Genomic DNA, 239,100 nt, shown 5'->3' on the forward strand with positions numbered 1-239,100 from the left:
CAAATAAGTAAATTAATTAAATAATAAAAAGGAGGTTGAGGCCAAATTAAAAGAAAAAAACAAATAAATAAAACGAGACAGGGAACATGGAACAATTTAAATACTAGCAGTTTATAATTTATGGGGTTTTTAGCCTAGCACGGTGGTTCATGCCTTTAATCCCAGCACTTGCGGAGGCAGAGGCAAGTGGATCGCTGTGAGTTTGAGGCCAGCCTCGTCTACAAAGCGAGACTAGGACAGTCAAGGCTACACAGAGAAACCCTGTCTCAGAAAAAACCAAAACCAAACCAACACCCTCCTCCCCAAATACATCCGTTCACAGGGCTGAGTAGATGGCTCAGTGGTTAAGAGCACTTGCTGCTCCTTCTGAGGCCCAGGGTTCATTTCTCAGCACCCACGTTGTGGTTTACCACATCTGTAACTCTTGTACCAGGGGATCTTTTTTATTTTTTTATTTTTATTTTTGTTTTTTGAAACGGTTTCACTGTGTAGCCTTGGCTGTCTTGGACTCACTTTGTAGACCAGGCTGGCCTTGAACACACAACAATTCACCTGCCTCTGCCTCCTGAGTGCTGGGATCACAGGTGTGCACCACCATGCCCAGCATACCAAGGGATCTTATGCACTCTTCTGACCTCCATGGGCACCGAGCATGCATGTGGTGCATATACATACATGAAGACAAAACACCCACACATAAAATAGAATGAATAAATATAAGAAATGTCTAAGCCTGATACATTATTGTAGGTATGAAAAAAGGAAACACGGTACAACAATTTTGGTGAAAAGTCTGGCGGTTAGATTTTTGTACAACCCAACACAAACACATATAGCTCAGTTCTAATCAATATTTACCCAAGAGAAGCAAGCACACAGACCACATCATGGTCAATCATAGCAGCCTTATTGATCACAGCCCCAAATTGGAACTGCCCAAGTAGTCCTTTGGAAAAAATGAAAAACCAACCTAGGGACATTCATATTGTGACGGTAGCTGAATGAAGTTTCTGAACAGTATGTTAAGTGAAAGGAACCAGATAACATGACACAGTGAGTGTTGGAACAAAATAATTTTCTTTTCTTTTTTGAGGCAGGGTCTTACTATGTAGCCTGGCTGTCCTGGAACTCACTATGAGGACCAGGCCTTAGTTAAAGCATCCTTTACGGCCCAGAGTGGTGGCCCATGCCTGTAATCCAAGCACTTGGGAAGCAGAGGCAGGTGGATCTCTATGAACCCGAGGCCAGCCTGGTCTACAAAGTGAGTCCAGGACAGCCAAGGCTACACAGAACAATGCTGTCTCATAAAAGAAAAGAAAAAAAAAAAAGAAAGAAAGAAAGAAAAAAAAAAAAGAAAGTATCTAATCACCTAATTCAATTGCGTCTTGGTAGGAAGCAATTTTTACTCACAACTGTTTGTAACATCAACTTCAGGAGGTCCAATAACCATTTTTGGCTCCTGTGGGCACCACACACACAAGTGCTGGCTATACCTACAGGAAAATATTCATATACATAAAAAAACCTCAAAAAGTCTTTATATACTCATTCCTTTTTGCATGCAAATGTAGCCATGTGATTAAGTTCTGGATGGTGAGGTATAAGTGAAGAGTATCAGGTTGTCTCTTAGGGACATCTTCCTCTGAGGAAAGGGCAAGTTTTTCTTTCTCTTTCATCTTTTTGCTTGTTGGACTTTAATTTTACATTTAAGACAGTGTCCCAGTAAGTTGCCCATGCTGGTGTTGATCCATCTGAGGTTCATTTTGTTGCCTGCGATGAGGATGTGGTAAATGCTCTGGCAGACACGGTGAACTCTCAGTCTCGGAGATGAAAAGGTGATGAATGCAAGGAAGACTCAAAGACACAAATCGTGTTTTACTGACTTATGGGTTTCTTCTCTGGGAGAAAGAAGCAACCTATCTTGTTTCAGCCAACCACGACCTTTTAAAAGAAAATGTATAGGCCGGGCGTGGTGGCGCACGCCTTTAATCCCAGTACTCGGGAGGCAGAGGCAGGCGGATCGCTGTGAGTTAGAGGCCAGCCTGGTCTACAGAGCGAGTCCAGGATAGCCAAGGCTACACAGAGAAACCCTGTCTCAAAAAGACCAAAAAAAGAAAAAAAGAAAAAAAAGAAAATGTGTACCATTTCAGGGACCCTGCAAGGCGTGCCGAGTGCCGGAGTAGGGCACAGACAATAGCTGTCACTACCAAACATTGGTTATTTTTAGTAGATTTCTTAAGATGTAATTTACATGCTAGGACTTTCCCCCATTTAAAGCCTGCAGTTCAGTGGCTGTTAGATGTTTCGAGTTGTGCAGCTATTACCATGGTCTAATTTTAGGACATTTTCATTTCCCCCAAAGGAAACTTTGTACCCATTTATGTACATTCGGTATTTATTGTTTCCCTGACATGCTGAAGAGTGGTTTAACCTCAATTGTTTCCTTTAGTCTTCCAGTAATCTTTGGATTTGATACTGTTATCTCTTTTTCTTCCTTTTTTTTTTTTGTGTGTGTGTGTGTGTATGTTTTTTTTGTTTTGTTTTTTTGTTTTTTGAGACAGGGTTTCTCTGTGTAGTCTTGGCTGTCCTGGACTCCCTTTATAGACCAGGCTGGCCTGGAACTCAAAGATCTGCCTACCTCTTTTTGTAATCTGCTTAAAACCATAGCTCCCCTGTTAACACCTGCTTCCTTTTTTAACATAACAGAAGCCATCTTTGTTTTTCCGTCTCCATTTTGATCCTAAGGTGAAATTAGGTTCAGGTTCTTGGACTGTACCTGCCTGGGAGCTTGAACAGCCTTTTACTTACAATTCAGTACTTGTTGAACGCTCTGCTTGAGTTAATGACATATATTCTACTTAAACAAACCCACAATACTCTGTTAGTTCCTTTCCCCCGGAACAGTGGGGAACTGGAAAGTCCCTGTATCCTAGCCTATTAGCTTACAATGCTTTGCCTAGCTACCTGGACATCGCACTTGGAACAAAATCAATTCTTCTTGTGTTTAGCTAATAAAATGATATAGCCAGCCTGGTCTACAAAGCGAGTCCAGGACAGCCAAGGCTACACAGAGAAACCCTCTCCCGAAAAGCCACACACACACACACACACACACACACACACACACACACACACACACAAATAAAAACATGTAATGCTGCCCTCCCCCTTGCTTCCCACCTGGTTACCTGGTTATCTGGTTACTGGTTTTCTTATAAAGAGCCTGCCTTAGAAGCAGACCAATATCACATTTTGGTTTCCAAGTCCACTGTGTCCCTGGCCATGGTCAGTCTTGGGTGTTGCATTTAATAAACCATCAATATCTCACTGAGATTGGTGCTCGGAGTGGTTTGTGTGGCAATTCTTTTTTTTTTTTTTTTAATCATTTTATTTAATTTCTGTGTGCTGGTGTGAGGGTGTCAGATCTTGGAGTCAAAGACAGTTGTGAGCTGCAATGCGGGTGCTGGGAATTGAACCCGGGTCCTTTGGAAGAGCAGGCAGTGCTCTTAACCACTGAGCCATCTCTCCAGCCCCTGTGTGGCAGTTCTTGTACAACAACACATCTGCCTCCCTGAGAGCGGGGATTAAAGGCCTGCGCCACTGTGCCCAGCATCGTAAGTGGTTCTTTTTGTTTTTTGTTTTTTTGTTTTTTTGAGACAGGGTTTCTCTGTGTAGCCTTGGCTGTCCTGGACTCGCTTTTGTAGACCAGGCTGGCCTCAAACTCACAGTGATCCACCTGCCTCTGCCTCCTGAGTGCTGGGATTAAAGGCGTGCACCACTATGCCCGGCTCCTAGGCTGGTCTTGAACTCCTATGCTTAAACAATCCTCCTGTCTCAGCCTTCTGTACAGCTGCGACTACAGGTATGGACCAGTGTGTATAGTTTGCTCAACTTTTAATTTTTTTTTTTTTTTAACAGAGTCTCACATCATTCAGGCTGGGCTTGAACTATGTGGTTGAAGATGCCCTGAACTCCTGCTCCTTCTGCCTTCCACTTCCTGAGTGCAGGGATTACAGGTGTGTGCCATCATGCACAGCTTAAACTCAGTTCATACTTGCACCAAAGACTGGCACTCTCAAATTGCTACCCAGAACCCAGGTGCTGTAATCTGGGTTAGAATTCACCAAAAAGCTCCCTCTCTCTCTCTCTCTCTCTCTCTCTCTCTCTCTCTCTCTCTCTCCCTTTCTCATTCTCTCTCTTTCCCCTCTCTCCTTCTTTACCTCCCCCTTTTCATGTCTGTCTGTCTGTTTGCCTGTCTGTCTCTCTCTGTCTCTGTCCCTCTCTCTCTCTCTCTTTGTCTCTCTCTTTCTGTCTCTGTGTCTCTGTTTGTCTCTGTCTCTGTCCCCCCCTTTGTCTCTGTCTCTGTCCCTCTCTATCTCTGTCTCTCTGTGTGTCTCTGTCTCTGCCCCTGTCTCTCTCCCTCCCTCCCTGTAATGGAGATCCAGCCCAGGGTCTCACATACTGGGCTGATCTCTCTGCTTTGCTTTGATTCCCCAAGGCCTGACAGTGGCTTCCTCCAGTGCCCTGGCCAGCACTCGTGCCCTATTTCTGTCCCATTGCCTATACCCTTTTCCTTTCCTTGGCCAGCTTTGAGCCATTTGTGTCCGAGCCCAGACTCTTTCCTTTAATCCACTCTTGACAGATCTGCTCAAGCTGCCCAGGCCTGCTCAGGTTACACACCACTCCTATGCAAGGCAGGTTTAGACTGCTTCCCGGGCTCCCCCTTTCTCCCTTCACAGGGCACCACATAGCTCTGGGCCTACCTTATCTTCTGCTCCCACACAATCCCTTTGCTGCTGTCATCCAGGGCCCATGCCAGCTCCCCAAGGTGCTCGACGTGTTCCTGTGCCTTTTTGCATAGCCTTATTCCTTGTGTTGAAAATGCCTTTGCCCAGCCTCCAGAGAATGAAATCCTACCCATTCCAGCTACAAATTCTCCATGAAGCTGGCTCTGCTCTTCTTGCCAATCATTTCCCGGACCTCTGCTGCATTCCCCACCCCCACCCTCAACTCTACTTCTCCTGAGCTCACTTGGTTTGCCTAGTGACTTGGGCTCACTCGCCTGTAGGATCTTTGGGTTCAGAGGTCGTTTTGTGATTGGTTCAGCTTGAGCCACTTGTTTCATTCCCATGCAGAGTGAGGTTAAAGGAGCAGAGACCCCCCTAAAAAGATGCTGGGTGCAAACAGAACCAGGTCTAGTATGGGGGATGGGATGTGGCTTTCCCATAAGCAAAAAAGTATTGTTTCATTTCGCTAACTTTTCTCTTTTGTTGTTGGAGTCTCATGAACGCTAGGTAAGCGGTCTACTTTGAGCTCCGTCCCTAACCCTTATTAAATCCTCTGACTTAATTCACTTGTTCAACCAAAAAAATGGTTGAGTGAGCTGATCACAACTAGGTGTTTAACCTTGGGAGATGCTAACGTCAATCAGACGACCATCTAGACACGCAGCAAATGTAAAATGAAAACTTGGCACTGGAGGACGGAGTCTCTAGAAAGGGTTCCTGCTTCCTAGTGTGAGTGACTGTGGAATTACTGTAACTAGGACAAGGATTTTACATCATAATTAGGATGTTCCTTTAAATCGACGTTAGGAATTAATTTACACTGAGGTGTAACTGAAGGAGTAAGGCCACTCTCTCTTCTCACAGCTTTGAAAGATGATAAATCCCTTGGATATGTAAGCGAGGGGCACCGGAGGGCAATCTCCCCGTGCATGGGGGTAAAGTAGGATGCTGTGTTAGCTCCTCTCCCCTATTTTTGTTCTAAATGTGTGTGTGTGTGTGTGTGTGTGTGTGTGTGTGTGTGTGTGTGTTTCCATGCAAAGGCCAGAGCAGTAAGTCAGGTGTCTTCCTGTACGGCTTTTCACCTTGTTTTATTTTTTATATTTATTTATTTTGTGGTTTTTCGAGACAGAGTTTCTCTGTGTAGATCTGGCTGTCCTGGACTCGCTTTGTAGACCAGGCTGGCCTTGATCTCACAGCAATCCGCCTGCCTCTGCCTCTCGAGTGCTGGGATTAAAGGTGTGCACCACCACTGCCTGGCTTGTTTTTTATTTTTTATTTTTATTTTTTTGAGACAGGGTTTCTTATTGAACATGAAGGCCACCATTATAGCTAGACTGGCTAGCCACTGAGCTCCCAGGATCTGCCTTTCTTTGTCTCGAAGCACTGGCCTTAAGGCATGTGTGGCCGTGCTGGGGATCCTCTTTGGAGGATCAAGCCCGTGGCCTTGCACAGGCTAGGCAAAGTTTGAATGAGAACGGCCTTTGTCGGTTCCTATATTTGCATATTTGGTTCCCAGTTGGTAGAAACTATTTAGGAAGGATTAGGAGGCGTGGCCTTATTGGAGGAGCTGTGTTACTGAGGGATGGGCTTTGAGGTTTCAAAAGCTCTCACCAGGCCCAGTCTCTCTCTGTGTCTGCAATTTATGGATCAGGTGTGTGCTCTCAGCTGCTGCTTCTCCAGCGCCGTACGAGCCTGCCTGCTGTAGTGTTCCTGCTGTGATGACTGTAGATTCCGACCTACTGAAACTGTAAGCTACGCCCCGCCCCAATTAAATGCTTTTTTAAATAAGTTATATAAGTTTTACAAGTCTCTTCACAGCAACAGATCACTAGTAACTAAGACACTCTACCACTGACCTATGGTTCCTCACATTACATGATAAGACACTGAACAAACGGACTTAACGGAGGAAGGGTTTGATTTTGGCTCTCAGTTCCAACAATCTCAGGCCCTGATGCTTCTGGGCCTGGAGTAGAGCAGGAAGTCATGGCAGGGAGTAGGTGGTAGAGCAGGGTGGTAGGGAGGAAACTGGAAGGGAGGCGGAGGAGGGGGCAGGGGGAGGGAAGAAAGGTCCAGGGGCAAGATCAACCTTTGAAAGGCACCCTTCCTGTGACTTTACCACAGTCCAGTCCATTCTTGAGCCTGGAGTATGTTGCTACCCTGGAAACCACCAGCAGCAAGGAGGGCCTCCTGACTGCTTTTGATGGGAGAACACAGAGACCCAACCTAAAGGCTCTGGTCTGTTTGTAGGTTTTCACAGCCACTGAAAGTTGCCGGGTGTTCATTAGTTCTTTTTGTTTTGTTTTGTTTTTGTTTTCTCAGATCCTTAACTGAGAAAATGTCTCCATCATATCAAGTATGTGGGGCATTTTCTTGATCAGTGATTGATGTGGGAGGACAAAGGCACGGTGGGTGGTACCACCCCTGGGCAGGTGTTCCTGGGAGGTAAAAGAAAGGTAGCTGAGCCGGGCGAGGTGGCGCACGCCTTTAATCCCAGTACTCAGGAGGCAGAGGCAGGTGGATCGCTGTGAGTTCGAGGCCAGCCTGGACTACAAAGTGAGTCCAGGACAGTCAAGGCTACACAGAGAAACCCTTTCTTGAAAAACCAAAAAAAAAAAAAAAGAAAGGAAGCTGAACTTGAAGCTGAGGAGCAAGCCAGCAAAGTAACGTTTCTCCGTGGTTTCTGCTTCAGTTCCTGCCCCGAGTTCTTGCATTAGATTCTTTCAATGGACTGTGACCTGGATATGTAAGCCAAATAAACTCTTTCCTCCCCGAGCTTCTTTTGGTCATGGTCTTTATCTAGGGCAGTGCCCATCACCCCATCCTCCCCCAGACCTGGCCACTGTGCCAGGCCTGGCTGCTTGGTAGAGCTTTGGCTCTCAGAACTCTGCTGTGGCAGCCCTAATGGCGTGGTGCCCCAGCCTGGGGTCAGTGTGTGAGCTTTGTGGAGCAAGGGGCAGGGCTCTCTTGGCACCTGGTCTCAGCCCTGAGCTCAGTCCTGGGAGGTGCAGAGTGCTTCTGAGCCTTGTCTCTGCTGGCTTTGGCCTATGACCTGGCTGTTCCCAGCTGCGGTAGGAAAATGACCCCTGACGTGGCATCCTCGTGCTCTAGCCCTGTTTTGGGTCAGTTTTAGACGTTGAGGATTGGCTCTTTTCCTCTTTCATTTACCATGTCTGATCTTCAAAACACACAGATGAGCTGGGCATGGTGGCGCACACCTTTAATCCCAGCACTCGGGAGGCAGAGGCAGGTGGATCTCTTGTGAGTTCCAGGCCAGCCTGGTCTACAAAGTGAGTCCAGGACAGCCAGGGCTGTTGCACAGAGAAACCCTGTTTTGAAGAACAAAACAAAACAAAACAGCACACAGATGACATAATCACAACTCTCTGTAAATGTAAAACAGTTTGTTGCTATTTCATTTTTGAAGCACAGTCTCATGTGGCCTAGGTTGGCCTCAAACTCACTATATAGCAGGCTAGAATGACCCTGGAGTCCTGATCCTCCTGCCCCACTTCCTAAGTGCTGTGGTTACAAGTATATGTTATCGTGTCTGACTTATGACGTGATTTATTTTTTGAGGAAGGGTTTCATATAGCCCGGGATAACTTCCAGTCTACATGTAACCAAAGATGACTTGAAGTGCTTCAGCCTCCTGCCTCTACCTTTCAAGTGGTGGATTACTGGAATGCACCAGATGCCTAGCTTACTTGAATTTGTATTAGTTTATTTCATTTTTGAGATCAGGTGTCATGTAACCATAGGTAGTCTGGAACTCCTGACCCTCCTGTCTCTTGTCTCCCGAATGCTGGAATGCTGGAATTGGGTGCATATAGCCAAGGATGTTTTAGCAAGGAACATATTTGTGTGTGTGTGTGTGTGTGTGTGTGTGTGTGTGTGTGTGTGTGTGTGTAGGATAAAGGACAGCTTCCTCAGGTGGTCTTCCTCAGGGCTCATCCATTTTGTTTTTTGAAAGATTTCCCATTGGTTTGGAGTTCACTAATTAGATTAGGCTGACTGGCCAGCAAACTCCAGGACTCCTTCCATCTCTCCTCCTGAGTGCTGGCATGACAGGTGGTCTGCCGCTTTGTCTGGCGCTTTTGGCTTTTGACTGAAGCCTTCCTATTTGTACTTTACTAGCTGAGCCACCTCTCTCAGCACTGTGTGTGACTTTTGTGTTCATTTTGTCTTCTCATATTGTAAACTCACTGAGGGCTGGGGACAGTGATGGCCTTTTGTTCAGCTCAGATGCCTGTACAAGTTGTCACAAATCACAGCTGGACAAGCATACTTATCACCATCCTGAGTAAAGATGGTCTGATAGCTGACCAGGGTATCAGCTCAGTGTGGACCAAAGCACTTAGCAGTGATATTTACTTTGAATCAGAAATCATGGTAGTGGAACAGTTGGTTTTGAGGAGAAACTCGCCCTTCTCCAAGGTAACAGGTTCAACTGTGGTTGTGGTGTAACGCATGGTCCTCTCTGCAGGGAGACAGACATGTTCTCTCAGAAGGCAGGCTAGCATTCTAAATATTCCTGGTGTCATTTCAAACACTGATCTAGTCTCACCATGTGCTAGACACTGTGTTGCTAAGCAGCTTTTCAGGATCATCACATTTTATCTTGGAAACAGCCCTGTGAGACTCACTATTTTTCTTATTTTACAGAAGAGGAGATAGGATCAGAAACCTAAGAAATGGGCTGGAGAGATGGCTCAGAGGTTAAGAGCACTGGCTGTTCTTCCAAAGGTCCTGAGTTCAATTCCCACAACCACATGGTGGCTCACCGCCATCTGTCAGGAGATGCAGTGCCTTCTTGTGGCCAGCAGGTGCACATGCAGGCAGGCAGAATACTATATAAATAATAAATAAATCTTAAAAAGAAAGAAAGAAAAAGCCTAAGAAACATCTCTTGGGCCACAGAGCTGGGAGTGATGGAGATGAGCCTTGAACCTGAGTTTACTGACTCCAGAGCATTTTTTTTCTTCCTTAGACAAGGTTTCTCTGTGTAGCCTTGGCTGTCCTGGAACTTTCTCTGTAAACAAGGCCAGCTTTGAACTCAGAGAGCCACCTTCCTCTGCTTCCCAAGTGCTGGGATTAAAGGTGTGCCGTCGTATCTGGAGAGAGGCCACGTGCAGACTACTCTGCAGGTGTCTCTCAGGATCGTGTTAGTGAACCAGAAATGTTCATTGAGCGGGGGAATCGGAAATGGTGGGCTGAAGAGTTGACTCAGAGCTTTAAATCTCTTACTGCTCTTGATGAGAACCCCAGTTTGATTTGAGTGCCCTCGTGGTGGCTTACGACCATCCCTAACTCCAGTCACGTGTGATCTGAGGTCCTCTTCTGGCCTCTTAGAGCACCAGGCATGCATGTGGTGTGTATAAATACATTCAGGCAAAAATACTCATGTATGTAAATAAATCTAAAACTTATTTTAAAATACTTGTTCCTAAGCTGGGTGTGGTGTTGCACACCTTTAATCCCAGTACTCAGGAGGCAGAGGCAGGTGGATTGCTATGAGTTCGAGGCCAGCCTGGCCTACAAAGGGAGTCCAGGACAACCAAGGCTACACAGAGAAACCCTGTCTTGAAAACTCAAAACACAAAACAAACAAAAAATACTTGGTTCTACTTTGGGCCAAGGATGGAAGTCTTCAGGTCTCCAATGGTGTAGAGAGAGATTCATATACCTGAGAGTTACAGCTGAGAGTCAATGGGGGAGTTTTACCAATGGGGGCAGTTCAGTGGTAAAACATTTGTATATATTCAAGCCCCTGGGTTTGAGCCCTAGCACCATAGACCAGGAAAGAAGAAAACGATGTCACTGATACATGATGTTTTAACTTTCTTGTATTTTCTCAATAAAGATGATTTGTTAGGCAAACCCAGGTCCTCGTACTTGCTCACTAAGAGCTTTACCATGGAGTAATAATTTTAACATACATTCATCAATAGAAAAGCTGTTTAGTTGGGAGGCAGAGGCACGCAGATGGCTGTGAGTTCGAGGCCAGCCTAGTCTACAAAGAGAGTCCAGGACAGCCAAGGCCACACAAAAACCCTGTCTTGGAAAGCAAAACACATTTATAGCCTACTCATGTAGGTTGCCTTGGTACTAGCACTTGCTTTCGAGGGCAAGAATATTCTGTCTACTTCTACCATGGAGGATTAAGGGTCAGCTAGGAACAAAGTCATGCACTTTTCCATTCTAAGATTCACGCTTATGAGATCTGAATTGTCTCTGGGAAGAGAGCAGGGGAAACAAAACAGAAGTGACCCATGCTGCGCTGCTTCACTGAGCAAGGAGGCTTTGATCCACAGTATCTAGTAAGCACAGTTGTCCCTGGGTGTCTGTGACCAATCAGTGCCTGGCTCCTCAGGGATGTCAGATCCCCAGGCTCAAGTCCTTTGTGTAGAATTAAATAATTTGTGCTCTCTTGTTTTATGCGAACTTGACACAAGTTAGAGTCATTGAGGGGGATCTGAGACTCAATTGAGAAAATGACTTCATAAAATCTGGCTGAAAGCCCGGCATGGTGTTGTATGTCTTTGATGCTAGCACTTGGGAGGCAGAGGCAGAGAGATCACTGTGAGTTCGAGGCCATCCTGGTCTACAAAGCAAGTCCAGGACATCCAGGGCTATTACCCCTGAGAAACTGTCTCGAAAAACAAAAACAAAGCAAAGCAAAGCAAAACAAAACAGCAAAAACAACAACAACAAAAAATCTGGCTGTAGACAAGCCTCTGAGGGCATTTTCTTGGTCAATGATTGATGGTACCACCTCTAGTGTAGTGGTACTGGATTCTATAAGAAAGCAGGTAGAGCAAGCCAGTAAGCAGCACCCCACTCCTAACTCTAAGTTTCAGTTCTGTTCCTGACATCCTTCAATGAGGAACAGTGAGGTGGAGTGATCTGGGGTGAGGGGTGATGAACTGTTCTCCCTAGCAACAACAGTTAACTGCCTACCAAACTCAGAGATGGGCAGGGCCTCACAAGCTCTTCCCCTTCAAGTGACTCCTAAACTCACTTTCTTTTTTTTTTTTTTTTTTAAGTTTTTCGAGACAGGGTTTCTCTGTGTAGCTTTGGCTGTCCTGGACTCACCTTTTGTAGACGAGGCTGATTTCGAAAGTCACTTTCAAAACTGACAGTTTTGTAAACCAGGCGTGGTGGCGCACACGTTTAATCCTAGCACTCTGGAGGCAGAGGCAGGCGGATCTCTGTGAGTTCGAGGCCAGCCTGGTCTACAAAGTGAGTCCAGGACAGCCAAGTCTACATAGAGAAACCTTGTCTCGAAAAACCATAACCAAAACAAAAATTGATCGTTTTGTAACTCAGAGATTTATCTTGGGGCGGGGAGGGGGTGGGCAGGAGAGCGTAGACTGGCATTTCTGGCGCGATCTGCAGAATTACATGGCTTAATCAAAACGAGGAAACTACATCTCCCGGCAGGCCTCGGGACCTTTTCTTTTGCTCTGCGCTACCAATGACAGTTATACTTTTGAATAGACCAATAGTAGCATGGGATTGGTTTTTGTAGGCGGGGCTATAGTTTCACCCAATCGTCAGGGGCTTGGAAAAACACCCTAACCAATCTAAGAACTCGGGGGCGGAGCCGCGGACCGAGCTGCCGCGGAAGATGGCGGCTGAGGCGCTGAGCAGAGGGGAGGCGCCTTCCAGCGACTCTGGCCGGAGGTGAGCCAAGTTCTCGGTCCCGCTGCCTAGGAGACGGGACTGTGGGCTAGCGATGTCGCCGCCCTGCCCTTGAGTCACCGTGGCCCACAGGGCTGGCCTTTGTTCCTCGCTCCCGAGGTGCCTACGCCGTCGCGCCTGCGGGGGTTGAGGCGCGTAGCTGCGGTCTGTACTCCGGGGGGCGCTGGTCTCCCCGAGTCCCGCTGCCGTGCGTGGAGCCCGCCGGCCGCTCTGGCTGCAGGTTCCGGCGCTGCGCTTGCGGTGCCTGCCCCGGCGCCGAGCCCTTTGAATGGAAACTGAAGCCCAGAGCGGCTTAGAGAGAATCCCCCTAACGCCACAAGAGCTCTGAGTGTCCTTCGGGGCAGCCTTCGCGCTTCAGTCAGGGACTTGAGTGACGGTTAAAAGGGGTTTGTCCCCAGGCTGAGTGACCTCTGGCTTCAGCCTGCGTCTCTAAATGAACATAACGATGCTAATTTCGAAATATGGACGGAATGGAGCAATGCATTTAAAGCGCCTAGCTCCCATCCTGGCTAGATTTTGTGTTTCCTTGGTGAATAGCTGAAGAGCAAACACATCGTGGGTTCTGCTGTCTATGAAATTGTGACTTAATTTCTTCTTTCTTAAACAGGGGTACTGTAGTGTCCCTGTCATAAAGCGGAGCCTGTCTTAACTGATTAATAATATCGGGAATTGATACACTCCAATAGAAGGAGGTTATTTAGTGTTTCAGAGTACGGTCAGTGCCATACTTTGGTACCCTTTGTAAGGGACAGAAAATCCAAGAATTTTGGGAAACTGCATTCCAGAGCCTGGTTCTTCCTGAGCCCACATGGGCTTGTCTGGGTATGTTAATGTTTTATATGAAGGAGTTTTTCCACTCTTTGACCTCCCCATAAATGGTTGACTTTTTTTTTTTTTTGCCCGAGAACTGTGCCTGTAGGTTGATAAATGTCATTCGCTCACCCCTCGTCCAACTCAAAAAATCCTGAATTGTAACGAGGACAAATGAGTACTGTTCTATAGAAAAGGGACTTGGAATTCCTCCACGAGGCCACTGCCAACTGAATCTAAAATTTGAAACTGTTAGCTACATGATCAACACAACACAGTTTTATCTGAATCTGAAACGGTCTATTGCTGTTACTGAGAGAGGTTCTTGCTGGGCTGGAGTGGAACTCGCAGGCCTGCTTCCCCTTCCCCAATATGGTCAATTGCATATTGCAGGAGAAAAGCTTGGTGTTCTTGTGAGGCTTATTTATTTATTTACTTTAAAAAACAAAACGAAACAAAAAACAACCAAAAAACATAGTCCCATGTGTGTCTCCCCCTCCCAGGTGCCGGAATTACAGGCATGTACACCAAGCCCTGTTTTATGTGGTGCTGGAATCACACACCTGCACTTCATGCATGCTAGGCAAGCATTCCACTGCCTGAGCTACATTCCCAGCCCATATACTTAATGGCCTGTTGTCTATCTTATGTATGTATGGTACCCTTTGGTACCAAAGAATCTGTTGTCTGTCTTATGTATGTGTGCGCTCAGTTGCCACGGTGCATGCCTAGGAGAAGGAAGTCAACTCACAGATTCTCTTCTTCCACCGAGTGGGTTTGAGGATCACACTGGGTTGTGAGACTTGAGTATGTGCTTTTCTTCACTGTGCCACCTCCCTGGCCCAGTGTGTAGTTACCACTCACAGATATGTTGCGGAACTATTTGGTGTCTCAAGTATATCTTGAGGAGACACTCACACTGTGAGAAAAGCTCCTGTGAGTGTGTTGCTGTAGTGGGTTAGCAGGATTCCTCACGCTGAGCCCGAGAGCACTCTCCCGAGTTGGGCGTCTGCTCTTCATTTGGATTGTCTTCACTGTCATGATCTGGAGGAGTGGAGCTTTGTGCTTACTGAGCAAACTCATTAAGAACAGATATTACAGATCTAAATCTAAATTCCTCAATCTTTGTTTCTCTTTCTCTCTCTCTCTTTTTTTTTTGGAAACAGGGCTTCTCTGGTTTTATGTTTAATGATAAAAAATAAGGCAGTAAGACACCAAGAGAATAAGATGCCAGGCAACAGATATTACATTATATGAGGTTTATTAAATGAGCATGGGGAGAGAAGGAAGGGTACCCACCCCAGAGAGAGACAGAGACAGAGGAAGAGAGGAAGAAAGAGAGAAGAGAGGGAGGGGCAAGGTAGATCTGTCCTTTTATATACTGGGCAGGGCCATGCCCCCATGACAGGTAGGAATGACATCACAGGTAGGCAGACTGGAGCAGAATCCTAACACCTGCCTGTCCTGGACTTGCTTTGTAGACCAGGCTGGCCTCGAACTCACAGCAGTCTGCCTGCCCCTGCCTCCTGAGTGCCAGGTTTAAAGGCGTGCGCCAACATGCCTAGCTTGTTTATCTTTTTCAAATAGCTATGATTTAACAGTGTGCTTAGTAAATGCTAGTACAAAAATTTGAATTTGTAAAAAAAAAAAAATGAATTTGTAGCTGGGCACAGTGGTGCACGCCTGAAATCCCAGCACTCAGGGAAGCAGAGGCAGACAGGCAGAGTTCAAGGCCAGCCTGTTTTACAAAGCAAGTCCAGGTCAGTCAAGGCTACATAGAGAAACTATGTCTTAAAAAACAAAAAAGCCCAAAAAACCAAAAACCAAAACCTAATAAATAAAAAAAAAAAAGAATTTGTAAAGTGCTGTTATTTAAAAACTTCAAAATGTCTATGTATAAAATTATGTCTATGTCTCAGATTAGGAGACTTAGAAAAGAGACAAGTTGATCCAGGGGGTTGAATGTTTCTTTATTAACTGAAGCCCCCAATAGGATTTTGCTGATTCCATTCAATTTAGAAGAGACTAGAATTATTAAAATCACATCTTTGGAGTGTAGTTTACTGTTTGATTGGGAGAGGCCATTAAAATAAAATTGTTACATATTTTTTCTTTTTATGGATCCTGATATTTACATCTGTGAAGCAGTTGATACTGTATATCAAATTTCCAGGCACTATGCGAACATGCTTCTGGGCTAGTTGCCTTGTCTACTTTATTTCCTGTCTTTAAACTGTTTGGTAGATAAGAACATATGTAGAAGCTAATAGACACAAGCCATTATAGAGCACAGTAGCATGAAGAGCACTTTGGTCTGGGCGGTGGTGGTGCACGCCTGTAATCCCAGCACTTGGGAGGCAGAGGCAGTGGATCTCTGAGTTTAAGGTTAGCTAGTCTACAGAGTGAGTTCCAGGGCAGCCAGGGCTGCACAGAGAAACTATCTCAAAAAAGAAGAAAAAAAAGGGGGAGGAGGAGGAAGAGAGCAGCACTTTGAGTCTTCCTTCTTCCCAAGATGTATGTCACCAGTAGCTTGAGCCTCTCTGTGTGCTTCTGCCATGTGCTCCTCCCATGTTTATTGCCCTATACCTCTGTTCTGTGGTGCAGGGTGGGGTGGGGCAGCGTGCAGGAGGGGAAAGGCATCGATTGCTGAGCTATATATCCCCATCCCCATCATTGTTTGTTTGTTTTAACTTTAAAATAAAAATAGTGTACCTAGATGTGGTGGTGGCACTAGTGAGGTAGAGGCTATAGTAGTGAGACTTGTCTCAAAAACGAGAGGCAGTGCAGTGGTGGCACACTCCTGTAATCCCAGCACTTGGGGAGCACAGGCAGTGGATCCCTGAGTTTGAGGCCAGCCTGGTCTACAGAATGAGTTCCAGGACAGCCAGGGCTGCACAGAGAAACCCTGTCTCTTCTTTTCTTTGTCTCTGTCTTTTTTTTTTTTTTTTTTGGTTTTTCAAGACAGGGTCTCTCTGTATAGCCTTGGCTGTCCTGGACTCGCTTTGTAGGCCAGGCTGGCCTCGAACTCACAGGGATCCGCCTGCCTCTGCCTCCCGAATGCTGGGATTAAAGGCGTGCGCCACCACACCCGGCTGAGAAACCCTGTCTCAAAAAACCAAACCAAACCAAACCAAACAACAACAACAAGAAATAAAAAATAAAAAACCCAAAACAAAGCAAACAAATGGCTCCAAACTAATGGATTTTTAATAAGAACCTCCAGAGCTAAAGCCTTGGCTGATTCTCTGACAGTATTCATCACTCTGGATTTTGGAGCACACAGATGCAGATGTAGAATTGCTTCCAGTACTAATTGCCTGGGACTCTTGCCATTTAAAGTCTAGAGAGAATAATCTCGTGAGACTTTGTACTTATTTGAGGAGTCAAAGATTTGACACAAATGGATAAGAGGGGGCCCTGTTAGCGAGATGTCCTACAGAGTATTCCACAAATAGACTCTTGATGTTACTTTAAAGAAATTGTTTTTATTTATGTATGTCTGTGTGTTTACCACATGTGTACAGGTGTCCATATAGGCCAGGAGAGAGTGTCAGTCCCCCAGAGCTGGAGTTACAGGTTGTTTTAAGGTGCTTGATGTGGATGATAAGAAATGTACTCTTGGTCTTCTGGAAGATCAGCAAGCACTCCCTAATCCTTTAGCTGTCTTGCCAACCCCTGATGTAACTTTAATTGCCAACCCCTGATGTTACTTTAAAAGAGCGACAACACTCCCTACCCCCATTATTGTGTGTGTGTGCATGGCACATGGGTGGAGATCAAAGGATAGCCTCTCGTTTTCACCATGTAGGTCCAAGGGATCACAGACGGTCAGGCTTGGCAGAAAGCGCCTTTATACACTACGCCATTTCACCAGCCCATTGGTGTTACTTCCTCATGCAATTATCTTCCTTCTCATTGTATATTTTCTGGGGAAGGAAATCATGGGAGGAGTCAACCACAAGAGTAATGGCCAATTTTTTTGACAGTCAGAAGGAGAAACATTATTAGTAAGCCAACAAAGTGGTGCCTTGGACACTGGGAAGCTTAACTCAGTGTCTTGACTGAGGTTGTCATTCCATAGACCCCCGTGCCAGTCCATTAGACTGCAGTAGTTGGGTAAGAAGGTGAGCCTAGCCTAGACTTCTCTCGCCTCGGGTTTGTTAGTTCATGTCAAGTTGTTCTTGTGGCTTCAGATTAGTTTAAGTTGAGAGCAAATACAGGGGCTAAACACATTTTGCAGATGGTTGGTATCTAGGAGATAAGGTCGCAGTACAGAACCTTGGCAGGACAGTGCCTCTTACAGCAGACTTTAAGGTTTAAATGTAAGGAAGTAGATTCTGTGCTGTGAAACCGTGTGGTGCTGCTTACTGCTCTGGCTTGTTTCTTGTGGCTGCAAAGCCTGTAAGCTGGGCACATGGCCCGTTTTGTCTTCTCTATGTGCTGCTCTCATGATCCAACTTAAACTTGCTATGTGGAATGTAGACTGTAGGGAGAGGGAGAATATCCGAGTTTTGTTTGATACTTTATTCCTTTTCCAATAGGTCCCCAATAAAGAGACGTACTTAGCACCACATTTCATAGCCTCTTAGGGCTGAAAATGCAGCTTCTCACAGGTGGTAGGTAGGTCAGGCTCAGACAGCCTTAAATATAGCCTGTATTTTGAGAAATGCTGCCAAGCTTGTGGCTCTTAAGAGAACAAATCAAGTTAAGCAACTCTCCAGGGAGGAAACATTTAGTTTTGTGGGTTTATAGTTTGGATAGAAGTCAGCCAAAAGATCCATCTGCAGGATGCTGGCTTCTTGTTCCTCGGAGCTGTGTGGGTTCCTGGCTTCAGTGACCTCAGAACCACTTACATTTCTTTTTTTTTCTTTAATTGATTTTTCTAAGGTGGATCCTGTTTCCAGCATTCTGCAAGCATATCACTTTCCATGCAGAGTACCATCTAGTGGTAAGGGAAGTCACTGCAGAGTGCCTTTACAACTAGGTTGTAAAATGATGCTGGGCTTTGCCGTTCTCTGAGATAGCTGCTTATCTGTTTGCTTACACCCCTAATCACCCGTTTTCTTACTTCCTGCTTCTGACCATAGCTGTGCTGCTTTTTTTTTTTTAAAATAGAGGGACCTGTTGGCTCTGTTTATTAACAATTAAACTTTATTATACAACCCAACTAGCATATACAAGAAGGAAAAAAAAAGGTTAAAGGGACAGAAGAGTAAACCTTTTGGAATCCGTTCCGCAGGACGGGTCCTTAGGTATCTCTGTCCCGCGAGCTGGTCCGGTCCCTTGCTCTCTCCGCGTGCCCTGCTTGCCTTCACCTGTTGTTTTTTCTTTTTCCCACCTTCCCAGTCACAAGCAAAGGGCGGTCTCCTTCTCCCTTTGAGGGTCAATTAGGAAAACAATAGCCACGGTGGGGTTCCCAGGTCGGCTTCCTGAATTCCAGCCCCAGGAAGGCTCTAAACAGTCTGTCACAAGGTATTCATGGCTTGCCCCAAGGGTAAAGCCTGTTAAGACTGCTTCCACCTGTGACAAAGTTTAATCTTTCCCACAGGAACCAGACCTAGGCCTAGAGTTCCAAGTGTACCAGGCAAGCACTCTACCACTATGTCAATTCCAAATCCTAATTTTTTTTTTCAAGACAAGGTTTTTCTGTGTAGCCTTGGTTGGTCTGGACTCCAGGTGTTGGAGCTGAATTGGTGAGTTCCTCATTGAGTGAGAACTTGTTTTAAAAAATAAAGTGAAAGCTGGGTGTGGTACCTTTAATCCCAGCGCTCAGGGAGGCAGAGGCAGGCAGATTGCTGTGAGTTCGAGGCTAAGGCTACACAGAGAAACTCTGTCTCAAAAAACAAAAAATAAAAAAAGTGAAGAGAGAAGATACCAGAAGTCAACTCTGGCTTCCACATGTACATTATGGGGTGCACCTATGCACACATATATGCATGTACCACATACAACATTGAAAAAATATAATGTAATTATTTTACATGGTTGGAATCCCCTGCACTTAAGTTGTGGAAGCAGGAAGATCTTGCGTTCAAAGTCAACCTTGGCCTATACGAGGAGACCCTGACTCACAAGAACACCCCCACCCACCAACAAATCAGAACAGTCCCTTAAAAAACTGAACGAGAAGCCAGGCGTGGTGGCGCACGCCTTTAATCCCAGCACTTGGGAGGCAGAGGCAGGCGGATCGCTGTGAGTTCGAGGCCAGCCTGGTCTACAAAGCGAGTCCAGGACAGCCAAGGCTACACAGAGAAACCCTGTCTCAAAAAACCAAAACAAACAAACAAACAAACAAACAAAAAAACTGAACGAGTGTAAGTGTGGGTTAGTTGAGTGCTTCTCTAGCGTGTGTGGGACCTGGGCTTGAGTGCCATGTCTTGACAGGAGTGAAGACTGTGGTGGTCTGAGTGGGAAGAACCCCAGTACACGCGTGTGTTTGCATTTCTAGTCTCTAGCTGGAGGATTGTTTAGAGCAGGATTAGGAGTGTGGCCTTGTTCAAGAACATGCAGCCTTGTTGGAGGAGCTGTTGTCACTGGCGTGGGCTTGAGGTTTCGGAAGCCCATGCCAGGCCCAGTGTCTCTTTCTCTCAGCTGCTGCCTGTGAATCAGGGTGTAAAACTCAGCACTTTAGTCCTTGCCTGTCCGCTTCCCGCCATGAGGATAACGGACTCACTCTCTCAAACTGTAAGCAACCCCCCACTAAATGCTTTCTTTAATAGGAATTGCCCTCATCATGGTGTCTCTTCATAGCAGGATAGTGACTAAGACAAAGACCTTCTTCTACCTTTAGCTGCCAGACTACTGAGACAAAAACGGACTGCATGAAATTGGGATTTTCCTCAGGAATCTCCTGTTGGAGAGAAGGAGAGTGCTGGGGCCATGTTGCCAGCCAGATGGGGAGCTTGTTTCCTGGAAAGAGATTTCATAAAGTGCGTCAGTCCACCTTGTGGGGGAGCCTGGAGCTTGGGCAGTGGCGATGGGTGGGACCACATCTTGTCTTGGACTGCTTAATTGTGCATACCACTTGCCTACTATTTAAACCTAACTGTGCCGGGTGGTGGTTCACAGGCCTTTAATCCCAGCACTTGCGAAGCTGAGGCAGATCTCTGAGTTTGAGGCCAGCCTGGTCTACAGAGTAAGTTCCAGAACAGCCAGGGCTACACAGAGAAACCCTGTGTCAAAAACAAAAAACCCCAAACCAAAAAAACAAAAACCTATAAAACTTAATGTCAGGACCCAGAAGATGAACTGGGGGGTCTGTGTGTCAAGGTGTCCCTTTTCCTCTTTCTCTTGGCCACGTTGAATAAGTCTCTATTCTTTGTTTTCTACTGCTTGTCGGTTTAGTTGGCCTGTTGAAGACAGGGTTGCCAGGGCCCAGGCTATGATTCTAAGAACTGAGGTAGCACCAGCATTTCAAAACGACAAGCAGCTATCTGATAGAACCTGACAAAGGAAAAGTCTTTGCAGTCTTGTGTAGGCGTTGTGATTTCATTGTAGTCGCTTCTATAATTTCCAAGGATCGAATTCAGGTTGTCTGGCTTGACAGCAGGAGCCTTTACCCAACGACCTCTCATCTGCATGGAGTATTAGACAGTGTCCACTTTTGATTTCTTCCTTGGCCCCCCTCACCCCCACCCCCCCACCCCTAAATCACTGCTGGGCCTTGGCGGTTTCTTTACCTTGGCTGATTTCCTCTTAAGTACTGTTTTCAGGACTGGGGATATAGCTTAGTGGCAGAGTGCTCTCTTAGCGTGCGTGAAGCCCTGGGTTCTAGTCTTAGCATGATGAAACACAGACCAAAAGGAACAATAATAAGCATCTCCCCCACAGAAAGTTCCTCCCCAAATGAAACACTTGGTTTCTAAAGTTTTTTTGTTTTTGTTTTTTAAAAAATATTTGTTGGGCTGGAGGGATGGCTCAGAGGTTAAGAGCACTGGCTGCTCTTCCAGAGGTCCCGAGTTCAATTCCCAGCAACCACATGGTGGCTCACAACCATCTGTAATGTGATCTGGTGCCCTCTTCTGGCCTGCATTATATACATAATTAAAAAAAAAAAGTTTGTTGTTTCACTTTTAGGTCTATATTGTCTTGAATTAAAAAAAATCCTTCTTTGACCACTTTATGCATTTATATAGTGTATTTTGATCACCTCTATCGTCATTACCCTCTTTTATCTTATTCCTCCTGAACCTCTTCTTTTCCTCTCAAAGCCCCCTCACTTTCTTCCTCCTCCTCACCTTTCTCTCTGTGACTCACTGAATTTCATCGGGGTGGTTAGCATGAGCACGGGCACCTTACAGCTGCACCACTGAGGACCAAACTTGAGAGCAGCACAATCTATGGGAATAAACATAAGCATTTAGGAGGCAGTTTAGCAACATGTTCATTTAACAAAACAGCAGCGGTTCCTCCTAGGATCTGTGACCTCCCTATGTGGACTGTGGTTCAAATCCAGCCAGAAGGCAGTTGTCGACTCCTGTAAAGTCATGTTACCATTTTCCCAGTGGCACGTCTTTCTTGCCATGTCAGTATTGTCGCATGCAGGGGTCACAGTTAAGATGGTGGTTTTCTTTCCCATCAGCCTGCATAGCACCTTCTAGGCAGTATGAAATCTAACTGCAGGGAGGACGTTCTAGGTCAGTTCCAGCCTGATTTTTCTAAGTCCTTCAGCCAATTGTGTGGTGTCTACCAATATGATCTGTTAGCAATAGCTTATAGTGTCTTGGGGCCTCTGGGGTCTCCCTGACCAGTAGGAACTATCCCACGTCTGGCACTGGGATTTTCATTTAATAACCTGTGCTGAGCTAGAAAGATGGTGCAACAGTTAAGAATGCCTACCCTACTGCTTCTGCAGAGGACCCAGGTTTGGTTCCCAGTATCCACGTCAGGTGGCACTCAACCGCCTGTAACTCCAGTTTCATGGGGTCCTATTACCTCTGGCCCTTGTGTGCACCTGTGTGCACATGGAGTACATCTCACACAGGCATATACACAAATTTAAAAAAATCTAAGAAAAAAATGGCTTCTGGAAGCTGGAATTTATTTTTTATGTATGATATAAAGTAGAGATCATCCCTCCCCCGTATTATAAAACTCTCTGTCCTGTGTGCTTATATTATATGAGATTTCATTTTCTACAACCTGCAGTGTGGAAGTGGTGAAGGGAGTGTGCCGGTGACTTTCACTCAGAGCCTGGCACATATAAATAGCTAGTTTTTTTTACTTCTGTTTTGTTCCTCCTTGCAGAACAGTACTCAGAGGCTTAGTAAGTACTGCCTTTCAGGCCCCATAATATGTCCTTGTGCCTCCTACATGCCTGGAATGTGTGTAGGCTGCACAGGGGCCCAGAAAGGAGAATCCTTTGTCACAGCAGGAGGAAGCCTTGTCCTGTCTCTTGCACTTAGCAATGCCTCATCAGAAGCTTTCGGCGTTTATGTAAGGACTTTAATTTTTCTTGAACTTGATCAGACTTAGTTTTAAACTCTTGTAGAATAGGATGTTGTTTCTCTTAGTCCTTGAATTGTCTTAGACACAGTTGTTGATATGCTAGCTTTGCCTTGTGAAAGTGTCTGCTCTTTGGGAAGGGATTAGTGGGCTTTGCAATACGGGGGGGGGGGGGCTCTAAAAGAAAGCCTCTTATAACTGTCTTCCATCTCTTATCTTCCACTTTAAATCATTTCTGTCTTACCAAGTCCTCATACCAGGTACTCCACTCAGAAAAAGTGAGGAAGAGGTTAAAAATAACTTATGTAAAGAAAAAGTGTGAGTAGTAAGTGAATGAACATGGGCAGAGTCGGGTGGGGACACAGAGGGGAAAGTCGATGAGATGGTTTATGTCTTACCTGCACACATTAGGACTTCCCCTGGTTTTTTTTCCCCCCCGAGACAGGGTTTCTCTGTGTAGTCTTGGCTATCCTAGACTCGCTTTTGTAGACTAGGCTGGCCTCGAACTCACAGTGATCCTCCTGCCTATGCCTCCCGAATGCTGGGCTTAAAGGCGTGCACCACTACGCCCGGCTATTTTTTTTTTCTTAGGGTAGCCTTGAACCTGCTCAAGGCTGTTTAGGAGGAAGCATTTTTTAGGATGATGGCTGGTAGGAGGGAGGGCTTTGTGTTTCTTGTGCCTTTTCAAGTATGCGCATTTGATCCAGGTTAGGGCTGGAAGGGTCAGCCAGGGCAAAGATCTCAGTCTTAACCAGTCCTTTTCTGGATGTTAAAATAATGAAAGTCTGTAGGCTTTTATATGTGTACATGTTTCTACTTCAGGAATAGGATATATGCACTTTATGTACATTAATTTGATCTGAAACTAGTTATTCAGATTTAAAAACAATGTGAATTACATTAATGATCAGACAACCTCATGGCTGTTGTTGTTGTTGTTGTTGTTGTTATTATTATTATTATTATTATTATTATTATTATTGTGCTGTGCATTTCCTGAATTTTGTTGTTGTAGTCACTCCTCACTTGCAGTGATTATAGTAAATAGTTCCATAGTGACTCTCATTTCTTTCCTGTAATTACTGACACTGAAAAAAGAGGCTCTCGTCAAAGAGTAAAGCTTCTGTTGGTAACTGGTGCATAATCACTGATGCGCCTGAGTTTATGTAGGAAAACAGTGTGAGCTCGTGTGGAAGGCTGAGGGGATAAGCTTCTACGTGCTCCAGTCAGGGATGTCTGGCTGAAGAGCACACACCCAGAGCCAAAAATTCTGATGTGATTTTTGTTTTAAAAAATAAATTTGCTGGGCGTGGTGGCACACAGCTTTAATCTCAGCACTTGGGAGGCAGAGGCAAGCAGATCACTGTGAGTTCACGGCCAGCCTGGTCTACAAAGTGAGTCCAGGCCAGCCAAGGTTACACAGAGAAACCCTGTCTTAAAAAAAAATTTAAAAAAATTTTTTTGTGTGTACATGTGTATACATGTGTGTGTGTGTGTGTGTGTGTAGGTCAGAGGAAAGTTTGCAGGAATTGAGTCTTGCCTTTCATGTGCTCCTAGGGATTAAGCTCAGGCTGTTGGGCTTGGTGGCAAGCACTTTTACTGGCTGAGCCATATTGCTGGCCCTAAATTCTTTGTGATTTCTTATAGTAAAAGGCGTGTAGTAGCCACAGACTGAAGATTGGGGCTGTTAAAATTATGCAATCACTTTTTTCAAGTACAGATGAACTTTGAAGTTTACTTATCTGTGTCTTGTTTTCATTATAGTGTTGTTAAAAGTTATCAGCTGAGCTGTGGATGTGGCTCAGTGGTAACGGTTGTCCTGCGTGCACTGGGTTTAACCCTCAGTACCACAAGCAAAACATATTAACTGGGTGTGGTAGTTTACACCTGTAGTCCCAGCTTTAGGGCTACAAAGAGTGAGACCCTGTCTCAAAAACCAAACCAAACCAACCAGCCAGCCAGCCAGCCAGCTAACTGAGGTTGGGGATGTTGCTGGGAAGAGCACTTGCCGAGCATGCAAAAAGCCCAGCCCTGGGACGGAAGGTCATGTCATGTTAGCAAGATGTGCTGTTGATTAGAGCTGTTTAATATTTAGAGGCATTACGTTTCCTGGAATAGTACTTGATAGCCTGGGTGCAGTGTATGTTGCATTGTGAAAGTATTTGTATGAGTCAGGGGAATTTAACTTTGATTTACTGATATATGATAAGTAGTCCTTTGTGATGAGTTATAGTTATTCATCTGCTATGTAATTGATGACTATATGTGTATGCTAAAGATTGGAATCAACTGTTAGGGATAATTGATGGTAGGAAAAAACAATGATATGTGTGCTATAGGAGGTGGAGTAATACACTTCTTATTTTTATTAAATTAAATTTAATAATAACTATTATTATTATTTTTTTAGAGGTTTTATAAAAAAAAATTCAGGTCCCCTGGAGCTGTAGTTGCCAGCAGTTGTGAGGTACCTGACGTAGGTGCTGGTGACTAGACTCAGGTCTTTGGAAGAGCAGCAAGTGTCTTAACTGCTGAGCCATCTCTTTAACAACTTAAGTGCTTCTTGAGTCAGGGTCTCATTGTATAGGGCTCTTCAGCTCCTAGTCTCTGTGCCTCAGCCTCATGGAGAATGCTGAGATTACAGTCATGGGCCACCATGCCCATTTTATGCTTAAACCTTTTTTTTTGTTGTTGTTGTTTCTTTGAGACAGGGTTTCTCTGTGTAGCCGTGGCTGTCCAGGACTCACTTTGTATACCAGGCTGGCTTTGAACTCACAGTGACCTGCCTGCCTCTGCCTCCTAAGTGCTGGGATCAAAGGTGTGTACCACCATGCCCACCTTGCACACTTTCTTATTTTTCAGAGCTGAGGACCGAACCCAGGGCCTTGTGCCTGCTAGACAAGTGCTCTACCACTGAGCTAAATCCTCAATCCCTTAAAAGCATTTTTGACACTCATTTATTTTGTGTGTTGTGAGTGTGTGCACCACAGCGTGTATGTGGGGATCAGATGATAGTTAGTGGGAGTCAGTTCTCTCTTCTCATCATGTGGGAGTCAGGTATCAAATTCAGGCTTGGCAGTCTTATTGGCTCAATGATTGAGTTCTTAAATGTGAAGACCAGGGCCTTGTAGAGAAAACCATTCGGAACAAGACTTAGACTTCAGTAACTTGTGAGTCATAGGCATAGAGAAGGAAGGATGTAAGAGTGAAAGTAGGTCTGAGATGCAGTAGTACAGGGCAGAGAGCTCTGGGCTAGCACGTACAAAGAGCCACTAACTAGATGAATAAGTAAGTAAAAGCTGTCAGTGGGCCTAGGCAAAGCTGACTAGCGTGCATCTTTATGCAGCTGTCAGCCTCTTCTGTCCTGTGCTTGCTTCTTGGCTGTGAAGAGCAGATCCAAGGGCAGCTGCTTGTATAGAGGAAGCTGCCTCTTAGGAGCCCTCTGCTGTGTGTAGGCTCAGAACTGCAGAACTCTCGGGGTAGGATATAAGAAACACAAAACGATTTCTCCAAAGAGTCTTCTGTTGGATTTTTTTTTTCCAGTGATGCCATCTGCAATTTTGTCATTTGCAATGATTCTCCCCTACGAGGTCAGCCTGTTATCTTCAATCCTGACTTTTTTGTGGAGAAACTCCGACATGAGAAACCAGAGGTGTTCACCGAGTTGGTGGTCAGCAATATCACAAGACTTATTGATTTGCCTGGAACAGAGCTGGCTCAGCTGATGGGGGAAGTGGACCTTAAGTTGCCTGGTGGGGCTGGCCCAGCGGCAGGATTCTTCAGGTCTCTAATGACTCTCAAGCGGAAGGGTAGGTCCTGTGTCTGTGGTGGGCAATGGGTCTCAGCTACTGGTTGGTCTTTATTCTCTTTTGAAAAAAAATTATGTATTTTAAATTTATGTTATATGTTTGTGCCTGCTTGTTTGTATGTGCAGCAGGTATATGTAGGTACCCATGGAAGCCAGAAGGGGGCATCAGACCCCATGGAACTGCAGTTAGAGGCAGTGTGAGCTGCCGCACCAGGTCCTCTGCAAGAGCAAGTGCTCTTACCTGCTGCTGAGGCACCCTTCCAGCACCAGCCTTTATCCTCTTAATGTTTGCACCCTCACTGAGAACTTGGAATTATGCTAAAGCGTATTTTGGGCTTTCCCCCTCATTTTTATTACTAGAAGTTTAATCAGTAGTAATAAAAATATTAAACTGTCTAGATGAAGAAATACTTAAGCCTGGTGTGGTAATGCAAATCTCGGCGGTTATGCAGCTGAAGCAAGAGCATCTGAGTTTGACGGCAGGTTGGTCAGAGAGAGGTGGGGGGAGAAGAAAGAGAGGAGGGGGAAGTAAAGAAAAGGGAGAAGATAGAAAATATAGTCAGTGCCTGAGAGATGATATGATTAGTTTAGACAGTTATCAAGGGCACCTTAGTTTTCATGCCCTATGAGTATCATACTAAAATAATCAGGCATCGTTCTTTCCCTTTCTCCTTCCCTCCCTCCCTCCCTTTCTTTCTTTCTTTTTTTCTTTTTTTGGTTTTTCGAGACAGAGTTTCTCTGTGTAGCCTTGTCTGCTCTGGGCTCCCTCTGTAGACCAGGCTGGGCTGGAACTCACTGAGATCCACCTGCCTCTGCCTCCTGAGTGCTGAGATTAAAGGCATCTTTCCTTTCTTTTTGAGTTGGTATCTTTTTTTTATTTTATTTTATTTTATTTTTTAAGATTTATTTGTTATGTATACAGTCCTCTGCCTCTATGTACATCTGCAGGCCAGAAGAGGGCACCAGATCACATTGTAGATGGTTGCTGGGGATTGAATTTAGGACCTCCGGAAGAACAGACAGTGCTCTTAACCTCTGAGCCATCTCCTCAGCCCCTTAGTTGGTATCTTACTCTGTTGTCTAGGCTTATCTCAAACTCCTAAGCTCAAGTGATTGTCTTACCTCAGCCTTTAGAATAGCTGGGACTACAGGAAAGCATTAAAATGCCAAGATGACAGTTTAGCTAAAATAGACAGTAGAGTAAATACAGTTACAGTGCACGCATTTAATCCCAGCACTCAGGAGGAAAAGCACTCAGGCAGATCTCTGTGACTCTGAGGCTATCCTGGTTTACAGAGCAAGTTCCAGGACAGCCAGGGCTACACAGAGAAACCCTGTCTCGAAAAACCAAAACAAACAACAAACACAAAAAACAAAAACCCAAAACCCAGAAAAACAAAACCACAATAAAAAACCCCAAACCCACAGAGTCTAATGTGTGCTGTCTGTCTGCATGCACAGGGGTGTGGGGCTTGGGAGCATAAGGAATTTACTAGTGGCTACACCTCCAAAGAAAAGTGGTTTTTCCTCCCCCAGCAGCCACAGCTCCTCAGCTAGGGGTGGGGCCTCTGGAGCCCCGAAGAAAGCACTCCACAGCATTCCTCCCCATGCCCTGCCTCCTACATTTTTTCTGCCCCCTTTATTCTATGTTCCTTGAATCTTCTGGCCAGAATGTTGCTGTGTCTGTTGATACTGATTAGGGTTGAGTACTCACAATCAGCTATTCAGCACTGCGATGCCCATTTTGAACAGAGTTCTCTGGCTGAGGTTGACGGGGGCTCACATCTACAGCATAAATATTTAGAAGACAGTTTGACAGCTTGACAGTTCAGCAAAGCAATAGTAGGTGCTCCTGAAGGCTGGTGGGCTTCTGACCAGGCTTACAGTATCTGTGTGAATCTCTCCCGAGGAGCAGGCTTTAGAGCTAGTCAGGAAGTGTGCAGCACTACTTTTGATAAGATAACCCTGCTTTATTTTATTCAGTGTAAGGAAATCATTAGGCAAGATGAAATATTTAAACGTTATAAGATCATGTTCTTGGGCTGGAGAAATGGCTCAGAGGTTAAGAGCACTGGCTGTTCTTCCAGAGGTCCTGAGTTCAATTCCCAGCAACCACATAGTGGCTCACAACTATCTATAATGTGACCTGTTACCCTCTCTTCTGGTCTGCAGGTGTATATGGCAGGGCACTGTATGCATGATAAATAAATAAATAAATATTTTTAAAAAAGATCATGTTCTCACACACACACCCCACCACATGTAGGTGCCCACATACCTACACACATATACATGCAAATAAATAAACAAATGTAAAAAAGTTAAAAAAAAATTACATCCTGTACCAACTCTAGTGAATAATTGTCAGGACTTACCAATCATATTCAGGTTCTTATTTTGTTTGTTTAAAGTTGGATGACAGTGTGCGGGGTGTTGTTTCTTAGATAAGGAAAAGTCTTTGCTTCCAGGAATTCATGATCTGATTTTGAATTTGGAGAGAATTGACTAGACAATTGTTCTGACTGAAATTTTTTTCTAGTTTTTAGTCTTAATTTTAAGAAAAAGTTTGTGTACCAATCTTATGAAAATAGGATGCTTAGATGACTTTAGAATCACGGTGTTTGGGCTGGTGAGATGGCTCAGCAGGGAAAGGCATCCAGTGGCAGCCTGAGGAGCTGAGTCTGAGCCCAGGACCCACATGGTGGAGGGAGGAAAGAACCACTTTCCACAAGTTGCCCTCTGACCACCGTGTGTGTATCATGCCCCTGCCCCTGCATAAAGAAATGCACATAAAAATAATCATCACACGATGGCCTTGTGCTCCTTATGTGATATAGCCCTGTCCTATGCTATGCCTTTTTCAGAAAAAGGAGTGGTATTTGGATCTCCACTGACGGAGGAAGGCATTGCCCAGATATACCAGCTGATTGAATATCTGCACAAAAGTAAGAAAGCTTCAGTGTTCTGTGTTTAATGAAGAATTGTTTGTTTTCCTTGGAGAGAATGAGGATTGATAGGAGGCAGCTACCCATTAACAAGGAAGTGAACAAATGATGACTTCAGGTGGTAGATGTTTAAAAAATATTTCCTTTTGAAGTTTATGTCAATTATTGATTTGTCTTGCTTTCAAAGATGTAGATAAATTAGATAATGTCTATGAAATCATAATTACTTCTTAATTCAGACAATTCTGGAACAATTCCTTGTTGCTAAAGAATTGACATTTATTCAAGAAAGCCTCATACTCCACCTTCAGAATTCTGTGACTAACAAACATTCTTTAGGTTTTAGTAGTGCTGTGGGCTGTGTTGTTGTGAGAGCTCAGCACAGCTGAGAACATGAGAAGTGTGGAGCCTTCTGTCTGACCTGATACATTTAAGATATGAACCCCACATGTTTATGACTTACTGGATGTGAGGCACTGTAGGAGGAGCTGCAACAGAGGGTGCAGACTCACATCTTAAGATGGTTTGAGGCAAGGGTGGGAGAGAGATGGCTCAGCAGTTAAGAGCACTGGCTGCTCTTCTAGAGGAACCAGGTTCAAATCCCAGCATTCACATAGCGGTTCAAAAATGTTTGTACCTCAGGTTTCTGGGGGACCTGGCATCCTCACGTAGACATATATGTAGGTAAAATACCAATGTACATAAAATAAAAATAAATAAATAGTTTAAAGGGGGGGAGGTTGAGGCATCTGATTTGTGGGGATTTTTGTTGTTGCAAAAAGATTAAAACCATCACCAGCCATCATGGTTTTAAGATAGGGAGGCTGCAGGTTTTCAGCCCAGCTGCTGTGTGGGTGTGGTCTGCTGGAGCACAGGGCTGTGTGGGTGTGGTCTGCTGGAGCACCGGGCTGTGTGGGTGTGGCCTGCTGGAGCATGGAGCTGTGTGGGTGTGGTCTGCTGGAACACGGGGCTGTGTGGGTGTGGTCTGCTGGAACACGGGGCTGTGTGGGTGTGGTCTGCTGGAGCACGGGACTGTGTGGGTATGGTCTGCTGGAGCAGAGGGCTGTGTGGGTTTGACCCTAAGCTTTTGGGAGTCTCTTAACTGCAGGGCGATAATATTAGAATTCTCTGAATTTATTCTTGGTTGAAGAAAACAGTTTGCAGAAGCCATAGACTTTCATAGGTGAACTCAGCTCCTTGAGAGTCTGTGACCAACACAAATAAAGGGTTTTCTTTCACCTTAATTTTCTTTTTTTTTTCTTTATTAATTTATTCTTGTTACATCACCTTAATTTTCAAGCTTATTTTTTTTTATTTTTTTTTTCTCAAATTCAGTATCCAGTAGTACCTCAAAAGGATGAATGACCCTTTCAGGAACACCTTTCAGTCTGAGTCTTAAGGGCCCAAAAAGGTCTCAAACTTTCCTAGAAATATTGGTAAAACCTCCTTTGGAAAGGGTGCTATGCAAGGTTTTTAGGTTGTTTTTTGTTTTTTCAAGACAGAGTTTCTTTGCAGCTCTGGCTATCCAGGACTCACTTTGTAGACCAGGCTGGCCTTCAACTCACAGAAATCCACCTGCCTCTGCTTCCCACGTACTGGGATTAAAAGCATGTGCTACCATGCCCGGCCCACTGTAAAAGGTCTTTAAAGGCAAAACTGTGTTTATACTGTACACATTAATCATGGCTCTCTCTTGTTTCTTTTGGCCTGTCCATGCTGAGCAGACTTGCGAGTAGAGGGTTTGTTCAGGGTACCCGGCAACAGCGTCCGGCAGCAGCTTTTGAGAGATGCTCTCAATAATGGAACTGATATTGACTTGGATTCGGGAGAGTTTCACTCAAATGATGTTGCCACCCTGCTGAAGATGTTTCTAGGAGAGTTACCAGAGCCCCTGCTGACCCATAAACATTTCCATGTACACCTCAAAATTGCTGGTGAGTATGAGGAGAAGGAGATCAAAGTATTTTTGTCAATTTAGTAAAGTCCTTTGTTATTTCCTGCTGCTTGTTACTCTGCAGTGCTCTGATGTTGGCTCAGGCTTCATGATCCTGCTGGCCTCCTCTGGGTACTTACAAATCTTGGCTAGTTAAGTTTGATTTGATCAATTGTTATTTTTTTTCCTCTTTATCCTTCTCCTTTTTAAACTTTTTTTTTTTCCCCTCCCAAGACAGGGTTTCTGTGTAGCCCTGACTGTCCTGGACTCACTTTGTAGACCAGGCTGGCCTTGAACTTTAAGAGACCCACCTGCCTCTGCCTCCCGAGTGCTGGGATTAAAGGCATGTGCCACCATGCTCAGCCCTTTTAAACATTTTTAAAAATTACATTTATTTTGTATGTTTATGGGTGTTTGGGTCCAGAGGAAGCTGCACAAACCACTCAGACACCACTCTCAGTTAGATATGGATGGTTTATTGAACATACACCAAGACTGATGATGATCAAGGACACAGAGTAGACTTGGGAGCCAAACTATGACAACCAACATTCTCTAGAGACAGCTTATGAAGGCAAACCCACAATTAGCTTATACAGGGCCTGGTGGACAGTGGAGCAGGGTAGTCAACTCTGAATGACTCAAGTTAGTTTTGCTAACCAGACAAAGCAGCTCTAGCTGACCTTGAATTTGATTGGTCCCAAATGGAGTTTACGGTTAGGGCCAGCTGCATTTAAGGTTGTGGAATTCCTAGGAGTAGCAAGGCCACAGAGTATGTGAAACATAAACATAGTTTTTGGTCAACCAGACCTTGCACAGAGAGCTTTGCCTAATATCAGCAAGAAGCTGAGATGATGTGACAGGTAGGCATGAGGTAAAAATGGCTATAGTCATGCTACCCAAAAGGAGCAGGCCTCAACACTGCACATGGCATAGCATGCATATCAGAGGATAATTTGTGGGAGTCAGCTGTCTCCTTCTACTGTGTGGTCCTGATGACTGCTCTCAGGTCATCAAGCTTAGCAGCAGGCACCTTTACCTTCTGAGCCATCCTACTGACTTTAAATGTTTTGCTTTTAAAAATAAATATTTTCTAAAACGATCTATTTATTTTTATTTTACATGTATGGGTATTTGGCCTGCATGTATGTTTGTGTCCTTGGATACAGTGTCCTTGGAGGCCAGGAAACGGGGTCGGAGCCCTTGGAGCTGCTTGTTAGCCTGAGTGCTGGGAACTGAGTGCAGGTGGTCTGCAAGAACAGCAAGTGCTCTTAACCTCTGAGTCGTCTTTCTGTCTCCTTAAGTGTAGCTCAGCGTAATGCTGGGACACTTCAGTCACTGGATAAAGATGTGCCTTCCCTTGGGGTTGGATAGCGTCACTGGGTCTATACCTCTCAGATGGTTGCTGCTTCTGTGCTTTTGCCTTGGTTTGGAGTTTTTGCTAGGTATTTCCATGCCTAAGTTGAGGTCATTTCTGCCTTTGCAAGTCGCTTCTTTTAAAAGCATAATTACTTGCTTATTGAGTAGGCAGTCTGTCCACATGGTCAAGATGGAAAAGCTTCTCTCACACCCCATTCCCTGGCATCACTTCTTCCCAGAGGCAACCAGTGCTGTGATGTCTCATGTAGTCTTTGAGAGTGATCCCTCTGTTTATGTAAAGGCAGAATATTATACATATTGTTCTAGGTTTGCTTTTTTGCTTATTGTATCTTGGAGAATGTTCTATTCTTAGCTCATAGTTTCCTCATTCTTTGTTTCTATGTGGTAGGGAATTTATTCTTAAATTGCACAGTAGGCTCTTAGTGCACATAGTGTCAAAATCCATGCTTAGTTTTCCACCCACGGCATTTCTTCTTTCTCCCTCACTTTCCCTCTGCCCTTCACCTTCTCTGCCTCCCTCCCTCTCCACCCCCTCTGAGACAAATGCTCTTAACCTCTGAGCCATCTCTCCAGCCCTTCAGCCGAGATATTTTTCTTTTATTATAATTTATTCATAGTACATCCTGATTGTTATTCCCTTGCTTGTATCTTCCCATTCCCATCCATTTGTACCCTCCCTCCCTCTTCCGCCCTATTCCCCTCCCCTAGACCTCCTTGGCAACCATCTGACCACAGCCTATCAGATCTCATCCGGATAGCCTCCATCCCCTTCCTCTGTGTGCCTGCATAGTCTCCCTGCCAAGGGGAGATGATCAAATTGGGAGCACCAGAGTTCATGTCAGAGGCAGTCTCCGTCCCCGTGCCCCGCCCCCCAACTGTGGGGAGTGAGCTGTTCCTTGGCTAGATCTGAACAGGGGGTCTAGGTTCTCTGCATCCATTGTCCTTGGTTGGTGTAACAGTTTGTGCAGGCCTCCCTGGGTACAGATCCACCAATTCTTTTTTTTTTTTTTGGTTTTCTAAGACAGGGTTTCTCTGTGTAGCCTTGGCTGTCCTGGACTCACTTTGTAGACCAGGCTGGCCTAGAACTCACAGCGATCTGCCTGCCTCTGCCTCCCGAGTGCTGGGATTAAAGGCGTGCGCCACCACGTCCAGCTGGATCCACCAATTCTTGATAGTCTCCTTGTTGGGTTCCTGAACCTCTGGGTCCTTCCATCCCCCTGTTCTTCCATACCATTCTCAGTGCTCTGCCCAGAGTCCAGCTGAGATTTTTAAAGTCACATTCACTGGCGATTTTGATGGTACAAATGAGGACTCATTACTAATATGTATGGAATTTAAAAATAACTTATTTAACTTTATTTTTGTGTGCGTTGGTGTGAGGGTATCAGATCCATTGGAACTGGAGTTACAGACAGTTGTGAGCTGCCATGTGGGTGCTGGGAATTGAACCCAGGTCCTTGGGAAGAGCAGACAATGCTTTTAACCATTGAGCCACCTCTCCAGCCCCGTATGCATGGAATTTTACAGTTACATTTCAGAGAAATAGTTTTGTTTTGGTTTGGTTTTGGTTTTTTGAAACAGGGTTTCTCTGTGTAGCCTTGGCTGTCCTGGATGTGCTTTTGTAGACTTGGCTGGCCTTGAACTCATAGTGATCCGCCTGCCTCTGCTTCCCGAGTGCTGAGATCACAGGCCTGCGCCACCTCCACTGGCCTGATTCTCTTATTCCTTTTCTTTCTTTGATAGGATGAGGGAGGAAATAACATTAACTTCTTTTTTGCTGCTTTATTCCGTCTTTTTCAATACTTTTGTTTTGTTTTGTTTTCAAGATTTGATGCAGTTTGATGATAAAGGAAATAAGACCAACGTACCAGACAAGGAGCGGCAGATTGAGGCCCTGCAGCTGCTCTTCCTCATCCTCCCTCCTGCCAACCGTAACTTGCTGAAGTTACTGCTTGACCTCTTGTATCAAACAGCGAAGAAGCAAGACAAGAATAAGATGTCTGCCCACAACCTTGCCCTTATGTTTGCACCTCATGTCCTGTGGCCCAAAAATGTTAGTATTGACGGGAAGGTGTTTAGCCTTTCTCAGGCTGGGCTCCTCCTGTGGGTACATTGGTGAGGTTATCAAGGGTCCAAGGTCCAGCCTTCATGTTGATGAGGTCAGGGTCATCAAAGCTGAGGGGCCTGGTTCCTGTAACTCACTGATAAGCCAGTCTCCAGTGCTCCTGCATGGACGCCTCCTGAACGCCGTCACTGGAGCTGCTAACGAAGCTACGATAGCACTTGGGAGGCAGAGGCAGGCAGGTCGATGCAAGTTTCAGGCCAGCCTGCTCTACAAAGCTTCTCCAGGACAGCCAAAACTCCACAGAGAGGCCCTGTCTTGGGAAAAAAAAACTAGAGTATTTGTTTTGGCTAGATAGTGTGAATCCCATCTTAATAGGAATGTTTTTTGGCAAATCAAATTGATTTCTAATAAATGAAGGAATAATATAAATTAATTTCTAAAGGTTTAGAATAGAGCAGTGTGGTTGTGTAGGATAATATTTCAAGCCAACAGAGCAATCCAACATGTCCTAACCATTTTACTCACATATACTTAGTTCTTTTTCATAAAACTAAACGTGCTTCTTACTGGGGCCATGGCCTCATTAGTGGCTCACATTTAAAAAGAGCCTGTTAGACAAGTGTTTGACTGGACACACAAAGCTTAGCTTCCTGCCCATTCACAGCACAGGCTTTGATATGAGATGAGACTGTGAGCAGCTTCTCTGGGTTGGGAACTGCAGTCCAGATCTGATACCTGATTCCTCATACTTTCTGTAGCGTGCGCATGGAGTCGCTGTGACCAGTGACCTCATGTGTTGCTGGAAAAACAACAGAAATAGATTGTTCTGGTGGCGAGCACTTCCCAGTTCTTAATGTCCTTTCCTTTGTCTCTTTCCACTGGCTAGGTCACTGCAAATGACCTTCAGGAAAATATCACAAAGTTAAACACTGGCATGGCTTTTATGATCAAACACTCCCAGAAACTTTTTAAGGTAGGTAAGGGTGGCATTTGGTTGGTGATAGGACGGGGAAGATGGGCAGAGTAGGATCCTAGAGGAGAGCTGCTGTTGGGGTTGTGAAGCAGCCTAGGGAGGGCTAGGACTAGGGGCCAGGGCTGTCTCTGTCATCTGGCTGACTGGACCCACCCTCAGCCATCTGCTTTTCTCATGGAAGGAAGCCGGAGCTGGTGGCTGCCTAGTTTTATTTTGCGTACCTGCCCAAGTTTTGCGGGTTTGGCAGCCCTCTTTCATTTCTATTGGTCTTTTCAGCCTAAGCAGGCAGTGTTTCTGGGGGATACATTTCTTAAGAAGTTTGTAGGTCTTCTATAGATTTCAGTCCATTAAACAGAAGACACATATACTAATCTCTGAAAGTGAAATCCCCTACCTCGGTCTCCTGCTGAGCAGCTGGGTGCCATGTCTAAGTTTCCTAAAGGCTTTTGGCTTCAATTGAGAATCCCAGATGCAAAGTGGCCTCTTGAAAGGAAGCTTTTTAGACTGCACGCTGTTGTCCTGCGGCTTCTCGATGTTTACGAATGACTCCTGCAGCCACATCTTGGCCATCAGAATGCACCTCTTCCATAGGGCTCTTCTGTCATCTGAGAGCACCACCACTTCTGGGTCTCTCCCTCTTTCCCTTCATTCCTTCCTTCTTCCTTTCCTTTTCTTTTTCTTTCCTTTTTTTACACGGGGTTTCTCTGTGTAGCACTTGCTGCTCTGGAACTTGCTCTGTAGACCAGGCTGACCCCAAGTTTAAAGATCTGCCTGCCTCTGCCTCCTGAGTGCTAGAATTAAAGGCATGCGTCAGCCACTGCCTGGTTCTTCCTTTTCTTTTTAAAAAATAAACTTTATTATCAAAAATAAAAACCAAAACTAAAAATAAGACCTTATTGGTGAATAAAAATGTCACCTGTTAAAATTAACCCAAAGTCTCTATAACTTAAAGACGTATAGTGTAAGGAAGTTGGAGGCCATGATTCTAGAGCAAAGGCAAGGCAGCAGGGATAGCTGGGAGCTCAGGAGGCAGAGACAGGGAGGGAGTGCCAGATGCTGTGTTGCTTTTAGAACAGCAGCCACAGTGGGGCCTCCCATCACATCTGTGGAAATAGCAGCCACCGTGGGGCCTTCCTAGGCTTCCCATCACATCTGTGGGGGTGTCTATTTGGTCCAATACGGTATTTTGGAAATTGTTTGGCTTTTCAGAGTCATCTACCATTAGACACTATCATGATTCTCTTTCTGTGGCCTGAAAGAATTTTAGGTCCTATTAACCAATGAGTCCTGGTTTTCTTTTATGTCTGCCCAGGCTCCTGCTTATATTCGGGAATGTGCCAGATTGTACTATTTAGGCTCCAGAACTCAAGTATCAAAGGTAAGAACAGGACACTGGTCTTCAAATAAGGGAAAGCCGGGCGTTGTGGCACACGGCTTTAATCCCAGCACTTGGGAGGCAGAGGCAGGGGGATCACTGTGAGTTCGAGGCCAGCCTGGTCTACAAAGTGAGTCCAGGACAGCCAAGGCTACACAGAGAAACCCTGTCTTGAAAAAACAAAAAAAACCAAAAAAAAAAAAAAAAAAAAAAAAAAATCAAATAAGGGAAGAGTTAAGATTAGTGACATTTTAGAACAAAGTGTAACATCATCCTTAAACCGTGTTTTTAATGTTACAGCCCAAATTTATCTAATCACTTGTTTTAGCAAGGACAAAGACTAAGACACAAAGTGGTTGTAGTAAAAGTGCCCCTATGTGCAATATGCTCACTTGCTTTCAGAGGTCCTTCCTGGTGGATGATATCCTCCACATATGTATCATCACACAGAGCATATGTTAAAGTTTTCCATAAACCTATTCGTATTTTTTTTTTAAAGATTTTTAATTTATTTATCATAGATACACAGTGTTTTGCCTGCATGTCCACCAGAAGAGGGCACTAGATCTCATTATAGATGGTTGTGAGCAACCATGTGGTTGCTGGGGATTGAACTTAGAACCTTTGGAAGAGCAGGCAGTGCTCTTAACCTCTGAGCCACCTCTCCAGCCCCCTATTCGTATTTTTATAGCCTATGATCTAAGTAACCTGTAAATACCAAGTATATAATAGTAACTAAAGTTCAGTATTATGTAATTCATTACTTAAAAATTTTTACATTTAATTAAAATACGTGTATGTGCGTATGGCTGAGTATGTATAAGTTTGCCATTTGTGTGCAGTAGCCCATGAAGTCAGAAGGTGGGGTTGAGTCCTCTGGACCTGGGGTTACGAGTGGCTATGAGCCACCCATGTGTGTGTCCTTGGGAAGAGCAGCCAGTGCTTTTAACTGCCAAGCCATCTCTCCAGCCCCAGTTTCACGTTGTTCAGTATGTGTGTTTGTGTGTGTTTTGATGGTAGTGGCAGTGGGGCTTGGTTTGCGCCAGGGCTTCTCTATGTAGCTCTGTCTATCTTGGAACTGGCTGTATAGAATAGGTTGGCCTTGAATTCTCAGAGATCTGCCTGACTCTGCTTCCTAAATGCTGAGATTAAAGGCATGCAACTCCATGTTTAGGCTGGGCAGTGGTGGCACACACCTTTAATCCCAGCATCTGAGAGGCAAAGGTAGGCAGATTTTTGCAACTTTGAGGTCAGCCTAGTCTACAGAATAAGTTCTAGGACAGCCAGGGCTACACTGAGAAACTGTGCCTTGAACCCTGCGCCCCTGCCCCCTCCCCCCTTCCCTCCCCACCCCCATGTTTATTTTTACTTATGTGTGTATCTCTGTGTATGGCATGTGGCATGTGCATGTAAGCACAGGGGCAAACAGAGGCCAGCTATCCATCTTATATCCAGTCCTACACAATTAATTCTTAAAATTTTATTTTATTTATTTTATTTTATTATTTTATTTATTTATTTATTTATTGTTACTATACAGTGTCTGCCTCTATGTACACCTGCACATTAGAAGAGGACATCAGATCACATTATAGATGGTTATGAGCCACCATGTGGTTGCTGGGAATTGAACTCAGGACCTTTGGAGGAGCAGGTGCCACTCCTAACATCTGAGACATCTCTCCAGCCCTACACAATTAATTCTTATTCAAATTCATTGGTATGGCTAAACTGTCAATAGTTAAAAGATTTGAGCTCATGGGTTGGAGAGGTGGCTCAGTTGTTAAGAGCACTTGCTGTTTTCCTAGAGGACTGAAATTTGGTCCCTAGTATCCATTTTGTGGGGCTTACTCAGCTCTAGGGAACCTGACATCCTCTTCTGGCCTTCATGGACACCTGTATACACACATGTGTGAGCTCTCTCTCAGTAAAAATTAAAAAAAAAAATTGTATTCTAGCTTGCTTTCTGTTGCTGTGATAAGCACTATGACCAAAAGGAACTTAGGGTAGAAAAAGGTTTCTTTCTCTTACACTTAACAGGCCACAGTTCATCCCTGAGGGAAGTTAGGGCAGTAACTTAAACAGGAACCTAAAGTGGAAACCATGGATGAATGCTGTGTCCTGGCTTGCTCACTAGCTTGTGCTTAGCTAGCTTTCTTATATAGTCTAGGCTCACCTGCCTAGAGATGGTGCCACCCACAGTGGGTAAGGCCCTCCCACATCAGTTATCAGTCAGGACACACTCTCCAGCAGATATGGCCACAGGCCAATCTGATCAGAGCAATTCCTCAGTGGAAGTTTCCTCTTCCCAGGTGCCTGTTGGTTGTGTCAAGTTGACAATAAGAGTTAACCAGCACCATCTGAAAGCAAATGAGCTTAGATAGAAAAATATATAATAGAAAAATCTGTGAGTATCCTAGCAGTGGGAAGCTGTGAAAGGCCTGCCAGCACCTGGCTGACTTGTATTTAGCCTGAGTTAGACTTGGAGACTGCCTATGTTGTGGTCACTAGTCCTGTTTGTTTCTTTCTCTCATTCAGCAAGTATTATGTGTGACTGAGTAAGAAACAATATTTTAAACTAGTCTGATGAGGGTTTGGTTTTCCTGGAGAGCTGTTACATTTTTCCTTTCCTACTGCCATGTAGTTTATGTGGAAAAGAGTTTCATCTGAGGCCTAGCAGCCATGGGCTCTCCATTTATCTGGTAGATTTATCACTTCAGTATCTGGGTGAAGTTAAATCTCACCTCAGGTTTTGTTTCATGGCTTTTGCTGTTATTGTTCTGTCTGCTGAGAAAGCTTTAGAGAGCTTATCTTATTGTAAAGCAACAAGGATTACTTGAGATTAAAGTGTTTTGAAAAATCACTGGGACTAGTTCTGTAGACCAGGCTGGCCTCAGACTCACAGAGCTCACAGAGGAATCTGCCTCTGATTCCTGAGTGCATCACTCCCACTTGGCTTGGCAAGATTCTAATGCATGTTGATTTTCTAGGCAGATCATGGAAGTGGACCAAGCAGAACCCTTTATTAGTAGGTTTCCCTTTGTCTGGTAGCTGTGCTATGATTTTCCTTCTTCCTGGATATAGTAGTATGTCATGTTTCCATTCCCCCTTCTTTTGATCAGAGTTATTGTGGGAACCCAAAGCAAAGCCAATAGGATGTATTAATTTACTTTTTTATACCTTTTTCTTTAGGATGATCTTGATCTGACAACCTCATGTCATGCCATGTCCTTCCAGCTGGCAAGATCTCAGAAACGAAACAGGGTAGATCCTTGCTCCCAACAGGAGGAGACCCAGCAACACACGGAAGAGGCCCTGAGGGAGCTCTTCCAGCACGTGCATAACATGCCAGACTCAGCGAAGAAGAAACAACTTATCAGACAGGTGCCCGGGTTAGGGAGACAGCACAGGCCAGGGTGTAGGGAGACAGCACGGGCCCAGGGTGTAGGGAGACAGCACGGGCCCGGGGTGTAGGGAGACAGCACGGGCCCAGGGTGTAGGGAGACAGCACGGGCCCAGGGTGTAGGGAGACAGCACGGGCCCAGGGTGTAGGGAAATAGCACGGACTCAGGGTGTAGGGAGACAGCACGAGCCCAGGGTGTAGGGAAATAGCACGGGCTCAGGGGGCACCAGAGCACAGCAGTAAGAGTCACATTTAGGTTCACTCGCACTTGAAACAAGCTTGGCCTCAGCCAGAACATGAGGCCTGTCTGTGGGACTGCGATGTACTCCTGTCCATCTGGAGAGAGGTGTAGAAGTGCTTGGCTCTCTGTAGTTAGCTGTGCTTAGAATATCTGTAATTTTGGTCATGCACCAAGTTTTCTTGGAGAGAACCAGCAGATCCAATGTATTGTTCCAGAATTTAAATGCTATATATTTTCTAGGCAAATAATTTAGGTTTGTGAAGCAGTGATAGTAACATGCATGTGTGTTGTGGTTAATTTATAAGTATAGCTTAATAAATGTTTATTGTTAGGCTATAGTTATTACGATGGCATTTTCTAACCCTCTAGCAATCAATGAAGACACAGACACCGGTTATATTTTAAAACAGCCTCGGTTCACCTGGGACAGGGCAGATATTAATCCCCTAAACTACTTCCCATATTGGGGCAGGTCCTATATCCATGCCACCTGCTTCTAATAATTTCTGTCGAGCTACCTCCTATCCATAATCCAAGTACTTGTTAATGTTCTTCATCTGGGCAGAATCCTCCATCCACGCCAGCCACGTGCTTCTCCTCCACTTAACCCATGGCTATCTTCTTCCTTCTCCTCTTCTGTCTCTTTTTCAAGTATTTTTTTGGTCTCTAACTGCTTCTTTTCCCAAGAACCTCTCTGTGGCACATACTCCAGAACCATAGCCACGCCTATCCCATTTGTCCTGCCCTGGTGTGTTGGTTTTTTATTGATCAAATAGGAATAAGTTCTGAGGCAAGGCTACAAACATTTTGGGGTACTTGAGTCTGCTCATTTGGGCAGCAACCAGATCAACCCCCAACACATGTCACATTTGTAGAGATGGTGAGGATGGGCAGAGTAGCTGGCAGAGCAGAAGAGGGAGCAGAAAGCACCCTAAAGCAGGCTCCTGGAGTGTTAAACAGGAATTCTGTGCCTGAGTTTGCTTATTTTGGGGCTTTGGAAGTAAAATTGCTTTTAATCCCAGCTCTTGGGAGGCAGAGGCAAGCTGATCTCTGAGTTGGAGGCCTACAGAGAGAGAGGGAGAGTTCCAAGACAGCCAAGGCTATACAGAGAAACCCTAACCCTGTCTTGAAAAACTAAATCAACTAACCAACCAACCAACCAGCCAACCAAAAGTATAGTCTGAGTGAATCTTTACTAGTGGGGAGTTTCTCAGGAAGTTCGTCAAACAAGGTCAGTTCCTTGCTCAGTTTCCCTTCCTGTACAAACTCCTGGGATAATCAACATGTGAAAGGCAGTTTCTGTCCATGACTGAGTGGCTCTGTTGCTGCTATTGGGCCTGTGGGAGGCCTGACATCATGGCATCACATGAGCAGGCCAAAGCAGTGTACCTCACGGCCAGGTGCCATAGTACCCTAGAGGGCATCCTGCCCAGTGGACCAAGACCTCCCAATAGGCCCTTCCACTTCCCAGTAGTGCTGTAGGATAGACTCCCAACTCTAGCCCTAGTTTTGGAGGACATTGTAGATCCAACGATAGCAGTCAGCTTTTCTTGTTCAGTTAGTACCTCTTCCAGGAGAGTGCCTTTATTTTTCTTGGGGGCATCTCTGGCATAGGGCAAGATAAAAAAGTCTAATATAGTATTGGGAACTGAGCTGTTCTCAACAACAGATGAAGTCCATTACAAGTGCTTTGTCATGGCCATAGAGATGGGCTAGGACCACATAATGCAAGTGTGATGTCATATGTCTGTGATCCCTGCAGTAGGGAGGGAGAGATAGGCAGATCTCTGTGATAAGTTCCAGGACAGCCAGAGCTACACAGTGAAAGCCTGTCACAAAATCAAATAAACACATAGACACACACACACATACACACACACACACACACACACACACACACACATACAAAACAACAAATGAGAGCGCTGGCTAAAGACTATATAGTGCCTTTTTTTTTTTTAAACTGGAGTCCCTTCTACACAAAGAGCTGGCAGCATGAAGGCCTGCATTGACTCTCGTTCCCTTCATAGCAGTGCTGGCCGACAACTGTGAACTGTAGTTAGAGAGCTTTAATACCTTAGGAGCATTCTGGCTCAAGGGCTGGGGATGTGGCTCAGTTGGTAGAGTGCTTGTCCTACATTCCCAAGCCCTGGTCTGGATCCCTGACACCTCATAAACTGGTATGACATCGACCATCTAGGTTTATAATGTCACGACTTGGAAGATGGAGGCAGGAAGATTAGGAGTTAAAGGTCATCCTTGCCCATATACAGAGTTGAGGCCAGCCTATGCTACATGAGACTCTGTCTTAAAAATAAATCCTGGCATATAGTTTGTTAAACTGAGGACTATCATGGCTTGTACTAGTAACTTTCTATTCCAGGGTGTGTGATGCGAAAGTAATTCTGGTTTACGAGCATATCTTTTTTTCCCCTTATTCTTATTCTATGTGCATTGGTGTTTTGCCTGTAGCTATGTCTCTGTGAGGGTGTCAGATTCCCTGAAACTGGAATTGTAGACAGTTGTGAGCTACTGTGTGGGTGTTGGGAACTGAACCCAGTTCCCTTTGAAAGAGCAGTCAGTGCTCTTAACCTCTGAGCCATCTCTCCAGCCCATTACTAGTAGATCTGGATCTTGGTTTCCTATCTGTAAAACAGTATAGTGATTCCTTATGCAGAGAATCTGAGTTGCAGGACTTCTTTGAGTAATTGAGTATATCTTGTTTTTTGTTTTTGTTTTTGAATGTCACTCTGCTTTTGTGATTGCCTGTCAACCCACCCCATACATCTATACAGAGTCTTTGATTTTCTGAGTATCTACACTCAGCTGTTGATTGCCCTAGACTGTTATTTCTTGATGGCACAATAGTAATGAAAATTTCCCTGTATTTCCTTGTAGTTCCATAAGCAGCCTTTAACTCAAACTCCAGGGCGAGAACCTTCTACTCCCAGAGTCCAGAAGAGAGCCCGCTCACGCTCCTTCAGTGGGCTGATCAAGGTGAGCCTGCTGTGCTACTGCTGCCTATGTTGATTCTCAGGAACTTTGCATCCTATTTTCTTGTGCATAAACAGCTCATTTCTGTTCTTGGAGTCCTAGAAAAGATTAACTGGCGAGGAGACAGAATTTGGAAAAGGCTTGTTTTTTAAAGCATTTTACTGTAAAAAAAAGGAACTCTGTAGTGTGTAGGAGCATTGGCCTCCTTTTCTTCCTGTGTCTGGGGGCAGGCGTCTCCTGCTTCCCACTTCACTCTCCATACTGCTTTCTGTGCGTTGCTACATCTGTGGGGAGGTAAGCAAGTGGAGGACTAGGGACACTGTTGGACAAATGGATTTTCTAATGGCCCAATGAACTTTGATATCTTTTATTTTTGGTGAACTTAATATTTTCATTGTTGTTTTAGTCTCTTTCTATGTATCAAAATTATTAGAAATCTTGCTTTTAGAACAAATAGCAGTTTATTTGTGTGTTGCTGCTGTCACTGTGTGTGCAGATTGCTGAGGATTAGTGCAGTTAGTGAGAGCTGCCCTATACTCCAGCAGGTTATAGGGTTCAAATTCCTTCTTTCTATTTTTCTCTCATAGTTACATCCCTACCTCAGTTTCCCCTCCCTCTGCTCCTCCCAGTCCCTCCATGCCCACCCCCTACCCGTTCCTTCTCCATTTCCCTTCAGAAAAGAGCAGCCCTGCAGGGGTCTGCACTGAACACGGCACAAGTTACCAAGGCTGGACAAGGCAACCAAGGAGAAGGGCCCCAAGAACAGGCCGCAGAGTCAGAGACACCCCCACTCCCATTGTTAGTCCCACAAGAACATCCGGCTACACAGCCACAATGTATGCAGAGTACCTCGCTCAGACCCATACAGGATCTGTGTTTGCTGCTTCAGCTCTGTGGCCCCATGAGCCCTGCTTAGTTGATTCTGTGGGCCATGTTCTTGTGGTGTTCTCAACCCCTCTGGCTCCTGCAGTCCTTCAATTCCTTGTGGGGAGTTTTCTGACTCTGCTTGTTGTTTGGCATTTGCTCTAATCAGTTGCTGGATGAGGCGCCCCCGCTGCCCCCCATGAGTATAGCAGAATATCGTTAGCAATCATTTCATTGCCTTTTTTGTTGTTGTTGGGTCTCTGGGCTGTCCTGCTTCTGGTCCCTGGTCATCCAGGCAGTCTCAGGCGTGGGCTCCCTCTTGTGGTGTGAGTCTCAAGTTCATTTCATTGCCTAAATCAAGGCTGCCTATCTCAGAAATCTGCCTGCCTGTGCCTCCCAGAGTTCTGGGAGTAAAGACATGTGCCACCACTGCCCTGCAGTTTGATCCTTTTTTTGATACTTTGTAGTAGTCTAGAATTCGTTCTCCATCCTTCTGGATGGGGCTGGTGGCTTCTGGAACATGACACTTGCTGGAGTGTTTCCTTTGCGCTCCACATTGGATGAAAAGGTAACCAGTGGAGCAGGAGAGAATATCTGTAAGTCCTATATCTCGATAGGAGACAAAGTCAGGAATATAGAAGGACCTTGTATGGCTTAATATTGCTATCCTGTGAGAGGAAGGACAGAGAAGCCGAACTCTAGAGTAGGCCCAGTCTGTGTCCCTTAATGGGGAGGGGAAGGAATCCCTAGCAGCTGCCAGAGAGAACACACCCATACTTCCAAAAAAGCCCAACCCTCGAGGGTGGCCGGGATCCTTCGTGCTTACAGATGTACTGCGCTAGCTTATGTTAGGTTGTTGAGCCACCCAGAGAAACAGGAGTAATGGAGTTTGCTGCGTGCCTTCCCTCCCTTGTCCGACATGGCTGTGTCTGCGCAGAGGCTATCAGAGTGCTGCTGAGGTTTCTTTAACCAAAGGAGTTGTAGTTTTGGAGGCCAGACAACTGCAAAATAGGAAATGCTTATGAACAAAATATCTTCTGTCCTGAAATCAGCGCAAAGTCCTGGGCAATCAGATGACGTCAGAAAAGAGAAACAGCCCCCCTACTCCAGAGACTGTGGCCATGGGAGAACTGAAGAGAGCCAGCAAGGAGAATATGAGCTTGGTAAGAATGCAGCCTTCCCTGTCTCTCTCCCTGGGAGGGGCTGACAGCCAGGCGCCTGCTCTCCCATGACAACGTATGTTGAGTTCAAGAAAGATGGAGCTTGTGTATTAGTTTCTTTCTGTTGCTGTGACCAACACTGACCAAAACTCAGGAAGGAAAGGGTGTATTTGCTTTACAGCTTACAGTCCACTATAGAAGGAAGTCAGGGTAGGGGACTCCAGGCAGGAACTCATCGAGAGCCATGGAGGAACACGGCTTACTCACTTGCTCCCGTGGCTCATTAAGCTTGTTTTATTTTATTTTCTATAGAACCCAAGACCATCTGCACAGGGTGATACCCTTACAGTACCTGTGCCGGCCTAGATCAATCATTAATCAAGAAAATGCCCTACATGCTTGCCCTCAAGCCAGTCTGATGGAGGCATTATCTGAGTTCAGGGTCCCTTTCCCCAGAAGACTCTAACTTGTCTCAAGTTGACAAAAAACTAACCAGCGCAGCTAGTTACGAGTACAGATGGCCAATATAGCACAATAGCTCTGTAAACAAGTACCGAAGGGTCAGTTAATTCTTGCCAGAAATGTCACTGGGCAGGTTAGCTCTGCGTTACCCTGGCAGTCCTTCAAGGTATCCTAGGTTACTTCATTAAGCTGACACTAGCCAGTCAAGATTAGAGAGGTAGAGCTTATGTCTCTGTACAGAAGCACTGACAGTTGATCACTGAGCCACTGTGCCATTTTCTCATTGCAGTTCTTCTCTGGCTCCCCAACTGTCACAATGACACCAACAAGACTGAAGTGGTCTGAGGGGAAGAAAGAGGGAAAGAGAGGTACCCACTGGAACCCTCCTCTGTTCTTACTGTCTGTGTCTTCTCAGTCAGCAGGGTTTCTTGTTCGGAATGTCCAAGGTGGTATAATTGTAGCCAGAAGGAATTTGCATGCTTATTCTACTTAGCTCTGTCCTCAGGTACTGAGGGACAGAGTTTCAAAAGCAGACCCACTGACGCCTGCTGGACACATAGGCTCCACACATCAAGTGTCTTAAGAAGGACACAGGGTCAGATGGCATTGTGAGGCTGAGGACGGCCATGCCAAGAGCACACTCATGAAAGTCATTTCCTCTTCTCGCAGACTTTAGACCTTGGAAATCATGTCAGCATATTTATTTATTTTTCCTAGACAAGGTCTCTCTGTGTAGCTTTGGCTGTCCTGCAACTCATTCTGTAGACCAGACTGGCCTAGAACTCACAGAGTCCAGGACATTCAAGGCTACACAGAAAAACCCTGTCTCGAAAAACCAAAACCTTTCCTTTTTTCCCTTTCCCTCTCTCTTTCCTTCTTCCTTCCTTCCTTCCCTCCTTCCTTCTCTCCCTCCCTTCTTTCTTTCTTTGAGACATGATGTCTCTTAGTTTTCAGGTTGGCCTTAAGCTTTCCATCTTCTTACTTCTGCCTCTTGAGTGCTGGGATTTAGGCATTATATAGGACTGTATACACCACATTGGTGATGCTTGGGTTTTTTCTTTTGTTTTGTTTTTTTTTGTTTGTTTTTGTTTTTTTTGAGACAGGGTTTCTCTGTGTAGCCATGGCTGTCCTGGACTCGCTTTTGTAGACCAGGCTGGCCTCAAACTCACAGTGATCTGCCTGCCTCTGCCTCCTGAGTGCTGGGATTAAAGGCGTGCACCACCACCGCCCTGCTCTGATGCTTGTTTTTAAACTGTATTTTATTTGTGGTATTGAAGCCTCTACCTCCCTTCCACCAACCTCTTAACCCTGGGTAAGAGAGAAAGAAGGTTAGTGGGGAGAAGGGCACAGACTTCTTTACTTCTTCTGGATGTTTAGGGTCAGTTGGGCTCTTTGGGGCAATACCAATCTCCGTCAACAGGAATCGCAGCAGCAGTCTCCTCCAGGCCGCGGCACTGAAACGTTTCTTTGTCCACCACACTGTTCTTCTCTGGTCTCTCCAAACTGCTACAAGCCTCAGGCCACCACCACATACCACACTTTCTCTCCTGGCTCCTATACCACACCACTCTCAGTGCTGCACCAGGCAGGCTGTTACCAGCTGTTAAAGACCATGCCCTGCACATAGGACAACCTAAAATCCAAACTAAAATCCCACACTTGGGATGAAAACAAAAACATATTTATGTAACATAACTAAGTTTATGAAGAAACCAAAACTTCCCTTACTCCACATCTGGCTTATTTTTGGCTAATTGAGTTTAAGTTCTCACTCTTTTCTCTTGCATTTCATCCTCTTAGCACTTTGATCTGCTTCTGCAGCTCGATCTCAAATGGTATCTTCAGGTCTGAGCGCTGCAGTCTCCAGGCCTGGCTGCTGTGTACCTCTCTTTCAGAACGGTAGATGCGATCCTAGCTGTTCTCAATATTGATGTTGAAAACACCCTCAGAAGACAGTGCGGTGTCCTTGTCACCATCAGTAACATGATAGAGACTCCTGTTTAGCACAGGGCTTCTTAGCCTGGCCACTGTTGGCATTTTGGGTCATAATTCTTTGTGTGGAGCTGTCCTATGTGTTGAGTGATATCCAGCAGATGCCACTAGCATCTGAAAGTGCCTCCAGACATCATTACCAGTGTCCCTTGAGCATATAAGGGGAAAATCACTCCAGATGAGAACACATGGGCTACCCACTCATCAAGGGGCATTATTTTCAGTCAAATCCCATATAGGTAGTTATGAGGATAAATGAGATAATATACACAAGGAATTGGGGCAAGAGCCATCACCATTAGTGCTCACTGTTACTGTCATTAAGAGAGTTAAACTGGGGCTGGAGAGATGGCTCAGCGATGAAAAGCACTGGCTGCTCTTCCAGAGGTCATGAGTTCAATTCCCAGCTCACAATATGATGCCCTCCTCTGGCCTGCAGATGTACATGCAGGCAGAGCACATATACATAATAGATGAAATAAATGGCCGGGCGTGGTGGCACATGCCTTTAATCCCAGCACTCAGGAGGCAGAGGCAGGTAGATTGCTGTGAGTTCGAGGCCAGCCTGGTCTACAAACTGAGTCCAGGACAGCCAAGGCTACACAGAGAAACCTTGTCTTGAAAAACCAAAAAATAAAAATTAAAAAAAAAAAATAAGAGTTAAACTGGGATTATACTAAGAAGACTAGATGATGTTTACTTGATCTTACAGGGTCATACTCTCAAATTATTTAATCATGAATTTGGAGAAAATACTAATGTAGGTTCTGTATCTTTTAGGTGGGGTATTTAATTAATTAATTTGTTAATTTGTATTTATGTATTTACTTTTTTGGTTTTTTGAGACCGTTTCTCTCTGTAACAGCCCTTGCTACTATCCTGGAACACACTCTCTCTCTCTCTCTCTCTCTCTCTCTCTCTCTCTCTCTCTCTCTCTCTCTCTCTTTTCCAAGACAGGGTTTCTCTGTGTAGCCTTGGCTGTCCTGGACTCACTTTGTAGCCCAGGCTGGCCTCAGACTCTCAGAGGTCCGCTTGCTTCTGCCTCTGCCTCTGCCTCTTGAGTGCTGGGATTAAAGGCATGCGCCACCACACCCTGGTTTAGGTGGGATATTGTAAAATAAATGTTTTAAAGCATGACTGATCATTTTGTTTGTTTTTTAACCTAGGATTCTTCTGAAGGATCTGCTACTTCTCCTGTCGTCCACGATGAAGTTTCTCTGTAGTGGGACAGGTGTTATTTCTGTTCTCAGTGAAGTTTGGACTCGCAGCTTGCTTGCTGCATTTTGAATTGTGAAAGCCAATTCCAACCACTCACTGGATGTCTCTGATCTCTGAAGCTGTGCCTCTGAGGGAGGGCTACGCTCTCCTCTCTGTGTTTGTTTTTAATGTCAGGAAGCTGCTGCCTGCCTGACAGCTTACCCTGTGCAGCAGGTAGGCAGGGACAGCCCTGTGTAGTTAGTGTGCTCAGGTCTGCTCTATTTCTTCACAGTAGGAAATGTTATGTTTAATTGCTAGTAATATGTTTTAAAGTACTGTGAGTCTTAGTGATTGTTATTATTTTAACTGGTATTTGGGCTTTCCTCTGTGTTGTTAGTATTGAGTAACTAGTTGTTTACTGTTTTAAAAGCCATTATTTAGATTCATAATCTAAATGTATTCTGTTAAATGTCTTTGACCCCTTTTCATTTTGAGCTTGAGAAATCTCTTTATCTTATTTACATTCAAAGAATTTACAACTTTTCTAGACATTCTTTATTATTTCTTATGTCTGATTTAGAGGATTTGACCTGGCAATGCAAAAGAATTCTGTACAGTATATTTTAGCATCTCAGTTATTAAGCTGCACCGCGGGCCTCATTGTCTTCCCTGTAGTGATGTGCGAATAGTTGTGTGATTGTTAATTTGCTTCCTTCATTTAGTGTCCTCTCACCGGAAACATTGCTGGTGCCACTGTTAACACTCTATGCCAATTACTATGACTTGAGAAATGTCACGATCAGCTACATAGACCTTGCTGCAGGCTGCATGTGGTGGGAACTCTGACGTAGGCCCAGGAGGAGCTGGTTGACTTTGGTGGGATCCTGCCCCACGCTCCTAGGGATCAAATTTGCTGCTTCACTGTTTCCCAAGAGCCCCTTGGACTCAGGAAAGGCATGCATAGCAGCCTCTGCAGGGCCTATATGATTTAATAACAGAGTTCCCAGGGGAAGCAGTTGTATGTCCCTGTGGTCTAGAACAGTTGCTTATTGCCCCTCTCCTTATGAGGATGAGCACAGGCAGAGCCACTTCCCAGTGAGCAGCAGGTGGCAATTGAGGATGCTGAGGTGTGGGCCTGTCTCTATTGAACTGTGTAATCATCCTCACCACACTGTGGGGAACCAGGTACCCAGCAAAATACGGTTTGACAACCTAGTGATAGACAGTTGAAAAATTGTGTCATTGTTGAATTGAAGGCTAACCTTCAGCCCTCTCTTCCACACTATACTGTGTATTTTGTTGCTCTAACAGCGTGGTGAAGGAAAATGTGGTATTTGGCCTCTAGCTGCAGAGTTTGGGAGCAGTGGAGATGTGAGAATCTGCAATGGATTTTAAGTTCCTTTCTTTAAAGCAGTTTTAGGTCATCCTTAAAGATCTTTATTAGAAAATTCACTTATCTAGGTTTTTGTTTGATTCTTTATGTTGTTGTTACTAAGAAAATTTTCTTTCTTCTTTCTTCTTTAAAAAAATTTCTTGTGCCAGGTATATAAGAAGGTCAATCAGAAAACCCTTTTGTGTTAGCAAATTAGAGACGTTCTCCTCAGTGTGGGGCGTGTTTTCATGGCATGCCACCATGCTGGAAGTAGCACTGTGTCTAGAGAATCGAGCAGTGCCTTGACGCATCCTCTGTTAGTGAGAAAGAGAGAGCAGGACTGAGGAGACAAGTGTGGGTGACTGAACCAGTGACGAGGGTGTCTGTCTGGGTGAGGGTGGTGAGAGAGAGGGGTACCCCGTGCACGTGCTGCTCTGTAGCTGGCCTCTTGGGCAGTTAGCATGTGTACTTGGGAATGTGTATCTTATTTATTTATTCAATAGTCATTCTCTTGCTTTAAGGATATTGTAGGTCATTTTTTTTCCTCATAGAAGCTGTGATCCAGTGCAGAATAAATAGCATAACCTTCTGTGTCTTACATAACCTGTGGGATCTTCTGGGAAACTCTGACAAAAGCCCCACTGTTATCCTAGAAGGTTGCTGTTGCCCTTCCTGCAGGGTGTACAGTTGCTGTTTTTGAGCCAGTTATTTAACTAATGTGTTTAACCTATATATTTTTGTGTGTGGGGGGGAGAGGGGAGTGGTTTGAGACCCGGTTTCTCTGTGTAGTCCTGGCTGACCTAAAACTCATTCGGTAAACAAGGCTGGCCTCGAACTCAGAGTTCTCCTGCCTTTGCCTCCTGAGTGCTAGGACTAAAGGCATGTGTGAGTACTGCCTGGCTAACTTATGTCTTAAAGGATATTTGTTGTGTTTATTTTTCATGTTGGAGCAATCTCTTTGGAAGTACCTTTCCTTTTTCTCTGGGGTTAATTGCCATAGGCTTCCATGTGTGTCAGCATAGGGTAGTATATTTTTGCCAGAGCAACCGAGTGTGAAGAGACAGATCATATCTGATTTGGATCTGTACTAGGTAAATGAGTGGAGGCCGTGGGCCCTCTTTCTAATCTTTCACACAGAGGTGGATCAGAGTTCAGTCATCAGGTTTGAGCCCCACCCTAACACACACACACACACACTGTGTAGGGAACAATAGTTAGGAGACAACACTGGTCGTATCTGAGTGACAGAACATTTTAGAGGCACAGCTGATAAGTCCTGAGGGAACCCACAGTTAGCCCTCCACATAGAATGTACTCTGATTGCTGAAGAAACACCCTTGGGAGAGGAGGGATGCTGACCAGTGGCTGTCTGAACTCTGGAGGCCACTATTTTGTTGGCCTGTGTGGAAGTGAGCTCATCTCAGAGCAGAGCTGTTCTTTCCTCCTGAGTAGTGTTTCTGTCTGGCTTCCCTTGGAGGAGTCTGTATCTGTGTATGGTTTAAAATACTGCCTTCTAGGGGACCTGGCAGTCATGCCATGTGACCATGCATAGGCAGGAGGCCATATTTGAGGACAGCTGTCTCTAGACTGCCTGCTTGCTTCATGAAGGGCCTCACTATGACTGTCATTTAAGTCCTGTGCTGTGTCTTTTCTCTGTGGCATCCTTTCCCACTGGAGACAACATCACCCCTGCTCTCCTACTCTAAAGTCAAGATCTAAGCCAATATATCCTAGAATTTTGAGAGAATCTGGCTTCCTAAGATGAAGCTTTTGAGTAACCCCAGTGCCTCTTAGCCCGATGGCATACTCCCTGTCAAAAGCTCGCTTTACTAGACAGCTAACGCTAAGAGCCGTGTGGAGTTGATGGAGGTGGGCTGGTGAGGAGATGGAGGATAAATAGCCTGAGTGCTTGTGTCACCATGGAAACTGGAGCTTGTGAGTCCACAGCCCATTCTGAAGAGCCTTTGAATATGCCCCTGACATGTTTGGACCAGTGGGCTATAGCGAAGGAGTCCTCTCACTCAAGGCCTTTCATCAAGGGTTGCCAGTGCACACTCTATGCACTTATTAACCTGATTCCCCAAAAGGTTTCTTAAGAAAAGGTTGCACCTATTTGTTATTTTTAATTATTTTGCATATATATATATGTAATTATAAAGAAAGAAACATATATATTGTCTTTTATATTCATGTAATATCTGAAATTAAATTCTTCTGTTTCATATCTGTGGGTTCTGACTGGTCTCTTGGCTCAAGTTGCTTTGAAGAGAGGTGGCTTCTTGTCCTAAGGAACATGATGCTCTACAAAGTGTTCTTTGGTTTGTTTTCCAGTGGGGGGAGGGTATGTAGGTGGGTTCAGGAGGAATGGGGCTTTGGCTGATAAGCTCTGGCTAGATGAGGTCGCACACACCTCTAATCCCAGTGCTTGGGAGACAGAGGGAGAGGTTGTGAGTTGAATCCAGCCTAGACTACATAAACAAGATCCTTTCAAAACAGAGCAAGGCTGAGGCTGAGGCTGGGCATTGTAGTACACACCTTTAGTCCTAGCATTTGGGAAGGACATATATATATATATGTATATATATATATATATATATATATAGAGAGAGAGAGAGAGAGAGAGAGAGAGATCTTGTCTTAGAAACCAAACTACCAAACCAAACAAAAAACAACAAAACATTGAGCCCTGGGCAGATGGCCCACTCTTTGAGAACATGTTATCTCAGTTACTGCCTTGCCCTGAGTTATCCCTTGGTGTGGGACAGTAACTTTTGGGGTGTATGCCTTAACAGACTCCATTTTACAAAGTGCACACAACTCCCTTTTAAAATGTCTAGAAATAGGTTGTTTTCATTCTTTGTAGATTGGTATTAAGGAATGATTAATTCAGTCAAACTAAGTCTGTGGACAAAAGAGAAAGACCCATCATGGGTCAGAGGAGTGAAGAGTCCACACGGCTGCAGCCAGTGTGCTGAAAAAGACCAGGAAGATTTCCCTTGTCCACATGGACACAGCTGGGGCACTCTGGACATGTAATGGCCATGGTAGTTGCAGACTTAAGTCTGTACTTGAGACAGTTGCAGCGATCGTGTTTATGTTCAGTATTTATGGCAGTGCCTCAGAGGGGCTAGAAATAGTCGGAAATAAGAGTATCATATGAAATAGGCCTGCATTGTTTATTGACAAGAGTGCATTAGAGCCGGTGGTGGTAACACACACCTTTAATCCCAGCACCTGGGGAGGCAGAGGCAGGCCAGTCTCTTGAGTTCCAGGCCTGTAGAGGAGTTTTAATCCAGCAACATATCTGTTCTGGCAAGAGATCATATCTAAAGACCTAGGTCTGTGTGATTTGGCTGGCATGCAGACATGCCCTTAGCACACACCTTTCTCTGGCTGGAATATCAACACAACACACCTTTAATTTCAAACAAGGATGAGTCAGAGAAAGATCTGACTGAATGAGTCAGAGGTAGAATACGCCAACTCTCATGAGAGAGAGGCTACTTAAGAGTAGCGCACAGTGTTCATGGAGACAGTACGGTAGATGTTGGGAGTACAATACAGTTTGGTGAAGTTCAGTTGAGTGCACTTGAATTCATGTAGTTCATGGTGTGCAGAGGCAGTTTTTCCAAGAAGAGCAATTCAGCGAGAAGCGGAGAAATCCAGTTTGAGTCAGGCAGCTTGGGGAGAGTTTTGAGCCAGAACAGCTGAGTTGAACTAGCCAGTCAGAGTCCAGAAAGAACTAGAAACGGTGAGCTTATTCAGCAGCAAGTGTCGGCCTGGGTTAGACTGGGTGCAGGAAGCTGAAGCCTTCAAGGTCTCAGCTTGCAGAAGATTACATTGTTTGGAGGCTAGACACTTTCAGGCCTAGGGATATTTAGATAGAAATGCTCGTAGCTCGGTCCAAGCCATGTATTCATAAAGCTTGAGTATGGCGTTCATCTCAGTGGGACCGTAATGGCCCAGGATTATAGAGGAAGAGTTGAGAGAGCTTCAACCCCAGATACCTCCCTCCTCCCAACATGGTGCCATAAAGCCAACTCCCCCACCATCAACCCTAATAAGAATTTATTCTCCTCACAGTTGTCAGGCTCTGTAGGTCATTGCTGGGCCGAGGTCCCAAGTACACTCCTCTCTGGAAAAGGCGGTTTATCTGTGAGGGGGAAAAGGGAAGTGACTCCCTCCTGTTCTCAGTGAAGCCACAAAGCCCATTTGGTGAAAAGTGTCACAGGCCTGGAAACTTCAAAGCTGCCTGTGATTAACTGTTCCAGGAATGGGCTCTGGATTTTTACTATAAACAGAAGCGATATCCTGGAATTGCTCCTTCTCTTATACAATTTGGGACTTAAAACCCCAGGCTCTGGAGTAGGGGTGGCCTTTCGGTCGCCTTTGCTGGTCCTTTCTCTCTGGCCGCTCTTTCACCCCTTCCCTCTGGAGATTTGGGGCCCACGTCCCCCCTTCTCTTGCTCTGTCTTTGTTCTCTTTTATTATTGGCGTTTGACTCCCCGACTGCACAGAATGCATGAGATGCAGAATGTACATTAAAGCTTAGTGTTTTGTTTTTGGCTGTCTCTTTCTGGCTCTTGATTTTGGCTCTTTGCACTTCCGCAAGCTGAGGCTTCCCTCCCTTGAGAGACACAGCAGAGGTGCCTTCCTGCAGAGAGTCTTTGAGAACTGGGATTTACTCTGAGAGTGTGTAAATTTTCCTGCTCTCTCTTGCTCTGGGGGTGTGGGGTGGGGATCACTCTCTCTCTAGAGGGGCGACTGCCCCACCTAGTCACAGTGACTTGGCTTAAAGCGTACTTACCGAGTCCTGTCAGAGCAGCTCCTGCCCAGAGCTCGGAGAAGCAAGCTTCAGTCCTTGTTTGACCTTATAAGGTTTCTCCCCCCGACCCCCACAGCCCCTAAGTATGCAGATGAAGCATCTTCCAACACCCCTGCCCTGGTCAGTGGTATATGGCCACACAAACCTTGCCCCAGAGACCCTGGCTACCTCCCCAGGCCCATAAACTCTACCTCCCCTACCCCCCAATAAACGGAGTCAGTTCTCTGAAGCTGTCCCTGGATGTGTTCTTTGCGGGCACACTCACTGCCAACCGACCAAGATCCTGCATTGCCCTCACCCATTGCCTGGTTAAGCTTCCCTCCTTCCAATCCAGTTCGGTGCCAGACTACCTCAAGAGGGAAGTGGACATAGAGTGGAAGCTGGTGCCCAGTGGGCATGTAACAGGATCTCCAGGATGGGTGGGTGATAGGTGAGTGCCTTGGCCTTCTGGCATTAGTGCAAAGGCCCTAAGCCTCACCATACTTAGAGCTGGCAGTCTGTCTTTTTCTTCTTCGTTTTTGGTTTGTGCCATCATATTGGGTTTAGTCATGTTGAAAGGGCAACTGATACCTTCTGGCCAGGGCTACTCCTTGGTGTTGGTGGAAGTCCCCCAAATCTGTTTGAACCCCAATAGTCTGTATGGGTGTTTGCAATTACCCCCGTCTTTTATCTCCAAATTATATATGTACACACACACACACACACACACACACATATATATATATATATATATATATATATATATATATATATATACACACAATACACACACATAAATGTATATATGTATGTGTGTGTGTGTGTGTGTGTGTATACACTACCAGTAAACACCACCAGGGTGGTTACTGGAACTCTTAAAACTGCAGCCAGGCTTGTGTTTGGGACTTTGAAGAATCCAGGAACATTCTTCTCTGGTCCTGGCATTTCCTTTCATTTTTCTATCATGGGAAAAACTTTATCACATCAAAGGAAATCTAAGGTTAGGAAAATATGGCCCCTCTTAAAATCCCATGGAATAAAGGACCCAGGAGGTGGAGGCGCCACCACTGGCAGAACATGATCCTGGAAGAACTTTTATGACCTGGCGCCGCTCCAGCCGTGAGCCCTCCCCAGGCTTCCCTTTCCTCTAATCTTTTGCATGATTTTGTTATTCTTCATCCTAACTCTGTGACTGCCCAGTCTCTTCCTAACCCTCCCAACACCCATTACTGGAAATCTTTTGCTAGGGAGACTTATAACACACACAACAAAATCATAGGAGGCCAGGACTGCCCACTTGAAGGATGCTGGACCAAGACTGAGATTACTCTATACCCCCAATTAATTTCATTTCCACTATCCCCAGCCTTTCTCCCGGTTTTTCTTACCACAACACAGGTGACGTCAGGTGGCCTCCATATGGGAAAGTTGGAGATATTGGGAATACCGGATGGAATCCGCCAGTCATGGTGGCACCATGCTCACCAACCCTAAAACTCATTTTCAGCCTTGCACCAGCGAGCCCTGGGATGAATGACGGCAGCAGGGAGTTATGGGTAAGCTCTGCGTCAAATACCCCATAGCCAGCCTGCACATCTCCTGCCAGCTTGTCCCTGCCTCCAAGTCAGTCTTTACCCACGTTAACATTCTTCAGCAGGAGGTCCAAGCCACCCTCTCCTGGCTACAATATATCCAATATAGAGCTGGCCTCCTTCCCCTCACCGCCCACCCTAACTCCTCTCAATGCTTTTTCCGAGCTTCCCTCTTCCGGGCACTGTTGGCAGCTGTTCCCATTAACATATCTTGTTCCATGAACCCTGTGGGCCCTAACCCACACAAAGGTTACAAAGCATACCTCTTTTTAGTCTATCCTTCCCCCCTTTGCCTCCTAGGACTGTTTTCAAGGTCCCATTGTACATGTTCCTGTAACATCACTTTCACCAAGCCAATATGTGTTAACCCTCACTCCACTCTTCTCTGGTGCAATAACATTACCAGTTCCTGCATTTCTGTATCCCCATACTGATTGCTCCCCAGGTTTAACTTTTTTTTTTTTCCTTCAAGACGGGGCTTCTTTATGTAGCCCTGGCTGTCTTGGAACTCACTCTGTAGATGAGGCTGGCCTCGAACTCAGAGATCTGCCTGCCTCTGCCTCCCGAGTGCTGGCATTAAGGGGTGCGCCACCACCACCACAGTTTCCCCAGGTTTATCTTTATGAAGAACGTGCTCTACAGCTGGGAGGGGGCCAGCAGAAACGGGAGGTCTCCATTCTGTGAGATGGGTCTGGATCTCACTTTGTTGCTAGGCAACAGGATCCACTGGAACAGCCCTCGTCCAAACGTACCATCTGGTTGGCGACTTCCAAGATAAGCTTGACCAGGCTGTGGCTTCCACCACAGACAGTCTTGAGTCCCTCCAGCAACAGGCCACCTCCCTATCAGGGCTTATTCTACAGAACCAGTGACCTCTGGACTTACTGACTGCTGAACAGGGAGGGACTTGGTTTGTGTTGGGAGAGAATGTGGCTTTTATGTTAATGAATCTGGACTCAAAATTTGGAACAAAACATAAAAATGCTCAGGCTGGAGAGATGGCTCAGTGGTTAAGAGCACTGCCTGCTCTTCCAAAGGACCCCAGTTCAATTCCCAGCACCCACATGGCAGCTCACAACTGTCTGTAACTCCAAGATCTGACACACTCACACCAATGCACATTAATTAAAATAAAATAAAATAAAAAACATACAAATACTCAAAGTTCTCTGGCAAGATCTCCGGGCATGCTATGTCCTTAGCACCCTTACACCATGGTACTTAACCCCCCTGGTGGCTTGGCTCCTCCCTTTCTTGGTCCTGAATTTGTTCCTGGGACCCTCCTCCTTCTGGCACCCTGCCTCATCCAGTGTCTAAAATGACAGACAAGTAGCAGTGCAAAAATCACTGCCAGTCAGGTTCAGTACCAAACCATTGTGAACACAGATATTAACTACGAGGATACTGATCCTTTACAAAACAAAAGGGGGCCTGGGCGAGGTGGCGCACGCCTTTAATCCTAGCACTTTGGAGGCAGGTAGATATCTGTGAGTTCGAGGCCAGCCTGGTCTAAAGAGCGAGTCCAAGACAGCCAAGACTGCAAGAGGAACCCTGTCTTGAAAAAACAAACCAAACAAAAAAGAGAGGGATCTGTGGGACCATGACAGCCCAGGGTTATAGAGGAAGGCTCAAGAGAGCTTCAAACCCAATACCTCAAACATGAGAATGGCAGGAGTTGGCTACCTCCTCACTTCCAACCTGGCACCAAAGAGCCAGTTTCCCCACCATCAACCTAGTAAGAATTCACTACCCTGACAGGTATCAGCCTTTTCTCCTTGTTTGACCTAATAAGGCCCCTTTCCTGAACTTTCAGCCACTGAGTGTGCCGATGAAGCATCTGCCAACGCCCCTGCCCTGGCCGATGGCCTCTGCTACACAAACCTTACCCCAGAGACCCTGGCCACCTCCCCTAGGGTCACAAATACCCCCTTTCCCCCTCCCATCCCCCCACTTCCAATAAACTGAACCAGTGCTCCGAAGCTGTACCCAGGTGTGTTCATTTCCCTGTGCACTCCTCGCTGACTGAGATCCTGCCTTGCTTTCACTCTCACCAGGCTTAACTTCCTTCCCTCTGGTCCAGTTCAGTGTGCTAAGGACCAGGCTACCACAAGGGGGAAGCAGACACCGGATGGCGCATCTTAAAAAAAAAAAAGAAAGTTTGCAGAGGCCACACTGGTCTGCAGAGGGAGTTCCAGGACCGCCATGGCTACACAGAGAGAGAGAGAGAGAGAAAAAAAGAATGCACACTGAGAGGTGCGTCATTACACAATATTGCTGTTGTGTGACATCCTAGGGTGAACGTACACACGCAGCCTCAGGAGAGACAGTCACCAGAATGTAAGGGGGCTCCTGCTCCTGGCATACTGGCATAGTGTGCCGTGCTTTTTTACAGAAACTTTTCTGTTTTGCTTTGTTTTTTTAAGCAGAGGAGTTCTCCCTTAAATAGTGATAAAAAGGATCACGTGATGAGCAGTAAGCCAGTATGTGGCTGTTTATGATCAGGGCTCAGTGCGCACTGTTCATGATTGTGTGGGTTACGTTTTTATATGACTGGTGGCAAAGCAGGTTGTTTTCCGTCAGCACCATCAGAAATATGTGAGTAACATCGCACTTTGGGTGACAGCTACGACTCCACTAGGCCTGGGAGTTTCAGCTCCATGGCACTATTAAGGAACCACTGTCGTCCAGTCTCTTGTTCACAAAACACCCGTGGCACGGGACTGCAATATCACAAGCATTACATCTAATGTTAAGAAGCGAGCCACAGATGCAAATAGCTTAAATGGAAGATTAGAAGAGCAGATGGAAGCTGGGAAGATGGCTCAGGGGGTGAGAGCGCTTGCTGTGTAGGCATGGGCGACTGAGTTCAGATCACCTACACCCGGGTATAAGCCAGCGTGGACCTGGGCACCTGTCATCACAGCTCTGAGGCAGGCTGGGCAGACAGGTGGATCTTGCTGGAAAAACGGTGTGTTCTAGACTCAGTGAAGGGCCCTGCCTCAAGGGGATGATAGAGTGGAGCTTGTTAGAACAGGATGCCGATGTCTAGCCTTGGTGCGCACAGTAAGCCAGAGAAATTCTGATGGGCTTTCAAAGTGCTTCCTTCTGTGGATGCTGTGTGTTTCGTGTGTGGATGCTGTGTGTGTCATGCGACCTGATCCTTTGGTGGGACTATACAACTCCATGGTGGAAAAGGTGTGTGTGTGTGTGTGTGTGTGTGTGTGTGTGTGTGTGTGTTTCCAAATCTATCCAGTTTGGTCCTTACATGGTTGTACTGTGCCCATGCGCAGTTGCTGCTGTGAGGGAATGTCAACCTGAAAGTAAATGCCACTGCTCTATAAGGGAAGTTCCTTTGTTTATTGCCCGGCTTCAATTTAAGAGGCTGTGTAGGAATTCTGTGCTAGCCACTTTCTGCTCTATATGCTCATAATGGAAGTAAGAAGTTAGGGGTCTCAGCTGCTCCCAGCCCCAACAGGGTCCCAGCTGACCGGGAACTCGATCTGTACACCAGGCTGGCTTTGAACCCTCAGAGATCCAGCTGCCTCTGGCTCCTGAGTACTGGGATTAAAGGCATGCGCCACCACCATGCCTGGCCTCCAGTTGTTTACATCCTAGAAAAGAGGTTTGCTAAATTCATACAATGTATAGTGGAAGACACGGCTGTATAGTATGTTTGAATTTATGGGCTTCTTAGGACCAGAATAAACTCTGCATTTATATTAGTGGCAAATCCACTCTCCATTGTATGAAGCAAACCTTTTTTCTAGAATGTTAATAATTGATGGCTGGGCTGGGTGTTGGTGGTGCATGCCTTTAATCCCAGCACGTGGGAGGCAGAGGCAGGTGGATCCCTGTGAGTTCGAGGCCAGGACAGCCAAGGCTACACAGAGAAACCCTGTCTTGAAAAACAAAACAACAAACAAACAAACAAACAAACAAAACCCCTGATGGCTGGGCACAGTGGTGGCTCAGTTCCCAGCACCCACATGGCACCTCACAGCTGTAACTCCAGTTCTCGGTGATCTGGAGCATGCTAGCTCTCAGTGCCAGGGGGAGGGGCACCCACTGCACCTCAGGCATTTTATAGCCCATGTCACAGGGTGAGGGTGCTGCTCTGGGAGAGGGAGAAGGAGAGGGAGAGAGAGAGGGAGAGGGAGAGGGAGAGGGAGAGGGAGAGGGAGAGGGAGAGGCAGAGGCAGAGGCAGAGGCAGAGGCAGAGGCAGAGGCAGAGGCAGAGGGAGAGGGAGAGGGAGAGCTTCTCACCTAGGCTGACCTCTGGTGCAGTCTCCCCTGGGCTGAGCAGTCTGATGGCCCCTGCTACTCCCTCCACCTTGAGTTGTAACTGTTAGATGTTTTAACTCCACCCCCGACCCTAAATCTTCAAGATTATCATATATTGCACAGACATTATATCTCAATTCAGAAAACCCACATTTAGTTTCCAGCGTTCACTCAGCAAACTTTTTGTTTTCCATAAAGTATGTAATCATCATTTTGGTCACTAGGTGGCGGAAGTGACCTTTCACGCAGTGCGTTAAGCAGTGAGTCTAAAAGGTGAAGTCCCTTAAATCTTCCTGTCTTTGGTTTAGACAGAAGTGAAGTGAATCAGATCCCAAACGGCTAAAAACATAGTTTAGAGCAGATGAACTGTCATATCAGGACCTACATGATGAAAGAAGAACTAAATCTTACAAGCTGTCCTCTGATTGCCACACGGGTGTTGTGATGCACACACACACACACACACACACACACACACACACACACACACAATTGATAACACAAAAACAAAAGCAAAAACAAAACCCCTCAAAAACTCCTTAGTCTGGAATAAAACCCCTGTTTCCTACTGTCCAACAGGCTAATATCCATACAGGAGACACTTTATTAAAAGGCAAAAAATTAAACGTGCAAACTTAAATATTACACATGAAGATTTACTAGTAGGAAACAGAAGGGGGGTTGTTTTAGGAAGCAAAGAGGCCAGCTGAGGTCACCGGTGGGGAGGGCAGTGAGGGAGGGTGAGTGCAGCAAAGTACAACGACATGCATGTATGTAAATGTCAGAATGAAACCCAATGTCCTGTACATATACAAGTCACTAGAAAATTTCAAATTACATTTATTTACATGTGTGTGTGTTTGTGTGTATGTGTGTGTGTGAGTGCATGTGTGTGTGTGAGTGTGTGTATGTGTGTGAGTGTGTATGTGTGTATATGTGTGTGTGTGTGTATGTGTGTGTGTAAGTGGATGTCAAGAGGACAACTTGGTGGCGTCAGTTCTCTCCTTCCCCCACACGGATACTGGGGATTGAGCATAGGTCGCCAGGCTTGGCAGCAAGCGCCTGGACCTGCTAAGACATCTAGGATGATAACAACTTTTTAGAACTTAGCAAGTCAAAGACGTTTCTTGTCGGGAACATTTTATTAAGTTTTTTATTTTTTATTTTTTACTTTTAGAACTAATGACCTGTGATACTAGGAAGGAGACTCAGCTATTAGCCGAAAATTTAAGAAAGTCTGTCTTGTTACGTAACCACACTGAAGGGGAACCAGGCAGTAAGTCCTTCCTGTGAACCATCCTTCCTGTGAATTGTCCCTGGCCTCTGCTACCCCTGTGTTTCCATTCTGTATCAAGGATGAAGAAACATTCTAGAGAGGCAAGGTTCTTTCCTGTCCCAGGAGTGCTGGCGGTTGGCCTAACAGTGGAGGCTGGTAGCCCAGCCTTGGTGCCCAGCACTCTTTTTCCACCTTGTCTCTTGACAGGGGAGAGCGCTTATGGCCAGCTTAGTGTGTAGACACAACCCTGGGCACCTGGGCTCCTGCTGTGCCAGTTCTAGATTGAAGACTTATCTATTGCTGCTGGGCCCGGTCAGGGGCCACAGAGAAAGGGATTCACGAATGGGAGAGGGAGGAAAATGTTTTGCAGGTGGTTCAGAAGCTCACCATTTTGGGGAGAGGAACCAGCCTGCCAGCCATCTGCTGGCTGATTGGTCACACTGGGCCCCTTCCCTCACGGAGGGAGCAGGATTTGTCCTAGTGAGAGAGGTGTTTATTTGCCATCCCTTCTTGAAATACTTCTGCCAGGCCATCTGCGTGTTCACAGAGCGCCTCAGTCACCAGCGCGCTGTTCCACGCAACACGTTTCTGACCAGGGCTCTCATGTGAGAGTCACCCACATTCAGCAACAGATCGGTGCTTATGCAAATTTACTAGCTTGACCACATGCGCCTATTCTAGAAGCAGCCCGTGGGTGCCACCGGACTGTCAGCTGAAGACTCAGTGGTGGCACCAGCTGGCCTGGGAAATCAGAGCTCTGTTTCACAGGGTGCACACTATGTGCTAGGAGCCTCACTGTTCCAACACAGAAATCAAAGGTGGATTTGGTGGGGCGCCCCTCCATTCCCTCCCCCCTTGATTGCTTGTACCTGAGCAGCTTGCCGCTCTGCTGCCTTGTGGAGAAAAGTGTCTGTTGGAACTGAGCCAAGGGTAGACCGCCCTGCACAGTCAGAAGAGAGCTTAGCAACGGTGGGACTCTCCTTAGCACTCTGATAGCAGTGCCAGAAAGTAACGAGACACCAGCTGGCCAGAGTGGAGCCGAGGGTGAGATCTTTTCAGCATGTACATTGCCCCGCCAGGTAAAGGACCCTCCTTGGCTGCTCTTCCAGGAAGAAACAGTATCCCTGCGCTAGAGAGAGCCACTGCCGGCCCTGGTGGGGACGCAGAGGCCCTTCCAGAGGCAGTCTCCAGAAAGTGGTAATGCACTCTGGCCGCGGGGGGGGGGGGGGGGGGGGGCGGGGGGGGCCGGGATGCGGGGGCGGGGGCGGGGCGAGCTGGTACCTGGTCTCTAGGTTTAGGGATCTTTAGCCAAGGAGAAGGGAGCTTGGCAAAGGCAAGCAAAGTACAGAAAATTGTTTGCCACGGAATAATTCCCAACTCTGTCTGTGTGTGTTTTTTGAGACAGGGGTTTCTCTGTGTAGCCCTGACTGTCCTGGAACTCTCTCTGTAGACCAGGCTAGCCTTAAACTCATAGATCAGCCAGCCTCTGCCTCCCACCACACCCCAGCACACAACTTTCTTTTTTTAGGGCTTGACGCTGAGACAGGGAAGGTTCTGGGCCGATGTGGGCTCTGTGATGGGCTAAGTGTCTGTTGTCTCAAGGTATGCGTTCATCACAGTCCCCCCCTCCACCTCTCCCCCCACCCCCACCCCACCCTCTGAGATAGACCATCCAGAATGTCGATGCCGATATGGTACAGAGCCCAGTTAGGCTTTTAAAATATTTCTCAATTTAACCGCTTTCCTCTCTTCCTCTCCGCTTGACGTCATACTTTTCCTTCACAACACTTACTGTGGCTTTAAATATCTTTTTTTTTTTTTAAATTAGAGAAAGTCTCACTATGTAGCCCAGGCTAGCCCTGAACTCTTGGACCCTCCTGGAGTATTGGGACTCACAGGTGTAAGCTACGGTGACTAGTTTATTCTCTCTCTTTCATGCTTGTTTGTGGAATGTCTGTCTATCTTGTTAGAGCCAGACTGAGCAACTCCAAAGGTCAGGAGCTGGGCCTTTTGCTCTGTTCCGTAACTCTGATGCTCAGCACATCTCAGCACATCGTCCTGGGCGTAGTTAAGTGTGCACCAAGTAGTATCTGAGTGAACAAGTGATGTCACGGAACCAGTGAAGCAGAACTACGGTTTTTGGTTTTGGCAACAAGTTTTTGTTTGTTTGTTTGTTTGTTTTTGTTTTTGTTTTTACCCGCTGAACCACATCACCAGCCTTCAGGTTCCTCCTGTCTTCAGCTCTGTGGCTCTCAGAACATCCTTCATTTTCTCAGGGTCATCAGAGGACTGCCCCAGATCCAGGCGTCATTATGTGGCGTGGTGTGAGACCGAGGAAGAGTGTTTGTCCCTGTGTCCCACAGTAAGAGTGGGGAAAGCTTGCCCAATAGTCTCCAGCAGACATGGGAACCTGGCTCACTGTCTAGAACTCCTTCCTAAAACAGAGCATCATGGGAGACTGAAGCACCATGGTTGGCTCAGAGCAATCAAGAAAGGGCATCAGGGGCTGGAGAGACGGCTCAGCAGCCATGAGCGTTCTTCTACAGAGGACCCAGGTTCAGTTCCCAGCACCCCCACGATGACTCACAACTGTCCATTATCCCAGTTCCAGAGAATCCATAGCCCTCTTCTGACCTTGGAGCGCACCTTCCTGGTCATTTCTCACAACTTACTTCCCTTATCTCTGCCTCTTACAATCTTTCTGCCCCTCTTGACTACTTCAGATCTCATTATAACTGGAATCGTTTGCTATTTGTCTTTGTTGCTGTTGTTGCTTATTTGAGACTATGTCACCATGGCTGGGTTGAAACTCGTTAAAGACCAGGCTGACCTTGAACTCACAGAGAGCCACCTCCTGAATGCTAGCATTGCAGGTGTGAGCCGCCATACTCTTCTCTACTTGCTTTTGTGTGACTGATATTTTTTTTCCGTTTGGCACAATGTCTTTAAGAGTCCATCCATGCTATACTATGTGTTAGAACTGCCCTCTTTCGTGAGGTTAAATGATGTTGAGCTGCATGTGCGTCCAGAACGTCATTTATCAGTCACCTGCTCCTGGGCCTGGGCTTCCTCTCTGGGCTCTTGTGAAGAATGCTGCTATAAACGTGGCAATGCATTTACATATGTTAAGCTCCCCCCTCTTTTTTGTTTTTGTTTTTGTGTTTTTAGAGACAGGATTTCTCTCTATAGCCTTGGCTGTCCTGGAACTCACTCTGTAGACCAGGCTGCCCTTTAACTCAGCAATCCACCTGCCTCTGCCTCCTGAGTGCTGGGATTAAAGGCGTGCGCCACAGCTGCCCGGCTACATCTCTCTTATAATGTATGTTGGCGAACCCTGGAGCTTTCAGCTGGTAGCTATTCCTGATCCTGGATTTTACTAATGGCAAGTTCAGCATGTTCTCTGCCTGCCTGTATTTTTAGAGGCTTCACCAGAATCAGGTTTTGATTTTTTTTTTTTTAATTTTTGTAACTTGAGGAGGTAATGTTCCCTTTCATCAAGAGGGACATAATGTCTTAGCCCTGTGCATGTGGAGGAGGGATGTCACAGTTGTTGATCCTCGGTGCCTACATCCATTAATTAACTAGCAGGTTCAAAATGGTTTGTTCTAAATTGATCATTCCGTTTTGTTAATTAGCTGCAAAAGAGCTCTGACAGTTGGCCATTGGAGAGAAGCCATGTTGCTAGCAATGCACCCCAGCTCATGTGTGTGTAGGTATGTGCCTGTGTACTCACACGTGTCCCTCCGTGTGCATGTGGAGGCCAGAGGGTGCTGGGGTGTCCTCTTTAGCCACTTCACTGTGTCATTCCCTTTCGCCAAAGTCTCTCACTCACCCTGAAGCTTGTCACTGCATCCACATTGGCAGGCAGAGGGCTCCTGGTATACTCTTGTTTCTTGTATTGGGATTTCAAATGTATGCCTCTGTACCCGAATCTTTATGTTCGTGTTAAGGATTTGAACTCGGGTCTTTAAGCTTGTGCAACAGACACTTTTATCCACTGAGCCATCTCACTACCTTGGATCCCAAATTTTGTACATATACATACACATACGCACACACATACACATATATGTATACACACATGCACATATATGTATGTGTGTATGTATTTTAAGTTGGGACTTATTATGTAGTCCACAATGGCCTGGAACTTGTCACTTTTTCTGCCTCAGCCTCCTAGTGCTGTTATCTCAGCTGTGGCTACCATGACTAGCTGTGGTTTTGATATTGTTGTTTTGTTTGTTTGTTTGTTTTTGGTTTTTCAAGACAAGATTTCTCTGTGTAGCCCTGGCTATCCTAGAACTTGCTTTGTAGACCAGGCTGGACTAGAATTCACAGAGATCTATCTGTCCTGCCTCTGGAGTGTTGGGATTAAAGCTGTGAGCCACCATTGGCTGGTGCCTATCTGTGTTTCATGTATATGAGGGAGATCATATTACTTAAAACAGCCATTGCTTATAAGCATGTATCAAAGAGACCAGACCTTATAGATAATGATAGCTGGTTGAATTGATCTGCCTTTACTCTCTTGAAACCCTAGTAAATGACAATAAAATGATTTTTTCTTTTGATAGACAGGGTCTCTCTTCGTCATCCTGGCTGTCCTGGACTTGCTGTGTAGACCAGGTGGTCTTGAACTCACAGAAATCTGCCTGCCTCTGCCTCCCGAGTGCTGGGATAAAAGGCGTGCACCACCATACCTGGCCAATAAAAATGATTTTACCAAGGCAAAGGACCTGCAAAGATTGGCAAACAGCAGAGAGCCTACAGGGATAGTTTTCAGTAAGTCACAAAGGACTAGGCACCCACTGAGAGCTTTTTGAGAAAGATCCAGAAGTCTGCCCTTCAGTGTCTGGGAGTGTCTACTGTACCCTTCTATGTGATTGACAGGTTGGCAGGGTGTAGACTTCTGAGTTGGGAGGAGCATGGCCTTTGGGGTCAGGTGGGATTGTGTTTGAACCCTCAACCTGCCTTGACCCTAAGATGCTCAGGAATTACTTGCATCTCCAATCTTCAGTTTTCTGATTTTTTTTTTTTTTTTTGTTTTTTGAGACAGGGTTTCTCTGTGTAGCCTTGGCTGTCCTGAACTCGCTTTGTAGACCAGGCTGGCCTCGAACTCACAGCAATCCGCCTGCCTCTGCCTCCCGAGTGCTGGGATTAAAGGCGTGCGCCACCACGCCTGGCCTTCTGATGTTTTTTTAAAGATGATTATTATGTTTATTTTACTCAGGTGTATTATTTTCCATGCTCACACACTTAATAGTTTTCACAGAAACCATGCATTTAAGAAATACAACAATACAATATAAAATATATTAAACAGCTTCACTTGCAAATGTTCATTGCAGTGAGTCATTGGTCTGGTTCTCAGCCTCTGGCTTCTGCTACACAATGGATACTGCATCCTCATCAGGACTCCTCTTGGATACCCTGTTGTTGTCCTGTGTCATGGAGATCCTGCAGCTTTGGTTCTACAGGACCAGCTCCTTCACACGATCCAGCCACTCATAGATGAGGCAGATGTTGGGGTGGGCCAACTCAAAGCCCTGGATCTGGGCCTGGGTGGTAGCTGTGTTGTTTGGCCTACCAGCTCTTCTGCACCTACACCACCAGGGCCAGCTCTTCCACTTTTCTCAGATTGAGGTGGGGTGAGGTCACTTTTCTTCTTAAATAGGGACAAACTAAGGGTGTAGCTCAGCTGGTAGAGTGTTGTCTAGCGTGCATGAGACCTTGGGCGCTGCCACCAACGTGGCATAAATGGTGTGGTGGTGCTTGCTTGTAACCTCAGCACCCAGGAGGTAGAGGCAAGAGATTCAAGCTCAATTTCAGTCACACGGATAGTTTGAGGCCAGCCTAGACTAGAGACTGTCCCTAAAAATAAATAAATAGAAATAAATAAAAATAAACAGTGGGGCGGAGGCCGCCTGCTTTGCTCAGACCCTGCTGTTGCAAGGCTGTGAATGTGGAAGTGTTTGCGAGCTGTGAAGGGTTAGCTGAAGGAAGTGTAGCCAGCCCTGAGAAAACTCCAGAAGCTGGTGGCTGCTGCTCACAGCTGCACTGGGGCCACCAGCAGACCTTGGGGCAAGTCACAGAGTCTCATTCCCTGCACTGGAGTGTTTGTGCTTCTCTTCCTCCTCCGTTCCTCGTCAGGGGAGAAAACCTGCTTTGTTCATGGTGAAATTGGCCCCATCTAACTGTGCCCTGCTCTGGACTCATGGCTCCCTGTGGGCTGAGTTACCTCCTGCCCCTCTACCAACAGTTCTTCTCAGCCACACGTCCCTAAGGCTGTCACTCTGTCACTTCTCAGTCTGCACTTGAGAGGCCATGTCCTTCTGGAGCCTGAATCTGGGCTTCAGGGAAGCTTCTGAGAGCCAAGGAGTGGACTCTTAGCTTCCTCAAAGTGCAGCTGAGTGAACAAGGCCAATAGTGCACCCCTATGAGCCCCCTTGATGAAGGAAGGCACAGGCGTATCTTGCTTAAGGACGAGACACACTCAGAGAAATGCACTGACAAGCGATGGTGTTGTGTGACCTGAGAGTGTGCAAACTGGAATGGCTATGGTTTCACTGCCTGGTGTGACCTGGCACCATCACTGTACGTGCAGCCCATCCATTGGAGCACCACTATGCAGTACACACACTGTGTGTGCGGGAGGGAAAGCACGGCCATGGGGAGCGCTCGTTGAATTGTGAGCTCCACAGTGGATGTGGGGTGATTCATTAGTGACGCTATAGACAGGGGTGTGGTACTTTGCTCTTTGTGTTTGTCATCACAGAAAGAAATACTTCTCTTCTTACAACCTCACAAAGTACATTAACTTAAATGTATAAGTTGAGGGCTGAAGAGATGGCTCAGTGGTTAAGAGCACTGTCTGCTCTTCCATAGGACCCGGGTTCAAGTCCCAGCACCCACATGGCAGCTCACTACTGTCTGTAACTCCAGTTCCAAGCCTATGAACATAAAATAAAACTAAATAAAGATTTAAAAAAATGTATAAGTTGATATACACTACCACACACGTGTGTGTATGTATACATGTATGCATCCACACTCCTAATCCTGACCATTCTGAGACCCTTGCTTGTACACCGCCCCTCCCTTAGTCATACTACCTCAAAGATAATCTTTATTTCTGTAGCCCAGGCTTTCCTCTTTGTGCCTGAGCCGCTCCAGTCCTGGGATTACAGGTGTGAGATTCCTTTCTCTTGACATTTATATTATTATAGATTTCTTTTCATCATGTTTTACCTCATATAAATGGAATGGAGCAACATGTGCACTGATTTCTGCCTTCTCATTCTGCATCTCTGCAATTATCTCATGTTGCGCAGGGGGGTTGTTTTTGCCCTTGGTTCCAATGTGTGGCTGAAACACAGCTTCCCGACACACCATCCTGCATCATGAGGGTTGCTCCCAAGCTTGAGCAAATAGTGAGTGAAGCTGCTGTCACCCCTACCCATGCACTGCAGGCGAGGAACCCGCTGAGACCAAAGGTGGGTGAAGCTGGCTGGTGGGTAAGTGAACTTTGCTCATCCAACCCTGAGTTACATCAAATTGAACAGTCTCTGACATATGCCAGTCCTTATGCTGGGCTCCAGGCAGACACAGGGCTGTCCAAGAGGACTCTGCTCCTGAGACAGATATTAAAACACCTAATGTACCCTCGCACCTCGCTGTCTTGCATTCCTTCCTTCCTCCTCCTTCTCCTCTTCCTCCTCCCTTCCTCCCCCTCCCTCTCTTACTCTGTTCTGCTGTGGATTGAACCCAGGGCCATGCAGACAAATACACCTCGGATCTATGCCCCCAGCCTGAATCTTTTCCTCTTTTCAGTGACTTCATTAAACACTAGTTTCTTTTAGAGTTGAATAACTCTTTAATCCCCTAATTCGTTCTTGACTTTTCTGGGGTATAGCCAGGCTTATTCTCCAGGCTTCTTCGGCTATTTCTGTAGCTGTCTTAGAACTAACTGATCTTGTTTGTCCCGAATAGAAAAGGCTTGGGCCACCTCCTGGCCCACTGACCAGTTTTTTGTGCCTAGAAAGTCCAGAAGGGTAGTAATGTTCCTAAAAAGTGACCTCCTTTGACTTGGACTTTCAGAAATAATAGCTACTTTATTCATGGCTTGTATGGACTCCGTGTGTTTGCTCACCACATTTGGGACTCCTGACTTGTAAACTTGCCTTTGATTTTTAACAAGGTTCACACTTCTCCTTTCAGCTACACAGGGCTTGTTCATGGTGGCGGCACAGTAAATATTTGTCTAATGGACTTAATACAAATAATTTAAGAAAATGTTACACCGACTGTAACTAGAGACCATGGACTGTTCTAGTGCTTAAGTTTTTGTTTTTTTTTTTTGTTTCATTTCATTTTGTTTTGTTTTACTTTTAAGGCAAGGTCTCATGCAGCCCAGTCTGGTGTTAAACTCATTAACTACGTAGCCAAGGGCAACTGATCCTCCTGCCTTCACCTTATGAGACTCAGTTATTATTTTACAAATACCTAGGCCATATAGCTAGACTATGCTCTGACTAGCTCACGTTTTAAAATAACCATTCTGTTAATCTACATTTTGCCACATGGCTGGTTACCTGACCTCAGGCACCATGCGTCCTGTCTTCACATCTTGCTGTCTGAATCCAGCGTGCCTGCTTCTATCCCAGAATCTCTTCTGCCTGCCAGATGTCCCCACCTATCCTGCCTCAGCTATAGGCCATAGGTATTTATTATTTATTTAGGACAGGATTTCTCTGTGTGTGTAGCCTTGGCTGTCCTGGAACTTACTCTGTAGACCAGGCTGACCTTGAACTCACAGCGATCCGCCTGCCTCTGCCTTCCGAGTGCTGGGATTAAAGGCTTGAGCCACCACTGTCTGGTGGCCATAGGTTTTTAAATTGACATGTATTGCATCCATACAACACACAAGAGATTCCTCCTACAAGTGTGTATCACCTGCTGTGGATTGCACCCTGGACTTCTTGCATGCTAGGCAAGATCTCTACTATCTGGGATACATCCTAGTCCTTGCCCCTACAAAGATGGTAGGTTTTTATTTAATTTTTGAGAGAAAGAGAGAGAGAGAGAGAGAGAGAGGGAGAGAGAGAGAGAGAGGTGTGTGTGTGTGTGCCTGGGAATATGTATGTGTGTACAGGTGCCTGTGGAGGCCAGAAAAAGGTGTCAGATACCCTGGAGTAGGAATCACAGTGCTGGAACTGGACTTGCATCTTCTGCAAGAAGAGTTCGGGCTCTTAACCATGGACCAGCTTTCTAGCCCTAGCACTGGGACTTCAAAGCGAGGCCTTTGGGATCTCTCTATCCTGAGCCTTGGGAGAAAGGGAGAGCAGGTGGGTGGAGAAGAGGATGGCCATGCAGCTCCCTGGGCAGGGCCTGAGTTGGGTCAGCTTGTCCAGTCTTTTCTGTTACTGTTTCTGGGTACTTTCCTCCCTCTGCCATCCCTCCTTCCCTGCACTATGTTCCAGTTTTTTCTTCCCTCTCTCCTTTTCTTCCTTTTTAGAGTGCTGGGGAGCAGCCCCAGGGCTCTACACAGACTAGGCAACTGTTCTACCACAAGCAACATCCTTAGTCCCAGTATGGCCTAGGTTTCTGGAGCCCGCAATTCCTCAAAGATTGAGGACCTAGTTTTCTGTCTCCATCCGGCTTTATTTCAGCTCGACACGTGCATTGAGCCCTTATTAGCTGGGTGAGGCGGAGCATGGGTGCACACCTGTAGACGGCAGGCAGACACAGGAAGATGAAGCTCATAAGGCGCGTGGAGCAGGAGCTCTGCCCTGCGCCATCACCTCTGTGCGTTTCCCTTATCTATAGAGTGACACTTGTGGACACTTCTCTCATGTACCATGAAGCATTCTGCTGTGCTGCCATGATGTGTATTCATCCATCCCTGACAAGGGAAACAGAGGATGGGGTGGCTGGAAAACTGGATATGGGTTATAGAGCTAGTCCAGGGAAGAGAGGCAGGTCCATGTTTACCCCTTCGCAGATGGTGCCAGCGCCCTCCCCAGGGCCTTCACACCCCCATTTCCTTTGTCCCTAGGCAGTGCTCTGATCTACTCCTTTGTGATGAGCCCCTTGCAGCAAACACCCCCACCTATGGGAGGGTCCAGACGGTCGGTCCCACCAGCCTAGTTCAAATAATCTTTCCTCACCCTTCTTGCTCTGCAGGGAAAGCCCCTAAGCAGTGTCTGTTCTCTTTGGCGTCTTATGGGGGCAACAGGTGCCTGCCCTGGGTTCCCTGCCTGTCACTCCTAGCCCTGGTTACTTAGGGAAAGCTCCTTCATCAGAAAGGATGAAGCTTCCAGATGTTCCAGAGCCCAGGGAGCTGTCTGTCTGTCAAAAACCAAAACCAACCAACCAAACAAACACTTCTCACTAACGTTCCATTTCTAGTCAAGATGATATAATTGGCTAAATTTACCCCTGTGCCTTAAATGATGAAAAAGCAGGGGATGTGGCACTTAGTAGGTGATGTAGCACTTAGTAGGTGATGTGGCATAAGGATTCCTAACAGGAGGAAACCAAGTGTCAAACAAGGTTTGTAGCCTGGAGAAAGTTCCCAGGCCAAAGGACAAGTCCAAGGGGAGCCAGCATCGACCTGCACAGAGGAGAGTAGCTGAGTGAGGGAGCACCCGCCCCTCCCCCTGTCATCCTCAGGGAAGATGAGAGATGGAGGTTGCAGTGCAGAGAGCGGCAGCAGCGAACTGTTTGCAGACACCTCTTCAGTTCTGCTGAGGAGCGTTGGCACAGCTGTGAGAGTTACCTGATGCCACAATTCCACCTAAATGAGTCAGGCAATGGCACCTTAGCAGCTCCAACAGCAACAGCTACTGCCTCAGCAGCCAGAAAAGTAGGCTCTGCCTTCAGGGGACACCCAGGAAGCCTATGGAAGCTATGCTTCAGGGGTTAAGTCAGTCCCACACGGATGGCACTTCTGCTCTTCTTATGAAAGCTTAAAGCATGCTCCAAAAGGATTGGACTCTTTCCAAGTAAGCCGACTTTATTAAAAAAAAAAAAAAAAGCTCAAAAATATCCTTCAATAATATCAGAACAAGTCGGGCACAGTGATCCATACCTATAGTCCTGTAAGGGTTTTAATCTGCAGTGTCGCCCACAGGGTCATGTGTTTGAACCCTTGTCCCCCAGATAGTGGTGATGCTTTGGGGCCTGGCTGGAAGAGGCAGGCCATTAGGGGTGGGCCTTTGAGGGTTGCAGCCTGCCTCAGCTCTGGTCTATTTCTGTTACCTGATCTGCTAAGCTGTGCACAAGTTACGGCCTAGGAGGCTTCAGTTAGGACAGAATATGGCCACAAAATTAAACCCAAATAAATCTCTCGCTTTAAGAAGTTCCTTCTGCAAAGAGTGTCACAGTGACAAGAAACATAGCTAATATAAGACCCATCTACAAAAAAAAAAAAAAAAAAAAAAGACCCATCTACTCTGGATGGTGAGAGAGGAGGTTGCTGCGTCCAGAAGTTTATGATCATCTTTGGCAACAAAGGCAAAACAAACAACAAAGCAAAACAGTAACAACAAAGCAAAGACAGCAAATCACACACACACACACACACACACACACACACACACCCGCACATCACACCACACATACCAAATATACATACACAGCTCACACACACACACTACACCACACACATAACACACCCCACACACACCCGCACATCACACCACACATACCAAATATACATACACAGCTCACACACACACTACACCATACACATAACACACCCCACACACACCCACACCACATACCACACCCTAACACCCCTACTACCACACACACTACATCACACTCCCCCCCCCCCACATACATACACAAACTGCCTCATACCAATTAACAACTACTCGGATTGAAAATAATAGGAAAATTGGCCCATAATGAAGAGAAAAATCAATTCTCAAAGCTGGCCTGGAGATAACACAGATGACAAAAATCAATAGATTAGAACTACATTCCATGTATACAAGAAGTAGAGGGAAGCAAGCATATTGAGACGCATGGGGGCAGGGCTGGAGAAATGGCTCAGTGGTTAAGAGTGCCTCCTGCTCTTGCAGAGAAATCCCCGGAATCCACATGGCACCTCGCAACCATCTGTAACTCCATGTCCAAGGGATCTGATGTCCTCTTCTGGTCTTGTCAGGCACATGTAGTATATAAACATACATGCAGGCAAAATACCCACACACATAAAAAAATAAAGAAGATTTGTGGAGTGGGAGCTGGGGGTGCAAGCGTATACTCCCAGCTGCTCAGGAGGCTGAGTCAGGAAGATTCCAAGTTCAGTGCCTACCCGAGCTACAGGAGTCTAGGCCAGCATGTTTCAAAAGCAAGCAAAGAGGACAGAAGACAAAGTTCAGTGGTAGGGTGCTTGCCTAGGCTTGTGTAAGGCCCTAGGTTCAGCCCCATTTACTGTAAGTAGAGATAAAAACTGTAATGCTTGGGAGATTGTACTGGATGGGCTTAACAATGGCTCAGACACTGACAGAGAAAGGACAGGGAATGTGTTAGAACACAGTAAGAGAAACTTATCAAAACAAAACACAGGAACAAGGGAAAAAAAAAAAAGAGCCGAGCATCAGTGAGACAACTTCAAGAGGCCTGACTTTTGTGGCTGTGGGGTTTCAGATGGAGGGGATAGAAAAAAAAAATGAGAAGAAATAATGGGGAAAACCTTTTTCAGACTTGTAGAGAAGGTGAGAGCCACGCAGAAGCCCCTGCACACTCATGGCACTTGGCTCCCTGTTGGTACACACTCAGCCTCTGGGTAGCCACTGTGTGTGGGGCTTGGCGCCCTGGTGTCTCCACTCTCTCTGGCTGCTTTCTCTTGCTTCACTGTTGTCCTGACCACACAGAGGTGCCTCTGGTTGGAAGGCTCTTCATCTTAGGGTTAGGGAACCTGCCTGTTGCTTTAGCCTTTGTTATTATGTTGGTCATGGGCTTCAGCCTTCTGGGAGCCTGAGCAGGTCTGGGCCTTTAGAGATTTAAGTTAACTAAGGGTGGTGATGTCGTGCCTTAATCCCAGCACCCAGGCAGGTGGATTTCTGAGTTCCAGGGCAGCCACAACTACACAGAGAAACTCTGTCTAAAACAAACAAACAAACAAACAAACCTAAGTTTGGCTGGTAGTGGCCTCCCAGGACTCCTGCTGTGTTCTCCCCGAAGCTGTGTGACCCAACACGGCCAGATCCGGCATCGCTCCCAGCTAAGCCCTGCAACTCCTTTGCCACAGGAGGTCAGCCAGTTTCTTCTCGCCACTGAGCCGCTAATTGTACCCTGATGATTGATCTGATACTTTCTTTAACATTTTGTGTTTTACATTTCTGGGTTCATTTTGTGAGTGCTGAGATGAGAGCAACGCCCAGCACTGTTGCTTTGACCCAGTGGAGCCATCTTGCCAGCCCGAGACTTAGGACATTTTAAATTTCCCCTCCGGCTCTTACGTCAGTTTCAGGACCTGTTCGGGCCTTTTTCTTCTGATATGCCTCATCCTTGCTAATGGAAAGGAGAAGGCGAGCAGGCCTCAGGCCCTCTGTCAGGGCCAGGCTACTTCCTTCAGTGGCTTCCTGGAGTTTTAGGAACCTATTAGGGTTTATAGTGCTGTGCAGAGGCATCATGACCGCGGTGGTGTTATAAAGGAAAACATTTCACTGGTGCTGGCTTACTGTTTCAGAGGTTTTGTCCATTACTATCACGGTGAGAAGCACGGTGGCATACAGGCAGACATGGTACTGGAGAAGGAGCTGAGAGTTCTACATCTTAATCTGAAGGAAGCAGGAGACTGTGTCTCATACTGCCTGTAGCTTGAGCATAAGAGACCTTCAAAGCCCTCCTCCACAGTGTCCTCCAAAAAGGCCACACCTCCTCTTTTAGGCCACACCCACTCTCACAAGGCCACACCCACTCTCACAAGGACACACCCACTCTCACAAGGCCACACCGCCTAATAGTACCACTCCCTATGGGCCAAGCAGTCAGATACACGAGTCTATGGAGGCCACGCCTATTCAAACCAAAACATTGTTCAAACTCCTTTCTCAGCACATCAGACCTTGACTCTCAGAGCACAGTCACTGGACATCCACACAGCAGAACTAACTGTACTGCCTTTCTCTGTTCCAAGCTAAGGTTCTGAGTGGGAAGGCCTGGGGTGGGGCCCAGGAATCAGCATGGGTAATATGTACCCCAAGTGATTTTTCAAAAAGTACCTGTGAGATGATAGTTAGAGCATACTATATGGGGGTAAACTCTCCAAAGACTAGCAAGTAAGTGTTTGTGGACATTGTCCTTCTGTTGCCACCTGGGTCCCTTCCCTAAGAGCAAACAAGACGCTGCAGGCCTAAGCTCATACATGAGAACAGGCTGGGTGACACAGAACTGCACAGAACCAGAGAACACCTGCCCCCCGGGCCTGTGGGGTGCGATTCATCTCTTCAGGGTCCTTGTGATGTCGGTCACATCAACCTGGCAGAACTTCGAAGACTCACGTTGAAGACAAACCTCTGCGCATGTCTGTGGAGAAGTTTCCGGAGAGGTTTGACCGAGGAGGGAGGATTGCCCCTGAATACGGTCAGCACCAGTTCCGTGGGCTGTGGTCCCAGACTGAATAAAAAGGAGAAAGCAAACAGAATGCCGGCATCTCTCTCTCTCTCTCTCTCTCTCTCTCTCTCTCTCTCTCCTTCTTCATTGCAGACAGAATGGGATCAGTTCCCTGTGCTCCTCCCACCGTGCCTGACCTATGACAGCCTGTCTGTTCCCTCAAATTGTGAGCCAAAAATGAACCCTTCTTTCCTTTTCCTTTTTGACAGGGTCTCACTGCGTAAGCCCTGGATGACCCGGATCTTGTTATGGAGCTCAGGCCTTGAACTCATAGATTTGCCAGCCTTTGATTCTGGAGTGCCTGATTAGAAACAGACACCACCATGCCCTGCCTGCTTCCTTCCTTAAGTTGCCCTTGTCAGGCAGTTCCTCACATCGAGAAGAAACGCAGCCCACTGTACACCGCCATTAAGAAGCCGTCCCTCTGTGGATGGCCTGGCTTCTGCAGCTCTGTTTGCAACGTGAGGCCAATGCCACCGTGTTGCTGTCCAACCAATGTCTCCTTGTTCTCTGAGATCTTCTGAAGTGCCTCGCCCTGTAGGGGAGCCTTGAGCCCCTGTGCCTACCCCTCCGGTCCTCGGCAGGGCAGCCTTCGGTCCCCGCCTCCAGGCTTAGCACACCCAGACTCTCCTGCTCCTTTGCTCCTTTCTGACGGTGGCTCTCAAAGGACCTGGTTTGTTTTATTCTCCGATCAATGATCCAGTTCCAGGGCTGTCTTGAGTCATCAATATTCAGCAAGTGGTGACGATGGAAGCCTGGGCAGCAGACGCACTGTCATATTTTTTGCACTTTGGTTTCTCCCCTTCTGGTGGCTGGGGAGGGGGGGGGGACCCTTGTACAAAAACGGCAGGGGAAGGTGCTTTCTGGAAAGTTATCTGGAAGGCAATGGCCCTCGACAGCCAAACACGCGGCTGGGGGCGGGGTGGCATGGCTCATCCCATTAGGATGAGGAGAGGTGACTCTATGTTTTCCTACGGGGGTTGCCTGAGAGTGGACGGCAGGCAGAGCTGGCTTGGTGGAGCACGCCTGCCAGAAGCAATGTGCCAGGCCGGCTCCTCCCCACCCGTGCAGAAGGAGCAGGTGGCCTGGGCTGCAAGGAGGGGGTAGGGAGACCCCCAGAAGGAGGGGCATAGGAGAGGAAATTGAAAAAAGCAAAATGGGGGGGGGGGGAGGCAGCTCGGGGGTGGTGTGTGGCTGGCCAAGCGGTTGTTTAATGAGTAAATGTGCCGGGGGCACTAATGAGCTGTGTTCATTCACGGTAAGCTGCCTCTAGGATCAGGGAGCCTGCCAGGCTCTGAGGTGGAGGAACCAGGGATGGGAGCCAACTTGGGGAGCTGCCTGGCTACTGGGGCAGGGGCCTCCCATGATGGGCTGGCAGGGGAGTCTTTGTCCTGGGCTTGAGCTGCCCTCCTTCCTTCCCTCCCTTCAAAGGAAAGGCCAGGCCTTGCCAGGCGTTGACAACTTGGCTTTGGGCCTGCTTGGAACTCACTGGCCAGGCTAGTCTGGAAGCTTCTAATGCAGTGAGGGACTAGCTCTCAAAAGCCATAAGCAAAGTTGATCTTGCACCCTTCCTACCTGTTCTCACCGCGCCCCACTCTCCCTGCCACTCTGAGGACTCCAGGGCATGTCGCCAGTTAATCAACACTCCACCTTTTCCACATGGGTCCTGGCTTCCAGGAGCCTCTGAGATGATGGGACTGGGGGAGTGGAGCACCACTGGAACAGGAGACAGGGAGCTTCTTCAACAGTTTGGGTGCTTTCTGTGATGGGCCTACTAAGTGCCAGATGCTGGGGTAGGTGCCAAAGGAGGAACTGAGGAAGCCAGGGGGTTGACAGGGGGGCACTTTGCTCCTGGGGTGTCAGGGAAGGAATACAAGCGTGAACAACTTCAGCTACTGAGGAATACGTAATTCAGGCACTAGAGAATGAAGATTTCCTTGTCCTGGATACTGGGGGACCCTCAGAGAGTAAGCTGGCTTTCAGAGAAGAGTGGAGTGTGGCCCTTTAGTACTCAGGCCTGGGTGGTAGAAGTCTTGATATCGTACCATACAGACACCCCTGAGGAAGCTTCCTCCCTGAGTTACAGACTTGGTGCTCAGAGCCCATGGCTGGGATGGAGGCCATGGGACTGTGATCAGAAGTGTGGCCCAGAGCTTGAAAAATCAGCCATTCCTGATCACTCTGAGTTCGAGACCAGCCTGATCTACAAAGGGAGTCCAGGATAGTCAAGGCTACACAGAGAAACAAACAAACAAAACAACAACAAAAAAAAAAAAGAAAGAAAGAAAGAAAAACCAGCCATTCAAGTGTGACATTCAGGCCACAGTGCCTTATGCACTATCAGAGTAAGTGTAAAAATCTTACCCAGATGGAAAACAACCAACCAAAGGTTTCAGGCAGGTCACACACCTCTCATCTTTGGTTACCTCAGTGTCTTACCACTGCGGTGGGGACATACTGCTGTCATGGTGAGTTCAGCCTCAGATTCCCAGGACCTGCTCTTTTCTGCTTTTCCCAAGGGGGGAAGGGACTCTGTAGCAGCTCCCCTAAGGGGAGGGGGCATTTGATTCTTGACCACCTCAGTCACCTCCTTGTGCCCAGTTGTGTTATCCTCACATGGGGGCCTGGCTCATGGGGCTCATCCCACTGTGAACCCCAAAGCTTGTTGGAGGCTCCAGCAGAGGACCGCTCAGCAAAGCCACCCTTTATTGGGAAAAAGACATTCTCTCTGAGAGCAAAGCTTTGGGAGGGACACACATGGAGTAGTGCAGGAGGAAGGGGACACCCACGTCACCACCCAGATCACCCGATCAACCCTGATGATCAATGGGATGACAGATGTCTCAGGCAGATCTCCCTCACATCCGGAGCTCAGCTCTTTAGAGCCCCAGCAAGCTACAGCTGTCCTTGGTTTGGGGGGGAGGTGCTTTGTCTTTTCTGGGGTTGGAGGTGAATTCTGACCCTCACTGGATTTCCTATTCACTCCCACGTTCCCAACTATGTCAGAGTAAGAAAAGTCATTGCTCATGGGGCTGTGAGGCCCAGGGTCCTACACAGGTGGCGGATGGCTGCGTGGTGTTTTTCTCCTAAACAGGCAGTGTGCTCCCTCAACTCTGTCGCCTTTTGATGGTAGGACCATTATTCCTTTTTCATCTCTTCCCACCTGTCAGATGTGGAAGAGGCCTGGTGTGCTTGGAGAATGTTTGCTGGATTTCCAAGACCCCCTGACAGGCTGCTCCCCACTGGTACACCAGTAAAGAGGTTTGTGTACAAAACACCTCCCTTCCTGCATACAAAGTCCAGCTGGCTGGCTTCTGTTCCCAGAAGTGGGGTGCTGTCATTTGGGGAGAGCACATGTTGAGGGAGAAGACTAACCTGGCCTGGGGCTTTTGTATTCCTTCAAGGTCCTGCCCACGAGGTTCCAGGCTGAGCAAGAGTAGACAGCTCTGAGAGGCCACCTGGGACCAGAAACTTACCAATAATTGACAAAGGAAGTTGGTGGGGCTTGGTGATCTCTTCAGCCATCGGGGAAGTCGGTTGTCCCAGAAATGTGCACACCATCGCTCTCTCTCTCTCTCTCTCTCTCTCTCTCTCTCTCTCTCTCTCTCTCTCTCTCTCTCTCTCTCTCTCTCTCTCTCTCTCTTCTCTCTCTGTGTGTGTGTGTGTGTAGCCGTGTCCCTGCCCCCCCCCCCCGCAGCCCCTGGCGCCTGAGGTTGCACCTTTGAAACTGAATGCCAGCAGCTGGGCCTCTGATGCAGCAGGGGACTGGCGAGGAGGCGGCAGGCGGTGGTCTGTGCTTGGGGGGAGGGCGGGAAGGAGTCTAGCCCTGGATGTGTGCTTTTCGATTGATGGATGACTGCCGGGTGTGAGCGAGCGTGCGGGTGTGTGTGTATATGTGTGTGTGTGCGCGCGCGCACGAGAGATGCGCGCTCGCGCGGGGCCTGCCCATTTTCCTCCTCGCAGCAGTCAGTTGGGAGCTGGAGGGAGGGAGAGGGAGACGCCGGCTGCGAGCACCAGGCTTAAGGCGCCTTTCCAGGGTCCGTGCACTGACGTTGTGGCTGGGAGCATCTAGGTGCTACTCGGACCTCAAGGGCACATCGCACGACCCCCCTTGCTCTTCTGTGGCTCGGTGGGGATAGCACCTGGGGGTGGCCCCAGACGGGGATGGTCAGCGGCTTCGGCCGTCTGGCACGCGAGCGGGAAACGGCGAGGGCACCATGGCGCTGATGCCCCAACGCGGGTCCTCTTTGGGGTTAAGCCGACCCGAGCTGTGGCTGCTGCTGTGGGCAGCCGCGTGGCGCCTGGGGGCCACGGCGTGCCCCGCCCTCTGCACCTGCACCGGCACTACTGTGGACTGCCACGGCACGGGTTTGCAGGCCATCCCCAAGAACATCCCACGGAACACCGAGCGCCTGTGAGTACGGCTCCGCCCGTCTACTGGGAGTAGCCCCCCCACCCCGCGACCCAGGTTGCTCTCCTATCCTGACGCTTCCGAAGGCCGGGGATCGGGTGGAGTGGGGGCGCAAAAGACTGTTGGGCTCAGTTGCCAGTAGAGGAGTCAGTGCCTTGGTAGGTCTGGTAGGAAGCCAGAAGCCAGGAGCGCGGCTGTCTCCAGGTGCCAGATTCAAAGGGCCCTGGACGGGGTCGTCAGCCCATCTTCGCGCCTGCCTTTTGCGCTAGCTCTGTACTGTTGACAGGTCCTTCCCACTGCACAGCACTTTATTTCTCTAGGGTACTGGGAATCGGTACCAGAGAGTCTTCCTGGCACCCAGGAGAAAAGCTTCCCACAGACGCCAGGCACGGTGCCTCCTTTTGGACGCATAGGGTTTGGCTGGATTGAGTGGGCAGGTGGATTTAGACTCCTCAGGCTCGCTGCTTGGTGCCATGGAACAGAAGTTTCTGGACTCCTATTCTGCCCATTGTTTGGCCTCAGAGTCTCTGGTAATTCTTCTCTTAAAGGCGTAAGCAGCCGACCCTCTCCTTCTGTCCCCATCCCCGACCTAGGCAGACAGACAATAGGACCTGAGGGCCTTTGGTTTGGGTTTTGGGGCATGTGACATGCGCACCCTGTAGGGTTGGCTGTGTCCTGGGCTGGGAATCCAGGAATACTACTAGAGGTGTAGAGCTTGGAGTGGAGATGCAAGGCGGACGATATTGAGGGTGACAAGTCATTAAGAACCACCATTCCTCTTCCCTTAGTCTCTTTTACTTCTGGATTTTGAGGAAACTCCACCCTTTCTAGACCTGTTTAGCATGTGCGTTTGCAGACCTACATGATGTGTTTTCTGTTTTCCTGCTGAATGTGGTCTGTGCAAAATCCCAGCATGTGAGGACCACAGTAGTGTGAGGCCATGGGTCTGTGGGTTGTGCAAGTGGATTTTTTTAGTCACACACAGGGCTTTGTACACTCTCAGAGGCACTGGGAGCTTTTTAAATTATTTTTTATTTTTTATTTTTTATACTCTGGGCATGGTTACTGGATTCTTTGAAGCTGTTTTGCCGTTCCTTCCCCCCCCCCCCCACTCCTGGGTGGATGGAGAGAGCTTAAGAAAAAGTATATATATTTTGATAACTTTTGAGCATATTTTCGTGAGTCCCGGCTGGTCAGAGGTAAACCCTCTGTTGCCTGATGTTGCCAACATCAGACTCTGAACTTCTGTACCAAAGCCAGCAATTAGTGAGTGCACGCTTGCCCCATACTTGGCTGGGTTTGAGACATTCCCGTGACACTTCCAGAGAATTTGCAATCGGCGTGCAATCTAGTTGGGAATTGGGGTGTGTGTGTGTGTGTGTGTGTGTGTGTGTGTGTGTGTAGAAATTGGGGGTGGCACCAAACTAAGTTTCCTCGAGGCAACATCATTGTCCTGGAGAGGAACTAAGGACAAAAAGCTCTGCCTGGAGGACCTCTGAGTTCGTCGGTCACCTGCTTGGCCTGTCGTCTCTGGATGAAATTTCTGTTTCCCTGCTTTATCTAGTGCTGTGTTTCTTCTGCAGCTGTTACCCTGGCAGCAGCCTACGCATGAGACCCATGAGCACCTCTCCTTTACTTTGGTCCCCTCAATTCTTCTGCGCTCTTGTTTCCCACTACCTTGAATGCTTAGGGTAGGCTCTGTTTTGACTTTCATGACTCCTTGAGTCTTTCATAGTGAGATGGAGGAGAATCCCGGGACAGAGCAGAGCTGTGGGTAGCCCTGGGGGCCACAGTCTCTGGGTTAGAAGCCCAGCTGTGTGAATTATTGCCTATGCGACTTTTGACACAGCACTTTTGTTGTAGCTTTCTACCAGGAAAGGGAGTTTGGGCTACATCAGGTTTCTGGTTCTTGTAGGATGGAGGGTAAGGTTTAGAAGAAGCTGGAGTTCCGATGCTCGCTGAATAATAAATTGTTATGGTAGCACAGGGAGACTTGTGTGTATCAAGCCAGTGCCTACCCTGGGTGCTGAGGCCCTAACAGAGAGTGAGCCTGCCTCTGTCTTCAAAGCCAGACGGTGTGAAGGACTGGACAGGGCATCTTTAGCTAGAACCTGTAGGGAGGGGCCAGAGCTGGCCATGTGATGGGCCTGTGAGAACACTAGGCCAAGAAGCCATTTTGGGGGGTGGTGGTGAGGGGGTCTTCTCAGAAGGTGGAGTGTGTTGTTAGAAGTGGTGGGTTTTGCAAGCAGAGTTCAGGCAACACAGGCAGGAGTGACCGCTTGAACACAAAGGAGTGGTTTGGCCTGGCGGCCAGCAGGGTGGATTTTCCCTAGGGCTGAATCATACTGTGTCCAGGGATGAAAGGAACCTGGGGTTGTAAAGAGAGATTGGGAAGGGCCAGGAAGGCCTTTCCTCAGCTTCACATACCCTTTGGGGGATGTCTGGGTAGGAGGCCAGGGTGAGCTGGAAAGGTGTGCTGCTCAGAGACTGGCCAGCAGCTCCACAGGTTGGGAAATTCCTGTAGGCCGCATCTTTGTCTTCTGTTTTCTGGGCATCTTTGGTGGTAGCCCAGGGGACCCAGCAACTTTATGATCATATATTCTGTAATGCTGGGTTCAGACCTGTTCTCCCAAGTGGGAAGAAATTGCCATGGTTTTCTGTGGAGACCTTTGGGAAGAGCTTGTGTAAAATGTTGCTAAGGAAATTGGTCCAGGCACAGAGGCCAAGGACTGGGTGGACAGACAGGGAAGAGATGCTAAATAATTCACTATAATGGAGCAATTACAGTGAAGAGTAAGGATTGGAGGGGACTTGTTGGCAAGGCCCTGGAAAAGTCATGTCTTAGCAGGAACCAGACTCAGAGGACTCAGCCATGGTGGCTAAATGTTAACTTTTCCCCTTTCCACTCAAGGATCTTTACTTTCAAATGATTTTTTTTTCAAGACAGCCTTTTTCTGTGTAGCCTTGGCTGTCCTGGACTAAATTTGTAGACCAGCCTGGCCTCGAACTCACAGTGATCCGCCTGTCTCTGCCTCCTGAGTGCTGGGATCAAAGGCGTGCGCCACCGCCACCACCACCTGGCGAATTTTTTTTCTTAATTTAAACAACGGTTTGCACTAGAGCACTAGAGTGTCTAGGAATATGACAAGCTGATTTAGCTTGTGTGGACACTGCTCTGGCCTACCACCCTGGCACTTGTATTTTAGGCCTGCCACTGAGTCCCCTGTGGGCACAGAGAGAGAAAGACGTCTTCCAGATTTTCTATCAGGTCATGGAAAGGTGGAGAGAGGTGTGGCAGGGCCCCTGGAAACTCAGGATGCTGACTGCCATCTGCCCCTAGGTCTACCATATCCTGTCGCCCATCAGGCTGTGAGACTTGCTCTCTTGCCGTTGTCTATGTTCCTGCGCCTTTTTGCTGGTTGGTCTACACTGCCCTAGCTGCAGGCATGCTGCGAAGGTCCATGGCTCGCCCAGGCTCCACTCCTGCAAGCTGTGTTCAGTAGGGCTGGACGGTGGTCCCATTCATGGTTCCGGGAGCTTGTTCGGAATCCATATAATGCTGGACTTGAGGGCAGAGGCTGAAGCCGTGTCTGTCATCAAGGCCTGGCTGGGTGCGCAGAGAACTGCGCTGATCGGGAGAGTTTGCCCTGGTGGGGGTGAATCTGCTCTCACAAGCACTGGTATGGCAGCCACTACGCTGAGCTCACTGCTGGACTCTGTGAGCAGTTGGTAGAGAGACCCAGTGGTGGTCCTTGACCTGCTGGAGACCCCGTTTTCCACGTATAGCTTTGCAGGAAATACGCTGAGGTCCGGTGGCATGTGGCTGGCGCGCTACCTTCCCTTGGCCTGTGAGGATAATGCCGTCTATCCCATATCCCATTAGACCTCCAGAAGGCGTTCATTCATACAGTGTTGACAAAGATGCTTCACAATTTCGACCTTGGGTACCGCAAGAAGCCCGTGCTAAAGGCTGGGATGTTCAGGGGGCTTGGGAGGCATTGGCTGAGGCTTGGCACACTGCAGGCTGCTCAGACCGTGTGGTAACCTGGGCACCTTTTCCTCTGCCCCCTGCAGTTTGGGTACAGGGAGAAGGGACTCTGCAGCGTGGAGGGTTGGCAGGGCACTGCCTCTGGTGTCATCTCTCTGGCTTTTTTTTTTTTTTGTTAGTCTTGCTCTGCCTCTCCGGCAGCTGGGGCATCCTGTGGGCTTGCATTCCCTCATTCAACAGATAGCTGCTGCCTACTGAGCTCTCTCTCCCATTGTGCTGAGTGCAAGGAAAAAAAAAATAAATAAAACCTGCCTCTCCCCAAGTTCCTGTCCAGCAGGGGAGGGAGAAGAATGGCCTGATGGGAGAATAAATACATAATTGCAAATTGAGATAAGTGCTCCCTCAAATCCCTGGGTTTTCTGCCCATAAAGTGGTTGTGGTGGGGTGCCGGGGCGGGGAGCGGGGCGCAACGATAAGATCCGCTTCAAAGGCTGGGCTTGGGTATTGAACTCCATAACAGGCAGAGGTGCTGTGTGCCACACAGAGCCTGGCAAACAGCAAGTGCCCAACAAACGGGGTGATTATCATTGCTATTAAAGGCTCGGGGACATAAAAGAATTCCGAGACCACTCAGTGCTCGATCCTGCCAATACCTACCCTGGTCTCTCACCAGGGAGTGTCTAGGATTCCGGGATTCACACCAGAATATGAGTATGCTGTCCCTCCTCAGTAGCCTTTCTCTACGACGCGCCAGGAGCTGGCCCATGCTGCCAGAGGCTACCAGCGAGGGCTTCCGTGCTCTCTTGGGTCCCGTGTGGAGCGGTGGGGACAGGCAGCCCCCGCGGTATCCGTTATCGGGAGCAGACGGGCGGGCGTTTGGCGGAGTTGCCGCCTCCAGTTCTGTGCCGGCATTAGCAGCTCGGCAGGGCTCTTGCTTAATGGGATTTTCTTCCCAAATGCTGTAATTATCGCCATACAAATACTTATTACCCAGAGCAGATGACGGCCGAGCCTTGGGCAGTAGCCAGGGAGCTGGGCTGTGCTTGGGGGTGGAGAATTGGCTCCTGTTTTTGATGGAGCTTGCTACCCCCTCCTCTCCTTTCTGGATCCCAGCCGGTGGCCAACAAACAGCTGTTGGGCACCTGCCGGTGTGTGCATCGCATCAAGAGAGGTCCGGGTATGGGCTGGTTCCACTGGGAGCTTGCAGCAGGCTTGGAGAGAAAGAATAAGTATGCAAGGACATCTGTAGGGGCACAGAGCACAGCAGCTTCCAGCACTGGTGTGACAATGGCTTGGTTTGAATCCGGGCTCCATCAGCTGCCACCTGGGAAACTTTGGGCAGCTCAGCAGTGACTTGATTTCCTGGGACCAGTGATGACATTTAACTTGTAGGGCTGAAAAGTTGAAATGAAATAATCCAGGTGCAGCCTGTAGCCAGTGTCCCATCAGTGTGGAGACGATGGCAGTAGGGGAGGGAGGGGAGGGGCGGGGGCGAGGGTGGGGCTGGCTGGAAGCAATTTAGTGGCTCAATCTGGAAGACAGGTGGAGGGGAGGGGAAGGAAGGGTAAACACATTTTGGGGGCACACAGAGGTGAGTGCCACGGGTTTCGGGGTGGGGAGCAGATCCATCTGAGAGAGCGAAGGGTGAATTATAGGAAAGCATCAGGCCAGAGGTCTGAGAAAAAGGAGGGAACTGCCAGTGGGGTGTGTGTGTGTGTGTGTGTGTGTGTGTGTGTCTGTGTGTGTGTGTCTCTGTGTGTGTGTGTCTCTGTGTGTGTGTGTCTGTGTGTTTAAATAAATTAGCAGTGTTGTGCAAACCTCACCCAAGTCCAGTTTTAGATTATTTTCATCACTCACAAAGAGCCCTTGTGCTCAGTATAATTTGTCCATTTTGTTAGAGAAGCTGCAGCAAAGGGCTAGGGAGTCCTGTGTCTCCTTTAACCAGAATAGTGTTCGCTCGATTTCCTTCCTTAAATATCTCACGCTCACACTGAGACACACACATTCAAGTACAGTTTTTGGCTTGTTGAGGCAGAATCTCACTTTGTAGCTCAGGCTGGGTCCTAGCATCTTGGCCTCCCAAGGACTGTGATGACAGACATGTACCACCACACCTGGCTTCATGATTTTTTTTCCCCCTGAAACATTTAAGAATAGACTGGAGGCCCTGTAGATTTTTCAGTATTTGTGTATTTTCTAAGAGTATCAAATCTACTGAAATCAGAACATTCAACAACGTGATCTGTGTTGTCTATTCTGTGCCTCATGTTCAGTTTTCATTAGCTGATCCAGGGGTGTCTTATCAACACTTTCCCCAGGTTCAGGATCTGACCCAAGACCCCAGATAGTGTTGAGAGGTCACGGCTCACCATCTTTCACAGGGGGGGGCCTCCTCTGGCTTTGTTCTTTTTGACTTTGACGTATTAAGGGCCACAGGCCAGCTTCCTTGTTTTGTCCTTCAGCTTGGCTTTATCCAGGCAGTCATTACCTAGGGTTGCATCCACTTTGGAGAACTCTAAATGAATCGCACTGCTCTCTTCTTTGTGTCCTGTGAGAAGTACACGGTGTCAGTTCCCTCTGGTGTTGGTGATTTTTAGCTTTGACCCCTGAGTACATAGAGGTCGAGGCTTATCTGTTTTCTTCTGGGTTGTTAAGTAATTTCTGGGAGACATTTTGAAGCCGTGTATATAACCTGCTCTTCAGAACTTAGTCCTGGGGCTTCAGACTCAATTCTCTGCTTCTGTGTCTCTTCTATTCTTCACTGTTTGCTGGCGGGAAAGGACAGTCCCTTCTTCTCCATCTGTTTGTGTATTTATAACAGGCCGGTGTGTTACAGGTTTGTTTGTTGGATTCTTGTTTGTAAATACCATTGCTATTTGATGTTTGGAGTATCTCGGATTTGGCAGGTGGGAGCCGGTGCATGCTCATCTGGCGTCCTGTTGACAGGCTCCTTTGAACATCTGCCCCAGGGATGTGTGTGGTGCTGCAGCGGGGAGAAAGTCCATGATGTGATTTCTGGAACTAAGATTGTGACGTCATCGCTATAGTCTTATTCTTTTTCTTTTTAGCTAGAAGCTTTTTTCTTCTTCTTGTAAAATGGTGTTAGTTGGTTTACTTCAAAAAATAGTTGAATGAATTAGAGATTCAGACGGTTCCCATGTACGCTTCAGCCAGCTCCACCCCAATGCTAACTTAGAACCACAGTGCAGTTAGCCAGTTGAGAAATCAGCATAGTTATGATATTATTAACTAAGTAATGGGCCCTTTTTTCCTTCTTCTCACCCACAAATTTACCCTTGAATTCCAGAGGTCCACACTGTATTTAGTTATATCTCTCCTTAGTCCCCTCTCCCTTAGTCTGGAGCAGGCCTTTGTCTTTTTTTGGCTTTTCATGATCTTGACTCTTTGCAAGGTCATTAGCTGGTTATTTTGTGTAAAGTTTATTGATTTTGGTTGTCTAGTTATCTATCTGTCTAGTTTTTGAGACAGAGTTTCACTGTTTTCCTGGCTGGCCTGGAACTTAACTTTGCAGACCAGGCTGTCCCCAAACCCACAGAGATCGCTTATCTCTGTCTCCTGAGTGCTGAGATTAAATGTGTGCACCATCACGCCTGGCTTGTTTAGTATTTTTCATGACTTGTTTGAGCCCCGTGTATTTTTGGCAAGGACGTCTCAGGGGGCGATGTGTCTTCTGAGTGTCCTGTGTGCTGATGCATCCATGTGGCTTGCTGCTGGCTAGCCTTCACATACCACAGCTGTCATAGAATTTCCACAGGGGTTGAGGCTGTTTATGGAGGGGTCCGCAGGCCCAGCCTGGGAGAGTGACTCAGTGCAGTCTAGCACAAAGCGCGCACCCCCAGGCACACCCCAGAGATTCTGACTCCATGGTCTTTGGCAAAGGCAATTTCAGGAGCTTCGGATTTGGGGTGCACAAACTGAGAACTGGGAGCATTGCTTGCTTTGCTGTTGAGGGCCTCCTAGTGAAAACAGTGTACCTCTTGAGGCCACAGGAGGACAGCCTCTAACTCCAGTCTGCCCTGAGAGGATGGGGTGGGGGGGAGAGAGCTAGGGGCAAGGAAAGGAGGACACATGTGGGAGGAGCTACGCTCTGGGAAGGGAGTACTGTGTGGAGTTGGGGAGGAGGAGGATGAGGAGGCTGGGGCCATCAATTCTCTGAGGGTGAAGGCCAAGGCAAGGGCTTCTAGTACAAGAGGCCAAGATCCCTGCAGACTGGGACTAACAGCTTCCTGGAGGCAGATGGTGGTGGGAGTGAGTGGGTGACAGGAAATTTGGGGAAAAGCACAGCACAGAGACAACTCGGGCAAGCAGTCCCAGAGAGTTGTTTGCTGGTGTTTTAGCAGCGGAGGGGGGAGGGCCATTAAGTGATGGGGTGGGGGAGGGGAGGCAGTAGGTCAGAGAACTGTGGATGCAGAGATGCACCTTGACGGTATCATTTATGCTCCTCAGGCCAGACTCAAGACCAAAATGCTTTGCAGCTTAATCTACACTCTTGTCTTACTCAGCAGTCTGGGAGAAGATATTACGTGAACCAGCTTTGCAGAGAGGTGGATCCATCTGCGTCGGGGACAGGACAGCTGGCTGCTCAGTGGTTGGCTGAGAGTCCCTGAGTTATGAGGCTGTAAGATGTGCTTGTGTGTAGCTTTTAAATTTGACTGGAGCCTGCTGTTCTTCAGATGTTAATAGGGCTGAGCTCCTTTCACTCCGCACTACAAAACACCTGTCAGTGCCTTGCACTGCGGGCCTTGAGGCCACCTGGTTACCCCCAGCTCCATCACTGATTCCTGCCCAATGCACATTTGGGGAACCAAGGAGCCAGCTGGCACAGGAGGGGGTCGTCTAGTCCAGAAGTGGAGGGTGGTGAGGAGACTTGGTGGGATGCAGGAGGTAGGTTGCAGGTGGAGGTCAGCCCAGGGAGTCAGTGGCTGTGGGTGGTGAGTGACCGGCAGGCCTGGTGGCTATTTGGGAGCATTGCTTGTGGCCTTGCTGCAGCATGCGTGCATGGGGGCAGGTCCCGCCTCAGAGAAGGAGATTAGCAGGGGTAAGGCCTGGGCAATGAGGGGACCAGCTGAAGTCTGACTCTTAGAATAGAAAATTACATGGAACTGGAGTTGAGCTGGGTCTGATTCCTCCACTCCTACTGGGACCGCTACCATTACAATAAAAAAAAATCCCAAACAGAAATTAACACCTGTTGGTGAGGATGCGCTTTGGTGAGAACATCAAAGGAAGCAAATGCTGTGCAAAACAGGATGGCAATTCCGCAAAAAAATAAAAATAGAATTACAGACCGGGCATAGTGGTACACGCCTTTAATCCTAGCACTCAGGAGGCACAGGCAGGTGGGTCTCTGTGAGAACTCAGAAACTCTTTCTAGTTTTCTCTCTCTGCTTTGTGCTGGGCTTTAAGAAATAAATCCTCAGCACTGAGTTCCTGCAGCTATGCTTGCCGTTTATGAGGTGGAACTCTAAGACACTAGGCCCTTCCTTCTATAAGCAGCCTTGGTCAGAATGTTTTATCATAGCAACAGAAAGCATACTAATATACTTCATGGCCCGAAAGAACTGAGAGCTGAGCCTTGAAGAGCTACTTTGTACACTTAACATCCGTGCTCACAGCAGCACTATTCCCAACAGCCAAAGGCTAATGGATGAACAAGTGATAAACACAGAATACCATCGACTCTCTGACGGAAGTCACTCCAACAGGCACTGCGGCTGATGAGCTTGGAGGATCTTTGTGCCTGGCTGCTTGCACTAGCAGTGTTTCCGTGCTCACCTAGGGCTCACTAGGAGAACAGAAGGCGCTGGATGACAGGAGATTGTCGTCAAGGGGCACCTGGAATTTTCCACATATGTCCATCTGAGGACCGCGTATATAAAGTGGTTTGGGGCATGGGTTGCAGGGAGCAGGGGTGTGGAGTGGGAAGGATCAGGGAGACAGAATCTACTGAAGCAGGCACTACCGGAAACATGTCAAGCTAACGCAGATCCAGTCCTGCATTCCAGAAAGCCGATTGAAATATGTCATGTGCTTCTTTGGATCCAGGAAGAGCAGAAGAAGACAAATTAAAAAAAAAATCAAGCCAATAAAACAACCTGGCCTATGTTTTCAGAAGCTTCTATTTTTGGGGTCGGGGGCTGTGACATCACTTCAAGACTCCTTGAAGTCCCTGTAAAGCCGTCCCTGATTTGGGCTGTGAAGTGGAGGACGGCTTTGGGGCTCTGGGAGAGGAAGGTTTGTCACCAGGAAGGGAACGTTGGAGTGACTTAGGCCAAGGGGAGGGCAGGCCCTCCCAGGCAGAGGGGATGTCAGGCTTAAAGGCTTTGCCACAGGGCTGGGAGTCCAGCGGGGCTGGTGGACAGGAATCCCTCAAGGCAGGCAATGAGGAGCTTTTAAGGCATGGCAAGGAGGTTTTGTCTGGATCCCAATAGTGATGGAGGGTAAAGAGGAAGTCCAGTGCTTATATGGGGATCAGATTCATAGCTTGTAAAGTCTCCTCTGGCTGTGACTTTTTTGAACAGACCAGAGTAGAGCCAGGGTGAATGTGGGGAGCCCATTGGTATCTCGGTGGGGAACTGGCACAAGGATGAAGGCCTGGGGTGGGCCTTGCAGACAGCTAGACCCACTTGCAGGTGGCTTGCCAGGCTCTGTGGGCCTCAGGATTCTGGGCGGGGCTGAGGAGGGCTAGCCTTCCCACCTGATGGCAATACCGATGCCCGCCCACCCAGGGAAGATTCAAAGGGAAGAGCCGGGTGCACGAAGTGGCTCAGGGATCTTATGCCATTATGTCATTATGTCATTTCGAGTGAGAACTTCCCATCACCGCTGCAGGCTTGGGCCACCATGGGAGTGCTCTGGTCCCTAGAGAACAGGGACAGCTGGAACTCCAGGATAGGACACTGCTGAGGAAGTACAGGGAGCCTGAGGCGTTTGATCCTTTGCTGAGCCTTTTCAACAAACTTGCAGACACTGGTGAGAATTCCTGCTTCCTGAGGGAAAGGAGTCAAGAATGCATTCTGGCTTGGTTTCCCGCACATACAGCTTTGCTTAGGAGAATTTTCTCGAAAATATTTTGTCACTGAAGTTTTTATTTTAGCCTAGGGCCACATAGGAACTGGCAGAAGTGGGGAGTTTGCCACCAGAGTGTGTCTCTTCCTTTGGAGAAATGATAGGGTCGAGCTCTTCACTTTCAGAAGAGAGAACTGTAGTAGGTGTCCGCTCTGGTGTTTAGCCTGGGGTCTGAGTGTGAGCAGCTGGTTCCTTCTGCCTTGCTTGGGACTGGCAGCCAATACCAGCCTGGCCTGGAGATTCCACACACTGTGGAGCCATGATCCTGGAAGAAAACAATAACAGTAAAAACAATCCTACCTGTTTTCCTTAGCTAGAGAGCAGGAGTCTTGGGCCGGCCACTTGTTGTCGCTGGTGTTTTAGAAATATGAAGTCATTTAAATCCCACCACACCTCTAGGAGAGGGGTATGATTGTCCCCCTCATTTTACAGATAGGGAAACTGAGGCACAGAGAAGTTAAGCTCCATGCCCAAGGCCACACCACATGTGGTGGTGGAACAGGGATTGTTCCAAGGCCCCAAGTCCTTCCCCACTGGGAACCTGCTTAGCCGGATGGGCTGGGAGCCTCCTGACATGGTTGCTTAGGCAGAGCTCTGAGTCTTACCACAGGACTCCAGAGATCTCTAGTAACCGTAGCTCTGTCTGAGGTCTTATTCCACTGGCTGCTGAGGGTACAACAGGGTGATGAGATAGGATGAGGCCAAAAACTTCAGACTTCATGGTGTAGGGGAAGAACTCTGGCCTGGTGCCATCCTTGCCCCACCGTCTATTGGCTGTGCACCATTGGGCATGCAGCTTCACAATTCTGTGTCCATCTTCTCATCAGCAGATTGGAAAGAACTGACTCACTGCTGGGTGGCTGCGAGGGCACTGAGATGGAGTGTGTTCGCAGCAGGCCCACAGTATAAACATTGTAGGCACTGGTAAGGAGAGGCAGATGGTGGGCCTCAGTGGCAAAGTGTTGGGGAGCACACATTAGCCGAGTCCTGAGCCTGAGAACTGTCTTCCTGGGCACACTACCTGCTGCTCTGACTGCAGACATGTTGCTGGGAGGGAGTCTCCATGGCAACACTCTGGGACTACCTCTTGGAGGAATAGAGGCTGTATTTTACCAAGGTCTTGGCTAAGACCTATATGATTCTCCGTTGCAGCTGCCCTCAGACCTGGGAGGGAGAGGGGTTCTGCCTGGAGAGGAGGCACTTATCTCCGGCCACTAAGAGTAAGGACCCATGGGACAACTGGGGCTGGGACTGTCACTTCTGGAAAGCAGTAGCAGGGACTCCTGGGAAACAGGCTGTACTTGCCCTGTCTTTTCTTGCTGTCTAGTCTCTTTGACACGGGGACAAGCTGATGGGTAGGAACTGAGGAGGAGGGACTGGCTGAGGCATGTGTCCTAGTGAGAAGGGGACATAGCTAGAAGTTCCTGCCCGCCTGCCCACCTCCACCTGCTTTAGTGGGAATTCCGTGCTCCGGGAGTCCTGAGACCCATATTGGCCCTGTCTCGGGGGACAAATCCCAGTGTTTGTCCTTCCTCTGTCAGTGGTGAGCTAAGAATTAGCTTTAGTCAGCTGCATTGTAAAATGTCCCTAGGAAGTCTCCCAGAAGTACTTGTGAGAGAGATTACCTCAGTTAGACAAGCACTGGAAGAATATATATAAAAGACTCAAGAGAAAAATATTCTAGAAGGCCCTTGGAGATTATCGTTAATGATTATTCTTTAGTGACACACAGTTTTCATTCTTTTCCAGAAACTTGAAAAAAATTCACACCACAAATTTTTAACTTTTTAAGATGACATTTTAAATTAAAACATTTAATAAAAATTTTAAATGAAATAAGTTGGATATTACATTGGCTTATAAAACTTAAAGTGCAAAAAAAGTAAGGTGAAAAGGTAGTAGGGCCAGCTTATAGCTACCGCTTATTAATTATAGCAGTTAATGTGTGACCTCAGGGGCAGGCCTCCTCTGCACAGATCTGTGCATGCGTGTGAATGTGCGTGTAGTGGCGCTCACAAGACACAGGCTGCCACGCCTTCTGTCATATCAGGCAGGTCTGCAACTCACAGTATGCATTGCATTTTCCAGATGTGCTGAAAGTCAACCAAGTGTTGGCTCTTTGGCTGACCATTTGAGTTTTGTCAGTCTCTGTTGCTGGTAAAATGCCATGACCTAGAGAAACTCACAGAAGAGCTTATTTTGGCTTAGGAACCCAGAGAAGTCCGTAACGGGAGGGAAGGCATGACAGCAGCCGGTGGTCGGAGCAGGAAGATGAGAGATCACACAGATGGGACTGAAAGTGGAGTGAGGTCGTGAACCCTTAAAGCCCACCCCCCCCCCCCCCGTGATCTACTTCCCCCAGCCAGGCTGCATCTACTAAAGTCCCATAACTCCCCAAACTGAGCCTATTGGGGCACATTCTCACTCCATACAGTTGTTTTAACAGCTTTGTCCCTCTAGCCAACAAATATGCACCTGTATATAATGAGAAAAATGAAACCACCAAAGCTACCTTGTGTTGTGGGTTTTGCAGTGGATAGTCTCACTGTGGTGGCTCAAAGGAAGGCTGCCGTGCTGCCATGCTGCCGTCAGGAGCCAGTAAGCAGGGGTTCCTGAGGGCGGCCCCACGGTTTGAAGGAAAGCTGTGTTGCAGAAGGTGCAGATTGGTGGCCGTTCCAGGAAGGAATGTTTGGATCAACAAGATAGGGCCTTGTCATCATGTAGAGAAGATGTTCTCACAGCAGTTAGAATGAGGAAGGGTCTCGGTCTGGGGCTGATAGTCTGGCTACTCGGAGCACCACTGACGGCCCCTCAGGTAAAAGGGATGGGGACAGAGAGGCCCAGGCACAGGGCAGAGGGCAGGGAGTCATATGAACTCCCGGCTTCTCAGTGTTGACTGACGGCCTGGGCCCTAAGGGTCAGAAGAAGGTCATGGCTATGGGTTCTGGCGTGTCTCAGCTTTGTCCCTGGGAGAGCTCCTAGCCCCTGCCAGCCGCTCCTCCCTTCATCTGTTAGATGGTCACAATGGCAACGTAGCTGAGGACCTGGGTTCGCGTAGCACGCGAGAGCAAATAACACACACGGTTCTTAGAGGCAGCAACTGTATGTAGATCGTTGTTGGGACTACATACCTCTCAACACACACACACACTCTGGAACAAAGTAGCTTGGACTTGGTCTGAGCGCATGACCACACCTGGAACATTTGGCCACTGTTTGGCCCAGGGAGAAGGGCTGAACGTGTGTGTGTGTGTGTGTGTGTGTGTGTGTGTGTGTGTGTGTGTGTGTACATGTGTGTACATGTGTGTGTTGGGTGGGGTATTTAGGTTGATGGAAAGCATGCAGGTGGCACTGACAGCTGTGGGGAAGTGGAGTTAGTGTGTCTCCTGCCCCAGGCATGGGTTAGATGCTGGAAGGGACTGGGAGGTCTGAGTGTGCACTGTGGTGACTTAGGCAGTACAAGAACTTTTTCATAATGAGACTTTCTGAGAACTTCCCCTGAGAGAGACCTGACTTCCTGAGGCCGAGCAAACCCTTTGGGAAGAGGAGTTTCTGGAGAGAGACTGAGCAAGTGCTCGGAGGCTGGGTGGGAAAGGGTCTTATGTCCTCCGAGGTGGGGTCTGTGTGTCAGTGAGGGTGCAGACATGAGGCCAGGGTCTGTTCTAGTTCTGGAGGTGGGCCGAGGGAAGGGAAGAATTGACCTTGGAAGGCAAGACAAGGCCGGCAGCCAGGACCCTGTGAGAGGAGGAACTGCCGCCTCAGTAGCTCTGGCCCCTGGGGATGGAGCCCCAGGCCCAGCCTTCGCTCAGCCTTGTCCTCCTGCTAGCTGCCTCAGAAAGGCCACTGGGCTCCTGTGTGAGACCTTCGCTTGCTCCTTGCTTTTGCTCTGCTTTCTCAAGCACTGGGTTTGCATGGACCCCCAGCCCCCAACTCTCAGTCTGTCTCCCATCCCCCTTAGACACTCAGGCTCACTCAGTGGGCTCTTCCTTGGCTTTGCCCCATGCCCCGCCCTTGTCTTTTGGTTCTCAGTTCCAGGCTCTCTTCCTCAGAGCTCCTGAGCTGAACGGCTCTCCCCTGTTTCTCCTGTCAGAATATGAGCCACTGCCACCCCATGATACTGTAGTGTCCCCAAGGGCAGCCATGGTGTCTTCACCTGTTTGTGCTGGTGTTACGTTGTGAGGCTGTCACAATTGGTGCCCTTCATTTTATGGCTGGGGATTCTGAGGTTTGGCTAGGATGCCCCAGAATTAGCCCCCATGGCCTATTTCCAGATTCCTTGACCTGTCTCTCCGTCTACACTGAGTCACCAGAGCAGAGCCATCTTTGGGGATTCCTGCACGCCCCGGGAATGAGCCATGCTTAATGTCCCTGCTGCAGGAACATTAGCTGCACAGAGAGGTCCCAGCTTGTGGGCTTCTTGGTGGGTGGGTGGGTGGGTGGGTGGCTGAGTGCTGGGTTTCAAAATGGCTTGAGCTAAGTCAGGGGGAGGGGAGTCTGAGCTGAGCCCTGAGGGTCCAGACCACTGTTTCACCTTCTTCTTTCCCCCTTTCTCTGCCAGGGAGCTCAACGGCAACAATATCACTCGGATCCACAAGAATGACTTTGCTGGGCTCAAGCAGCTTCGAGTGCTGTGAGTACGGGCCGCTTCACAGTCTACCTCTACCGCCACCCTCAGCCTTGGGTCTCTAGACGGAGTCCTGCGTGGGGGGTTGAGAGTCATAAGCTAGCCCAGGCCTTCTCTTATGAGGTCAGGGACCTCCCAAGAGGGTGGAGTTGGGTGATGTTGAGTGTCCTGACACAGAGAGGTTAGTGCAACCTGGCTGAAAAGGATGCGGATGGAAAAGAGCATGGGGCACTCTTGGCAGGTGGCATGGGAAATCTATAGGTCTCTGCTTAGTGTGGCCTGCTGTGGTGAAACACTGTGGGTGGGATCTAAACCACAGATAGGCTTTGCTCAGGCTCTGGAGACTGAGATCTTGGGTCAAGGTGCTGCAGGTTGGTTCCCCATCAGGCATCTGTGCACTGTGTCCTCACGTGGCCTGGCTCCGTGAGCTCATAGAGAGGACTCATAAGTCCCCGGGTATCAAGGCCCACTTAGATTACCACATCATTTTTCCCCACCCCGTCCCCAAGAGCCCTGCCTCCAAAGACATCACACAGGACTTTAGAGTTAATGTACTGGATGGAAAGATGGAGAACACAATGCAGTCTGCCATCTTCAGTGTGCTCTACCTTGGCAGGGCTCCTCAGCGAGGCGGCAGGCCCTGGTTAAGAGGGTGATGAGAGGCAGTAGAAGACAGGTGCGACTTTACTCAGGTGTCTGAGAGTAGATCCTGGAAGGGGCAGGCACAGCCCTGGTGGTCCCCAGCATTGGGCCATCCATAGTGCTTTTCATGTTGGGCAAAGGTGAGGTGCTCATGTTGAACCTCCATGCCCCCATCCCTCTGTGCTCTGCTGGTCTTGGGGAGCAGAGGCAGCTTTGGCACACAGGCAACTGGCCTCACCACCTGTGTTGGATTTGGAGGCCCTGCCCAGTCTGGCTGGCAGGAAGCCAGCCCATCATCAGCTATCCAGTGAAGGAGAGACAAACCTGTTTTTTAGGGATTGGAACGGTCTCATGAGAGAACAGGTGAGGTTAATCCACTAGAAGAGCAACCACCTCATGCAGGAGCTTAATTGTTGCCAGCTGAAAAGATCCTGTGAACAGACTCCGGGAGGAGATATATAAATGAACCCAGAACTGGAGGCGGGACTTTTTGGAGACTTGGGATAGTTTTGGTTGTTCGTCGCTACACTTCAAGACGCTCCTAGAGAGAACCGCTCGAGGGAAGGCTTTGGGGCTCCAGCTCCTGCTCCTGCTGAGGTTCTGAGTTCTGGTTACTCAAGGTTCCAGCAGAAGAAATCCTGCTGATTGTGCCAGGAGAATTGCTCCTCGGAACTGATATCCTTACAGTTTTGTTATTGTGTCCATTAATCCTCATTTCCTATTGTTTTGGTTAGTCGGGTTATAAGTGACGTATGCTCGGTCACTAAGTTGTTAATAAAATATATTGGTTAAGAAAATTGAGCCTACAATCCAGAGTCCCTTACCTCCCACTGTCAGAGTCTTATATGGGTTCTGGACCTCAATTCTTTCAGAGTTGTAGACTTCACAGTTCTTGGGGGGGTCTTTGGAGGAATGGGGGACCTAGTAGACAATCCTCTTTGAGGTTAGGGAGCTATAGAACCAACTCACATTGACTGAAGCTTTCCTCCTTCCAGTCTGGGGTCTTTCTGAGAACCCTTCCTAGAACTCCTCCCACAGGCCCCCAACAGAGAGAAGAACACATGGCCTTGCCTCAAACCCTGCCTGAAGCCCGTGCAGGAAAATGTGCAACTCATCTGATTGGGAGAGGAGAGGGGAGCACACAGGGAAAAGTACTTCATTATCTCCAGATCGTGCAGCATCTTATCTCTCAGTGGAACATGCTGCCCTCCAGTCAGATGCTCTGAAGCAGAGCATGTTGGGGAAGATGCAGAATCCCGTGGAGACAGGTGGTTGGCTGCCTGGGCATCCCACTGCTTTCTTCAGCAGATGGGCCTAGGCGGAATATGGTGCAGACGGCGGGGGTGTTGTCTGGCAACTGCAGCATTCTTGCTTATGTGTGTGGGCTCTGCCCAGTTGTACGGCTTCCCTCCCTCATGCTGGTCATGTCTCTTGGATGCATGCTCTGGGCCAAAGGACAGCACGTGGCCAGAAGCCTAGCGCCTTCTTTAAGCGTAGCTGTGAGCACTGGCACTGTGTCGCTCTGCAAGGCAGGGCTTGCTGAGGCACCTGAGTTAGGGGATTTGTGAAGTCGTGACCATTTTCGCTGAAACTTGGACCTACATAGGGCCTGGGAATGGCTCCCCCCCTCTCCCCTCCAACCCCCCCCCCCCGAGTCCACATTGCCCTGGTGAAGTCTGTTGGGGTTCTTCCATTTTCCAGTGGTTCCAGGGAACCCTTGCTTAGCATCCTGTGCTGTTCTGTCTCTTTGCCACCCAGGCAGCTGATGGAGAACCAGATTGGAGCCGTGGAACGAGGAGCTTTTGATGACATGAAGGAGTTGGAGCGGCTGTGAGTACAGGGCACAGGCTGGGGAGGGGGCTGGGCAGGGAGAGAGTAAGATCTGGGTGCTTAGGAAGGGGTCTCCGCCTCACCCTGCCCGATAGTGCATTGTGAGATAGTAACGGAGAGAAAAATGGAAAACAACCTCCTTCCCCCACAGCGCGGCCCTGCCCTGCTGTTTGTCCCTAGGGATACATAATGCTGAAAGCTCACACAACTGGAATTCCTACCGTTGCAGCGGCTGCCCCACTAGGGAAGCCTCCCTCCATGCCCCGAAACTTGCTGTCTTAGGCACAGGGCCACAGCACAGCAATGAGGAAGTGGAGGCACGCTCAGAGTTTGCGTGGCTTGCTCCTGAGCGGGGCTTGCAATTTGGAAGCTGGGTTTTGGTGAACTTTCTGCATTTCACATTGGTGACAATGAAAGAGAAAAACAGACGACCCCTCACCTCGTTAAGATGCTCATCCATCTGGTCCTGCAAAATGGTTTGGATGCAGATGTTGGGTGGGAGAGTCCCAAAGTTCATGTTCTTGGACAAGAGAGTTCGTTTTATATGAAGGAATCAACCAGAAAAATGGATAGAAACTCATATTTCTATATGTTCTTTGCAAATTACCTACAATTTAGAAATAGCCATTTTGGTGGGGATAAGACACTATCAAAACTGAAATACCATCAACACTACTTGGGTGTGCTCACAACACAGACTAGGCATCAAAGTCAGAAAGTGATGTTTGAATAAACAGAGAGAGAATGACAGAGACACACAGAGAGACAGAGACAAAGAGAGATGGAGACAGAGAGACACACAGAAACACACACACACACAGAGGTGGGACAGAGAGAGAGAGGAGAGAGAGAGAGAGAGAGAGAGAGAGAGAGAGAGAGAGAGAGAGAAGAGAGAGAGAGAGAGAAAGAGAGAGAGAGAGAGGAGAGAGAGAGAGAAAGAGAGAGAGAGAGGAGAGAGAGAGAGAGAGGAGAGAGAGAGAGAGAGAGAGAGAGAGAGAGAGAGAGAGAGAGAGAGAGAGAGGGAGAGAGACAGAGAAAGAGAGAGAGAGGGAGGGAGAGAGGGGAGAGAGAAAGAGAGAGAGAGGGAGGGAGAGAGGGGAGAGAGAAAGAGAGAGAGGGAGAGAGAAAGAGAGAGAGGAGAGAGAGAGAGAGAGAGAGAGAGAGAGAGAGAGAGAGAGAGGGAGGGAGGGAGAGAGCAGCAGAGGAGGAAAACAATTGAGACCATTAACTCCTATGTACACCATGAGGTGAGGCAACGGGATACTTCACTTCTATTCTTTGTGCGTCTCTTCTTTCTCTTTCTCCCTTGATTCTCACAATGAATTCCTACAATACTTACAGCTAATAGCTCCTGCCTCCCACTGCCAGATGCTAGGCGAAGAAGCCCTTGGCCCTGGGGTATGTCATCTAAGCCTGAGATAACACTGCTGCAAGTGCCATTCCACAGATGAGACCCCAAGGTGCCTAAGAGGCTAAGCCACAAGTGCAGAAGAAGGGATTAGAACTGGATTGGATTGTTTTGTCTTCAAAGCTTAGACCGTTAATGAGCAGGATCTAATTAATCTCTCTCCTTTCATTTTTATGTTAAAGAAAACAAAGCATTAAACAAATAGAAATGGGCCTGCTTTGTCTCATTGCCTTCTTGAGGCTCAGAAGACTACTCCCCTCGCCCCAGGGCCTTAAACTGAGCAGTCAGCCATCCAGTGCAAGGCCAGATGTTCATTTCTGTGTTTGCTTTCTTTCAAACTCTTACAATAAAATACCTGGCTCTGAGGCTGACTTGGATCTAACCCATCCCACCTCCCCTCTGGTTTTGCCAGGCCTTGGAGGAGAAGAGAAGGTGGGCGGGGGTCTAGACTTGACAAGGCATGACCCATTGTAGCTTTTACTGCCACCTGACACTTGCCAGGGGCTTCCCTTCTCACTCATGACTTGTCACTGTAGATTTTTTTTCCCTTCTGTCCATTTTCAGCTCCGTTTCTCTGGGCTGGGTCACCCACAGCCTTCACAGCAGGCAGTTATTCTATCCCTGGGGGTGTCAGGTATGCACTGTGCACCCCTTTTGTGAGCAGCCAGTGTAGTGGCCATCTGCTCTGATTTGTGGGAGACCAGTGGGATCGGTTTGTGAAAGCTGGTGGAAGTGGGGAGTCAGAATAGAAACACTCAGACTGTGAGCATAGCGTTTTCAATTAAAATGGAAATGTACATTTATTGGCCCCTTTCCCAGTCTCACTCCCCCCACCCCAAGAATTTCTCTATTCCTTTTAGTATGAGACGTATGCATGGCTTTATTCACCCAAACCACACACATAAACCTTGTGTGATTTTTTTGTTTGGGTTTCTTGAAGGTAGAATGAGATTTTTTTCACCACCTTGGAAGCAATTTGGGCAAAGAATGAAATCTTTTTTACTGAATTCAACAGCCCTTCAATTGGCAGCTTTCCTTTTTTTCCCTAAGATCTTTCTAAAGCAGCCAATGTAATTTTCATATAGATGACTCTTTTCCCAGTGGCGTTTCATTTATTTGTGAATGAGATTGATTGAATCACGTAGCCCTACTTCTGAGTACCTGTGGTGTAAACGGTTTTGAGAGCAGACATAGTTGGCTCTCCCAGGCAGTTAGGAAAAGTCTATGTAGAAGTAGGAGTGTGAAACGATGTGGTCATGAGGTCTGAGCCATGGCCTGAGCTGACCTGCTGCTTAGAGGTCATGGAGCATGCTCAGTTGCAGGGGAGGTGATCTGGGATGGGAGCTACGTGTTGCAGCTTCGGAAGCCTACACAGGCTAAGAGAGTATTTGAGTAAACCCCTCCCCTCTTGGCATCATAAGCGCCTCAACTCTGGAGAGGGCAACTCAATGAAGTCAGCAAGCCAGTCTTGGGCGCCTGATAAGCGCCAAGCTATATGGCAAGATGGCAGCACCAAACACTTACTCGTGGGGTTGAGGCAAGGAGGAGGGTGTGAACTTGGGTGAGTGGCCGTTGTCGCACTTGAGAGGAGGACCACCTTTTACTCTGCTTCCGTCCTATGAAGTGATATCTGGAAGCCTCTGTCCTGGAGTTCAGAAAGGCTAAGAACGACAGGAGCCCTCAGCTGCTCTTTTCCTCCTGAGGTTTCCTGTGTCTCTTACGATGGTGGCGCATCCCTTTAGCGGTCTTTGATTTTCCACTTTAAATCAGTCCTTGAATTCTGTCCTCTTCCCCCTTTTGAGTGTTTTCGAAAACTGAAGGCAGAAAAATGAGAAAGTCTTGTGTGTGTGTTGGGGGGTGGGGTGGGGGGGGTGGGGAGTGGGGAAACAAAACAAAACTAAACCTAGCAATTACCAGGCAGTGTAAATAAGGGATTGATTTATTGGACTGGGGATAAGAGACTGGGAGAGCCCTGATGTCTGCTCTGGCTGCTGCAAGGATCACGTTGGTAGTCCCTTTTCTTCCAAGGCAATGATATGTTTCCCCAGGAGCCTGCACTTTAATGTCAGGTCCTTCCAATTGGTCTCCCAAAGCTGTAAATCTAATGCCTGTCCTGTGCTGGAACATGATACTCCCCAGTGTGGTGACAATGGCCTTTCTCATGTATCAGATGAAAGACGGCTCAGAAGAGGTAGCCACGGATGAGTTCCTGTGGGCTGTGTGGGGTTTAGTCTCTTCCTCTCCCTCCAGAAGAAGTTGGTTCATCTCAGCAGTGAAAAAAGCACCAGGGTGACTCCTTGCTGTTGCTAAAGTCTCTCTCTCTCTCTCTCTCTCTCTCTCTCTCTCTCTCTCTCTCTCTCTCAAAGATTTATTTACTATTATCTGCTAAAGTTTCTCAAAATGAACAAGAAGTCTTCCCACAGCAGGCCTGGGTCCTTCTTGCTCTCTGTCTTCCCCTCAGGCAGATTTCACACCCAGACGTGTGGTTCCCTCCTGGACCTACAATGGTGCGCTCATTGGCCCCTGGAACTGTGGTTCTCAAGCCGTGGGTTGTGACCTCTTTGCAAATGACTGATCCTTTCACAGGGGTTGTATATCAGATATCCTGCATATCAAATATTTACATTATGATTCATAACAGTAGCAAAATTACAGCTATGAAGTAACAATGAAAATAATTTTATGGTTGGGGGTCACCACAACATCAGGAACTGTGCTAAAGGGCCACAGCACTAGGAGGGCTGAGAACCACTGCCCTAGAAAAATAAAAACTATGAAAGTACTACCATAGGCATTAAAAATAAAAGCATGGCTGGGGTGCAGCTCAGTTTTCTAGCACTTTCTTCACACACATAAGGCCTGTGTTTACTTCTCAGTCCTGAAATAAAACCTCTACTCTTTGGCAAGGAAAAAAAAACTATTGGGAAAGGGATATGCTGGTTTTGAGTATCTTTTTCCCTTTAATTTGAAATTTCCCCCTATTTTGATTGATTTATATATTTACTTGGTGTTTTGAGACAGGGATTCTCTGTGTAGCCTTGGCTGTCCTGGAACTCACTATGTAGACCAGGCTGACCTTGAACTTACAGAGATCTGTCTGCTTCTGCTTCCAGAGTGCTGGGATTAAAATTGTGTGCTACTGTGTCCAGCATCTGAGGTTTTGTCCTTTAAAAGCATGTCTTATCTATCTATCTGTCTGTCTGTCTGCCTATCTATCTATCTATTATCTATATATTATCTATCATCTATCTATCTATCTATTATCTATCATCTATCTATCTATTATCTATATATTATCTATCATCTATCTATTATCTATATATTATCTATCATCTATCTATTATCTATCTACTATCTTCTATCTATCTATCTATCTATCTATCTATCTATTATCTATCATCTATCTATCTATCTATCTATTATCTATATATTATCTATCTATCTATCTATCTATCTATTGTCTATCTATCTATCTATCTATTATCTATATATTATCTATCTATCTATCTATCTATCTATCTATCGTCTATCTATCTATCTATCATCTATCTATCTATCTATCTATCATCTATCTATCTATCTATCATCTATATATTATCTATCTATCTATCTATTATCTATCATCTATCTATCTATCTATTATCTATATATTATCTATCATCTATCTATCTATCTATCATCTATCTATCTATCTTTCCCCCTTTTTTGAGATGTAGTCTTAGTCTGTCCCAGGTTGTGCTGGAACTCATTATGTAGCCTTGACCATCCTCAAGCTCCTGGTGATCCCCCTGCTTCAGCATCCCAAGTGCTGGGATTAGAGGCGTGCATTTCCATGTTCACCTAAAAGCATTCATTTTCAATAATAATAATAATGATAAAACAACAGACTTTTTTTTCATTTTGAGAAAAATAAGGAAACAAAGCAAACAATAAAATAAATAAAAACAAAAGAAAATCCCAACCAGCTGACCAAACAAAAGCCAATGGTGCCTGGGCAAGCGTGGACAGAAGCATTCACTTAGGTCCCGGGATGTTCAGCCACCCTTCCTCCTTAGGACCTCGCTCGCATTTCATAAGGGCACAGATTCAACTCACAGCTGAGATTGTCCTGGGATTCAATCTTGATGGGTCATGAAGGGGATGATGGGAAACAATGAAGGGAGGGCACTGTAGCTGTTTAGTCGAGGGGCCTTTCCTCCTGGTACAGTATGGCCAAGTGGCTACTCACAGATGAGCCATGTCTTAGAGAAGATTCTTCCCTGGAGCTCTACTCTGGTCCTCCTTGGACTCAATCCAGGTTCTTCCGACTTGGGTGTTCCCTGAGTGTCCTCTGCAGTCTCCTGAACACCCAGGTGACTCCCGCCTCTCCTCTTGCCTCTTCCAGACGACTGAATCGCAACCAGCTGCAGGTGCTGCCTGAACTACTGTTCCAGAACAACCAGGCTCTATCCAGACTGTGAGTTCCACACACGGGTTACTACCCACCCTGTGTGTGTGTGTGGGGGGTGCGGGTGTGGGGTGGGGGTGCGGGGTGCGGGGTGCGGGGTGCGGGGTGCGGGGTGCGGGGTGCGGGGTGCGGGGTGCGGGGTGCGGGGTGCGGGGTGTGGAGTGCGAGGTATGGGGTGCGGGATTGAGTCAGTGCCTCTGACCTTGGCTTCATGCTTCCTGCTGGCAGGAAAGGCTCTGGGTGTCAAAGGCCAGACCTTTCTGTAGGAAGTCTGTGTGGGACACTTCCCCAGGCAGGAGCCTGAACAAATCCTAGTGCATCTACTTGCATGTGTGGCTGCTGGTGGTGGCAGGGTGTCATGGGGGAGGGCGTGCCTGCAATTGCACCCACAGTCTGCTGTGGGCATTCTTACGCCCGTGTCACCGCGCCTGTCTTGGGTTAAATATTTATTCATTCTGCTAAGCCCTTATATACCTACTTTTGTTTTAAGTTCTGTCTACCTTTAGAATTATGAGCTCTGTGAGAGTATTTATTGCCAGTCATGGAAAGCCATAGTTTTATTGGCTGCCAGTGCACTTCTTCCAAGTATAAACGGTACTTGTTAATTGTCCCTCTATCATCCTGCATGTTTTTTAGTTATTCTACAGTCTAGTCTGCTTTGTGGGATCTGGGCTTGGATGAAGTGTATGTGTGTGTGTGTAGTGTGTGTGTGTGTGTGTGTGTGTGTGTGTGTGTGTAGACTTACTAAGGAATCTCCTCAGCCTAAACTAAGTCTTTGCTTGGCTACCTCTACCATGGGGAGTTCATTATTGGACTGCTGCCTTGCATAGCAGGGCGTTCTTGACTTTGAGCCTCCCGTTTGCTCTCTAATAACATGTTTTTTCTTAATTTTTCATCCTGTAACTAGTTAGCACAACTATGTCCTATTGTTAGATTTCTAGAGGGTTTCAGATTTTGGGTTGGGTGAGTTTTGAGTCCTGTTAATGGAGATTTTTAGCAATCTTGATAACCCAGGTGAACCTCTGCAGGGAATGGAGACAGTCCAGGAAACAGTCATGAAAGGCCAGATGATCCTGGGATTTTCAGTGTACCTTTGCTGGAAGCCAGCGTTTCTTCTTGAACTTTGAAAGCTACCAGCCGAGCTGGGGTGTGCACTCGTGCTTTCTCGGTGCCCTGCCACGAACGTCTGTTATGTCCCTACTAATGCAGGTTTCCCTATAAGGAACGCCCGCCCCTGGCACATGTGGCTGTGAGAAAGGCAGTGTCTCACAGCTTTACCATCATGGAGACAAGGTTGGAGAGGCAAAATGGTATCCCTGGAGTGGATGTGAAGCCCCTTTGACTCCTAGCCCAGCGCGCTCTATGTTTCATGTTTCAGTAGGAATTTTGGAGCAAAGGTCTTCCACACTTTAACCACTATTAAGTAACGAGACTTTGTAACCAAGCCAGCATCTGGAAATCCACTCAAGGAGGAAGGAGGCTGAAGAGGCGGAGAACACCTGCTCTTGGCACTCTTCTGGGCTGGGGAGACAGTGGCCTCAAGGTCTTGTGGGAGGGTGGGGTGGAGGTATTTTTAAGCTCTAAACTAAAGCCAGCTCATCCGAATGCTTCCTGACTTGGTTTCCAGGCATCCAGCTCCCTTGCGTTTGGCCGGAGGACATTTTTATATAGGGCCATAGCTGGCCCCTTTCTTCAGCTCTGTCCTGTGCTCTTTTCTTTGGTGCTGAGGGTGGAAATCTGGGCCTCATGTGGGCTGAGTACACACTCTACCATGAAGCGACACCTCAGCCCCTCCGTATTTCTGAGTCTCCTCTGTGAGCAAGGCAGAGAATGCCTGTCCTGCCGACATCACCCAGAGGCTTTAAATCATGACAGGAGTCTAATGCATCCTGTGCCCCTCCTGCATAGGCCATCTTGAAAAAGACACCTCCTGTGGGAGGCTGCTGAGCAAAATCTTCCCTCCTGCTGTCTGGGCTCACCCAGCCACTGTGGAGGCGGCTGCACGAACAGATACGGGAGCGTTTAGAAGTTTGCTCACGGCCATCCTTTGCTTCATCCCCATCCTGTTCCGTTGACCTGGACATCTGCCTTCTACAAACTTCCCTGCCAAGTTCCATGAAGCTCTCAGGCGTGCTACCCTGAGGCCTGGGAGGGGTGAAGGTGGGGTGGGTATGCAAAGTATGACCATCAAGTTCCTAGACTGCCCAGGACGGGAGCTAAGGTGCAGCTATCCCCCACAGCAACTGAGATAAACGGGTGTTTCTAGTTCTTTCGATCCACCTGGTTGTCCTGCTTCTTTCTCCCTGTACCACCATCCTGGGCTCCTTGGTGATTATGACTTCACTGTATCAACCATTTGCATTGGCCACAGTGTTGACCCTTCCCCCTACTTCTTGGAACCACATAGATGGGATCTCCCATAGGATCTTGGGTCCTTCTTCCAGAGTTTGGGGGACAGGAATTTGATTAGCCTGACTTAGGCCAGACTGTGGCCAGGGCGTGTGGGGTCAGCTGGTACAGTGATAACTTGGATCTGCCTCCTCAGCTGTAGGTCCACGACATTCCTTAAGAAGGCCTGCTAGGACCAACAGCAGGGCCACGTTTCTGGTCCCTCCATCGACTTTCCCATTGCTTTGGAGGGATCCGTTACTAAGCCTTTCCATCTGGAGGAAATGAAAGACTTCCATGCAGACGCTTTGCTAATCAGCGTGGCCGTGGGCTCGAGAGAGACCAGGTGTGCTGGGGAAAGGCGTAGCTAGGGAGCGCAGGTGGCACAGCCCGTGGTTCAGTCGATCTTGTCTGTGCGGCTTCCAGAAGTTAAATCCGTCTACTGTTTGTTCTACACTAGCAGTCCCCCTGGTGTCGGGATAGCTTATCCATTCCTTCCAAATGCACAGTGCCTATTCCCAAGGAAGCCCTCTGCTTTGGTTCACAGAGCAGCTGCATGTAAGGGCTCTGGGACGCTGAGGGTCTACCCCAGGGAGAGAAAGCCCACGCTTAAGTACGCACGCCGCAGCGATAGTTAGAATATTGAAGGGAACATGGAAATAACCTTAATGTTATCAGGGGGTTGGTGAGGCAAATTCCAGCATATCTGCTTGATGGAATACTTAAGCAATCCTCGGAAATGGCCTTCATGGGAGATGTCAAATAATGTAGTGTTTGTGATATCAAAAGCCAGAGTAGTATTGATTCCCTAAATTACTCTAAATAATGCATGGAAAATGACTGCAGAATCCTAGCAGGGATTGACTGAGGGTGAGTTCTTTCTTTTGTGCTTCCCAGATGTTCTTTGGGAAGGACGTGTTGTATTTATGGTAGGAGACCTGCCAGCTTTGAACAGTAAAGGAAAAGCCCCTGTGTCTGAGTTAAAACTGATGCTGGTGGGCTGGGGAGGCAGCTTGCCTAGCACACAAGAAAGCCCAAGGTTCCCGGCCCGCGGCCATAACATCCTGAGCAAATATCTAGTGCCAGAGATGTAGGGAGGCTTGCTTTAGCACCATGGATCCAGCTGCTCTTCTGTGTGAACAAAATAATGTCTCCTTGCCATGGCTGTTGTGAGGTCAAAGAGAGGTGGAAAGCCTTTGGGCCTCAGCATTAATACCGCAGCACATGGCAGCTATAGGGAAATATGGGGTGTCCAATGCTGGGATCGCTTTGGAGGGGACCAACTGACTCCAGCCTCAGAGAGACACCAACTGAGCATCCTTTGTAGCCTCAGTCTGGGTTCCCCTCGTCTCTGGACACTCAGCCTGGTCTAGCCCAGAATCTTACAATCATCTCTTCACTACTCAGGGACCTGTCTTCAGTTCAGCTTTTGTTTCACTCAGTTAAATTTTTTTTTCTGAGACAGGGTTTCTTTGTGTAGCCCTGGCTGTCCTGGACTCACTTTGTAGACCAGGCTGGCCTCGAACTCACAGTGATCCACCTGCCTCTCTACCTCTCGAGTGCTGGGATTAAAGGTATGCACCACCACACCTGGCTAAATGTTTGTTTTGAAAAGCAGGCATTTGGTCCCCCTGCAGAAACTCCCAGAAAGGCTGTGGAGGCTGGTCTGGTCTACTGCTTGGCTTGGGACAGTGCTCTTGGCCACATTTTTGAGTAGTGGAGGGGAAGGCAGCGGAGAGCATGTAGGCGGTGCTGCTCAGGTCAGAGTTCTTAGTGCCCTCAGATTGTAGGTAAAGTCTTTATTCCCCCGACCCAGGGGGCCTGGGACCTTTCCTTGGCACTTCTCTCCTCTTTATTTTATTATTATGTTTTACAGTGCATGTGTGTGTGGCCTGTGTGCATGTGTTGGGGCGTACCTTTGTGTGGGGGTACATGTGCACTAGTGTGCATGCAAAGTGCGGAGGCTGGAAGTCAACGCTGAGCATCTTGCTCTGTTATTTCCATCTTTCATATCAAGGCAGGGTCTCTTGCTGAACATGGGCCTCATCAAGTGGCCTTGGTTAGTCTAGCGAGCCAGTGTGCTCCAGGGACCTCCTGTTTCTACCTCCCAGGGGATTATAGGTGGGCCTCCACACCTGCCCAGTGTTTACATGGGTGCTGGAGATCTGAACTTGTGTCCTCATGAGTGAGTGCATGGCAAGTTCTTTACCCGTTGAGCCACCCCCCACAGCTCTCTGGCTCCCTTACAGAAGAAAGCATTCTTGTCATGTGAGTTATTCTCTGCAGAAGGGAGTCTACAGCCTTCCACCCTCTCCATCTCCCAGAAACGACAAGAAAGATTTCAGACACCATGGCCTTGATAGCAACCGTCAAAGAAAATGGAAGGCCACACAATGCTGGGTCACGCAGGCACAGCTTTGCAACACAATCTGGCCTCAGTAGTAAAACATCCGTGTGAGGTCAGTCAGCACGTCCCTTTTTTTATGGATGAAATTATTCAAGGTCAGAGAGCTTGAGACACGTCCAAAGGCTGAGCCAAATTTGAACCTGCTCTGCCTGCAGTTAGAGTTCATCTTATAACACCCACCCCTTAGCCCCTGCTATTTCCCCTTACCAGCCATCTATGGGGACCCTCCTAGATCCCCTCTGCCCCCCAGCTCCCCACTACCCTTCACCCACCTCTTCCTCCATCTGCTCCCACTCACTCCTTCATCCAAAGTTCTTTGTGGGCCTCCTGCAGGCCTGCGGGGTTGGTCTAACTTTGATAGATAGTCACATTGATGCAACAAACATGTCCATCTGCCCAGGAGGTGACACTCCACCATAGGAGCTGTCTGAAAGCTCTCAGTGGAGGGCAGACATCAGGTGATACGTCTGAGTCTCCAATGGGGACAGCTACACCCTGGAGGCAGGTTACCCAGGTTTGGGACCAACTTTTCACTTGCCATTCAGTCCTCAGAGGATGTGGAAATGTCATTTTCATGGCCTTTCACATGGGCTCAGGCCCGAGGCGTGGAGCTAGAGGGACATGTTTAAATTCTGATAAAAACTCTAGAGTGGCCAGTCCCAGACTTCACTTGGCTAGGCCCAGACTTCACTTGGCTAGGTGGGCCAGGTGCTGATCCGCACCCTAGTCTCTGTCTCTCCAGCTCTGACAGACAGGAAGTTCTTCTCTGACTGGCTGCATCCTTTACTCATCCACATCTTTGGACACTGAGGTTCTCTGGGCTTCTGCTTAGCCTTGAAGCCCGTATGCATCTGGACCAGACTGACTTCTGCAGGGTCTCTGCAGATTTCTGCAGACTTGGGAGGGGCAGGTGGTGATTGAGACAGCCCAGGGCATCTACTTCCCATGTGTGTGTATCTAGCCCTGTCATAAAGGACCACCATAACTCATTAACAAGGCCCTGGTGGTGGGAGCCAGGCTGCGAGCCTGCGCAGCCCTGTGGAAGAATGCCTGACCCCCATGACCCCATCTCAAGCTGGGTTTAATTAAACTGTCAGCACTGGTCAGAAGAACAAAGCCTCTCTTCCCGCCAGGGCCCAGCCCCCACCAGAGGCAGGAGGCTACTCCGCTGAAACGAATAGCTGTACAGAATGGATCTGTCTCGCCTCCAAGGGAAATTACCCGAAGCAGAAGGTGACCTCGCTAGTGCCACACGTCCAGGCCAGGAGGCAGAGCCGCTGAGCTTGTTCAGCTTCTGGGAAGACGCAGACTGCTGTGTGGGAAGTGGGGCTCCCAGGTGGCCCCCAGCTCTGATGGAGCCTCCTTCCTGTCTGTGCTGCCCCCAGGGGTTCTTGCTAGGTGTCCATCAATACCTTAACATCCCTCTCTTCAGAAACTTCCCGAGCTTTGTCCAGAGAAAGGAAGCCTGTGAGGGGCTCAAGGTGCTAACGACAGAAGTGGCCTTGCTTAGATGATTAGGGAAAGCTGGCCAAGCAAAGTCATCTCTAGGGGACTTTCCTGATTCTAGCACATTCTCATGAACCGTAAAGCTCCGGGAGTGCCTGTGAGATGGGTCAGTCGGGAAAGGTGCTGGTCTGTGCAAACTGGATAACCAAGCTGACCTGGAACACAGTGGAGAAGGAAAGAACTGACTCCTCCTGAAAAGTGGTCCTCTGATCTCCACACACATGCCATGATGTGAGCTTATACTCATAGATTGTACACAGACACAATAAAAACCGAAACAGAATTTAAAAAAACAAAAACAAAAATCATACAAACAAAAACACCAGTAGTGGTGCACCCTTTAATCCTGGCACATCCCAGGCAGAGGCAGGTGGATCTCTGTGCGTTCAAGGGAAACTTGGTCTATATAGTGAGTTCAGGGCAGCCAGAGCTACAAAATCAAAAACCCAAAACAAACCAATCAAACAAAAAAACAACCCCCCCCCCAAAACCCACTACCAACAAAAAACTCCAACCAGCCTCAGGGAGCTGTAGGTAGTCCTATCTCCCAAACTTTTTTGCCCATTTACAAATTATTATTTTTTTCTTCAGAGAGTCTGTTCAAATACCTTCTGGGTTTAGTGTTAGGTGGTTGGTCCAATCTCAAACAAGAGGCATGAGAATTTATGTTTGGACTCAGGCCCATCTGACCCCAAATCCATGCTCTTACTGCTAAACTCTCTGTGCCTAAACTAGAGTGAGGTATGTGTGTGTGTGTGTGTGTGTGTGTGTGTGTGTGTGTGTGTGTGTGTGTGTGTGTGTGTGTTTAATGATGTAGGTTTTCAGGGTCAAGGTCATCACGAATCCTGAGTTAGTTGGGGCAGTTGGGCCCCTAGTTGCAACATTATCACATTCTTTTTCTTTGGTTCTTGCTTAGGGAGGTCTTGCTCTCCAGTGTGCTTGTGGGGGGACCCAGGTGGAGACCCCTGTTGGGTATTTGCTTCTGCCCAGCCTGGCTGGAGTGAGAGCTGAGGATACTAGCCCTGAGAGCAGACGCAGCGCCTTTCTAGCCGCGCAGAGCACAGTCTGGGGTCATGAGTTAGCAAGTACTGAATGCTCTGGATTTGCAAAGTGCCTTCCAATCATTAAATCTGTTCCTGCTGTCAAGGAGGGAGAGAAAAAGGCCAGCATCCCACTGGGCTGGAACAGGGGCTTCTGAGAAAAGGGCAGGGCAGCCAGCCTCATACTGACAGCCGCATGCCAAGCATGCATGCCAAGCATGCCTCTGCGCTCAGCATGGATGGCTCACACTTCTGGACCCAGCCCAGCCCCAAACTGGCTCAGAACCATGCTGGTCTTCACAGTTATGAACAGCCAAGTTGCCCCAAAAGAGCTTCATGGTAATCCTATAAGGATGCCCAGTAAATGCTGGGTGCCGGTGCTCGCATAGTTACAGCACTGTACGGAGCAGTATAGGGCAGATAGAATTCTTAAGCCAGAGAAGACAAAGCAGGGAGGTGTGCACACAGGCAGGGCCTGTTTGGGAGGAACTAGGGAGTGGCGGGCGTTTCTCTTATACTTTGGAGTCTGCACACATGATTTTAATAGGATAGAGAACTTTGAGAAAATAGAGAAACGCAGTTAATGGACAAAGAGTTGTTCTACCAAGGAAGGCGTTTAAGAAAGTTTCAGCTAGCATGAAAAAAAAATTTTTTTTTAAATTGAGGGGGATTGCTGTTAAGACAGGGTCTCAAGGTCCTCTCCATACATATGGCTGTGTAGCTGGATGTTCTTGTGGGACTACCCGTGGGAGTGGGGGTGTCTCTGACTCTGCGGCCTGCTCTCCGGGCCCTTTTCCTCCTACTGGGTTGCCTTGTCCAGCCTTGGTAACCTGTGCTGTGTTCAGTGCAGACCCCTGGGAGGCCTGTTCTTTTCTGAAGGGAAACAGAATGAGGTGATCCGGGGAAGAGAGGAGGTGGGCGGGGTGGGCACCAGGACTGGGAAGAGTAGATAGAGGGGAGACTTCAGTCAGGATGAACGTATGAGAGACAGAAAAGATGGTAATAGGAGCATGCATTAATAAGTAAACATATTTCGTAGAGGTTTAACACTGAAGGACATCATGATTGAGTAAGTTGGAGGAACAGTGATTCATATTGGCACAGGAGAATCTAGGCTGTTAAGGGTATCCATGTCTTTGAAGCAAATAAACACAAACTTAGTGGCAAAACCAAAACCAAGACAAACGAACAAACCAAAAACCCAAACCAAACCAAACCAAACCCCCAACAGAGTTTCACTAATCTCACTATATAGCCATAGCTGGCTTGGAACTTAGTTTATAGACCACACTGGTCTTGAACTTACGGACTAGCCTCCTGCTTCTGTCTCGTGGGTGCTGGTGTACGCACATGTGGATGTGTGTGTTTATGGGGGCCAGGGCTGAGGACAGCTATCTTTCTCATTGCTCTCCCTCTCGGTTAGTTTTTGAGACAGTGTTTTTCATTGAATTTAGACTGCGCTAGTCACCTAGACTGGCTGGCCAATGAGTTCCAGGTATTCACCTGTCCTTGTCCCCCTTCCCAGCCCTCTCACCCCCAGGGCTGTGGTTACAGATGTGTTGCTGGTGTTCCTGGCTTTCCATGAGGGCCCTGGAGATCAGAGCTCAGGTCCTCAAGCTTGTGTGGCAGGCATTTTATTGACTGAGCCATCTCTTCAGCACATACGTAAAATGCTTTTTTTAAAAAAAATTAATTTTAATAGCATTGCAACATGTAGTTGTTATATAACAATCTGTTCGGCCTTACATGCCAGACACTTGCAAAACCATTTCTGCTTTTGTTGTTACAGTGCCTTGCAACCCCATGTCTTACGGTGGGGGAACTGAGGCTCACCGGGTTAAGCACAGGGTGGCATCACTGATTGTTGGCAGATCTGGCTGTGGAAGCGGGGGTGGGCAGTGCATGACAGGATGGGCACATTGGCTCACCAGGCCACCCAGCTCCATCACAGAAAACCGGGGAAATGGGAGAGCAGTTAGAAGAGGTTGCTCCCGAGATTTCTAGGAAGGTGGGTTTAAGTAGGTAGCACAGGGGGTGGAGGAACTGGCCTCAGAGACATAAGACGGGAAATTCAGCTGCCCCATGAGCAGGACCCCCACTGCCCCTGGGTGTTGTGCAGAGGTCCCCTGGGAACCAGCAGAGGTGGATTCAGACTTAAAATGTTCTAGAAGGATGAACCTGGAGTTAGTGGTAGGCAGCGGGAGACACAGAATGTTCTGGGAGAACAGGGTGATTAGACCTTCCTGTAAAATCTCCTCTCCCCAGCTTCCTGCACCTGAGACAGGGTGGGACGGTCACTGACCCATAGCTCTGCCTCACAAACCTGTCCCTCAGCGGCCTGAGCCGGCCTCTCCTGTCAGGTTTCTTCAGTCCTTCCTTCCATAGGGAGAATTGCTTATTGTTTCCTTGGTGTCCCCTTGTTCCTTTATGACGCGCACTGTGGTAAAGTCTATACAGTGATGGTCTTAGCCACAGAGAATGCCACTAGCCGGTGGCATTAACTGCACTCACTCTGTTGCGCAACCACCACTGCTGTCTATGCCTGGACACAGTCTCCCAAAACCTGTCTCCTTAAACAGCAGCTCTACCTCCCTGCCCCCACCTCTGTTCTGCTTTCTGTTTTCAAGGATTTGCCTGTCTTATGTCACATAAATGGACTTAACGGTTTTTGCATCTGAATGGCTTATTTACCTCAGGATAGCATTTTTTTTTTTGAGGTCCAACTATATTGTACCAAAATTTCTTCTTTTTACTGACTGGATAAAGCTCCGCTGCTGGAATATTCTACCTTCTTGTTCTCCACCCAGCTGCAGATGGACCTTCGGGTGTGCTGCCGATCTGTGTCGTTAGCAGCCATGGAACTTCAGTTAGAGCTCTTTTTTCTTCTTCTTCTTTTATAATCTGGAGCCCTCTTTCCTCACCAGTTGAACAGAGTCTCACACAGGGTTTGCCTGTGGGTGGAGATTATCAGGTTTTTCTGCCCTTCTCGCCGATTCTAGGACCCTAGAGTGTCTCTGTTCTTACAAGTAGCCTTGGAGGTGCAGGTTGGGAAAAGGGACAGTGAAAACTAGTTCAGTCACCCTCAAGTCCCTGGCTCTTTGGCACCATCTTTTTCAGGATCTTGACAGAGTAGGCTAGCTGGAGCTGACCCCCACACAGACCCAGTGTGCAACAGTGGGCCTCACGGGTCAGATCAGATATGGTGCCAGGGCTTGCTAAAAGACAGTCACTGTCAGGCTAGAGCCACCAGAGTCTGTGAGGCAACAGTAGCCTTGTGAGGTGACATGGCAATAGCTTCCTAGCAGAACTCTCAGACTTTGGTATGAGCTGTGAGTTTTTTTAATTAAAAATAAATAAATAAATAAAAAGTATTATTTTGGTGGTGGTGGTGATGGTGGTGGTGTTGTGTGTGTGTGTGTGTGTGTGTGTGTGTGTGTGTGTGTGTGTGTGTGTGAGATGTAGGTGCCCATGCTGCAGTATGCATATGGAGTTTTAAAATTTTTATTATAATTTATTCAGATTACATCCCAATTGTTATCTTCCCATCCCCACCCTCCCTCCCTCTCCCACCCTCCCATCCTATTCCCCTCCCCTAGACCTCTGACAGAAGGGGACCTCTTCCCAGTCCATATGACCACAGCCTATCAGCTTTCATCTAGCTAGCCTGCTTCCTCTTCCTCTGTGTGCTGCCAGGCTTCCCCACCAAATGGGAGGCACCAGAGTTCATGTCAGAGGCAATTCCCTGCTCTCCACACAACCGTGGAGAGTGAGCTGTTGATTGGCTAGATCTGAACAGGGGGTCTAGGTTCACTGCATGCATTGTCCTTGGTTGGTGCAACAGTTTGTGCAGGGTCCCTGGGTCCAGATGTTCCAGACTTGATGGTCTCCTCCTTGTGGGGCTCCTGAACCCTCTGGGTCCTTCCATCACCCCATTCTTCCATACCACTCTCTCCTGGAATCCAGCAGTGAGTCCTGGCATCTGTTCTGATCCCCCGCTGGGTGGAGTCTTTCAGAGGACATCCTGAATATCCACTTATAATAAGGGCTAATGTCCACTTATAAGTGAGTACATACCATGTGTGTCTTTCTGGGTCTGGGTTACCTCACTGAGGATGATCATTTCTAGTTCCATCCATTTGCCTGAAAATCTTCAAGATTTCCTTGTTTTTAATAGGCGAGTAGTATTCCGTAGTGTAAATGGACCACGGTTTCTGCAGTGCTTGCTTTTTAGCGCTTTTTACCCATGCAGCCATCTTGTACATCCCAGCTTTTCCGTTTTGAAACAGGGTCTCCCTGAGTTGCTGAGGTTGGCCTCAAACTCCTGATCCTCCTTGTTTTAGCTTTCCTAGCCCTGGGATTGCAATGGGCGATGCTCCATCTAGAGATATTTTTTTTTCTTCACATTTTAATGAGACAATTTGTAACTTGTTAGTATTCATGACTCTTGAGCTGAAGATGGCTGTGAGCCAGTTTTCCCATGGTGCCTTGTCACAGTTTAATGGACCCGGAGACACGCTTTTCTTCAAGGACATCAACTCCGTGCATTTTTCCTTCCGTGGTTAAGATCTGCCTGTGCTTTAAAAATGTTTTTATTAGCATACATCAATTATACATAATGGTGGGTTTCATCGTGACATTTTCATACACCGGCGTAATGTATTTTGATCATCTTCACCCCATGGGCATTATCCTGGTCTGCCCACGCCTACTCCTGCTGGTCCTGCACTCTTCTCTGCTGGCCCCTCTTCTGTTTTTACGGCTTCTTAAAGACATGCTCATGAATCCAGCTTGCAAATATTTTACTGAGAGTTTTCACATCTATGCCTATTAAAGCGATTATTGTATAATCTTACTGTTTTTGCTGTGCCTGTCTAGTTTGAGTTTCAGGGTCCTGGCTAGCCCTGTGAACTGAGGAGTTTGGAAACATTCCTTCTGTGTCTAGTTTATGGATTACTTTGAAAAGGATTGGTACTAGTTCTTCTTTAAAGTCCTGATAGGATTCTGCAGTGAAGCTTTCTGAGCCTAGACTTATTTTTTTATTTTATTTATTTTGCTAACAAAATTGTGGTGTGTGTGTGTTATGTATATGGTCATATTTGTGAACACCAGTGTGTACACACAAATAATAAAATGTTTTTATTAGTCTGCGTAGATATGAGAGGACATCGTGGGTATCAGTTCTTGCTTCCCATCTTGTTTGAGGCAGGGTATCTTATGTGATTTCAGTTTCCATCTTCTCATAGGAACACTGGGATTACAGACATGTGCTACCATGTCTGTCTTTTGTATGCATCCTGTGGATTTGAACTCAGGTCCCCTCTATTGCGTAACAAATGCTATGTACTGAACCACCCCACCCAACCTCATGGACTTTTTCAGTAGGGAGGATTTAAATATGGTTTCTTGTTTTAGATCTGCTTAAACTTTTAAGACTCTCATCTTGGTTTAACTTTGGTAGGTCCTATACCCTGGGAAAGTCTCATTTTCTTTTGGATTTTAGTGGAATATAATTTTAAGGCATGTTTTGTCATTTTCTGAATGTTTTGGTATCTGTTGTAATGTGTCTATTTTCATCTCTAATTTTACTGATCTTGGTGCTCTCTCTTTCTCTTTTCGTCAATTTGTCTAATAGTTTCATTGATTCTTTGCATTTTTTGATTTTTAAAAAAGATTTATTTATTTATTATTATGCATACAGAGTTCTGTCTGCATGTACACCTGCACACCAGAAGAGGGTATTAGATCACATTATGGATGGGTGTGAACCACCATGTGGTTGCTGGGAATTGAACTCAGGACCTTTGGAAGAACAGGCGGCGTTCTTAACCACTGAGCTGTCTCTCCAGCCCCAAGTTTTTAAAATTTCTACTTAAACAATTTCTGTTTGGCTCTTAATTATTTACGTCTGACATTGTTGGCTTTGGTTTGTACTTATTTTTCCAAAGCCATAGGTCATTTTTGTTTTGTTTTGTTCTTTTCTTTTTTTTCAAGGCATAATTTCTCTGTGTAGCCCTGCCTGTCTTGGATTTCACTCTGTAGACCAAGCTGACCTCAAACTCACAGAGATCCACCTGCCTCTGCCTCCTGAGTACTGGAATTAAAGGCATGCTCCCTATCCCACCCACCCATTCAGGGATAAAGTCATTATTAAGTTGTTTATTTTAAGTCTTTCTGATTTAATACATTTAAAAATTTATTTTCATTTTGTGCATGTATGCACGTGTGTGTGTGTGTGTGTGTATGTGTGTGTGTGTGTGTATGTGTGTGTGTGTGTGTGTGTTAGGGCATGGATGCCATTGCATGTGTGCCGAGGTCAGAGCACCAATTTTTGGCAATTGTTTCAGGCCTGGGGATTAAACTCAGGTAAGAATATTTTGCAGCAAGCACCTTTACCCACTGAACCATATTTCTGATCTTTTAATGTAGATGCTTATAGGTATGAACTTCCCTCTTAGGGCTCCTTTAGCTTTTGGTATGTTGTGTCTTCATTTGCTTTTAATTCTAGGATTTCTTCATTCAATGCCGTGTTATTTGATCTCCATGAGTTTGTGGAATTTTCTTTTTCTAGTTTTGCTTGCTGTTGATTTGATTATGGTCAGTAGAGTAGGAGAAGTGATTTCATTTATCCTGTGTTTTTGAGACTTGTTTTGTGTCCCAGTACATGATTTATTTTAGAGAAGGTGCTGAGCTGCTGAGAAGAATTTGTACTCCACAGTGCTGGCCTGGAATGGTCTGTAGATGTCTGTTAAGTTCACTTGACCTAGGATGTCGTTAGTACTATGCTTCGCTATCTGTTTTTGTTGTTGTGATATCTTGTCTGTTGGTGAGAGTGAGGTGTTGAAGTCCCCACAATTGATTCCCATGTTAAGGTTGATCTGTGACTTTCTTCTTGTAATGTTTGTTTTATGAAATAGGATTGACCTGTGTTTGGTGCATATGTCTGGACCTGTGATGTCCTCTTGATAAATCACTCCCTTAATCAGCATTAAATAACTCTCTCTCCTGACTGGTTTTTCCTTGAAGTCTATTTTGTCAGACATTAAAGGAACTGCTGCAAACATGCCCACAGGACAGTGTCAGGCACTCGGATCTGCTTGGTTGTGGGTGTTTGTGCTCTGGAGGAGAGAGGCAAACATTGGGAACCATCTGGAAAGTATTTCACGTGGGGTGTAGTTGCAGGCCTAGGGCTGTTTGGTGTGATGAAAAGAAAATACAGATGAACCTGCAAGCAAATTTCAAAGCCATGTGAAGAGTTGTCTCGAGGATGAGGGAGCCGATTTGTTCCGGAAGCTGAGCACAGTGGGCAGGAGGTTTGGGGCAGTGGTTTCTGTGCCCGAGGGCACTGGCTGACGTGGGGTGGTGGGCTGTCTACTCCGCCCTCATCACTGGAAGGGATCAAACAGCAGCTGTGTCCATTTCGTCCATTTCTGTCAGTATGTGTTTGGGAGATCTGGAAGCCCGGGGATGACAGCTTTAGGGTGTTCGCGACCACAGCCACTTAGCAAGGGGAGCATTTGGGAGCAGAGTGTGGCCTCCCTCTGATTGTGCTGTGACACTGGCAGGTGGATGGAGCATGGGATCCCCCCCCCCCCCCACCCAAGCCTCAGGCTTGGAAGCTCCCCTCCAGCAAGACGGCTCTAACAAACTGTTGAGCAAAAGATTTACCAGACCCTGCATTCTATTTCTTGTTTGACACAAGAATATCAATGAATCGATTTGAGAGTGGGACAGAGGGGGTGGCTCTGCCGCAGCGCGCCCCAGGAGGTGTGTCTGGCCCCACAGTGCAGGCTGAATGCGCAGTTGCCTGGCCCCTCCCACTTGTCCCCCTGCACACTGACTCATTCCCCTTTTGAAGTTGATGCCCTTGTTTTTAGGAGCCTGATTTCTGCACCCGGGGATCTTCCCACAAAGGCACGTCTGTGGGCAGACCTCAGAGGCCAAGCAGGAAAGGGTCAGGAAAGAAAGCTGTTGATGGACTATCAATAAGGAAGGGTTGGTTCTCCAGAACCTGGGGCTCCAGGCGAGTCTGGGGCTCACTTGTACTGTCCAAACAGAGCAGAGTCCCTTTCTGGCTTGCAGCAGGGAGGGAGGATGGAGTAGGAGGAGGAGGAAACATCTCACAATGAGAAGTTTAAGCTGCATCTCTTGTTGGGGAGGGGCTGGCCGGGTGCTGCAAGGCCAACAAAGAGACAGTGTGGGCTGGCGACAGTTAGGGGGAACACATGGCAACTAATGAGGTAGTAATGGGCGGGGAGGTAACCTGGGAAAAGCTGGTACAAGGAAAACTGGTGCATAAATTTTGGTGGTGTGACATCCTCCTTGGCAAGGAGACAGGCACCACTGTCACCCTCCCCAGGGCCAAAGCCAGAGATGTCACAGCTCCTGGAGATGTGGCCAGGATGAGTGATGGCTGGAAGGAAGGAGCAGTGCTGCTCTGTGGTGCTCAAGGAATGAAAGCAGGCAGAGGCTCAGGGAAAAAACAAAACAACAACAAAAACCCGGCAGGGACGAAGGGGATGGGGAAGGGCAGAACCTCACCTCTCAGAGGCTGTCCTGATCTGGGGAGTCCCTGTGTCCCCGCTGGGACTCACACAAGCTCTGCGAATAGGCTCCTCAGGGTGGGGAGACCCAGGAGCTCTACACACCATTTCCACAAAGACCCTTTGAGCATGTCACCTCCCAAAGGGGACAGTATTTATTGCCTGGGGCTTTTGGAGGAAGCCATTTCACAGTTTGTATTTGGACTTTTATGGCTTCCGTGGGGTTCCCCAGACAACCCGAGGCGTCCTGGAGTCCAGAACAGTGAGCTTGCTTGTCAGTGAAGGGTTTGCTTCTCCGCGTCATGCACCAACTGTTTTTTGATCATGTTAATACTCTTTAAAACAACAACCACAACAAAGCAACTTTTTTTTATTTATTTGTCTTAGTGCATGTGATTGGCTCTCTTCTTCAGAGCTCTTAGAAATGCTTAAGAAAGAAGAGACAGATCCACCCCCACCCCCCAACTGATGGAGACACTGTGGGCCCCTCCTCCAAGGCTCTGGGCCATGGTGTGAATCCTTAATGCGACCTCCAGTTGGTGTTTGCAAAGTAGCAGCTGGCCTTAGACCCGGCCCCCCCCCCCCAGGACTTCCAGTTTCCCATGGTGCACATCCCTCTGAAAGGCCATGGGAATTCCCTGAAGGCGACGGGTGATGGGAAGCCTGGGGACAACCCCCAGCTTGCAGCTGGCTGAGAGGCTACTCCAGTTGGAGGGATCTGGGCTGGGCTTCTGGACGCATGGCGGATTCACTCACCCAGCTAAGTTATTACCAGCCTGCCGCGTGCGGTCATTTGTCGGCACGGGTATGGGATGAATTAGGTACAGCCTTGGGCTCAGGCTCAGTGACCGGTAGAGCTGTGCGCAGTTGCTCATTTCTCAAGCGGGCAGCTTACGTGGTGAGGGTTTGATGGCTGGTTTATAGCCGGCCTTTTCCCTTTCAGTTCCTATGAGATGGGAGGTGGGGGAAGGAAGTGTGGAAGAAAATGAGTAGCCACAAAGAGCCATATTTTACAGGGCCAGATGCACAGCACAGGCCACGCAGCTGTGCCAAGGTGCCCCACTGCCATTCATCTTCGGTTGTCTCAGATAATATTGAATTTGGTTTCAGCACCTGAGGACCCAAGGTCTTATACCATGACAGGCGACCAGAAAACACAAACCAATCCCTACAAGTTGCACCTTCATTTACAGGAAACAAAGGATGAGAAATCATTTTGGGGCAGGTTCCTACCGTAAGTGGCGTAAGAGAGAGCCGGAACCCATTTATTGATGGTTTCTAATAGCATCTTTCACAGCCAGCATGCCTTCGTGTGAAACCAACCTCAGTTGTTCCCTCAGGGACGGCTGTGGATAACTGGCCATTTGAACACTCACCACAGACCTTAGTGACTGTCCCCTGGGCTCCCACCAGTGTGTCCTTTGCAGATCAGCACCATCTATTTGATGGTGGAAGAGAATGTGAGGCTCCCCAGTGCATTTCTAAAGGAACAAGTGACCATGTACGTGGTAAAGCCAGGGTGCAGTGACTGTGACGCAGTGAAGGCAGGGTGCAGTGGCCATGTATGCAGTGAAGCCAGGGTGCAGTGGCCATGTATGCAGTGAAGGCAGAGTGCAGTGGCCATGTATGCAGTGAAGCCAGGGTACAGTGACCATGTATGCAGTGAAGGCAGGGTGCAGTGACCATGTATGCAGTGAAGGCAGGATGCAGTGACCATGTATGCAGTGAAGCCAGGGTGCAGTGTCCATGTATGCAGTGAAGGCAGGGTGCAGTGTCCATGTATGCAGTGAAGCCAGGGTGCAGTGGCTGTGTATGCAGTGAAGCCAGGGTGCAGTGGCCGTGTATGCAGTGAAGCCAGGGTGCAGTGGCCATGTATGCAGTGAAGGCAAGGTACAGTGTCTGTGTATGCAGTGAAGGCAGGGTGCAGTGACCATGTATGCAGTGAAGGCAGGGTGCAGTGACCATGTATGCAGTGAAGGCAGGGTGCAGTGACCATGTATACAGTGAAGCCAGGGTGCAGTGACCATGTATGCAGTGAAGGCAGGGTGCAGTGACTATGTATGCAGGGAAGCCAGGGTGCAGTGGCCATGTATGCAGAGAAGCCAGGGTGCAGTGGCCATGTATGCAGTGAAGGCAGGGTGCAGTGTCCATGTATGCAGTGAAGCCAGGGTGCAGTGTCCATGTATGCAGTGAAGGCAGGGTGCAGTGATCATGTATGCAGTGAAGGCAGGGTGCAGTGACCATGTATGCAGTGAAGCCAGGGTGCAGTGGCCATGTATGCAGTGAAGCCAGGGTGCAGTGGCCATGTATGCAGTGAAGCCAGGGTGCAGTGGCCATGTATGCAGTGAAGGCAAGGTACAGTGTCTGTGTATGCAGTGAAGCCAGGGTGCAGTGATCATGTATGCAGTGAAGGCAGGGTGCAGTGACCACGTATGCAGTGAAGGCAGGGTACAGTGACCATGTATGCAGTGAAGGCAGGGTGCAGTGACCATGTATGCAGGGAAGCCAGGGTGCAGTGACTGTGTGTGTGGTAATGCCATAGTGCAGTGTCCGTGTGCGTGGTGAAGCCATTGTGCAGTGACTGTATATGTGGTGAAGCCATAGTGCAGTGACTGTGTATGTGGTAGAAGCCACGGTGCAGCTTTTATATGGGTTCTAGGAACTCACTTTGCCCACTGAGCCATCTTCTTAGCCAGAGACTCAACTTTTCTCATCTGGATAAAAGGTATGATAGTACAGGTTACCCAAGATGATCATTTGAGAAATACTAAGCTTATATTTTAGAGAGAGATGTTAAAATTTTGTCATCCAATTACTAACGCTGAACAAACTTTTTAAAAAGTGTTTTTATGATTTGCAAGTTTTCTGTTATTTTTAAAGTGTGGTTGAGACTGTGGGGATTCAGTCTTGCTATAAAGTTTGATGATTTTGTTTTCAGCAAGAGAGGAACGAGCCACAGATGTCCCTTTCCAAAGAACTTCGGTTTGTGTCTTATGTTCCTGACTAGAGATCACAGGAAGACTTGTTTATTTGTTTGTTTCTTTTTTCATTGTCAAGAGGAGAAAAACATTGTATTACTATCCTTTTCCTCTTCCTCCTCCTCATTGTCACCATGTTCACCACACCACCACCACAGCACCACCATCACCACCACCACCCCATCACCACCACCCCATCACCACCCCCCCCACCACTACCACCATCCCACCACCACCACCACCACACCACACGATCACCACCCCCTCACCCCCACCACTATCACAACCACCACCACCACCACACCACCACCACCACCACACCACCACCACCACCACACCACCATCACCACCACATCAGCACCACCATCACCACCACATCAGCACCACCATCACCACCACATCAGCACCACCATCAGCACCACCACCACACCACCACCACCACCACACCACCATCACCACCACATCAGCACCACCATCACCACCACATCAGCACCACCATCACCACCACATCAGCACCACCATCACCACCACATCAGCACCACCATCAGCACCACCACCCCACCACCACCACCACAACCAGTTGGAGACATAGTGTCCTCCTGCAGTCCAGGGTGGCTTCAAGCAGATGAAGATGCAGGACATCAGTGCCTTCAATGCAGATGAAGATGACCTTGAACTTGGGGTCCTCCTGCCTTTACCTCTAGGCAGCTGCTCTTACCCAGTGCTGAGGATGGAACCCAGGACTTTGTGCCTGTGAGGCGAGCACTCTACCAACTGAGCTACAGCCCCAACCCTGGAAAGCATTAATTCTAGAGAAATTAAAATTCAAAAGCAAGTGCTTTTTGTGCTAATGAGAGGGCTGGACCTAAATCAGCAAAAAGAGTCCTTTTTTTTCTCCATTTGACCTCACTGCAGAGTGACTGGGTCGAAGTCCAAGTGGAAGGATGCCGGCCTGGCTGGCTCATTTATTCCACAGCCTCAGTCTTTGTTGAAGGGGAGGACTTGGCGGTTATGTGCTTTGACACTATCACGGAAGACTTGTCCCAGCTCAGTCTGTTCCAATCCAATCCCCATTGTTACCATAATCTCCCACCCAGAAGCAACAGAGGTGGAGAAGCACCCTGTGCCCTGGCCCCTGCTCCATGGTCTCATCATGCCCTGGGGATGTGGTGTAGTTTACACACTGAAAATGTGCCTTTAAATCTGGTAAACTGAGATGGGGTGGTGGGGTGATGGTGGCAAATCATAAAAAGCCCAGCAGAAGAGATGGTTTGTTCTTATTTTTATTTAAAGAGTTTAAACACACACACACACACACACACACACACACACACACACACACACACGGGGCAGGGGGGTGGGATTTGGATGAAGACATTGTTGCCGGTAGTCATCCTCTACCTCTGGCTCTTACATTTTTTCCTGCCCCCTCTTCCATGATTCCCGAGCCTTGTTCCATTTAGGGTTGAGCATTCCCAAGTCTCTTTTCTCTGTTCTGTTGTGGGTCTATGTTTATCACCGTCTACTGCAAATAGACTCGTGTCTGGTGAAGCTTGAGAGATGCACTAATCTGTGGCTCTGACGGTACGTCCTCAGGACGTCGTTTGCTAGTGTGTCTGTTTAGCGGAAGGATAGTAGGAGCTTCTACCCTGGGTCTCATAACCTGCCTAGCCATAGTCCTTTGTCTGATAATGGTGCCAGGTATGGAGTTCACCAATGGAGCAAGACTTCCATCCAATCAGAGAGACCTTTAAGGGTAATACATATTGCATTGAGCTTGACATAATGGCTCACACTTATAGTCTCAGTTCCTAGACGACCAAGACAGAAGTTCTTGGCTACATAGAAGCCTAGGCTAGATGGTGAGTTCCAGGCTAGCTCCACTCTAGAATCCACTCACTGCTACCTCAAGACTTCCAGGAACTTGAGAGTTGTGCCCTGACACTCCAGAAGCTCATCTAACTGCCCTGTCTTCTTCCAGGTATAGGAAAGCTTCTAGAATGTTCCACTTCTGCCTAGGGCAAACCACCCCAGGTCTGGCCTCATTCAGTGATTCCTTTGGGAGGCAGGAGGTGGATGGTTCAGTTCCCTTCTGTGGGGACATAGGCGATCCCACGCTTGGTCCTGCTGCCACCCCCTTCCTCCTTCTGCTTAGGGTACAGGCCTGGGGCCTTTGCTGCTCACTCCGCCCACTGGGCACTCTCTCTTCCGCAAGCCCAGTTTCTGAGGCCACAGGGCACTGCCCTCAACTTTGATAGGTCTCATAGGTATTTAGCTTCCTTAGAGAGCTGTTTCCTCAAGGACAGTGGCCTTTAGACCTGAGGTGGGTGGCTTTTGTGATCAAGTCTCTAGCTGCTTTGTCTAGTCATGACTTTGGACTGAAAGGAAACCTCCAAACCTGTTCCTCACGAGTAAAATGAGGGGCACTCAGACCAGAAGTGGAAAGGACTAGAAAGGCCACTGTGTGGATGGCCGACCTGCTCTGAAGCAGATGAAGACAGGGCAAGGGCAGAGTCAGCACAGGTGAGCCAGGCTCCTGGACGCATTGGCAAGACTCTTCCTGAACTCCGAGCCTTCCAGTTCCAGGGCAGAGTGCCTCAGCCTTCGTTCATATTCTCTCTCTTCCCTTCCCCACACCCCACAGTTCTGGTCTCCCCTCCTCTTCCGCCATCTTCCCTCCACTGCTTTTCTTCAGTGCTGGGGACTAAACCAAGTGTCACGTACATGCTAGGCAAGGGCTCTCCCCGTCACCTACATCTCCAGCCCTCACTCTCCATTTGTGACAAGCCTTACAGTTGTTTCTGTGGCTGCCACACCCACATCTTGGGGTTTAATGATGAAGAGAAGATGGCAGTCTTGGCTTTCCTGAGCTGATAGAGCATTTCAGTCAGAAGCCACCGAAGTGAGGGACATTTTCCACGCCAGCAGGAGCAGAGGCAGAGCACGCTCACGCCTTTGGCAGTCAACACAGAAGCTTAGCGAGTCCCAGGAGTGCAGCAGACTGGGCAGGGGACTTCTGGAGGGCCACTCTCCACCTCTCTGCTGACTGCTGTTTTGATGCTGTGTCTTACATGTCCAACTGGCAGGTCAGATTGGTGACAACTGAGTTCTATCCTCCACTTCGTAACATCCAAGGTTTGCCAGCAGTACCCTTGTCAGGCAGCCTGGCTTTGGAATTGGTCTTGTTCCTCTGGCCTGGGTACCATCTGTCCCTTTTAGTCTCTGTACCCTTCTCAGCAGGGAGATGTTCTCTTGACCTTGACCTCGAGAGTCTCCAGTAATCCAGCATCTCATCTTTAAAATACCAGCAACCTCCCTGCTTTCCTTGCTCCCTGGTTAGTGATGGGGAGAAACGCAGAGTTCCAGGCCAAAGAAAACAAGCTTTGCTCAAAAGTTCAGTGAATGAGTGCTGTAGAAGTTGCCTTGTGGATTTCAGCCAGAATGGATCTCTTTAAAAATGAGCAGGACTTGGATACATTTTAAAAAACCAGAAGCCAGGGGTATGGGTGAGGCTCACAGACAGAGTAAGGGCTAAGTGTGTTTAAGATTCTGGGGTCAGTCAAACAAACAGCCACACAGAACTCCATGTGCAGGTAGGCAGGAGTCACTCCACCAGTGGCAGTCTTCCTGGTGTGTGAGTGTTCCACCACCTCTGCCAAGCGCTATGTGTGAAGACTTAGGATGAGGGACCCAGCCAGCTTCGAACCTCTTTGATCTGGCTTTTGCTTTGCCAAAGGATGGAAGTGTGTTGTTCAAATGCAGCGTGCTGTTCTGCACACTGAGGTCTGGTGTGTGCATGGCTTCTGTCAACTTTTCCCAGAAGGTTTGGAGCGGGCTGTTACCCCCATTCATAGGTGGGGGAGTGCAGATGCCTGGGGTGGTGACTTACCCAGGGCTCACATTGAGTGGTGACTGGAGATGAGACAGTGGCGGAAACCTGTGTCGCCCTCCTCTTCTCCAGAACCACATCAACAAACTGAGAAGCTTGCCCAGATAGTCCAAGGCAAACGGAATGTCATTACTGTAGCCAAAGGTGACTACAGATAGCACTGGGAGTGGAATCTTTGAGTCAGCTCTGAGGGAGAAAATACGGACTTGAGCCATGGTGGAGGGACGTCTGCTAGGGACAACAGAGGCTGTGAGTCAGTGCAAGGGGCCTTCATTCAGTAACGAGGCCGCTGACACAGCCGCACATGGAAGGATTTCGGCACCTCAGGGCTAGGACGTCGCAATGGTGAGGAGGTGGCTGGGCTCCTGTGTCTTAGGGGCTTGCAGTCTGCTCTAGAGCCGGCCTGCATGGTGGAAAGCCCCCCGTCCTATCCAGGGGCACAGAGAAAAGGCTGCCCTTTCCCAAACTCTTGTGTGCTTTTCCCAGGGGCCATTGTTCCTGGTTGCCAGGAAACCAGGGCCTTCAGGTGTCACCCTGGAGACTGGGGCCTGGGTATTTGGGTTTAGGTCAGACATAATAATGCCGGTAGAATGAGATGGTATCCCCAGGACCTCCTCAGTCATTTGTCACACAATTGTGGTTCCCAATGACTGTGTGGACCCAGGAGATTTGGGGGGGGGGCTGGTGGGCTGAGGGGCATGAGATGGGGTTGGCTAATGGCCCTCCCTTTGGAATAGAGCAAACATACCTCTTAGGAAATAGGAAGTGAGGTCCCCACTCCCACCCCTGTCCCCAGTGTCTGGGCATCAGAGGCCTGGACCTGACCAAGATTCAGGATGGCCAACTGGAGGCTCTAGAGGTTAAGGGTGTTCTAGACACAGGTCAGGAAGAAAACAACCACTTCCTGGAATGCCCCACTGCTGGCGTGGCAGCCCAAGGGGGCAGTCAGAATAAAGCAAACAAATACCGCTCCCCCCAATAACAAAACTTTTAATTTGATTAGAGGAAGGATGATGACAAATCAGAGTATCAGAGTCACAGGGGCCTGGGGTGCTGAGCACCAAGAAAGGGGTTCAGGAAACCTGGGCTGGTGCTTAGGGACCACATTTTAGCTGGCCCAGGATGTATCGGAGCCTTCTTTCTCAGCCTCCAGCACAGTGCCTTATATGTACGACTCTGAGCTTGTAGACCCATGCCATCTGTTTGCAAAACAGCCCTCTCCCCACGCTTGCTTTGTTTTATAATCTTGATATCATGAAAACATAAAGCAAACTTTACCGACTAAGGCATTTTACGTATACAGGGCTGCAATGTGAAGGGTCTTCACGTTGTTACGTCACCCATCTCTAGAATGTTTTCACTTCATAAAGCTGGAACTTCATAGCCATCAGGCGGTAACTCCCCATCTCCCTTCCTCCACCCCTGGCAACAGCTGTCTGTAAATTGACTACTTTGGGACCACAGATGAATAGAATCAAGTAGTGTTTCTCCCTCCCTCCGTGCCTCTCTCCTGCCCTCCCTCCCTCTCGCCCTGCCCTCCCCCCTCCCTCCTTCTTGCCTTTGCATAACCCCCTTCAGTGTCATTCACATTGTAAACGTGTGTCAGGGCTTTTTTTCTTCCTTTTTAAGCATTGAGCAATGTCCCTTAACTGGCAGAACGTCCTCTGTGTACCTGTTGACCTGTGTTACGTGCGGCATGGCTTCTGTCCTTCAGCCCTTGGGATTGATAATTCATGTCTCAGTCCATTTCCAGGCTCGCTGTAACTTACTCTCTGACCCCACATATGAGCTCTGTTGGCTAATCTTTGCTCCTCATCTGAACACTTGAGGGACCTGGCCTGGAGGCAGACAGCGAGTGACTCGGTTTTTTTTGTGCCTTCCAAAGATGCTCTTTTCATCAGCTTCCTTCTGCATGGCAGCTGGCTGTTCTCTGGAGATCTTAATTTAGGCCGAGAAGGGGGTGGCTGAGGAACTGAGCGTGCTGGTCCAGCTGGTGCTGGAGGTTTGGGCAGTGAAACAGAGCTTAGCATCTCAGAGGCACGGGACTCCCGGTGTGCTCAGGCAGATGGTGCTGGCAGGCTTAGTGGCGAGGGGCATCCAGGAGGCAGGATGCACCATGACAAGCGGGGGTAGGTGGCCTTGGAAACGCAATGAGGGACACTGACATGTTCGAGTCTGTCAGGTCATAGTTCAGGCGAGCAGGAAGGGGTAGTGGAAATGGCTGGCTACCGAGTTACTAAGCTGCACGGAGTCTAAGTGGAGCTTGGCTAGACAGAGCAGACACAGGTCTCAGCTGTGAGATGATGGCAGGGCTATCTGTCACGGGGGCAGCTCTAGAGGTGGCCTGAAGCTCAGGAAACCCTGAGGACTCATAGTGGTGGGAGCTGTGGTGGTGTCCGGGCAAGCACGGTCTCCTACGTTGAAATGCTTTTACCACGTTGGGGAGGGGTCAGGAACCAAGATGCTAGGGATCCTCACGAGTGTTGCCTGGAAACTGGGGTCGCTTGCATTTGTAGGGTTCAGGGTCTGGGTGCTGAGGCTGGCAGAGGGACACCTCAGTTGATAGTGCCAACAACCTGAACTTTGAGGGAAACAAGACTTTGACCATCTTAGGCCCGAGGAAGCAGCCTGCAGCCAAGCGCTGGATCTTCACTGGAACGTGAAAGTTATGGGGGAGGGATGGTGAATCGTTAAAACCAGCCTCATAGACTCTGTCTATGTGGCAATTAAAGGATATGCCCAGGAGACCATGCTGGGTCCTCGTCCCAGCTCTGCCATTTGTAAGATGTACAGCCTTGAGCACTTCTCCTACCCTCTCTTTGCCTCAGTGTCCTGACACAGAATACAAAGAGGCTGGCGGTTCCTGCTTCGTATGCAGCTTGTGGGTAAGACAAGGCTTAGGAAGTTACAGGTTGCGTTGACAAATTGACCAGGGTGTTTTAGAGGCAACAGGAGAGACCTCCAGGAGGCTCTGTGCTTGTACTCTTCTGTCCCCTAGCCTTTGGAGAATTTGAGGGCTTGGGAGAAGTCACATCTACCCAAGGACAGACTCTTAATAGCACCCAGTGCCTGGTAGGGTGGTAACAGTACTTAGCCAGGCTGGTGCATTCAGCATTGACTGCCATGGTTGGCAGAAGTATGGGCTGGCATGTCATGGAGCTGCTGGGCCATGGTAGGGTGGTGGAGCCTTCTGCGAGGCCTCAGGTGCATCTGCTTGGACCCCCAAAGCTGCTGGTGCCCTGTGAAATTGGTTTGAATTAGCTTCTCCAGGCAGCCTGGTTGGGATGAGAGCCCGGTGAGAGCACGTAAAGGCTCCCCTGGCTAGGGGTGGCCACATGAGAGTAAAAGGCCATCTCTAGCTGGAAGGCCACAGGGGTAGGTGGAAGTAGTGGCTGGGAAGGAAGGGGTTTCAAGTCCCTGCTCTGGTCCCCACCCACCCACTTCCGTGTCTTGGCCACCTGCAGTTTCTTGCCCAAGACTGAGTCTGTCTAAAGGGCTGAGCTTCTGCACTCAGGGGATTCAGGGCTGCTTTGGTATCTAGCTGGTGGAACATGCTTCCTGAGCAAGTGCAGGTCACAGGGAGGGGCCACATCTTAGACATTAGCCTCTGGAAGGGGCGCATCTCAGAACTGCAACACCACACTAGCCCCTCTGAGTTCTGAGCGCCCCACACTCCTGGTGTATTAACTCAGACCTACCAATATGCCTATAAAGTGAGTCCAGCTGTCTTCAATTTATAGCTGGGGAAACTGAGGCACAGGGATTATGCAACTTGTTATGTCACAAAACTGGAAAGGAAGAGGCAGTGCCCAGACATGCTAGCTCAGAATCTGGGTTTTTCTCATCTTAAGCATCTCAGTACTAGCCTGAGCTTGATGGTACCCTGGCAAGTACCTTCAGCACAGGTTGATCTTTGAGGCTGCTCAGCTAGTGTGGGGTGGAACCCAGCACAGCTCCCCTCTCTCTTTTGAGATAAGATTTTAGTCATAGCTCAATCCCTAAGTACCACATCCCTGGGAAATGGAAGCTTCCAGAAGACATCTGAGAGAAGCTAACAGAGCACCCAGTAGCCCAGGTCTCATATTCCTGAGTGTCTGGAGCCAGAAAAACATTGCAGGAGGAGGGAGGGGGAGACCGCAGATAGATGGCTCTTCAGTGAGTGGCCTGGGCAGCGCCTATGGATAAATGCAGATTTGTCTGGAAGTTTCCATCTCAGATCCTATTCACATTCAGGATGCTATTGTGCTGTTTCCAGTATTGGTTATTTCAGCTTTGTCCAGGTGCATGTGTATGTATATAATGTATATGCATATGTTCATGCTATGCAAGGACTGTGCCTCTGAGCCCCACCCAGCTCCACCACCCTAAGCCTTCCAATATGCAGCTGGTGGCACAGGCATCTTCCCACTGCTGTGCAACCACCCACTGTCCATCCTCAGAACACTCATCTCCCCAGACTGAATGTCCATACCCACTGGAAAGTACCTCCCTGTCTCCCTTCACCAGCCCCTGGTAACCACCACCTGCTTCCTGTCTGAACGTGACAGCTGTGGGCACTGTGAGTGAGCAGGGCCCTACACTGTTTGTCCCTTGGTTCGCTTCACCCTGATGTCTTCTAGGTGCACTCCTGTTGCTGTGTGTCGGGAATTTTCTTCCTTTTGAAGGATGAATAATAGTCTCTGTAGTCTTGGAGGGCCCTGGGTTCTGTCCATCTTGTGGCTGGTGGGAACCGTTGCTGTGAATAAGGGTATGGAAGTGGCTTTTGGAGTCAGTTTCCTTTCTTGAGTGCATACCCAGGAGTGAAATTGCTGGATCATATGGCAATTCTATGTTTAAGTTCGGAGGGACTAACTGCCAGACTGTGCCAGACACTTTTTCCTTCTCGTGCCAGACTCTTTATACAAATAAATCCATGCCTATGTTAGAATTTAGAAGTGTCCCTCCCCAACCCACTTCAGAGCACTATCCCAAGTGTCCCCCTTCTCTGACCCCTGTCATCTGACATACGGCTCTGTGAAGAGAGTCTGTTACCGTCCTTCTGTGAGTGTCCCCCTCAGAATCTAGGAGCCATGCCTGGGGAGTGGGGCAAGGAGGAATTCTGGGGTTCTGGGGTCAGAGGCATCTTGTTCCTGGTAAGAGATTTTGTCAGGGCACAGGCTGAGCTGGGTCTGTGTCTGCCAAGAGGGGGGTTTTAATCAATTGTAAACTCAGAGTGGGGGGTAGGGCTGTGGCCACACTCTCCTGCATCATATGTGACAAGGTGTGGCCAGATAATGTGCTAGCTAGAGAAGTGAAGACAGCAAGGCCCTGCTGTGCTGATGGAGATCTTGGGACAAGAGGAGGACAGAGGTGTGGTGGGCGGTCTTGCTGGGATCCTCTTTTCCCTCGCAAGTGTCAGCCAGTCACAGGAAAGGTCACCACACTGTCCACAGCCAGGTGACATGGGCATGTGTGAGTACTGACTGAGAAACAGGTAATAGGATTTAGTTCCTCTATGCCCCCAAGGGCATCGGCAGCAACAGAGAAGCCAGGATTAAATAGTGATTTTTTTTCTTAGTTTTCCGGCATATATTTAAAGAGCAGGGAAGAAATGCGGCTTATAGCTCCTTTTCCTGCTGTTAGAGGCTAGAGGGATTAGCCACTGCTGGGTGTAATCCCAAACAAGTGCTTTACTCCCTCAGGCAGGAGCTGGTGGAGCTGAGATTTATCACTACAAATGTATCCTCGCCTTTCCTCTCTATCCTGCCTCTGTACAAAGAGAAGCCTCCCTCCAGATTCCAGCCGGGCATCTTCTGTCTCTTAGCAACTGCCGCCAGCCAGGGCCCTGGGCTCTGGGCTCGCCTTGGGCATGCCTTTCTGGGGGATCGTATACACATTATGTGTGTTGTGGACACGAGAGAGGAGGGAGCAATATTAGCCCTGAACCTGAGGAAGGAGGAGCAGGCAGAAGAGAGCTAGTGGGGTGTCCTCTGGTGGACATACTCCCAGCTCTTTGCTGGAGCGGGAAGTGATTGAAGGGCGGGGGCGGGGGCGGGGGTGAGGAGGGGAGCAGGGCTGCATGCCAGGTGAGTGATGAACACTTCTGCTTTTCCCGCTGGGCCCATCATAATGATTACACACATTTGCTCAAAAGGTTTGTTTCTCTGTTGCGATGAAGAGCCCCCTGGGTCTCTCTGGCGAGGCTTTACTTTGAGGGGTGGGTAGAGCCTGGCGAAGGGGTAACGTGGACCAAGGATGGACGGGGAAGGCCGGGCTGCAGCTGTTGTACCTGAGTGAGCTCCAGGGTAGAGAATCTGAACACAGGAAATGTGGCAAGAGGATGCCCAGGGATGCCGTAGTGGCCTGTCCACTGCCTGTAGCTCTTAAGAGCTTCCTTGGCTTGCCTGCTGAGGTGGTGTGGGAACAGCATCTACATTTTTTTTCCCTTTGATTTTTCTGAGACAGGGTTTCTCTGTGTAGCCTTGGCTATCCTGAATTCACTTTGAAGACCAGGCTGGCCTCGAACTCACAGCAATCCGCCTGCCTCTGCCTCCCGAGTGCTGGGATTAAAGGCGTGTGCCACCACGCCTGGCCAGCAGCATCTATCTGGAGCCACTGTTTTGCATGTGAATTTCTACCTCTCATTCTCAGGGATCGCTTTTTCTACCTGAAATGAACTAGGACGTTCCTGAGAGAGGGTCTAAGCCAAGTCTTGACTTTGCAGATCAAGAAACTGAGGTAAAACAGTGACAGGAATTCCTTGGTGCCCCATAAGGCAGGGAGAAGGGGTGAGAGTTGGCCTCAGACTGCTAGACACACAATTCCGAGTGCCATGCTCCCTCATTTAGCTGGGGTCCTTCCTGCTCACCGGTGAACACCATTAAAGCATGCCCAAGATCATGAGGTTCCAGGGTGCGGTCACGCGTACCACAGAGCAGGGTTTCCACACGGAGGAGGAGGAGCTAAGAGAGCCTGTTGTGCTCAGCTCTGTACAGGGTTTTTGGGGACCCTGGCTGGCCAGGCTGCTTCTATATGCCAAGGTCTGACCAGATCACTGGGGAGACCCAAGTCTGCCTTACACAGAGACTGGATGCAGTATCCCCAAGCATCTTGCCTTGCTAGACTGTCCTGACTCTGGGTGCAGGGTTGGAGAGGTCTTTTTTCTGCCATCTCTTTTCTAAACTACAGGGCAGTGCAGATGGAGCTGTCTAGTCTGGAACTTCATATAAACAAGAGGCTGATGGCCTAAAGCCTGAGAAGATGCTAACGGGCCAGTGTTGGGCAGAAAGTTGGATGTGCAACAGTGTGAACATCCCCTTGTTAGGCGTTTGAGGACATCTGCATTCCCTTTTGGTTCCTCTATCCATTTGGATGTTCATTGTTCTATGTCATCTCTTTCTGAAGCTCAGAGAGGGTGAACCAATGAGCTTAGGTCACACAGCAGGTAAATGGCAGAGCTGGGACTAGAACCCATCTCTGTCTCTCCTTCTCTAGTAGTCTGGTATGCTTACTCCACAGGGTAGAAGGGGCGTCTGCTGGGGGACGGGCCTTGTGCTGGGAATACCAGTGCCCCTGAGCAGAATGAAGGGGAACCCTGAAAAAATGTCTCCAAAGCTCAGCCCTCCCGGGCTGCAACTTGTTATTGAAAGTACTTCTGAGTCACAGGGAAGGGGAAATGGCTCATTTGATTAGCAAGATTAGCCATATTGGTAAACTCTGGGTTTTACTCAGTTATTATTCACAAATTATTTTCATTTGCCTCACTGAAAATAAAGGAGAAAAGTTGGGTGGTGGTGGTGCATGCCTTTAATCCCAGCACTAGGGAAGCAGAGGCAGGCAGATTGCTGTGAGTTCGAGGCCAGCCTGGTCTACAAAGCGAGTCCAGTACAGTCAAGGCTACACAGAGAAACCTTGTCCAAAAAAAATTAAAAAAAACAACCCAAACAAATGTACTCACACATGTGCCCAAACAAATGCAACACACATACACACACACACACACACACACACACACACACACACACACACACACGAAAGCTAAATAGTGTTTCCAGGGCTTGTTTCTCTCTGAGACACTGTAGAGCGTAAATAGAAATTTCCCATGCTTGGGACTGTCCCTCCCAAGCCCTGCCCACCCAGGAACATCCTGCGGACATACTTTGTACCTGTGAATCACTAAGAAGTCACAATGCCCTCAAACGCAGAGCAGCAAGGCCAGAGGAAGGGAGCTCTCGTGCAGAAGGGCCCAGGCTGACAGGCCCCCTTTCCTGCAGCTTCATCTTTCAAAGCTATGAGACCCCCAGAATACCCACACATGTCCTAGGCCTCACCCTGCCCCTGCCCCACCCTGCCCACCCATAATTGGGCACTGAGCATATGTCATTTAAGATCTACAGGGACAAAAGCTTCCACAAATGTCATGACTTTTTGTTTAGAGTATTTAAAAACTGATAAAGGTTATGTGTACTCACTGAGGAGTCAACAGTGCCAGAGGGCAGCAGTAGGAAGCCAGGCCCTGTGGCGGAGCACGGCTGAGAGTTTGCATCAGTCTCCCCGGAATCTGCTTGTGTGAGAGGCTCTCTGTTGACTCCAGCAGCAGAAGCTGGCAGAGGTCCTGAGACCTGGCTTGCATTGGGTCCTGGTGTCATGGGAGGGGCATCTCTGGCTGCAGCCTGGACCTGGGTCTTTGCCTTTGGCCTCGATGCCTCGTGTTTCAGTTGCTGGCTGCTGACTCCACAGAAGAGTGGATTCCTCACTGAGCTTCTCCTACCCACAGCATGTCTGGAAGAGCGCATGGTGAGTGGAAGGTGCTTGTTTCGAATTGCCTGGGGATGCTTAGGATGCTGCCAGGATGCTGTTCGGTACCTCATCCTCCTGAACCACTGTTACTACCGAGTGACAAAAGGTAGCGGTGACTGCCCTTGTGGCTGGACTCTGAGCTCTCCACTCCTCTGTACTTGGGGGGACCTGTTTGATAGTGGCTAGCTGATGGGGATGACAGGTGGTGGGAGAAGCTGCTCCAGGCCCCTCTCAGCATGGGTGGGCCTTGGCTCCCAGGTCCCCTTCTTTGGGAAGGAGGAAAGAGGTGCAAGGGATGCTGGGAGAGCACACATGTCTCCCATGCATGACAGTCTGCGGGTTCCTATGCCTCCGTTTCTTCGTTTGTGAAGTGAGGACAGACGTTTATGTTGCAGAACTGCAGTTTAATTCTTCAAAAAGCAGGTGAAGTTGTGGAGAAGAGCTAGCCTCAACAGACATAGCCCCCATCTCCTGGATGTGGCTGTTGCATGTGCCACAAGATAGAAGTGAGCTGCCGGGAGATGCTGGAGGGGCGGTCCTTGAAGCAGAGATGGGTGACATAGATTCTAGGAGAGCTAGGGAACAGCCAGCATGGACTCGGAGATGGTCTGAGGAAGCAGAGTTGAGGCTGCTGTAGGTCTGACCTCCTAAGCCAGAGCTGTTCAGACAAGGACACCACGAGGCCAGTGTTGGCCTTAGCAAATGGTGGAAGTGACGCATGGCCCTGAGAATTTCCAGAGACATTGAGGTCTCTGAGCTCCTCGTGCGCCCTTGTGTCCAGCTCTAGGTTTGCACAAGCTTTTCTCTCTTGGAAAGATGCACATGTGTGCATCACACACACACACACACACACACACACACACTCTTCTGGACCATTTATTTGTCCTGTGGGTCTCAGTTGAAATGTGAATCCCCTATGCATTTGTGGGTTAAGATGGGGGTCCCTCCACTACGTGCCTTGTGATGCTCTTGACCTCACCTCTTTGTAAGAGGGGTGTGTGGTCCCATGAGGATTTGGGTGCACATCTATGGTGTTCTCGGGGTTCTTTATTCCTTCCTAACCAGGTGACCTTGAGCCGTGGTTCGGTTACTCTAGATCTGCTGTTGTCTGACAAAGTCCTGTAGTCACCTGCCTTGTGGTGAGGAGTGACAATCTAGGTATCTGTCAGCCACCAAACAGCTAACTTCCATACACCGAGCAGGCAGATCAGCTCTGGGATTGTCCTGGATCTCAAGAGCCAGGCAGGAGTGGGTGGAAAAAGTGGAACTTGGGTAAAACTCACACTTGGAGTGGTCCGTCATAGAGGGTAAGGAAAACTGGGTAGCACAGACAGGCAAGAGTGTGATCTTGCTGGAGCACACTGTACTAAGCCTGAGAATTCAGGCCTTGGGTACAAATCTCCCTGTGCTCCTTAAAGTCGTTTCATGATGTTTCATAAGTTACTTCCCCGTGTGAGCTTCAGTCTCTGCCTCTGCAAACTGGATTGATAGTAACGACCTCACACAGTGGCTGAAGGTTTAAATAAGAGATGGGTGTGTGAGATGAGCTACCTAGGCCTCGGCTCTCAGGGAGCTTTGTAAGCCCTAAGTAAGCCAGTGGAATTTGCATTTGATTGAGGCATGGCAACCCTGAGACACATGCTGGTAGGGGACTTCTGGTCCAAAGAGAGGAGGGGTTAGCCGAGTGCCTTTGGCATGGCTTTGCGGGGGCCACACCGCTTACTGTGTAATTACAAAACAGCACACATGGAAGTGAAAACGTGCGTCCAGATGGCGGCCCTTCCATGCCATTGAGAGGCAGAACTAATGAACTTAACAAATCACTGATAATTAATTTTCAGAAGCCAAAGGAAACCGGGAGTGATGAATAGATCCACAGAAGGTGGGAGCAAAGCAAGGCCAACTGCCAGCCAGAGCGAGGTGTGTGAGGGTGCCATTTCCAGGCGGGAGCCACGCTGATGCGGCCAGAGAGGCCGCCAGGCAGCACACACAGTAGTGACAGTGCTGGCCAATCCTCCTGCCGCGGGAATGGGAGATAGCATTTCCCTTGGATCAGACAGCATCCCTGAAGGCGTGGCAGGCATGGAATAAGGGTCTGAGTCCAGTGGCTGATGGAGCCTTTAGCTCAGTCTGATGGAGACTTGTGAGTCCAGGCAACAGCACCTCCTGCCCAGTGTAGTGCAGAATGCCTGCCTAGGTGGTACCCAATCACCACGGCAAACACAGAGATGGAGGCACAGAAGCGGAGGGATGCTGACCCTGTAACAAAGCAGCATGCTCAGAGCTGCCCACTGGACATCAGGAGAGCATGAGTCCCCGGGTGTCGGTCCAGTGCCCTGGGGTGTGTCTTTGCATCTGACTGGATGCTGGTGGATTTGAGTTAGGAGGGCACAGACCACAGGAAGTGGGCTTCCTAAAGACACAGCGTCCGCCATCCAGCAGTAGACATTGAAGGGGGCAATGACCCCTGTGTGCTTGGTAGCAGCCCCTCCCCCTCCCCCTAGGCCTGCCTCCTTTTTCACACTGGACAGCAGGGGACCAAGTTCCTAGCCTTTGTGGGTACTACAACTCACACCCTTCCCCCAAAGTCACATTGACAGTGGTACTTGGGAGGGGTCTAGAGAGAGTTTTCGGGGAGCTGCAGGTGCCAGGGAGGGAAGGGCTGGCCTACCATCCTCTAGATCAATTCTGTGTGAAGTCTGGCCCTGTACTTACTGGCTGTGCCATCCCAGGGAGTTGACTTAACCTCTCTGAACCTGTTTTCTCAATGATAAAATGGAGCTAGAGTGTCATTGGTTGGTGTAAGGATTAACTATGCAACGCACACAAAGGCTGCGTTGTGGCTCTGCATGCGGGCACCCTATGCCCCCTCCCCAAAAGCAGCAGTTCTCAACCTGTGCATCGCCACCCTCTGTGGGGCTGAATGACCCTTTCACACGGGCTGCCTAAGACTAGCTGCATATCAGATATTTATGATGCATAATAGTAGCAAATGCGTAGCTATGAAGCAACAACTTAGGGTTCACCACAACATGAGGAACTTTATGAAAGTGTCACAGCATCAGGAAGGCTGAGAACCAGTGCTGTTAGGGGCTAAGTTAAAAGCTGGCTGGCTAATAAATATGATTGAAAGGATGAGCCCTTTAAACCACATACATACCGCTTTAAAATGCATACAATACATACGTGTTGTCCTTGATAAACTTTCATGATTTTGAGGAGTGCTAAGGCCCAGGAAGTCATGAATCAGCAACTGGCCTCAGACCTGAGGGACAGTAGGGACTGACTAGGATAAACATTGAAGTGTGTCAGCCCCTTTGTCTTCCCCACTGGCTGATGTGAGCTGGGCCTTCCCAGCTGCTGCTGGCCTACCTCCTGCTGGCCTCCGGGGGTTGGATGACGAAGCAAGGAGCCCAGAGAAGCCTAGCTTCTGTCTCCAGCACTCTCCTGGCCTCTTGGACTCTCCCGGTCATTTCTGGTGACCTTGGCATCCCTCCCTGGCCTGCCGCGCACCGCCTTCTGTTCTCAGCCCGTCAGCCACCTTCTTCCTGACTGTGCCGGGATCCGAGCCATTGTCAACTCAGGCTTCCAGATTAATTAGCAAGCCCGTGTCAGCTGCTAACTGAGACCCAGATGTCAGCCGGGTCCCCGCATCAAACCATTTTGTCACTGTAATTGAAGAACATGGAAGCAGCAGTGAGGCTGGCTGGACAGCTCAGAGTCCTCCCCGTCCCATAAAAAGAGAGACCAAGGCTGACTGGAAGGACACAGAGAGGGGGCTGTGCATTTTGGGGAGCCTCCCTTGCCCATACTAGAGGGTGAGCAGTGCCATTGAACTTAAGCCAGAGAGTCTCCTCTGCCCAGTCGAGAAGGCTGCCCCTCAGGACAGCTGGGGTGAATCAAGCACAGTGTCTGCCCAAACTGGTCCAGTGAGCCTTACAGGTCCTGTGGGGCTTCCTAGCTTTTAGTCAAGCATGCATGGGCGGAGGGGGCCAGGGCCAGAGCCTTGTTTCCATTCTCCCTGCAAGCCAGACATCGTGAACATGTTCCCATGGTTTTTAGGGAAATATCAAGGGCAGAAGGCTGATGTCCCACCCTCATTACCCTCGTTATAGGTATTCCCCAGGGCACAAGAGCCGAGGGCAGGTTAGGTCATAACCACACAGGTCACATCCCGTATCAAAGCCCATGTTGAGCATTTGCAGCTAGAGGAGCAGGCTGGTCAGTACGTGGCCATGTTAGTCAGGCTTTCAGGTAGTGACAAATACCTGAGGGAAAGAATGCGAAAGAAGGGCCTGGAGAGATGGCTCAGAGGTCCTGAGTTCAATTCCCAGCAACCACATGGTGGCTCACAACCATCTATAACGTAATCTGATGCCCTCTTCTGGCCGGCTGGTATACATGCAGGCAGAACACTATACATAAATAAATAAAATGTTTAAAAAAAATGCGAAAGAAGAAAGAGCCCATCTGCTTCCTGGCTTCATGGGTTCCAGCCTAAGGTCCCCTGGCTCCGCGAAGCATGAACTTGGGGGCAGGGACATGAGCAGAAGCAGCCAGGCAGTGGGCTGGGTGGTGGTCATGGGGAAGGGGGCGAGAGGCCAAGGCAAGAGAGATGAAGCCTCCAGAGAAATGGCCTGAGCGACTTATTCCTGGAGGTTTTCTTTCCCAAATAATGGCCACCAGCTGGGGCCCCCGTGTTCAAACCGTGAAGCTGTGCAGGGTGTTCCAGGATCAAAGTGTAATGGCGGCAGAGGAGGCACAAAGTGGTGCTGACCTGCCGAGAGCAGCGTGCGCCAGGCTCAGGATTCTGAGGCTTAGACAAAGCCCGGCTCCCTGCACATGAGGTGGGAGGCAGAGTAAAGAGCACGGTTCTACTTCCTCCAAGTGGGAGAGCACCCCAAAAGCAAGGACTCGGCCTACCTCCCGGTGACCTTGGGTTTCTCACATCACCTCTCTGACCTTGGTTTTCCTATTAGATAAAAATGGGCCTAAATTCTTCTAATACCATGGGGTTCTGGGAGAGCCGCCCTTTAACCTTCTGGAAATGGTAGGGTGTATGATAGAGCCGGACACCTCAAAACTCAGTCTTGCTAGGTAGCCTAAGCTAGCCCTAGAACTTTCTAACCTCTTGCCCCCACAACATACAAACACACACACACACACACACACACACACACACACACACACACCCCAGAGTGCTGTAAATACAGGCTTATCAACAGTGCGGCTTCAAGTGTAAACAGGTGGACTTGGATAATTCATTCTCAGACACAGGGACATAAAGGTCTGAGTCTTCAGGAGGGGCCTCATAGCCGCCCGCCCCCCTCTACCCACTGATAATTCCAGTTTAGACTCAGGGTGGAACTGAAGCCTTTATTTTAGACAATTCCCAGGGAATCTAATACAGTCAGCCAGCTCTCCCTGCGAGATGCCTTCCTAGAGCTGGCCAGTGTCTCAAGAGCTCTTTTAGGACACTCCCTTCATTTCATAGACAAAGAGCCAGACAAAGAGATTGCAACTCAGAGATGAGGGGTCTGGACTCCCCTTACCGGGGAACTCCCCCTCTCTCACAGTTCACTGATGTTTCAAAAAAGTTTACCGGTAGCTGAGGCATGACCTACACATGGTCATGCGAAGGTCAAAGTCTCATAAAGCTTTACAGATCATCCGGGGTTCTGCCTGGCAGTGGTTGGCCCTCTGATTGGTACGGTGTCACTAGAGGCCAGTGTTACAAGACCTGGGGGCATGTATCTGGAAATCTACACCATGCATGTACAACTTGAATACTCACATCCTTCCAAAAAGTGAAGACAAATTCCTTTACCAAACTCACTAGATGTAAGCGAAGATTGTATATTGGGGATATTAGATGGAAATTTAGATGTGAAGAAGTTATTGGTGGCCAGATGTTCCCTTGCCTTGCTCTTTGCCCGTTCATCTCCTTCACTTCTGCACCCCTGCTTCCTGTGCTCGCTGCTTGCTGGGGGAGGCTTCCCCACGTCGTAGCATCTTTAACTTTCCTCTCCACCAAGTGCTCTCTAAGTTCCCATCTCTCAGAAGCATAGACATGAAATTGCTGCTTCCGTCTTCTCTTTCTAAGATGGAAAGAACCAGCTGCTTGAGTAGGGATGGGAGGCAAGAAGAGAAAACCAGGACACTGTTGGGTACCTACTGGGACCAAGTCCCAAGCTACACACTCTCCTGTAACCTAGCAACCATGCAAGGTAGAGTCTACCGGCAACTTGCAGATGGGTACTAAGCTGGGACCAGGCATGAGTCAGGCTTTTCCGGTCTGTATAGTGTGCGGGCATGGAGGGGTGGGCTGCCCCTCCACCCTACAGGAAGCTCAGACGCCCCAGGATGAGGGCCAGGCCTTGGCAACTCCTCAACACTCCTGCCACCAGCCTGCCAGAAGAGGAGGCAAGAACACCTGGGCCCCTCTCCCTGGGGAGCCTGGCTGCCGAGGCAGCTGCTTGCTGGCATCCTCTAGGGTGTTAATTGGGCAGGGTGCCCAGACTCCAATACCCCCTGCTATAGAAAGAACTGGGTCAGGGAGGAGCCTCATGGCCACCAGGTTCAGAAGGCAGGTCAGGTTATAAGTCAGGGATGTGGGGGTGGGGGTGGGGGGGCAGATGGACCACGGACAATGGGTACCTCTTGTCTAGGAAGGCTGAAGAAGGTTGTACTCTGACCCCAAGGCCCCAGGACAGGCCATGAGGAGGAGCCTGGGATCCTTCCAGAAAGTGAGGGAAGTATTCTCACTAGCTGTGCCCAGGGGATTAGGAAATCAGGGAGCAGGGATGCAATGATTCAAGCTACTCTCTCTTCTCTTCCTCCTTCCTATTCTTAGTTCTCTTCGTAAGTGAATTCTGTTACTCACTACAAGTCCTAACCCAGACCAGCTAAGGCCTCTGTACGCCTTATTTCATTGTAATGTCGCAACAGCCCCTTCAAGTGGTGTTTTTTGTTTTTGTTTTTTTCTTTCCCAATAAGCCCCCAGAGAGCCAGGCCAACTCACCCAACGGTACCCAAGGCTGGCACACTCATGGCTTTAGTGAAGCTGGCACACTCTGTGGCTTGTGCCCTGTCCACTAGCCCCACACATCTGGCACCCCACCTGACACAGCTTTCTGGGAAGGCCTCCTTTAGGCCATTTGTCCCTGGTTCTCCCAGGAGGAAGGTTTCTTCATTTCTGGAAACCTTGGCATGTGACCAGGCTTCTGATTGGGCCTCAGGACCCAATCAAAAGGGGAGCAGGGATGATTTCTTTTCCCATAAAGCAACAAGGAGGTCAGGAGGTTCAATGGTGCAGACTAAATTTTAGCTAAGGACCCAGCACACGGAGGTGCTTATTTATAGGCCCTTCAGCAATGACCAGAGTGACAGTGGACCTCACATTTGCAGCGAAACGTGGTTCCCAGGGGACAGGATGCTCAATTGTTTTCCGAGCCTGAGACTGGTGCCCCTGAGGGCCATCAGGGAGCCAGATATGCCACACTACCCACTTCCACCTAGACCTGCAAGGGCTTCTGAAGAAGTGGGCGTGGGGGAGGGGGGAATGGCAGGATGCTCAGCGGAGGAAGCACGTGAACATTAAAGGAGCAGATGAGGGCATGGGAGCATGGGAACTCAGGCTGCACAGTGCGGAGGGGAGCCTGAGGGACACTCTCAGATGGTTGCTAAGTAAACCCCAGCTCATAGCAACAGTAAGAGCTTGGAGGCTCGGTAGAGCCTGGGGTGGATGTGACAGCTACACCCTAGGCATCCAGGCAAGGATGCTGAGAAGGGCCTTAGATGCCCTGGGGCCAGGGCTCCTTGGTTCCTCAGTCCTCTGTGGTTTGCTGAGTCTCTTCTCTGTGATTAGGCTCTGATGACAAGCAGATGCCATCTCTGTACTCATGCAGCCAAGAATGTCAATGTAACTGGAGCCAAAGGTCAGCACAAGGTGCCATCTGTTGGATACTTCCTGTTGCCGAGGAGTTGCGTACTTTATTTACTCATTCATTCATTCATTCACTCATTGATTCACTCAATCACTCACCCATTTACTTAAGATAAAGTCTATGTATCTCAAGCTAGTGAAAAAAAAAAAAAAAAAAAAGGTCACTATTCTCCTGCCTCAGCCTCAAGTGCTGAGCTTACAGGTTTTTGCTACCATTCCAAACCACCAGCTCTAATTGGTAGGATAGAAAACTCAAGTTCAGAGTGGCTGAGGATTTGCCTGAGATCACACAGCTGAAAGGGGTTCAGGTTTTAAATGTATTTTGGTTCAAGGAGCCTGGGAGGGCTGAGTCTGGGAGTCTGGACCCTTCCTGGACTGAGGCAAGACTCCAGTGACACGCGGACACAGGGATCAAGACGTTCACTTCAGTCCTGCTTGTGCTGGTCTTGGCAGAAGACCTGAGTGTGTGCAGGAGTGATTCTCAGCTGTCTAGTGTCCCATAGCACTGAGGCTGCTGGCCTCCCTTGGCATTTCTGAGGGCCCCCTTGAGTGCCCCCATGTTGATACCGTGGGTTGGGGGAACTTGTTATTGCTTCCTTTGGTCTCTGGCATGTAACGTTGCCATCATAGATGGTCACATTGTAAGGTTACCAGAAACCCAAGGGGTGTCTCCTCTGCAGAGTCCCTCATCCTCATTTCCTGCCTGGTTCCTAGTCCCTGGTGCCCAGGAGAGGCAAGTGTGGCTTTAGACAGTGCTGTGTGGTTTGGGCTGTCCTCGGCTCTCTGCCCTGCCTGGGATCTACTGAAACCCTTGTGGTGTCTCTGAGAATTTCCTCTGTAGTAGAAGATAGTTTCAGGCCATCATAGCGTAAGACCTAAGTCCTAAAGGAAAAATTTCAGCAGAGTTCATTGGGGGTGGAAAGCCTTTTGACATCTTCAGGGGCTCTAGAAGATTCAAGGTGCTGAGCCAGGTGTGGTGGCATATGCCTTTAATCCCAGCACTCAGGAGGCAGAGAGAGGCAGGTGAATCTCTGAGTTTAAGGCCAGCCTAGTCTACAAGGTGAGTGAGTTCCAGGACAGCCAGGGGCTACACAGAGTATATATCTATATATCTATCTATATTTATATCTATATCTATCTATCTCTATCTACACACACACACACACACACACACACACACACACACACACACATACACACACACATATATATAGAGAGAGACAAGGAGGGAAAGAGGGGGAGAGAGGGAGAGAGATTCAAGTTTTTGTCATCCATGCATATTTGTAGATGATCAAAATTGATCATGGACAGAGTGACTGAAAGTGTTTCTTCAGACGCTCTTTGGACTATCTTAGTTGCCCCTCCTATTGTTGCTTCTGATGTTGTTCAGTTAGTAGGAGGTGGAGTTTGGGATGAGCTCTGTATAGAATGCTCACCTAGCGTCCACAAAGTCCTGCGCTTGGCCCCTGGCCGGAAAAAGCAGAAATGTTGTGAGGTTGCCTGTAATTCCAGCTCTTGAAGGGTGGAGGCAGGAGGATTAGAAGTTCAAGGTCATTTGCTGTTAAATAACGGTTTGAGACCAGTTGGGCCGCACAAGGTTCTGTCTCAAAACAAAACAATTAGTAGTCGATCATAAGCCTTGAAATCTGACAGTCTAGGGCCTGGCCTGTGTGAATCTGACTCTCCATGTGGCGCGTGGTGTGCTCAGGAGGCTAGGAGCTGATAGTCTACAAGACAGTACTGGTCCTGGGCCTACAGTGTGTGTAGATTTTCTATTCAGCACATCCTTGTTTGATGTGGCCTAGGTCACGAGGCTCAGGGGATGTGTACCTTTGTATATCGCAAGCTCTGATCCCGTCTCTCAGCTTGCTGCCTATGAATGCAGAAAGGTTTGCAGAGATGGGGCCTTCTGCAGGAGGAGATCCCAGCAACACTGGCCAGGCCAGAAGAGAAATGGAGGCAGAGGGAAGGGCCCAGCAGGTGCAGGGGGGTTGGGTAGTGGGCAGGGTCATGGTGTCCTGCAGAACTTTGCCCACGGAAGAAGAATAAGCTCGGAATTCACTCTGCTTAAGGCTTTGCATTCCAGTTCGAGGCCCTGGGGAGCCTCTGCAGAGCGGAGATTCCCTCTCAAACACCATCCTGTGCTTTCTGAGCAGCCCAGTCTTATTTTCATAGCATGTTAAATTGATACTGGTGGGCACCGGGGTTGGTGGGCCACCTGGGTCCAGATGTATTCGCAAACAGAAGTGTGTGTAAAGGGAAATGGGCGGCCATTCCCAGGTGAGCCACAGCCTGTTCTGGCAGAAAAGGCCCTGCTTGTCTGATGCTAGGCTCTTTAGAGAATAGGCCGTATCAAAGCCAAACATTTGGTTATAAATATTTATAAATATGTGTTGGATTGAATTGCGCTTTGGTTCATTCACCATTTATGTCTATAAATATTTGAGAGACTGCTTGGCTGCTTTGCATGCGTGGACAGACGGGGTGCGATTGATTTCTCGTCCTCAGTGGGATCAGCCTGGTGACCCTGGCCTTGTCGTGTCCCCCAGCCCCAGAGCTCTGGTTTCCATGGGCATAATGACACTCATTTTGCACAGTGGTTGTGAAAGTTCGAGCCATCTATGTAGAAGGCTGGCGTGTGCCAGTGGCATGATGGGCACTCAGCAATGCTTTATTATTGTTGCTCATTTGTCTCTGGTTTTCAATAACCCAGACTCTCAGCTGGCAGAGCCACTTGGCTTCAGCAGTCCCCAGGGTGCCAGCCCCCTTCTGCCTGCAAATGTCCTTACCAATATTATGATGTGCCTTCTTGAAAATATTTTATTTTATTTATTTATTTTTGTGTGTGATGCAGGTGTTTGACCCCAGGGCCTGACTTGCATGGCCTAGGCAAGCACTTGAATACTGAGCTATATTTCCAGCCTCAGGATAAGTGAGATTTTGATAATATCAAATATATTTTATAATGTGTCTTGAGGCATATGTTAATGGGGAAGAATCATAATAAAATGAATAGCTACGAGTCCACCACCAAATGTATTTTGATTCTGTTGGAAGGCCCAGGGCTCTTCTGCCTGTGTTTCCGCCTCAGCAGGGGGAAGCTGTGAGGTCTGGGGTTATAATACCCTGCATCTATTTTGTAATATTATCACATATGTGCATGTAAAGCTTTAGTGTAAATTGTGCTTTAAATTTTGTTTTGTTTTATTTTTTTTTGAGACAGGGTTTCTCTGAAGAGCCTTGGGTGTCCTAGTCTTGCTTTGTAGACCAGGCTGGCCTCGAACTTACAGTGATCCGTCTGCCTCTGCCTTCTGAGTGCTGGGATTAAAGGCGTGTGCCACCATGCTCTGCCAAATTTTTTTCTTTACATTTTAATGTAGTCTGTGAATGTGTGTGTGTGTGTGTGTGTGTGTGTGTGTGTGTGTGTGCGCATGCATGCACGCACCATAGCATGTGTGTGAAGGTTCTGTCTTCCACCATGCAGCTTCTGGAACTGAATTCAGATAGGCTTACTTCAGGCAGGCACCTCTATCTACTGAGCCATATCTCTGGCCCAAGTCTCTTATTCTCAAATTAAAATAAATAAATAAATAAATGAATGAATGAATAAAAGACACCAAATCTGGTTCATTTCTTTGTAGCTCTAGTTCTTTTTCTTTTTGGAATTCAACAAAAATGTTTTTATTGCTTTTGTATATTTGTCTTGGTTAGGGTTTCTATTGCTGTGAAGAGACACCATGACCATGGCAACTCTTATAAAGGAAAGCATTTTTTAGTTGGGGCTGGGTTACAGGCCAGAGGTTTAGTCCATTGTCATCATGGCGGGAAGCACAGCAGCGTGCAGGCAGACATGGTGCTAGAGAGGCAGCAGGAAGGAGAAGAAACTGGGCCTGGCTAGAGCCCGCCCCCACGGTGACGCACTTCCTCCCACAAGGCCACAACCTACCGCAAAGAGGCTACACCTCCTAATAGTGTCACTGCCCACGGGCCTGTGGGGGCCGTTTTCATTCAAGCCACCACAATATTCCTATATTGCAATATTTTCTTCCACTTGGAAAACTGTGTCCCGACAAGAAGATTCTTCTAGAATATTGTAAGTAAATAGCAGAAAGCCTGTCACTAAAAAGTCCCACCGTGCTTTGCAAGGCAGGGCTGGTGGGAGGGTTGATGGCATGATGGCAGGCTGTCTGCAGTGGTTGGTCCTATGCTGGGGGAGGGGGAACCTGCTGACCAGCAGATGTTTTTGAACCTTGATTACTTGGACACGGGCTGCTTCATTTTCACAAAGGTATGAATGATAAAAATTGTCCATTTCCTCCTCAGATGCCTGTTGACAGTTTGCAGATTTCTGGCGGCAGACAGCTGTTTTGAGAGATCCCTTGCCTTCACTCTGAGGTGTTTGGTGGAGGAACTAGACAGGAATATGGGCAGGTTATGGCCAAGTGTGTCTTCAGGCTTGGAGCATCTTAGCAAACCCTTTCCCAGGGTGTTGGGGCCGAACAGAGCATCTGTCATGGGCTGTGTTTTCACTGAGCATCCTGTGCCAGGCTGGCCTCTCCAGGTGGCTGCTGGCTATGGAATTCTCCATGCGTACACCCCTCAGGAGTTATTCTTGACAGGCAGAAAGGAAGCCAATAAATATGAATATTTTAAAAGTAGAATCTAACTTGGTGGCATCTGGCAGAGGGACGAGATGAGAATATTGGCAGGATATGGGCCCAGTGAGGCAAGGAGCACGCCACAGAGACTTTCCCATGTTCCACCGGGATACCTGGGAGGCTGCAGTCTGTCCTGAGTCCTGCTTGCATCAGGCAGGTGAATAGAGAGCCTCTGCTTTATTCTCTTGATTCAGACTGGAGGGAGCTGAAGGTCCCCCTGGTGCCTGTAAAGCAAGGGGCTTAAGACAGTGCCTGCTCCTGGCTTGGCTGATACCAGGAAGCCAGACTGGGGAAACAGAGGGGCTTGTCAGCAATGTTTCTCTCTACCGTGTGGCAGAAGGGAGCCGAGAGCTGATTGATCAGGCACAAAAGCCTCACGGTGGCACACGCTGATCCACCCTCCCTCTGTGTGGGCTCCACGCACAAGCCAGCCTGGAAAGCACAGGGCTGCAAGGCATCCAATATTTACTTTGAAATGTTAATCTCCTAGCTCCATCCTTTCATCACTCCCTCTCTGCTTGACAGGGTGAGCAGGACACAGAGTAAGCTTTACAGAGAGCAGAGAGCATGGGGCTGTGCAGCCCTCACTGGAAGGTTTCCTGCAGAGATGTTTCTAGAACCTCCATCTGTTGAGCCAAGTGGAAGGGAGGCACTTCTGTCTTCCGGCGTGCCTTCCTCCTCTACCCTTGGGAAGCAGCTGAGGCTACAAGTAGCTCCAGAGGACACTGCTTGTTAAGGCGGCAAAGCCAGCCTCCGTGCTTCCAGAGACCTACTGTGTATTGGCTCTTTAAAGATCTTCTTTTCCAGCCAGGTGTGGTGGCGCAGACCTTTAATCACAGTACTTGGTAGGCAGAGGCTGACAGATCACTGTGATTTTGAGGCCAGCCTGATCTACAAAGTGAGTCTAGGACAGCCAAGGCTACACAGAGAAACAGAAAAAAGAAAAAGAAAAAAAGAAAAACACGACAATTGCTGGATATGGAGGCACATGCCTTTAATCTCAGCCCTACTCCCATAGCCAATTCCAAGAAAGCCAGGGCTACATAGTGAAACTGTCTGAAAAACAAAAACAAAAACAAAAACAAAAACAAAGCAAAACCATGAAAACCCAGGTTTGTTACAGTAGCTGGGAGCTGAGCCACGTGAGCTATTTCATTAGCCCTTAGTTCTGTTGTTTTCCCATTTCCCCAATGAGGGACGGGGAAACCGAGACGTGAAGAGGCTGGTTAGAGAGAGGAAGGAAGCCGCAGAGCAAGGACTGAAACCCAGACAAGCACGGTGGGCTGCATGCCCCTTGGTTGTTTTGTACCAGACAGAATCTGGAAGCCCTGGTTCGCCTGGCACTTTATGTAGTGATCTGCCCGCCTCTGCCTCCCGGGTGCTGGTATTGCAGCCGTGTGCCACCACGGTAGCCTTCCCCTGCTTGTCATCTTCCAGGAGGATGCTCCAGGCAGGAATGTGAGTGCTGACATGCAGCCTTAGGAGGGAAGGGAGGTCCAGCAAGGGCCAGGAGGCGATGGCAGAGCAGGGTGGGAGATGCTGTCCTGCTAGAAAGAGACGGGCTGGGATGGACGTCCAAAGCAGACAAGACCTCCCGCTCAGCTGTCCCCGCTAGCTTCTTACTTATTCCCTTCTCTCTCTCTCTCCACGCACCATGTCTGCTGGCTCTGCCTGCGTGTTAGCAAGCCTTCAGGCTACCCCTCTTTCTTGGGGCAAGTGGGTAGACAGTTGTGCTGGCAGCTGTGGGGTGGCAATCCCGGGCCAGCTACTGCCTCCCTTTCACCAGGATGACAGCAGGTGAGTGGGGCCTGCGCCCTTCCACCTTAAGTCCTTAGAGGAGGCACCTGTGCATTTTCTCATGGCTTCCTGTATTGTCTCCTTAGGATCTCCTGGGCCCAGAGAGTAGGGTCTCTGAGAGCAGGAAGTGGCCCCACCCAAATGGGCTGCAATGTCAAGGGGAAGCAAGCAGACAGATCTGGGACTTTGTGTAGAGCGGTTGGACCAGAGGTGATGGAGAGCTGGGACCAAGTCATAGATGTGGTATCCCTGAGCAAGTGCCTGCTCCAGCTGGGGAGGGGCAGGCCTGCCTTTTAGTCACGAAGCAGAGGTAGATTACATTTGATCTCATCAACAGAATGGGCTGGGTGGTCAAGGAACCAGCTCCAGACAGCCCATCAGTAGTGGGCACCTCCCTTCCTACTGTGCCTTGGCTCTTCTTGCCCATGCCTTCCTTATGGGGTCCCTATTTGAGGCCCTTCTAGGCTTTGATTCTGTGGTTTGGGCACAGAATAGCTTCCTATCAGAACCAATACTCAACACTGCTGTTGAGTGAGAAGTTTAGGTTACCACCCACTCTGCACGGATTACCCATGACCACCCTGCACACTGTCGGTTCTTGGTGTTCTTCTGTTGCCTTCAAAGCTCTGAGTCCAGAAAATGCACGCCTGCAGATTTGGTGTTTCTATCCTGAAGAGTCTCATGCCCCTGCAGCCCACGGGCGGGGATTTTCCTGCAGCTCCCCTCTGAGGCAGTTATCAGAATTATCAGAGGTGGGAGCAAGCACCCTAGGAGTCTTCTAGGAGCCTGGAGGGTAAAGTGGGGGTACATCACAGCCTGAGGGCATGGCTGCTGCCTATGATTCTTGTGTCCCGTGCAGATTGGCAGATGAAGAAGTGAGTGAAACCCAGCTCACTGGCGGGACGTTTGCCCTGTAACAAGCAATGAACACCCAGAGCTGCAGAGGGGAGCTGAGCGGGGCCCAGATGATGATGCCAGTGCTTAGATTCAGTCATCTGTTTGTTCATAATTCATTCACCTATCCATCTGTCTCTCCCCGACCCTTCCCAGCCTCCTCTGCACTGGTCAATATTCTGCACTTTGTCCCTTCATGTTCCAGATGGTCACAGCAACCCACCTCAGCTGGAGTCCCTGGGAGCAGACACAGCTCTGTCCTAAAGGCTTTGCACCATCATATCAGTTTGGGGGTGGGGGTGGGGGTTGGGAATCCTGCACCCTGCTGAGACCAGCTGATGAGAATGATGAGCTGGCCTTGGAAGGAGAGGCAGCCTTCTACCTCACCAAGAGAGCAGGAAGGAGGGATCCCCAAACAAAAACTGAAGGAACACTACAAAGCAGGACAAACCAAAGCCAGGACATCCTTGGGATAGTGACATCGGCAGCGCCACCTGTCTCCCTGTGGGTCTGCTTTGCTCAGCCAGTTGATTCTGCTCTTGGCAAAAGTTTCTAGATCAGAAGCCCTCTGGCTGGCTGGTGGGATGCTGGTGTCCTGGTGCTGGGCAGGACTGCTGGGGGGCAGGGTGAGAGAGAGAGACAGAGACAGACAGACAGAGAGAGACAGAGAGACAGTGACAGAGAGACAGAGACAGAGAGAAGAGAGGCGCGGAGAGGAGAGAGAGAGACACATAGGGAGAGACAGACAGAGAGAGAGGGAGAGAGGTAGGGAGGGAGGGAGGGAGAGAGAGGGAGGGAGGAAGGGAGGGAGAGAGAGAAGAGAGAGGCGCTTCTAAAAAAGCCCGTTGGAAGTGTAGTTGTGATTTATCTGCCTCTGATTGGGCAGTCAACTGAGAGATTCTGACCCCTGTTCGATCTTGTCTCTTCTGCCTTCACCAGGGAATTGTGTGGGAGTGAGGAAGCACTCAGCTGCGGTGTTTTCTCTGTAGATGGGTGATTTACACGCCCGCTCTCATCAGGCCACCTCCTGTGAACAGCTGAATTTGCCCCAGCACTGGCTTGGCAGAGAGGGCCCCCCCGGAGTCTGATTCTTCTCAGTCCTGAGCCCCCTCTATGTGTAGGAGGCGCCCTTTCTCCACAGGCAAGAGCTTGAACATGTCACGATGAGATGTCACGGGTGGCGCCACACGCCTGGCTAACAGTTGAGGAGTCATATGCTTTTGGGGTGTGGAGGGCAGTATTCATGGAGAGATGGTCCCTGATGGGCTGTGACACTGGGTGGGACCTTAGAAGGCATCAAAGGAACTACACAGGTGACAGCAAAGAAGAGGATGAAGTGTGGGTTTCAGGGAACTGAGCTGAAGTGAAGTGGGCCTTGCTTTGGTGACAGCCAGAAGAAGGTGGGTGGGGCTTTGCTCCTTAAAGAGGAGTTTGAACCCATGACTAAAGGGGCTGGGCTACCTCAGGTGGAGGCGCTTCCCTGAGGGCTTGTATGTGTGAATGTGTACATTTACATATGTGTGAGAGCATGTATCTTTTACATGTGTACATGAGCATACATAATTAACTGTGTGTGAGTGTACATATTCCCACAGGTGTATGAATGAGTCTCTGCATTCATATAGATCTGTGAATGAGCCTGCATGCTCACATAGTGTGTGAGTGAGCCTATATGTTTATATTTATGTGAGCGAGCATGCACACTCATGTACATACATGGCCGTGTGAGTAGGCACATTCACATGTATATGAACATGTACATTCATGCCTCTGTAAGCATGTACATTGACACATGTGTCAGTGAGCACATCTGAATAGGTGTATGACTATGTACATTCATGTATGCGTGTCACTGAGCGTAAACACTTATCTGGGTTGACGTGCCTCCAAGGTCACCGTTTGGCTGTCTCTACAGTGCCCTAGAATTTTCCTGTGCATCATGTCCCCTGGGGTTCCTGTACTACAGGCCCAGGGCTCCAGGCTCTGCTGCTGAGCAAACGCTGAGATACCGGCCTGCTTATGTTCTCCCTCTGGGTGACAGCAGTTGAACAGGGGCCCAGGACGTTCTTGATCATAGGAGCTTATCAGAGTCCCTTGCAGCAGTGTGTCCCCAGCCTGGATGTCCTCTTAGCTAAATGCTGTTTGGGCTATTTCCCACTGTGATCAGCCAGGAGGGGAGACACTTGGTGTGACTCAGCACCCCAGAAATGCAAACTCACACCCATCCCAAAGCAAGCCTGGTGCTCCCTGGCACTGAGACGATGACATCACTGCTCACCGTCAGCCCAACCATCACTTCTGCTACTGTTGGAACCTGAGAATGGAGTGTAGTGTGGGGTGTGGTAGCTCCCTAGGGCGTGGCAGGAGCAGAGAGCCCAACTTCCCAGCTCTGATGCCTTTCTGGAGATGTGGCTGGCGGGGCATGGAAGGGATGCTGGCTCACGAGCTGAGTGAGGCCAGGAATGCCACTCGCTCGCTCTGGGTTCTGCACTTTGTCCAAAAGAGAAAGGTGACGCAGGCCATATTTAAATGGGCCTTATTTCCTTGGAGTATGTCTTTTATTTCTGAGGTGCTGCTAATTCTTCCGGGTAGCAGGAGAAACAAGAGGAGCTCATCATCTAGGAAGGGAGATGGAAGCAGCCGTTGGCTGCTCAGGAAGTGATTTGGGCTCCAGGGAGAGCAATGCCCAGAAGAGAAACACTCCTGAAGGAGTTGAGGGCCTGGGAAGCTGACTCTAATGGGTGTTTCCCAGCCTGGCCCTGCCCTGCCTCACTGCTGGGGATACTGTAGCCACCCGGAACAGGTGCAGCCCCACTGGGGCACACGGATCTCTTCCCTCACTGGGTCCTGCTTCCTCTGGTAGGCACACTGTGTACCTGGCACTAACACACCTTCCCAGTCTTTAAACACACACAAGCCTCTTCCAGCCCCTGCTGAGTCAGGCTTTCCTCGCTAGTAGGCCACGGAGCCTCACTCAGGTCTTCTAGGCCACGTGCACTCGGGCTACCTGGGACCTCGGAGGTGATGCAGAGAGGTGAGGTGGGCAAGACCCTCCTATCGAGGACCAATATTTTAATGGCTGACATTCTCTAAAATTTCTGGCACACAGCAGTAGTGAAAAGCAGGTTAGCTTTTAATTATTGCATGTATCACTTTATTGCTATTAGTTTAGACTGAATAAATATATCATTTATTACTCTGCAGACAACACACTTGTCAGCTGCACCCAGGAGAACTGTCCCCTGCATCCCACTTCCTGGCTGGGGCTCCACTGGCTCCCTGATAGCTAGATCTCAGCCAGGGACTTGTGGTGGGGACACATTGAATCAAGCATGTCTTTGAGCTGGGCAGGTAGTCTCTGTGCTGCCTCGAGCCAAGAGCTAGGAAGAGTCCCCTGATGCTGGGACACATCCCAGTTCAAATTGCACGACACAGTGTCACTTACCGTCAACGCAGGGAGATGCTTGGATTCAAATATTGTGTCTTTTAGGGTGATGGAAGTGGGAAAATTGGCTCTCCGGCCACACTCTAAGTATACATTGTCAGAGGATTTTAAATACAGATAAGACATTTAATTATTAAATGGCTTTCAATGTGAGGCTCAAGCGGAGCTTTCTAATTAGCTGTCAGTCTGTCAGAGCTGTGGTTGTGGCGCCTGGGGCTGGCTTCTCCTGATTTTCATGTATGAATTCTGCTTCTCAGCCAGCAGGCAGCGCAGAGCCCTGCTGGGTCCCCCGCTTCCCCTAGGCAAGAGGTTGCCTGAGCCTCTCTCTCTCCTTAGGGAGCTATCCTTGCATAACTGTGAAGGGTTTCTCCCCTCCCCGTGCCCCCCTCCGTGTGTGTGTGTGTGTGTGTGTGTGTGTGTGTGTGTGTGTGTGTGTGTGTGTGAAAAAAAAAAAAAAAACAGGCCAAGCATGGACCACAGACAAGAATGGGAAGAGAGTTGGCAGGGGCCCAATCAGACAGACAGACACCCTGCTACACATAGGACATCTCTAGTAACTTCTGGTCTCGATCCCCAAAGAGCAATGCTCTGTTTAGCAATTTTGGCCTGTATAAATTCCCAGGAGGCAATAGCCAGCTGAGTTGAACTGTCCCAGCCACGCTGTTCCAATGGGCGCAGTAGGGTGGCCTTGCAGGGATATGGCTGCAAGCTCCACTACTCCATGGGCCTTGGGACCCTTCCTGAGGTCTCAGCCCTTCCCCTCCCCTCCCCTGCCCTTGCTCTCCACTGCAGCCTCTCCTCCTGGAAGTGGACATGACTACAGTCCTGGCTCCTCCCCTGGCCTCTGGCTCTCCAGTCCTAAGGCCTGATGGAAGGGAAGTCACGTAGCTCCTATACTCAGCAGTTGCCAGGATAAGGTGCCAGCCTCCCTGTCTGTGATCACACTAGTTATGGTATCTAATGTGGCCAGGGGCTACAGACAGCCAGATGGGCGCTGAGGAGCACTTTGCACAGGCCAGATAGCATTGCCCAATCACTGCTCAGCAGAAAGGGGGGATATTAAGGTCACCCCAGACAGGCTCCAGCTCCTTTGTGGAATATGCCCTTTGGATATTCCATCCTACCTCCCCTGGTAGTGCTCATACCTGGGGGAGCTGGGAGCCCCATCAAGGGTGTTCAAGGTATGCTGTTGCTTCCTAGGGGGCCACATCCTCCCCTCCCTTCTACCCTTCCAGCCTTGGTGACATGGCACGTTAGCTATCTTCCTAAGATTGCTCTTTCATCAAGGAGGCCTTGCCTTGGAAAAGTATTCAGTGGACCATGGCTTTTTCCCAAGGTCACTGTCTCTAACTGGCCCTGGGCAGCCTCTTGGCTAGGGTGCCTAGTGTGATTTGCTTATTCTCTGTATAGACTATGTGGGTGGCAGGCTGTCATCACTGCCCTAGCCCAGGTGGCTTCTGCCTCAGTGCCACCTTCCTTCCGTCCTTCCTCAGGCTATGCTTCCCCAATACCATTGCTGGCTTCTCGGGGCTCCTGGTCTCTCCAGCCTTGGCCCAGACTTCTCTTCAGGGGCAGGTGTTAGAGACCTGTCCTCTTAGGCCTAGTTTTCACCACTGTTCTCCCCAGGGCTTTCGCGACTGCAAGACACGATGATACGGCGCATGTAGAGTGTTCCAGAATACACAGCCATTGGGGGCTGCTCTGTCTAAATCCCGAGGATTGGGCTGGAACCTCCACTGTGTCCAGTCCTGGGCCTGTGTGTGTGCTTCTACGCTGCATACCTGAAGGTTCCAGAGCTGGCTGCTCTAGCTGTGGGGATCTAGCTGTTGGCTTCCACATTTGACCGCTGACTGAATGATGAGGAATTGCAGACAGGGAGGAAAACTTCTTTATGCACTTGAAATGGCAATCAGAGATAACCCCACCCAGGTCAGCAGGCTCTGTGTGTGGAAGTAGCCAGCAGCGCACAGAGCAAACCAGATTCACCTTGTCATAAGGAATGAATAAGAAGGATAAAGGCCCCATGGCTGCCCTGCATTGTGTCCTGGTAACCTTGGAGTGCAGGGGACTGCAGAGCAGAGCACCAGCAAGTATGTGAGTGGTCAGGGCTGGGTGTGTCTGGTCTGGCAGCCCTCCTGGAGGGGTCTCCTTGAGATGGACAAGATGTGTTGTGTTGTTTTGTTTTCAGGTCCTTTGTTTCTGTATTCATGGCTGTTCAAGGAATGCAAGCCATTTTGACAAGCAAAGAGAAAAGAAATCCAAATAGTGGGTGACCTTTCTGAGCTTCTAACAGCAAATGTCCCCTTCCAAGAAGAATTTTTCTCGCCTTTAACTGCCCCTGTCTTAATGAACTGACCCTGCATTGTTGCATTGGCGGGGCTTTCTCTGGGATAATCATTGCCCACGTGACCAACCAAGAAGTGAACTGTTTAGTGGTGACTGAGACCTTTGCAACTGGAGTTTCAAAATGTGCTAGATGTATTCCCATGACCTCTGACCTCGTTGGGCAGACATGAAACACCACTGGGAATTTCTATGGGAACAGCCCAGTGTTCAGGGGCTGCTCTTCCGCAGTCCCATAGATGCAGGGGCAGGAAGGAGGGCAGTGGTCATGATGGTCATGGCCTTTGATGCCTGAATGGGTATAGGACACACTGGTCCTGTGGGGAGAGGCTAGCCTGGACCTTGGGGTCTCTGTGGGGATTCCTCTGCAGCTCCACAGGGCTGGGGGTGTGTATTGCTGTATGTTGCTGAGTCGTCCTCAGGAGCATCCCTGGGAACAAATGAACAGGTGCTTTGGGTGGGGCTGGTCCCAGTCAGGAGCAAGAAGGCGGAGAGTTCAGCTGATGAATGGTTGCGTGGTTTGAATTTATCCAAATGAAGATAAAAAGAGTGACTGGTGGCTCGTGTTCCGTGCAAAGGTAAATGGAAGTGAATTGTTCTGCTTGTCTGGGTCTGGCCATGTTTGTGTTTTTCTGAACCAACACCACATGCCTGGTTCCTGGGAGAGAAGCTGTGGCCTTGAGAAGCAGCTAGCAGCTGAGGCCTGGGGCTTGTGGGAGAAGGGTGCTTATCCTCTGGGCAAGAGGGTAAGCATTGACTTCCCTGGCCTCTCCCGTTCTGCTCTCTCGGAGCCTTTTCAGCTTGGCTGCTGGAAGCTTCCAGCTGATAATGAGGGAGTGGAAATGTCAGCGGGGTCCCAGCTTCAATCAGAGCTGTGGAAAAATAAGTGGTAAGGCAGGCTGCACAAGGTGAGCTAAGATGGCAGGAGGGGCAGGGAGGGCTGGGGGACGCTGGGGAGCAGGCTGTGATAGGGTAGGGGCCTGACAGGGAATAGGAGCCTGAGGAGTCACAAGTGTGGGGGCGGCAGAGGGGGATGGAATGAAATACTTGTTTTCTTTTCTCAGCTTTTCAGTAACTTAAGAAAAAAAAATGTGGCGTCTTAATTTTTGTAGAAAGGAAAAGGGCAGGAAAAGGCAGCTGGCTGGGTTCTTGGTCCATTGTCACGGCAGGCTGCTTATCTGCTGGGCTGGGATTCTAAAGGAGCCTACTTTAGAGTGGGCCCAGCAAAGCTGAGAGAACAGAGAAGGGCTGGTGTGTGTGTGTGTGTGTGTGTGTGTGTGTGTGTGTGTGTGTGTGTGTGTATGTGCGTGTGTGTGTGTGCATGTGTGTGTCTGTGTGTGTCTCTGTGTGTATGTCTCTCTCTGTGTGTGTGTGTCTGTGTCTGTGTGTGTGTGTGTCTGTGTCTGTATATGTGTGTGTGTGTGTCTGTGTGTGTGTGTGTGTCTGTGTGTCTATGTGTTCTATTGACCACAGGAGCGGGAGTGAAACAGCAGGCTCCTCTGGGGGTGGGCAGAACTCAGATACCGCTTGATTGGGTCCCGCTCTGCTCCACTCAGGACACACGCCCTCAGAGCTGGTATCTGAAGACATGAGGTGGAACAAGGCATAGACCACGAGAACAGTGTGACAGTGCTGGGGAGGACCCATGGCTGCAAAGCAAGGGTGCGCTGAGCTAGCCTTCTCTCTTTTCCCCGTCTCTGTCTCTCTCAGGTAGTGCAGGCTGGCTTTAAACTCATATAGTTAGCTGAGGATAGCCTTGAATTTCTGGTCCTTTGCCTCACCCCATCCCCTGAGTTCTGGGATTGTGGGTTGTGCCATCATGCCTGGTTTATGCAGTGCTGAGGATTAAGCCCAAAGCCTCAAACACCAAGTGAGCATTGGCGTCTCTCCCTTTTCTCTGATAGTAGTAGCAGAGGGACAGGGGTAGGAAATTATAATAGAAAAAATTGATTTAATAAGACGTTCATTTGCATTTATGTATTTAAAATACTTCCATTAATTGAAAAGATTTTCTTCCATCTAAGGAAAGAAACAATAAAATGATACAAAGTGGTTTAATTAATCACAATAAAACTCAAAGATATTCATGCCTCACACATTTTGTCACATGGGTGTTTCCTGGGTGCAGTGCTCATCGCACCAGGTCATGTCTGGCACAGGTGTGACTGTCGAGGGCCCACAGCTGTAGCTTCTCTATTAACGATACATGAGCCAGGAGACCAAACTCTGCATTGCATACTCTGATAGGGTGAAAATCGCCCCCTACCCTGCCTTAGCCATGGGACACAGCCTCAAATCACCACTTCATGAGATAAGATGCCTTCAGGAGCATGAGGATGTCCTCAGGAGCATGAGGATGTCCTCAGGAGCATGAGTATGTCTTCAGGAGCATGAGGATGTCTTCAGGAGCATGAAGATGTCTTCAGGAGCATGAGGATGTCTTCAGGAGCATGAGGATGTCTTCAGGAGCATGAGGATGTCTTCAGGAGCATGAGGATGTCTTCAGGAGCATGAGGATGTCTTCAGGAGCATGAGTATGTCTTCAGGAGCATGAGGATGTCTTCAGGAGCATGAAGATGTCTTCAGGAGCATGAGGATGTCTTCAGGAGCATGAGGATGTCTTCAGGAGCATGAGGATGTCCTCAGGAGCATGAAGATGTCTTCAGGAGCATGAGGATGTCTTCAGGAGCATGAGGATGTCCTAAGGAGCATGAGGATGTCTTTAGGAGCATGAGGATGTCTTCAGGAGCATGAAGATGTCTTCAGGAGCATGAGGATGTCTTCAGGAGCATGAAGATGTCTTCAGGAGCATGAAGATGTCTTCAGGAGCATGAGGATGTCCTCAGGAGCATGAGGATGTCTTTAGGAGCATGAGGATGTCTTCAGGAGCATGAAGATGTCTTCAGGAGCATGAGGATGTCTTCAGGAGCATGAGGATGTCTTCAGGAGCATGAAGATGTCTTCAGGAGCATGAGGATGTCTTCAGGAGCATGAGGATGTCCTCAGGAGCATGAGGATGTCTTTAGGAGCTTGAGGATGTCTTCAGGAGCATGAGGATGTCTTCAGGAGCATGAAGATGTCTTCAGGAGCATGAAGATGTCTTCAGGAGCATGAGGATGTCTTCAGGAGCATGAGGATGTCCCCAGGAGCATGAGGATGTCTTCAGGAGCATGAGGATGTCTTCAGGAGCATGAGGATGTCCCCAGGAGCATGAGGATGTCTTCAGGAGCATGAGGATGTCTTCAGGAGCATGAGGATGTCTTTAGGAGCATGAGGATGCCCTCAGGAGCATGAGGATGTCTTCAGGAGCATGAGGATGTCTTCAGGAGCATGAGGATGTCCTCAGGAGCATGAGGATGTCCCCAGGAGCATGAGGATGTCTTCAGGAGCATGAGGATGTCTCCAGGAGCATGAGGATGTCTTCAGGAGCATGAGGATGTCTTCAGGAGCATGAGGATGTCCTCAGGAGCATGAGGATGTCCCCAGGAGCACGAGGATGTCTTCAGGAGCACGAGGATGTCCTCAGGAGCACGAGGATGTCTTCAGGAGCACGAGGATGTCTTCAGGAGCACGAGGATGTCTTCAGGAGCATGAGGATGTCTTCAGGAGCATGAGGATGTCTTTAGGAGCCTGAGGATGCCCTCAGGAGCATGAGGATGTCTTCAGGAGCATGAGGATGTCTTCAGGAGCATGAGGATGTCCTCAGGAGCATGAGGATGTCCCCAGGAGCATGAGGATGTCTTCAGGAGCATGAGGATGTCTCCAGGAGCATGAGGATGTCTTCAGGAGCATGAGGATGTCTTCAGGAGCATGAGGATGTCCTCAGGAGCATGAGGATGTCCCCAGGAGCACGAGGATGTCTTCAGGAGCACGAGGATGTCCTCAGGAGCACGAGGATGTCTTCAGGAGCACGAGGATGTCTTCAGGAGCACGAGGATGTCTTCAGGAGCATGAGGATGTCTTCAGGAGCATGAGGATGTCCTCAGGAGCATGAGGATGTCCTCAGGAGCATGAGGATGTCCCCAGGAGCATGAGGATGTCCCCAGGAGCATGAGGATGTCTTCAGGAGCACGAGGATGTCCTCAGGAGCATGAGGATGCCCCCAGGAGCATGAGGATGTCCTAAGGAGCATGAGGATGTCTTCAGGAGCATGAGGATGTCTTCAGGAGCATGAGGATGTCTTCAGGAGCATGAGGATGTCTTCAGGAGCATGAGGATGTCTTCAGGAGCATGAGGATGCCCTCAGGAGCATGAGGATGCCCTCAGGAGCATGGCATAATTGGAGCCATGTATTTAGTGTAGATGTGCTGTGGGTGCATATAGCAATGCAGGACCCCCCCCCCAAGTATACTTTTATAAGCTGTAAACTACCCCAAAGTGCCATCTTTTGGGGACACTACTCTCATCAGAGATGTGGATTTTGTATACTGAAGGATGTCACCTTTCTCTGACTCTCACAGGTCCCATGCATGCTGGGAGTGGCCCTGGAGTTGCTGGACCCAACAGTTCTCCCAGATACTCTAGTCTCCTCACAGGGCAGCATGCTTTTGGGGTCCTGGCCTTTCACTGGATACATGACGTATGCCCTCTGGACACTGCAGACGTCCTGTGAGAGGAGGACCGTCACCACAAACTGGCCTGTGCCCAGGTGGCTTGTGTCACCTCTGTAAATCCCCACTTTGCAATCACTGCCTTCTCCGGCTTTGTTTAATTTTAACATGTTCTATGGCGTCCTCTCTCCTGCTGCCCAGTCTGTGAGAACGTGTGGTACGTGAGGAAGGCTGTCCCTTCTTTCCCAGCTTTACTTCTCTGCCCCAGTTTAGAGAGGCCAAAGCTGCAGACCCACGCCTGCCTGGCAAGATGTCTCTGGAGATGTCCTGTCGCATGCTGTTTCTTTTTCTTTCCTTTTTTTTTTTTTAAAGATTTATTTGTTTATTATTATGTATACAGTGCTCTGCTTGCATGTACTCCTGCAAGCCAGAAGAGGGCGCCATATCACATTACAGATGGTTGTGAGCCACCATGTGGTTGCTAGGAATTGAACTCAGGACCTTGGGAAGAGCAGGCGGCGCTCTTAACCACTGAGCATCTCTCCAGCCCTGCATGCTGTTTCTTAAAGCTCATTCCTAGGATGGCTGGGTTTGTGTTTGATTCTGTATAACAAATACGGCAGCAAAACTCTTTAAAACGCTGGTTTCCATTAAGATATAGGAGTTTGCTTCTCATACAGAAGCCCGGTAGCTCCAGTCACTTGAGAGTTGGGGGCCAGCATCCTTCGTCTTTGGCTCCAACATGCCTCAGTTTTATCCTGTATCCGTTTATCTTCCATGAGTTACAGTGGCTGATGAAGCTCCAGCCATCTCTCGTGGGTGCTAGCCAGGAAGAGAAGGAAAAGAAAGAAGGGAGAGAGGTCTCTTCTCCCAGTGGAATCAGCTTCTTTACAGAGACATTCCCGCCCCCCTGGAAACTTTCATTGAGCAACATTTGTTAGGCACAAGGGAAGTGGGAAATGCCATTTTTATCTGGCGTGTTGCCAAATGAAACCACAGTTCTCAAAGGAAGGAAAAGGATGGGTTTTGGGTGGAGACCGCTGACGGATGCCCTCTGTCACGTGGTGCTGTTTCTCTCCTTTCCTCTTCCATTGCCTTCCCGGGGTCCCTTGACCACTAGCCCGGCTGAGTGTGCATGCCACGCTGCCCACTATCCCCACTCCCAACATTCCTCTCTTCGCTTTGGTTCCTTCCTCTGTCATTTCTCCCAGAAATCCCAGGAGGGCGGGATTTCATATGTATGTGAAGATGGGAGCAGGACAGACCTCGTTCATGTGGTGGACTGTCCAGCTGGGTGGCGATGAGCACTGGGTGTGCCGCTGGAACCTTTCCGACACTCCCTTACTCCATATGTGAGGTGGAGCTACCAGTGGTGCAGAGTGGGGAAGAGGAGGCGTGGAGAGAGCTCAGCTCAGAGCCTGGCACACAGCAAGGGCATCGGAGTTAGTTTGGAGGGGGCCTTGTAGGCATGGTCTTTAGGGGGATCGTTAGGCAGTGATTGGTTTCCTCCTGAAAAATTCTCATCAGTCAACAAATATTTGTGGAGTATCTGCTATCCATCAGGGTCTCCATGGCCTCTTAATGCCCTACTCTGGAAGTGGCCTTCTACGGCGAGAGTGCCTTTGTTTGAGTGAGACAGAAGTACACCGTATGGTGGACAGTCTGTGCCCCAAGCCTCTCGCATACTCAGGCCATGTGAACCTTCTAGGTGTTTGACTGGGACTCTGCCCCAGTAGTGGACTCACAGACTGCATCTCTCTCACATTCAGTCCTTGGGTCTGCTGCTCCTCTGTTGTTGGAGAGGAAGGTGTGTCCTTGTTAGAAGTGACCCGAGCAGAGATGCCTGTGTTCTCCCACAAGCAGGAGGAAACCCACAAAGGAAAGCCACTGCTTGGTAGTTGGGCTTTCTTGTTCCTTCTGGGTGGCCTGGGTGAGGCACAGGCCTGCAGTGAAAGCCAAAGCAGCTCTTCCCAGCATCTTTAGGGACAGGCTCATGGCCTGTCCCCTTCCAGTGAGTGGCTGAGTGGTTGAGAGGTCATGAGTGAGATTTTGCATCACCCTCAGATTATAGAGCCGCTCTCCTGTGGCGTGGGACGGTATGCTGAAATGGTTCGAAGCCCCTTTCAGCCCGGAGAAGGCAAGTGATGTTAGACTGTGGCCCTTGGCCTTGGGCTGGAGCTGAGTCCGCCTGGGTGCAGCTGGTTCTGTGCTTGGCTCTGTTGTGGCTCTTTCTGGCCTGCATCCTCCACCTGTAAAGGGAGGGAAAGCTTTGCCCAAAAGCCGGAAACACAAATAGGATTACACACCAAAGGCTGCCTTAAGCCATCCTGAAGGAGCCAGGGAAGAGGAGCAAGGTTCAGCAGAATGTGTGGAGCTCAGCGTTCTCACCTGGGAGCAACCGAGAGCCCAGAAACAGCATCACAAAGGGGAGCAGGAAGCAGGTTCGTATGCAGAGAAAGACTCACCCCGGAAGTTGTTTCCCACCCGACACTGCCCTCATGCAGTTCTGCTACACCCCATTTAACTCCACAGAGCTTGGGCTTTTGTTGTCAGTAGAGAGAAAGGTCCCACGAGAGTTGCTGGCTCTGTAGAGGGACATTTCTTCTGTCCAGTGGAGAAGATAGCAGGACGGATACACAGCATGTCTGAACAGGCCCCACAGGGTGATTTCTGAGGCAATTTCAAGGTCATGAGAAGTAGGAAAGTAACAATGAATCCAATCCCTGGTTTGTCTTTCTGCAAGGCATGTGTCTGCATTATGGGAGCTGCAGGCAGCATGGGTGGGATGTACAGGTGCCCTCGGGATATATGGAAATGATCCTGAAAGGCTAGCATGTTACTTTCCCCAGGACCTCTTCGGATTTGAAGGGAGTCCCCTCCTTTCACGGGGAGTTTCCATCTGAGATGCCCATCATTGGGGTTGGGCTTGAAGCATTACAGCTCTGCAGGTGAACAGGGAGTGGGGTGGCTTAATCCGACACCATCCTAATGGCATGGGGTTGCCTTTCAGCCTCTGAACAAAGATCATACAGGGAGCACAGCTGCAGAACACATGTGTTAGCCTCCATGGGGGCAAGTGGGGCCTCTGGCACATCTCCCCCTGCAGCCAGCCAGCCTGCAACAGCTTTGTGCCTCAGTTTCCCTAAACGCACACTTCCTGGGGAAGAGGGTGTGATTCACCATGGCACAGGGCAGCTACCTGCCAGGAGCCACTTCTGAGTCAGTCATGGATGGTGGGGACTCCAACCTCCTTCGAGTTGACCCTGGGCTCTGAGACTCAGCCCCTGTACTGGGCTCCAGCCCTCTCTTCCTTTGCTCAGTCCCACTTTCTGCTTCCTTCACTTCCTCCCCTGTTCTCTCTGCTGGAATGTACTCTTCCTGGGACTCTGTGAGGCTCCTCCCCCTGACGTTTCATCCCTCATCACACAGGTCTAGAACCTGCTCTCAAGTTGCCATGGCGACAGGAGCCTCCCCTTCCCTCCCTCCCTCCCTCCCTCCCTCTCAGTGGCAGTACCTTGCTCTGTCTACTGATTGGCACACATCCATTTCTAACATCTTGATGGGTATTGGTTTGCCCACCAGACTGAGCCATTGCCCATTGCCTGTGTTGCTGCCTGCCCTGGCCTGGCCAGGCTCAGCATTTGGGTTAGATCATCAACAATGGCAAAGACAGAGCTGTTGAGATGGCAGGGTGTGGGAACACGCCTCCTCATCTGCTTAGCGGTCCCAGGTTACTTGTTATGCCCGTTATATAGAAGAAAGAGAGGTTAAGTACAGTATAGAGTCACTCAGCAGGAAAGAGGAAGAATCAGGAATCAGCCCAAGACCTGGCTCTTTCTTACTTGATGTCAAAGACCCACTGGGTTTGTGCTATGCAGGAGGACAGGAGCCTTGTCCCTAGAGCCTCCCTTTGCCATAAGAATAGACTGTCCCTACTGGCCTCCATGCCCCTCGCTGCCTATAGCTCCTCAGGTTTCATTCTAGAGGTTTCCCTTACCAGCGAGTGAGGACAGGATGACCCTACCCTGGTGGGGAGTTGATTCTGAGAGGGACACACGCATGCGTGCACGCAGCACTCATTTCCACCTCTGCCTGGGATTCATCAAGCAAAAGGCAGATCACCCGCAGGCCTCACACTTATCAGCAGAGCCTGACACCTCTGGCCATGGGCAAATTATCCCCTGCAGCCTGGCAGGCTCAGGAGAGCGTGGGACACAGCCCTCCTGCCCTGAGAGTAGAGGGCTGGGCAGCCACACGCTGTGTTTTCCATTTGCACATCTGTGCTTCTTCATCTCCACCTCCAGGGGTGGAAAGGGGGGGCTCCTGGGGGCTCTCTCTGGGACCTCTCATCTCCCTCTCTTTCCTTTCCCTTCCAGTTTCTTCTCCTTGTTCACTCTTTTCGTCCAATTTTCTCTGTCTGTCAGCTTTCCATCACCGTGACAAAATATCTTAAGAAATTAAAAAGGATTTGTTTGGGCCCTTGGCGGCAGTCCATGGTCACATGGCCCTGTGGCTCTGGGCCTGTGGCAGGGGTGGCATGGCGGAGCAGATCTGCTTGTCTCATAGAGGCCAGGAAACAATGAAAGGAAGAAGCAGGATCCCAGCGTGCCTTCCAAGGATGCCTCCGTCCCCCAGAGGCTTCTCTGTGGCAAAGCCTCTTGCACACAGCCCTAGGGAGCATTCAGATCTAAATTATAGCATTTTCCTCAGTTCCATCCCTAGCTCTCTCTGTCTCTTCAGGTTTCTTCGGCCTCTCACACAGGGCAGCATCTGTGCCAGCCATGCATGGATGCTGTTCCCCATGGCTGCGGCCATCACTTCGCACTTTTCCAGCTGATAAGTGGGCGATTCTGGCCTGGAGCTCTGGGTTTAGGTTGGGGTTTCCTTACTGGTCCTATAGTGAACTTTCCATTGGCCTCTGGCTACTCTCAGGGGTTAGCATGAGGATAAGGGAGGACATTATGCCGGGCCTTGGCTGCTTCTCTACCTAATTGAGTTGTCAACCAGAACTAACCATCTCTAGAAGGTCAGAGGTCTACTCTGGTTTAGCTTTCTCAGAAGTAACCATCCTTTGCACGACGCCGGGGCCCTGCTGTCATTCCTCCTACCAGGGTCTTGAGATGAGGTAATGTGCTAGAAACTCCGAGAAACTAGTGACTGCTTGCCGTGGACCACCCTGCCCACTTCCCCATCACAACTTGTTCATGCTCAGAGACTGCATAATGCAGGCTTACACATGGTCATGTGTCTGAAATCGGCTTCCAGCTCAAACCCTTTACCACAGGAACCCACAGCTTACCTTTTTGTCTTTCAAACCCACAGGGGATTAGAAGGAATGTCAGATCCAGGGCGGCAAGAAGTCCCCAGACACCGCTTATCCCAGAGAGCGACTAACACTCTGTTCTTCGTTGGCACAGCTGCTCAGTGATTCTCATGCCATTTTTGATAAGAATATGTCTAACGTGTATTATATAATTACACGGGTTATAAAACAGAGGGTCTTGAGTATAATGTGACCTTGTGCTCATGGCTTAGTGTCAACCTTATAACGGCTTACTGGCACAGTGTTGCTTGAGTTTTCGCTGCCTGCTTCCAAATTCATCTGTCACTACTGACATGTGTGAGCTTTTGGAAACTTCCCCGCCCACTTGTCCATCACTTTAATGATCCCAGCGTGCGGAGACAGTGTGGCAGGGTGTGCACTCTGTAGTCAGACAGCCTGGGATGGTTACCATGCCTCTGTTACAGTATCTGAAAAGTGGATAGGGTGACAACAACCTTAAACAAACAAACAAACTTTAAAGCCATCAGCAGTGGGGCATACCTTTAATCCCAGCACTTACAAGGCAGAGGCAGGAGGAATCTTTGTGAGTTTGAGGTCATACTGATCTACATAGCGAGCTTCAGGAAAGCCAGGACTAAATAGAGAGAGAGACCTATTTTAAAAACCTAAAATATAAAGCAACTAAACTTTAAGGTGCTGGAGGCATAGCTCAGGTGGCAGAGCACTCATCTAATGTTCTCAACTCCCGAGGTTGACCACAGCACACTGTATAAAGTAGGCTGGCGGTCCATGCCTGTGATCTTAGCAACCAGGAGGACCAGAATTTTAAGACCAACCTGAATTACATGTGACCATTCCTTTAAATATATATATATGGCAGAGTCTCTCTGTGTTAGCCTTGGCTATCCTGGACTTATTCTGTAGATCAGGCTGGCCTTAAACTCACAGCAATCCACCTGCCTCTCCCTCCTGAGTGCTGGGATTAAAGGTGTGAGCCACCATGCCTGGCTTCCTTTAAAATATTTTAAGACACCATTATAACACATATCTTTATTTCTAACACCCAGGAAACAAAGCCAAGAATCATGAGTTTGGGGCCAGCTTAGGGCAGTTATGGAGAGACTCTGTCTCAGAACAAAAATGAATGAAACCCAACCAACCAACCAACCAACCAAACAAAAAAAAACCCAACAAAATAAATGAAAAATTAAAAATCATCATTGTTACGGCTGTGCGTTTATCTCGGTGTTAAGGTGCTTGCTTTGTATGCCTAAGGATTGAGTTCCCAAATCAGGGGGGCAAAGTAAAATATAGCATGAGTGAGACCCTAGGTACAATTCCCAGTGGGAGGAAATGAAGCAAGTCTTTAGTTTTTAGAGTTTCAGGTTTCCAGAAAAACTGGGAGGAAATGAGAAGTTCCCCACAGCCTGGCTCCCCTCACACGCTTACTCTCACATCCCACACAGCCAACAGAGGGATGCTTTTGTAAGATGTTCCAAGACCTAAAGGATGTGGGTCTATAAAACACATGAAACACGTGACTCAGTTCCAGACACATGATAGATACCACAGGTAACACAGTTAACACCAGCAGCACTGACAACTGTAATGACAGCCGCTGCCACTGTGAGCAAGGTCCTCAGTATTAGGAACATGCCAGGCACCATCTCAGCACCTCCTTATACTGGCTGCGTCTGGACAAAGAGGAATATCTAGCCTCAGTGGAGAAGGCTCAGGTCCAAGTTGCCCCTCCCCCCCCCCCAGAAGAAACTTAGTGATGCAGAGTGTGCTCAGCACACGTCTGTCATGAGGCTCTGGGTCACAGTGTGCTCCCCAGACCTCTAGTGTATGTTACAAGCAGGAATCTCTGCAGTTTGGGAAAAAAAAAAAAAAAAGCAAAGGAGCTGATTAAACTAGATCTGGACTAGACCGGGAAGGTCGAAGGTGGCTGAGATCCAAGGTACGCGAGTAGAGGAAGCTCGGAGGTTCAGGACCAGGGACAGCAACACGCCTAGCCGTTTCCCGCGCTCCTCCGGGTTGCCGTGGGGTTTGATGAGTCTAGGTGTTTTCTTTCTCCGAGGGTTCCCTTCTGTGTCGTGTTGAGGGGACAGAGTTACAATTGCAGACCTCACTTTCCTCCTGAAATGCTCCCGAAGTCAAGGGACTGATAGGGACCCGCCCTGCTCCTCTACAAGACCAGGGAACAGTGGGACACGGTTTTTAGTATAATAAAACCGAGGGCGGGCAGGATGAGAGGGCTAGGAATGCTTCAGTGCTCAGCGATGTGCGCTGGCCTCCCTTGTAGGCTGCTTCTTCCGAGACATCTGTCCTGGCATTGGCTGCCCTGCCACGCTGGCCAGGGTCCCAGCTTCTTCCCGTAGAAGTGCAAACTGGCATCTGCCGCAGCTTGGCCACTCGCCTTGTTCAGAGCCCCCTCCCCAGCACAGCATAGGCCCTCCCTATTGAGCCCTGTCTCTCCTTCCCTTGGCTCTCTCTCTTAACAAACTGCACTCAACCCTGCTTCCCCGTGCCAGTGCCATCCAAAGAATCTGCTCTCTGTGTCGAAATGGGCTGAGCAGAAGAAGAGGCAACAAGATGGAGTCTGCATGCTGGCCAGTGTGTGCACGCCTCAATTCTCTACCTCCCCCGCGCCCCCTTACACACACACACACACATTCACACACACACACACACACTCACACACACACTCACACACACAAACACACACATTGGCTCAGCTCATCTAAGCACTGAGCAGTGTGTGAGGTGGGTGGGTCGACCATCTGCACAACGGTCTCTGTGCCCCCGTGCCAGGCTGGGAGTGTGTGCATAATTGTCCTGTAAAAGCAGCGCCGTGTCAGAAACAGAACAATCTACCAAATGTCATTTTGCTAAAAGCCAATTTGCTGAAGCCAATTCATGGAATGGCCGATTTGTCCAAAGATCGATGCATCAAGTTGACTGATTTCTTTAACTCTCTGGTGGGAGTCTGTCTCCTGGCTTGTGTTTCCTCGCATATCAAAGACCTGCTCTGTTGGTCTCTGCCCCAGCTCCTGGTGTTTGGACTGAGGTAAACCTGGCCCCAGCTTACCACTACAGCTGCAGGGAGCCAGAGCAGGCAACCAGGAGTCCCTAGGCCACACAACAAGGGAAACAGCTCTTGCTTTAACAATGTTAAAAACAAATAAAACACTCCCCAAAACAGTGCTAAAAAATAACAAAGAAATGTGTTGGTCCCTTGACTGGCTGACCTGTGACTTGGCCTTGGAGAGGTGACCCAGAAGGGATGACCTATTTGTATCCGCCAGCCTCTTTTGGGGATATAGGTGAGTGCCTTTTGGGGATATAGGTGAGTGCCTTGCTTTTCCCCTTTACAGCCTTCTCTTTGTGGAGACTGTGAGGCTGGGAGACGGTGTAGCATCTAGCTGAGCCTCAGAACCAGCTGATGTTTGGTCTCACTCAGGTGACTCACCATAAGAAGCCCAGGGCCCCACAGAGCAGGGTAGCCCACCCTTTTTGAAGACAGGGTCTTACTATGTAGCCTTGGCTGTCCTGGATCTGGCTACACACACCAAGCTAGTCTCGAACCCATAGGGATCCGCCGGCCCCTGCTTCCCAAGTGCTGGTGTCAAATGTGTGCACCTTCTTATCTCATAGCTTTACCCTTTCATCGTTTTTAAGCCTTTCCTCTGGTTCCCTTTATCTTACTTTATAACAAAACCCAGGAGCCATTTTCCTTCCTCCCTGCAACACGGTGAGAACGGCATTCAGAATTCTGCCAGATGCTCCCGTCCTCCCTCGCCCCCTCCCTTCGCTTGCCCTTGTTTTTCTGAGGCCCGTGTCCTCCAGTGCCGTGATCTGGTCCTCCCTGGAGGTCACATCCCTGAATCCCAGCACAGTGCCCAGTCTTTAGGAACTGTGGAAGTGTACTGTGGAGTGTGAGAGCAGAGACCCTGGCAAGTATCACAGTGGAGTCTAGCACCATTGCCCACCCAGGAGATGCTTCTTCCCAGTTCAGCCTTTCCCCATCCTGGTGAAGGTAGCCTTGCCTTGTCCTCAGCCACTTTCATCACATGGATCTGTGCTCTCATCATATGGTTGGGATCCAAGCTTGCCACATTTTGACAGTCAACAGAATAGGACGGAACGGTCCTATGTCCTAGGGGTACATCAGTTGAGTGGGACTCCAACCTCAGAGCCCTCTTGCCTTGGCTGAGCCTGTCAGTTTGTGAGAGAAGGCTGCTTTGTTGGGGGATCTCTTTTTGGGGGTGTTTCTTTTGTGGGAGGAGTCGATGTTCACAGCTGCCCAGCATATAAGCCAGTATCAAACCAGTATCACAGGATGGTTTATGGCATAACTAGCCAGGCCACTTAGTGCCTTTGTTTGGTGAGGTTTTTGCAGTCTTAGTGGTGCAAGTGTGTGAACCACAGAACAGCTGGTGGCCTCACAGTGGGAAGGGAGGGAGTTTTCTGCTGATGCCAGTAGGTACTGGCCTATCAGGCACTCAGAAAACAGGGGAAGACCCAATTCCTTGGTGTGGTGAGTGTACAGCCTGCTCCCCCAAACACCTGCTGGTGGGCTTGTGCTAAGCAGTGCTGGACAGTGTCTCCCAGTGTCTCCCCTGCTTCCAACCCCAGCTGCAGTGTAGAAAGGGCCTGCAGCATAAATGTAGTCAGCTGGTTACCCCCACCTCCGTGACTCCCCCACCCCTACCCCGCATAAAGTCCATGCCTCACAAGAGAGGCCAGTACAGTAGCTGTTTTTCTCCCTCGATAAAGCAGAGGTATTGGACCCCCGCTGATTTGAAATGATGCCTGGCTGGTGCAGTGTGGTTCGCTCCAGCAGTAGGTGAGAACATCAAAACATTTAATGCTTCTCTCTGCCACATGCAGCCCTCCAAATCTGACATGCTCTAGTTTGCTGTAGACATTGCTAGAGGCAAAAAAAAAAAAAAATCTGTCCAGTTGTCCCAGGTACCAGGGTTGACCTGTTGAACCATTGATCTAGGTTCCCGGGAGCTGATCTCCTCCATGCAACAATGTGAGCTGATGTTGTGTGGTACAGGGCATTAACCACCTGTGGCACACACGCATGGACACTGGGAACTTCCTATATGTCTTGACTGGAGTCCAGCCCAAACTAGTAGGAGGCTACCTGGTGATTCCCAAACCCCAAGCTCCATGTTCTCACAATGACCTGGGTCTCCCATGCCTCTGCTCCAACCATGACAGCTACGTGAGCTTTCTGAAGACTAAGCCACCCCTTACATGTTACATGCTCCTGGGGTCAATTGTTTGGACAAGGAGCTCAATGCACATGTGGCTGGCTTGTTGTCCTCTGGGCCCAGGTCTACAGCCCAGCAGTGTGGTTACCAGGAAGCCATGGGTAAGGTGCCCAGGAGCACTGTGCTGTGCTGAACCTCCCTGCGGCTTGAAGAGCCACAAAATAACAAGCTTTGTAGTGGGGCAGCAGGTCCATGTCAGAGCCCAGAGTCCAGCCTGGCCTTGGCTGGTGTCCAATGTCCTGCCCCCACTGGGCCCCACTAATCCTCTCAGAGGTGGTGTGCCTGCTGAGACCAGTTAGAGGTTAGAGCCTAAAGGGGATTAGCAGCATGAACATGGGGTCCTGACCTTGGTTCCCTTCCTTGTCAGAGTGTGGAAGGGGCCAGGGATGTGCACTTGGGGAGAGTGCCTAAGGCAAGGAGAGGCAGAAAGTGGTTGGACCCCTGTACCCAGTGGGGGATGGCTCAGGGTAGAAACTTGGCCTCCTCAGCATCCTTGGCCCTTGGGAGTGGGATGCAGGCTAGACTGGGGGAATCTCGCCAGCAGAACCCTTACCATACTCCTTAGAACAGACTTCCTTCTCTGGAGGTTTCCAGGATAGAAGATGCTTACCTCCCTCAGCGGCTGCCCAGATCCCTTGCTGGATGCAGTGTTCCATTTGGATGTGGGAAGGGAAGCAGAGTCAAGATGATGTCATCCACAATTCCAGTTTCTTGTCTGATGCTGCTCTGCCTTTTAGGGGCCATCTGCATGACAGAACAGGCACAAGGAACCTCAGGACACAGGCTGGGATCTGGGGGCTCCATTCCTGCCCCAGGCTTTGCCTCCCTGGCCCTGCATCCTGTCCCAATCCCTTGCTCTGGCCAGGGTATGGGAGGGGTCAGAACGGGAAATCCTAGTTCGTTTACTTCAGTTAAGGTTACAGAGCATTTGCAATCCCGTGATACACTGGGAGCAAGAGCGATGTCAGCTGGTGGAAGATTATGGAGAAATGGGTGCTAATTAAACATCCATACATCAGCCCAATACACTTCTATTCGCAATGTGAATTTGTGTTGAAAAAGGAAGCGTGTGTGTGTGTGTGTGTGTGTATGTGTGTGTGTGTGTGTGTGTGTGTGTGTACTGGGATCTGTAGGAGAGGGAACAGTTAGGAGCTCAGGAAAGGGACTGTAAACTGAGCTAGGAAAGCTAAAGATGTTTCTAGGTCTGTGGCTGCCCGGCACCTTATAATGCCCAGCCAGAGCTTGCTGAACGTTTCGTCCACGGAATCCGCTGTGGGTTTTATCCAACATACCTTGGCTTCCCAGCTTTGCTACCCTTCTTCCCCCTCCCCCCCCTTATCAGAAACCTCTTCCTGACCTTTGGACAAGCTCTGCTCTCCTTCCTCCCAGCCATGGTGGTCTTTGCTGGCTGGAACCTCCATATTACCAGATCACGCACCGCTCTCCCGGGGGTCCTCTTTTTCTTCAGATACATGCCTGGCCGTTCTCATTTTGAGGGTCTTGTGACAACCACCATGGAGAATGGTTGGGTAACTTGAGTTTGAGGATGACAGAAAGCTGAGGGCTGGGGGAAAGCCCAACGCTGTGCTGTGGGGGATTTCCACACAGGCTGTGTGCAAGCAGGGATGAGTGGCTTTAGCTCGGGGTGGGGGGTGGGAATTTGACAAAGACAAGGGAAGTTGACAAAGACAAGGGCAAGTTAAAGTGCCCCCCAAAAAGTGAGCCTCTGCCTTGCTTAGAGAATAACATCAGTTTATCAAACCCAGGGAAAGCTTCTGGCGCACCCTAGTGGCCACTCTAGAAACAACTGTGAGGCCTCAGGGAAAGTAGGGACAAAAGCCTTTCCTGACCGCTGATAAATGGAAATGAGGTTTAAACATTAAACTGTGCACTCACAGGATCTTCACTGGGCCCTGAATGACAGACGGTGTCCATTCTACAAAGCCCTCTGGGTTCTCTGGGTCCACTGCTGGCGGATGGCAGAAACAGTTGAACCCTTAAATCTTCCCGCTGCTTCCTTTGATGTCAGCCAGCTCCCTAAAAAATATTATTATTTTAATATATTTACTTTACATCCCAATTGTAGTCCCCTTCCTTGTCTCCTCCTGGTCTCACTCTCCCTCCCTCTTCCCTTATCCCCTCCCCTAGTCCTCAGAAAGGGGGAGCCCTCCTCCCCTACCAACTGACCCCAGCCTATCAAGTCTCATCAGGACTGCCTGCATCCTCTTCCTCTGTGGCCTGGGCAAGAGAGAAATGATCAGTGAGTGGGCACTAGAGTCCATGTCAGAGACAGCCCCTGTTTCCCATATTAGGGGACCCACATGGAGACTGAGCTGCCGATCGACTACATCTGAGCAGGGGTCTAGGCGTCTCCACGCATGGTCCTTGGTTGGTGCATCCGTCTCTGCAGTCCCCCACCCCACCCCCCGACCCATATTTGTTGGCTCTGTCGGGTTTTGAGACTGCCAAGACTTGCCTGTACCTGCTGGCCTGTATGCTGCCTCTTCTGGGTTTGCAAGCCTTCGGTCTGGTCATTTAAACAGGAGAGAGACTTCCTGCTGTAGACTGACTGGCCGGGACTTGCCTGGCCTTCCCAAGTGGGGTTACCCTCCTATCTCCCCTGCAAGCTCTCAGTGTCCCACGCTATCTGCTCTGTACTCTGGGAGCTTTGGCCCCAGGGCCGTGTCCACAAAGGGTGGAACCCCCAGCCTCTCCGGCCAGGCTTAGTAGGCTCTGCCTTGACTCAGTTGTTCCAGGCTGTGCCAGGCCTCCCAGCTGCCCTCACTCCTCGCCTAGCTCCTGGTATGAGTGTTTGCAGAGTCAACTTCCTGAGACACACTTTGACACAAACCCTATTTGTTATAAGGACCCAGTGTTACCGCCGAGGCCGCGCTGCCCTTTTTCATAAAGCCTTGTGGGAGAATTCTTGTCTCAGCTGAGTGCCCAAACAGACATTCGGATCCATTTAGACTGTATATAGATCATGTGCCCTGCTGATCCCCCTTCGTTGGTTGCTCTCTGGAAGCACTGAGCCCCCTGTGAGTCACATGGCATTATTCAGAGCACCAGCCATTGATTTTTCTTCTCTTTGCTGAGTTCCTTTCTTCCCCACCCCCCACCCCGCCTGCTCTTGCTGGCTTGTAAATCCCTGCAAGCTACTGTAAAGTCTGCACAGGACAGGCTTGGGCTCCATTGATTGGCTATCGATTGAGATAACAAGCCTTTCAGGCAGGGCTGGATTACAGGAGAAACAGCTGGGAGTCTCTCCCAGGCTCTGCCAGTGGGTGAGCTGCCTGCTGTGCTGGGGGTGGGGGGTGGGGCTCCTGGAGTTGCTGCCTCCCCGTGTACCTCCACGTTCTCTAGGGCACAACCCCCCTGCCTTATCTGTGTACCCCACATTCTCTAAGGCCCTGAAGGTGGCTGGTAGCTCGACTTTATCTTCTCCCCACCTCCCGAATTCCTCTGTTAGCGGTGGTCCCTCACTTCAGGGATGTCAAGAGCCCCAAAGAGCCAAGCCCCTCAACAGAACATGTGTCTGAGCCTATTCATGCTACCGTAAAGAATACCACAAGCTGGGTGGCTTTAAACAACAAAAATGTCTTTCTCAAGGTCCGCAGTGGTAAGATTCCCAGTTTGGTGTGTGGGGAGCACCCACTTTCGGATTCACAGAACTCAGACACCATTGCATCCTCATACAGTAGTGTAACCGAGGGCCTAACACTATGTGGGTGCAGGAACATCTAGTGTTGGCACATCCCGTCCCTCCTCTCTGCAAGGCTCAGGGAGGGCGGGGGCCCTTCCTACCTGCAGGCTTTCCCCTTGACTATCCTTCAATTGCCCACTGATGGCGAACAAGACAGAAAGAGAGTTGGTGATCTGGGTTCTATAGTAGTTGGAGGGTCTAGCCTGGGGTTCTCTTGCAGTTGGTTGGGGTCAGGGGCGAGGGCAGGCAGCCAGCTGGGGCTGCACTGTCTGCAGGAAGTGGGCATAAAGTTCTTGTGCTCTGATGTTTGCAATCCCCTAGGGTAGACCGGGAAGCCAATCCAGCCTAGTTGAAGACAGAGTGGACCACTTGGGTCTGTTTTCCCCGCAGCAAGACAAAGCAGAAGCCAGGGCACCTGAGGGCCATGGGGAGCCCCTGCCTGTGTGTCTCTGCTCAGCTCCTTCCTATGCAATTGGGGCTTAGCTAACGATGGGGGCCCTGCTAGGGCTAATCACAGTCACTGGGAGCTTCTCTCTAACCATCCTCTATCCAGACCGGGGTGTGGGGGATGGTTGTGACTAGAGACAGAGTGTCCCAGGGTCTGTCAGGACAGGAAGCTCCTCTCTAACTCCACCATTTGTTCACTCAGCCACAGTTTACAGAACAGCTAAAGCCATCCAGACTCGGGTATGTGGTCAGCCATGAGCCACTGCCCTCACTTCTCGCCATGAGTCCCTTGACTGGTACCCTCTCTTTCTCTGCTCATCCCCCAGGGACCTGAGTGAGAATGCTCTCCAGGCTGTGCCCAGGAAGGCTTTCCGGGGAGCCACAGACCTCAAAAATCTGTGAGTAGAGGCCTGAGATGGCCACCCAGGCAGCATCCTCATCTGTGTCATATGTTCTAAGCCCCCTTAGAGGGACAAAGCTGTACCGTCCCTTGATTGTGATTCTGTATGACAGGGCGTGTGCTCTGGGGACTGGGTTGAGGAAAATATGAACTGTGGCATGCCAGTCCACATTCCCAGCCTCTGGTTCTCTGGTGCCTCCTGGCTTTTGGGGGGGGTTAGGAGTTGGGTTTCGTCTCCTCCAGTCACCCTGCACAAGCTGCTGCAAGTCAGTTAACATCGCCAAGCCTCCATACATTGTTCAAGAAAACAATGTGCCCCCCACACGCTTATTCTGCGGTTGAGATGAGATGTGGAAATGCGTATGTTCTGTCGAGTACTGTTTAAATGCAAGGGTTTATTAGTATTCAAATTTATTCTGGTCCAGGCTTACCACCTCCTGAGGGCTGGCTACAGAGATGGCAAATGCCTGGCATGCTTGTCACACACACCCCCTCCCATGCCTGTAGCAGACATTGGTAATCGATCACCACATTCTTTCCCACTGAACTCAGATCTCAGCTTCCGTTTGCTCTGAAAGCAGCACTCCAGGTAGCCAGTGCTAGCCGATCTCACTTGGCATTCAGCAGGATTCTGGCTGCCATCCCCTGCTGCCATTTCTCCTGGGTGACTCTCATTTGTCAGCTGCCAACACACTCTAGGTGGTCTCCAAACTGTAAGGGAGGGATGCTTGTTTCCCAAGGGGCACATAGGGCTGGGGCAGAAGAATGTAATACGACTTTTATTTCTATTTATTGTCTTAACTGGAAATAAGAAGAAATCAGCTTTTATTAATAGATCCTTTGGACTGACACACGTAACAAATGATTGATGCTATGACTCTCTTCTTTGAGAATAACGGAGTGCTCTGTCCGAATGTTCAGCGCCCGTTCTGGGCAATGCTTCCTCACCTCTTACCTCACAGCTCCTCTCTGCTTTACAGACAGCTGGACAAGAACCAGATCAGCTGCATCGAGGAAGGGGCCTTCCGCGCCCTGCGGGGACTGGAGGTTCTGTAAGTAAAACCCAGGGCAGGCCATGGCTGGGGAGCTGGTGCAGGAGGCCGAGTTCAGGGTCACACCTCAGCTGCGGCGTAGGCTTCCTGCTCAAAGTCCTCCCAGAGAGGGGTGTTTGGCAGTTACCTACCACGGAGGCTGAGAAGTGGCTCTTCTGTGTGTGTGTGTGTGTGTGTGTGTGTGTGTGTGTGTGTGTGTGTGTGTAAGTTGGTGTTTCTTCCATGGTTCTTCCCAGCTCTGTCTCCCTGTCCTCCCAGACTTAGAGTCCATGGTATGACAAGAGTGCAGGCACCCGCTCAGCTCTGGGCTGTCCCTCTACCTCCATATCCAGAGCAGGGCTGGTCCCCTCTGGGTAAAATGCCACACCTGGCATGAGCACCTTTATTTGAGCAGACGTGTTGCCTATAAACCCATCTGTCCCTTTCAGGACCCTGAACAACAACAACATCACCACTATCCCTGTGTCCAGTTTCAACCACATGCCCAAGCTTCGGACCTTGTGAGTCACTTGGGCAGTGGGGAGAGGGTGTGGCCGGGGCTGGAGGTGCCAGCCAAGGTAGCCTGAGATCTGAAATTGATAGGCACCCAACGTTCCTTGTGCTTGGTTTTTCCTTGGGCAACAAACGACTTGCCTTTGGCCTTGAGATTGAGGTGGGTGATCTGTGCAAAGGACCACGTGAATTCCAAGAGATGAGGCCACGCAATAGAGCAGGCTGTGAGAGAGGGGAACCAGGAAGGGTTTCTTGCATCAGGGGACAGTCCTGAGCTGGGACTGAGCCTCCCGTTCAGGGAGGGGAGGAGGAGGAGGCCTGCTGCTGATTCATGGGGGCTCTGTTGCTGTGAGCTGCTGTCCTCCTGTAGCCGCCTGCACTCCAACCATCTGTTCTGTGACTGCCACCTGGCCTGGCTCTCTCAGTGGCTGAGGCAAAGGCCCACCATCGGGCTCTTCACCCAGTGCTCCGGGCCCGCCAGCCTTCGGGGCCTCAACGTGGCAGAGGTGCAGAAGAGCGAGTTCAGTTGCTCAGGTGGGTGCCACGTCCCTGATCTTCACTTGCTGTCACCTCCTGTGCTGACCGCTGCTTCCTCTGCCCCACGCCTTGCTTACGACGAATGGTGCTGTTACCTCACTGTTATATGCTCACTTGTGCCCTCTGTCACCTCCTCTCTCTGCCCATCACCTGTGGGCTATGTCATCGTCCCCTCCTGCCTATCTCTTTCCTTCTGTTCTCACTCATCTCTTTTGGTCTATATGTTTTCTTTCTTGCTTCCCCCCTCCACCCAAGTCTACTTCCATGCCCTGTGTTTCTCCACTCTCTGTACCCTTCTGTCCCAGTCTCTGTTCCCTCTACTCTCACCCCATGCTTTCTCCTGTCCCTTATGCCAGTCGCTGTCTTTTCTACCCTCTGTCCTTTCCCCCTTCTAGTGCCACCCTTCTCACCCATTGCTTCACCATGGCCACATGAATGGACTGTACCCCTTGCCTTCCAGTGAGGGGCGGCAGAACTCTGCTCCTTCCACGGAGGGGGGGGGATGTCTATGCATTTGTTCCACATAGTAACATGCCCAAGAGTGAATATACTAACGATGGTACATCATAAAGTGCAGTCAATAGGGCAAACTACTTACGTCCACAATGAGGTCAATCTCAGAGATGTTATAAGTGGAGGAGACTCCCTTGCGAGGCCGCTTAGGTGCTGTTCAAGAGCCACAGATCTTCAGTGCTGCATCTCAGAATAGCAATAGTCTTTAGGGAGGAGCCAGAGGAGTCTTCTTGGGGATAGAAATACCAGTCTGGCTAGTGTGTCAACCAGTTGGGCTTCATATGTTATACCTCAGCGTTTAGAAGCATCAACTCTGACATCACACAGTACGCATGGCCCTGCCTTTGACACTCAGCCATGTGAATTTCTACCAGTTAGCAGGTGTCACTGGCGGGATGGGAGGGCGCTCCTCAGGTCTGAGACAGCATGACTGCACTAACTGTGGCATAGGCGCAGAGCTCAGGGGGACACAGCTCCCGTTGATATGGGGATCACTGGGAACTTCAGACTTCTAGGATAGAATTTTCTAGCATAGGAATCATCTTCAGGAGTGGCCACACATGTCACTGCGTACTCTTGTTCTTGTACCTTTGGGGAGTGACTGAGCCTCCTCTGCAGACTGTGTCCCTGTCCTCTCCCGGCGGCAGATCGGGAGGGGGAGCAGTGTAAGACTCTGACATCACACCCACTGTCTCCGCAGGCCAGGGGGAGGGCGCACGAGTACCCATCTGCATCCTTTCTGCCGGCTCCTGCCCGGCCATGTGCTCCTGTAGCAGCGGCATCGTGGACTGCCGTGGCAAAGGCCTCACTGCCATCCCTGCTAACCTGCCTGAGACCATGACGGAGATGTGAGTGTTGGCTTCAGAACACAGCTTCTGCTCTTCAGCCACGTTCTGTCCACCAATGAAGAGGTGGGGCGGGGGAGAGAGTGGGGGTGGGTGAGGAAGGGGGTACCACCCCGGCCTTCCACAGGTTTCTCAGTGGCAAGAGGAGGGACGACTTCCGTGACCACGCTGAGCTCTCTTGTACAAGGCTGGGAAGTTCCCAAGCACTGAGGAGAGGGTATCCCCTTCGAGCTCCGCACCCAGCCCAGTCGGGTGGGGTTGCCAGTGTGGGTTTCTCAGTATAGCATCATCATGGGGCCCCTCAGCCACAGAAGGCTGAGATTTGGGGGCTTAAATCACAGCTGGTGTCCGTTTACCTGCCGGACTTTGGCCCTACAGGGGAAGGGGCTGGAGGGGCCAGTAGTTAGTTACTAAGGGTGACCCTCAGCCTCTCTCACACCCTCCTTCTCCCTGCAGCCGCCTGGAACTGAATGGCATCAAGTCTATCCCACCGGGAGCCTTCTCTCCCTATAGAAAGCTGCGCAGGATGTGAGTGCCAGCCTTTTCCAGCAGTCTTCAGCAGTCAGGAGCCAGCAGCTGGGCCAGTCCTGTCTCACAGCTTAGGGGCAGACCTTGACTCAGGCCCCGCCTGGTCTTCTTGCATCAGGACTGTTGTCTGAGATATGGGATGGCAGGGTGGCTGTGAAGCCCCGATAGGGAAACCGAGTCCAAGCCGGGCACATGCCTGAAGCTCCTTGTCACCTTATCACACCAGCCAGGAAGCTCTCAGGGCAGTGAAAAGGCCATAGGGCCCAGGCAGAAAGTCCTTTACCTAGTGGTGTTTGCCTGGGTGGGCAGCTGGCCTTTCTATTTCCAAAGAACCCTTGTGCCCCACGTGGTTGGGAGGTAAAGGAGCCCAGGCCCACAGCCTCGGGATGCAGCCACCTTCTTCCTGCTCCCCTTGCAGAGACCTGAGCAACAACCAGATTGCCGAGATCGCGCCTGATGCCTTCCAGGGTCTCCGCTCCTTGAATTCTCTGTGAGTAAGAGCAGTGAGATCTGGTGGGCTCTGTAGCTGGCCGTGCTCCCCGAGGCTCAGGGCCCCGTGATGCTCTTGGGCATAGAGGGCAGCATCGATACATGGCCGCACAGCCTAGCAGCAAGCGGGATGGAATGGTACCTCCCTGCGAGGGAAGAAAGGAGGCTGTCAGCTTGCTGTTTCTATGCACGCCTTCTTTTGGAATAGAATCCAAGATGACAGGCACGGCCAACTGTGAACTGTGCCCGTGAAGTTGTGCAGTGTACAGCCCCACACAGCTGTGCAAGACAGCCTGGGCACAAGTCACTGTCACTGCTGAAATGATTGGACCATGTGTGGCCTGGCTTGTAGGGTTTTTTTTTCTTCTTTTCTCTGTGAGATATGAATATAGTTACCTTACACTGGGCCAAGGCAGTTTAGAAGAGACAAAGGTCTCTTCTGATTCCTTCAACTGATTCCTGTCACTCCTGGGGTCAAGGCCACTTTTCTGCTCTCTAGCAAATTGCATGCTGGGATCAAACACACGACCTTCATATTGTCTATGGCCACCATAGCCAGCACCAGCCCTGCGTATTTTCTTCCTCTTTTCTGTCTTCGCTATGCAGGTCCCGACATAGCTCAGACGGACATCTGACCAAGTCTTGAGTCTGGTTGTCTTCCTGTAGGCTGCCGTCTAATTCCCTCTCCCATTCAAGTCACCTTCTCTCTTGGTCCCATGTGGTCCTCACCACAGGGCCTTTACTCCTGCATGCCCTCCTCTGGGAAGGCTCTCCAAGCTATATCTGAGGAGCAACATGCAGGCTTTTCACTCTGACTGACTGCAACACTAGGGGTGAAATGCAGGCGTGTTGCTCCTCCAACCCCTGCAATGTGTCACTGTCTGCCTGAGTATATTTCTGGCTGCGTTTTTTTTTTTTAAAATACTGTGCTCCCCCCAACGCCCGCCCTCTCATTACACATGGGATTCATTCATGCTCAGTGTGGAAAACTTTGCAAATATCAAAGTATAAAAATACATCACTTAAAATCCCACCACCTACCTCACGTGCTGTCTGCTGTTCTATTTTTTCCCCTGTGTCTCACTGAAAATATGTTCATCCTTCCTGGCCTGGGTCTGTCTCTCCTATAGGTCTGAGACTGAATTCCTTTTTCATGAGGTTCCTTGAAAGGGCACTTCCAAAGACCTTTTGGGGTTCGTTGGGAGGGAAGGCAGAGGGATGGGCACAACAAAATTGCGTCCCAGCTGGGAAAATCTAGCCCTAGAAGGGAGGGCAGCTTCCTGCCTCTGGAAGACCGGCCTCTTGAAGATTCATTTCTGCCACCTGCTGGCAAGCTGCTGTACAACCACAGAGGTGGAGTGGCTGCCTGCGAAGGGCCTGTGGGCTTGTAGAGCTCAGCTGGGGGAGCAAAGCTGCCTGCCCTCTGACCTTCCTCTCTGTTGGCTTTTCCCTAGGGTCCTCTATGGCAACAAGATCACAGACCTGCCCCGCGGTGTGTTTGGAGGCCTGTACACCCTCCAGCTGCTGTAAGGAATGCTTCTAAGGTGTCCTGGGGTCCACATCTGGGCTTCCCAGGGATCCCCCCACCCCAGCTCTCTGCTCTCTGCCATAGGTTTCAGATGCTGTCAGACGATGTTCTTAGCTTTGGGGTCTGTTAATATAGCCCAAACGTTTGACCCGATAGTACTCAAGGCTTTCAGGACAGGGACTGAGGTGGGAAGTAAACAGCTTTCCAGGGGAACAGTCCAAGAGAATTTGTCTCTGGATCTCTAATATTTCATCTCTCTTCAGTCATAAAGTTCTAGTCAGGCAACCAGTCTTGGAGAATCATTAAGAGAGGTGTGGCTTTTTCTGGGAACTTCAGTTCACTGCACACACACTTGGTGCATAAGACTGACCTAAGACGGGAACACGAAGACAGTCTGCCCCAGTAAGGTTATTCTGCCAGATGTGGAAATAGAGGTGGATTCAATAAGTCTATGTGGCCAGATGCAGAAATAGAGGCGGGCTTGCTGAGTGTCAGGGCCCAGAGGCTCATGGGATGTGAACTATGTTCCTGGGCTTTTGGGGACAGAGCTTCTCTTGCAGGGCTCTCCAGGTCAGCTCTGCCTCCTGGAGTCAAGAGAATTCAGCCCAGGAATCTAGGCCCAGGCAAACGATATACTGAAACATCCCTGTGTGTGCATGAGGGCCCTGCAGGATCTTGGGAAGGAGGAAGCCCCCTGGTCCTGTCCTCTCCTGCAGCCAATTCAGAGACCTAGCATGCAGGACAGAGATGTAGAAAGCATCGTGGAGGGGATGAGGTCACCAGTGTCCAGGGCCAGGAGGGACGGGATGTGTGAGTGGTCAAGCCTTGCCACTCTCTGACCTTCCAGCCTGGCTCTGCCTACAGGCTTCTAAACGCCAACAAGATCAACTGCATCCGGCCCGACGCCTTCCAGGACCTGCAGAACCTCTCTCTGCTCTCGCTGTATGACAACAAGATTCAGAGTCTCGCCAAGGGCACCTTTACCTCCCTGCGGGCCATCCAGACACTGTGAGCACCCCTCTCCCTCTTTTTATCTCCCTCCACGGGGGGGGGGGTGCCTAGTTACCATATTGGGATTCAAGTAACTGTCTTACCGGGGCTACTGTGCACACTGAGGTGGCCTCTCACCAAGAAAGGGCATCTATAGATTATGGGACGATCCAGGGTCGCATTACGGTGATGACGTATTGGCTGGGTGACCCTGGGACTAGTTAATTAGCTTCTCTGGGCCTTCCTTTTATCTATCCATAAAACAAGGGCATCTCCATACAGTTGTTAGGAGACTAATGGATGTTTGCATGATGATAAGCTCATGGACATGCTGGCTAAATGCCAGCTGGAGTTTATTAGTGACGACGATAACAGCATCTGTGAATTCTAAGCCGTGTTTCCGCGTTAACAGGTGTGGGTTCTCTGGGAAGGCGTATCATTTAATCAGCAACATGTTCTTCTTTTCTTGGTAGTTCACTAAGTAATAGTGCATCTGGAAAGTGGCAATGCTGAGTGTGAGGGGAAACAGAGATCAGGGAGCACGGCATCTAGTCATTGGTGGTACTCCTTTGTTGTAGAGAGCTGTGCTTCCCTCAGCGTGGAGAGCTGTGGATCCTTCCCTATGGAAATCTGTGCTCCCTCACTGTGGACATCTATGCTCCCCCAATGTAGAAAGTTGTGCTCCCTTCCTATGGGGTCTATCCTCCCTCACTGCAGAGAGCTGTGCTCCCTCAATATGGAAAGCTGTAGTCCCTCGCTGTGGAAAGCTATACTTACTGGCTGTGGAGAGCTGTGCTCCCTCCCTGTGGAGAGTTGTAGTTCTTGGCTGTGGAGAGCCATGCTCCCTCCCTGTGGAGAGCTGTGCTCCCTCCCTGTGGAGAGCTGTGCTCCCTCTCTGTGAAGCATTACAAGCATAGCAAAAGTGGTACAATGAAGCCCCAAATGCCTCATCACCACCTTCAACTCCGGCCCGGTCTTCCTTGTCTCCACTCGCCTTTTCCACACCACCCAAACTGTTTGGAAGCAAATGCCTCCTGTGTGTTAGACACATTTCCGTTCTCTGTTGAATCAGGATTTGGTGTGGCCCCTGCAATAAGATTGGCATGTTTCTTAAGTCATTCTTTGTCTCCAGATGTGTGTCAGTTTCTCTTCTCCTTGGTGCAGCAAAATGTTCCATGTAAGCAGCTGAGGAGGAAGGACTTAACTGTCTCAGAGGGTTTGGTCTGTGCTCCCTGGGTCCTTGGGCAGAACCTCATGGAGATGGGAGCACATGGCAGAGGAGCTTCTTCACTTCAGGATGGAGAAAGAACAAATAAGGGATGAGGGAGGGAGAGGGAGAAGGAAGAAGAAAGGATACAGACAGCACCTTGGGAAGCTGGTGAAATGGTTCAGCAGGTAAAAGTACTTGCCACCAAAACTGATGTCTGGAGTTCAGTCGGTGGAACCCGCATAGTGGAAAAAGAGAACCGACTCCTGCAAGCTGTCCTCTGACCTCCACAAACGTGCCATGACACATGTGTCCCTCCAAATAAATAAGCTTAGTTTAAAAATAAACAGACATCCCTGGGACGGAGACTAACCCCAAAGAGTTTCTTCCAGCTGCCATTGCCTCCTGAAGTTTTCACCCTCCCCAGACAATGGCGACCAAGACTTCAGCACACAAGCCTGGGGACAGTTCCCGCGGAAACTGTGGCAAGGGGTCCTCCATTGCCTTCGTTCTCTGTCATTCATCCACTGGTGACATTCCAGCATTTGCTCTGTCACATTGGAGAATGATATCTCTGTGGGACCGTTCCACACATTCTCCTGGCATCTGTATGTCCTTCTACACTGAGTGTTAGATCCAAGTGTTTGGCCAGGTTCACGTGTGACTGGCTGAACTGACTGATAGGTTGCTTCTTGTTAAAAGGATTTCTGAAGCATGAGATGTCGGTCTGGTTGCTTTTTTTTTTTTTTAATGAAACAGCCATTGGCCTCTGTGGTGGTTAACTTCATTGTCGACCTGACTGGATTTAGAATCACCATGGAAACATATTGCTGGCTATGTCTATAAAGATGTTTCCAGAAAGGGTTAGCTGAAATGGGAAGCCCCACCCTGTGTGTGGGTGACATTCATCTCTCTTTGCTTCCTGACTTCAGGTGGCCCTGACGTTCTCTCTTGATCCTTCCATCGTCACAGGGTCCCAGGGGGGTGGGGGAACTGAAAACAAACCCTTCCTTAAGCTGCTTTCGTCTGGTACTTTATCACGCTAAATATAGACAGCCTCAAGCTCCTGAAGTGGCCATGCTCGGAGCCCAGTCTTCTGCATTCACTGCTGCAGCTGTGGCTGGTAACTAAATAAGAATCCTCAGGCCGTGGCTGGAGTACTGACCCACACAGAGATGGTCACCTACCTGCTGGCTGCTTAAGCTCAGGCCCTCTGGCCCCTCCCTCCTGCTCACCGGGGTCTGTCTGCATGTGTTGGTGTGGGCCAGGTAGCCTGTGCATAACGGGCACTGAGTGACTGTTGCTGTCCTCCCATGGCCTCTGTGGGCAGAGTGGTCCCTGATGGTGCTGCTCAGCATCCGACTGCATCTGTGTGAGTCTGAACAGGTTGAGTCAGAGGTGTGACACCCACCCCGTGGGAACTCTGCTCCGCGCCTGACAGCCCACAGGAACAAACTCATTAAGCATCTGCAGCCTGACTCCTGCTAATTAACTTACTCACAGGTGGTGAGGGAAGTAAGCTGTCCACGGGGAGCCTCACCAGGCATGTGGAATTAGAAGATATGGGGAGAGACGGGTCAGGTGGGTGTTTCCAGCAGCTGGCAGCGTCTCAGGCAGAAGCAGTGCTAAGGAGGTGCGATGCCCTGGACTGGTACATAGAGCCTTGGAGTAGGGAACAGGATGGAGGGACTTGTGTTCTTTGCACGGACTCTCTTGCTCAATAACGTTGCCCCTGTAGAAGCAAGGCCAGCAGCTGTATTTTTATTTATAAGGAAATTGAGGTGGAGGAGGTCCTCAGACCCCCACAAGGTTGAGCAATAGCAGGGCCCATCATGTAAAAATGGCTGGTTTCCTTAACTTCTTTTGTTCAACTGAACAACCTCCTCCAAGGCTGGAACACAAAGCTAGACGTCCATAAGCATCTGCTCACACTAACAACAGAATTATGTTTTGGAACAAGAGCAGAAGACATGCAAAGCCGAGCTACCATCCAGCTCCTCTTCCTATAGCCGTGGGCCAGTCCGGCGCCCTGGCTGAGTGCAGAGGCATCAGCCATCCTGTGGGCTACTTAATTCACCCTGCGCACCAAGGTTTAGGAGCTGCAGAGCTGTTGTGCTAGCTTGGCTGCTGTTTTGCTCCCCCATCCACACAGTGTCAAACAAAACACCACGTGCCTATTGTCCCAGCTGTTCATGAGGCTGATCACCGGAGACCAAGAGTTCAAATTCAGTGTGGGCAACAAACGGAGGTTGACTCAAAATTCAAAATAACACAGCAACATAGCTTCACTGAGGTGTAACTTACATGCGTAAAGTTTACCTGTTCTAAGTGAGCAACTTCGTGGCTCAGGAAATCCACAAAGCTGTTCACGATCCAGTGTTGGAAGGTTTCTGTCAGGCTGCCTGATTTTCTGGCCCCCTTTCCAGCCCAGCCCCAGACAGCCATGGGGCGGTGTTCCATCTGGGGACTGACTTTTTCTGACCCTTTCATACAGTGAGCCATTCAGCCAGCCACCTTCAGCAACTGACTTCTTTCACATAGCGTAATGTTTCAGGGCTTTTGAATCCTGTCGTGTATTTTATCCTTGATCTGACTCATAAGAAAATTAGCCGGGCAGTTGGCGCACGCCTTTGATCCCAGCACCCGGGAGGCAGAGGCAGGCGGATCGCTGTGAGTTTGAGGCCAGCCTGGTCTACAAAGTAAGTCCAGGACAGCCAAGGCTATACAGAGAAACCCTGTCTTGAAAAAAAAAAAAAGAAAAGAAAAGAAAATTGAGGCAGAGGAGTGTCTTTTGTTATCCACAAATCATGTTCCAGGGTATTAGTGTAGCCAGGTGTTTTTCACCCAACTCCGTTGGAGTCCAGCTGCAGTTGCGGTGAACACTGCTGCCGCCCACACTCCCTTACAGCGCACTGTAGATCAGTGTTTGCATTTCTCCCAGGGTCAGTGGGTCACGGAGTGAGTTTTCCATTAGTCAGGAGGCGGACACAGGTGTCACAGTGGCTGTGGCATGCACACCCCCCTCCACCACAGTGTCTGTCATGCAGTGTCTAGGGTCCTTACAACCTCACTGACTCTCTGCATTGTTTCTCTTTTGAAATTGCCTGATGATAACCATGCAGCGGGAATGAAGCAGGGCCTCACTCTCCAACTTAGGCCAGAGCGTTTAAGTTTGTACCGAGACCACTTGTCCCTGTGGGCAGCTCAAGTTTTCTAGGCTGTTTTACACCCAAACTCCTTCTCAAAAACCTCGCATTCTGCTGCGCCTCTGAGACTGTCACGTTGGTTGGAAGGAGGTGTCTGCCCGGGTCATCAGGGCCATGGGGGCAGGGTACCAGGCCACAGATTGGGGCGATGAGGAAACTCCTTAGCAGCCTCCAAATCCTGCCATGTTTTAAATGGCTCAGTCTGCCCGGCAAGTTAGCATTACATCCTCTTGCCTTCTGAGCGGGATGCAGGGGCAGGGGAGCGACCTGCAGATGAGAGGAGCGGGTTCTCTAACAGGCAACGGGGAGAAATGCAGACCCTGCCCGGTATCCTAAGCCAGGACCAAAAGACTGGGCGCAGAGGTGATGGATGGAGAAAGGGTGTCCAAAGCCTGGGCTGGGCTGGGCACAGACCCTGGGCCGGGGCCACCCTTTGGCTTTGAGAACTCTGCAGGTCCTAGCAGGAGGCTGGACTGGAGCTAATAAGTATTACAGCTTGGGTGGTGGCTTTCACCTGGAAAAGTGAGCCTGCCCTGCCCCCATGGCACTCCAGCCCTTGTTCCATATTGTATGTGCATGTTCTGGCTCAAGGATGGCAGCTGGGACAGGCGCAGGGGCTCCTCTTCCCTGGCTGGCTTTATCCTGACAGCCCTCTGCAGGACACACCCAGGGGGAGGAGCCCAGACATAGGTCTGCAAGCCAGAGCTGGAGAGATGACTCAGTGGTTAAAAGTGACTATTGCTCTCACAGAGGACTGGAGTTCAGTGTCCACTGCCCCACACTGGGCAACTCGCCACCTCCTCTGACCTCCTCTGGCACCTGCACACATGTGCACCTTCCCACAGACATACACACACATATATAATTAGAAAGTATACACACACACACACACACACACACACACACACACACACACATATATATTTTGTTGTTGTTGTTGTTGTTATTGTTGTTGTTGTTGTTGTTGTTTTTAGTTTTTTGAGACAGGGTTTCTCTGTGTAGCCTTGGCTGTCCTGGACTTGCTTTGTAGACCAGGCTGGCCTCAAACTCACAGTGATCCGCCTGCCTCTGCCTCCCAGTTAAAGGCTTGCGTCATCACACCCAGTGAAAATAAATCCTAAAAAAAAAAAAAAAAAAAAAAGAACTGGTGGCTGACTTGCTGGGGCAGTAGGAATAGTAGCAGCTACTGTTGTTAGCAGCTCCACACCTTTACTTCATCACCTTCTGGCAGCTGGCAGGGAACTGTTTGCCGATCTTCCCTGGGCGAGAGACTGCCAGAAACCTGTCACAGAAAGGCACTGCTGTAGCTCGGGCTGCAAATGGTGGCTCCAGGTGCAGCTGCGATGCAGATAGACCCAGCTTCCTACTCAGGCCCCATGGCTCTTTAAGATAAAAGCTGTAGGAGAGAAAAACCCTGACCATGGGGAGCGCCAGAGGCCAAGTCTGGCTTGATGCTCTGTCGCATCGGTTCCTTCATCAGGAAGGAGCAGGTTTGTCTGTCAGTCTGTCAGTCTGTCCGTCCCTTCTCTCCTCACTCACGCTCAAGTCAAAGGAGAGAAGGGAGAATTGGCAGCAAGGACAGAGAAGCTTGGGGGGGTGGTGAGGCCAGTTCTGTGGGGAACTGCAGGTCTCCATTAAGAGCCCTTTCTCTGTGAGGGGCTGGGCAAAGACAGAGGAGTGCGCTCTGATAATGCCCATGGCTAGCTCTGTCCTTCTTGAGGCCACAAGCACTGGTTCAGCCCCCAGATGGTTACGTGGCCTTGTCCAGGTACAGGTCAGCAACCCCTGGTCTCTGACAGCCCATTTGTTCCTTTGGACAGGCATCTGGCCCAGAACCCATTCATCTGTGACTGTAACCTCAAGTGGCTCGCAGACTTCTTACGTACCAACCCCATCGAGACAAGTGGGGCTCGCTGCGCCAGCCCCCGGCGCCTCGCCAACAAGCGTATTGGGCAGATCAAAAGCAAAAAGTTTCGGTGCTCAGGTAAGGGACACCTCTGTGTCTCTAGTGGGCTCAAGGACTAGGAATGTGTCCCACTGGTCTTAATCAAGATGTCCTCGGGCACTTTGGAGCTTGCCAGGGGTGGTGTGGGCCCTGCATTCAACTTGGATGGGATGGTTCCTCTGTTTTGCCCCTCACTATACTGCAGCCTGGGGGGAGGTAGGCTTGCTGAAACTGTGGAGGAAGAGCTACTCATCTCTCTGCTCCCAGGCCAGCTCTTCTGTGCGTCACTGTGTCCAAAGCTTAGGAAGCATCTCAGTGAGGTAGGAGAGCCTTCTGGGACTAAGATGGCGAAGTCGCCTCAGCAGATACATCCATCCTACTTGGCATCCAGCCATGGGTAGTTTGGGTCAACTAGGTTTTGATCCAGGAGCCCAGTACCACACCTCCCTTAACCTTGTTCACAAGGTCAGCACAGTGCCTGCCTGTGTTGTGCAAGTGACAGCTTTAGCTGGCCTGAGGACACAAGTGCTCTGGAGTAAGGCGGAGGGAGAGAGGTAGTCCCATGCAGGGTCGCAGCTGCCTCCCTGGGGTGCTTTCCAAGGGGCATGGGGCTGACCTGGTCGCTTCTATATTCTAGTGCATTTGCTTTTTTTCCCCCAGCCAAAGAACAGTACTTCATCCCAGGTAGGAGTGTGTGTGTGTGGGGGGGGGGGGGACTGAGGCCAGCTGGGGGTAGGGGTGGGCATGGCAGCAGTAGAGGGAAGGCTGAGGGTGGGAGGCTTGGGAGCCCTTTGCTGCATGGAGCCTACTCAGGTCCTCAGCTCTGCCACCCACTCACCACAGGGACAGAGGACTACCACCTGAACAGCGAGTGTACCAGTGATGTGGCCTGCCCCCACAAGTGCCGCTGTGAGGCCAATGTGGTGGAGTGCTCCAGCCTGAAGCTCTCCAAGATCCCTGAGCGCGTCCCCCAGTCCACGGCTGAGCTGTGAGCTTCTGAGCTGCCACCCTCCCCCTGCCCTTGGCACCCACTGGACTCCCTGGGTCTCCTTAGGGCTCCCCTTCCCAGCCGGCTGTGTGTGGGGGATCATGAGAGACACTGACTAGAGCATACCAGCTGACAGTGTTGGCAAGATGCAGCCCTCATCCGCGCCCGCTGCTCCTGTTTCCTTGCCTCCTTTGAAAGGAGTCTTTGGCATCCAGGACTGGTCACCAGCCTGGACCATGAGTGGCTTTCCTCAGAGATAGCTATTTAGTGAGACAGAAGTCTATTAACTCAAGCTTTGAGTTTGAGTCATCTCTTTAGTGTTTTTCTTCATCTAAAAGTATGAATCTAGCCATGCGTTGTGGCACATGCCTTTAATCCCAGCACTCAGGAGGCAGAGGCAAGTGGATCGCTGTGAGTTCAAGGCCAGCCTGGTCTACAAAGCGAGTCTAGAACAGCCAAGGCTACATAGAGAGATCCCATCTCGAAAAATCAATGTGTGTGTGTGTGTGTGTGTGTGTGTGTGTGTGTGTGTGTATAAATCTGCATGCTGTGTCTGCAGATGAAAAATTCTACACACATTTGTCTTCTGTGTATGCATATTTTCATTTTTACACCTATTCATTGGTGTGTGTGTGTGTGTGTGTGTGTGTGTGTGTGTGTGTGTGTGTGTGTGTGCACTTGCATGTCATGGTGCATGTGTGATCAGAGTCCAGCTTTTGAGGGTCAGTTCTCTCCTTCCACGATATAGAAGAACATAGATCCCAAGTAGTCAGGAACTCAGGTTGACCGCAGGCATCTACCTACTAAAATATCTTGCTGTCCCTTCATTACATCTTTTAATGTTACAAACATGCCTCAGTCACACACACCCTTTTGCCCAGTGCCAGGTCCAGCTTTCCTCTGAAATGGGCTCAGTGGCCTCCTGTTTGAACCCCATAATCTGACCGTATCTGTGCACATTTGTTCCATCCCTTGCCTTCCACAGACGATTGAACAACAACGAGATTTCTATCCTAGAGGCCACTGGGTTGTTTAAGAAACTCTCGCATCTGAAGAAAATGTGAGTTTCCCTTTGTTGGGAAGGTGCCCATCAAGATGCTGGCATAGGGTGGAAAGGAAAAGGCTAGAGTGTGGAGCACCTACTGGGGATAGGGGTGGGGTGCCTATGTATGGTGGGGTGCCTATGTATGGTGGGGTTCCTGTGTATGGTGGGGTGCCTATGTATAGTGGGGTGCCTATGTATGGTGGGGTGCCTATGTATAGTGGGGTGCCTATGTATGGTGGGGTGCCTATGTATAGTGGGGTGCCTATGTATGGTGGGGTGCCTATGTATGGTGGGGTTCCTTGTGTGGTGGGGTGCCTATGTATGGTGGGGTGCCTATGTATGGTGGGGTGCCTATGTATGGTGGGGTTCCTGTGTATGGAGGTAATGGGCCCAGTGAGAGAGGGAATGCAGAAGACTCACAGTCCCCTTCTCTCCCAGAAACCTGAGCAACAACAAGGTGTCAGAGATCGAAGACGGGACGTTTGAGGGTGCTGCCTCTGTCAGCGAGCTGCACCTGACCGCCAACCAGCTGGAGTCCATCAGGAGCGGCATGTTCCGCGGTCTAGACGGCCTGCGGACCCTGTGAGTGGGTGGGGCTGGGGGCACAAAGTCAAGCCACAGCATGGTCGCCCCCCACAGCCTTCACTGGCGGGGGGTGGGGGGGTGGGACCCCTGAGGAGCCTGTCTGGTAGGACAGATGATCTCATGTTGGTAACTGTGGTGAGGCCCATCCTCTTGTCCTTGGGATGTGGACTGGCCCTTGATGAAGGGGCGAAGAGATCAAGGCTGTGGTCAAGGGTGCTGGGATACAGACAGCGCATGCTCAGGAGTAACCAGAATAACCATAGGACGGGTGGCTGGCTGTGAGGGGACCCTGCCAAGGTGACTTGGTATGTGTAGACATCAAAGCAGAGATGTCCACCATCCCTAGGAATACTGGACTCTGTGGCTTGGAGCCAGATAGGTGTTGGAAGCCTCCTGCAGGGAGCTCTGACCATCCAGGCCGTGCTGGCTCTTCAGTGTCCTGTAGAGAGGGTTACCTTCCTGTTGGCCCCACAGATGTTCCCTGTCTGTGCTGTCTAATGCTGAGTGTGGCTGTGGGACACACTTCATTTCAACTCCGTTTAGTATAAATATCTATAGATGTGCAGCCCTAAGAGCCACGTTTCCCAGGTTCAAGTCCCAGACACACAGCAGCCTAGTATAGCTCTGTCATCTGGTGTTTTGTAACGTGTAGAATTATGTGGCGTGCCTGTGGAGTTTTGTGAATGGGGGGGGGGTCCAATCGGGCGCTGTACTGCAACTCAGTCATTCCCTGTAAGCGGAGCGTGGCCATGTTTCCTGTTTAGCTAGTCCCCTACCCCCGTACCTCTACCCAGTTCCCTCTGGGTCCTGGGGGAGATCTAACTAGTCACTTATGTTCCTTCTGAGGAAGACTCAGACATGAGAAGAGGGATGTGGAAAGGGCCAGTGTGGGGACAGAAGCAGTGAAACCCCAGGAGGGACTGTGAAGCATCTAGAACCTCAGTGCTATCTACAGGTGACCAGCGTCACTGTAGGTGTTGGTAGCCGCCCTTCTCAAGCTTTATCTGCATTCATCCTTATATCTACGAGAATAATACACACATGCACATACATGTGCAGATACACAGTCACTATAGATAGACCTGTGTAACCATCACCACAGTCTGTGTCATAAAGACATCTAGTTTCTCCAAAAATTATCATTGTCTTCATTATTATTATTGTTGTTGTTGTTGTTGTTGTTGTTCTTAATCTATTTGAGTTTGAGGCCATCCTGAATTCCAGAGTGAGTCCAGGACAGCTAGGGCTACATAGAGAAACCCTGTCTCAAAAACAAAACAAAACACATCCAACCAGGGGACAAGAGAGATAGCTTAGTGGTTAAAAGCACATCTTGCTCTCACAGAGGACCAGGGTTTGAGTCCCAGTGCCCGCCACCCATGGTAGCTCAAGCCACCTGTAACTGCAGTTCCGTGGGATCCAACACTCTCTTCTGGTGTCTGTGGGCAGTTGCACACTTGTGGTGCAAATAAATTTGTGCAGGCAAACACACATCATTTCTAGGAAAGATTATCTAACATAAGATACAACTCCTAGGCAAAATCTTAAGCACATAATATGGTATTGTTTCCTGATGGCAACTGCACTGCACTAGAATTTTTAGGTACTATATATTCTGTGTAACTGATACATATCATGACATATAATACATAAACACACACACACACACATATATTATATATATATATATATATATATATATATATATATAATTTCCTTCTCTTCATCTTTCTCTTATTCTTCAACAGGGTCTCCCCAAGTAGCACAGGTTCATCTTGAGTTTATGATCCTCTTGCCTCAGTCTCCCTAGTTTTGTGATTATAGACTTAATGCCACCATACCCAGCTCCCAGATGTATTTTAATAGAATCCTGTAACAAATTTTGTTTAGTAACTTGCATTTTCCTTCAATGTGGATGCTTTCATATATCCTAGTTTCTTTAAAACACAGATATATGTAATTACTAGACACTCAGGTGGTTTCAAAGTCTGCATTTTGAGGAATGCTGTGGTGATCTCCGTCATTCCAAGTTCTGTGCACACCCATGAGCACTCACGCAATGGCATCCTGAAAGTGGACCAGCCAGTGGAAGCAGAGAGTGTGCCTCAGCAAACATTTCCAGAGAGGGCCTCCTCTGTTGTCTTGCCAACCACGTGCGGAAGTGCCCATCTTCCCACTCTGGCCTACGCTGGCATTATGATGATCACATTTTAATTTCTTCTCCAATTTGACAGGCAGGAACTTGGTGTGACTTAGGTGTCCTTGATTGCTGGCTAATCAATCTGATATGCTCCATGCATGCTCACAGTCCACTTAAATGTCCCTTGGAGTCGCCCGCCCTGTGCTGGGCTTGGTTTCTGCTTTCATTTTTTGGTTGGGGGTAGGAATTAAAGGGGCCCTAGAGGGTGAGTAGTGGGGGCAACACATTGTTCCAGATAGAGATGAGGAAGAAAGACATCCTAGCAGGGCCAGGTGTGGCTGTCCACTGACCACAGGGGTCCTAGCAGGTGCCAGTCTGAGAAAACGGCCTGGGCTGTTCGGAAGCCACTAACGGTTTTTAGATCGGACGGTGGCTTCCAAGCTGTTGAGGTGGACTGCAGCAGGCCATCGGGGTGTTCTGCCTCCTCTCTCATCACCCCAGGATGCTGAGGAACAACCGCATCAGCTGCATCCACAACGACAGCTTCACGGGGCTGCGCAACGTGCGGCTCCTGTCGCTTTACGACAACCACATCACCACCATCTCCCCGGGAGCCTTCGACACCCTCCAGGCCCTGTCCACGCTGTAAGTCTCCGCCTTGGCAAGCTGACGGCTTGGGCGGGCACACATCTTGGGTCTTACTTTTGAAGGTCGCCCTCGGGGGAGGCAAGGTTCCTTCTGGTTCCTTCCGATGCTAGTTCTGTCTCTGGTCCTAGAAGTTGGTCACTTAGGAGATTACGGCTGTCTGTGCAGGGGCATCAGATGGCTGTGTGGCCAGGAGAGGACCCTGCGGGTGGGCAGGTGGAGGGGCGGAGTGCCTTCAGGACCACGTTTCCTGCCCCTTTTCAGAAACCTCCTGGCCAACCCATTCAACTGCAACTGCCCGCTGGCCTGGCTAGGTGACTGGCTTCGAAAGAGGAAAATTGTGACAGGGAACCCACGCTGTCAGAACCCAGACTTCCTGCGGCAGATACCCCTGCAGGACGTGGCCTTCCCTGACTTCAGGTGTGAGGAAGGTAACTCGTGGGCCGTGCACCATGGAGAGGATGGGGCCAGCCAGAGAGGCTGGGCAGGCAGCACCTGACTGGGCCCTGGGGGAGAGAGAGCAGGAGACACTCTTGCCTGGATCTGCCTCTGTGTAATGTGTGTGTGTGTGTGTGTGTGTGTGTGTGTGTGTGTGTGTGAGAGAGAGAGAGAGAGAGAGAGAGAGAGAGAGAGAGAAACATGGACAGAGGAAAGAAATAAACATGGCTTCTTATTCCATCACAGAGAGAAAAATATAATAACTCCTCAGTACTTTTTCCTTACGGAATTTTTTTTTAACCTAGAGACCAGCTCCAGGCTCCTGGGCCACCATGTCTTTCACACTCAGGAGCCACCTGAGTCCCATTCCCCACTTATGGGAGGCGTGTACACATCGCTGTCCTGTTCCTCTGAGCCCCGGCCTCTGTAGTGACTTGCCTTTCTAGCCGGATGTAGCTTTTCCTTCAGTTCTTTCCAAGCGTCACACACCGAGGTTCCCATTGGAAGCAGACTTTTCCTGGGGTAACAGAACAAGTATGCACCCCAGCTGTTCATGTTCTTAAGGGTCTCTCAGCACGTCCTGCTGCCACAGGACCCTTTCCCAGGCTGACGTTAGCTCTCCAGCCCCTCTGCTGCTGGGCACTGGGCACCTGTCCCTGCTCCCCATGTCCTTGCCCGTCCTGCCATTCCACAGCGTACCCCTGCTCTGAAATCACTCTAGCCTGGCCATGTGGAGGTGAGGGAGAGATGGGGGATGGGCAACTTTCATGCTAAGAAAGACAACTGAGGTGTTTTTCTAAAGAAAAATCAATGGATTTTTCTAAGAACAATTTTGTTTCCTGCTTTTAAAAATTAAAAAAAAAAAAGTGGGGCTGGAGAGATGGCCCAGTGGTTAAGAGCCCTGTCTGCTCTTCCAGAGGTCCTGGGTTCAGTTCCCAGTAACCACATGGTGACTCACAATCATCTATAATGTGATCTGGTGCCCCCTTCTGGCGTGCAAGTGTACATGGAGATAGAGCACTCACATACACAAAACTTAAAAAAAAAAATTGCCGGGCATGGTGGCACATGCATTTAATCCCAGCACTCGGGAGGCAGAGGCAGGTGGATGACTGTGAGTTCGAGGCCAGCCTGGTCTACAAAGCAAGTCCAGGACAGCCAAGGCTACACAGAGAAACCCTGTCTTGAAAGAGTCCTTCGTGTGTCTACCTTTCTTATAATGGGGTGCAGCAGTCAACGGTCAGAGCTAGGCATGGGACCACGAAGACTGAGACAGGAGAATTAAGAGTTCAGGCCTCCCCCCCCCCCCCCCCGACCAAAAAAAAAAAAAAAGTAAGACCCTGCCCCCGACCAAAAATAATAATAATAAAATAAATAAAAATAAAAAAAAGAAGAAAAGAAAGAAAAAAGAAAAGGAAAGAAAGGCCACCATATAATTCACCTTCATCATACTGTTCACACATACATTTTACAGTGCTACAGCATCTTGATCATATTTCCTTGCCACTGACTGGTCTTTGGAAACATTGTTTTACTTAAGAAACAGTATGAGGTTGAGGATGTGGATCAGTTGATAAAGTACTTGCCTTGCAAACATGAAGACCTGACTTTCATCCCCAGAACCCATGTTTTAAAAACTGTACGGTGATGTGTGTTTGTAATACCAGTGCTGGGGAGGGAGAGGTCGGGGGGGGGGGGACCCCGAGAGGTAGGGAGGACTGTCCAGCCAGCTTGGTCCTCTTGAAAAGTTCCAGGAATGACATCCAAGGTCATCCCTCTGACCTCCACATGCATGACACCCCCCCCCAGCCCCAGCCGCATGCACACATGTACTCAATACTCTTTTTCTTATAAAGACAATATACCCTTATTTCTTTACAACAGAAAGGTTAATCCAGGAGATAGAAAACTCCTCCACACGCCTCCTCCCCATCCCAGATTTCCAGCCCTGGGCGGCCTCTGCAGACAGACTGTGGTGCAGTTTTCCAAATCCCCACGGCCCCTCCCCCGCAACCAAATCCTTTCACCACAAACAGCCCTATTCTAGAGGGCAGCACTGAGCCAGCCCCTGTGGCTTGGCATCTAGCAAACTTCCCCAGTGACGATTTTACATCGCTCTGCCAGAAACCCCGACATAGACAGCCCCTTCTGAACAAATGTGATGCTCCCTTTAGAACAACTTCCTAGGAGGGAAAAGATGGGAACATTTCTTTGAGCTTTTGCTGTTATGAGACAGTGGGCCCAAAGGCCAGAAGAGCTTCCAGAGGCTCTGCCTGCAGCCCTGGCCCAGTGCTGCCTTCAAGGCCAGGGGCCTTTGCACAGTCACGTAACCACTCCAAGGTTGAGTCCATCATCTCTAAAAGGGGTCCACTGTAGCACATCTACTTGGGGATGTCTTGAGGATTCAAGAAGTGTCTGAATAACCTATAACCAAATCTCTGTGGGCAGAGTGTACATGCCGACTCTGTGGTCTCAGCAGCTCTGACCGTTGGCTGCTGCACCCCATCATAAGAAAGGTAGACACACAGAGGGCTCTTTGCCTATGAAACACACAATGCATGAGGGGGTCATTGGTCTGCACCATCCAGGCCGAGGTCTCAGCCCCAAGATGCCTCATCAGCTTGAGGCCAAGTCGTTCATCCTGTATCAATCTCAGTGAAATAGAAAACTATCCTCCCATGTCATCCATTGATGCCCGAGAGAGATGAGCTTCACCAGTGCAGCCCAGGAGGTGACTTTTGGCAGCACCCTTTGCTGCCAACTTGACACAGTGTCAGGCAATATCAGGTGCTCAAGAAGTGGCAGCCGTGTCCTCCTCTGTCGGGGGCCACCTTGGGCCTGAGACAGGACAGGGTACCTCGGATCTGCTTTAATCTGGAAATTGCTCCACAAGTCTTTGCTCCCGGTGGTGTTAGCCAGTGACATGCGGTTAAAAAGAGGCTTAGGCGATGGCCGAGGCACTGTCAGAGAAGAGCTGCTCCAACGATGGGGTCCCAAGAGACTTGTCCAGTGAAGCCAGGCCCCTGACTGACCAGGATGTCACACCTTCCTCCCTAGGCCAGGAGGAGGTGGGCTGCCTGCCCCGCCCACAGTGCCCCCAGGAGTGCGCCTGCCTGGACACGGTGGTCCGGTGCAGCAACAAGCACCTCCAGGCTCTACCCAAGGGCATCCCCAAGAACGTCACAGAACTGTGAGTAGCCCCGGCTTGCGAGCTGTTGGTCTGTGAGACTGGACCAGTAAGGAGGGTTAGCCCAGAAGGGCTCCAGGAGAGCGGCAACCTTTCTCTAGTCCACATGCTCACGCCGTTGTGTTCCCTCCCTAGCTATCTGGATGGGAACCAGTTCACGTTGGTTCCAGAACAGCTGTCCAACTTCAAGTATCTGCAGCTTGTGTGAGTATCCAGGTTTCTTGAGGCTCCAGGCCTGCCTTTGAGGCCAGGAGGACCGTTGGCCCTATAGCTCTCTCCACCTTTCCAGGAGTGTCCCATTTGTGGGCAGAGGCTGCTAATGAATCCAGCCTGCTCTCCCATTTCTTCTTCAGGGAACACCTATGCCCGGGATCTGTTTTGCCATCTGGTGGCCAAATCTAGGAATTGCATCTTTTCTAAACCCCCGTGGAATTGGCCTGCTGCTCTGCCCACATCTTCTCCCCAAATCTCCCAGTAGGCTGGTAATAATTGCTGCCCTGTGTGGTCCCTGCAAGGAACGACGTGGAGTTTCTCAGTTCAATCCTTGTCCCCAGATAAAATATGAAACAAGGCAGTTACGAGTCCACATACTATTTTTTCTTAGAGAAAACAAAACCAAAAAAGCAACACCCCCCCACCCCCACCCCCACCCCGCTGCCATTGCTGCCTTCCACCCTTTCTGCCCCTGGCTAATAAGGTCAGCTCCTCTTAGCTCTCCAATGTAATTAGCACGTCACTTCAACTGTTTATTGTCTGTGTCTTAGCCAGAGTCCATTAGAAAAGCCCAGAGAACATTCATTATAATGGGGCTTGACGCAGACTCTGGCCAGTGAGTCAATGTCAGTCTGAGAACTGCTTTTAATGAGTTTTGATGTCAACTGAGAATTGTTGTTAGTGGGTTTGTTCTTAGACTAGGAGCTAGGATAGAGGTCAGCGTGCTGCTCCCTTCGCTGAGAAACCTTTGCTATGAAAACAGTGTAGCCACAGGCTGGTGACATTCAGTTCAAGGCCTGGCCACTTTGCACAGCACTGGCGTACAGCTTTGTGATGCTCCAATTCGCCTGTCTTTGCTCAATGACCAATGTGCTTTGACCATTTCCATGGATTTTGGGGTTGAAATTGTGGCTGCTGTCAGAGAAAGAGCCTCTACTCTACAAGCTCCCCAACCTTCCTTGTGGCCTGGCCTCTGCTGGTGGCCCAGGTATACACGAAGAAGGAAGGACAGATGGACAGGGCAGGAATGCCAAGCTCGCTCTTCCTCTTAGGCTGCCCCTCCAGCATGACGGACTCCACCTCCCCATCACAAGGAAGGAAGTGGGCATCTAGCAATAGGAAGGAGAGCAGGGATTCACTTAGAGCAGTGGTCCTCCACCTTCCAGACTCTGCGGCCCTTTAATACAGTCCCTCATGTTGTGGTGACCCCCAGGCATAAAATTATTTTGTTGCTACTTCGTAACTATAATTTTGTTACTTTACTGCTATGAACTGTAATACAAATATCTGACATGAAGAATATCTATCCGCTATGCAACCCACAGGTTGAGAACTACTGCCCTTCTCTATAGTTATTTTATGACAAAGTCATAATAAGGGCTCTGCTTTCGAAATAAAGTATAACCTACTTCCCCCCACTTCATAACGTTTGTCGGGGAGATGTTAATGTCTATAGACACTATGTTCTTCACCTGGATCAACACTGGTCTCCACAACAAATCCTTTTTTAGTTGGCGATGTTCCCCCTTTTGTCCCACCACAAACAGCACCAACTTGAACATGCCTCTAGTGAAATGTAGCACTGGCTGCATAGAGCTCTTGCTGCCGAGTGGCCTCTCAGGAAAAGCTGCGTCTTCTCACCCCGGTACCAGCTGGGTGTGAAGGTGGCCTGGCCCTCACCTAAGTTGAAGGGTGCAGTAAGGTCCAACGCAGGCCGCTGCAGATGACGGCTTGAAGGGAAGAAAGGGTGACATGAATCTAGGGCGGGAGCTGGCGAGAGGAGGGTCTCAGGAAACCATCTTCGGATGCCACCTTAACATAGGCAGGAATTTAGTAAGGGGGACAGATGTGAGAAGCAGTCGGGGCCAGGCCACGAAACCAGGGGTGGAAGGCAGCAGCAGTCCTAGTTCCGGGATGCAGAGCTGTAGAAACATTGGGTGGGGCGCCACTGAGTGTCCAAGGGCGCCGGGTAGAATTCATTTCGGCAGAACAGGCTGCGGCCCTAGGCTCAAGACAGTGAGGGGAGCCGGAGACCTCACTGAAGCTACCCACAGTGGACTGAGGGGTGCAATCTGGGACCTTCCCATCCTGAGACATGTGCCTACTAAAAGATGGGGACCCAGGGGAAGAGGACACAGGCATAACCAGGGGAGGGGAGGAGGAGTGGGGCAGAGGGAGCTCCTTAGTCAATTGCAAATCCAGTGTGCCCCCACATCCTCACCAGAGAGGGGAGCCTTGCCCTCCCTGCTGGAGGAAGGGAGAGGGGACGCTCTGGAAGGCATCCAGGGCAAAGCCTTCCTTCTTTCCAAACACTGATCCTCTTGCTTTTTCCAGGGACCTGAGCAACAACAAGATCAGTTCCTTAAGCAACTCTTCCTTCACCAACATGAGCCAGCTGACCACTCTGTGAGTCCCAGCAGGGCCGGGAGGGCACGTGGGATATGGCGTCAGTCTGCGGGCATTGCTCGCATCATTTGCTGGGACTATGTGCAGACGTCCTTTCCTACCAGAGAAGGGCCTGGGAGCCACAGACTAGAAAACGCCCTACCCATCTCTTCTCAGCTTTTTGACCATGATCAAAAGTAAAAAACAAAACAACTCTTACTGTGAGATACAACACACATATGGGAAAGTGCAAGGAACCCAACTGTCTTATTCCCGCCTCCCCATAAAGCTAGCTCGTGTTGTTCTAGTTTTCTTTTGTTTTTATGACAAAACACCATGACCAAAAGCAACTCAGGGGAGCAAAGGGCTTCTCCTTTCATCTTACATTTCCAGGCAACAGTCCATCACTGAGGTAAATCAGAGCAGGAACTCAAGGTAGGAACCTGGAGGCACGAGCTGACGCAGAGGCCGTGGGGAAAGGCTGCTGCTGGCTTGCTCCTCATGTTCACATCCGGCTACCCCTTTCTTCTTCTTCTCCCTCTCCTCCTCCTTCTCCTTCTCCTTCTCCTTCTCCTCCTCCTTCTCCTCCTCCTTCTTCTTCTTCTTCTTCTTCTTCTTCTTCTTCTTCTTCTTCTTCATTCTCGTTGCATTCTTTTAAAAAATATTTTATTTAATTAATATTTATGTGCATGTGTTGGTGTAGGGGTGTCAGGTCTTGGAGTTACAGACAGTTGTGAGCTGCCATGTGGGTGCCGGGAATTGAACCAGGGACCTTTGGAAGAGCAGACAGTGCTCTTAACTGCTGAGCCATCTCTCCAGCCCCAGCTATCCCTTTTCTTACACCTCCCAGAACTATTCACTCAGGAGTGGCACTCTCCACAGCCAGCCGGGTTCGTGCACATTAACCACTAATCAAGAAAATGCTCCCTCGGCTTGCCCACATGCTAATCTGACGGAGGCGTTTTTCTACACTGAGGTTCTTCCTCCCATAACCCTAGCTGTGTCAAGTTGACAAAAACCTAAGCAGTACACACACAGACACTTAAGCCAAAAATGAAATATTAGCAGCCCAAAGCCCCCTTAGTCCCTTTCTGGCCCTTTCCCTCCTTCCTGAGGCAGCTTCTGTCCTCATCGACAGTGGCTGATTCTTCGATTTTCTCTGCAGTATTTTTATCTGCGCATGGATTTCTAAGCAGCACTCTTTAATGGTGCTCAGTTCAAACCCACGTGGACTGAATTATTTGGGAGAGATGTTTATGTTTGACTTGTCTTAGTTAGCATTACTATGTTCCTGTGTGGGCAATTTGGGCTCTAGCTGTGTTCATGGCAATGTATTGTTCCCTATAAGCCTGTACTGCACTTTCCTTATCCACGCTACTATTGATGGGTGTGAGGGTTGTGTTAGGCTTGGAGTGTTGTGAGAACAGACCCTCTGAAAATGTGCCTGTGTCCTAAGACACCCCATGCTGGCTATTATAATATCCCAGGCTGTTGGTCACAGGTGTTACCTGCCTGGTGGCTAAGAGCACATCTCACTCTTTTCCCTTCTCCTTGACTTACACAGCATATGTCAGGAACTGAGGCACACACCATAGAGCAAGACCTGAGGCCTTCCCCTATGTGTGGCTCAGATCAAATCTGAGGGCCAGTAAGTACCCAGGAAAAGGCCTGGCTTAGCCAGCCTTTAAGGCTGGAATATGAGCAGGGGTCAGTAAGGACCTGTCTGGGTGTCCCACTTGCAGCTGTGAGTCAGCTTATCGCCATCTTTGTGACAATCTGGAAGCTTGCCCACTCTTCCCTGAAAAGTCTTTAACTGTGAACAGGCTCAGTGGGCCTGGCTGGAGAGGCCACCTCCACCCAGAGTGGTGTTTCAAGCCCTAGGTTCTGAGCACCAGGGACATTTGGCAACACCTGAAGGTGTGTACTTGTTACACCCTGGAGGGAGGATGCTCCTAGCATGGAGTGGGCAGAGACCAAGGAGGCTACAAGCCTCCCGCAGCACCCAGGACAGCCTCACACCCCTAGTGATGCCAACAGCGCAGAGCTTTGACAAACTTGGGACCAAGTGATCTTGGTGTTCTTTCTTCTGCTGTGGACAGTTTGATTCACTTGGATTTTCTAAAAAAATAGTTCTATATAGGTATAATTAATATACAACAAGCATCCCTTATTAAGGCACAGAAACTGATAGCCAGCGGTGATGACCAACGTCCATAATCCCAGCACTGAGGCAGGAAGATTGCCACAAGTTCAAGGCTAGCCAGGACTACATAGTAAGACTCTGTCTCAAAAAAAAAAAAAAAAGGGTGTAGATTTTGGCCACTTTTTACACAATCGCAGCACCAGGAAATGCTCACCACAGCCTGAAGCTCTGAGTCCCCTCCCTTCCTTAGCTGGCCCCAGGTCTACGTGTTCAGAGTTTCATATAAACAAACTCACTTTGTTTGGTGAATGAGCACACTTGCTCCAAGATCCTTCCCTTGTGTTGCCAATGGTGTCCTATCCAGTTTGCGTGCCTATTACAGGACCAGTCCCCTCCACTGATCTGCCTCTCTGCTCCTGGTGGCCTTATTTATTTAGAATCTTTTGAGATAGTGGGTTAGCACACAGTCTTTAAAAACACAACCCTCACACACACACACAAACACACACACACACACACACACACACACACACACACACATAACCTCTTAACTAACTTGATAACATGACCCTGCGGTGGGAGTGGCCTCCAAGTCTCAGTTTGTTCACCTATAGGGTGGGGTGGGAATGGTCCCTCACGTCTGCCGTAACCTCCTTCCTTCCTTCCTTCCTTCCCGCAGGATCCTCAGCTACAACGCCCTCCAGTGCATCCCTCCTCTGGCCTTCCAGGGGCTCCGTTCCCTGCGCCTGCTGTAAGTATCTTCCAACTCATTCTTCTAGGAGATCTACCCCCAAGTCCTACCCACTCCACCTTCCTAGTGAGGAGAAATGTTCCCAGGTCTGGGGCCCTGGCAGGGACAACGCAATATTCAATGATGGGAGCCCAGAACACTCTCGTTCACACCTTTACAGAAGCCAAGGTATGAGTGCGAGAGGATCAAAAGAAGAGGTGACCCATCACCCCAAGTTGAATTTGTGTATATGTTTATGATAGGGGAGAGGTTCCCAAGATAAAGGAGTCCTTTATTTGCACAAGGGACTTCGTTTCAGACTTAAAATGTTTGTTTCCAGCGATCTGTGAACCTTTTCTACAGGTTTTCAGTGATAATTTGACCAAAACGTTCTTGTGTGTTTGTTATGGTGACTCCTGACCCCGTCAGAACCAAGATGGCATCCCTCTGGTCCTAACTTATGGCTGCCTATGTTCATCTCCTTACCAATAGCCTACTCTCTGCCTCTGTCTCCTGGCTAAGAGGGAGGGCCTGTGTGCCTGCACGTCTTATTTATGATATAAACTCAGTGCTTGGGTTATCTAGATGGCAAGATGAGAGTCTTTCCTAAGTACCAGGGCACAGTACAGCCTACATGGTCTCTAAGCGCTCCTGTTTCTTCCGGGGACCAGTGGGTCAGGGTTGCTGGGCTGGGGACTGTTTCTCCACCAGCAGACACCCTGGTGTGTCCATTCAACAAGGGCCTGGATGCTCCTCTATCTGGCATCCCACCCTATGCCCGGACTGGCCCCCAGTAGCCTCTTCTCTCCTCAGGTCTTTGCACGGCAATGATGTCTCCACCCTCCAAGAGGGCATCTTTGCAGACGTGACATCTCTCTCTCACCTGTAAGTAACGCTGGCCCCGATTCTCTGAGCCTCGTTGAGTTTAAACAGAACTCGGAGTCTGAGGGAGACCCAACCCCTCAAACCATCAGAATATGCTGTCTTTATCCTAATATTGAGTTTGTGAGCTCTCCCCAGGCACCTTTTTGTGAGGGAGAGCAGGCCATTAGCAGATGGTAACAAACATTTATTGATTGCTGGACCTGTCACGTGCCGGCCGGACCACCCCATAATGATCCCACAACGCAGGCAGTGTTTCCTTGCTTTACCCAAATGAACGAGGGCTAAGGAACGGGAGATGTCTGCGTGAAGCTGCCCAGCTGGTGAGGTCGTGCTTCCCGCCCCAGTGCCTATGTGCTTAGACAATGCCATATCACAGTCCTCGCCTCACTCCGTGGGGATGAACACCTGAAATATATCTCCCAAAGAGGCAGAGCGGCACAGAGTTATCTCCCAGGCCTGGCAGCTGGCAGGTTCATGGTGATTCTTTAAAAACATAGGCCAGGGTTGTGGAGATGGCTCAGCAAAACACTTGCCATGCAAACATGAGGACCTCAGTTTGACGGCCTCCCCCCCCCCAGAACCCACATAAAAAGCTGGGCATAGTAGCATGTACTTGTAATCCTAGAGCTGGGAGTCAGAGACAGGCAGATCCCTGGGGCTCAGTGGCCAACTGGCCAGCCTTGCCTACTGGTGAATTCCGGGCCAGTGAGAGAACCTGACTCAAAGGGAAAGTGTGTGGGACCTGAGAAACAACACACAAGGGTGTCTTCTGGCCTCTATGCGCATGCACACACATGCAGAGATGTGCACACAAACACTCACAGGCACACATGTGCACATACACATACAAGGAATTAATATCTTAGAGTATAGTGTTTCTATTTGGAGTGATGCAAACACTTTGGAAGTGGGTAGTGAGGATGGCTGCTCAGGCCTGGGAATATAGTCAGCATTTCTGACTTGTACACTGAATATGGTAAAAAGGACCAAGTGTTTATTTTTATGTATTATATATTAAAAATGAGGAGAGTCACGTGTGGTAGCACACACCTGTAATCCCATCACTCAGGGAGTCAGAGGCAAGCAGGTCTCTGTAAGTTTGGGCCAGCCTGGTCTACTAGTCCAGGACAGCCAAGGATACACAGAAAATCCCTGTCTCAACAAAATAAAACAAAACAACAAAATAATAAAGATAGAGATAAGCTCAGGGCTGAGGCAGGGTTGTCCTCACCCTGGAGGCTGGGATGCTGCAGAAAAGACACCCCCCTCCTGTCATTTCTTGGTACTCTTGGTGTGGCATGCACGTAGATTGTGACCCCATGGACTGTGGCTGGATTGCTTTGGCTCTTTATCTCTGGGCCTACTCCACACCGAGGGCCTGAGGGGGCAGGCATACTTTAGATCAGAGAGCCTCGGGGTTGGCAGCGTTTCTCTCGATGTTCAGTCAACCATCTTAGAAGTCCTCGGTTCTGCAAATTGTCTTTCCCGTATTTTAATCTATAAAGCCAGAGTGATCTTAAAACAGGTAACGCCTTCCTATATCATATATGTCTATATTTTAGGAAGCTTTTACTATATTAGGTTTCCGTACGGCCTCTCAAATGACCCGTAATTTTATCTGTCTCTCCCTTCTTTCCCCATATTCCCTCCCATTCTCTGTTTTCCTCCCTGTCCCAACTTGATTCTGTTCCAATCTCTCTCCTTCATCACTATCTATTCTGTTTTCGTTTCCTAGGGAGATCAATCTGTCCCCTCCTAGTCCCTTACACTATCTCCAACCAATGTGGTTCTGTGAATTGTAACTTGTTTATCGTTGACCTAACAGCTAATAGCCACATATAAGAGACTGTCTTGCTGAGTCTGGGTTACCTCACTCAGGATGATTTTTTTTTCTAGTTCCATCCATTTACCCATGAATTTCATAATTCTATTTCATTCTTTTAAATAGCTGAGTAATACATCATTGTGTAAATATCTCACATTTTCTCTATCCATTCATCTGTTGAGGGACCATCTAGACTGTTTCCAGTTTCTGGCTGTTATAGAGCAGTAATGTACGTAGTTGAGTAAGAGTCCTTGTAGTAAGAAGAAGCATCCTTTGGGTAGATAGTTTAGCTGGATCTTGAGGTAGATCAATCTCCATCTTTTTGAAGAACCGCCATATTGATCTCCACAGTGGTTGTACAAGTTTGCACTTCCCCCAGCAGTGTTCCCCTTGCTCTGCATCCTCGCCAGCACGAGCTGTCAGTTGTTTCATTGATCTTAGCTGTAATTCTGACAGGTGGTGTAAGATGGAATCTCAAAGTAGTTTTGATTTGCATTTCCCTGATGGATAAGCACGTTTAACATTTCTTTAAGTGTTTCTCAACCATTTGTGATGCCTCTATTGAGGATTCTCTGTTTAAATCTGTACTCCATTTTCCCATTCTGTATGTAGGCTGTTGCTTTCTCTGAATGAGGGTTCTTTGACTTACAGGAGTTTTTCATAGGTCCCATTTATTAGTTGTTGATCTTAGTGCCTGTGCTAATGGTGTTCCATTCAGGAAGTCTTTTCCCGTGCCTCTCATTTAAAGGCTGCTCCCCACTTTCTCTTCCAGGCTTAGACAGCACATGTTCTAAACAGACAAACACACAGACAAACCCAAAGCTGTAAAAAACCAAGCTAGATTCCAGAGCTGTCTTTGAGAAAACAGTGATATCAAATCTGAGACCAGATCTATTCCATTAAAAAAAAATCAGATAAGATCACCATCCATCCGTTAGCTACCCGTCCACTAATGTTATCAAAGTAACCTACCTGAGACGGTCAACTTCAGAAGAAGAAACACTGATTTTTGCCTCACAACTTCAGAGACTTCAGTCCATAGGTGGTGAGCCGTGTCGCTTTGGGGCCTGTGGTAAGACTGCACGTGATGGTGGGAACATGTGGTCAGGTAGTTGCTGACCTCATGACTTTTGGGAAGAAAGGAAACGCCAGGGTTTGATATTGCCTTGAAGGGCACATCCCCGGTGATCTGCCTTCCACCAGACCCCACTGCCGAAAGGCCCTACTGACTCTCACCGAGCCAAGGGCTGGGGTCTAAGAGCTTAGCATGTGTGCTTTGAGAGGATGCTCAAGATCCAAACCATAGCGTTCCCTCCCATTTGCCCATCAGCAGATGCGTACCAGCTCGGGTGTCTAACCTGCAGCCCAGTGCCAAAAGGTTACATGTCCCTGTTAGAGCTCATGGCTACAGTTCCTGAATGCTGTCCTTCATTATTAGAGCCCTGAATTTTGCTGCCTTTATTCTGCTAGAGACTAGAATACTCTATTTCCATATTCATTGAGAAGTGGGTGTGAAAACTCAGTAGAAACAATTAATTACAGCACTCCATGCCTGTGTGATAGAAGCGTAAGTAGTTAATGACAAATATGGCACTGTAATTTATTATTTGATGACACGCAGAATAACTAAGGTGATACAGATATAAACATAAAAATCGGTGGGGCCGTGTATAATAGCGTACACATGTAATCCCAGCTCTGGGGAAGACGACAAGTTATAGGGCAGCCCGAGCTACCTAATGTGACCTTGCCCCAGTGGAAGGAAGGAAGGAAGGTGAGCAGACAGACCGAAAGGGAATATACTCAAATGAGGTTAATTCTATTTCAGGGCGGATGATACTGTTCTTCCGGCATTCCTTTGCGCTGAGGGTTTGTGCCCTTCTCGTGTGTTTGGCAGGCCTCACTCAGTTAATGCTGACTGACTCAGCCAGCATTTTTGGCATTATCTAGTGTCTGGTCCGGCTCCACAGTTAGTGCTCCTCTCCTCAAGGAACCACTTTTGCAGCCTCTGGAGCCAGAGGATGAGGACAGCACTGTGCACACATACACCCATGAGTAGGCTGGGCAGGGTTTGAGAAGTATTCTGGCTTCAGACAGGAGAGGCTGTTTCAGGCGAGGCTCCATTAATAGAAGCTGGTGCTGCTTGGCATTAGCAGGACCAGACAGCTACTGTTTCAGTGTGCCCAAGCTACACCAAGGACCAACAACATGGGGCTATTTATGATCTTGCTGGGATGTGTTCCCAGCCCACAGTCCTTTGGGGTTGAAGAGGGCCTGGCTGCTGCCCTCTACAACCGTGTCTCCTCGGCCCCACCTGTTCTCCACCCCTCACTGAATTCTCAGTTGTCTTCCCTTTTTAAAAATTTTAACTAGCTAGCTAGTATTTTGAGAACGGATCATATTACACAGCCAAACTGACCTGAAATTCATGCTTGCCCTGCCTCAGCCTCCTGAACCTTTTTTTTTTTTAATTATTATTTTTACGGTTTTGATTAAAATGTGTAAGTTGTGCTGGGCACGGTGGTGCTCGCCTTTAATCCCAGCACTCAGTAGGCAGAAGCAGGTGGATCTCTGAGTTTGAGCCCAGCCTGGTCTGCAGAGTGAATTCCAGGACATTCAGGGCCACCCAGAGAAACCCTGTCTCAAATAACTAAAAAGGAAAGCAGAAAGAAAAATGTGTAAGTTGTACTTGACATTAGCTTTCATTAGGCAAGATGGCCCCCAGGCGAAAGGGAGCTGTAGGAACTACCAAAGAGAGGGACAGTGTTCCTCACCTGGGAAGACCCAGGCTTGGGCAAGAGGAAGCTTGAAATGTTGAATGAGGTGCCGTGTCTGCTCAGGACAGAAACAAGTGACCACACGTGGGACGAGCCAGGATGCTTTTGAGTGACACTTAGGAGTCTTTGGCCATGTGGTTTTTAGGAATGAACTGGGAAAGGGCACCTACACTGATGTGTGTGGTGGACACCTGTGCCAGTATGGGCATTTGTGAAGCCCTGAGTCACGTCAAGGCCCCCACATTCAAGACGACCTCTGATTTTTCAGGTGTTTGGTGTTTTTTTTTTTTTTCCTATAACGATCCTGCTTACAATCGGGCTATACTCCTTGCAGTTCACTATAAATTCTATACAGAGTTTTTAAATGCCATGATTATGCTATATTGTATGTTTTAATAATTTGAAAAAGAACATGGCAAATGTTTTTTTAAATATGCCATCTCTGTCTTCTTATAATCTAAAGAAGTCTGTTTTTACACGTTGGAATTTGCCTCCAACCTTCCTCTGTGTCTGAGAGGTCCGGGTGCTGATGGGGGAAAAGGATGGTATCTTCCTGGTCCCATTAGCCAGGATGGATGCTGTCAGCACAAGAGGACAGAAAATTAAACACACATCACAGTTGCACCTGCCCTCGTTCCTTGAGCTGCGTGATTCCCTCGGCGCTCACTCTAGGTTATCCATGCTTGTCTCTCTTCCCCTCTTGATTGCAGGTTCTTTATTGAATCATAAAGTGAGCCCCAGAGATGTTAAGGGAACTGCCCAAGGTCACCCGGGCAGGGAGCAGCTGTGGTAGGCTGGAGTCCAAGTCTCGCTCAGCCTGCTTTATAAGATCACACAGCGTCAGCTGCGTTATTTTGGGAGATTCCTTTGCAGAGCCACAGCCACTTCTATCAGGCTGTACCCATCTCGGGGTTCACGTCCTCCGTGGTCCAGAACAGGTGGGAAGCGGCTGGGTATCCAGTGACCTGATGAACACGGCCCTTCTCGTTAACCTCGCACAACCTTGAGGTTTTAACATTGGTTAATACCAATGAGCTTCAGGCGCTGATCTATTTACCGAAAGGGAAAATGCTGGCCTCTTCTTTTCACAACATTCACATGCTGTCTTTATGCCTCTCACCGTGACTGGGGAGCGAGTTAGAGCTTACCATAGGATTGGTACAGGGCTGGGCAGCTGGCAGTATTCACGTGGGTATAGATGTGAGGGCGCAGGCATGACCCTGGACTACTGGCCCATGGAAGCTTGACATCTACTTCTGTCACCTGGATTCTCTTCATAGGCATCTGTTCTAGGGGAGTGCTCACACCTCACGAAGCCATGTGTTCACAGCCGCCTCAGCTGCCAGAGCGCCCAGCAACAGGGAAACTGCTCATTAAACCACAGGGTGTCTGTTCCTCCCCGAGATGCTGCAAAGCACTCTGGCAAAATGAGGCAGATTCCTATAGACCAATCTGGAAGGTTTCCAAGGCGTACTGGCAGGTGACAAGAAACAAGCCGCTAGGATGTTGTGCACAGCAGATAGGAACCGTTTGGATCCATGCGGGGCAGAGCTGGAAGGCCACACGCAAGAGCTTGCTAATTGTAGAGGATAGCGTCATACTGTGAAAATAGCGTAATTTAACCAGTTACTTGCTGAGGAACAACAGCAGTGTCAGGTCCTGGTTTCTTTTCTGCAGCTACGGACTGGACAAAATGATTGTGAAAAGAGTTTATTCCAATCCTGTTTCTGTGGACTGAAAGTCCAGGGGTACAAGTGATGGCAGAGGCACAACTGAGCATTCACATGACCAGGTGGCAGTGCTGCACCAGGCATCCACTTCTGCCCCAGATTCTGGGGGGATGAGCACAGTGCCCTCCTAACCCTAACCTATTTTATGGGGCCCCTTTCAACACTGACCTGATGAAAAGTTTCAACATGCGTTTTGCAAGGGGCATTCAGACCGTAGCACCAGTCTTTCTTTGACAAACCCACACCATCACACATGTGTCTTTATATCCATCGGTAGATGTGTCAGTAGGAGGAACTTCCAGAAACTATTTCTGGGCCTAAAACACCTGTAGTTGGAGTTATACCTGTTTGCACTCCCATCAGTAACACTAGAACATACCCATAAGAAAAAAATTTGGTTTCTGAGTCCCAGGCCAATATTCTACATAGTGAGTTCCAGGACAGATAAGGCTACATAGTGAGACTCTTTACCCAAAAAACAGTGTGTGTGTGTGTGTGTGTGTGTGTGTGAGAGAGAGAGAGAGAGAGAGAGAGAGAGAGAGAGAGAGAGAGAGAGAGAGAATGTGTATGTGTTTCCATGGCACTTAGCACTCACAGTGAACTGCAGCGTTTGAAAGAGACTTGCAATTAAGAATGCAGGCGTGTTGTCTTCGCTTAATTAAAAATGAAAAGAAGAACAAAAGTGGACAGGCTTCTGAGACAGGCAGTTCAGGGTTTAGACCCTGAGGCTGCTCTTTGCTCCTGTGTGGCCCCAGGGAAATTACTTATTCCATGCAATGCTCAGTTCCACATCTTAAAATTTCGGGAAGCTTGTGCGTGGGGGTTGATAAGAGTGTTGAGTGCTTGAAGGCAGGGTCTGCAGGCATTTCTTTGCAGGGGTAAATGCTGGCTGCCTTCACCATGCCTGCGGGGCTCCGAGTAGAATTCTGTTCCTGGCAGCACGGCTTCCAAACCCAAACCTTCCCCTTCCTTTGATCTGGGCAAGTTACTCAATCTTTCTAAGCCCATCACTGTGTCCAGAAATGGAGATAGGGCATAGTGAGGAAGGGCTAAGTAAGACGATTCACATGAGTGCTTAAAACGGGGCTTGGAGGTGACCTGGGACCCTGCATGGCCTGTGGACCAAAGCTTCTGACATTGGAATGCCTGCTTTTTTCTGCTGCCCGTCCCAGGGCCATTGGTGCCAACCCCCTGTACTGTGACTGCCACCTCCGATGGCTCTCCAGCTGGGTGAAGACTGGCTACAAGGAACCTGGCATTGCCCGCTGTGCTGGACCCGCAGAGATGGAGGGCAAACTGTTGCTCACCACACCTGCCAAGAAGTTTGAGTGCCAAGGTGAGCCCAGGAGCGCGAGAGAAGGAGTGGTGGGTGCCAGAAACCACAGCACTTTCCCAGCCCTGGTAGGGTCTTCCGGATACTTCTAGGTCCCTGGGTCCCACTGTGGGGAGAATCAGATGATAGACTGGAGGTTCTGCTAGTTAGGACGGCTGCCTTCCAGTCTTGACATCCAGCAAGCAAAAGACAAAACAACAACAACAACAACAAAACAGCCAGGCAGAAAAAAATCCCGGACCATTAGGGCTTAGATTCTTCCCTGTGGTTATATAAGGAAAATCAAAATAGCAGGTTGGAAGTTTCCAGGCTCCTGGCAGTACAGGCATGCAGTCTTCCCATAGACAGGCATTGTACTGGACAATCAGCCGAAACCCTACCCTGTCCCTCGGGCGGGCAGAGGGCAGCTGTTGCTTTCTCGATATTTGCAGCACGCAGAGTCAGGGTTTGACTGGCAGTCTGCACGAGGCTCCTTGCCTCCAGCATCTACAAAGACTTGTTTAGGGACTGGTTGACTGACTGGTTGGCCGATCAAGGCCCCCAAGGCTCTGCAGAACCTTGTGGAGCAAAAACAGGTGGCTGAGTGGCTGCCTGGGCTCGGCTCTGTGTGCAGGGGGAGCTAGAAGAGGACCCTAGGGACATGGCCCTTGCCCTCTGTAAGCTCGGAGGCCACCATAGGAAATGAAACTGACAGCTGTAGGTTAATGAGGAGGCCCAGGCCACCCTGTGTGCAGGAAGCTGTCACAGCAGTAATAGTTCCAAGGACTCACTCTGTATCCACAACTAGGAGCAAGCTGATCTACACTAATACGTGCTTTGCATTTACTAGCTGCCAAGGTGGCACTGAGCTGCATTTTTAAATGTGCTTTTTCACTGAACTATGACAACATCTGGAAAAGCACACAGATATGGGGGAGAACCTGATGCATGGTCACTGAGTTCACTTAGGTACCAGTACTGGGTCAAGAAAGAGAACACATCTATATCCCGAAGTCCCTCCATGGAAAGGTGTTTTCTTTGTTGTTTTGTTTTGTTTCTGTTCAAGCGTATGCCTCCTCAGCAGAACTGACATGCCACCTCTTCTAGAAGGAACCTTCGGAGGGACCCTGTGTCGAGTGGCCAGGTTTCCCTATTCCTTCTTATGAAATCTTGGTGCCCTTCACAGTTGGCACCCAAGTACCCTTGCGGCCAGACTCCTCTGTTGTTGTCCCCCACGCTGCCCCCCGAGCGCGGTCTGGAGAGAAGCCTGCGTAGCCTAGGAGGTTCTCCCCACTCTAGACTTGGAGAGGAACACCCTCCAGGCATGTAGACCCCCCCCACCCCATCCCCACAAAGCCTCTTTGTAGAACCAAGCTCAGGCACATAGCCCCCCTCTCTGCTGAGCAGGCTGGCGTGGTTGCCTCTGAGGGGTGTGAGGGGCAGAGTCAGGAAAAGTAAGCAATAACAGCTCTGCTACTCTCTGCTTCTTAGGGTGGCCCTAGCCACTGTGTACTGTTTCCACCTCCTGAACACTGCGTATCCATTCATGTAATGCCCACAGCTTGCCAGTGACCCTGCAGTAAAGTAGGCTCTGCAGCTGGAGAGATGGGCTGGGCTTGGGGATGCAGCATGACCCTCACAGACTCACGGTGAGGGGCAGGTATCCTGGAAGGAGGGTATCCCTCCTCAGGACTGGACCTCTCAGGGCGGAGCCTCATGCCTTCCACATACTCTTGCTCTGCTAATGCTCTCCCCGTTACCACAGGTCCCCCAAGTCTGGCAGTTCAGGCCAAATGTGACCCCTGCTTGTCCAGCCCATGCCAGAACCAGGGCACCTGCCACAATGACCCTCTTGAGGTATACAGGTGTACCTGTCCCAGCAGCTACAAGGTAAGTGGAGGCTGCAGCCGGAGGAACAGAGTTCTACCTGCCGCAAGGCAGGCCTAGCTCTGTTGTTTTCTCCCCTGGCTCAGAGCAGATGTGTAGGTGAACCCAACACCAATGACCTGTGGGCAGATGGATATATTGTGGGATGGGTGAATGAGGCAGCCCTGTGGCAGACAAACGGAGCTGCTGAGGGTTGTTTCTTAGTTTGTACTAACCCCCTTGGCTCTTCCCCAGAGTCCTCATCACTGGCTTTTCCTCCAGGGCCGAGATTGCGAGGTATCCCTGGACAGCTGTTCCAGCAACCCATGTGGAAATGGGGGAACCTGCCATGCCCAGGAGGGTGAGGATGCTGCCTTCACGTGAGTTCCCAGGAGCCTGAGGTGGGGCTCGGGCTGCTGATGGGCCCAGCATCCAAGGCTCCCTGTGCTGGGGATGAGGGTGGGTGGAGGGGACAGACCTGTGCTCCAAATTATAGTCACAGGTTCTCTAAGGCCCCTCCCACCTGGAAGAGGCGGGAGCATAGCACCTGGGGGACAGAGGGCACCAGACAGCACAGGCTCACAGGGGAGAGCGTGGGCTTGGGCTGTCTCCTGGTGCCAGGAACGCCTCTTCACATGCTGGGAGCCTATAGCCAAGAGTATATGTCATGGTAGTGCCAGGAAATAGTTGGGGCCACCTAAGACTCTTTTAAATCTCCGCAAACCCTCCTGAGGCCCCGCTTTAAGCTGACAAGTCTCTAGAGGCTGTGCCAGGTACCCAAAGCAGCCATTAGCTAGCTAGCCCTATAGTACAGCTGAGGTGACCAGAGGTGGAGCCATATCCTGGTCACTCCTTCTGGGGTCCCACCTTTGTACAGCTCTCACTAACTGGCACTGTGGGGGGCAGATCCCACCACAAATGGTGTTTCCCATGCTCTGGATACAGCTGTGCTTACTGTATAGCGTATCTGAATCCACCCCCCACCCCCCCGAGCAGATGTCATATCCACACAATCCTACTAGCCTCATTTCCCCCCAGAAAGCCTCAAGCCCCCATCCCTGGCCTCCCAGAGCTTTTCTGAGGAACACAGTACTTAGTTGCTGGAGATAAATTGCCTACTGAACAAATTGGCTCTTCAGAAAATGATGTTGAATCCACAGGCGGAAATGGCCAAATCTGCCTCTGCAGACCCAAATTACCAGATGTAAAAAAATAAAGCGCTAAGTGCCTCTCCTCTAGCGTTGCCTTGGAAACGCATCCTTACAATAGGCAGGCCCCCCTCAGGGGCGGGCAGCCGTTCCAGCTTCGCTTCCTCCCTGCTCTGGTCTTCAGCTCCTGCCCGGGGCTGGGATGCCCCTTCTGAGCAGAGGGGGCAGGTGGGGTGGCTCAACAGATGCAGCAGCCAGGAGGGGAGACCCCTTTTCCACTGGCCTTATGCCCTTTGATTTTGCCAGTAGGGACGTTCTGCATAAGTGTCCTTGTCACCTTAGCTTAAAACCGAACTCCAGAAGATGGCTGTGGCACAACCTTTAGGCTCATTACTCTCTCTTCAGACAAGCTGTAAAATACCAGCCTGCACAAATTTTCTTAGTCCAACAGCTACGTTTTTTCACTGTAAGTTTATTTTTCCACCCAAAGGAGGCAGTACCAAGGATCTCATAAACATTGTTGCCATTTTAAACTAAAACAACCAGGCGAAGGAGGCTCTCCCCATCCCCCAATGATATCTGTTGAGCAAAGCAATTGAGTATCATTTTATTAATTATCCATTAATTTTTTTTAAAATCAAGACAGGGTCTACTGTGTAGCCAGGGCTGCCCTGGAATTCTCAGCTATGCTTCTGCTGTGGTCTCCTGGGCACTTAGATCATGGCTTCTGATTCCCCACTTCACCTTGTGTTCTTTTGTAAAATGCCACCAGCAAGCTCCTCTGTAACAATGAAAATGTCACCTCTCCCTTTCTGGCTGGAGTTAGTATGTCTGTTGTGTTTGCCACCCTCCTCGTCTTTATTGCGCTATGATTGTATGCCAGGAGCAGCCGCCACCACCAAAGAGCCACCGAGGGCACAAGAGCTGAGGTTTAAGGCCCCTCCCCATTTCTTGTCACTATAAGCTCCTAATTAGACGTTTCTTTTGGCTGGGTTTGGAGGGACACATAGGTAACCCTAGGACACAGGAACCTAAGGCAGAAGGATTGTGAATTTGAAGCCAGCTTGCACTACATACTGAGATGCTATTAAAATTTCTTTGGGGCATGGAGAGATAGCTCAGTGGTAAGAACACTGGCTGCTCTTCCAGAGAAGCCAGGATTGAGTCCCAGCACGTACATGGTGGTCCATGGCCATCTATAACACCAGTCTCAGTGGACCTGATGGCCTCTTCTGGCCTCCAAGGACACCAGGCATGCATGTAGTACACAGATAGACATGCAGACAAAGCACACACAAAAGCAAACAAATAAAATAAACAATAAAAACAAACAAAAAATAGTTTCTTATGTCTAGGTTGTCATTAAGATGACTAATAACACAAGACAATGTAGCTGTTATAAAATTTGATCATTAGTGTCTGTAAGCTGACGTGTTCTCAGACTGAACTCCTTTATAGGTGCACATCTGTATTTTTTGTCAGTTGGTTGATGTGTCCCTAGATGGTCGGTGCATGCCAGGAGAGAGCAGACGCCCCACCGTTCTGTTTGCATATACATATTAAATATGTGCTGGGAAGGTCTGTTCACATAAACCCACTGTCAGGATTAGGAGATTCATCATAGACCTGTCACTCAGCTATTGGAAGCTCTTCCAGTTTTTACGGCAAAGTCCCCAGAGTGAGCAGGTGGCTACAGTGTTTCAGTTTGGTTAAATGACAGCTCCACGTATCTCTCCGTCAGTTACATCTTAACTGTCCACTTGCTGCTTTCTCTGGCACCTGGAGGCACAGCCCACCTCCTGTTTGGGCAGAGAATGGCTGGCACCTTAGCCAAGTCCTGGGAATGTCTGAGGAGCTGTCCCGCCCTTGGGAAACCTCGCATGTCACCAATTTCTAGAACTTTCCACAACCCAACTAGTGTACAGCTGAGCTCCATTCTTTCTCTGTCCCTGCAGAGACTTGTGTCTACAGAGACTTGAGTAGCGTAGCTGGGCAGGTCCTGCGCCTCACTTCAGGCTTTACCCCTCCCTCTGTGCCCACTGCCTCCCCTCCCCTGTTGGGATTCTTGCTGAGACTAGCCCCTCCCCTGTACCAGGAAGCCTGCTTGACCACGCCCTTCTGAGGAAGGGCTAGGTGCTCTCTGCCTGTGCCTGGCTTCACAGCCTCCACCATCCTGACTGCGCTTCAACTTGGGTCACTGTCTCTTATTTGTTTCCCCCACCAGAAGGCAAACCAGAGGATTCTTTGAGGGCAGGGCTGGTCTTAATACCCTCTCACCTGTTCACCCTCTGGCAAGGGCCTGGTCCAGAGTAGAAACTCCATCAGTGTAAAATAAGGAATCTGACCCATGGCCACAGGCTTTCCCAGTTCCTCTTCATCCTCTGTCCTGCACCCCACCCCACCCCCAACCACAGGTGCTCCTGTCCTTCCGGCTTCGAAGGGCCCACCTGTGGAGTGAACACAGATGACTGTGTGAAGCACGCCTGTGTCAATGGGGGTGTCTGTGTGGATGGCGTGGGCAATTACACCTGCCGGTGCCCCCTGCACTACACAGGTAAGCATTGCAGGGGCCCAGGCGTTGTCCCATTCTGTGCACATGCCAGTGTCTGCATGGGCTCTACAGAGCTTGGCATCTCCTGCCTCTTCTTCCTTCTTCCTCTAGGAAGGGCCTGCGAGCAGCTGGTGGACTTCTGTTCCCCGGATCTGAACCCGTGTCAGCATGAGGCCCAGTGTGTGGGCACCCCGGACGGGCCCAGGTTGGTGCCATCCACTGCCAGGGACCCTGGCCTACGCTTGGCCTCCTCCCTTCCTTCCCGCCCCTCATCTGTTGGTGGCTGTGGTCTTGGCATTCTGGGCTCCTGAGAGCTATCCCAGGGGTGGCTATGGGCACAGCTCTGGCCATGCGGCCCTGGGATTGGGATTTGCTGCAGCCTGGCCCTGAGCAGACACTGGCTGGACTTAGGCCCCTTTTTCTCACTGGGATCTGGGTGCAGCAGTAGAGTCCTCTTGAGGTACTGGCGGTGGAGCTAAGCGAGAAGGGGTCTCTTCAGAAAGTACTTAGACTGAGCCTGGCAACATGCTTCACCCACAACCTTCTTGCCAGATCCACGGCCTCTCACCCCAAACCCCAAATCCACAAAGCTCACAAAACTAAATAGCCCAGAACGAAACCTTACCTGAAAGAAAGGCTGGTGGGAGGCCGCTCACACTTGCTGCTCCTCGGTAAGTGGTGGATCTGAGTAGCTTCTCCGGGTGTGTGGACTTGCCTGTTCGCTGGGCTGCCTCAACTTCCATAGCTGTCCATATGTATGCAGTCCATGGCCTAATTGTGGCCACAAAACTCAGAATTTCAAAACCTCTCCAGCCCCCAGCTATATTAACAGGATTATGCAGAGGTGCTTGCCACATGGAGACTGGCGGATGAAGGTCATATGGGCTTTTGAAAATGTCATACTCCCTTAAAATACTGTTTCATTCCTAGAACACCCCTCCCCCCCGACACGTGAAGTCAGCAACGAGTTGTCAGGGTAGGACTTCCTGTAGTCTACAGCTCAGTGACCCAAGCCCAGGAATTGAGGCTAAGGCCAAGGGTAGGGACCCGAGGGAGCTTGCTGAGTAGGGCCGTAGTGTCAGGGGACTGTTGGGGCCCAGCTGTACGTGAGCATTAGACGGCAGCAAGAACTCTGTGAAAATGAGAGAGGCAGTGTATTCTTTAGTAAATCACAGGGCGAGGAGTGGCACCCTGGGTGGAGGAGGCCCTCCTGAGATGAGGGAGCTTGGAGGGCCAAGGGAAGCAAGATTGCACTCGCTGTCCTCTCTCACCTTCAGAAGATGGGCTCCACGTTCAGGCCTGGGCCCAGCTACAGCCCGCTAGGCTGTGTGATGCATGTAGTCTCAACTTCCTGTTCCTCAACTTCCTGTTCCTGTAGGATGGACGGGAGGGACACTCAGCTGTGCCTGGCATTGTGCTGGACGCAGCAAGTGTTCGGTATGGGGCTCTTGAACAAGGGAGTGGACAGTGTGTGGTGGCTGGGAGTGGACAGTGTGTGGTGGCTGGGAGTGGACGGTGTGTGGTGGCTGGGAGTGGACAGGGTGTGGTGGCTGAGAGTGGACAGGGTGTGGTGGCTGGGAGTGGACAGGGTGTGGTGGCTGGGAGTGGACAGTGTGTGGTGGCTGGGAGTGGACAGGGTGTGGTGGCTGGGAGTGGACAGTGTGTGGTGGCTGGGAGTGGACAGGGTGTGGTGGCTGGGAGTGGACGGTGTATGGTGGCTGGGAGTGGACAGGGTGTGGTGGCTGGGAGTGGACGGTGTATGGTGGCTGGGAGTGGACAGGGTGTGGTGGCTGGGAGTGGACAGTGTATGGTGGCTGGGAGTGGACAGGGTGTGGTGGCTGGGAGTGGACAGTGTGTGGTGGCTGGGAGTGGATGGTGTGTGGTGGCTGGGAGTGGACGGTGTGTGGTGGCTGGGAGTGGACGGTGTGTGGTGGCTGGGAGTGGACGGTGTGTGGTGGCTGGGAGTGGACGGTGTGTGGTGGCTGGGAGTGGACAGTGTGTGGTGGCTGGGAGTGGATGGTGTGTGGTGGCTGGGAGTGGACGGTGTGTGGTGGCTGGGAGTGGACAGGGTGTGGTGGCTGGGAGTGGACGGTGTATGGTGGCTGGGAGTGGACGGTGTGTGGTGGCTGGGAGTGGACAGGGTGTGGTGGCTGGGAGTGGACGGTGTGTGGTGGCTGGGAGTGGACAGTGTGTGGTGGCTGGGAGTGGACAGTGTGTGGTGGCTGGGAGTGGACGGTGTGTGGTGGCTGGGAGTGGACGGTGTGTGATGGCTGGGAGTGGACGGTGTGTGGTGGCTGGGAGTGGACAGTGTGTGGTGGCTGGGAGTGGACAGTGTGTGGTGGCTGGGAGTGGACAGTGTGTGGTGGCTGGGAGTGGACAGTGTGTGGTGGCTGGACTGCTTTGAGCTCCTTCCAGGTTGAAACCCAAGACCCACGTGTGGGGTGGTGAGCAGTTGGGTAGGCCCAATTTAACACTAAAAGAGAAAACAGACGACATCAGAGAGCAGTGTGCTGTCTTGTGTGGTTGGGGTACGCACTGGGACATGAGACTGCACCCGTGTATATGTGTATCGGGCATAAAGTTAGTTCCTCTAGGTTTGGAATGAGGAACAACTCCAAGCAAGACCGCACTCTGCTTCCGTGGGGTTGGGAGTTGGTAGGGGTTCAGACAGGGGTTGCTTGGTGAGAGATGGAGTGTTTCCTGGAAGCTTCCTGGGAACCAGGAGGAATTGGCTTGTCCGGACCATTGTGGGGAGAGAGCAAAGGCTTCTAGAGGTCACAGGGGTGAGGGCAGGAATGTGCCCGACAGGGTCAGCTCGGTGTACAAGAGAGCAGCTGATGTTCTGGGGACAGAGCGTTACCCTGACTGGGTGTGCACGCAGACCTGAGGCTCAGTGGGAGCCTGACTCTCTCTCCCTGTCCACCGTAGGTGCGAGTGTGTGCCAGGTTACACGGGTGACAACTGCAGCGACAATCTGGATGACTGCAAGGACAACCGCTGTCAGAACGGGGCCCAGTGTGTGGATGAAATCAACAGCTATGCCTGCCTCTGTGCCGAAGGTTACAGGTGAGTCCCACTCCCCGCCTCAGGTGGGGCTGCCAAGGGTCCCCTAGGGCTTGGGTCAGTGGCAGTCCCATTCTGGGAGCTGAGCGTTAGCTACGCAAACATGGGGTAATCAGACAAGCACTGAGCACCTGGGCACAGGCTTCCAAACCTGCTTGTTGAAGGTCTGGGAAGTGGGGTCCTTGAGGAAGGAGTTTAACATTGTGCTTCTGGATGCGAATATCCCGTTGTCCCAGCATTATTTGTTGAAAAGGCTTTTTCTTTCCCATCTCATTTCATTGTCTTGCCTGCTTGTGAAAAGTCTATGGCTTTTTTGTGAGAACTCTAAGTGTAAGGGTCCTTCTGTGTAGCCACCATTATGCCAGCAGCATGCTGTCTTTATTACTGTACTGTCACGGTGAGTTTTTAAATTGGAACGTGGAAGTCCTGTTTTGTTATTTTTCAGGGTTGTTTTGGCTATTCTGGGTTTGTTGAATTTGTATGAATTTTAGGACTAGCTAGTCAGATTTGGAATAATAATAATAATAATAATAATAATAATAAGAAGAAGAAGAAGAAGAAGAAGAATTAATTTGGGATTTTTAGAAAGAGTGCTATTGACTCCATAGAGCAGTTTAGGGGACAGTGGCATTTTAACACAATACTGGATTTTTCCCATCCTGAGCACAAATTGCCTTTCTGCATATGTGGACTTACTTTAGCTTATTTCAATAACCGTTTTGTCATTATTTTAAAACATTTTTTCATGACTGTGTGTACGAGTGTTTTGCCTGCAGGTATGTTTATGTACCAACTATGTGTCTGGTGTCAGATCCCCTGAGTCTAGAGTTACAGATGGTTGGGAGCCAGCCAACTTGTGTATGCTGAGAATCCAGCCTAGGTCCTCGGCAAGACCTCTCAGCCACGGAGCCATCTCTCTAGCTCCTCACACTTTGAAATTATTTTTAAATTTTAATTCTTTTAAATAATATTGTAAATATAATAATAATAATAATAATAATAATAATAATAATAATAATAATTGTTGTTGTTGTTTTCCAAGTCAGGTTTTCTCTGTGTAGCCTTGCCTGTCCTGGAACTCACTCTCTAGACCAGACTGGCCTCGAACTCAGAGATTCTCCTGCCTCTGCAGGGGTGCTGGGATTAAATACATGTACCATCACCATGCAGCTTAGAGTTAATACTTTTAAAGATTTATTTATTTATTATTATATATATAGTGCTCTGCTTGCATATATACCAGCAGGCCAGAAGAGGGCATCAGATCACATTCTAGATGGTTGTGAGCCATTATGCGGTTGCTGGAATTGAACTCAGGACCTCTGGAAGAGCAGTCAGTGCTCTTAACCACTGAGCCATCTCTCCAACCCAGAATTGATTTTTTTTTAAAGAAGAGTTATTTGTTATTTATGTGTACAAGTGTTTGCCTGTATGTATGTGTGTGCCACATGCATGCAGTGGCCACAGAGATCAGACGTGGACATCAGACCCCTGGAACTGAAGATATAAGTTGTTTTAAACCACCATGTGGGTGCTGGGAATTGAACTCAGGTCCTCTGCAAGTACTTTTAACTACTGAAGTATCTCTCCAGGCCCCTGGAATTGATTTCCTAATTTCATTTGTTGTGTGTGTATCAATTTTGTAAATCTTGCTGAATTCTCTCTCTCTCTCTCTCTCTCTCTCTCTCTCTTTCTCTCTCTCTCTCTCTCTCTCTCCCCCTCTCTCTCTCTTTCTCTCTCTCTCTCTCTCTCTGAATTCTTTAACTAATTCCAAAAGCATTTTAGTAGATTCCTTAGGTTTTTTTTTTCTACAGGATAATATAATCTGTAAATAGATCCTTTTTCTTCTTTTACAATCCAGATGTGTATTTTCTCCCTTTCTGTCCTAACTGCTCTGAACAGACCCGCCAGGATACTGACATGCAAAGCCTGTGAGAGCAGATATTCTTAGCCTCTTTCTAATTATACAGGGCAGCATCCAACCTCGGCCCATTAAGTGTGATGTTGGCTGTGTTTCCTGACGGTTCTTCATTAACCTGATGGACTTCCCTTCTATTTATTTATTTTTCTTTTTTTTTTCCCTTCTTTTTATAATGTGTCAAAGTTGGTTTCTTCTTTAATCTGTTACTGTGATGTTCTACATTGATTGATTTCGCATGTTAAACCAACCTTGTGCTCTTGGGGTAAAACTTAAATGCTCATGATATATGACGATGTTCATGCTTAATTTGATTTGCTGATATTTTGCTGAGGACCCTTTGCCTATGTTCCTAAAAAAAATACTGGCCTATTTCTTTTTTCTTGCAGTGTCTTTGTCTAGCTTAGATGTTAAGGTCTCAGAATCAGGAAGTATTCCTTTGTTGTCTACTTCTTTGAAGAGTTTGTAAAAAAAAAAAAGCATTAATTATTTTTTAATGTTTGATATAATTCATTAGTGACACTCTTTGGGCCTGGGAAATTTTCTGGTCACTAGGTCAGTTCCCTTGTTTGTTAGCACGGGTGTACTGTTTATGTTCTGAGTCAACGTGGGGAGCTTTTGTGGTTCTAAAAATTTGTTGATTTCATCTCTTAGCTGGCACAGCTGTGCACACTTGCCCTCCTAACCCTCTGCTGCCTTGTGTTGGGCATTGTTAGAGCCCAGAGTCTTGGGTGCACTAAACAAATGCTCTACCTTGTAGCCACACCCCAAGTTAATTGTTTTTCTTTCTGTAAATTTGGAAGTAATGTGCCCTCTTTATTTCTGGTTTCTGTAAATCAGGATCGCATCTTCACCTCTGTTTTAAGTCAGTTTCCCCCTCTGTGTTTATTGTAGACGCTACCCTGCGGAGTTATTAGCACGAGGAGGGGGTGTGTCCTCAGCTTTGTGCATGCCAACCATCTGAGATCTTGTTAAAAAGCAGCCCAGGTGGCGTTTCCTTTTCTGGGAAGTGCCCAGGTGGTGCTGCAGCTGCTACACCAGGGCGTCCTCCTGGACGCAGCTCCCTTGGAAAGCGACGTTCACAAAGGACAGCTTCCATCACTTGGAGGGTCCATTTTCCTGAGGTGGTTGGAGAATTTCTGGCCAGCACTGTGGGAGAGATCTCCTCTGCCTCATTTGGCCCTTCCCTCTCTGACCTGTGTCTTTCTCCTCTCAGCGGACAGCTCTGTGAGATCCCACCTGCCCCCAGGAGCCCCTGTGAGGGGACTGAGTGCCAGAATGGAGCCAACTGTGTAGACCAGGGCAACCGGCCCGTATGCCAGTGCCTGCCAGGCTTCGGCGGCCCTGAATGTGAGAAATTGCTCAGTGTCAACTTTGTCGACCGGGACACTTACCTGCAGTTCACTGACTTGCAGAACTGGCCTCGGGCCAACATCACTCTTCAGGTGTGTGCCTGGGGACCTGATCGCTCATGCGGAGACAGAGAGCAGGGCACCTCTGCTCCTGGTCCACAGGAACTGCAAGGAACCTGTGTGAGTTGCTGTTAGGGTTAGGATGAGCAGGTCTGTAAACCTTTCTGAGCCATCTTTGAGACAACTGCAGAGTGATAATATCCGGGTACTAACCCTGGTAGAGGCTTTTGTCATTACCTTCTGCTCCGCTCTGGCCTTCAACGCCGCAGACAGGTTTGCTCCACGGGGCCACAGTGAATTCTTAGCTTGTCTTTAACCTAGTTTTGGGATCTCCTAAATGTCCTTTTTGTCCCATCAATACCATCTCAGAACGTCATTGTGTTAGGGGTGGGGGATCAGGTTCTATTTCCACAAATGATGAAAAATCTGGCTGCTTTGCTGATATTGTCCCCGGGAGCAGATTTTACTGCTGCATTTTACCCAGTGGGCAGTGTGAATTCTTGACCCCTCTGCCTCGAATTCCATTCTTGGCCACATATGCCTAATCACCTCTTTTTCCTTTGTTCCTTCTCTTCCTCAGCCTCTCAGTTCTCTTCTCTCACAGTGTCCTCAGTAAGATAGCAGGCAGCCTATCCACCCAGCAAGGCAACCAGCGCCCCCCACCCCCACCCAAGCCCCAGCCATAGATCAGGCTATTTTAACCTCTTCAGGAGGTCTCACTGTCACACGTTAAGGGACTCTTCTTCCCCTGCACTCTAATTCAACAACCAGTGGTCTGGGGGGTAGGGGGGAAGCTCTCTGATTGGCCAGGTTTTTGTTGCATACTTTATTAGAATCTTGACCAATCACTGGGTCCAAGGGAATGAGCTAGTGTGATTTCCCTTAGCCTTGGTCTCTGCTATGTGTCCACTCTATAGACCTGAGCGTTTACCAGAAGAATACAGGGATGGGGAGCTAAACAGAAGGAAGCAGCAGCTGCGCTTCCCACAGCCATGGGGTCCTCCCTCTCAGACAGATACCTGCATCTTCCCAAGCAGCTCCTCCCAGCGTTGAATGGCTCCAATAGGGAGACCCTTCCCATGCAGGCTTTCCTCTGTAGTTCCCTCCCTTTGTAGCCAACTCCTCAAAGCCTACAGGGGCTCTCACCCCAGGGAGGTGGTGATTGTACACTGTGCTGGCTGCATACTGCCTCTTTCCCACTGGGTAACTAGTCTTTTACCTGGTTGTGGGCAAACGCTGTTCAGGACCCAGCCTGTCTGTCTGCTTTGCTGCCCGGTACCAGCCAGTCTTCAGTGAACTTGGAACTGCTGGCCTAGGTCAGACCCCTGAAGAAGGATCTCTGGGAGGCTGGTCAGACAGAGGAGGAGAGGGGAGGGGGCAGTTTTCTTATGACATCACTCTTCCAACCTCGGGTCCCCTCTGTTCACTTACCTACCAATGCTGCTTCCGGGAGGGGTGGCATGGGAGAGAAAGTGCCTTTGCCCCTCAGGTGTCTACAGCAGAGGACAATGGGATCCTCCTGTACAACGGGGACAATGACCACATCGCAGTTGAGCTGTACCAGGGCCATGTCCGTGTTAGCTATGACCCAGGCAGCTACCCCAGCTCTGCTATCTACAGGTATGAATCCCTCAGGCTGTCAGCCTTGCTCAGGTGGGCATGCCAGGGTGGGGCTCCTGGGCCAAGAGTAGGTGGTTGTTGGAACTACAGAAACTTGACTGGCCAGGAGGAGGAAAGGCCATTTGGTCTGAATCCAGCCCTCTTGGAGTTGAGGCCCCTTGGGACCCATCTTTCCCCACCCCCACCCTCACCTCAGAGCCAGCCCCTAACTGGAGAAGAAGCTTTCTCCAAATGTCTCAGCCTCCCTTGGGCCTCAGGAAGGGGAAGAGGGAGGTATCAGACCAAAGTCCCCTTAGTTCCATGGTCTTCTGAGAGATTTGTCTTCTTGGGAAGTAGTGACTGGGTTGATGGCTCTTCTGAGATGAGCTTAGCCAAGGTCTTCCTGAGGCCCACTCCCTGGGTGTGGGTACCCCCCCCCCACTCCCACCTCCTTCCAGTGCTGAGACGATCAACGACGGGCAGTTCCACACTGTTGAGCTGGTCACCTTTGACCAGATGGTGAACCTCTCCATCGACGGCGGTAACCCCATGACCATGGACAACTTTGGCAAACACTACACGCTCAACAGCGAGGCCCCCCTCTATGTGGGAGGTGAGGACCCAACAGACAGAGCTATAGCTATCCCTTCTTCAGGCCTCTTTACCTAGCCGTGGTGATAGTACCCCCAGGCAGGGATGTCCTCTCCTTTGTGATCTGATGCTGGCCAGGATAGCTGGTGTTAGGGCCAGGGAGATGTCAAGGAATTATGTGGTCCACTGAATGGTTCATCTGGTAGGTTTTGCAGTCGCGGGCTGGGGTCTAGCTGCATTCTGGCCAACCTAGACTAACCAAGAAGGATAGCCAGGGGGCTGGAGAAATGGCTCAGTAGTCAAGAACACCAACTGCTCTTCCAAAGGACCTGGGTTCAATTCCCAGCACCCACATGGCAGCTCACAACTGTCTGTAACTCCAGGATCTAACACCCTCACACAGATAGATGTGCAGGTGAAACACCAATGCATATGAAATAAAAATAAATAAAGTTAAAAAGAAAAAAGGATAACCATAGGCATGTGGAGGGATTGGTCTTTCCCAGCTGTCTTCCATACCATGGGCACCCTTCTTGACTCTGGACCAGAAAGGATTTATTATGTCCGGCATCCATTTCTAGTCTTGGACCCTCAGAGGCCAGAAACACTGCAAGAGACTCAGCACAGAGCCCCAGTAGCACCTGGAGACTGCCCAGTCCCAGGAACCCCCTGTCTACCACCTGCAGTCATCCTTATATTGTCTCAGTCTGTGGAGTGCCAGGCCCCCTGTGCGATCTCAGCTCTGTTCCTACTAGTTGAGTCTTTTCAGAAGAGCTGCTGAGCGCGTCAGATAGGGACAGGCAACCTCTGCCTTGGGGTTGCTGAGAAGCCACTGGCGCAGAAGCAGATTGGCGAAGTGCTCCACACATGAGTTTTTCGCTTTGATCAGGGTCTCCAGGAATGAAAGTGGATGTCTCAGAAGGAAGGAAGGAGTCACAGGGCGAGATAGGGAACAGGTATCCCGGAGTCTCACTGGTCAACGGGCCGTGCCTGATCTGATTCCCAGCTTTGGTCCCAGAGGAAGTAGACTTTCCATGCTTCCCCGGAAAGGAGTCTGGTCCTCCAGGGTGGCAAGAGGGCCTCTGTAGAGATAGGGCATAACCCAAGGGCATAACAGAGGGCACTGCAGAGCTGTCCAACAACTCAGCCTACTGTTCCTCCTGTCACCTCAGGGATGCCTGTGGACGTGAACTCAGCTGCCTTCCGCCTGTGGCAAATCCTCAATGGCAGCAGCTTCCACGGGTGCATCCGGAATCTGTACATCAACAATGAGCTGCAGGACTTCACTAAGACACAGATGAAGCCGGGAGTAGTGCCGGGCTGTGAGCCTTGCCGCAAGCTCTACTGCCTGCACGGCATTTGTCAGCCCAATGCCACCCCTGGGCCCGTGTGCCACTGTGAGGCTGGCTGGGGGGGCCTGCACTGCGACCAGCCAGTGGATGGCCCCTGCCATGGACACAAGTAAGCCTGGGATGGACCAGGAAAGCCAGCACCTTTGCTCATCTATCCTTTTCTGCAAGCCCACTCACCAGCTGTATTTTTTTTAAATCTTTAAGTTGGAGCAGGTGGCCTTGACATGGGTTTTTGTTTTTTGCTTTTTAAGATTTATTTTTTATTATATATACAGTGTTCTGTCTGCATGTACACCTGCAGGCCAGAAGAGGGCACCAGATAACATTCTAGATGGTTGTGAGCCACCATGTGGTTGCTGGGAATTGAACTCAGGACCTCTGAAAGAGCAGGCAGCACTCTTAACCACTGAGCCAGCTTTAAGCTCTTATTAACTGGACAAGAACAGAGTCACATTTTGCCCCTCCCCTGTTTTAATCTTGGGAACAGAATCAAGTGCAAGGCTGGGAGGCATGGGAGGCATGGGAGGCATGGGACCCTCCCACACCCACCCCGGCTGGTCCACGGGCTAGCCTGTCCTCACAGTTCTCCTCTCTGTCACTTCCAGGTGTGTCCATGGCAAATGCGTGCCCCTCGATGCTCTTGCCTACAGCTGCCAGTGCCAGGATGGGTACTCAGGGGCTCTGTGCAACCAGGTCGGGGCTGTGGCAGAGCCCTGTGGGGGCTTGCAGTGCCTGCATGGCCACTGTCAGGCCTCAGCCACCAAAGGGGCACACTGTGTGTGCAACCCAGGCTTTTCAGGCGAGCTGTGTGAGCAAGGTCAGGGGGCCCCCTCCTGAGTGCCCTCTGCAGAGTCCCTCCCCGCCATTCTGCTGTGGCAGCTTCATGTTATCATTCTCCAATCCCAGCAAGCCCTTTCATCCTCATCTTTCCCTCCCCTCTGGTACTTATGGGACCACACTGGGCTTTTGGTGGCCCTGCCCGCTAGGTACAAAGCTCCATCTTCTCCACCTCCTGGGCCCAGCCTGCCTGGCAGTTCCCTTGTCCAGAGCCCTACCTGCCCTTCCTGGTGGAGGTCTCTCCATGAAGGGACCATTCAGGTACACCCAGGAACAGCGCATGGCCAGGTGTGAGCATCTTGGTCTACCAGCTTTGGACCTGGGTGTAGCGGGATGTCTGAAGGTTGAGGGATTTCTTCCCAGGCTTCCCCTGGGCCCCTTCACCAAGATGCACTGCAGAGGCAGGGAAGAGGGAAGCTGGAGAAATTCAGCTTTGGACACCATAGGGTTAGGGGACCATCCTCTTCACCGAGGAACCTTTCCATAGTGCTATCGCCTCCAGGCCTCAGCTCTTCCACACCTGCGCAGTGGGAACCACCTCACTTGGCAGTCACTCTGGCCTGGAGGGCCTGGGCAGCCAGCTGCTTCCTCCTTCCCCCATCCCACTGTGGTCCCAGGAGGAAGCAGAGCACAGGTGCACGAGGAGAGGGGGGAGGACAGAGAAGTGAGAGAGCCCCCGCCAGGAACACGCCTAGGATGCTGCCCTGTCCCCCTCCTGCTTTCTACGGTGTGCCCTGAGGCTGTGTCTTGGTATCTGTTCCATCCAGAGTCGGAGTGCCGGGGGGACCCAGTCCGGGACTTTCACCGGGTCCAGAGGGGCTATTCCATCTGCCAGACCACGCGCCCGCTGTCATGGGTGGAATGCCGGGGCGCATGCCCGGGCCAAGGCTGCTGCCAGGGCCTGCGGCTGAAGCGGAGGAAGCTCACCTTCGAGTGCAGCGATGGGACCTCATTTGCTGAGGAGGTGGAGAAGCCCACCAAATGTGGCTGTGCCCAGTGCGCGTAATGTGCGAGTGGCGCGTTAGCAACTGGGCTGGGGTGGGCATCACCAGGATGTCGCTTGGGTCCTGGTGGGCGCGGGGACACTGAGCGGCCTTTCCAGTGGACTGCACTGCCGGGGCAGAGGAGCAAGGTTTGGGCTGCCGCGCCCTCTCCCAAAGTGCCTTGCACAGATGGGCGCTTAATAAATATTTGTTGAATGAATGTGTGTGTGAGGTCAGGCCACAAACGGTGGCAGAACGATGGCACACCTTTGGGACTGACAGAGGGTGGGCGCTAAACCCTGTCTCCATTTGCTTCTTTCTTGGCCTGTGACCCTGGGCTGGCCTGAAACAGTTAATGTCCCAATAGTCTCTGGCTCCTCTGAGGACAACCACCTCCAGGGGTTGCTGGCCAGGCTTCTGCAGCCATTGTCTACTGGCAGGGGCCAAGGCCACTACCCAGGATAAGACCACCTGTCAAGGGGAAGCCACTGACCTTTTTCCTTGAGTCATGTGCCTCAGGCCCTCCACAGCTTGTGAAAGAGGCTGGGGTGGGGGTGGGGTTTGCATAGGGCTAGGCCTCTGAATCCTGAAGTATAGGATGGTCACAGTCGCTTCTATGAGAGGGTTCTTGTGCTTGGGGTGGCAGGCCCCACCAAAAAAAAAAAAGGGAAGGGGTTTTGGCTTCAGCTGAACAGACATCACTGGCCACAAAAGGGGCGTTAGGCCCAGGTTTCCCTAGCCAAAAGCTGCTGGTGCCTCTGGCAGAGGGATGCAGGGCCTCCTCAACTGGAGGCCTGGTTTGGAGTGTTGTAGGGAGGTCATATGGAGCAGGAGGTGGCCAGATGATATGAAAACTAAAGGAGTCCCTGCGATTGTGGCTCTGGGTAGACATCTGCCCAATCCAGGCTTAGGTCTGCAGCTGTGAAGCAGGGACATAGATAGGAACCGTGTAGACTCTGCCACTCTGGTCTCAAGAGGGAGGCCTGAGGAGTTAGAAGATGCGTTTCCATTAACTTCATTAGCAGGTATTCATGTGTCTAACCCGGAGTGGATTCTGTGGGTGCGCAGCCCCTGATGTGGACTAATGTGAGCACCATGGAGTGCCCAGGATGGCCCAGGCTGCGGCTACTCACTATGGGACTTTGCAGCCAAGGCTGTTTGAAGCCACCAGACACATGGCTGGTTGACAGAAGGGCCGCTCTTCCATGCAGAGTGAAATGCAGAAAGAGCCTAACAGCGAGTTGCTGAAGGGAGAGAGGGCTATCCCTTTTCACTTCTCCCCGAGAGGCTAGAGCCCTGGTCTGTGTATGGGGGTGTCTTTGTGGGTCCGAGGTGTGAGCATGCCCTTCTCTAGCTAGGCTTTTTCCATCTGTGAGTCCATGTACAGAGGGCGGACTGGCCTTATACCTGTATGTGGACACCGAGAGAAGCCTCCAGTGCTGGTGAGGGCATAAGTCTGTGACTTGAGAACTTGGCACCTCCAATCACAATGGCTCTCAGGCCAGTGAGACTCCAGGATGGCCAGAGAATCCTGATCAACTGGTTAATTGTCCTCATGGCTGGGCACACACTCTGTCAGGGGCTAGGCTCTATTTTCTTATGTCCCTCAGCAAGGGCCACAGTGCACAGATCCACAACTGGCCAAGAAGACAGAGGCCCAGGCCTCGAGGGGCTTTAACCAACTTAGCACAGCATTCTCCTCTTACTCCAAACTTCCAGGGCACTGTGGGACCCTGGCAAGCTGCTGTACCAGGCCGCACAGGGCGGAAAACCTTAGGCATATAGCATGACAGCCCTTTCTAGAAATAAAGGTGTTCTGGCCTCCTTAACCCCATGGGAGTCACTTTTCCAAGCCAACAACATTTCCCTAGTGGCCCAGCAAATCCAGTTCCTGGGCTTCAGAGGCATGGCCTGGCAGGTTTGCTCACACTGCTGAAGGTGGGACACCCATAGTCAGGTGATGCCACCTTTCCCCAAGGCCTTTGGGACAGGAGGTGAGAGATCCTTGTGAACACTGAAGGCGCTTTCACTCTCCAATCCCCTTCTGCCCCCAACACTGGTTCTTGACTGAATCTGAGGCTCAAGAGGCATTGCAAGGGCAAGAGAGCCATGAGCCCCAGGTGCAGCTTTACTCTTCAGTCAGCACCTTGCAAGCCAAGGGCCTGCTCCATCCTCACTCCCGTCACCTGTTCACACTTGGGCTAGCAAGGTCAGGTAAGAAGGCGACTGTGGGACCAGCCCTCTGAGAAATCATCTCCACATCGTGTTCCTCTTTGGTAAAGATCTTCAGTTTGCTTTGTGGTCATGGTGGCTATTTCCATTTGATGTATACAGCAGAGACCCAGCCAGACAAGTCCTCAATGAGCTGGCACTTGAGCAGCACCGCTCAGGGCCCTGTGGCAATGCTAAGAAATGGAAGAGGCCATCTTTGTTTCCTCTTTGCCTGCTGTTAGCCTAACCGTGAAAGTATCTCTTTATACAGAATACTTACAGATTCTAATATATATTTGTATTTCATTTTGTTATAGTATTTTTATATGTTGAAGTCAACCTCCAGTGTCTTTCTTTGATTTCCAGATGCCGTGTGGTTGTGACCTTTTGTTTGGGGTTTTTGTAGTCTTGTTTGGGTCAATTCTTAGAAACTGGCTTAAAACAGTCCCTGAGGGAGCTGCACCTGCCCTTTCCCCAGAAGTATTGTTTTAGAATATGTCAGTATTGTCTGCTGTCTTCCATGTCAACATGATATTGATTCACTCACTTTCTGCTTGCCTGGTCTCTTTCTTCACCAAGATGAGCCTGCTGCTAGCAGTGTTCACCCTCCCAGGGCAGGAAAGCTCTGGACTACCACACTGGCCACAGTCTACTAACCCTGATGTGTCGAGGCCTGTTCATCCTGAAGGGGTGTGTGGCCATCTGGGGAGGCTGCTCACTCTCATCCCCTGCCAAGTGTTTACAGTGGCACTCATGTTTTGAGAGTGTTTGCCTACAGAGCCATTCACACATTTAACCAGACTCTGGGGGTCTTAGAGCATCCAGGCAACAGGTTAAGAGAGCAGCATGCATCCTCAGATAGCCCCAGAAGGCCCCTGTGACTGGGACAGTGGAGTAAAAGGGAAATATACAGCAGATGAGAACATTGCACTTAGGAGACGATTAACAAGGATCTGTGTCTGGGAGGCTGAGCCACCCCCCCCACCCCCAAAATAGGCCCCCAAAGCTAAAAGGACACACCAAGCCCTCCTCTGATGCCAGGGCCATGAACTGGTCTCACACTAAGACTGCAGCGATGTTACAAAGCCCCTTTAAGAGCACACAGCCATCTTGAAAGGGTACAGGGATGGTTACTTTGGTGCCTTCATAATAGTTGGGATTTAGAGAGGAAGGGAATGTTAGAGAGCAGGATGGAGGAGGGAAGCCTAGGGTTTAGGCTCAGGTGCCTGGGAAGAAGGTAAGCAAAGTAGGCAGTGCTCCTTGGCCCAGAATTTCTATTGTCACTGCTGATTAAAGCAGGAGGCACCACCAGGAGCAAACGGAAACCCACACTGTTACAAACTGCGTCACCTAAAGAACATTTTCCAGTCTGTCCGTACCAGCTGGTTCTCACCATGAACTAAGTTTGTTGGCTTAAAACAAAACAAATAATGAACCATCCACCCACCCCCAACAAAACCTAGAAACCCCAATCTTTGAAATGAAAAACGTAGTTTTAAATTGTGTTTTGTTTTGTTTTGAAATCCTGGGCTAAATAAACACATCTGTAGATTAGAAATTCACAACTTCAGTGTTAAAGCAAACCCAGGGGCTGCTAGACAATCACTATGTGTACTCACTGAATGTAGCTGTGAGATGGACTGACCCATGGGTCTCTTGGGCCAACCATGACCTTGAACAGACCCGCTTCCAGCAGAGAGAAAGGGTCCAAAGAGGCAGATCACAGGAGGAACACTGGAAATTTCGAGGTCTGTTTCTGCCATTCCAACTGGGGTCACAGGATTGGACCGAACTGGCTGGGCTGGCCTGTTCCCTCCCCTCAGGATGAACACTGGTACCTGTCCTGTCCTGTCCAGTGAATCCCACAATGATTCCGTTCTGTTTTCTGTCCCCTGAAGTGAGATATAACTAACTCACAGCAGGGCTGATGGTGTAGGGCAGTGGCCAGCCCCATGGCTGGCCCAGTATCCTTTCAGCCACGTGCCAGTGGAGCAGGAGGAGGCTGTGCTGTATCCTGTCCCCTCTCCAGTGATTAACACAAACACACTTTATTACCAAAGAACTTTAATACGCTGCAATAAAATACGCGCCTTGAAAAAGCTCACAGAATAGATGTCAATGTTAGAGAAATCCCTCCCACACATCCTCTAGCTCCACACCCCATGCCCTCAACACCAAACCAGAAAAATCTTAATCACCATGGGAATCCTTCCAAGCCTGTACTTCAGTGTGGGCCCCGTTACCAATGACAAGAACACAGTTATCTATGTGGTCCAATAGGAAAAGCAAAACACAGAAGCACAGAAAGTCTACAAGATTTCAATATTTAAGAGACTTGGTACATACTCAAAGTTAAAATAACTCCAACTTTTATAGCTATACATACTGTTTTAAAGCAACTTAATATATTTTTAAACTTCATATATACACTCTCAAAGGTTCTTCAGGTGAGGTATGTAAACATTGTCTAATGAAGATTTTTCAATGTTTCAAACCAACAAATTCACAGCATACATTGAATTTTCATCCATTAAAGACACAGTATTTTCCTACACTCACTAACAGTGGAATCCAGACCCAAGAGGCATGTGCTGCCCTGCCAAATGGCCGTTTGCAGATTCTTCTCACTTCACTAGTTTGAAAGGTGCTGGGGACAGGGAGGGCTGGACCCTCCGGAGGCCTCACCCTTGGGCATCTGGAGCACGGGCTACAACTCACAAGACAGCAAAAAGGAGCACATCCAAACACCTACAAGATTGACCTCGGCAACACCAGCAGGAGGGACCAGTAAAAACCTAAGGGACAGTGGAGACTCAGCTCCCTGAACCTGGGGCTGGATCTGCAGCCCCTGCCCTAAACTCATTCTATTGTGGCCTAATAGAAGCAGAATCCAATGCACACCTGAGCTTCAGTTAAACTGCATGGGCCTCCTAGGACCCCCAGGCCCCTCGAAGGCATCGCCACTAGCCTGAGTTAGGGCACTGGCTGTGCTTTTCATACAGGGTGGGGGTGAACTTCTTAATATAATGCATGTGGGAAAGTAATGCCACGAGATCACAAAGATGACCAGTGCACACAGGCACTGGCCCAGGACCTTGGAGGAGTTCATTTATGAAAACCACTTGTTCCCTGAGGGTAAACAGCAGGCTTACGTTGAGATTAAGCGAGGCTAATGTGGGGGATTTTCATTACAAAATATCGAAGTCTTAAGAAACCTCCAGCCAGAACGTCTATTTCACCCCCCAATCACCTACAAGACCCTCCCCCTCCCCCATAAGTAGTCACCTCCCCAACAACATAACGCGGGGCAAGTTCTTCCCTCTGTGTGCTTTTGGGCTCAGCAGTGGGAAGATTGCCTTAATGCGCCCACTTCAATCTAAAAAACACTAGTGAAAAATCCCAAACACCATCAGAAATACAAAAAGGACATATTCCAAAAGCCTAAAAAACTACATCACTTCTAACACTGGTTATCTGGGCGTGGGGGTATTCCTTTTCATTCAGTTTAGGACGGTCACAAGGAAAGGCTGCTCAACAGAGTTGGGCGCACTAAGAGCCTAGCCAGACTCTAGGGGCCATGGACATCTCGAGCCGAGGCAGAGAGGCAAAAGGCAGGTCACAGGCTGGCTTCCAAAGGTGAGTCAGTCAGAGCAGAGCAAAATATAATAGGCCACACGTTTCTCTGGTTAAAAAAAAAAAATCCTTACATCTATTCTATGGCCAAATGAGCTTTGTCTCATCTGTTCTGGAAACTACAAATTCCTGGGAAATGGCTAACTTTTTGATTGGCATGTCCACTTTTGATGTGTCTGGTGCCGGGAGGGTTCCCACACACGGCTATGGTTTTGTGACATGGGAGCGTGCAGAAGAAACAGAAGCAACAATTCAAGTAAAGAAGCCTCAGGAAAGGCAAGAGGCTTTGCAAGAGCTGTTTCCCAACCTGATCCTCTGAGACAACAGGACTGGTCAGCACCTGGGGTCGTATTGCTATGGAAACACATCAGAAAAACACCTGGAAATTTGCTCTGCAGACCCAGGCACTGACCACTTTACTGTACACCTGTATATATATAATATATATATAACACAACCAGATGAGAAGAGGGGGCAATTAAAGCTTGGATTGGATGGTCCATTACAGATCAAATGCCCCAAACAGCTCTCAGCCTGCTGGTTTTGTTTCTTTCTCCATGAGTGAACTGTTATGAAAGAAGTCCACTACTCAAAATATATTCTTCTACCATACAATGCAAAACCAGCATCGCTCAGAACATGAGTCTGTATTCAGCACATGTAATAAATATTTTTAGAAAACTATTTACAGCATTACATCTTGTGAACATTGAATGAGAACAGAATCTACTTTCTGCAAAGGTTAAAAGGGTTTTGACTGTCTAGCTCAGTGCTAAATTCCCTGGCATCTAGTTACCCACTCACATTTCATTTCAAAATCAGATTTGCTTACAAACAACATCTGAGGAAACATTCTCCAGCACTACCATTCACGTGCCTTCCTAGTTCAGAAACGACGGAGGGAGGCCATGAGGAAATATGAAAACTACAGTTCAAGTGCAGGACAGTAACCCCTACATACCCTAGCATCCTGGAGCTACAGGTCAACTCAGCTATCTGAGCAGAGTGGCATGGTGACAGACGGGGTGCCCATGGACGAGGCACAGGGAAAAGGGCCATTCATGACCACAGAGCATTGGTTCCGTGACACTGAGGGTGCTCTGACTCCTGAGAAGCGAAGCTAAATGCATTTTAGAACCACACATTACAGATGGGTGTGAGGGGCCACGTCTGCACAGATGCTTGATGAGGAAGGGAGACAAGGAAAGCCAAGGTGTTTCCAAGTATTGCCAATGTGCATAAGGTGACATGTGTGCTCCTCTGGGTGTGTCAAAGGGCTCTCATAAATCAATCCTGAGAGCCACACTAGCTCACACTGGAAACCACAGAAACCACAGTAGTTTCTCCTCATTGCATAGGCATGAGGCTGT

At 49.3% G+C, this 239,100-nt stretch overlaps 2 protein-coding genes across 6 annotated transcripts; both read left to right on the forward strand.

Moving 5' to 3' along the window:
• Positions 1–6,443: 6,443 nt before the first annotated feature.
• Positions 6,444–53,131, forward strand: ARHGAP19 (Rho GTPase activating protein 19). Of its 5 annotated transcripts, none has more exons than XM_084766425.1 (12): positions 6,444–6,534; positions 26,289–26,554; positions 29,418–29,498; positions 31,223–31,432; positions 34,638–34,864; positions 35,763–35,849; positions 37,162–37,227; positions 40,417–40,608; positions 43,767–43,865; positions 45,779–45,889; positions 46,638–46,716; positions 49,507–53,131. In XM_084766425.1, exons 1-12 carry the CDS (start codon positions 6,506–6,508, stop codon positions 49,515–49,517), a joined length of 1,458 nt encoding a protein of 485 aa, XP_084622551.1. In that variant the 5' UTR covers positions 6,444–6,505; the 3' UTR covers positions 49,518–53,131. The 5 variants fall into 5 exon arrangements, with proteins under 5 accessions (XP_084622551.1, XP_084622550.1, XP_084622552.1 ...); XM_084766424.1 differs by lacking the exon at positions 6,444–6,534 and adding an exon at positions 12,380–12,473; XM_084766428.1 differs by lacking the exon at positions 6,444–6,534 and adding an exon at positions 22,671–22,736.
• A 28,210-nt stretch (positions 53,132–81,341) lies between these two features.
• SLIT1 (slit guidance ligand 1) lies at positions 81,342–234,643 on the forward strand. Its single transcript, XM_084749405.1, has 37 exons — positions 81,342–81,904; positions 97,537–97,608; positions 100,003–100,074; positions 105,867–105,938; positions 178,133–178,204; positions 179,187–179,258; positions 179,687–179,758; positions 180,121–180,284; positions 181,501–181,648; positions 182,102–182,173; positions 182,592–182,663; positions 184,117–184,188; positions 185,055–185,198; positions 191,414–191,577; positions 192,199–192,222; positions 192,382–192,526; positions 193,512–193,586; positions 194,010–194,153; positions 196,798–196,941; positions 197,206–197,372; positions 200,437–200,569; positions 200,702–200,770; positions 203,114–203,185; positions 205,987–206,058; positions 206,851–206,922; positions 214,427–214,590; positions 216,332–216,456; positions 216,715–216,812; positions 219,995–220,134; positions 220,243–220,336; positions 223,060–223,197; positions 226,329–226,557; positions 228,014–228,144; positions 228,582–228,736; positions 229,887–230,175; positions 230,672–230,883; positions 231,671–234,643. Exons 1-37 carry the CDS (start codon positions 81,708–81,710, stop codon positions 231,907–231,909), a joined length of 4,596 nt encoding a protein of 1,531 aa, XP_084605531.1. The 5' UTR covers positions 81,342–81,707; the 3' UTR covers positions 231,910–234,643.
• The last annotated feature ends 4,457 nt before the right edge of the window (positions 234,644–239,100 follow it).

The sequence above is a fragment of the Acomys minous genome, assembly GCF_964271855.1.
Source record: "Acomys minous genome assembly, chromosome: 2".
In the NCBI taxonomy this organism is placed as follows: Eukaryota; Metazoa; Chordata; class Mammalia; order Rodentia; family Muridae; genus Acomys; species Acomys minous.

Bases quoted from the DNA above. Each gene is read 5' to 3' on its own strand.
- ARHGAP19 (XM_084766424.1), top strand. From the start codon at position 12,418: ATGGCGGCTGAGGCGCTGAGCAGAGGGGAGGCGCCTTCCAGCGACTCT. The intron at 26,555-29,417 runs GTAGGTCCTGTG...TGCCTTTTTCAG, and splicing joins AATGACTCTCAAGCGGAAGG to AAAAAGGAGTGGTATTTGGA. The intron at 35,850-37,161 runs GTAGGTAAGGGT...ATGTCTGCCCAG, and splicing joins ACTCCCAGAAACTTTTTAAG to GCTCCTGCTTATATTCGGGA.
- SLIT1 (XM_084749405.1), top strand. From the start codon at position 81,708: ATGGCGCTGATGCCCCAACGCGGGTCCTCTTTGGGGTTAAGCCGACCC. The intron at 182,664-184,116 runs GTGAGTAAGAGC...GCTTTTCCCTAG, and splicing joins CTCCGCTCCTTGAATTCTCT to GGTCCTCTATGGCAACAAGA. The intron at 200,570-200,701 runs GTGAGTAGCCCC...TTCCCTCCCTAG, and splicing joins CCCAAGAACGTCACAGAACT to CTATCTGGATGGGAACCAGT.